This window comes from Xiphophorus hellerii, chromosome 5, assembly GCF_003331165.1.
Source record: "Xiphophorus hellerii strain 12219 chromosome 5, Xiphophorus_hellerii-4.1, whole genome shotgun sequence".
Lineage (NCBI taxonomy): Eukaryota > Metazoa > Chordata > Actinopteri > Cyprinodontiformes > Poeciliidae > Xiphophorus > Xiphophorus hellerii.
Window position 1 is genome coordinate 11,313,708 of NC_045676.1, and position 252,564 is coordinate 11,566,271.

The following is a 252,564-nucleotide window of genomic DNA, read 5'->3' on the forward strand; positions in this document are numbered from 1 at the left end:
ATGCAAGTTGGTTATTTAGGCGCTTTTTCTGCCCCACTTTGACAAACATAAATATGTGGATTTTAAATTTTACAGGGATTTGTCTGTTCCTGTTTGGTCAGACAGTACTTTGAGTTTTTCAGCTACCAGGTAGTTTCTGGTATAAAACAAGGGGTGTATATGTAAAAACGCTTCTAATGGCTGCTGCTGGGTATGGCGAAGGATCTGTGATGCTGTAGGCCAATTCCTCTGCCAACGACCCCTGGATGGCGTAACTAATTATATATTTTTAACAAAATATATATGGTAAAATCCACACACACACAGTTCAACAAATGAGCTTTCTTCCATGACTATCTCATCTCCCAGATCTAAACTGTACTAAAATCTGTAAAAGCTGAAAAGAATCTGCAGAGGAATGATCAAAGGCCCCCTCTCTACGATCTGTATGCTCCAAATTTACGAAATGTTATAGGAGATGACTAATTTCTGTCCTGTTGGAAATAAAAAGGGGGTTTTCAAAGTCGTCACAGCAGTTAATAAAAGGACATTGTTGATTCTGTTGAAATTGAGTTATGCCCTATTTCTTAATGTAGGACTTTTTTCCTTCTGCGTAAATGTTTTTAAAGTAAAAGCTGGACTTTTCTAAATGTTTCAGTGTGAGACTATATTAATGCAGTCAAAAACTGTTTTTTTAGCATGCTTACCAAGAATGTGTATAAGTATAAAGGACATTGCCTCTTTGTGGCTGTGAACGTGCCCTGACTAATATTTTCCTTAACCAGCTGAGCTTAATAACCCTTATCATCCTCCTCCTCATAACCATCACCCTGTGCTGGTGTGTTGACCAGCTGTTCTGGCTCAATGTCTCTCGCCCTCTGTCTCTGTGCCACCACTAAGGTTTTCCCAGAATCTCTCCCTGCAGGGAAGCAATTTGTAGCTTAAAAAGTTTTCCTTGGACATAGCTTGAATAACATTTTTTTATTTTTATTTTTTTACTTCTGAGCTTTCAGAACCATCCATACATGATGGTTGTTTCATGAATCATTACTTGCTGTTACTTTATGTCCCTCAGATTGAGACAGATTAAGGGATTAATACCCACATGAAAAAGATAACAATGGAAGAAATTTGTGAAGGTTAACTGACTGTAAAGTTTGGTTCAATATAAAGGCTTTTTATTTGTTATGTTGATGAAGCAGTAATTTGACCTTCTGGTTCTGAACAATACTGTCATGTCCTTAGTGTTTCACTCTGCCTCTCTGACTTTCTGAAACGTCAGCACATTTCTTCTTCCCTCCTCTAGTCTCAAATTTTTTGTAAGAAATAAATATTGGTGCTATTTAAAATGACTGATTTGCATTGATTTTTACACATTTGCAAAAGCTACATTTGGCATTTGGTCAAGGAGTCAGCAGATAGCCTTTCTCATTTAGCTGCGAACTTTGCCTTGTCTATGCAAGCAAAAAGCTAGACTGGCCTGGTCAGTTCTTGAAACCTATTACAGAGTTCAGTTGGTTTTTATTTTTGCTTTAGTGTGTGTGTCAGAATACAAAAAAACAGTACATGTTGTAGATAACATAAAAAATGACATTTTAGCAGTAGTGGGAGTTAATTAACAGTCAAATATTTCTTTCTTTATTGCTTATTTGCATTGCGACAAGTGTTAAGCATAAACAAATACAAAACACTAACATTTATAGTCTTAGCTAATTTGCAATGTGTGTCCCCAGATGGGCTTTAACAACAAAAACAGTTTAAAAGAAAAAACAACATAAAAATATAAAATATCACGCATGACATAAATTCTAAAATTAACTTAAAACAAACCACAATGGAACAAAACCCACCACAGAGTCATGGAGCTGTTAGCCATGACTACAAATCACTCCTTCAGCCTTAATCTAAAAATGTGCCAGTCTGGAATCACTTTCCAGTCTTCAGGAAAGGAATTTCACACATTAATTAATGTTCTAGATTTTTGTTTTTGCAAACAATTTGAAACCGTGATATTTTACTCAGGAAATGGACCAATGCCGAGTTCACTCATACGCAGCCATTTGATGCCTGCAGTTCTGCAGCAGGCCCAGACAGAGGCAGTGTTCATCAGCCACACAGTTGCTGACCCTCTGGCCTGTTGGGATGCAGGGCTTGTAGCTCAGCCGGCTGCAACGCATCAGCAGCTTGTGACGACCTGCTTGTCTGGCGATTCCGCCTGCCTACCTGTCTGTCCCCTACTCATCTGCCTGTGTCTATCATCCTTCATGTTTAGTACTGTTTAGACACACTTCCTTCCTGTCTACCTGGGCAGCCTGCAGGCTCTTGAGACATTTTCCTTCTTGCTGCTTTGTTTCCCTTACACACCTCCCTCTCTGCCTGTCAGTCCTGCTGTGGTAACTGACCGGTTGTCAGTCCTTCCTCCTCTCTGGCCCCCTTTTTGTCAGTCTATCTGCACTGCTGCGTGTCTGGCTGTCTGGCTTCCCAGCCGAGGAATGTCTGGATAGGTGCTGGATAACAAGCACCCTGCAGACACGAGAGTATGGATGGTGTGAGAGAGGCTCTCACACCATCCATATATACCTCTCTTCTTAACACAGGAGGAGGGAGGAGGTGGCCATGAGAGATTGAAGGAGAGATAAATAGGAAGGTAGGAGAAAATATGTAAACCTGGGAAGGGAGGCATCCTGGCATGGCAAAAAGGAGCTAAATCAGATGGATAGGTGGCTGAGTGGAAGCTGTGGAGTGACAAGAGACTGGGAATCGGAGAGTCTCACTGCTTATTAAGAGGCTTACACTCTGTAGCTGGGGTTTTATTGAATTAACATGTTGATGTACTGCTAGTCTTTGGAGGAGCAGGAGTGTGACTCTGCCAGGGTCTCTACAGGTGCTCTCTCCTGCTATCTCTCTGACATCTCCTCTCACACCTTCTCAGGCAGTTATCTGGTGTCATACTGGGATGAGAGTCACAGCTGAGTTAGAAAGGAGAAACTGTAAAGGGCTTCAGTCAGAAACACACAGCTGATTTGTGTAAGGTGAGACTTTTAGATGACATAATTCTCACAGAGAGATGGAGGGAGTGGGGTTCTCCCTAAAGGAGTATCTGCCTGCAGGCGTTTCTTCCTCTAGTTGAATTTGCATCACAGATATATTTATGCTGAATTGAAGCACAGCCTTCTGGCCGTTGACAGATGAGTCCAAATTATGTTGCAATTTCTCTGTTCTGCATTAGCTGAAGGGGCTTGACTGTCAACTCATTCCACTGCATTTGCTCTCACCTTGCAGAGGTTAGTTGGGAATTTTTCTAGTGTATCTTTCTAGTGAAGCACACCTTACTATAACAGCTGGACTTTGTTTATTTTAAATCCAATTCTCTAAAACAAGATTGAATCTTGGAATCAACTAATTGTTAGTTTAAAGCTGCAGTATGTACAGTAACTTTTATATATATATATAAAAAAACACACCACTATGCCTTGGTAGTGCATTATGAGACAGATAATCTGTGACGCATTAGCAGGCATTTAATTATACTTTTCCATGAAATTTAGAAAAAAGAAATAAAACCCACAGCGCTTCAGGCCATAAATTCTGTTTGAGTTAAAACATTTTGTTAAACTATAATTACATTTGTGGACTGACCTAACCATGAGTTTGACTTCTCTGCCCAGTTCTTTATTCATTAAAACAGAAATTGAGAGTGATTGCTTTACTACAGGCAAGGCGCCTATCTGCCAATTGATCCGCTCCATCTCACCGTTGCTGGAAAACAAGACACCTAGATACCTGAACAGCTGAGTCAGTCCACCAAATTCCTGTTTAGGGTTTTTTCCACCAAAGCAGCTGATGATAGAGCCGGTTCTATCTGCTTCTGGTTTGGTTTTCCACAACCGTAGAGCCAACGCTGAACCATGTCATTAGATCTCTGTGATAGTCTCCTCTTTTTATTCAGAATTTTTGTGCAAACCCAGTTTATCCTATCAAATAAGCAATGGTTGTGAATTCATCACAGTCCCAACCAACACATCTGTTCAGCACCAGCGATAGAAGCAGGTAGATGTTTTACAGCAGGATTTGTTAACCTGGTGATTATAGTAGACTAATGGTGTTATTGATTGAGTTGAAAATACTGATTGTAAACACAGCTTCATGATTGATTTCCTTAAGTTCTGTGATGGATGCAATCAAAATAAACATGCAGACAATAAGATTCAGGGAGCTAGTGTTATTAGGGATAATCTGATCTTTTAATATATATATATTTTTAATTAATGTTATTATTTTTGTTTTGTCTTACATAAGGCAGATCACATCAAACTTACTGCAGAGTTTACAACATGGTGCCCACAGTATTTTACATTTTTGTTGGTCTTCACATCCCACATCCAGCTTATGGAAAAAAAAACCTGTTCTTTCCTCTTGGCCAGGTCAGAGCTGATGCTAAGAAACAACCACTTGACCATTGCCAGAGCTTGAGGTTGTGGAAACACAAAGAACCGGTGCTAAGTCAGCACAAACAAAACCCTGTTGAGAGCCACAGGATTCAACTTTTATACAAAATAGAACCACATCATCAGCAAAAAGCAGAGAAGAGACCCAGTGACTTTATCTTTGTGAAGCAAAACCAGACAATCTCCAATCTACACCTTTAGATTTCCATGACCATCACACACAACATCAGTGGCCAGGGTTAGCTCTGGCAAAGGTCAACCAACACTGGTAACAAGCTGGTTTTTGTGTTAGCATTATACACAAACTTCCCCCAACTTGCCTTGGGGGACACAGTCCTGGGCTTGTTGTAGAGCCACAGAGGCAAAACTAATCTGTGCTATTCGGTTGCAAGTTGCAATTCATTTGTATCAGATAATGATTGTGTCAAAGTTTGATTTATTTTTTGTTTTTTGTTTTTTAATTATCCATCCTGCTTTATTTGATTGTAAATAGCTTTTCAATTAAAATGCAATATGCGGATCAGTATTTAAAACATTTAGTGTTTCAGTGAATACTTAGTCTAATCAGCAGTTTTTAATCTCCTGTTCATATGGCTGCTGACAGGTGTTTGTTTTATTTTTGACATTTATGTTGATCAGATTTGGCTAGGTGACAGAAAACCATCATTACTTTGGCAAGACATGCTTGGCATCCAGATGTACATTGGATTCAGACTGCATTCTCAGAAACAGTTGACATTTTTATTAAGCTCACCAAGATCCATATGTGGTCCATTGAGAGATCACTACTGGCATAAGCCTAGCGTTAAACTCTGGTGTGTTTGTTTGGAAGGGCTAGAAAGGAAGAGGGACATTTGTGCATCAGCGTCTCCCTGTCTTTGATCAACAGGCAGAATCTAGAATCCTCTTTCTCCACATTTCTCTGTGGAGAAATAAGATGAGTTGTAGCTAGTCAGCTAACACCTCCTACGCCTGTTTGTGCAACACACACACACAGACACCATACATCAACCAGGAATCTGCCCTTTTAAAGATGAATCACTTTCACTTTCTTGTCTCTGTCTGCCTCTCCCTTTTTTTTCTCTCTCAAACACACCCCCACATGAACGCGCCCACCCTCACACAGACACACACGGCCAGTCTCCCAGCTGAAACAGGCTAATACATGATTAAGTCCAAGATTTTAAAACATGTCTGCCATCCATTCAGAAAAACTTGCCCTTTTTTTCCTTTTTAACCCATCTTCCTCCCTCATTTGCCTCAGCCCATGCGTTCTGAGTCCAAGCCTTTTCTAGCTGCGGTCATCAGAGCCATCTCTGCTGTTGCTTTCAGAGTCGTAACAACAGCACATAACAAAGGAATGTGACCCGACTGTCACAGCTGATAGAGATATCTGTGTTCCTGTGAGCTGTCTTGCATCCCTTTAGTATCTGGTACTTGCAAGCCACCAGCTTCAGCTTGATTAGTGTTTGTGTCAAATAAGGATTTTAAAGAATGTCTCCATCAGTCATTTTTTTTGTTCACTCTCGATTCCAACACTTTAACATTACTATCAGGTAAAAGCTGACTTTAAGTTCTGTGCATCATTTCAGATGATGGTGTTCCTAATTGGTCCTAGGTTTTCTGCTAAACTCTCTGATATTGTTATTGCTATTCAGACTTCTCACAAATCATTTAGTGCAAATAGTTAGGATATATAGAAGAATCCACTGAACTGATGAGCAATACCAACGGTGTTGGCAAATTAATGAATGATTCAATTTGACCAAATTCTTTGAAATATTTTTTTTAATGAATTTTCAATGAATACTCAGATTTCTAACATTTATTATGCCTCCATGGTTGTATTATCAAACCCCAGAATAGTTAAAGAAGACAATGAGGCACATTCACATTATTACCACATTATTACCATCTGAAAAACTACATTAAATGTTTGTCAAACTCGCTGTGAGACAGACTGAGCTGTGTTTTTCTTGGAGCTGCACCTCTGTGCTTGTGGCTCTGTAACCTGGCACCAGGTGCAGGGAGGTGGCAGTGGGCTGGGAGTACACTTGGCAGACAAACGGGGGAGCGGGCACCATATTCAGGACAAGCAAGGATGCCTGCCAGTTGATTGAGTGCTTGTAGGTGTGGGTGACCTCCTTCGCTTCCCCTGGGTGGCAGAAGACAGAGGAGACTGAAGGGAGGAGAATGCAGGAGAGAAGATGAGGCTGGTTGTGAACATTGTTCTGATGCTGTCTGTCCCACTTGCACTTCCCTCTTTAATTTTGGGGCTGCACGCTCAATAACAAACCTGATCTGCCATTAATAGAACACACCTCTGTGCATAGTCATCAGGCCAGACTTTAACTCTCCCTTCATACTTTCAGTTTAGTGTACATATTATATATTGCATATTCTGTGTATCTTGTGTACAGCATAAACACACTCACAACTTTTGATCCTTTTCACATTTTGTTACAACCACCAACTTCAACTTTATTGAAATGCTATGTGTTATACCAACACATACAGTAGTAACTGTGAAATGGAAGCAAAGTGTGATGTTTTCTTTGCCCTTCTGAGTCAATACTTTGTAGAATCACCTTATACTACAATTGCTACTTCAAGTCTTTTGGTTTATTTTTCAGATATATTTTCTCATGCTTCTTTGGAAAGTAGATCAAGTTCAGTGAGAGCAAAATGAAAAGTAAATTTCAAGTCTAGCCAACCACTCTAACATAGATATGTCTGGACTTTGACTTGACCATTCTAACACCTCTAATCCATTCCAATGTACTTCTACCTGTGAGATGATGCTGTTGTCCTGCTGAAAGGTCAACAAGACCCTAGTCAACAAGAGAAAGGTGAATGATGGTAGTCCACTGAAACCAGTAAAGAAGGGGAGAGGGCAGAGCTGCTCTATGCAGTCAGAAAAAAAATTTAATTGCTCTTGACAAATATTTGTCTGGGGTTTTATTTTAACCCGTAAGAGAGCTGTGGCAGAAACATTTTTCTAAAACCATGTTTAGAATGATGCACAGTGTTAGATTTTCCTCCAAATATAGCATCTCAGATTTAGACCAGAAAGTTCATCTCAGTTTCTGTTAATCTGAACACCTCGTTCCACATGTTTGCCATGTCCCCTGTATGGCTTGCAGTTTTATTTTCACAGAGGATTACCTTATCATGCTCTCATAAAGATCGAATTTGTGGACTGTACTAATGTCTGTCCTTTCTGCAGATTCAAGCTGTGGACCTCTGCAGCTCCTCCAGAGTTACAATGATTCTCCCAGCTGCTGCTCTGATCATTGCTCTACTGTAATGTGAGAAAATGCAAAAGACTCTAGAAGTGTAAATACTTTTGCAAGGCACTGTATTTTCTCTTTCATCCGACGAGGCCACGGGTTTATAAATATCCATGATGGCCATCAGAGGCGGATCACATCTAATCACTGTGCCAGACGAGCATGTTGGTGAGCCAGTGGACTTGTACGTGTCTGAAGATGATTTGTGACAGAAAAATAACAGACAAGCTAAAAAGTCCGTCTGTCCAGACATGAGACCGCACCAGGGCTGATGTGTGGGGAGCGGATGAACTAAAGGATCTGCACTCGTTAGCTTTCTGCTGAGACTGAGGAGACGGGCTATTGGTTTCATGCCTGGAGGCTAAATGTGAAGATACAGATAGCAGCCTTTTCACGCCTCTTAGCTCTAAGACTGGTAACAGGAGAGATCTGCTAATATAGGTGACTTTGGGCTGGGATGATGCTCACTTTGATGCAGCAGAGCTCAGTCTGTTCCCACAAAGTTTTCAGTGACAGGATCCTACATTTATTGTGACAGTAGCAGAGCAATGTTGCAATGTAGGCTGGATGGAACTGGTCTTTGCAAATCTGCAACAAAACAAAACAAAAATAGCAAACAGTTTGAATGAAAGAGTGGATGTTCTGCTTTACTCTGTAAATAGATTGGAAGTGTCACATTGTTTTTGCTGATTGAGGCATTAATGTTTACCGATAATGTTACTGTATCTATGCAGTGAGTCATGTCTTGTAATAACTTGACCATTGGAATAAATGCTCGGGTAAAATGAGCTACTTTTGCTTTGATTAAATGGTTTATTTTGGAGAACAACTATTTTGTTAACATCCCAGTCCCATAGTCCTTTGCAGCTTTTTTCTTTTCTCCCTGCTATATGTCTTCTTGTGTGTGCGTTTTTGTTTTCCATTGCTTGTTTTGTGCATGTGTGATGGTGAACCAAACTAAGCAGTGCTGTAAATTTAAAGTGTAGAGCTGTGAAAAGGCAAGTTTGTCCACCCACTTGACAAACGAGATGCAGTCAGAGCCTCCCACATTCTTGTGTGTGCAGTTTCATGTCTGGTAGAGCCACCTTTATTTTAGTTAACTTACTAGTGCAACTTCCTATTTAGTCAGTTCCTCTTTTATTTGTTCCTCTTCCCCTTAGTCGGTGATTTGTTTAAATTGATCAAAGTTCCAGTGCAACTGTTATCTAAAAATAGTTGCATTGACTTCTTGTACATCTATGAACTCTTTCTGTGGTTCTCCTCATTTCCTCCTCCCTGGCAGCTACATATTCAGCATTCTTTGTTCAGTATAGCCACTTTCGCCCTTCTACCTATGTCTGAAATATTAACATTATTTTTCTGAAGTCAAGTCTCAGGTCTTTGAGAAGTTAAATCCAATTCAGGTCTCACATCTCTAATGGCTAAAATGTCAACTAGTCTGCCTACCAGATTAGAAATTCAGATCCTGTACTGTTGTCCCTTCACCTAATAAACTCACCCACCTTTAGTAGCTCTACTCCTTCCATCTTTGTTATTTCCCCAGTCTTACTCTGGTTCACACACATCTGACTTCAACTGAGTTTCATTCTTATTTTCTTCAAAGTGTACCACCACCTCTCCATGCTGTCACTTCTACTTCAGATGATGATGTCATCCTTGAACCTTTTGACTTCGTCTATTTACCTTTAAATCAACTTAGTGAAGAAAAAGGAGTTCCAAGTTGATTCCTGATGTAATCACACCAGCACTGTGAACCCACTCAATTGTTCCCACCGCACACCTCACCACTGTCTTACTATCCTTGAACAACACCACCATCACATTCTTCACTTGACTTTTTTATGGTGTCACAGTTTCTCAGAGTTACCAGTTATAAGCTTCCTGTTGGCCTACAAAAATCCAGTGCAACTCTATACTTCTCCTGATCTGATTTTGTTTTTATTCGTTTGGATAAGGAAAAAAAAGAAAAATGGAAACTATCTTCTGGTTTGGTTTGTCATCCATTCTCCTCCATCCATTTATTCTTCCTTCCTTGTAATTTTTCTAAGGTTTGTATTTTGTATTGGATAAATCCCCCTTTTCATACTCCAGTAGGTCCAAATTGTCGAAGCAGAAAGCAGCCTTGAGACAAGTTTTAGTGCAGAATACTCTGATGATTAGAAGTTAGACTTCCAGAAATTATTCAACATTCTGAAATAAGTGGCGCATTCGTGTAAAATATGCGTTACATGATTGTTTTTCAACATGGTTGGCTGAATGCAGTCTGTCACATATCATCAGGGAAGAAAAACAATGTTGGTCTCAGATCTGTGCTCGGCTGGCATGTGATTTAGTTGACTGGACGCACTAAAGAGAAAGGCAGACTTGCTTTTTAAACAGAATGGATCGATTTCATTTTCTTGATTAGGATGGAGGTTATGTCTGCATCTATGTAGAACAAATTTAATTATTTATAAATTGTGTTAAACCGAGTTGGCACTAAGGAGTTATTAACATGTTTGATTTTGATAATCTTTGAGGGGTTTCTTATTGGAACTAAAAGATTTTTCCCATCTTGTACCTGTCCGTTCATGTCTTTATTTAGACCAGAAGAGTTTTAACCTCTCTTATAAGCAGTTTTCATAAGCAGTTAGTGGAATCATATTAGCCAGAATAAGTTAAATTTATGGTTGACCAGGGCCATACTTTTTGGGGCTAAATACCCTGTAATGGAAAATATACACTGCTTATCCTGTTGAACGCACCCTCCCCAAGGTAGATCATGGGGGTGGCAGCACCATGCTTTGGGGATGTTTGTCTTCCTCGGGGACACCGAAGGTGGAGATAAACAAGCTAAGTAAGCTAATATTTTGCTTGACAAGCTAATAAAAAGCTGTAATTCCAGCAAAATTTGGTCCTAAAAACAAACTGACTCAGATGAGCTTTTTATTAGTAAAAACATGAGAGCCCTCGTCGACTTGGTTTGTCACTTAAAATCCTATTCAATTGCATCAGAGTTTGTAGCCGTAACGTGAGAAAATGGGAAAAAGTTCAAGGGATAGGAATACTTTTTGCAAGGTACTGTATATGCACGCCGTGTGTGAAATTGAGCACCCTCCCCCCCCATACGTTTCTAACAGGTGCCTGTGGACGCTCTGTATCTATGTCTGCTGAGATATGCGCCTGGGATGATGTGTTCGTCCTTGTGGGCTTGTGTGTACGTGTGAGTGTTGGCACTGCTTCCTGCATCCTCTTGGGGAGGGCGGGTCATCGAGGGCATTCAGTGTAAACAGATCTTCGTGGGCATCAGCAAATCCTATGGCTCCAGCACGTGCTCTTTACCATTCTATTATCCTCTCTGTCGCATGCATGTAAACAAACGCAGGCCACAGCATAAACACGCCCAGCCATGCATTAACACGTTTTCTTTATCTGCTGGTCGGAGGCTTTGGTCTCGCTGCGCGCTCCCTGTCACACTCTTTGCCCCTTTCCCTGGCCTCCCACTTGCTTGAGTGTTTCCAAGAAGTGGGCAAAACCAGTTTTGAGTTTCCCTCCCCTCTGACCCAAAGCTTCCAGGTGAAGAAAATAGACCCTGCTGTCACCCTTGTCCAAGTCTGTCCCCATGCTGGAGTAGAAAACAAACATTGGAGCTGCCTGAAGGGTCCGTGGGGGGAAGTCATGAGAACCTGCAGGATATTTGAACAGAGTCCAAGACAAGGAGTGAAGAGACCTTGCAAGCTGCACTTCTCCATTTTAAGCCGTTCTCCATCTCCTCCCAGGTCATGTTATCTGTCATTTACACCAACATCTGCATTCGACAGACTTTAACTTCATCAATCATCAATCCTCACTGATTCTCACAGGCGCCAAGTTGATTTAATGGCTTTTTCTAAGATGTTAGATACTAGAAAATAGATTTTAAAATAAGCGACAATGTTTCTTCAAAAGGACTTTGATGCTTCTTAGAAACCACATGGGATTGTTTCTCGGTAGCACCTTTAGCTCCAGGGTCTCAGGGGCCCAACCCACTGACACCTCTCCATATATGAGCTAAAATCTGACAGTTTAGATGAAGAAGGAAAACGTGATCATCACATTCTTTTTGTTGTTGTGTGATTCACTGTACTGGAGGTTATTATTATGTAATTATAGGTTGCTATTCCTAATTTCTTCCTTCCATTGTCATGTGTTTCTTGAGATAACTCACAGTCCTTTGCAGAAGTGTTCCTAAACCATGAGCTTTTTGAATAATCACAAACTTTAATGTATTTCATTAGCATAGTATCTTAAAAACCAACACAAAGTAGTGCATAATTGTGAAGTTGCAGAAGAATAAAACACAGGTTTTGAAATAGTTTTTGCAAATAAAGTTCTAAAAAGGTGGGTCGTGCATCTTTATTCAGCCCCCCTGAGTCAATCATTTGCAGAATGCAAGTCTTTTTTTGTGTTATTTTCCTACCAACTTAACACATCTACAGACTGGTGTTTGTGCCCACTCTTTTTTTGAAACTGAAGCTCCATCAGACTGGATGGAGAGAATCTATGTACATCAGTTTTGAAGTCTTGCCGTTGTTTCTCAGTTTGGACTTTGACTGGACCAAACTACACGTTGTCCTGCTGAAAGATGAGCCTCCTTGCCCATTTCATGTCTTTTGCGGCCTCCAACAGGATTTCTATCAGGATTCCAGTGTATTCAGAATGATTAATCTACCCATCAGTCCCTAGGGTAGGCAGGATTCTCAACTGCGTGATGCTGCCTCTCCCACATTCCACCTTTGGGACGGTGTGTTTAGCTTTATGTGCAGTGTTAAATGTTCCACTTTAAATTGGATGCCTCTCCTTCAACAGTCCATTTCTTATTGCCAATTTTCCAAACAGTCACATGTGTGTATTTCACATCTTACAGTTGTCCTGTCAGCAGATTCTACTAAGTGAGCTGAGGATCTCTGCAGCTTCTGGTCTGTCCTTTAGGTTCATGTTTGTTCTCTAATGATTAATTTACACAAAGGGATAGATGAACGCAGTTGGTTTCACTAGATTTTATTCAGGGGTATTAGAGAAAAGAAAATCTTTGTGAAGGATGTCATTTGTTGGCACATGAATCAGTGTACGGGGGATTGTTAATAATTCTAGGTTCTTCTGCATAATCTTTGATAGAGCATAAATTGTTTATGCTTTATAAACACTTTATGCAGCTTCAAATGTTCCTAGGGATGCTTTACCAGTGATTTTTCTGCCTTTAGGCAGAGAAACAACATTTCCTCCTAAAGTTCTAAACTTCCCACACAACAGCTCCCCACCGTCCTGGCAGCTGAGTGACTGAGCAGTGTTTTGGCATTTCTCCCATGTGTGTGTGTGTGTGATCGCTTTTTGCTGAGTTTCAGGAAGGCTCTCGTTGCCAGAGGCCCTGAAACAATGGAGCACGGTTTTCTGAGCCTGTTGCTGCTCAGCAGAGGCCTTTTGCCTGCAAGAGCAAGAGGGAAACTCTGGACTTGCCACCTCCTGTCTCTCCTCCCCCTCCTTCTTCTTTCTGCTCTTCCCCCTCCGCCCTCTCTTCCCTCTCCGGGATGACTCAGAGAAATGTGCTTGGCGCCATTCCCTGTGGCCAAAGCTCAAGCCCTAGTTTGATAAAAACGGAGTGAAGTAGAGTGAGGAGTCCTCTTGAAAAATTTGGCCGGATTAAGACTGTAAGCATTTTCAGATGTGTGAGCTCCGATAAGTCCAATAAGAGACAAAGATAAGTTGAAGATAGAGCAAACAGATCCATGTTTCTAACTCCAAACATGACCATGTGCTGTGTCGTTGTGCTGGAATCAGTTTCAAACACAGAGTTTCTGCCAAGCAATGTAAAAAAAGAAAAGTGCAACAGTTTAATAAAAAGAAAATATGTTGAAAACAAAGATTTATTTCAGGATAATGTTGATTTGTGTTGTTAGTTTTCAGTGCAACACACTGCATAAGTCTGGAATGCATCTGTTCTAAAGTTTTCCTTTAGCTCAGCCATAACCAGTGACATTGAGCTTGTTTATTTTCAATAAATTAATATCAATTTTATCTGCAAATAATTTAGATTAAAATTTTAATCATGCTAGTGGTTAACAGATGTTTTAGAAAACGAAAAAGTTTTCAGAAAAATTTTATTCAAGATAAAATCAAAAAGAAGATCAATTATTATTTATCTTTGTATCATTGTGTCATATTTTGGAGAAAATTTTCTGAAATACTCAGAATAAACAAAATCAAAAATCTTAGTAACTTAACAAAGCTGTTCAAAGCTGATTGTAGCACACACCCTCACACACACATGCCAACACGCCCACCCACACACCACCTCACCAATTTTTTTTTCTGATAAAAAATGAGACAGGTATTTTTCAGAAATTAATGATGCAAAAATTTGAAAAGGTCATTAAATATAATTGTAGATGTTTTTTTATTTTATTTAGTTTTTATTTTAATTCATTATTTATGCTGACAGTTTTTAATGTCAGAAAAAGTGGAAACAGTGTGTATTACTCTTGTAAATAAAATTTTAAATCTCACTGACTCTTTCCTGGTTAAATAAATAGTAACATATTACCTCCTAACCGGTCTGTACACACACACACCCCCGCATGCCAGCACACACACGCACACACACATTTTGTATGTTTCTATTACCGTTTTCTAATTTGTTGTGTTTTCGGTATATTTAAAGGTAAATTTAAGGTTCTCATAATAATAATATATCATCAATTAAAACATCTTGCTGAATTTATATTTACTGGGAAATATTTAAATGTTATTTTTTTATATGTAGGAATATTTTAAAAATGTAAATAAAAACTTACAGCCCTGAAAGCAAAAGCATATTTTAGGCAATATAAATTTTAAGGACACTCCTGCTTCAAATGTATTTTTGTTTAACAGAGAAAATAAAGGGCAAAGTCCAAAACAACTTATTCTGAAAACTGGATGAAAAGTTTCAAAATGAAGCATCAGCCTCGCTGCTTCTTTATTCTTGTTATCTGTGCCTCTTAAAAAAAGGCAGCTTCTGTTTTTCTGTCCTGCCCTCTGAACAAATGTGTTTCTCTTTTGCTCAGAGGATAATACTATAATACTTTGTTGTCAGTAACTTGAAATATTTGTATTTGTCTTTACCCTGATTGCTGTTTTTCCTTCTCCTTTTTCCCATTTTTGTTTGGCTGAAGCTCTTACAAACGTTCTGCTGTCTGTCGCTAATATTACTCATAGAAACAGATATTTGTGGGATATTCTAGCTGACTTTGTCCTCCTGTGTCACACACCTTTGACAACAAGAGATCATACACAACATGTAAAACATGTAAAAACTCCTGATCGTACTGTCAGAAATTTTACCCCCTCATCACACTGTACAGTTTATGCAAAGGCTTGATCAGTTCATAATTGCAAATGAGAAGTGTGGTCAAACAGAGATGGCTTACTTGTTCATGTAGTGCTGGTAGAGTTACTTGGCACTGCTTCTGTGTGTTAGATTACAGCATTAGATTGAATGGTGTCAAACTGCTGTGCTGGGTAGTTTAACACCGTCATTCTGAATCTGGACGGCCTCCACCCATAAGAGTGGCAGCAAAGATCCCAGTTGGGGGTTTCAGTTGTAAAGAGATCGCATTGCACATGTTCAAAATCACAGCCACTGACAGAGGAGGACAACTGGGCTAACCATCAAATTATGGTCTAGATTATTTTTACAAAAAAAAAATTTTTTTAGGGGCGACTGTGTCTCTATGGTAGAGTAGTCGTCTTGCGATCAGAAGGTTGTAGGTTTGATTCCAGCTTCCTCCTGCCACATGTCGATGTGCCCCTGGGCAAGGCACTTAACCCCAAATTGCCTACTGATCTGCGTATCGGTGTATAAATGTGTGTGTGTTTGTGAGTGCGACTGGGTGAATGTGACTAGTGTAAAGCGCTTTGAGTGGTCAAAATGACTGGAAAAAGCGCTATATAAGTTCAGTCCATTTACAAGTGGGAGAGTTGTGGGCTGAGGGTTTGGTGTGTTGTGCAAGAAAGGAAAAAAGTTGGAGGAGTTCCACAAGGTTAGAACATTGGACCCTTGTACATTTTACATAATCTGCTGTGTTCTTTACTTTTAGATGTCATCCTTTAAATTTCTTAATTTATGTGTTAAGTTTCTCAGTATTGCCTTGCGATGGATTGGCAAACCTAGGGCTTACCTCGCTTCTTGCCTAATTACAGCTGAAAATAAGTATCAGAGCAAGAATGCAAAGGAGTATGAATGTATGGATAGATTATTTAACTACTTTAATTTATCTACATCAATTTGATGTATTATCTTCATTTTTGTTTTATTGTCTCGCTAAATTTGTAAACTATGTAATTAAGCCATTAATCTTGGGGTATTTGGTGCATTTGAATTAAATTGTAAAGTGCTTTTTCAAGTATAAACAAAACTGCCTAGTAATATAATATTTCATTCTATTGAAATTGCTTAGGCCATTCAACAACTTTATAGACATAATGCATGTAGGGGTGATTGGTTCCTTTAGGTTTTTAGATATTGATTGTTCACGTTTTGAGTGATCAGGAACACATCTAAACAGTCACATTTTTTGTATCTTCTAGCTTGGATAAAGCTTTTATTCAGATAACTGACTGGCAGTGCACAGCAACCACTAAGAGAGAGGTATGGTGTTTCATCACTCTACGCTGTCAAAGGAAGCTTGGGTCACTTCCCTCTCTGAAGCGACCCAAGAAGTGGATGAAGAAGTGGGTGGAGAAGTAACTAGTTACTTGAATGCCTTTTTGTGAAAATAAATACTTCTAGGAGTAGTTTTACTGCCCTGTTCTTCAACTCTTACTTGCTTGAGATCACTTTCTGGAGACTCTATTCACCTAAAGTTACTAACAAAAAATAAGCACATTTTAACCAAAAATGAACCAGACACAGAAAAAAAACATTTACTGTTTTTTATAGTGAGACTTGCAAACTTCATTATTCTATGTCATTTTATATCTGTTGAGCCTGCTAGAGCTTTAGAGGTCAATTGAATATATAGTAAGTGGTATTTATTGTCATTGAAAATATCTTTCACTGTTCTGATATATTTTACCTAACGTATTGGCTTCAGATTTGACTGTGTGAAGAGTCTTCTAAAAATGATGATTGCAGCTTTATGTTTATGTTTGTTTCTTCTTTCTGAATTTGCTATTTTGCCAGTTATTTTTTACTCACATTGTACTCTTAAATCCAAAGGAGACAGAAACGCCAACGGATAGTTGGTCAATCTTAGAAATAACACAAATAAAAATACTGGTGTGTGTAACACTGGAGGTAAACTCTTCATGCGGAAAAGGAAATATCTTTGTTACATCCGTTTAGTCAGCTTTCCTTATGATTATAGGCAAGTGTAGTATGTGCATCCTGTGGGTGTGTCTTTGTGTGCATGCTGCATTATTTGACATTTCTGTTGTCTGCATGCTCAGTGTAACTGTTGAGTGCTGCATATGTGCACAAGTGTTTAATGTATTGGTCAGCATGTGTGTCTCAGCTTACAGAAGTTTTTATTTGGTGGTCAATATTGGTAGGGTTCCATGTGTGAGCTGGAAAAGCAGACCACACTGAGGAAGCAGTGTGTGCATCGGAGTGTGTACTGTTTGCGGGTGGGCAGAAATGTGTGTGTGTGTGTGTGTGTGCGTTCTAGAGTGCTTCCATGCCTTCAACAGAAGCTGACTGACAGTTTGTTTGAAGCCTGCTACTAAGACTAGCATGAAATACTGCCTCAACTCATTGCCCTGCAGCCTGTAATCACACTGTTTCACAATGCTCACACAGCTCAGACTCTAACTTCCTCTATGATGCATTCAGGAACCCACGCTCCTGTTCTGATATCCTTCACACATCAGCCGAAAAAAAATTTGCAAACCTCCAGAAGCAGTTATGCTTTTGTCTTCACTTCCTCCGCTAAAAGCGTCTGTCCTGTTCTCCTCCAAGACACTCTCACAGGTCGTCTCGTCTGTCAGATTGGTGGCTTGTTGGTGGATTTGACCATAAATATCTAATACAGGCAGGAGATGAAGATTAATTGTTTGTTGACTCGAAAACTACATCTCATAGTTATTCTAACACAAGACAAAACAAACTGTTGTCTTCTAAATGATTCATGTTGTTTTAAGGCATGCCTGTAGAGACACAAAAACCTGCAGGCCTCTCTGCACATGACCTAGATTTCTTGATTTCAACAAATCTCCAACAGGAAGCTGAAAGAAAGAATTACTGTATTTGGTGAAAAACCAGTCTGGGAAATTCCTCTGTGACTCAGAGTTGGTGTGGGCCAATTCTCTTGGGTTTAGTGAAATTGTAACCCCCCTCGCAGGCTTCTTCAACCCATCTGAGTCAATGAATGGGTGAGTCGGTAGGGTGGGGGGTAGGGTGTGGTGCAACAGGTCCGGCAATGAGTCATGTTTGATTTTGAAGAGCTCCATATTTTTTTGTCATGGCCCCTGTTCACACCACACCTTATTCTTACAATAATCTGCCATTTTGCGCTGTATTGTAGGTCTACACACTTGTCTTCAGGCATCTGGTTCTGAATCTGGGTCAGGATCCAATTAGGCGCTAAGAAGTGATTTACATATTACTCACAAATATTGAAGAAAAATGGATAATATCGTTGCTGTTGTCCCTTTTCAAACAGTTCCGGTGTCCCTGCTCTTTGAGCTTGTATTTATATCATTTTTGCACACTGAGGGAGATGGTTGCATCACTCTGGGACCAGTACTGCACATGATGCAACTGCTGCCACAGATAAGCTAACATAATGGTCTGACAATTCTTTCTGGTTTCACAAGGAAACTTGTGTTGAAACTATGTAGAGTCAGACATTTAAACTCTCCAAGGGCCTGGTGCTCATTGTCAAAGCTGCACTGACCCACTGTGCAACTCTGTATGACTGTGGTACCAACTATAGGCTTATTTTACAGCTTGCTGTATTATCTTTTGAGCAATGCTACTGACAGGACCTCAGGAAATGATCATTTTGGAATGTCACCATGTCTGCTTGTTGGTCAGCCAGGTCCTTTGATCGAAGCCTAAAAATTCCAGCCTGAACATTACAGCCAAAGTTTTTATGTTGACAAAGAAACTTTGGTATGATGGTCCAAACATGATGGAATGATAGAACCTAATGAAGCCCCAACATGAATGTTATTCTAAAATATGTTGCCATCCATTTTTTTCACCCATGGTGATCAAACCAATATGTTATTCCAATCTGAGTTTGTTGATGTTTGGCGGTCTAGCCCACATGTGTTTTGTCCATCTGGAGAAGACTAGAGAGATGATCACGTCTCTCAAAGGACTTTTTGCGGGGGATGCTGCAACAAGGGTATCTCAGTTGTTCTTAAGGGCTGTCTATTTCTTCTTTACTGAATTGGACCAATGTTGTCCCTTGTTCTCGATTCTGTTTGTGGTGATCATGGACAAGAGCTCAAGACGTAGTCATAAACAGGATGGTGTCTGATTTGGGAACTTCTCATTTCTGATCATGTGGTGTTGTTGCCATCTCAAGTTATGACCTTTCAGTATGTGATAGAAAGGTTTGCAGTTGGTTTTGAATATGAGAGTAGGCCTCTTTAAGTCCAAAACTGTGGTTCTGGGTCAGAAAAATGTGGGCTGCTCCCTCTGATTGAGAGTTTATTCTCTGCCTTGACCTTAGGAGTTTAGGTATACTGCTGTTTTGTTCGTGAGTGGTGGGAGGAAGCAGGAGGATATGCTTAGATAGATTGACATGTGTCAAGTCTGTTGGGGTGAGGAAAAAGCTGAGCCAGAAGATTTACTGTTCCGTCTATGTTCCGACCTTCACTTATGGTCATCAAATTTATATATCATGACTAAAAGAACAAGATCCCTGATACAAGTAGATAAAATAGACTTATTCTGTAGGGAGGTTGAACTCAGCATATAGGGTGAGGAGCACCATTCATAACAGGGGTTCTTGGGGTAAAAATACTTCTGTGCATTGGAAGGAGTCCATTGAGGTGGTTTGGGCATCTGATCTGGATACAGAATGAAGGTTTTCCTTAGAAGAATTTGCAGGTGCATTCAACTGAGAGGGAATCCTGGACCAAATACTTCCTGGAGAGACTATATATGCAGTATGTAAAAATATCCCTTCCTGTCGGGGAACATTCTGGGGATGTTATCACTGGGCAGCGGGATTTCTGGGTTTACCTCTTGGAAATGTTACCCCAAATAACCTAATCTCAAATAAGCAAAAGACAATAAATGGATGGATTAATGAAAGTTGGAGAATTTTTTTTTCCATTTCATAAACAGGTGTTAAAATATTTGTTATATGCTGTGAGTTAAAAACTATATGATGGATTAGTCACACATACAGTAGATCTCTTTTTGTTGTTGTTTGTAACACTGTTTGTACACCTTTTCTATCAGACTATTGTTGGGCAGCCCATAAGTGGAAGATGTTCATGATACAAGTACATTTGCAGCTGTAGCAGAGCTGAAAAAAAACCTCTGGCATGATGATGGCTCTGCTGCCCAGCTCTGCCTTCAAACTCACCACATTTCCCATATTTTAGCTCAGTAAAGTTGGTTAGTTGGCTGCTTCCTCAGCGGTAGGTCATGCAGTTTTTCCTTGAACAAGCTGTCTATTATCTTTCAAGTGGCATCAAAGGTTATTCTGTTTTCCATCAAAAAGCAATAAAAATTCATGAAAGAAAAAATGTATGTACTTTTCCTGGAGCAACAGAGGCAGCTGTGGATGTGTGCACATCCACTGTTGACATGATGGGTTTTTAAGGACAATTCTTCCCACTTATTTTCTGATCACAAGATGCCGATTTCTCATCAGCTCAATATATAACATTTAAGGCTGTTGTCATCGAATTAAATTATGAAACTAGAGACTTTTAATCAGTTTTATTCTATAAGTTCTGCTATGATGAATAAATCAGCATGTAGTGCAAGCAAGAACATCTCCAATATATTTCCCCATCACACTTTTTCCGTTCCAGGCGCAGCACTAAGCTGAGATATGACTATGATGTGAGTTCTACTAAAAGAGCGAAAAATGTGAAAAGTTAGTCGCCCCAGGTCAGAAACTCACAGTAAACAGTAGTGTAATTTATGTCTATAACTTTTTAACCCTAGATCATGATAGTGTTTCTGGAAATTAGCCTGTGTAAATACACAGTCGACTGTTTCTCCACTGTTCATGGAGTTAGGGACATTTCTGAAATAGCTCTGAGTCACAGCGCTAATGCATGTGAATGAGAACATGATCTGCAGCCCATTTGAAGCTCTTTGATGTTTCTGGTTGATATGAAAGTGTTTTAAATCACTGTGAATATTTTTTTTTAGTCATTGTGAGGCAAGAGAGCATGTACAGACAGTTTCCCCTTCAGGAATGGATGTCATTAATGGAGAGTCGATATGTTTGAATAATGGCCAAGGATATCGAGGGTTGACAGTTTCCCTTGGGGATAATTCATGCCCTCAAGCCTTCAGACTCCTAATATCAAGGCAAATATGCTGAATAATCAATTTGATTTTTGAATAGTAAGCCTTCCCACACCTGAAGGCAACGTTAATGCACAGAAAAAACATTTTCCAGGCAAATAATCTCAACTTTTAGATGAAACACAAGCTACCTCTTCCCTTTACATTATGCCTTGTTTCATTTTTTTCATCCAAGTGTCATTGTCAAAGATATTATTCTCTTTTAAATTGAGCAACAAAGACAGTTGTTTAAAAATAAGTTCATCAACTTTCAGCAGAAGTCTTCCAGATTTCCAACCTAAATTGAAAGGTGGTTTGTGAAGATTTGCTTAGAAATCTTTGAACTTTGAAAGTTTGGAAGGATATAATGGTTAAATTCAAAGCATCAACTGCTTCGTTATGAACGTATTATTGCAGTATAAACATGGGAAACATACTTATGTGTGACTCAGACTCTTAAGCCATTACTTTGGCACACACTGTGTGAATACTGGCCCAAGTCCTACAAAAATCTATACTGCAACCACGTTACACAGGTTAGAAGCAACAAGGTGAGTAGGTAAGAGCAGGACCTAACAAGAAATGAAAATATTTTATTCCCAATAAAGTACATCTGTGGGGCTAACTGAGTCATTAAACCAAAGTGACTCATGCAATCTTTTTACACTGATTTTTTTTGCTGAGCTTGAAATTCACTTTACAAATAATTATTGTTTAAGGGTGGCACACTGAAAGATAAATGTACTTATGTGAACTTAGAAACAAAGAAAATTGGCTTGAGCACTCCACCAAAGTTGTGTCTATTGTACTCTGTGTCTTTTATAAGATTATTTATAAGATGCTTTATACTTTTATGATCCTTTCATTGTAACTGATATGAAATATGTATTTTCCTCCTGCAGCTACAACATCAGAAGAAAACAGTTTTAGATTCAGCATTTGATATAAAGCAAATCCATGGGTTTCTGTTGTCTGTTACAGGAAACTTGTAGAGCATGATCATTTTTTGTCTGTCTTTAACAACTGGGCTATGACTTCAGGCCCAGAGGGTTTCAACGTAATGTGTCAGAATTTAACAACTACATAAGACCCACAATATGAAACCTGGAAACCAAGTCACCAGTCCATGAAATATATACATGAAACTGAAAACCACTCACAAATACGTTCACATGTAAGAAGACAGGGTAATAAGAGAAATCCATTCTGACATGAAAACATGAATACTCCCAAAGAAAGACATTTAAATGCAATTCAACCCTAATGATATATATATATATGGACACTTTAACTCTTCTGAAAAGGCACAGGGTCCAGCCACTGTTAGACGACCACTGTAGTCCCATAAAAAAAAATCTAAAGAGATCAAAAGATGTGTCATCAAGCATTGGTACATCTTGTGCTGTGACCCAATTATAGGCCACAGCTTTCTATGTTTGCCAATAAGCGAGCTAGTAATCTGGGATATCTCTCTCTCTCAGGGGTTCCTGTTACACCTCTCCTCATGTGTGTGTGTCATTTCTCTTCTTCTAGTTATACTACAGTGCTGTGATTAAAGGTAATCTTTTTCTACGTTTTCACTGGTGTTTGTATTTTGATTATGTCCTTGTTTATTTACTTAACTTTATATCTTGCCCTACCAGTTGATTTTTTCTTTAGTTTCTTTGTTTTCGCTTTGTGTTTGAGTGCATTATTAGTGTTGAGTCTTTTCCCTTTGGTCACTGTATACTACTTTTTCAGCTTCGTTTCTTAGCCTCAGACTGCCGGTTTGCTCTTCCTTCTCACCTGCAACCAGTTCCAATCAGCCATCTGTTTCTTGTGCAGTAATCAGGACTCCCAGTATTTAGTCTCCTCTCCTTCAGTCATTTTCTGTTGGATCATGATCTTGCTTACCTCCTTTCTGCCTATGGATTCACCCTTGTTGTCTTTTGTTTTTAATTTCATTAGATATTCACCTCATAAAATAACTCTGTGCTGATTCCTTTCCAAAACATGACATAGAAAATTAAAGTTTTCTAAAACTTGTATGCTGTCTGAAATTCTGTGACTTTTTCTTATACTTTTTATTGGTTGCAAAGCGCCCAGCTCATGGGTGTGTAATGTCAGAAATACATGATTCTCAAATGTATGAAGAAGAAATTTAATAAGTTATTGTTGCCAAGCAACTTTGCTTGTACAGCTAGTTAACATTGGTATTAATATTCATCAATATTTGCTGATACAATGATAAAAAATGTAGCACTAAAACTTTGACAAACTCTGAAATTTTCAGCAGAAACCTCTTAATAAAATAAGTTTCTTCCCACATCAGAGTTTTTAAGCTGATTTCTGAATAAACCAGTCATTTCGACAAGTTGAATAAAATTCAGTTTCACAGTTTAAATCTGTGCATTTGTTTGAAACATGTCAATGATTCTGAAAATGGCTTAAATTAACTGAGTCTTCTGTCGGGAACAACTTTCACACCAATGAGTGTTGTCTGTACAATATGGCAGCGCTTAGTGAGGTGCATTGACTGATGTCAAAAGCCTAGCTGATCATAGATTTTATGTAGATCAGGTTGAAAATCACCCGATTCAGTTCACCTTTCAGTTTTACTATAAAATTGTATTTCCTACTACACTGAACATCAAAATTTAAAACAAATAAGTGATACTAATACCTTATTTCTGCTTAGTGATTTCTGGGTGCCTGAATGAGAGTTTGTCTGGGACTGATTAATCCAGAAAGGAACTCTAGTCACATATTAAAATTGTTTTTCATGATGTACAATCATATATTGCCAAAAAGAAAAACAAAGAAAGACTTCAGTAAACTGGGCCTTTTTGGCTGCCTGATAAAAGCAGTTTCACTGCAGAATAATTCAAAGGGAGCCTGTAAAGTGAATGTCACCTTTGACCTGAGCGTAGGCTTGTGAAAAAAGCCAGTGAGTGATCATGATGGCGTGTCATGTGGGACTAAAAAAGCAACCGAGGCCTTGTTTCAGAAAGGAAGTCATATTTCTTTAAAATATCTTTGGCTTGCTTGTATGGTTTTATCTTTAATCCTGTTGTTCTTACGCTCTCCTCCTCATTTGTTCGTATTCAGATGTAGGTGCCCAAACAGCACACCATGTGATGTGGTGGGAAGACCTCAGGAGGTTTGGCTCCAGCCGTATTTTAAGAAGCGGCACCAACATGATGACTTGAGCTGTTGGACTGGCTTGATCTGGTCTGGTTGATCAATTTCTGCCTGGTGATAGAGGGGGGCAGCTGGTAGGTTGCTAAAGAGGAGAAGGAGTTGTTATTAAAAGGCAGTCTGGCTAGAGTTTGATCAGGAGTGTGTGTGTTTTAAATGTGTGTGTGCTTGCTTTGAATGGAGCTTTTTGTTCCAATGTGACTCACCATGTTCTAGCCACGGTTGGTGCCTGAAGGGAGAGATGAAGGGAGGGTGAACAGCATGGAGCAGAGAGACTTGATGTGGTTAAGTCATTAGGAGACTGCCTGTTCTGTTGCTATGTCAAGTTTCGGCCTGCTGCTCTGATTAATCAATACGCTAAATCCCTGCCTGCCTGTAGTCCACACACACTGAGCATCAGAGTGCATCCATAGTCATGGTAAAAAGTGGAACCTTCTTGGTTCTAAAGTTTCACATCAAACAATGTATTTTCCAGGCACATAATAGCATAATCAAGTAACTGATATTTTCAGCTATTATAAAAATGCTGTATATATTAAACATGACTTAAAATTTTTTTAACTCCTTGAAATTGGGCTTCTGACTTTTTAAGAAGCTCCTGCTCTTTCTGACATTCTGCCTTCAACACGTCATCACAAAGTTTTTACCAGCATTTTACTGCGAAGTAGCTCGTGTGATGAGCTCAGCAGAGATACCCAGTTCCACCAGGTGTTTGCTAATTGCTGCTGCCACTAGTCTCAAGGAGCTCAGTTGAGGTGGAGGGTTGCACTATGAGACATAAGCTCCGCTTGAAGTTTGCAGCTCTGAAGAGAAGCTTCTTGGAAAAGGCGGTGCTTGGCGAGAGCAAGCGTTTCTGCACCCAGAATGGTTGCCACGGGAGACTAAAATTTCTAAAACATGCATGAAATAATCAAAGCATCGCTCCTTGTATGTTTTTGATGAGGAATTATGTAGAGCTCAAAAAGTCAATTTTACATAATATTGCCCATTCAAAGCAAGGCCAGCACAAACTAGAGAACAAGATGACAAGTTATTAAATAAATTCTATCAGAGATGGATCAACGAGAATCCTATCTGTGGATTTTGTGAAGCTGTGACCTGTTGATACAAATTTTCAGATTTGTATTTGTAAACTATAATGTTACATGATACACAATCTAAGAACTGCAGCTGGTTTTCCTCCACTGTAAACGATGCAACTACCTAAAACCTAGTTTACAACCACCTTTGTAAGACACGTAATCTATAAATTATAAATCCAGCTGTTCTGTGAAGGCTTCAGAGAATATTAGTGAACAAACGGAATCATGAAGACACAGCAGACAGGTCAGGCAGAAATATGTAAAAAGTTTAAAGCAGGTGGGTTATAAAACAGTTTCCAAGCTTTGAACATCTGGTTTGTTCAAACCATCGTCTGAAAATGGAAAAATGGTGCAAGTGAGAGCCCATCAAGAATTAAATTGATGGGTATTAATCATACAGATTGTTACTCTGGATTCTGCAAAAGTCCACAGCTCATATGGAAGAATTTGGCAATAGGACATTATTCCACTTTCTTGCATTATTCAATCTTAAGTCCAGACCTAAATCTGGTTGGGAATTTGTGACAAAGCTTAAAAATCTCAGATATTCACTCTATCTAATTCAACTGAGCCTGAGCAACTTTACAAAAAATATGAATCGGGAAATGTGTTCTAATTTCTAAGTGTATAAAACTAGAAGATGCATTCTAAAATACTTGCATCTATAATTGCACTGAAAGGCTTTTCTACAACATATTTCATTTTCACTTTATTTGCCCTTTATTTTACCAGGATAAAATCCCATTGAGATTAAAAACCTCTTTAGCAAGGGAGTCCTGGCCAAGAGGCAGCAACAGATACAAATACTGAATTATGGAGCTGAATGCCACACTTTTCAGATTGTTGTTTGTAATAACATTTCAAAACAATGTATCCTTTTCCGTTCAGTTCACAATTATACTCTTCTTTATTTTGGTCTATCACACGAAGAAGTCCATAATATATATATAATCACGCACTCCTATTACAATCGTTTCCTAAAAGTCTCGATAAGTAGCTGATACATGGGATCAGATCATAATATCCTTATTTTCATTATTTTAATTTTATGACTAGAAGTCTACTTTTGGATTGCTTGGATCAGGAATGTTTTAGACTTTGGCAAAAAGTTTCATCCTAAAAGAAAATTCTTTCACAGATTATTCAATTAGGTGAATTTAAAAACATCATAAATCAAAGTACTTTGCTCTGGACTTCCAAAAATTTTGTTGATTTGAATTTTTGCTCTCTGTGAAGCCATATTTATGACTGTCTTGGTTGCCTGGAGTCTGCTGTTTGTCTGTTTTTGTTTACAAGTGATAAAGTTTAAACACTTCTCAGGGTGTTGTAAGCAGTTAAACTCAAGAACACTCAGTTCATCTCACATCGTTAATAACATAATATTTATTACAATTACTGTAGAAGTGCCAACTGATAAGCAGGTCTCAAGTGACAATGAAGGAAAAACACCCATTTGACAAACTCTTACACCCAGTAGGCAGAGCTGCACAGAAAACAACAGTTTCTGGTTTCATTTCTGGAGCAGAAGCATAGAAATGATTATTTACTTCCCTAATTTTTACCAAAACTCGTTCAGGAGTCTTAGTCAAAATGTGAAGTTTTTTTTCTCAAGCACAGAATTACACGATAGGAACTTTTGGTATATTAAAACAAACTATGCATTTGGCTACTGAACTCTATTTACTAATCAGGTGACTTCTGGAAATAAATTGTTTCGTGATTTTGTTTTGGGCCTATCATGAGTGAGGAGGCTGAATACACATTTTAGATGTGAAGTTGTAACCTGACAACATCTAAAGGTTTTGAAAGCTTAAATACTTTGTAAGGTATTGTATATCTATCTTCAAACCATGTGAATCATGTTTTCCACCTGCTGCAAAAACCTCCAGTTGTCTGCAGAATCCCACCTTACTTAACATTCATTGTCACCTTAGTGTAAATCTTCGCTCCAGGCCCTCCCATGACCACTAACCTCAAAACTCTTCGGGAGGAGACCATGCACTTGTTGCCCTCTTTGTCCATTCCCTCCTGCAACATTTGCCATAGATGTTTCAAAACCATCTGACCTGGCTGTGCTAATGGGCGGTTATTTTTGGGAGAGGGATGGTAAAACAGTCTGCTCTCGCTGAGAAGCACTGGGGAATTGGAAAAGATGGTTTGTTAAGAAGAAGGTCCTCCTGTGCTGGTGCGTGTTCACAGCCACCCATACTGACTTAGTGCTACGTTGGGTCATGTGTCGCTGTAGGCCAGAGGGAGATTGCTGCTGTAACTCGAGATATCCCAGTCTTGCAAAACTAAGACAGACGTTAATGTTTATTCTCAGTCCCTTTGGCCTTTTACCCATGTCATTACGAAAGTTTCTGTTTTGTAAATCTTGTGCTTCTGTCATGTCACATTCCTGGAGGCAATTTTAAGGCTTACACAAAGTTTGTATTTGTGACTTGCAAGATGTCCATTTTATGAACATTTTTACATAAATGTGCAAGTTTTGCTCCAAGCACTTGGCAGACAAGCTATCAGTGTGAGTTGCCACTTTTGAGGAAAATAGCCCAAAGTGAAATAGGCATTCAGGACCTCTGAGGAAGAGAAGAGCCTGATCAACAGGTTTGAGCAATGGAACATGTAAGTAAGCGAGCGTACAGTTCTCTGTTTGCACCTGAAACATCATCTCTCTCAGTGGGACTTCACCAACGCAGGCAAGAGGACGTGTGATGGGAAAGTTAGAAGCTGCCATGCATGAAACCTTTGAATCCAGAGCACTAAAGCCATGACCTTGATGCAACTTAAAAGGGATTTTTCAAGTCTTTGAAGTTTTTATAGTGAGTTTTTGTTGAAAGATCTTAGCAATTAACATCTTACTTGCAGTAAATTATTCTCTTAGCTTCTTCATGTAGAATATGTCCAAATTAGTTTGTCCTGAACGTTTAAACTAATGGCTACTCCAGGGGGTTCTGCAGGTTTCAGTGGCTTATATTTAAGACCCTTTGGAGGTCCTGATTGATTGAATTAAACACCTTAGTTACAACAAAACGACTTTGCTTAACAAGGGCATTATGTAAAATCAACTTTTTTTAGCTTTATATCATGTTGTAATGCTATTCCCTCACCAAAAACATACCTGGAGTGTTGCTTTGATTGACATGTATTTGAGGAAGCCTTGAATCTCCCACGGCAGCCATTTGGGCGCCTAAACGCTTGGTCTCACAAAGCAAGGCCATTTCCTCAAAGCTCCTCCTTGAAGCTGCAGTCTCCTCCAGACTAGTGACAGCAACAATAAGCAAACACCTGGTGGAACTGCATGTCTACTGAGCTTATCATACAAAATACTTCTCAGTCGCTCTTAAGAATAGTTGTCGATGCATAATGGAGAAGCATTGTTGTGGTGACATGCTGAAGGCGGAGTGTCAGAGTGGGAGCTTCTTGAAAAGACAAAGGCCACCTTCCAGGTGTCAAATTATGAAGTCAAATTTCTTTCAAGTTAAATTTGATATTTATAACAACTGAAGGTAACATGTAGTTACTTGTTATAAATGATGGTATAAAGGTCTATTAAATACCATTAATTTACTTGACTACAATGTTATTTTGCTTTTTTGTCTAACTTTATTTTAGTTTCAGACAGTTATTTTGACCATAAGCCATTTTTCTCTCAGTTCATGTTCCACACAGGAAGATCAGTGGTGACACACCACCACCAACCTCCTGTGAGCAATCAACAGCTTCTCTGTAAATAGCCGTTAACTAGTTTTAAAAGTTCACAAAATAGCATTCTCATAAACCTCAAAGACGTTTTTGAGGCTGGAGTTATGTTAAGATGGTAAAGGTCTGCTTAGTTGTGGGCTGGCAATTAGCTTCATCCTCGTATTTGTATTGATGCTAAATGGTAAAGAGGGTTTTAAACTCTGTTATTACGGTACCTGCTTAAAACCTCTTAAAATAGCCTCTCTTCAAAAACATACTGTTGAACAATATAGGGTTAGAGTTAGGCTATCTAAACTAAAATAATGCTGCACTTGTAGAATTTGCTGGCATGTTAAGAGTCCATGTGACTAACTAAGATTTTCACCCTGCTCACAGGGTTGGGACATTTCACAATTAATACAAATAGATTGGTGTGCAGAGCGTGGGCCAGTTCCTCCTGCTATTTATTGTTAATGTGTCCCTTGTGCTGGAGGTGCAGTGCTGCCAGCATTGTTCACTGGCTCCTCTGGATGCTCACAGCTGTGTGTGTTTACTGTTGATAAAAACAAGTTATTGCAGATGTTTTAATTGTGTTTATTTATCATAAAATGCTGTGCCTAATGTTGGAGGTATGTTAAATGCATGTGGGTAGGAGTTTGTCTGAACTAATCTATGTATCTGTCCAGCATCTGGCAGAAACGCAGCAGAGACGAGGCGTGTCTGCATGTTTGCAGGGTCTAGCTAATCCTGCAGGACTCTTGGCAGTTCCTCCAGTGCAGCTCCAGGGTGTGGATCACAGGCGGTCCGACCAGGCCTCCTGATGCAGCTCTTCGATCAGGCACATGTCGGAAATGCTGCCTCGAGGCTGGGCTCGCAGTTTTATGGAAAGACATTGGGTGGAGCGAGCAAAATTGCTTTTCAAGTGCTTTTAAAAAAGGATGAGCTGGATGATTGACAGTTTGGATATTAAGCTTTACTCCATTTTTTTCTCTCTGAATTCGCCAGACATGTGCTTACAGTGCAGTATGAAATTTATCAAAACCCTTGAACTTGTCCACAGTTTCTCTTGTAACAAGCACATGTTTATATGTATTTCATTGGGGTTTTATGTGACCGACAAACTCAGACACATGCATAATTTTGATAGATACACAAAAACCTTATATTCACTTCCATTTACTCTATCCTTGAGTAAAATCCAGTGTAACCAATAGAGCCCATCTGTGTATTATTTAAGGTCTGCATAAGCCCAGTTTGTTAGAAAACATTAATGATCAAACAGCATCATGAAGATCAAGGCAGACAGGTCAGGAAGAAAGTTTATGGAGCAGTTTCAAGCAGGGTTAGGTTGGCCATCCTGCCGAACCTCCAGGCTGGGAAAGGAGAGCATTAATCAGAGAAGCAGCCAAGAAGGCCAAAGTAACTCTGGAGTAGCTGTAGAGCGGCACAGCTTAGGTGGAAGAATCTGTAACAAGGATATCTATTAGATTACAACACAGGATCTTATAACAAGACATTTTTCCAGTAATGCCATGGCATGATTATTGTTTAGTTAAAATAAACTCCCATATTTGGCTGAAAAGTGACTTGAAAGTCAGTTTGATCTTCAAGTATACTAAGATATTTGCACCAGCAACTGTAGGTATACATCCACAGCAACTATGGTTATTATTATTATTACATCAAAGCATTTCCTTGTGTTAGAATTACTTAGTCAAAATCTCAACTTAGATTTTTAAAAAATCCCCTCTAGATGTGCTGGTAGAAATTATAACTAAAAAACAACTTTATTTTAATTGAAAATCATTTATAAATTTCTCTCCATTTCATAATTATTTGCTTTGCATACAATATTAATAAAAAGTACTGAACATTTTGTGTGGTGTCTGTATGAGAAAATGTAAAAAGGTCAGCAGGTGTGGATGCTTTTATAACATACTGTGCAAAGTGGGTTTCAGCAAAACCTTTCATAAAATAAACATTATAAGACAGTTGATAAGAAATTGCTTCAGTGCTGCAGAGTGATCATAATCCCCCCACTGAGTTTCAGGCTGACTTTTATGATACTCAGCGTTTCCAAACTGTTTATGCCTTGCTTTGTTTAGAAGAGTTAATAATTTGGTCGGGAAGATTTAACAGATTTTTGTGGTTTGCCATTTGGAGCTTTCAAGAATTAGACAAAAACACACACCACTGATTCGTCATACATGACTAATTGTGGAATTAATACAAACCAGATACTATGCATCAATTTGCTCCATTTAAACTGGATCTACTTTAAAATATCTTCAGTGTCCTCATTTGTGTCATTTCTCTTTCTGAGACGGAAAAGCTGCAAGACTGAAAGTGGTCCACTGGCGAACAGCAGCAGGTTACATACCCCAGCTTATCAGCCATTTGTGTGTGAGATCAGTGAATTGTAAATGCATGGAATGTCTGACTCATTATCCCTGTGCTTGTCTATGAGTCATTCACATCTCAACAAGGTTAGTTAAATGCTTTGCACTGTTCTCCCCACTGAGGTCATAGACTATCTTTTTGGCTGTAGTTTTGCATAGAGAATGGACGTCTAACTAGCCTGATTTACATAGCAGTTGAACGCTGATAACATGGTGTATTTTCAAGAACTCAAGAAGCTTGCCTATTGGACCCTACAGTCTCTGTGTGTGAATGTTTTATACTGTGAAGGAAGCATTTTAAATGCTGGCAGTAATGGACTATCTAAATCTAATCTGTTTTTGTTATGCTTTTTCCTAATTAACATTTTGTTGAACATCCAAAAGAAAAAGGCTTCATATTGGCCATTATGTTTGCTCCTGCCATGCTGCTCTTCCTCAAACTGTGATAAACATTTGTAGATAAATTGGAATATGACTGCATATGGAAATATTTATTGCAGAACAATGAGTGAATGTTTTCCACTTTTTTTTACAGGCTTCAAATCTTAATCTTTGAATTGTTCATTTGCCTTTAATGCAGGCAGTGTTACTTTAATGAAGAAATCCAACAGTTATAACCTTGTGGCCAATTTATTCCGATTTCTCTTAATGAGCTGAAGATATGAGAGCATTAAAAAAATATGTTTTCTAGCATCCCCCACGGTCAGCAGTCAACATTTATTTAGATTAATAGCAGAGGCAACATCACACTGCACAGAAGTCACTGCTAAACAGGTGTAACTGGATTAAACATCGCAACTTAGCTTGATCTCTCACTCTCTTGGTTGAAAAAATATGGAGACATAATACTATATTCCCAGAAGTGTTGGATCACCTGTTCAAATCATTAACTTCAGGTGTTCCAATTGCTTCCAGAGAAGAAATTGCACATTATTATTGCACACAGATGCACATTATCCAGTACATGGGCAGGCAGATTGCTCTTACAGACATTTGTAGAAAAAATGGTTGCTTGGTTTTCGCAGTTACCAAGGGAATAGTATTTACCTCACTCTACTATGTCGAGTGCAAAGTTTGATGGAAAGTGGATTATGCTGTGGGGCAGCTCCTTAGTTAGAGTTGGCTTCAGCTCCTTAGTTCCAGTGAAAGGAAGAGTTAGTGGTTCATAATACCAGGATATTTTGGACAACGCATGCTCCTGACTCAGTGTGGACATTATGGGGATGACCTCTTAAGTTCCAAACTGATTGTTCACCAGTGCACAAAGCAAGTTCCATAATTACATGGATGAAAGTTTGGTGTGGAAGAACTTCATTGGGCTGAGTGTAATCCTCACTTGGATGTATTAGAACATAATATGTTTGAATTAGAGCAGATATTTGGAGCCAGATTTTTTTTTTTCCAACATTAGTGTGTGACCTCACAAATGGTCAGACAAAAAACAGTCAAGAAATAAATGAAACCTAATTCTAAACCTTGTGGAGAGACTTCCCATAAGAGCTATTTTAGCTACAAAGGGCAGCTCAAAAACAAAATACACTTCGAATAAAATTTGGGATGTAAAGGTCATCTGTGTGCAAAAGCCAGTGATGCAATACTTTTAGAAATTTAGTGTATTTTGACCAAATTCAAATTCCTTTTAAAAAGCCTCTTACATCTTTATGCTTTTTCTGACTTCACTTTTACTTCTGACCTCACATATTTTGAAAGTAGTTCATTTGGATTTTCTTCACTCGCTAACAACTTCTACACAGAGAAGTGTCGTCACCAGCCAATTTCTTTGCATTTCGGTCACTCCACACACATCCACTGAGCCCTTTCTTCCACCAATGTCCTGTATGATGCTTAATGTTATGCAACGTTACACAGCTTAACATATCCCCTTACTCATGTGATCTTTGATCCAGTTTTAATATGTTGCTTTATGAGGAACGGAATTATGTTTGACCTCTTATTCATACAATTTAAAAGTATTGTCACATTATCATGTGTCTGCATCTTCATGCAGCCCATCCTCATAATACATTTTAAGGGACAGAAAATGAAAACACACAGTCATTGCATCCTGTACACAAACAGCAACACAAATTTGATTATTTTTTTCCCCAACTTCTTTATTCAGCACTTTACATTTAATACACAAACAGACAAAACAAACCGTGACATTTATTTTTGAAGGCATTCATCTTTATCAATCCTTTGGGTTGATGGACTCACCTCACCATCAGGTCTGGTCGTCACATGCAGGCTTGCATTTCAGCACTTCTCCACTAGTTTTTCTGCACAGAGACAGGAAGTCGGCCTTTTACACAGCTCTCCAAGAGGAAACCCAGATAACTTTGTTTTAGCATACATTAAATTCATTTAAAGCTACCCAGTGGATTGTGGCCAGCTGCCTCTGGAGGTGCTTCCTTGTGATGGTTTTCCACAGACACATATACATTCAAATCTCTAAATATTTTTCTGTTCAGTTTGAGGTAATGTTGGATAAGCTGCTTCTTCTGGATGTGGGATGTTTTTCTTTATTTCCCAGTGTAGCTCCTCTACATGCAAATAAAACACTGATTCTGCATCATAATCAAGCAGAACTGGAACAATAGCACAGATACAAAATAAACTCAGATTTTATATTATAATCTCACACAGGAAAAAAAACATTAAGTATTAAAAACAAGAACTGTGACAAACATGGGCCCATATTTACCTTTAGAGCAGGATGGTAAAGAAGGTTAAAAAAATATTGGACGATTACGGTTTGAGAAATGGTATGAAAAATGAGTTGACACCAACTACAACATTGTTTAGAAAACACACCAGGAAATAGGTTTTTGTCCTACTATCATAAAAGTAAACTAATAGGTAACAAGCATGTAGGGGGTCTGGCATCAAAAAAGAAACAGTATATGGAGGAGCATTCTCGTGTTAACCCTTTAAAGGCACATCATAAAAAACAAAAAGTATTTTCAATCTGTTTAATAAATGTAAACAGAGTCCCAGATTTTGTAGGCATTACTGAAACACATTGAAAACTTAACAGCATAAAAACTATTTACAGCTTTTGCCATTAATTAAAAAGGAAAATTGTAAACAAGAAAATATGGTTTAGCATTTTCACAGAGGATATGTAAAATATATTTAGCAATATAACTATTTGAAAGATATTTTTTGAGTAAAACACTAAGTTTATTAAAGAAGTAAAAGTCTTAAAAATAGTGATATATGTATGGCATTATAATGTAAAACATAGAGGAGGATCTGTGATGCTGTGGGCTGTTCTACCACTGGAACTTGTTTAGAGAGATTGGCATCATAAATTTCATCTAATATCTGGAAACAGCCATTAAAACACAGGTGTTAAACTCCAGTCCTCAAGGGCCGGTGTCCTGCAGTTTTTAGATGTGCCACAGGTACAAAACACTGGAATGAAATGGCTTAATTACCTCCTCCTTGTGTAGATCAGTTCTCCAGAGCCTTGTAATGACCTAATTGTTCTATTCAGGTGTGGTGCAGCAGAGGCACATCTAAAAGATGCAGGACAGCGGCCCTTGAGGACTGGAGTTTGCATTAAAAATTGCGTAAAGTCTGCCTAAAAACTGAAAGTGCGACATCACTGTATCTTGTAGGGAAGTTATTTGTAATATACGGCCAAATAAATACAAAACTGCTTTTATCAGGCATAAAATCAACATTCTTTCATGACCAGTCTATAACCCAGATCTAAATCCTGAATGAAGCAGATTTATGCCCCAGAACTCTGGATGATCTAGAGAGATTTTTAAATAAGGAATGAACAAAGCTCCCTCTACTGTATGTATTATACAACCATGTGAAATGTGCAGACTAAGTGCTGCCCTATTGAGAAAAAGGGATGTATAGAGTAGTAGCAGCAGGGGTACCAATAAACGAAGAGGGTATCGTAGCTTACCATCTGAACACATGCTGATGTTATGACAGTTCTGACAGTGAAACTATAGGAATCCATCAGCGTGCCACTGGAAAACGATCGGTTAATGGCTGCAAACATTGACATTAATGTACCCCGCTCACTGAGTGGCTAAAATATAAATAAATTCTCACTGAGGTACTTCACACCCTTTAGGGTTGACATTTTCGGCTGTTATCAAAAAATCCAAAGACTCCATTCTTGTCCTGTTGACTCCCCCGTCCAACCTCATCCCAGATGCTCTCCTCAAGATCAGCATCTGATTTATTGAACATTCCGCCACAGCTGAATGTTTTTAAAGGCAAGGGGATTTTCTTTTTCAACTGAAGCATTTTATGCACTTTTAACCACGAGACACAGCGTGGCGAACAAAATGGAGACCTCATGACTGCCGACAAACAGGACAGGAGAGGCTCCATCTGCCCCCGCCAGCTCTCTCTGTGGGACGCTTTTGTCCGATAAGAGATCACGCACCAAACTCGATTCAAGTCATGTGCTACTCATTACATGATGAGCAACGCAGGACAACAGGGATGTGTTCTCTGACTTATATTTTTGAGTTTCTTTTTTAGCCCGTTTTCCTCCCCTGTCCGTCTGTTAATATTTCCCAACATTTGTCCATTTGTATATTTCTTTGCTGCATTGCCAAACTATTGAAGCGTGTTCTGGACCGGAGAGGATGTTGCTATGTCCCTGTGAGTGGGTGAACACCAGATCCAGGTCAAAGCTTTTTAGTACTGCAAGACCCTAACTGTGCTCCAGGGGAATCTTTTCCACACCCACGCTCCATTCTATTAAACTTTGGACCACATCAACATTCCACAAACCCTATGGCTACTCATGCATACATGCAATCTATTACCGCCATGAGAAACATTCATATAGCCAGCAGAACACTGTTTGTCAGCCCATGTGAATGCCAAAAGTTCAAGAATCGCTTGGATACAATGCATAGTGAGTGACAGCTTCATCCTGTTGCTGAAGGCAGCACATGAACCCATTCAGATACCTAATGCAGGGCGCACACTGAGAGCATACTGAGAATAATTTCATTCAGTATTTCTTTAGGAGCTCAGATTCCTCAAATTACCTGTCACAGTTCAAAGGTCTGTTTCTATTCTTCACTAGGATTTCTTATTATTTCTGCCAGTGCATATGAGGGAAGCAAAATAAACAACAAAGAAAACTAAGTAAACAAAGAGGATCATTTGCAGTTTAGTCCAAAATTATTCCTAGAAGTCGTTAGAAGTGGGTTTAAAGTCATCTTTTAACTTTACCAACATAATTCTTTTGTATATTAAAGTTTTGATAGAGAATCTGGAAAGCAGCTAAAGCTTTGGGTGATGGCAAAGAGGCCTCCCAACTAGGCCTGTCACAATTACAGCCTTTGATAGATAATGGCTATTTTCAGAAATTATTGCAATAAACGATAATATTGTCATTTGAGAACATTTTCATGGAATAGAATGATAATGGCATAATGATGCAAGTACGGCCTCTGAAAGATCAATAAACTTTAATTTCTAAAGAATGATTAACACGGGACCAGGAAAACATTTAAAATATCCAAATTAAAAAGACAAAACAGCCAAAAACAAAAACAAAAAAAGAAAAGAAAAACCAAACACAACCAGAACCATTAACATACTAGATTATAGAGTCTCTGCAAACCAAATTGCCTTTTAAAAATTGTTAATCATTTGGCTCAGACATGCAAAACAGTCAAAACTGCCAGTTAGTACTTTTGTAATTATTGAGTTCATTTTTAGCTTATTATGCGATTCGTATGACAAATTACGAGGCTTAATGATAGACTTGGAGCCTGTCATTAAAATAAAACATCAAAACACCTGGGGAAACATGCAAATAAAGATATCTCCATTGATTATTGGGAATGTTTGAAAAATTCTTGACATTTTTTAATAAATGCAAATGAGTGTAAAAAAATGACATTTTCAAAATATATACTCTTTTCATCTTGTTTTATAATGTTTTAAGGCATGTTATGTTTTCCTAACATAAACTAAGTTCTTGGTTGGATGAAACAATTTACATCTAAATTTGACGGGGGTATGAATAATTTTGGGTTTATGTAGTCTCGTTACATCTGTCTCATGAGATGAGAAGATTTTAGGTTTTCACAAATGTGCCAAGGATACGCAGAACACAAACTGTGCCTCAATGAATTTGAAATCAGGTAGAATAATTCACTACATATTTTACTATTCCTTAAATTGTGGAAATAATGCTTGTTTAATTGATCCTTAATGGTTTTGAACTGGCGGTAATCAAGCCAGACTCTTTAAAAAACGTGAAACACCCTGCAAGCTTCCAGACAGAGGCTAAATTTAGCTGCTAACCGTTAACTAGCTGCAGTTTTCTCACAGAGCTAATTGTTTGCATCTTGTCTCGCAAGACAAGATGCAAGATGTTGGTTCTTTCTGCCGACTGCTTCATATGCCACCCTGGCCATGTTTTAATTAGCTCTGTCAACTCGAGAAGGCCACAACTTAAGATCATAGTTGCTGTCAGAAGACTATGATAGATACTCGGTTTGTCATGAAAAAAATCCCAAAACAATGCAACTGTAAGCAATCAAGTGTGTTAGAACAAAAATGTAGAAACTATTATACAGCTACAACAAATGTGCCCTCCATTAAAATAATACTTTACGGAGGATTCGCAGACAGCATTCAGTCATTTTTAACATCACACCTGCCATCAGTTATACCGAAATGAAGCAAAGGTAAAGTTCAGCCGTCCTTCGAGCACTTAGTTGACCTTTCCTCAATTATATATATAATTTTGTTTTCCAGCCTGGGACTGCTTAAACCTGTACCCCCTGCTCTGATGTTCCCAATAAATGTTGAGAGAGAGAGATCAAGAGAAAATAGAGGGAGCAAGAGAGAGAAAGAGAGACAATGAGAGAGTGCCTTAATTTTTTACATCCAAAAAAGGTGACATTTTCACACGGGGGTGTAGAGTTTGGAGAGCAGTAAAGCTGGAGACAGGGGCTCAAACTTATACCGCACTCCTTCACATCCAGGTTTCCTAGTAGATTAAAAAAAACAACACTTCACCCAGACGAAAAGATGTCTGGACGATGGCAAAAAATGGAAGGTAAACTTCTGTTTGGTGAAATATATTGGGATATTCTAATATCTGCAACTGTTTGAAGCAAATTGCTTGAAGTTCAGACTTATGTCTGCATCATTAGAAGGATGAATAGAGATTTGTACTTTCCTTCATTTTGCTCATTTGACCACACTGTAAACATTTGACAGAACATGAGACAGGGTGAGCTGCCAGTGTTGGAGCTGCAGCTGATGTCTGCCTGAATGACAACAGGTTGGAGAAATGTGAAGATAAGTTCTTCTAGGCGACTCGAGATGATAGCTGGTTAGAAACTATGCAAACAAACTTTGACCTGACTCTTTTTAAGTTATTGCTGCTCAAGGGGATTCTACAAGCTGCTAAAACATGGGATTAAATAAATCTTTCCATATAATTTTGTTTTATCTTTGTTTATTGCTGTTAATGATGATAGTGTGGGATCGGTTGTATGCTTTTGTATTCTTGTGATTATATTTAAACAATTATAGAACCAAGTAACATCTGAAGGCACCTGAAATTGAAAGAGGGTGTACTTTCTTTTTACCATCAATGGTTCACAGTGAAAAACTGAGAGATTTTTCTATGGTTTGTTAACTATAGAATTTCATGTGACAAACTGTGCAGGGGAAAATAAAATGGTGTAGATGGATTGCAATAAAATTCATTTGGACCTAATAATAGCAAAACATTTTAGAAATATAGTTCAGAATTCAAAAATGTATGTGACGATAACTTACTGTTTGATTATTTGGACAAACACTCCCTGAAGCTTTGCTGCAGAATAAATTTATCTGAATAAACTTGAGAACATTAATTTTCTAAACTCTTACACATTTTACTCATGCAACTTTTAAAACATAAAAGCATAACTTTACCGTAAAGGTTTCAGCAAAGGCAATAAAACAACAGGCATAGAACAGTCTTAGGTATTTCATTATTCTAAATATGCAAATAATTGGATAACCTACTAACTACATTTTTCACAACAATTTTTTAAACATTTGTTCTTAAAAAAACAGATATTTGGATACAATGTAAATAATCTGAGATGTGTAGTCACTTACAGCATAATTACTGCCTGCTCTCTTCTGCACAGGATACGCATGTTTATACTGAACATAAATTACACACATCCTCATAAATGCTACCCCCCCCCCCCCCCCCCCCCCCCCTTTCACTCAGGCAGATCATTCCAGCTGATCGAAGCCTTGATCTCAAACTCCCACAGACGGCAGAAGATCTTGTTGGAGAATATTAAAGCATGTGTGTAAAGCACATGGTGCACATTTCATTTGTTTGCTGATACCACATCTCTCTCTCTGTGGGTGTGTGTGTGTGTGTGTGTGTGTGTATCAGAGGTTTCTGTGGTTCTAACTCAAATGAATGAATGAAATGGAGGTGGATATTTGTAAGCAGAGGGACATGAACTGATTGGAAATAGCTACAGCGTCTTACAGACGTCTTTATATGCGTTGAGTAACTTCCTCACATCACAGCTGTAAAATTTCATGTCTTTTATTGCCATTTTATGTGACAAACCAACACAAAAAAAAATCAAATTTCAAGTCTTGGCACAGATTCTCAATTCAATTTAGGACTTTATTTGGACTTTGACTGGGCCATTCGAGCACATATGTCTAACCTACCACAACTGCAGACCTGGCTGTGTGTTTAAGGTTGTTGTCCTGCTGGAAAGTGAACCTCAGTGCCTGGTTTCAAGACTGTAGCACAAATCGGAAAGTCAAAATGTATTTGTTAATATATACTTTTTTCATATCAGGTAAACTGGTACACAACATCTCTTTTGCGATTTAATGTCTGACATCTCAGAAGCATAATGTCACTCTTTCCAAGAAACTCTGTTGCAGCTGTGCTTTGAATTCTCTACACAGCTTAGAAAGGGAGGGGAGGATTCTGTGATTGGGTGAGTGTTATTTGAAGGAACTGCTGGTATTCTATAAATGTACGGGAAAATACTGTTTACCACTGCTCCAACTCCCACAGAGGAAAGACCTCAGAGGAATCTATGACCTGCTAATAGCATATAAATAAAAGACATAATGCCAGCTCTCTGGGTCAAACCATGCCTGTCTGACTCCTCACTGACTGACTGGGTTTCCATGATCTGTCTCCACAATCCTTTCTTCCAGGATTATCCTGTATTTAGGTCCATCCATCTTCCAAACAGTTCTGACACGCTTTCATGTCACAGCTGGAGAAAAGACACAATGCTGCTCCCATCATCAAGTCCATGACTCAATGTAATCTGCTGGGTTTCCTTAGACAGAAAACCTTTTAAACAAATTGTAATAATAATGCACTGATTGATAATTAGGATTAATTAAAAAGTAAGTGTGATTGAACTGAATTATTATTATTATTATTATTATTATTATTATTATTTTGGAAAATACCAAGAGACGAACTGAAAGGTGATGTGAAGTGTTAAAAAATTACCTTTTTTAAGTTTAAGTTATTTTTAACATAGGCTTTCCTCTTCCACCTATTTGTAGGTCAAATTTATTAAGTGCACAACTAATAGTCGTTGAGTTAGAAGATCCTCCCAACTGAGCTGTCGCTCTCTGCAGTACCTCCAGAGTTAGAATGCTATTGGACAGCATGGACCTATTTGCTTCCATTTTAAAATTTGCATTCAGATTTTTATTATTAAAAAAAAAAGAAAACCATGTTTCGTTATCCTTCCTCTTTACAAAAATTTTTTTTAAATAAAATTAAAAACTAGGATCTTAGTAAAAAAACTGAAGTGCTCTGCATGGTCACAGAAAATTTTCATTTTTGGATCGACACATTCAATCCATTGTCTTCCACATGTGCTTGCACCTGCATGCCTACACACTGTGGGTGTGTCTTTTTATATTAATGTGTGTGTGTTTGCGTGTGTGTCAGGAGTATGGGTTGTGGCTCACTCTCTGGGAGCCAAGGCCTCTGGCAGAGAGAGCAGTGGACCTCGCAGGTCCCGGCAGGGCCCTGAAGCCTCTCTGTGGCTCGCCTCGGCTGTCCCTTGGTTGCCAGCCTGTCTCCAACTCACACCAAGTAAGCATTCGCCAGAATGCCACACTGGGAGGCCTCCAGCATGAAAAACAGGACATCGTCATCAAGTCTTACTGCTGACAGCCATGTCAGGGCCATGATAGATTCAGAGCCACTGTGGGGAATTGAGGCATGGGCATTTATCCATGTGATGTGTTCAGTGTTTGCCACTCTCCCATGATAAATGGGAGTCCGGTTATGGTGGCTGCAGGGCCAAGACAACATTCAGCAGAGTGGCACCTCTTTGAAAATAAATCAAAATCTGCTTCTGGCTTTTAACAGCAACGGACTGAGCTAAAACATTTAGACCAGTAAGTGTCCTGATAAAAAATAAGATTAAACTATCAGCGATTTATCTGCTTCTCCTGTCACATTGAAAATGACTTCAAACTAGCAGCTAAAAACCGAAAAGTTGTGGTCTTGTCATGTGTTCTCAGCTCAGGCATGACCATGCCAGACTAACTGTTGGATCTGAGTTCGCAACAAACCGATCAGCTTTGCACCATTACAAAAGGCAGAAAAAATAAAACGCACATGACGCCTGAGCTGCATCGCTCAGCTCATGAAATAAAAACATCTGTGAGCAAAGCGAAGCATGCCCCAACACATCCAGCTCATATATCAGGCTTATTTCACCGAATATTGGAGAGCAGTTTTTAGAACCCAGCCAGGGATGTCACACTCATTCTGTTTATCTCTGCTCAGAAACAGAATGTTCTCCATTTACAGATTCAGAGGTTCATATGTACTCATCTTCAGCAGGAGTTATATATAATTTTAGCCGTTTAATGATTTATTTCAACTGTTCTATCCCGGGAGTGATTATAATACAACATATAACGTCATTGTTTTTGTAAAACAGAAATTTTAGGCACAACTTTGAATTCATTGTGAATTTTCCATTTGCAACACATAGTTAGAGTTACACACACAAACTCCTTAGCCATTTTATTACGTATACCCGTGTAGTAGCAAAGATTGCTTTTACAATGTTCTATCAGAGAAAACTAAACAACCTAAAAGACATGAAGCTCAAAAGACCAGAAGTCAAAAATACCAGTGGAGGCAAGAAAAAAAAACCCATGTCAGTCAGTATTTAAAAAAAAAAATCAGAGATAAATTGTCAAAAAGGCTTATCTATTAATCTTCAAGACATGTATAGATAGTTCTTCACATGCAATGGTTTTGTTCTAATGAAAATAAAAACTAATACTTCCTATGAAACTTCAAACAAAAGTACTATGAAGCCAACCCGTTTAAATAAACTCTACAAATTCTGATAAGAATTTCAGAAGGAATTATGCCAGAACCTTGTTCACGGTGGCTCATTGTGGCATTTCTCTGAAATTTGCTAAAAGATATCTAGCAAAATTATATTTGAGGAAGCACGTTAAATCAAATCATTTGATAATTTTGACTTTCTCTGAACTAAAGAAAATCTACAATAATCGCCCATTTGTGCATGAAATTCTCATTTGCAACACAAATGAGTTTTTGAAACTCGATGTTTGTTGACATATCATTTGTCATATCAGTTGACAAGCTGAAAGTACGGCCACCATGCCTCTGACAAAAACTGTTTTTCTAAAACATTTCAACTCCAAACCGACTGGGTTTATTGTATCGCTTATTACTCCTGAATTATACGCCGTAATTTAAATAATTGAACATGCCATTTAACAAGAATAGAATACATAGTACAGTACATTACAGTGTTCACCTTTATATATTACATCTTTACATTCAGATAAAAAAACTGATGACATTCATCTAGAGATGCATGATTCAGCACATTACAAAGAGAAGGGACGATGAGAATAGAGCTTGAATGGATTGAGCAGACGCATAAACAGAGAGCAGAGTTAAAGGCGGAGCGCCGAGATGAAGATGAAATGGGTTGCAGAGGAGGGACAGCGAGAGCAAGGTTACGGCCTGGACTCTGACCCAGATTATAAATAAGGCCTCTGAAAACCCGATCTGACCGTGCCGCTGTGTGGTCCTCCTTTCTGTTCAGCTCGCTGCGGACGCATTAAGACCACACAGCTCTCCCCTCGCTGCACTCCGTGCGGCCCTTCGACGAGTCAGAACACGTTCTTTAAGTGCTGCATGAAAACGACGAGGTCAGAGGATCACAAGATTCAATTAAAGGCTGCTCAAACCCCACATGTTATCACAGTCAGAGCACAGACAGAGGCCTGGAAGACAAAGGATCACATGTAGCTGCTATAACGGCTGTGATCCTTCCTCAGGGTTCTGACTGAAACCATTTTCCTCGCGGGCAGACTAATGCTGTAACTCAAGGACGAAAGCAGAACATTTTTGTATGTACCAGTAAGAGAACAGCACTGGGTACAGGCCGAAGTCTTTGGCAGAGGCTGCTGGCACCGGTTTGCTTTTCGCTTTAGCTGGTTTGCTGGCAATTCCTTCACCTATTTGGTTATTTACTAGCCAAGTAAGAACTTGAAACAAGCCAGAAGAAATCAGTACTGTGGGTGTTTTTCTGGGTTTAACTGGATTATTTTTTGATACTCAGCATTAACAATTCATTTAAAGAGCTTTACATCAAGGAAACAGTATGAGCACAATAGCATGTCACGCATAAGCAGCTGCGATTAGGCAAACAAGCTCCTCATTGTCTGAAGATTTTTCATCTTCAAGATGGTATAATGTTCGTGTGCATTTCTTGAATTTATATTTGTCCTCGGTGGACAAACACGGACCATCATGCACACGTACACACTGACACCTCCGGCTCTCTGTGTTGAGATCGCTGGGAGTTAGGTGACAGATACTGAGAATGCCTGGGACTAAATTAAGCTCCGTGCTTCATCAAAAACATCCTGCCCAGGCGGCGGCTGCTGGGACCACTAATGGGGGGCACAGGTAAACTTGTGGGAATAAACACTGCTGGGTTACTTCATATGCTCAAGGACAGACAGGAAATCTGCTTTGATTTAGTTTAAACATCTAGTATAAGGACTTGTACGCCCTACTTTGGATTTATGGTTAAAACGAGCCAAGCACTTTTTCAACATTTCAATTCTTTATATGGAACAATAGGGACATAAACATGCGCTATGTCAGTCATATTTATTGATACACCTGGTAAATAGGCGAAAAAGCATTATAAATCTTTTATTGCAGTAACATAATCTCACTGTGATTTTTTTTTTAAATTCACAATTTAATTTAAGTGCTTTTGTTCAGGTAAAGAGAAAATTTATGTAAATGCAACAAGTTCACATATTAGCACAATTATTATCACCTAAACTTTAATACTTTGTACAGTTGTTCTTCTGCCAAAAGGACAGCCCTGATTCCTCTGTAACATTTCACAAGGTTGGAGTGCACAAAGAGAGGAATCCTTGTCTATCCTTCTTTCACAACCTCTTTAGATCGTCCAGAATCCTGTCTCGTCTTTTATGCTCTCTTTTATTCAGCTTAACCAGAAGGTTTTCTTGCTTGCTTCCCTTCTCGCTTTCCTTTGTTCTGTCTTTGTTCGTTTCTTTCTTTCTTTAAATTAAATACTAAAAGGAAATATTAACATTTTCTATCAGAACAATCTACAGAATAAATTCACCATTTTTTGTTCAGCTTTATGTTGTTTCCCGTTGCAACCCAAATCCAACCACTGGATTTTATAGAAATTATGTATCTAAGCACATCTTAGATATATGAACAAGTTTAATAAACAAGCAACTAAAAAGCTTTTCGATGGAAAAACGTTTCAAGAAATAAAAAGAAAACTTTATCTTTGTGGATCACAAAGTCATGCCAGCACCGTTCATTACAACACCTTCAGCCACTCCCACATAGCTCTGCAGCATATAAATCACCAAAAAGGCTCCAACCAAGCTTTAAAATTCGGCACTGATGGCCCATAATATTTCATGTTAAACACCAAATAATAGTCTTCCTACTTCTGTGTGCTTTTTGCTTGAGGTTGCAGCTTGCAGTAAAGCTCCAATAAAGTTGTTTCAGTTGTAAAATTTCTCTCAGTTGGACCAAAGCTCTGAAGCACTGGCTCAGCTGGTCTGTTTTTTTTTTGTTTGTTTGTTTTTTTATGCAGGTAACGCTTATTCTTTATAGTCATCAAACAAACATCCTTAACTTGCCTAATGTAGGAACAATTTGATCAACGATGAACAGACAGGCAGTGTTGAAATTCAAAAACCAATAAAAATGAAGGATATTTTGTGGGATATATACTGTATATATATATATATAAATTTTTATGAGTTTATGATCCCATGCACTCCCAAGGTTCCTATAACTTTTAGAAGATAAATATCCCTTAGCATCACAGGTCCTCCACTGTAATTGATATAGGGCATTAAGAGTTTTTCTTCCATGATTTCATCCCATATTTCTTGCCAAATCCAGCTGGAGTGTTTGCTGCTGAAATGTTCAATCTTAATCTCATCTAACCAAAGCAGATTCCACTTAAAATCCTAGTACAGTGTAGCAAGTGCCAAATGTTTAAGTCTGTGATAGTACGACAGAAAAAGTTTTTTTCTCGTTGATATGTAGATAGTACCTAATGGTTGTTATAAAGACTTTGTGACCCCAAGATGTCTCTATTTGCTGAAGCGAGCTCTGGATATTTTCTTTTTCTTATGCTCATGCTGTAAATGCAGGCCTTTATATTCAGCCCTGAAAGGATTTGAAAGAGCCTCTGTGTTATGTTATGAATCAGGGAAAACAGAAAGAAATGGATTAATCATTAGACAACTGACGGGACTTACAAAAGTAAAGTATAGATTTGCAAAAATGTTTTATGCAATCTTTATCGTAGGGACAATTAAACAGGTTTTTCCTGAAATGGGATTTTTCACACCTTGAATAGATGTGCTAGTTGCAATTTTCTAAGACTTCTAAGAGTAAAATTATGATACTGCAATGAAATATTCATTTATTTTAAAGCTTTTCACACATCTTCGCCAGGGGTGTGACAGGAAGCATCACATCTGTTGTGGAAAGTCCTGACCTTTGCTATTAATACTGAATTTTTCCATAGTATTGTTTTATTGGACAGTAATACTTTGAGTATTTTTTTTCCATCTGCACTCTGGGAAAGAAGCATATTCACCTGGATGTGCACCCAGAGTGACCTACATACAGGGGAGAAGGGAAGACGAAGGAGGTCTGGAGAGAGCAGGAGAGTTCTGCACCACTCTGCTCCAGCTCCACTTCCAGTGGTGACCCAGTGCCTATAAATCTGAACCTGGAAGCCTCTATTTAACTTCCTTCTCTCCCCTTTACATTTTGGCACTGAACAGGCATGACTGTCATTTTTTAACAAATGATTTTCACAAAGAACTTCAGTAGGTAAAAACACTGCTGTGTTACAGAGACTATGTTTTGTTCCTTTTTCTGTAAAATTAAAGAAATGTCATTTTGCTGACACAGCAGCACACTGTTTATTGTTTAAGAACCTGTTCCACCTGATAAATTAATCAAATGGAAAGGTTTGTTACTCTATAACAGAAACAAGAACAAGGCCAGTTTTGGTCTTTGTATTCAAGCACCCATGCATGTGGTGGGCATGCTCTTTGTGCTATATTAGCAAAGTTTTCCTACTTCATTTCCTGCAATATGAAACTAACAGTAAGAAGTGCCCAAAAAAGAAACCCATATTTCCAAACTTTGAGTTGAGTTATTGTGTTGGTGAAGAGCTTGTTCTGGAACAGAGCTCTTCATCCCAGAATTAACTATGTTAGCATTTCTGAGCCGTTGTCCCAGAACACCGACTACAGTAGCGACAAACCCATCTTCAGTGTGGTTCCACTGAATGCTTAGGTCCCTGAGCAACAGGCTGCTCTGAATTCTGACTTATATGATCTGAGGCTAGTGTGCTTTTATCTAAATAAAAAAAACAGGTAGTTTTTTTTAGGTACAAACTAAACAAACACCACACACTGCTGGTTTTTGCAGCCTGTTTATTCATTCAGAACACAATTTCAATACAATATAAACCAACCACACAGATGCAGGGAATGAGAGAGCAACAATTATTTTCAACTTGGACTTCAAAATTGCCATATCCTAACGTGGCGAACATCTGGTTTTCGTCTGCCCCTGCTGAAATTGCTCTGGTCCAGATTAACAAGACGCTAACTTTTCCAACCGGCTTTCCTTCCAAAACAATCCCAGAGAAAGATCCTGCATACAAGCTTCTACTTCCTAACACTCAATGACCAGCTCTCGGTTTAGAGTTAAAAAGGATTTGACTTATATGGAATAAAGTTTACGGCTTGGTTCTTTTTGAGTTAAAGTTAATGATTAAAAGTAGATTAAATTTTATTAGGAAAATTTACCTAGTCAAGCTTTATCTCAACACTCTCCAATGAATGGCTTTTAAAAGTAATATAAAAAGTCAGCAAGGCATATAATAAATATACACCTTTATATTTTTTTAAAATCTAGACTTCAATGGAGTACTTGCGAGTAGTAAGTGTCCTACACTCAATACATACTGGAGCATTCTCAGTTGTAGGATCAGAAAATATGGAGATCCAATCAAACATATTCTCAGATTGTGGACAATTGATACTTTCAAAGACAAACATTCATTAATTCACTGTAGATACACATATCACCTTTCCACCAGACACCTATTTTCTTTTCAGTATTTTCTCAACCAAGTAATGTGTGTTATGCCACTAATCAATTGTGACTCATAATTCCACTTGTTTAAGTGCAAAACAAACACAAGATTAAAAATGAGAAATAGGGGGAAACCAGCAACATGTGCAGTCTTAAACATTTTCTCTTAGCTAGTGGTCAAGCCATTTCAGAGTTTATAGAAGCAAAACCTAAATAAACACAGGCTATGTGTCACACAGAATGTTCTGCTTGGGCCTCCAGAGTGGGCACACTTTTTCTTTCCAAAAAAAAAAAAAAAAAGACATAATCTGACTTCCACAGCCAATAAAAAAACTTTCTCTAAGTCATTTTTATCAGATACTGTGACCCAACAAAGCCAGGGTGATACATGCAGTATCATTTACATCACTGTTTGTTCTTTAGAAGATGCTTTCACCCAAACCAACTCAGACAGTATTTATATTATTACACTCACATTAACACTATTGAGAGAAAAAGATTGAATTAGATGTTTTTAACAAGTTTAAACATGCCAACAATACTGACTGTATCACATGTAGCATTGTAAGCAATGGTTTAGTTTGTAGTAAATATTCTTAGATTAATCTTTCTCTTAAGGTTTTCGAACTGAAACTAAGCTCTGCGCTTTGTTTAGGAGCAGCCTATTATGGATCAGTGGAGGGAGCGCGGACAGTGGGAGAGGGACTGAAGGGAATTTGGTGCACTGACAAAGTTAAGCCAAGCTGATCCTCCTAACTCCATCACCCTATTACTCCCCCAACTTCATCCTCCCAAGCAGCCTTGAGAAAGAAGGGACTGTTTATTCTCCAATGTGTATTTGCCTTTTAACTAGTTGATTTATGAAACAGCTGAAAGAGCTGCTAAGGCTGTGCTGGCAGAATAAGGACAGTTGCCATTATTTTAGCCTTCTTTAAAACAGTTTTGTCCTCTTTGTGCTTTATGCAGTCAAAGGCAGCAGATGGTTAAACCGTCAGATTTATATTTAGGTAAAAGCAGAAAACGGGTGAGGATTTATTATTGCATCAGTGTTTCTACATCTGTGTAGCTTGAGAGAGATGGAAATGACCCCAATCACCTTACAATTCGAATTAAAAGTGGTACCTACAGGGAGGCATGCATGTGCATCCTCATATTTTTTACTATACAGCTTCCTCAGTGTTGTGCATACCTAATGTCTTGCACTGAGCAGTGACAGATCCAAACCGTGTCATCGATCTGCTGCGTCATGCTCCTTTTCACCACACCTACGACTGCAGCCATTCAGAAAAGCCATTTTCCCGATCACCTTTGGATATGAAGTAATTTTTTTAAGCTCACAGGAATCTTAGACTAATAGCTCAGCTTTTTAAGAAACACACTTACTTTCTTTATTGCTAAGAAAAGACTGACGCCGCTCTGTATGGTATATGCAGCGTCAGTCTTACAGATGTGTTGCAGCCTGTTTAAATTGATTGTGAGGCTTCAATTGCTTCATTCAAAAGACTAAAAATTCAGCCAACAAGACGAGACAATATATCTCTGTCTATCTTGTGTCTAATTCTCAAAATGGTCCTAATGACAAAAGATCCATTTAAATGTAACTGTCTTTTGGTTTTCACAATTTTTGCTTATTAAATTGTCTTTGTTTATGTTTCAATCATGCCTATGTTTATGTCTGTGGCGTGAATACGATTATATGTAAACTGAAATGAAAAAAGAAACTAGCAAAAACAGTAAAGATTAATTAATTAAACTGTAAAATAGCCCTTTAGTCGGATATTATCTAAATCACTTGCTCTATTGATGCTGATTTAACTATTGATACTTGTTAAATCCAAGTATCCCATTGACTAATATGTCTATCGCTATTCTGGTTCAAAACTTCTCAAACATAGATGTAACACAAAACCTCGCTTAAAGCTCTCAATCTCCTTTATGGCCCTCTAATAACAGAACAGGTGGAAAACATGATGGGCTTCACTGATAATTAAATCATAAAATGTCAGCACACCCCCATAAGGAATCACACAATTTCCTGACATTTTATAGTTTAAATGGCCAAACGGTACACTAACAAGACTAAACAATTTCAAGTAGCTGCACAAGTTTGAACTCAGAATGCAATCAGTTCCAGGAAAAACAGGAAGAAAAACAACAACAGTATCTCATTAAACTTTTAAGAGTTTCACTGAGAGGAAATAATAACTATCAGAGATGATTTCATTGTGTGTCTTTTGGTTTTTATCCCTTCAAGACCTGGATGTCTCACAGAATGACCGACTGAAAACAAGTCAGATGGGTTCATTCTCCTTATCTAAAAAGAAATCAGGTGATAGGGAAATCTATAGAAGAAATGTCTGTTCCAGTTTTTCTGTCTGTCGCTTGTTGTCTGCAGTTGTTTGCTCTGGATTTTACTCTTTTTTTTAGGTGATGAAGTGCTGTCGTCCCACACCTTAATGGTTAACTTACCCAGTGGTGTAATGTGACTAAATACACAAACCCAGCTGCTTTACTTGAGTACTTTGTTTCTGTCGTTTTGCTTTACAATGCCTTGCAAAGCATATGAACCCCATGAGCAACCAATTCCCTTCAAGTCACGTAATTAGACTCCATCTGTGTAGAATTGTATCTCAATATAAATCCAGCTGTTCTGTGCAGGCCTCTGAGGTTTGCTAGAGAACATCAGTGAACAAATATCATTAAGAAGACCAAGAAACACAGCAGACAGGTGAGGGATAAAGCTTAAAAAGTTGAGTTCTAAAACAATGGTTTAATCCATCATCTGGAAACAGAAAATGTCTGGTACAACTGCAAACCTACCAACACATGGGTGACCATCTACACTGTCAGGCCGGGCAAGGACAGCATTATTCAGGGAAGCACCCAAGATGTCCACGGTAACCCTGGAGAACCCAGAGATCAAAAGCTCAGTTGAGATAAAATATTAGTCATGCACTCATAAAATCTGGAAAGGAGGAAGTCATTGGTGCAAGACAATCAAATGTTCCAAAGCCAAGTAGGTGAATTAGCAAACATGTACAAGAAGGAGTTCTGATAAAATAAGACAAAAACTGAATTTTACGGCAATTTCCCGACAGGGAAGATGGTCATAGATTGAGGGGAAGAAAGAAAGAGGTACATACTGTACACATCAATCCTTGGGGAAAAAATGCTGAAAAAAGACCTGACACCAGATGTTCACCTTTCTGCAGGACAACAACTCAAAACACCCAGATATTTAATTTTCAAAGATTGTATCCATCTAATCAGAGCTTGAGCTATTTTCAAAAGAAGAATGGACAAAGCCTCAGTCTCTAGATATGCAGAGCTGATAGAGACAAAAGGCTTGCAGCAAAAGTTGGTTCTGCAAAGCATCGACTCAGATAGGTCGACTTGAAATGCAATCTGCAGTTCTGAGATTTTTAATTATTAAAAAAAAATCATATTCCATTTCATAATTATGCACTACATTGTGTTGGTCTATGATTTAACTGTGAATACAATAAAATAAATTACATTACAGGTAGTGATTGCAATGTGAAAATTAGGTTTAAAAGTACAGTATGCACCTTTCCTCATCTACTTAGCTACATCTTAGAGAGTAATATTGCTGTATTAGATTTTTGCACTTTTAATAAATCTGTAACATTAAATCATTAAGTACGAAATTGAGGAAGGATTCACTCCCTTTATCAGGCAGTTTGTGACTTTGTGTTCACCATTAAGAGACTAAATTGTTTTTAACTTTGAACACTTATCAAGCTTGTGCTATATTTTATGCTAAGAAGCCACAGAATGGTGTAGTCAGTGCTACTGATGTGACATAAAAAGTCATATTTTTACAATGCAAAAAAAGGACCAGACAGCCAAAAATAGTGTATACCACATATATATGAATATTTGACATGTAAATGTATGTGTGGGTGTTTATGAATCACCCAGTCAGAGAACCACAAACTCATGACATAAGGAAGTTCAAAGAAAGCTGTTGAGGCCTGCCTGTCACAATCCTATTCCCATCACTCTGACCCCAACATGAAAAATGCTCCTAATTTAACATTCACACCTATGCACACACATGCACACAAGCAATGTGTTTGTGCCTGTATCATTTGCAAACGCTGCAAAACTATGCAGATTCTATCTAATGACTGGTGATACTTCTAGCATCAAGGCCCCAAAAAGAAAAAAATAAGAAGCAGCAAATGATGTTTTTCCAGTAGCTTGGATAGCTTTCATAAAAGCAGAAACCTTATTTTCTACATTAGAAGAAGGTCTGAGGAAAGATGGGGTTTCCCATCTCTTTTTGTAATATCTTCAGAGACCAAACTTGGCACAGAGGTCGAATTGGGGGATGTTGGCTCGGACAGTGATGAAAGAACTCCAGCTCAGTTGCAGCAGATTGAGGAAAACATCAGTGTGGCCATGGTGTTCTTCTGTGTCTCTGATTAGATTAAAATCGTTAGTTTGATATCTGGGTAAAAACAAATGTGCCAGTGAGGTCTTTGAACACAGGACAGGCTGTACAGACAGAAAATCACTGTGAGGGGAATATTTCTGCCAAACTGAACACCCCTACAACAGTGGTCCCATGAAATGATCGACTTTTCTGAGTTTTTAGATAGGAACTTGTGTTTAATCGTTTCATGATCCACAATCCAGCACAGAAGGGGGCAGCACCCAGAAGCAGGATTAGTATCTTAACAGGATAAGATTTGAGCCTTCAGTGTTCTGACATTTCACCATAAAAACTTTGAACCTTTAAAGGCTAATCAAGCAAGAAATAAAATATTACCTGACAACCTTTCAGCTGCCTTTATAAAGAAATAGAAAAAGATTCAGTAGTAGGAGGCTGATATAAATAAAATTGTATCGTTGTGCTCATATTCATAGCTAGATTATTATCAGAATTTTAAGAAGTAATTCTTTAAGTCACAACACAAATAAAAAGTTATTTTGGCAACATTTTAGAGTCTAATCAAAACAGAAGATCTCAGAGCTCAGGTATTCAGGGTAAGCGCAACATGGTTTCAATTATATTTACTAATTTATTTAAGAAGCAGCATGGAAACTATACACAAACATAACAAAATATATTTCTATATATATTTTTGGCTTATGAAGACCTTTTGTCCCCTTTTGAAAAACAACCAAATCAAATGGGCCTTTTTGCTATTTGTCCTATTTGGTGCTTTGTTATATTTATACACCAGGAAAAAAGAAAATCGTAGATTATGATTACACGTTTCCGAGCACTGATCGTCTTAAAAAAAGTGTAAAAATGTAAAATATTGTGTTTTTGTAATTGAGTTTCAGTCATTTGTCATTCTGTATGGAGCTAAAAAAAAACTGAAGCTGATTATGTTCTTTAAGACAAATTTGGTTAATTACAACCAAACGAATGACTGCTTCCTTCTCAAAAATCTCAGAAGCCAAAGTCTGAAGAGATGCAGCGCTGGGTCACATTTACAACCACCTAAAACCCACTCTGAAAAAAGCCTGCCACAGCTAACCACAGCTCACTGGTAGACCTCTCAGCTCAAACAAAATGCAGCAGAGAGGATATTGCGGAAAGTAAAGCTGTCATTTTGACTCATGAAGAGGTTGAATGGATAAAGCACTCAGCCCCTCAGGTTTGTTTGGTGAGCTTTGGCTGCAGATCCACTTCTTTGGCAAGCAGTGCTCTGCCAAAACAAAGACTTGCTTTTCCTCGCCCTTTTTATACAAACCCGCTTCTTTCACTCGCTGGCATGAGTGTATCTGAAGCATCAAACACACATCTGCCAATCGCCCTGCGGAGATCACGGTTTCCCAATATTGGGACACAAAGCCGCCGAGCCGAGCGCTGCCTTCGACTGGTTTTGCAATGCAAAGAGACAGTGTGGCTGAGAGCTGCCAAAAAGCACTGTTGGCAACAAATAGCCAGAAAACAACTGGAAAATGCCCCTCACTGCAGGTGGACAAAAAAAAACAAACAAAGTTGAAAACAGGATCAGCCCGAGTGGAGGAGCGCCTGAAAACTGTAACTTCTGCAGTGCTCTGTGTGCTGCAGCAAAGAATCTTAAACAACACAACTAGCAGCACTCTTTGGGTAGGCCCACTGTTTTCTTATTCAAACACAATCACAAAGATAAACAGCTGAAGATGCAGGACGCCTGGGCTGAAATGAATCCGTAACAGTGCAGAAAACCTGTGACCTGCTCTACAACAAGCAAACAACAAGAGGTCTGGCTAAGGGCACTTGTGTCTCACATGATCTTGTACACAGCTATGACCCTGTGAAGCTGCAGATCTCATTCTGATCTGAGTGTGAAAGACAAAGAAAAAAAACCCTCTTCCTCCTCCTCCGGCTCAAGTCATGTGTAGCATTTATTTTGACCTTTCCATGCATTTTTCAGATCTTCTCCACTGCAATCTGTCTCTCGAGGGCGTTCATTTTATGAGGCCTGAAAACAAATAAGTGGATCTTAACAATAACTTGCTTTTAAACCATTGATGCACGTCCAAGAATGCTTTTGCGAGTGGGGATGGTAGAAATGTCTGGAAGGGTTGCAGGGAAACATCTGTGACTCCGTACCATCAAAAGGATTCAACACTGGGAGCCGGAAATCACTTTTAGCACCACAAGCTTAAACAAATGGACCAAAAGATATTAAATGCAAATGCTACATTTTTGTCTGTTGGTTTTTCTTAGCTTTACATGCAATACAGAGTGACCTGTGTGCTTCTGGTAATTCTGACTACTAAATTTAGAATGCAGTTCAGTGTTAATGGCATAATAGTCTTTTTTCTGGCAATTAAAATTGGGATTTTCCTTCATTGGAGAGCTTTATTCTGGATGTACACCTAAAACTTAAAATGAGCCGTTAGCCAAGCAATAACAGCTTCAGCTGCTACTAAGGTTGCCAAGTATTCCTTGAAATACAGAATTGCTCCTTATTTAAAACCTATAAGAGCTGTTCCATATTAAATAGACTCTGGATGCACTTTAGTCAAACTTTTTAACTGTCTGCAAATGTAGTAATAGATGGCGATGATACAGGAAAGCCACGGCTCAATCTGAATAGCAAATCCATCAGTCATAGCAGACTGTGACTCCAACAGTGCTCAGTGGTACTAACTGTCAGCGTTGGAGGAATCGGTGATGTCAAAACTCGAGATAGAGAAAGGCAGTGAAGGCACAGCCCAAGAGCGAGATTGTTCTGTGACGTTGGGGATTTTCTTAGAGCAAAGAAAAAGTCCCAACAACTGCACCACCATGCTGCCTTGTAAGATGATGCTCAATGTTATCCACTTCACCTGTCAGTGCTATTCTTGTTTGCATGGCTCTTTAGCTAATTTAAATAAGAATTTATGACCGAATCTTAAAATAAGCGATTACATTCCCCTCCATTGATGTCTGGTTAATCATGAGTCGCCGTCACTATCTGCTGAAAGCAGGTCAGGGGGGTATAGCAGGAGGGATCCACTCTGGGGAAAGTCTGCTCCAGTTTTTCTCGTTGTCTAGTTTTTGTCTGCAGTGTTTGCTCTGGATTTCAGTGGTTTTCCTGTTGGAGCCCTGTCAGCCCACACCCTAATGGAAACTGTTAGAACTGGGATGGTGTCGGCACTTCTAAGAGGAGGGTATGAGCTGGTGCTATGGGTGTGGCAATTTCACCTGTTGAGTCAAGCCAAAGAGGCATACTGATCCCCATTTTTTGCAGAATATGCATACATAATAATAGATGTGTAGTAGATCTAAATTGTTGCACAACAGTTTTTTATGTCTTGCATAGAGATCATTTATACATGAAAACCAAAGGGGTGCATTATGTCGAAGCCTTTCTGTTGATTTTATCCCTTTTTGTCACGCACCAATCAACTGATGCCTTATTCTCCATCACTTTTACACCAAAGACTTCTACTGATTCAGCTGCTGAATCCAAAGCAGACAAAGAGAAGACAGTGTGGATGTCATGTGGGTAGTCCTTTTTGTCCATATTTACTGTCCTGTCATCACTCTGCACAGCTTTATCATCTGTAAGCTCATTGTAAAGGCTCACTCATCACTCCTAAGATGGATTTACACAGATGTGACAATGTAAGCTGAAGGGTAAAAGAAAAGAAGCCTTAAAATGTCATTCCGCACCGGGCAGACATTTATGAAGTCATTTTCACTTCTTCTTTTCTCAATTTTCTCTGGTTATGGATTTTTGTCAGCATTGCCTAATTAAAAGAAGATGGGCCACATCAACTAGATATAATTTACCCTCCTGATCACAAAAACATGGTGAATAAGGTAATACTCATGTTTAACGATCTTGCATAGATAATGCCCCTCTTTCTCTGTTTGAACCAGGAACTCAGCCAGTTTGACCTCCCACGCCCTGCCGTTTCAAGTACTGACAATAACTGCCCTATTCCACCAGGCTAAACCAAGTCCCCACATCTCTAAGTAACACTATAAAGCTAAACCCATGCTTATCAAGAGATCCACAGTTGCAAACCCACTGTTTCTGTCAGATATCAATGCAGTATTTCCTGCTTATCCTCATCAGTCACAAGAGATGGAACATTTGCGGGGAATTTCGTGTGACTCAATGCAGCTGGAGTGCATTTCAGCTTTGCCAAAGAATTCATTTATCAATGTTTGTGCCTTATGATTCTCCATTGCCCCCAAGCTAGAACGGGCCCTGCTTTTATGAAAGAAGTTAAAAAGCCATCCCCAGGGCTCCACCAGTCCACAGTGTCGAGCTGGAACCTCGGGGACTGATGGCGGTTGAGCGGCAGCCTTGAGGGAAGCACATTGCCTGTCCTGTGATAGCCATATGAGATTCCACATGCTCTGATGAGTAATTCTTCCCTCCCCTCTCCATCGCCATGTGGTTCATGGCCCTGAGTCATCATCCACACTTTCCCTTACACCCTCTCCCCTTGTCTGTGAAGAGGATTCTTGATTCCAGCAGCAGCCTTTCTGCAGGGAAACTCAACCGAATACGCTCCCTGTGATGACTCATTCACCAATATCAAGACCTCCATACCAGCCACTCTGCAGCCATGACTGTCCAGCACACCACACCCAAGTCTGGAGTCCTTAAAGGCCTGCTTGCCTCTCAGTCTTTTCCTCCTTTCTGTCTGTTTCCTTGTCATCTTCCTGTCTGCTTGTTTCTCTCTTTATGCATTGCTGATGTGCTGTCAATCTGTTCATCCTGCATTTCTATATTGTACTACTCTAAAACAGCATTTAGCCTATTTTTTAGAATAACAACTGCTCTTCCTTTCTGTCTCTGTCTTGGAGCGTCTCCCTTGGTACTTTGTGGCAATGTCAAAACACAGAAGGACACAGCGTGTCAGCTTCCCCGTCTGCATATTAATACTAAACTGGGGCGACTTCGGCAGATGCATAACGACAACACAAGTCAACACTGCCAGAGAGAAATGTTTCCATAGTTTGTAGAGAAATGCTGGTCATTCTGTCTTCCCCCTGGACAGTATGGCAAACTTTTGCAACCCCAAGCTTATCTTCCCTGACATTTAATAAAAAGTTTGATTCCCTCTTCACATGTGTTATTCTGTGACTATTATGATTAGTTCAAAATCTCTGAGTGTCATGTCAGTGACCCGAACAAAACTACTCAATTGCTTCTTGGTCAGCACCGCAACATGTCCCTTCATGTTGCTCTGAGATCCTCGACATGTTGCAACAGGAGCCTTGTTGACCATTGCAAGAGCAATAAGGATTTTTAGGGGCATTATGACTGGGTTAATAAAACACAGCTGCCCCTAAAAGTCCCTCACTTTTCTTGCTGCCTTTTCTTTTTTTCCCTCTCTCCCTCCCTGCCTAACCTAGTATTTGTCTCTCATTCCAAACGTTTGAGATCAAACAGCAACGCTTGTCGGGTTGTCAAACATGATTCTGAGCATAACTGATATCTGTTCAGTCGAAGCAGAGGAAAGTGACCACAACCTGTGGAGTTTTACCTTTTCGAAAAAGATTGGCTCATGTATATCAGTAGTAAAACAACTTTGGTTGCTTTCCAGCATTTGTGAATTGCATATTTATAATGGCAGAGTTTTATTGGAATTTGCAGTGACGTTTTTAAAAGGGGAGTTGAACAAGTTCAGAGCAGAATTTCCAAGAAGTAACGCGCCGTGTGATTTCACGGTGGAAGTAAACACACAATCCTTCCACATGCATTCTATGCAATGCTACACATGTCGGCTTTTAACAAACAGCTCTCTGACCCAAACTGGACTACTTAAAGCAGGTCTAAAATGCTCCAAAACTAGTAGCGGGAGAATATGATCGAATGGAGAGGGGAAAAAGCAGCACTGTGCAGCAAGTGGCGAGATGAGTCCGTTTGGGCCTTTTAAACAATATGAAAATGCCACTGAGAGCAGCTTGGCAGGCAGCAGCAGCCAGCACTGCTTAATATCACAATTTTAATCAGCGGACTTGGTGACTATCCCAGAGCTCCCTGCAGCCGTGCTGCTTTATTCAAACCAGGCGGCAAGCCTCCCTCTCTCAGGCCCTCGGCTCTCACACTCGAGAAGGTTTGCAGCATATATGGACAGCTCCTGGCTGCGCCCTTTTATTTATTTATACTTCTAAACTGCGTTCTGCGACCTGTCGCTGAGTTTTTATGGACCTACAATGGAGGCAGCTGAGGATTGTGAAGCTCTGACGATTGTTTTCAAATCTGCTCCACGGGCAGCTGAGAAATGGTGCAAAATGTGGCACCCGCGTATCGCTGTTAATAAGCATTAGGATGTTGCTGACAGTGTTGAGGAATCCAATTAGAACCAGAGTCAACTTTCCATAAACTCCAGTCCACAGCAACTTCTTATAGACTCAAGAAGTAATAGCAAGCTTGTAAAACCAAATGACCTGCCACTGATGTGTTATACATCACCTAAAATAACCTGTTGTGATTAGTATTAACAGCTCAATAAATTAAAGCTTACACATCCCTGCTTTTGTGCTATCAGTGAGGCGGGGGTCCCGTTTCATTTGCACGGCTGTTTTAGATGGGCTGTAAAAATGCCTGCGCCCGCCTTGTGTTTTTAAAAATAAGAATCCCGTACTTCAGCGAATGTCTCACCTATGTGTCACTGGCAGCATGGAGATGCCACCCTAGCCTTGAGCTCTATTAATTACATAAAGCATCTAGTGTCAGGATGCTGAATTCATTAGCATGGTATGCACAGCATGCCGGGGTCAGGACAGATATAGAAACAAGCCTCCGAACCAGACCTCTTCTCCCCTGCTTGACAGGCTTGTTCAACATAACAGTTAGTGGCACTTTGTGATTTCTCACAAACTGACCTCTGCTTTTTAAATTTTTGTTACTACCGCTATGTATGTTCAACTTTGTTATATTAAGTTGTTTTTACTCAATCTTGAATTGTTCTGCTCATGAGCATGCTCCAAATTTTCATTCATCACATCTCTGAATTAATCAAAATCAGAATGATCAGGTTTTGGTTTTCTTATATGACCAGAGTGATCAACTTAAGGTAACTACTGAAACATAATTGTTCTTTTAAGCAACCAATCAAGTGCTGTACTGATAAATGGTGGCAAGCAAAGTCATGTTTTGGCATGATTTGGCATTTGTAAGTTACTATGTTCACTAGAAAGGACATCTGCTTTGGGCATCTGACTTCAGATAAAAAGTCTACTTTGATTAAAAATTAAAAATAAATGCAAAAACTCTTTACAATCTCTCCAGTTTGATTGGAGTTTGAAATTGTTAATTTTGCATAAATAGAGCACCCACCTCTGCTTCGACATTTAAACTGACTTTGTGTGTGTGTGTGTGTATATATATATATATATATATATATATATATATATATATATATATATATATATATATATATATACACAAGCATGTTAGGTTGCACTTTCCGGTTTTCTTTGAAGCATACTGATTAGCCTACTGATTCCACAGACCATGACAAATTAAAGCATAAGGATGTGTGGCACGTGTCCTTCAATTTAAAAAAATACAATTCTATGTCCCTAATTCTTATCAGACTAAGATCTTTCATTTTGCTCTAAAATCTGAAAATAAAAATATTTTTTGTTTAATTTTGCTTGTTAATATAATGAAACATTGTATCTAATAAATATTTAGAAAATCGATTTTTGAGGCTCTAGCTGAGATTTATTTCTAGGTGCGTTTTATGTTGCAACAGTGGGAGCAAAAGTGGCTCTTTAACTAGAAAATGTCCTAGAACAATAAAATGCAGAGAGTTCTTAATTATTAACAGAACATTTTTCCAACATTCTTCTGACTAGAAGTAATTATTATTTTGGAGTGGCCCAGCCAGAACTATGACTTAAACCAAGAGTTTGTGGAGGGAACAAGGAGGCGTAACGGCAAGGAGGTGTTCCAGCCTCAGACTTGAAACTAACCTCCAAAGATGAATTGTAAAAATACTAGTGGAAACATGCAAAAAGCTAGTCAGAAATTATAAGATGGTTTGATTGATATAATGTAAATATATATATATATATTTTTTTTGTTTATTGAGAAAGGTTTAAAGAATTTTCAACATGTTGTTTTTAATTAAAATGTAAATTTAAAAAATTACTAAGTTATATAGATATAGATGTACTGTTTTCCAATTTTTTTGGTTGAATGAAAAATCTTTTACATGTAAATCTGACATAAGCATAAACTGTTTTTCGGTCATCTACATATTTTGCTTGTTTAAAAATAATCCTTACAAATATTGCATTAAAATATCTAGATTAAGCCACCCAAATATAGTAATGGCTCCTGTTATGCTAGAGTAAAAAGAACATATTAATCTGATTTATTTTTAAATGGCCATGTGGTTTTTTTATATGTATAACTTGATTTGGGGAACAGGAATCAGTAAAAATCGGCATATCAGACCTCAAAGAGAAGAGGATTTTTTTTAGGCCAGAAAAAGCCTTATGTGCTTATTTATACATATTATTGCATATATTTATGCAATAATTTATGTGCTGGAATTAAAATAAAGTTTAGGTTTTATTTAAGGCAGTTTTTATGGTATGCTGCATCTGTTCCCAGCTTCTTTTTCTCCTCCTCTTTTTTATTTTTTTATTTTATTTTATAAATTCGTATCAGAGGAGTTTTGTCTTGGTCATGGTGGGCTCATGAGCCAGAAACTGGGACTTTGTAGGCCAGTTGAATGAAGTGAGGACTCACCTTGCCCGCAAAGACCCAGCCTCTGACACACACCTTCAGCAGCCCCGTGGAGGAAACTCCAAGAGGTTTAATCCTGACCCTGCATGACTTCCCATCGAATCCAGAGACCTCTGAGCTGATCCGTGCATGCCCACTGTCAAGTGCTGCCTGTCGGTGTGTATGCGGTTACCTGCGCTCCGGACAGGTGTCAACATCCCGCAGCCAATGGGAGGGGGGCGTCTGGGTGGACATGCCTGACTCCCTGTCTGTCTGCCTGCTGTTGATCGCGTCTTTGTAAGCGAAGTTTAACTTCACCGTCCAGCCCCAGCTCCAGCGCCACCGCCGCCCAACTAATATATGATCACTTGGTGTTGCACGCATCCCAAATTTGTGCAAGAATATCCCTTTTGGGAGTGGAGGGAGGAACGAATTGTCTTTTGGGAAAAGTCGGACTGTCCAATCCCTAGCCCATCTTCCCCCCTCTGTCCAGGGAGGAAGAAAAAAAAAAAACATGCAACAGTGTCGCGCCTTGTGCCAGTCACCCATCTCCTGCCCTCCCTCCCTTTTAGAAAGGAAAAAAAAAAAACGTCTGCGTCTCCTCGCCGTGAGATTCCCTGTGCGCACCCAGTCCACTCATCCAGTTCTGGAACGATGGAGGGAAAGGGGGAAAGGGCAGCTTGTTGCTGCTACTGCTACTACTGCCATGTTACAGCTTCGAAAAATCCGAGCAGGATATTCCCAAACAGCTGGAAGGAGGTGATATAAGGTGCTGCGCCCTCACGCTGGCTGGGCCCTCCCCAAAATGGACCGGTACTGTGCGCTAACCTGGTTATTTTCAGCGCGTCACTGGCTCGCGTCCAATTATAGGTTTCCCTCCGAGGGCGCCGTAGTTGTTCTGAAAGAGGACCAGAAAACGGATCAAGAGCTCTAGACAGAGAAATGTCCGAGCATGTGCCTCTCAGCTGCACATATTCCTGCGGCGCGCTGACTCTCCCCTGTACGCGGGCCACCCAGGCCCGGGGCTGAACTCCGCCGCCGGTCCTCCTTAGCACGTCGCCTCCGGGGCGGTTCGTCTGCGCCTCTCTCAAGGTGTTCCCCCCTTTTTATCGATTCTGACTGTGTACATCCCGGGTTCATCACACCTCTCCCGTTATCTCCCTTCACCAGCAACATGTTGGTGCACAGCGACCTCTGGCGACACTGACTATGTAATTACTTCGATTACTTGCAAGCAGCTGGTAACTGTAGTGAGTGATTTACCTCTCTCTCGGAGGGGGTTCGCATTGAATCTCTTACAGGAAAGCGTTTGGTTCCAAAAAGTGGAACAATGTGAATTTTGGAAAATGTCATCTCAATATCTCTTTGTGATGATATGGCATCCAGTGATAATAGTGAGAACAATTACACTACTAAAGCTGTTAAGGTCAATAATGGACACATGAGATACTGGCCTTACTCTCCTTTCAGCTTAATGTTTGGGGCTTTGTTCCTATACAATCCACTAAATCACAAATATTTTGCATTTCGCTTTATTTTGCTTACATGCAGCTTTTATCAGTTGATTGTAATTCGTTGTATTGCACCGTTTCAATTGTAACTTTCATTTTACCCCTGCGTATGATTTTTGACATCTTGTTCAAGGATCTCCGAGTCAGATTTTCTGTTTTGTCATCTCACATGGCTTCAGTCAGGTGCTTCACATAACGAGGTCGTTTTCTTCAAAATAAAAGCGGTTTCATGTCTGGCCCTTTAAAAATAAAAGCGGGTAGACAAAACAGATTGAGTTTTCACGTTGGTTAGTCCTGCGTCTCAAAATATTTCACAACAGCGGCCTGTTGCGTAGCTTTGCAGTAAAACGCTTGTGCCGAGTAGGCTTTTATCGTGAAGACCCTACTCGGAAACGAGACGTGCTGTCGATGCGAACTTTATTGTAAGAATAGCAATGTCAGACTTTGTGTCTAACGGGAATACCCCGGCTTCTTATAAACAGGATAATTCAGCACCAACAGGACGGATGTTGACCTCCGTCTGAACCGTGTGGGTGAGTTTCACTTCGTCTTCCTGAGCTCAGCTGGATCTCATGTACGCCACACTCCCATCGCCTTGTTGCTGATGTCCTGAAAGTTAGGACGCAGTGGAGATTCAGACCTGACATGTTGACGCTTTCTGAGCATGATTTAAAAAAAAAAAAAAAAAGCCAGGTGATGAGAATGGCATCTGGTTAACTGATGACACCTGATGACGTCACCATGTGTTGAACAAATCACTGAGGAATAGACAGAGCCTGCATGTATAGAGATAAACATACATAGCTGTTCCTGTTACTTTAACAGGTGGACAAACTGTCCTGGTGACAACTGTGTTTAAATAGAAGTTTGTATGTCAAGCGAAGGCTGCCAAATTGTATTAGAGTAGAACACAAATTACTTTTTTTGTTTGTTTTTTGTTTTTCTTATAAATACAAATCAGAAACATATGACATACATTTGTATCCATCCCCATTTACCTTGTAGTCCCTGATTAAAATTGGGCATCCAGTTGCTGCAAGTTGGTAAAGTTCATCTGTGAATTTAATGTCAGTATAAAGCAGTTTTTGTTTTTTGGGGGGGTTTTTTTGATAACATTATTGAACAGCATCATGAAAACCAAGGAACACAGCACGGAGGTAAGGGATAAACTATTAATTAATCTAAAAGTGGAAAGATTGGCCCCACTGAAACACTACTAAGACATGACTGTACACCTGAACTGACAACCTGGCCAATGACAGCATTAATCAGAGAAGCAGCCAACAGGTCTAACATTGGAAGAGGTGCAGAGATTTACAGCTCAGGAGGGAAAATATATTGTTATTCAGTCGTTATTAGAAGTGGCGAGAAGGAAGGTTCTTTTGAAAGAGCCTCAAGAAGTCCTGCTTGCAGTTTGCTACAAGCAATGGGGAAACAGCAAATGTGAATGGAGGCACTCTGTTTAGATAAGAAAGCCTACAAAACCATCTTCTGGGTTTTACCAAGTTGATTAAAGGCACAGTGACATTATATGTAAAGTCCCTCACTAAAAGTAACAAAAAAATCACTCTCTCTACTCACATTGGCATTTAGCAAACAAAACAAATAATCATCAATTACCTAAAACAAGCAACATCTAGTCTGACTTACTGTCAAAGGGAGAAAAAAAACTTTGTGTTTTTGAACAGCAAATATTAACAAATGGGGAAGAAGGCAGTGTTATGTTTAAACCTGTCGATGTCTACATTAGGAGCAATAATTAAATAGTATAAAACAACAAACAAGGATGAAGACCCAAGTTTACATTGGCACAACACACTCTGATAGGCAGAACCACAAGTTAGGAAAACAAAATCTCCCAACAAATAGTTGTATATATTTGTACCACACTTTGTGACAAAGGAAGACCGAATGCTGCCATGTTGCCAAAGGACAGAGAGCAAGGGCTGTCAATAAGTGCAGCCCATTATTTCATAATGTTGGATTTTGTTTCTCCACTAAACACATGAGCAGACGATGACTGAAAAATGAAAATAAATTTTTAAAAAACTATTAAATAATGTATTTTTGTGATTACCCATTAAATTAGGTAATCACATAAAGAGCAAGTCCAAACTGGTTGCTGAATGTGAAGTTTAGTTCTCAGCCCACACGCTGCAGTGAGTGTCACCCTCTCCTCTCCCTTCAGAGCAGCGCTGCAGACCAGCAGCTGATGAGGCGGCAGGTCGGCCGCAGGCGGCACTCTCGATGGTCTCCCCCACCATGAAGGCGGTGGTGGATGCCGTGTGGGCGGTGTGGAGCATCGGCGCCTCCATCTATGACTACATCCACACCAACGCCATGGAGGAGCGCATCCACGCCCTGGAGAACGTCATAACCATCCATCAGTGTGTGATCGGGCTGCTGTCTGCTGGTGTGTTGGCTCTCTTCACCTACATCCTCTTCAAGAAGCTCTGACCCAATGACCTGAAGAGCAAAACTGATGCCGAGTGTGAGAAAGGAGAGCATTCTGGGATGGTGGAGGATACTTGTAGTTTTCTGCGATGAAACCCAGCATGCATGTCTGCAGTTTGCTACGTTGGAAGGAGAGAACTGTGTAAAATATTGCCATCCACATTGAAAGCTTTTTTATTATTTCATCATCACTGCAGGATTTTTAAAAGCAGTCGTTGATTTTCCACTGTCTTGATTTTTTTATTTTATTATTACTTTTGAAGGTCTGACTAAATAGTTTTGTTCATTTTGATTTCTTGATTAGGTTTAAAATGTTCTGTTAATTTACAGGATAAAGAAACTCAATATACTCTCCTTAAATTTAGCCTTAATAGATTTTATATAAAAATAAAAGCTTTTACATTGTTGACTAAAATACATCCAACACACATTTCTCAGGTAACATAAGGAAACTCTCCAGCTTCCAAAGGAAATGTCACTCAACTTCTTCACTTTCTTTTAAAGACAGCTGTTGCTGTTCATGCAATGTTCCTGTCAACAAAAAGTTCAGTCAGCATCATGGGAAATATATCCTTTAAAAGTATAGAAGTCTTCTACAGACAAATTTAGTTTATAGCAGCATTTAGTAACTTAAATAACAATGATAAAAAATCTGTTATTCTTAAATATAGCTCTAATAACAAATGCAGGTTTAAGATTTTTTTCTTCATTTTTCCATGGACTAACTATTGAATTTCCACAACAAAATGACACTTTAAAAGTGTTAGTGACAGATTTTTTTTTCTTGCCATTATGTTGGAAACGTAATTTTTTCTTTTTTACCTTTTTACATTATTTTTCACAAATAACACCCCACAGAAGCAAACACATCTATCCTCTTTTGGAAATTTATTTATTTTAAAATTGGCATTCTCTATGAAAGATATTTATCAGAATTTACAGTTTGTCTTTTTTTTTTTTTTCAAAAGGTCAGGTAACATTTGCGTCTCTTAGCATTTTATTTAGCTGGACTGAGGAGAAAAATTACGTTTTGGACTGTAAAGGTTTTAATCCCCTGACTTAAACACAGAGATATGTTTTTGTTTAACCCAATTTTTAAATTTACTCTGTTGTGGTCAGGAACATGTTGCTCCATTAGAGTTTAAGAGACTTTACTGTTAGTGTGCTTCACATTAACATTTTCACATCCAACCACAAACATCCCTGGATTTTAACAGTTTATGTGATAGACCAGCACAATGTAGTGAAAATTGTGAAGTGGATGGAAGGAAGTAAAGGGTTCTAAGTTTTCACAAAGATCTTCATTGTCCTCCATCATTGCCTTGTATTTTATTTCATCCACTTCTCCTGTCCCAGCTGAAGAACAGCAGCCCACAGAATGACGCTGCTATGACCCGGTCGTGCCATTATGATAATGTGTAGTTCAGTGTTTCACGTGGCCCAGGTCTTTTTTTTATGTCTCACACTTTCTACTTTTTAAGTTTTTGTAACATTCTAGACATTTGAGTGTAAGGGCATTTTGCTACTTTGGTTACATCTGGACTAATTTGGGTCAGCTGTATTTCAAAATGTAAAGTTTTCCAGACTGCCACTTGGTGTCTGGTTGTTTTGTTACCTGAGCCGAAGCTTCTTGTGACTCCCATGACCATAACCCTAATGAAGAATTACGATACTTGCTCATTTCGGTCACTAAAGGAGGCTGTTAGTTGTACTGGGTTTTCTTTACTCGTAGTAAAAGGGGCATTGATGTTCATTTTGAAAACCTACTTCCACTTTACAATTGTGCTCTACTTTGTGATGGTCCACCGCTTAAAATGTTTTGAAATTTTAAACCAAGTACTTTTACAAGCTGTTCCACATTAGCTGAATGCATTTTCTACTTGCTCTTATATGTTGTTTGATATGTTGCATAGAATATGAAGATCTATTTTATGTGCTTTTTTTCCCCCATAAACATTGTATACCTCATAACCAAGACTTTAGGTACCACTGCGGTAAAAATAAGTCACTAATTTTAAGTGTCCTTAAAAGCTGTAATTAAATATAGAGGTTTATTGCCATTTTAATGTTTCATATAGGTTGGTTTGTACTTTTAAACAGTTTCAGATTATTTTTTTTACATTGTAAGGTTGCAACTACTATGAGAATATTTATAGTGAAGGCAAACACTGGGTCTATGTGCTGGTATTTTAGCGGGATCAGAAAACACAGCCAGATCAAAAAATTTTTTAATAGAACAGCCGTAAAAGTTGGTATTGTGAAAAAAAAAAAGTGTAGAATTCACAGAACCAAATGAATTGTTGGCTTCTTTAACTGGAGCATGACTAGAACCCTAAAGAAGAATCAACAGGCTCCTTCATGCTGCACAATTTTCCCATAGTAAAATTTTAAAAGCATATAATTAATTTACACTTTTTGTGTAACTCTGGTCACAGAAGGCACTGAACTCAAATTACATCTAACAACCACTTAAATATAAAAAAATTATATAGCAGTGTTGAAAATGACACAAAATTTCAGGAGATTGCTTGGGGTAAAAATCTTGATTTATTTTAGCTAAAGGCCAATAAAGTCCATATTCAGACATGCTTGTGGAAGGTTACTAGTTAATAGGCTTCAACCTGGTTCACGCACCTATCACTATTCTTTTGCAAAATTACAATGTTTAAGGTAATTATTAGCGTAACACCACGTGCAGATGTGGTCGTTTGGCGTGTTAGGCTGCATCTTTCAGTTCCTCTCACAAGTGTCCGGTCTGAAGCAGAGTGTATTTGGAGGTGAATCTCTCCACGCTCTCCCCCTCCAGGAACTTCATGGCTCTCCAGTGGATCTTTGCGCAGTTTTCTGGCCGGCCAAGCACTCCCATCTCCTCCTGGATGTACTGCAGCCACAGGTCTTTGGAAAAAAAAAAAAGAGAATGTTGCATTTTAAAAATAACAGCACTGTTTGAAACGTTTATGACCTTGTGTCAAATGTAATGCCCTTTGGTCCTTAAATCAAGCCTTGGTGTTAGCCAATTCTGCTCAAATGTTTTTATTGAAATTCTCTAGTTTTTGCAGAGAGAGACGTTACTCATCTGTCTCTGTTTAACATGAAGCTATAAATAAAAGTTTTTAACCAACAGTTCTTCTGCTGGTTTTTCAACCTGGACTCACCATCATCTGCAGAGCCAAACTCCTGCAATGCTCTCTCATAATAATCTCTCAGATTGTTAATCTTCGGAGTTTCCTGCAGAACAAATAAAATTATTCACACACTTAAAATCAGAGCTGGCCCGAGGCATCAGTAAACCGCTTCTTTCCTTTCAGTTCTTCCTCTTCTTTATACAAATTATAAACCAGCACATTACACAAAATTATTAGTGGAAAGTAACAGTTGTCATACATACTTGTTCCTTCTCAATTTGAATCATGCAGGTGAAAAACCTCTTAGACAACGGACGATTTTCTTGTAAACTATGGAAGAAAGGGAAAACTTGAGCAATCTTCAATTTGTCTTTAAAACATGAAAGATGTTTAAGGATTATTCTCCACTCTTTTTTCCTTCCCTCTAAGTTTTTATTTGTTTGAAGGGCACACTACCTTGTAAAGGTCTTTCTGGCTTTCTTATATCCTCCAACTGAGTAAGACCATTCGAGATAGAGCTCTTTCATCTCCATGGCGATAGCCGTGACAGTGGACAGCAAACCTCTCTGAGAGCAAAGAGATGAAATGTCTGAAAATACTGCAAAATGTCAATGTAATCTAATTCACAAAGGAGTGCTTTTGTGTCCAATTGTTGAAAGCAAAAAAAACGTTTCAACATGCTGCTCTTTCAGGCTTGCCACTTTGCTGAAGGGGAGGATTGGTGCTACCTTAAAGATTGCTTCCGTCTCCTCAGCACTCTGGTTGGCCATGCTCCACTGAAGCTGCAGCTGCCACAGTGATAGACTCTCCTGAACAAAAGAACTGAATATTACCACCACAAGCTTACATAAAATGCAGAACAACTTTCATCACTCTACAATTATGATATGAGTCAATTTTAGACCTATTCATGAAAAATTGTTAACATAATTTTTCAGTGGGGAAAAAGTGGAGAAACCCTTATGTGATTTAAGATTTCGAGAATGATTTAATGAATTAATTTCACTCTATTTTAAATATACTAGAATAGGAAATGTTAAATAAATATAATAAAACAATCCAAATTCATCTTTAAGTTCAGGAAGACCAGAATAAAAAGACATTATACCACTATCCTGAACACACTTCTTTTAACCCGGGGTGTGTTTTACAATTTATGCAGGACTTTGTACACTATATCCCAATGAAAACTTGATAGCTAATACATGACAATAATAAGTCATGTATGCTACACATCTGGAAAGAAGATGTGGAAGTCGTTGGTGTGACCAAGCAGTCCCAGATTAAATAAGACTCATTTTTACACATTTAGTTGCTAAGTACATCGATTGCATCAAGAGATCTGAAGCAAAATAAATCATTTATAATCTTAAAAATATGAAATCAACATTTATGTAATCTCTAATAAACTCAAATTTTTACCTCTATATTTTAAAAACTGTGCATTTATATTATAAGGGTAAGTAGAGTATTATTCATTGCAACAGAAACACCGGAGTACTCTACATACCAAACCCAAACCCTGTAGGTTCACACATGTGCTCCACACTTTAGCAAACAGAGAGGAAAGACTTGCATAATGAGCGATTTGTAATCCTCCTCTAGTAGCTACTTTACAGAGCTAGAGTTGGGAAACCCCACCACAACAAGCAGCTATTCTGCAGACAGCCATCAAGGTGTTTGAGTTTAAAGTGTGTGTGTGAGGAGAAATGCACCAATAATTGATCGTGTTGCATTTATGCTCGACAGCTAATGTTCAGCCGGTCCTCAGTTTGTCTCACATACAGGCAGAGGCTGCAGTGGACGGTATGGAGCCGAGACTAATTGGGCCAAGGAGATGACCCACTTATGGTAATGTGCCAGTGGGTAACATGTGTGACTTTGTTCTCCAGAGAGCACAATTAAATTGGTTATTGTAACAGCTTGTGTGTGCCTCGGAAATGATCAAACTAGATGAGAATAAGAAATAAAGACTAATTATTTGGATGTATGTGTGACTGTGTGTATACCTTGGGATTAACATGTGTGAGAGCGTCGTGGAACAGCTTGGCCATGTCTCCACACCCCAGCTGCATTAACGTTTGCAGACAGAGACTCCAGACGGACACAGATTGGTTGTAGCGCTGCGTGGCCGACAAGGCGAGGGTGGCTGCAGCTTCGGCATCCCCAGACGACAGCAGGATCTCCAGCTGGTCACACGGAGAGCATCAGGTTTGATTCTAAACATCTTTTCAGGGTATTTCTTCTACTTTTTTAACAGAATCTCTACCTATAAAAAACACTGGGGTAGTTATCTGCTCCTAGCAACACTTGCACTGTTATTGCTTTCAATGCATTATCACATTATAAACTGTAAAGCTCTACTCTCAAAGATTTTAGCTTTAAAATCAAAACTAGGTCTAAAATCCTCCTTCAAACAGGACTTGTAAATAAGCTAGTTTTAATCTGACAAAAGGTAAAAGTTTTCTTTAACAAAAACTTTAGCAGGTCTACGTGAAAGCTAAAACAGAAGCTACAATGTTAAAACACTGGGGGTAACAAAGATATGTTGGTTGAGAAGTTATTTGGAAAGACAAGTTATCAAAAGCTTTGTGCAGAGTTCCCCATGGCTCCGTTCCTGACCCACTGTTATTTCTTTGGTACATCTATGAACCTGGCAAGCTGTTCAAATTATTGCTCTAAAGCCTTTTAACGCAGGCGTTAAGACTGACCTACATTAAAATGGTTTGCTTTAAGAGCATAATTTGTGAACTGTGAAGTCAGCAGTATACATATCAGCATCAATGAATGAACATTCAGGGGGTCTTACCCAGTTTTTGTAAAAATTCTCCTTCAGCAGTGAGGAGTCATGGGCACGTTGTAAAACTTCCAACAGCCTCTCTTGCCTCTGTGACACATACATAAACATGTGAAGCAATTTACTCCTCCACCTCTCAAATATTTTACCCCCTGAAACTTCACAGTACATAAGAACTAAAAGTACAATTTGTTATTTCCCTACTTTGTCCTTGAGCTCCTGGACGTTGGTCTTCCTCTTTAGTCTTTCCAAGCAGAAAACAACATAGCGAGTCCACATCGGCTCTGAAAGCAAAAAAAAGCAGCAATTTCTTATCCAGACATGTAAGTGGGGGTAATGGTATCAACATAAGAGTGTACGTACAATGTTAGAAAATCCAACCATGATTTTATTGATAACATAATTTGTCAGTGCTCTAACCAGTGTTGAGGCTCTTGAGGCCTTCTTCATAGACCTGGCAGCAGCGCTCCTCTCTGCGGTTAATGTCCGAGGCCCGGCCTTTGGCGGTGTAGAGCTCCTCATCCACCCCTGGGGCCTCCAACTCCCTCTTAGCCATGAAATCCCACATCAAGCTGTCCTCTGTGTAGTTGGCCTGCAAGCTGCAAATAGAGGAAGCAGGAAAGGTGCTGCCTGAACATGGAGTGCTGCTGGAGTTCAACAATTCAATCTCGGACAGATGGTAAAGAAAAAAATAAGCACATCTAAAGTTATGTTTTCTTCTTACTCTTGCAGGATGGCGTCTTGGAGTTCTTTGGTAAAATCAAAGATGGCTGCTATGTTCAGGAGTGAGATTACAAATTCTGCTTCTGTGGGGCACAATGCCAACAACAAATAAATCCTTGTTCATATTCAAGTCTGTGTAATAAAAGCTAATAAAAACTAACTAAAACTACTAATTAGATATTTAACACATTTTTACAGAAGAGTAAAATAAATCATACCTTTGATTTTTGCCGTAGCATCTTTGTACACAACATCTGCCAGTTTTCCACTAAGGATCTCTGGAGAAAACTCATATTCACCCTGGAAGGTATCAACAGAAAATCCTGACACAGCATGTCAGGTCAGAGGCTCTACTGAGCCTGGCAACATTTCTCCAACCTAACAAGTTTTTAACAGTCACAACAACACAAATGTCACTGTCACTTTTGGGGGGTTTATGTAATAGAGCAACTCAAACAAATGATTAATACAGCTGGTTAACAAAGAAGAATTGACAGATATGTCTCTATATGTGCAAAACACAAACATAACCTGCAGCTGTAATTACAGTGAAAGGCTGTCCTACACAAATAGTACTTTGCCATTAAATATATTGACATGGCACAATTTTCAGCAATTTTATTTATTGTTTTGCTTTTCACTTCCAATCATGAGCTATTTATGCTGACCTATCGCACAAGTCCCAATAAAAATGTTACATGTAGGCGTAACATGACAGAAACGGAAAAGCCGAGATTCTTTAGCAAGATAAAGCCCTCACCAACTCCATTTCGGCTTTCTCCAGCTCTTCCTTCTGCTTCCTCAGCTTCTCACAGTGCAGTAGCTCCATACGGAAATACTGATGCACACAAGGATGGAGAATTCAGAAGAACACGACAGAAATTGCACTCATTCTTGCATTCACACACTTGGGTCTTTTCCATTTCCCGGCTTTACCTCCTGGTAGAGCTTCTTGTTGTCTGGGTGGAAACGCAGCGCTCGCAGGAACAAGTGTCGGGCACTCTCAGAGGAATTTCGGTCCTCAAGCTCACTCTTGGCAGCCATGATCCACAATGCTAGCGTAAAAAGCTTAAGTTCAGTTCTTCTGAATTCATATCATGGACCATCAAGCAATATTGGGACTCTCCACTGATGCTGTGTTTTCTTTACCTGGTTTGTCAGGGTGGATAGCTAACATAGACGAGAACACCTTGCTGATCTGACCTTTGGTTTCCTGATGAGAGAAGCCCAACAGAAGTTAATAGCAGTATCAACAGGCATAGACTGCATGAGTATGAAAAGATTCAGAGAGCTCTACATACCCATTTCTTGCAGAAAGCAACATGTGAAAGCCACAGCTGCACATCATCCTGTTCATAAAAAGACATCAGAATATTGATGAAATGATAAAAAAATAAAAATGTCATAGGAGTTTGAGTGAAGGCTATTTTAATGCCTTTCTGACCAGTTCACTTTTTTGTTAGTTGCTCTGACCTGAAACACTTTTTAAATGCTTCATTCTCAATACTTGTTACACACAGGAAGATCATTAGTGGTGCACCGCCTCCAAACTCAATATTCCGTCTAAATAGGGATCCACTTTCTGTAAGTGTCTGTCCAATGCAAAGATGACAAAGGATTGCACCGTGGGACTAGTGTAACTGGGTCTATATTGTTAGTTGTATATTTTCACAAAATGTTCTCTTTAATTTATTTGTCCTCTTATACTTGTCTGTCTTTGTGTTCCTCTGTGTCTGCTATGAGGGGTTTGGTCCTCCAGCTCCGCCCTACTTTCTTCTTCTTTTGTTTGGGGTCCTCCAGCACCATTATAAATGTTAAGTTGTTCATTTCCTCTTCCCTTTTGTTACTCGTTCCACTGGGAAGAGGCAAGTTTTATAATCTATTGTAATCCTTCATTTATATTGTCCAAATGTTTATTTTTTTCCTTCTGTATTAATGTTAGGTGTTTTAATATTTTCATTCGAGTTGCTATTATGCATTTATAAGATTTGATGCATGCTAACATTATTATTTTGTATAGATCGGGTTGGAGAACTGGAGCACATGCTACGTGCTAATGCTAATATCTCCCGATTGACAGGCTGAATAAACGGAGTCCGCCTCCAAACCCAGACTCGGTGTTTTTATGGTTTATCCCATCAACACACAACGCAGAAGTCCACCGGTCACACTAGCCATTAGCTTCCATCTCCAACACAACCCAATCTGGTTTTATTTTAAATGAAGACACCAAAAGAATCGCCTTAAAAATCCTCAACTAAGCATTCAACAGAAATTTTCCCTACAATTTAAGAGATATAATCCCCCAATGCTAAACCTAAAAAAAAGCCTTCATTATCACTTAGCAGCAAAATTGTGTTGTAAGAAAAATGCTACTAAGAATGTAGCATCTAAAAGAAAAGTTACAATGAAGAAAGTACAAAGATTGTGTAGAGAATGCCAGGACAGTCTTCTACTAGCTGTTGCCACAGCTGCATAGATTGGTCGACATCAGCAGCTGATGTTGGAGGTAGTGAGGCAAAGCCTTTTTTTTTACAAAGGCCTTTTTGTCAAGCAGCAGCAAAAAGCTGCTTCTGTCCAAGAACAATATCAAGGAAAAAGAAAATCTGCAGGAGGAAGCACAAGGACGAATAGCAGTAGACTTGTTATAATTATTTTATTTGCTGAATCCGCCTGTGAGAAACATCTCACATTTTGTTCAGACAAGAAAATGTGAGAGCAACAACAAATCCTTTGTCTTTCCTACAGTGAAGCATGCTGATACAATCTATGAGTGGGGGTAGTCAGAATGCTGCAATGAGGAAGAAAAAGTTGTTCCAAGACATCAAATAAGATCAACTTGTAAAACTCCAGGCACAAGTTGTCGATAATCAGAGTATTGTCCAACATTTCTCAGAGTCTAACTCTATTGAGAAATGGGAGTCAGCTCTCAAAAAACAGGCAAATAAACAAACTGGGATCATCTCCAGGCAATAGGGGAAGACTGGGTCACCATCTGTTACAGTTTGTGTTGAAATCTTGGAATTTAGTGGTAACCGCAGAAATTAGGATCAACACAGTAAAAATTGACTCTTCACATAATGTTATACTTAATAAAATCTGCAAAATCTTAAACCCTATTGCCCTGAATGCCTAATGTTGGACACCTTCAGAAAAGGGCTCGCGATTAGGCAAGAGTCTTAAAGAGACAGAAGCTAAAATGTTTCCCTACTCATATCTGAGGAACTGGGTTGTTGCTAAAAGCAGACATAATAAATAAACACTTTTAAAAATTGTGATTCATGTAAAACATTTCTAGCGGAGTAAAATACAAAACATAATTTAGCAGCAAGAAGAGTTGTGTGAATAGTACCAACCTTCCACTTCTTTGTTGCTCTTCTGAAGATGCTACTTATTCTGTGGATGATGGGGAATTCAATCTCCTCTCGTTTGAAATGATAATGTATGTGCTGAAAAAGAATACAAAAGGTAAAAAAAAAAGACTTTTTTCCATTTTTGATCAGGTGTTTTGTAGTATCACCAGCAGCTACATACCGCTCTTCTTTTCTTGATCAACTCTAAGACATTGATTTCATACTGCAACAACAAAAAGACAGGAATAAGATGTCTAATCTTTAAAAACTTATATAGAACCCAGGTCATAAAGACCAGCTTCTACCTGAATGTATGCAATGAAGTCCTCCTTGTTCACGATCAGCCTGTGGAGCTTGTATTCAAGAGCTGTAGCCTTTTTGATTATAGATCTAAATCAATCACATGTAAAAACAACAAAACAGTTTTGCACAATGCACAATTTCATGCAGGCTTCAGAACTCTTCTTATCAGAACTGGTATTTGGATTGGTTGCTTTCCTGGCATACACTCTGGCTTTTAACCATAGTTCATAAATTTACAATCGAGTTAGGGCAATGTACAAAGCTTGTTTTTGACCCGTTTATTTAATTAATTTTAACCTTTTTATTTATTTTCTATTTTGTGGTCAAAGACTGAGCTGTTTGACCACAAAAATAGGAAATGACATGTACATATTAATATTAATAGTGAGAAAAGGCGTAAAAAAGATTAATAGATTTTCTTTTCTTTTTATGATTAAAAGCTGTTTCATTCATGTCCGGGAAGAACATCACTAAATATCCACACAGGACTGTATTTTACTGAAATCATCTTGATTCAGATTCATTCAAAGATGAGCTCAACTGAACAGTTTCCCAACAACCAGAAAAAACATTTGAGCCTCATTTCGTACTTGACTTCTTTCTTGGTGAATAGTCCCACTCTCTCCAGCTGCTCCAGCTCAGGAATCCTGTCCTCGATCCGCTGCTGAACGACCTCCGCCATGTTTTCACCGGGACCGGGACGGCAGCCTCACACCGCTGATATCAAACTAAACCAAGATGAGAAACTTTATCCTAACTAGTCTGAAGTCGATCACACTGGAATCTCCACATACACATGGGTGGAAGTTGTGATCAGAGGCTTTTCCGGTTACATCCGCAAATAGGTCCGACTGGGAACGTGAATCAATGAAGCAGAGAGTTCCGCTGTCACCAACGAACTAACTGGCTAACTAGCTTACTAACTAAATAGAAAAACGGACAGATTATTTTTATATACATATATACATATACATACATAAAATCCAGAAATAGACAGAATATTTAGCATAAATAAAAAATATAAGAAATTATTTATGCAGTTTTTTTTACAATTTTACAAAAGATAAAATTGATCTTTGCTTCCTATAAATTTTCTTTTTTATCAGTATCTTTGTTTTGGATATTACCAGCATTCTGTCTCAATGGAGGCTGAAGATGAAGGACTCATCGCAAGATTTTATTGTGAAAGTTACTAAGGAACGCTGTCTTACCTCCTGATTTTGAACTAGCCATTCAGGTTTGTTGGGTTTCCAGAGAGGATCGACTGAGCAAGAAGAAGGTAAAATAAATTTTCAACAGAGTAATAATGATGACTGTAAACTGATTATTCACCCACCAGACGCTTTTAAGTCAAAAGGAAACCCGATAATGTAAAAATTACACTTCCTGTTCCGGAAGTGTGAAGGCAGAGAAGTCATCTAAGCTTCTGCTTTTCTCTTATCCAGCGGGCTTCCTGCGCTGTTTTTTTTTTCCCGAGATGCAAACTAAAAACTTTAATGAGCGTTTCAGAGTGATTAAAGATGTCACTCCTGTTGTCACCAGTGGAGCTCTCGTAGTGGCCCTTTTCTCCTGCGTTTTGTTTGGCATCCGAACCTATCTCAGCCTGCCTGAGGAGAGCCTCAGCATCGGAGCAACAGTTTTCCACAGCGGCCACATCCACCGCCTCTTTCTGTTCCCCTTTCACCACCGAAGCCTCCCTCAGCTCCTGCTGAGCATCACTGCTCTGCTGTTTCTGACTGGCAGTGTGGAGAAAGGCTTCGGCACGGTTCGCTTCCTGTTCATCTTCCTCCTGCTCGCCTCCACTACTGGTGTGATTTACAGTTTCTTGGATCTTCTGCAGGATGCCAGCCAGCACACAGAGGGTCTGCTCCCAGTGGTCTTGGCCTGTGTGGCCCTGACCACCTTACACACCAAGATGACCAAAGGGTTTCTCTGTGGGGTCAGTTTTCCTGCAGTTGCCCTCCCCTGGGTGCTCCTCATCATCTGCACGGCCCTCATCCCTGGCAGTGTGCTTCTCTGCAATGTTATTGCCATACTGATCGGCTGGGTGCATGGCAAAGGCTGGCTGTCTCCTGTGGACATGTCTGAGTCCAGGGCTGCAGTTCTGGAGAAGACTCCGCTGTTTAAGTTGCTGAGGAGCATCAGCGGTGTCATGTTCATCCCTGCGTCCTCGCAGGAGAGGAGGAAGACCCTGCTTCCACAAATAAATCCCACTCCTGGATCGTACCCGGTTCAAGCTTATGCACCGCTGCCCAGCACTACCACCACTCACACCCCAGCTACAATCTATGAGGGCTGGCCACACTCAGCCAGCTTGACACCACCTCAACATCCTCATGGACACATTTCATCAAACAGTGTTGGACACAATCATGGACATTTCTCAGATCAAATTGTGGGACATAGTTGTAACCATGGCCACAGTCATAGTCATGGACCTACGCAGTAGTTGTGTTTTTTTTTATTTGATTGCTTAACGAGTCCTCTCACGTCTTGTGTTTCATTCTTAGATGTTACAGCATCCAAAGTGAAGGACTTGGTAAATATGGTTATGATTTTAATATTTTATGCCTTTTTTAAATGTGGCGTTTCTTTGTAAAAAAAAAAAAAAAAATGTTTTTTTTTGTTTTATAACTTTTTATACTTCCAGTAATAAATGTATATTTCAAAAGGCCTCTAGTTGTAAATGTGATCAGATAGCTAATTAAAAGTATTAGGCTGTAATTACTCACAGCAACGGGGCAGTTAAATTTATCAAGGTTTTAAAATGTCATGGTTTCAAAACCACTAAAATTATCCATGAAAATAAAATAAAATCTTTTTAGGGAAATACAAGAGAAAGTGTCAGTGACCAGACTTATGGGTGGGCAATATGGAATTTCATCATGAAATTTTGTGATACTACTGTGAAAATAATGATTAAAAAACCTACATTTTTAGGTCACTATACCGCAGTGACTGCATGGCACAGCATAGCAGCACAAACACATACTTTTCTTTGAAATAGGCTTCTTTAGAATTCCACTTAAAGAAGTGAGATGCACATAGTAGCTCCATTTACCTATATTTTTGAAATTACTGATACTTATTGACACTCTTGTGGAAAAAAAATGAAAAAATAGTAAAATCAACATGTACTGTAGATCAGTTTTTTAACAAAATTAAAACTTGTGAAAAATACATTTTATTAGCACTGTATTAAAAGTATAGCTGGTAAGCTGCTGTTTTCAAACAGCTGAAAATCATTCGCAATGAAGTACCTACTTCTATTATTGTGGGACAAGTTTTTGCCTTTTACAATGCCTTCCAAAAGGAAAAAAAACTCCCAGAATTGTGAACTGTTCCTTGGTCTTCCTGATGCTGTTTATTCAGTGATGTTTTCCAACAAGCCTCTAAAACAGAACTGTTTGAGCTCCCCAAAAAAACTTTAAAAGAAAGAATATTTGTCCTGTTTATCTAACGATGCATCTATTTTATATAATGTGATATTGTTTAATAAAATTAACTCAAATAAAAGCATCAAATTGGAATAAGTCATCGACCAGTTTGGTTTAATTCACACTGTCAATGTCACATTGATCACAAACTGAATCAAAAACGCAAAAAAACAGGAAGAACTGGGAGCCCTACATCACACTGTTATCAATGATGTCAGAGCACAAGCACATCATCCGACCAGTGGAAGGACTCATTCTTCCCATGTGTCTCCGTAGATGTTCTTCTTCCCTGAAACGTGAAAATGATAAGGTTTAGTCTTTTCCATCCAAACTATGCATGTCTCTTTATTTTTCCCTCCGTTACTGTACTTTCTGCTACAACTTTCCAATCGTAGCCGCTCACCCTGTTTCTTGCTTCTCTCTGGGTCCTTCTCTGTGGGCGCTTTGAGCATGGCGTCAGCCTTCTGAGTGAGCGTCACCTCATAGTTCTCCCGGTTTTTGAGCCTCAGGTTCTCATAGAGGATCGATTTCTTCTGAGGTTCTCGGTCTTCCTCCAAATACGACTGTACTGAGGCAAACAGAGACAAAGAGATTTACATCATATAAACAATCAAAATTGAATTATGACTGATTGACAACTTTACTAATTGTGTAAAGTGATAATAGCTGTGCACCACATGCAGAAATTTTAGTGGTTGCTGTTAGGTGTTTGCCGTTTACTGGTATTGGATAGAACAAGATTTTAAAAAGTTACTGCTTAAAGAAAAAGAAAAAATTATTTTAATAAAAATAAAGATAGAGTTGTATTTAAAACGTAATCAATTACGAATCTAATGATGGCACTTGACTTAATGTAATGTTTTGATTGTTGATTCTATGTTGCATGACTTTGTGTTTTTATTTGAAATACCTTGCTGCTGAAATGTGCTATACAAATAAAATTTGATTGATTGAGAAAGTGCCAAATTGTTCACCTCTGTCTGAGGTGAACAGTGGCTCTTCTAATATGTACCTGGAGCACTGAAGTCATCTGCTTTGTCCATCTGACCAGGAGGATCAGAGCTGAATCCGTATCCATGATCCTTGGTCTGGCTGGACGCTGCTCCCGGAGCATCTGGAGGCTGGAACATGGAGTCAAACGACGGGCTGTTTGGGTCGCTGAGCTCTGACTGAGGACCACCGAGGCTGTGAGGAGAAGCAAACAAACAAAAGCGGCTACTGAGGCTGTCGCTGGCAAAAATTGAGACAAAAACAGTCAGAGAATTTAAGGAAGCCGTCGCCTGCTGTGTGTCCGACTCACAAATGCGGCGGCATCCCTGCCCTCTGCCTAAGGATTTCTCCCAGAGGAGAGTTCTCCAGCTTCTTTAACTTTTCCTGGCACGTTTTCATGTATGACAATTTCCCAGCCATGTAGCCACAAAAGCCAGCAACTGGAAGATGAAGCATACGCAGAGGCTTATTTGTACGGAAACAAAAGAACATGTTTGTTTTTTTTTTTGGAAAACACTGAAAACTTTCAGTACTTTCTACTTTCAACAGTCAGACAATTCAACATTTCCCCCCCGATAATGTCAGCCAACATGTTAAGGTTATCACTCAGACATAAGAAGCGTTAACTTACAGGCCACTTTAGGTAAAGATCCGAACCTCGGAGACGGAGACAGAGTTCCTACAAACGTTTATAGATCCATGTAACGTTTAGGTTCAACTGACGTGACATTGACATATGAATGTGATTTCACGGTGGGATGCAAATTACCTCTGGCAACCAGGGCTTGAGTGATCGCTATGCTGACCACAGAGAAGGGCACCGCTGTGAAAGAAAGGAAAATATTATTGTACAAGTTCATGTGGGCAAAAAGCAGCTGAAGACCTTGAAAAGATTTTGATTTCTTATTTAAACTTACATCTGTATAAGAAGCTCTCACGGTTGCACTCTTTCAATACTCTCTTCTCCTCCTCTGTGGGGATGTAGTCTACACCCAGTGGCGCCTGCTGATGGTTGCATGAATGTTAAATTAGAGGCAATCAACCCTAACCACTTTGTGTGGTGAAAAAGTAGCAACACAAATCAACCAAAACAAACCATGCACACTGCAAAACATGGTGGAAACATGTATTTTACCCCCAAAGTGAGGATTGAGATTCTGGTCAGTTTTGATGCAAAGACAGATGAAACTATATGCAGGGGCATCGTGATAGGCAGCTTCTTCATGTTCTTCTTCAGGGTCAATTTAATTTCTACAATAAACTTAATCTTCTCAGGACACTTTCAACGAGGAGAATTCCCCACGTTGGATAATATGATATTAAATGAACCCGTTCTGTTAAACTGCTCCAGATATTATCAGCACACTGCTGCAGCCTCAGACTGATGAGATTAAAAACAGCGTGGAGAGAGGGCTGTTTGTGTCCAAAGTCAACGCAAGCTAAGGTTAGCCATCAGGCTAACTGCTTAGATAAAGTGTGCGTTTACCTGCGTTGTGCGCTGCTGCTCCTCTGTAAACCCTGGATGGCTAGAAGACATGTTGACGGAACGGCAAGCACTTCTTGGCTCTTCAAAGCATGTGTTTTAACAAAGTAGAAACCACACAACAGCCAGACTTCTTTAGTGTTTGGTACAATGTCATTGCGCCTGCAACGCTCATATAACCCGGAAGTAGAAACACAACTTGGCTTTATCTAATCGGTTCAACTAGGAAAAGGGTCACTATTGTTCCTTGATAATGAAAAATAATTCAGATACATGGACAAAATAACAATGAAATTTCCGATGCATCTTATTAAACAAGTTTCCAGTTGTATCTTATTTTGAAAGTTAAACATACATCGTCAGTTAGCGCCCTCTGATGGTTGTGAACACACTGCAACTACATTTCAAAACTACTTGGGAAAAAGTCAAAACTGCCGTGGGTTGAGATTTGGGAGGTTTGGAGTCAAACCAACTCTGAACCATTTTTGGCTTTGTGGCAGGGTGAGTCATCCCAATCAAAGAGGCTACAACCATCAGGGGATACAATTTACACAAAACGACGCAAAAACTAAAATTATTCTACAGTTTTATGTCCCATATCTATAGATATAGAACATAAGGGTTCACACCAAAAGGCATGGAGTGTGATTGCTTTCCTACAAGGTGTAATAGCAGTACTTGGGCCCTAGATGATGCTCTTGGACTTGCAAAGTAACACTAATGACTACACTTGGGCTGTTTTCTGTATAGACTTGCATAAAAAAAAAAACTCTTTAAACTTTTCAGATTTTACAAGACATAACAAAAAATGAAAAAGTAGGGTAACCAAATTAGAGAAGTTGATTTAAATTTGAATTATGCTGTGTGAGGCAATATATATTTTACATATCATCTTCTCTGTCCAGTTGTGTCTGACAGACAGGTTCATCATTGCTCTCTGTTAGACTAGTCCCAGGGGGGTATCTGGGATAATGTGTGTTGACATTAGTCTCACTGGGTCACCGAGGGGTCAGCTGGGAAAACCATTCTGTCAGTTGCGTATACTGGTAAGATTGTGCTTTGTGAGATATGCTGGGACAAAACTGTGTAGAAAAGGGGAATTTATTCTAGTTTTTATCCCTCATTTATAGCTTAGATTGATGTACTAATAAAAATCAAATTCAGTCGATTTCAGTCTCAAAATGAGAAACATCCCTCAAAAGATTTGCAAACCAATGCCCCACTCCAGTTCCTCTTTATGTTTGCCCATCATATAAAATCTCATTAAAATGAATATCATTTGTGGTAATAACACAATGAAATGTGGAGAAATAAGAAGCATTTTTAGCATGGTGCACCAAACAAATAAGGAACTCAAAGTATATTAGAACGGATAGGAATCATGAAAACATATTCACGAGGTGTTGTGAAACTAAAACAGCAATAGAAGGGGATTGTAGCCTGTCACTCACAACTATTGAAACATCCATGGAAAGACCAGTACATTAGCTTGACCTGAACTGACTCTAAGCTTCCATCAACTGGTTTGTAGGTCAACTGATGTCTGAAATATTGACCAGTGGGTAACTATTGTTAAAAAAAAAAAAATTATAGATTTTCACTCCAAAAATAGAACACTGACACGACCACAAACTCAAGTTGTACCATTTTGATTCAGGGCACATCCTGTACCCCTCCCGCAACCCAGCTATTCCCATGAGGTTGTGGATAAACCTTTGGGACCCAATCCTCTCCCGCAGTTAATCAACGGGTCAACCAGCATTTTAATGCTGTACATGACAGAAAGGAATATTCATGGACGAGGAAAAAAAAGGGTTTTCTCAGAAAAGGTCTGCGGAACGTCACTTCTTCACACAGGACAAAAGAAGAACTAGTCATAGATTCTGGGTGTAAAATCTGCAAAGCATTTCGGGTGAGCTGAAGTTTACCAGCAGCAGGTGTAGAGGTGCAGGAAGACCACATCAGCTCCAGGCTTATGGCCGGGTACAATGTGAGCAGTGGATTGCGACAGAGCAGGAAGAGATGTTACACCAGTGACAGGTAAGGTTAATCAAAGTTTAAGAGGTGTGTTCAGATTATCTAGTAGACGATAGTGTTCCAGGAGGAATGTGAGGGCAATCATCACATCTTCTTCTGATGCCTCATTTGTAAAGAGGCAGCATTTCTAAACTTGCAGTCCAGGTGAACTTCCCACCAAAGAAGCATGGATTCCCTCGGCGTGCCACAGGTGAGCAGAGAAAATTTGTATCTTCCATCACAAGAACAGGGCACAAGAAACAAAACATGCAATATCTACATAATAAAAAAAAAACATTTTAGAAATTAAGCTGGTGTATATGGAATCAAAATACGTTCCTAATACATAGGGCATCTTACATTACTAATGTTACTAATGTTGTCTGGACATTGGATTAAATTTGGGCAAATTACCAATGGAAAGCTCATAATGAGCTCATAAAACATTTATTTAATGTTACATTAAATGAATGAAATATTTATTTAATGAAGTTAAATTCTTGGAGACACTTAATGGGAATAAATGTATTTATCAGAAAATTCATAGGAGATAGAAAACGTCTGTTATCAAAGAATTAATTCATAAAGACTAAGTTTATTCAGTGGTAAATCTTTTGTTTATGCATTTATTTGTGTGAATGGAATTTTACTGCAACCACAGCATGTGACTACAAGATCAATAACATGGCATGTGATCAGCTGTGCGTGTCTGTATGTTGAAGGGGCCATTTCTTTTTTTAATTTATTTTGTTTTGGAGGGGTAGCTACATCTGCAGAGTTTACCTACAGATGTCATACTGTGGGTAGAAAATATGTTTATGTGTCATAAAAACCCTCATACCACTGGCTGCATATGGTAAAAAAAAAATTTTTGAACGTTAAGATACAGCAAACAGAATTTTGCATATGCAATATAGCTCAAGCATGATCTGTGTATTATTTTCTTTTCCAGTCAACTGACACACAGAACAACACTAAGGACAACCAAGAGGAGAAATATGAAAAGAAAACTAAAGGTTACATTTTTAATTTTTTTATGACAGTAATCATCAATAGAATCATGTAAAACAGTGATTTCTAAAGATAAGAATGGCTCATTCATTTAATCTGGACTTTTACATGTTTCAGATGTCAAAGCGAGCCTTGCACACTCCACTCTGGCTTTGGTGGAGCAGGACTCAGATGACCCTTGGGATCTTCCTGAGCTGAAAGACACAGGGACCCCATGGTCAGGTAAGGATGATTGATATAGCTACATATTTACATACCTGTCTTCAATGTTTGGTAAAATTGCCTTTTAAACTGTATGAATTGGGGTCTATTGGTTTTTGGTTTTCATACACAAACCTCTCACAATAGTTTGCTTGAATTTTGGCCCATTTCTCCCAACAGAACTGGTGGAAATGAATCAGGTTTGCACAACAAACCTTTAGCTTCATTTAGCTAAGAAGAGATGGCTTCTTCTGAGCTAAATTAGTTGTAGGTTTACAGTCACTGTTTGTTTTGTAGACCCATTTGTACTTTAACTTCCTGGATGATGTTTTCTAATGTTTGTTCAATATTTCCACATGTTGTTTTTTCCTCATGATGCTTGATGATCACCAGTTCCTCTTGCACTAAAACACCCAAACAACATTTGTATTTTATTTTACTTATTTGTAAAAGGACAATACATATTAATGAACACAATGTAAATATGTCAGATTGTAGACTGGGCTAATCTCCATCACCAGTGCCTTGGCTGGGAAAGCCAGCCACACACAAATAAACATTATGCAGTAACAAAAACAACTCAGTGAAATAACTGAATTTCACTGACATGGTTCTTCCACCTCTGTTCTTCACAGCTAGGATGAAATTTGCAGAGTTCCAAACTCCCTGTTCTGTTCGTCCAATTATAACAATGGTCATTATAGCCAAAGGCTTCAGTTTTAGATTCATCAGATTGCAGGACAAAAATTGGGTCATTCATTATGTCATTGTGCATTTTCAAACTGTAATATGGCTTTTTGTGTTACTTTTGGGGTGATGACTTGTGCCTCTCTGAGTATCTGAGTGGCATCTCTCAGCCAGTGTCAGTATATTGTTTAATTGATGGTACATAGTCTCTCTTATTAGCAGCTTCAGTCAGTATCTTCACAAGGTTCTTTGCTTTTAATAAATATAGGACCAAAACAAGTTTATAATTGGAAACCAGAACCAGAGGTAGCTAATTACTTTTTCTCAGTTGAAGTATAGATAATCTTACTTCAGTAAAAAAAAAATCTATATACACTACACAGTGTGAGTAACTTCACTCAACAGAGAACTAACCAAAAAAACTGCACCAGATTCAGACACAAAGCTGGAGTTCATGTTCAAGTGAGAATTGTTGTTTGAACGCCGCTTTTGTTGTTCTGATGTTAGTTCCTATCTGCTGAGCCTCCTGAGACATATAAAAGTGGAAAAAAATACGCTACATATTATCAGTGGAAGTATTTTTCTAATACCTGCTGTATTAGTTAATTACATTTTATATTGAAGCTAAAATTCTTGGAAAAGTATTTCTTCTGCCATCATTTTCTATTTTGTAATTATGTTATTTGGATTGATTTTTTTATTTTAATCTTTAAATGACTAAACTTTGCACATAACTTTATAAATTATGTTTAAATATAAAATCGGATGGCGCGTGCCGTGGTGGCGGAGGGGTTAGCGCGACCCACATTCAGGCAAACGTATCCTCGACGTGGCTGTCGCGGGTTCGACTCCCGGACCCGGCGACGTTTACCGCATGTCTTCCCCCTTTCCTGTCAGCCTACTTTGAAAAAAGGGACACTAGAGCCCACAAAAAGACCCCTTGCGGGGCAATTTAAAAAAAATAATATATATATATATATATATATAAAATCGGATGTTCTGATCAGAACATCCGATTTTTCCAAATACTTTTTACTCTAATTTCTTGGATGGATAGTTCTTAATTTTACTTAACTAAAACTATATTGAAGTAAAGTTACTAATCTAATCAGAACCCATCTCCTTCCTGAACAGGATGAGTGATAGACAACCCGTGGTGTTAATAATTGTTTAAACAGACAAACTTGGCACTGTCATGCATATGGAAATAGTACATCGCCAATACCAGAAGCTCAAAATACATTCTCAATTATATTTTCTATTAATAGGCTTCAATTCTCTTGACCTTTTTTATCATTTATATCATTACCTGACTCACTTTATTGATATTTGAGACACCTTATAAACTACTAGCAGACATTAGGAGTTGATTGGGGAATTCTTTCAATCGAACTTGTGGTGAACAAAGTCCAACAAGTTGTTCTAGTTTCAGCTGCTTTATATACCAACCTTGAACACATAGAATAATCTATTTCTATGTGCATTAAACAACACCATACAACTATTAGATAATCAATTCCAAGAAATTAAGACTCAGCAGTCAAATGGCACTGAAGACAATAGAATTATAATACAAAAGGAGCAGAAAGTACAGACAATTTTACACTAACACTTAGAGAGCAATAAATTGATCTTTGACCTAATTCTTTCTGAAAGCATGGGTGTAATAAATTATATTATCATGGTAATAATGGGAAAAACTGCTGAGTGGGAGCCAAAAATATTGCTGATGGGATGCTAAAGTTAAGATAAAGGCACCTCCAAGATTGTGTCTGTCATCAACATTTCTGTTGCCAATTTTGTGCATAGTCATTAAAACTGAAATAAAATATTGATTTTTTTCTAACACCAGAAAAAAAGAGTGTTTAACCAGATTATTCTGTCACTTTTCACGACTTTGCCCATATATTCATTTGTTTCAGAGCTGGATACCAAGGGTAAAGTGCTGAGAGTGCTGGTTTCAGTGATGAAGTTCATCATCCTGCTGGGCCTCCTTTACGTGTTCATCTGCTCCCTCGACATCCTCAGCTCAGCCTTCCAGCTGGTTGGAGGTAAATGCATTTTTTAACTTAGAACTTGCAAAAAGTAGTGCAAAAAAGGTCTTTGTTGTACAATAAATGTAATTCAGTCATAAATTCTGTTTTTCTAATAATTTCTTCACATCAAAATGACAGACCAACATCCATTTGTATTTAGCACAGTTATAAAATAGGTATGAGATGGTTCCTTGTTCATCTTGTCCAGGCAGAGCAGCAGGCGATATCTTTCAGGAGAACTCCATTTTGTCTAACCCTCTGGCTGGTTTGGTCATTGGCGTTCTTGTCACCCTGCTCGTCCAAAGCTCATCCACCTCCTCTTCTATAGTTGTCAGCATGGTCTCCTCAGGCAGTGAGTATGAAACTCTTTAAACAACCGCAACACATAGCTGAGGGGTTAAAAGAACACATGGATAGATGATGGTACGGTTTGATCTGGATCTGTGTTCTCTGTCAGTACTCACAGTCCAGGTGGCTGTTCCCATCATCATGGGCACCAACATCGGCACTTCTGTTACAAACACCCTGGTCGCCATGACGCAGGCTGCTGACCGCAATACATTTCGCAGGTAATACTTTGACTATTTTTCTTTTATACAGAGGGATGTAACTATTGAAAAAAATAGCAAACACTTTAACCTTAGCTAACCACGAGGATGTTTGAATTTTTTTTTTCTTTAGCAGTCACAAAACATGTAAGGGTCACAGTGAGGAAGACCTTTTTTCAAATATAAATAGCAAATTGGATAACAGAAAATGCATACAGCGCCTTGCAGAAGTGTACAAACCCCACTGAACTGTTAGTCACAATACAACCACAAAAATGTTGTAAGTATTTCATAGGTCAAGTCAGAGTGGTGCATAATTATGATGTGGGAAACATCTTATTGCCTTGCTCTCGCTGTAAGTACAGCTACAAGTCTTGTTGGACCTGTGAATCTACTAGATTTTTACATGTTTGTGCTTGTATGGTGAAAAGCTGTATAAGTGCAAGATAAGCTGCATTAGTTAGGAATTTTCATCATTTTTAACCTCAGTTGAAGAACAAAGAATCAGTACATATGAAAAACTCAAACCTCTACCTGATCAAATGTCTTATTAGCGACAAAAATAATCAAATACATATACAACTGATACAAATGTCCATGCTGAGCTATTATAATAATTTCAGTTCTATTGCTTGGAGGCTATAATGTTGAAGTCTAATATTTCTTCTGTCCATGCACTCAGGGCTTTTGCGGGGGCTACCGTGCACGACTTCTTTAACTGGCTCTCTGTTCTGGTGCTGCTGCCTCTGGAAGTGGCCAGCGGTTATTTGTACCGTGTGACCGAGCTCATCGTCAACTCCTTTCAGATCGAGAGCGGAGAGGCGCCAGACCTGTTGAACGTTATCACTGATGTCCTCACAGAGGCCATCATACAGGTGACATGCCATGAATGTTATCTTAATTATTAGGCCTAAGATACGTTTCTCCTTGTGTAAGCCGTCAGAAGATACGTGTTGGAGATCAGCATTGCATTTGGATGGCTCTTCTGCTATTGTTTATCTGTGTTTTTATTCATATTTCCTTTAAACAGTGCCCTCTTTTTGAAATACAAAAATGTCACAGTGAGATACATTTCGAGGAAGATACTTAATAATACCCAATAATACTCCATAATCTGCAGTTTAAGGCTGGTAGTCCCTGTGATGTTGTTGTCATGTTCCCATCTTTATCTGGATGATAAGAGACAGTTGTAAAGTGCTTTTATCTTTGAACTGCTTGCTTCTTTTCTTCTGATTCAGCTGGATGAATCTGTCTTAGAAGGAATTGCCACTGGAGACTCAGATGCCAGGAATAAAAGCATGATCAGGATATGGTGCCAAACTGCAAACGAAACTGTAAGACACACAATGAGCTGTGTCAAATTTGCTACAAATTTACAATCTCACGATGAAAGTTAATTACTGTCTAACTGTGTTTGTGTTTTAGGTCTTGCAGAACTTCACAGTTCCTGGTATACAGAACTGCACCTTTCCAACTCTCTGCTGGGTTGAGGGCAACTATACTGTAATAGTGGAAAACGTGTCTGTATTGTCCAACATAAAGAAATGTAAGACAAAGAAATTTTTCTTCTTTCACACTCATTTGAAAAAAAAAATCACAAAATGTATGGTGTAGTCAGTAATATAATGAAGGCATTGATACTCATGAATCTTGAAACTTTTTACATTTTGTCACATCACAACCACATTATACAACCAGATGTATAATAAACCTTTGAGCCATTCACTGTGCTTCTACTGAGACTGCAGTGCAGATAGACTGCATCTCTTTATCAATTAGGTACTACTTGAATTCAATTGTTTGCACAACATTTAAATTATAGATATCTGAGAAAAGAGGGCTGCACAAATATCTTTTGTCCAGACATTGGTTATGCCTGCTTTTACTACTTTGTTATTGTTACTTTTGGGCATCTCCCTTCATGGTGTTGCCACACCACAGCTGCGTGCACACAGACTTGGCAGATGCTTACTGCCAAATGGGATAGGCAAGGCACGAGAGTCGAACTAGGAACCTCCACCTTCTCTACCACCAAGCCAATGTTTATACTGCTTTATCCATTTTAAAAAATCCAACCAAAACTTTAATCAGTTTTATACCTTCTACTAATAAGATATAATTAATTTGAGAAATTGACAAGAGTTTTTAAAAATGTATTCTTATTTGTTTTTCTTAAATGAGTTTTACCAAAAACTTACCAAACCATGACATTGAAACTTGAAAATATACCTAACCATCATTTTTGTGTGCCTTCTGACCCCTGATCTCCAGCTAAGTCAAACATTCCTGTAATCTTTTAAACTGGTCTTGATCAATAGTTTTCTAAACTCTCTGAAGTTCCCTCAAGTATTTTTTCTTTGGCTGCCTTTTCTTGTTTTTATCTCCACTTTTGGCACCTGACTATAACATACTGTGCAGTATTTGCCTAAAATGAGAAAACTGGAGCCTATTTAGAGTATAAAAACAACAGTACACATCAGCAATGACCAGTAATATGACATTACAGCTGCTGCATCCTTCTCATGTTCATTTACTGTATAAGATAAGATAAGATGTTCTTTATTAATCCCAGAATTGGGCAATTATTGGGCAGCATGACATTGTTAACAGATAACATACTCAACATAGATAAAAATAAAATATAGATTTCAATACAATAAAATGGTGTCATCGAAAATGAGATTATGTTTTTACAGTATGCTATATTCAATTTTACTGAGCTGGTGAAAGCTGATGATGGCTGTGTATGGAAATCCCAGTAGGTCACCAGTTTCTACCTTGCTCAAAATCCCCTAAATGCCATTTCCTCCCCAGTATGAAGTTTAAATCTTGTCATGATCTTTACAACTTATAATGTTTCAATGCCTTCAACTACTGCCAGGTGATTGATTGAGTACTTTTGTTATAAGCAATTTAAAAGGTGTCTTTGATGCATCATCACAAATGTACATCATTCTGAGAGCAGAATGATGTACTGTACATGATGATGTAAATCCTCAACACCATCACCTTCATGTTATGTGTGTGTTTTTGCAGGTAATCACCTCTTTGTGAATGTGAACCTGTCTGATCTGGCTGTGGGTCTCATCCTGCTGGCTCTCTCTCTGCTGGTTCTCTGTTCCTGTCTGGTCTGCATTGTGAAGTTGCTTAACTCCATGCTGAAGGGACAAGTGGCTTCAGTCATCAAGAAAATCCTCAACACCGGTGAGCAACTTCACACTCTGGAGATCCAGTCAGCTGAATAACATGAATAAGTTGGCAAAAAGTATTAAGATATGCACGCGCATGCATGTGTATGTGTGCACAGATTTCCCGTTTCCGTTTGGCTGGGTAACCGGTTACATCGCCATCGTAGTCGGAGCTGGAATGACTTTCATTGTGCAGAGCAGTTCAGTGTTCACATCAGCCATCACTCCTCTTGTTGGTGAGAACATTCAATGTATAAAATAAGTGGACATTAGAAGTGGTGTTTAAAAATTTGTTTGATTCTAATTAATTGATAATTATTGGTGAAATAGGTATTGGTGTCATCAGCATAGAGAGGGCATATCCACTGTCTTTGGGCTCAAACATTGGCACCACCACCACAGCCATTCTGGCAGCCATGGCTAGTCCTGGAGACAGACTGGCGAATGCTCTACAGGTCAGTAAACCAGCCACAAAATAACTGGTAATGGTCACTATGTGACACACTTTTATTATACGGTATATATTTTTTACTTGCTTGGTGTAGCGTTGAACACAACTGTTTCTTCTTTTTCTATAGATATAGTCATTTTTAAAAATTTAGCTAATACCATTTGACTGATTTATAAATCTAATTGAATTAATATGAAAAACATTTAAGTCAAATAAAAATTTCAAAAGAGGATGACAAAAGAAGAAATTTATTGATTTTCTATATTACAAAATGTTATAAAAACAGACATTTCATATTTGCCTCACACAAATGAACTAATTGGAATTACTGCTTTAACAATTGATGGCTGTAAAATACAAAAATCACTGGATGTAAGGGACCATTCCATCAGGCAGATATAACCTGAATGTGCGTAGAAAGAATGTAGCTTTTTTATTTGTAAGTAAAATAAATTAAATGAATAAAATGTTTCAATTATTTGTCTAGATTGCCCTTGTCCACTTCCTGTTCAACATCTCTGGAATCATTTTGTGGTATCCAATTCCCTTCACTCGTGTCCCCATCCGGATGGCTAAAAGTCTTGGAAACATCACCGCCAGCTACCGCTGGTTTGCTGCAGTGTACATCATCCTCTGTTTCTTCGTGTTACCCCTCTTAGTATTCAGCCTGTCGCTGGCCGGTTGGCAGGTCCTTGTGGGTGTGGGTGTACCTTTAGTTGTCCTGTTGATCATCGTGGTGGTGATCAACGTGCTGCAGAAAAGGAAACCTGGATGTCTGCCTGCGAGATTGCGATCCTGGGACTTCCTCCCTCTCTGGGCCCACTCCCTGGATCCCTGGGATAAAGTGGTTGTAGCATTCACAGCCAAATGCTGCTGCTGCTGCAAATGCTGCCAAGTTTCAAATGATGATCAGGAACATGAAGTACAAGAATCTGTGGAGCAGAACACAGAAATACACAAAGCAGTGTACGATAATCCAGTGATGGCTGTAGAGAAAGAAGTAGAAGATGAGATAAAGATAGAACTAAATATTTTAAAAGTAGCAAAACTTTGAGATGTAATATTTATTTTGTATGTGATTTTGTTTGTATGATTTGTAGAGAAACAGTGGTCATGGCACATGAACAAACAGAAATAAAAATATTTATATACATATAAGTGAAAAATAATAAGAAAAACGATAAACACTGTGAAGTGTTGATGGTTGTGGTTCATCGAAGTAGTGAATTCATTAGGATTCCACTTTTGTTTTATTAAACAGATTGCAGATGCAATGCATCCCATGTCTGTCAGTATGCTACTCCGGTTATAACTTTTACCCGACTGATTTCACTTTTACGTTTTTGAAGTTCGGTTGTATGAAAACATACAACACGATGTGTCTTACTAGACACAGATCTGATCAATGTCATTTTGCAGAATCAGAGGTTTCCTGGGCTGATGTCAGGGAGAAGTCAGTGCCAAAGGGGATTTCTAACTTTTTTTGAAGAAACCGTTAGCCGTTGCAAATAATATTACATCAACTTATGCACCCCTGTCACTGACGCTTTACTTGACGTCTGTAATGCTTTTTCAGAAAGGTTCCATGCAAAACAGGTCCTATAAGAGCAAGAATAACTACAACAATAATTCCTGCATGCCCTTGCTTTGTGTTTAAAGGGAAGAGGGTTTAGACATCTTTTTCCACACCTGGAATTGCACACTTAGCTAATCTTTATTTATAATCAAAGTAGCTACATAAATCTAACCTATGTCTTAACATGCTGTTAAATTGTGAAATTTCCAAAATGTGCCATGAGCTTTTTCTATATGCAGGCTGTGCAATGTGTTAAACTGCAAAAACATGTGGAAAATACTAAATAGATAAAGAAGTGTAAAGTTTTTCACATATCTGTTAGTTTTTTTGTATGTTTTTATATACTTTTATCTTACTGTGAATAGACAATAGACAGAGATCATTTACACATCATTGTAAGGTGTTAATAATTTAGCAATTGAAAAGATAGATTATTTTCTATTAACCCAATCTAACAATGCACAATTATTGTATTCAAAGAATATAGAAACTAAGTTTGGATGACTTTACATCTAATTACACTTTTTTATATGTTTATTATTTAATTTAAAGCCATGTATTTTGAACAATTGTATGAAATATTTATAAACACAAAATAACGCTATATAAATGATTGATGGGGGAAGTTCAGTAACTGTCTTGCTGAAATCACCAGTTCATCATTAAAACATTTCCTGAACACTATGTATTGTTGACCCTGTATTTATTGCCCTCTTATCACAGTTATCTGCAGGTTTTTCCATGACAAAACAAAGTGGGTGTGGGCAATTAATATAGATAATTAACTCTTCAACACATTCTGAGAAACAAACAGTAAACCCTATCATCATCTTTATTTCTATCCAATTACTATTTCACCATTTGTGTGCTCTCAGATAGACGACAGGGTTTTTTTTGATGCTGGTTAATGAATATTTAGCCTCATTTGTCAAGTTTTTTTCTTTTTATCTTTTGTGTTTCTGGAACATAAGTGTCAGTATTGAGGAAAATCAAACTGTTGGCCTGACAGAGACATGTTCAAAGACTACCACTTACACAATCAATATATCAGCATTGATTGTGCACCATGCATGACACAACAACCACAAAAGCACATGCTCATTGTAAAGAACTGACTCACATACTTCACAATGTGACATATGCTCGCTTATCTAAACTTTTTGTTAATGTGTCAGCAAATTAGTGCTTAAAGTGCTTCCTAATGGCCAACTTTTATCTACAAATGTAGATACACTGCCTATTTCTAAGAAACATCACCTCCAAGAACGAAGGTTGAATACTTTAGTCGGAAGAAGGACAACATGCACAGTGGAAAAATGTTCTCTCACATCAACCACTTTCAACAAAGTATTTGCATTTGAGTTTGAAAATGGGGCTGAGAAAATATAACTAGAACATTTCCCTTTGGGTTATTAAAATGTAATATTTTGTTGTGTAAGGCATGATTCAAGGATGTGGTAAGATTTATTCCAAAATACTTTTATTCATCCGTAAGGTAAAGAAAAACACTATATGATGTTCACATTTGTTTTCCAAGTCTTGAAGGTGCAGCATACATTTGTGTTAACTCGCCTAAGTTAATAGAATCACCTGTCAGTAGGTACCACTTCAAGTCTTTCACATGTGTTTTCACCAGCCTTGGTCAATTCTCAGCAAAGCTGCTTATTTTCAGTCAGGCTGGACTTGTAGCTGCCATAAACATTATTTTTGTTATTCTTGTCACAGATTTGAAGCTGAATTTAGGTCTGGGTTTTATGCTTTCATCTCAGCCATTCCATCAATGATTCTGTATAATCAGAATCATCGCCACGCTAGAAAACAAACATCTACTCAAACTCGAGTCTTTTGAAACAGGTTTTCTCCCAGTCTATCTCTCCATTCATTTTTCTAGCTTCTTTACATGAGAAGAAGGAAATCATTCTCAAAGGATAATGCTGCCATCACCATATTTCATGTGGTGTGACAAACACTATCGTCCAAACATGTTCAAAGGATCTTGGTTCATAAATGAACCTCACTGTAAAGTTAGCTAGAATTGTGTCCTTGTCCTGTCTAGTGTGTTCATGATGTTGTTTGCTAATGCTCTCTAATAAACAGCAGACCTTCACAGAACACCTGCATTCATTAGTTCACTCAGGAGATGAAAGGGGGTGAATATAAATGCAAGCCAGTTGCCAACATTCCCTGGTGCATAAAAGATATATTATATGAGATATAAGATACATTTTTTTCATCCTGTCAACATTCACTTGCATTCAAAAGGTTCAAATAGTTATTATGCCAAGGTTCGGACTGAAAAGGCTGCCATCTAATGGTGAATACAAGCCAACCACAAGGTATTTGAGGACAACTACAGCTTTTGAAAGGACTTCTCATGTAGTTGTTTACCAAAAGTTTTAGTTTAATAATGCAACATTTTTAACACTACCCAAAGTGCCAACTTTAAATGTGATTTTAATGCATCATCTGTATTCAGATGCATTATGTATGTCATGTTTTCTTTAAACAGGTTTTCATGCTGGTGTTTCAGTGGTAACTTTCCCTCTCGGGTCATTCCCAGCTGTTAAAAGCAAAATCCTGAAAACTAAATTGTAACCTAAGAGCGTAAAATGTGTGCCATGCATTAGCTAGTAGATGTTAATTACAACCCCAAGACCTGCATGTAAATACTGTTGTGAGCACAAGCAAGAATGAGGACAATAATGCTATTATTTTCCACATCTCAATTAGGACAAGACAACAATTTGAAAAAAAAAAAAAATAATTTATTTTTCAAACCAAGAGGCAGTTTGGTTATTACAGACTGCAGATGCGTGTTTATACACCTATTGCACACAAACAAAATCAACTTATTCCTACATCCACTACTCATTAGAACTGGTAATTAAGTGAAAGATAAAGCACCATATACAAAGAAAGAAACAAAAAACATGAACACAGAATACATTTCAAATTGTAGCACCATTCATTGAATAACTCTGTAGGACAAAATAATCATTTACACTTGGATGGGCTTCTACATAATTCACAGGCTTGTGTTTCCATGTGCCTTTTTCAGCCAAAAGGGGAACCCTTAACATACAGGACTGCTGCAGATGTCCATGCATGCAATAACAGGCAGCTTATAAATTCAGAAGACACTTCGGTTCTCTCCATTTTGTTCTTTTTTTCCCCCTGCTTTTTGTCTGAATTTAAGGGAGTGTTTTTAATGTTATTGCTATCAGAAGGCATAAAAAAATGCCCAAAAATAGATGAAAGAGACAATTTAAGTTAGAAAGGGACGGGTCCATAGTAGGCGGTGTATGCTGCTACGATGCCTTCAGTGTCAGCCATGTCATCACAGGCAACATTCAGCTCACACACCTCTTTAAGGCTGAAAGAAATAGGAGAAAGACAGTCAGACATGTGTAACATCCATTGTTGATCTAGCAGCAATTAGCTGAATTAACTGCAAATATTTCTGCAAATGTTAAAATGAAAAGATAAGACTGATTATACCTTTCCAGCTGCAGGGGGCTGAGATTGCCTTGGGCAGCTCTTCTTCTCCTGAGAAGAACAGAAGCCAGGTCTCTCTTCATAACCACATGGGACTCTGAGGAACAAATGAGAAAACAACATATTGAATTGTTTTTTGCAAGTTCTAATGGAACTGTATTTCTAAAACCAGAGAAATTACTCTCAATTCAACAAAACCACAAATGATTACCTTCAGCACCGGCTGACTCTGAGGAGGATGAAGAGGAGGAAGATGAAGAAGCAGCAGAGTCAGAGGCTGAGGAGTTTGACTCAGAGGAGGAAGACTCTGAGGATTCGGCGGAGGAGGACTCGGAAGACTCAGAGGAGGAGGAGGAGGAATCTGATGTTGAATCAGAGGCTGAGGAGTCGGAGGCAGAGGATGAAGCCGAATCAGATTCAGATGAGGAAGAGGATGATGAAGCGGGAGCATCCGCTGCTGGATCAGCGGCTGTGTCAGCAGCAGGATCCACGACGACCTCGGGTTCTACTGCTGAACAGGACAAAGCAAAATGTCAAACCAATGTAAGTCATTTACATTGTCCACACACACACACACGCATACACCACTGAGATCAACAACATTTGATGCAAAGGTTTTCTTCTTACCTCCCATTGACCAGCACACCGACAGAAGAGCACAGATGGAGAGTAGAGTCAGAGTCTTCATGATGTCTTGTAGATTTGGTTCTCTCTGTAGTCAAGCTGATATTATTTTATCGGTTGCTTTTCTTCCGATGTCTTGTTCTGTTTCTGTCCCCAAAGTTGAGGTCAATATATACTGTAGTCCAGCTGTATTGTCAGACCAGACCCACATGTTGAATCCAACTCTCTGATTGGCTGGAGAATCAAATATCAACGTTTCCGCTTCCACTTGTCATGAAAGCTCCCACAAACACCCACGCAACCTCTGGCACTGAGTCGAAAAACTCATGCAGCGTACACAGCCACAAGCATTCCTTTCATTTGCCTGTTTGCAGGCTACATGGCAGGGATTGTACCTCTTCAATGCTGAATAAAAGTATTCACTTCCGCTTTCCGCTGGAATTTTTCATATTTTGCCATGGTGCAGCCATAAACTTAAATTTAAGGGTAAATAACTCAGGTTCACGACAATTTAATTGGGGCAGTCTGTGACCATAATTTTTTCAGCCTTGCCACAAATTCCTAAGAGGATCTAAGTTTGAACTTTGACTTGGCCATTCTAACAGACGGACATGTATATATGAATATATCTAAGGCATTCCTTGGTCTCTCTGGATGCATGTTTAGGGTTATTTTCCTCCTGGAAAGTGAACCACAAACCCAGTCTCAATACATTTGCAGCATCTGACAGGATTTTATCCTGTTTTTGTTCTGTTCCCTTTTTACCATCAACTCTGACCAAATTCCCAGGCCCTATTAAAGAAGAGCATCTCTACAGCATGTGATGCTCTGGCCATCATGTTTCATGGTGAGAATGGCATGTTCAGGCTGATGTGCTGTATTAGTTTTTCATCAAATGTACTGTTTTGTATGGGGCCTGAAAAGTTCATTTTTGGTCTAACCTGACTGCCTTCTTCCACATGCTCGCAGAATTTTTGCATGTGACAAACTGCACACAGAAATTTTTATGAGTTTGTTTCAACAGTAACTTTCTTCATACCACTTTCATAAAGGTGGATTTTTGGACTGACAGATCCTCCCTGTCAGTTGCCAAGTTTCACTGAAATTTGTTTCTGTCAAATATATTAGCATGAAATATTTAAAAACAACAGTAGTTGACTAAATTTGTGTTTTCAAAGTGAAAAAAGGTAAACAGGTTCATGAGGTTTGAAGACTTTTCTATTGCATTGTGTTAAATCACCTACACTAGGGGTGTCCAAAGTGCCAATCAAAGAGCCATTCGTGAACCTTGGATTTATTTTTTGTGGCCCCAACTGCAGTTCAAGAATGAAACAACTTTGTCCTGTCTAGCACAGGTGGTTGATGCTGATGGAGAGGTTTTATTTTTAATCAGGGTAGAATAATTACTAACATAACTTTCTTGCAATGGAAAATGTTATGTATGATACACATTTGAGTTTAAATAATCACGCTTTTATAATAAGTGGAACATAATCTATCCAGAGATTTTTACCAAAAAGGTGACTTTGTGCAGACTGATCAACATTGTAAATATGTCCTAATAACTGTCCTGCTGCTTTCTTGATAATAATTTGTTGAAAACAATAAATATATATCTCACAAAAAGGTGACTTTATTGCACCCAAATCAGCTTTTAGTTAATTTATTTTACATACTTAAGGTAAGCACTTTGAAAGCACGTGACCCAAATCCTGTTTTAATAACTAAAATAAATTTGCTCAATCAAGCTCAAAAGAATTTTAAAACTAGATTCTCTTCTTTTAAAACAGCGAACATGTAGAATCCTTTTTAAGTTTCAGATTCCAATATCCCTTATCTACATAAAAAGAAAAACTTTATTGAATTTTGATTTTTTTGTATTTTACTTTTGACCTAACATTATTAGGTCCATATGACAAAAGTCTGGATACCTGCTACCTGTACCATTCAGTGGATTCATTTTGATTCATTTTGGATTCATTATCAAATTCACAGTTTCATGCATGATTGCAGATTTCTCTATAGCAACAATCCAGTCTTTCTTCCTTCTCAATGAATCTCAAACTGATCTTTTTGTGTTTATCTTTTCTGCCAATTCTACGCATCTTCTTGAAACCACAGTTTTCATTACCGAGTATAAATATTGCAACAAGCCCTGCAAGTCTACAGTGGCATTACAAGATTTCCACAAAATACCCCTAAGATGCAATTGGATTCTAATCAAGGAGACCCAGTGGAACGCTGCGTCTTCCACAACAAGGTTGCTTCTCGTCCCATCACTGTTGTGCTCCTACACTCTTTGCCCCAGATGTGATCCCCCACCCCCACAAACCCCAAACTATAGCTTCAGACTACCGCAAGCTACTAATCGAGTGACACAGAACAGCAGTGAGCCTCATTATGCGACAGAGCTTAATTAGAGTGCTGCTCAGTCTGTCTCAAACCGCAGTCAGTCCCTATTTCCAGATTCTACTTGGCCCGGGACCTGGAGACATCCAGAGCACGACCACGGCTTGCAAGCACCGACCTGTGGCCCAACACATGGCCTTGCTTGAGGTATTTCAGCATATATGGAGGTATATTTAGGCAAGCCCCATGTGTTGGATGCAAAGCATATTGCATGCGGCTTTGGCTGCAGCATTGTGTTTATACGATATGGTTCAAAAGTAACCGTAACTGCGTTTTGTTGGGGTTTTTTTTTGATAAAAATAAATATTTGGAGCTTGAAAATTTGGCTCGAACTGTGCTGCACTTGTGAAGATCACCAACCATTTATGGTTCATGTATAAATATCCTTGAGGACCCCTGATAGGTTAATCTGTCATGTGGGAAGAGACTCAGACTGCTGCAGAGTGACCTCGGTGTCCGTAATGTATCGCAGCCTGTCGTTATTCCTGGTGTCAGTGATTTGTTTTGGACCATAAGCTGTATAATTTCAGTGTCTGGTTCAAATCTCCATTTTTGCGGATGCATTTCAGAGTGTGTGGGGGGACAAAGCCGTAGAAAACAATTGCTATAATGTCCATGAAGAGGCTGGAAAAACAGTTTCTGGGGCTTTTCTGCCTTGGGTCAGTTTCTCCTGTGGAGCTCGGCAACAAGCAGTGCTTATTTTCTGTTGTTTCATGTTCCTGCTGACCCATGCATGTCCACTGGAGAAACAAACTGTGGAATAGATCCTGTGCCATCAACTGTCTCTTTCTAAGCAAGGAGCGTTGTGAAAGGACATCATCCCACAGGTGGATTATCAAAGATAAAAAAGAAAATTTCAAGCACAAACAATAATGGTACAAAAAAAACATCTTTATTGATTTTACTCTGTTTTAGCAGTAACAAGTTCAGACTTGTTCAGAATATACATCCATAAAATGTCCTCTCTTATGGACATAAAGATCAAAACGAGGAAGTAAAAGAAAGAACACAGACTTGACTCTTTTCAACTAAACCCTAAGCCGATTTTGCTGTTGTTTTATATTGATTGGACACTTTGCATAATTTGCTGTTCCCTTGATCAAGTTCTTCAATTCATTTTGAGTTATAGGAGAAAAAAAATTATATAATTAAAATGCCTATCCTGCTCTAATCCCTCTATCCAAAAAATATGGAAAGGTAGAACTTGAAAGAACACACCAAGGATGTAAAACACGGTTTGAACCAGGTTATGAAATAACATCCTAAGCTTTGAACATCTCACAGTTCACTGTTCAATCCCTCATCAGTAGCATAAAGGAAGCAATTTGTTGGAAGAAGCCCTCAAAAAATCCCATTTGCAGTTTGACACGAGTCATACAGGAGAAGGAAATCAGTTTGCAGAATTATATTCTGGTAGGATGAGATCAAAATACCTATAGATGACTATATAATCACTCTAAGTGCACAAATTGCAACACTTTATTTTAGTTTTTGATATTTATATGAATTGTTCTGGTTATATTTGATACAGCAAGTTACGATAAAACAGTAGTACAACAATAATAATGGGGAATTATTTTTGAATTATCTCTTGAACAAAAACATGTTCTTAGAGTTCTTTATCTGGAATAATAAAAGACTTCAAGCAGCTGCAGCAGTAGACAGTATCTATACCATGTATTTGCCTCCTTGGATATTTGACCTTTTTATTTCTTTTGCAAATCAATCACAATAAAAAAATATGGCTTTTTTTTTCTTTTACAAAAACAAAAATAAAAAACCGTCAATGCCAAAGTGAAAACTGATTTCTACAACAACAACAAAAGCCCATTAAGATAATAAGTGATTGCGTAAATATTCTTCCCCTTCAAGTCAGTATAGACTTTCAGTGACAATCACATCAGAGTCTGTGCAGATAGGTGTCATGAAACGGTGTGGTGAAGGTGGTGAGGCAAACACTGTAGACCCAGGTTGAAGTGAGAAATTATGATTTTAATGAGAGAAGAACACAATTCAAAGTCCAAAATCCTGGCAGCAGAGCAGAGCGGAGCGGAGCGGAAGACAAAGGCTCAGCACTGGTAGCAACAGGGTTTACGAATGGACAGCAGACGAAACAATGACTAGGACCCGACAGAGACGCAGACACACAGGTGGCATTAAATACACGTGAGGGTAATCACAGAAACGAGACACACCCGGGAAACAATCAAGGGGAAGACAGGACAACATGAAGACTCAGGGACAAAGAAACTCTAAATACACAGAAAAACACAGATCCCGACAATAGGTCTCAATCAAGTTTGACCATCAGATCAATGTCTAGGCTTTGACTGGGCCATTCCAGAACATCAATCTTGTCATCTTCAAACAATTTCTGTGTAGCTTCAGATGGATGTTTCAGATCGTTGCCTTGCAGGAAAATAACTGCTATTAGAAATTGTAGTTCTTATGCAGATGAAAACAAATTGTCCTCTAGGACATGACACATTTAAGAACAGAAGAAATCTGTTCTTCTGTTCTTTTATTTTTTTTTAACCACAATGTAGTAACATCAATACATTAATAATTAAATAAAATGTAAGAAAATAAAATGAAATGTGGTGTTCTGCCAAAAGAGTAAACAAACTAACAACATGGGACAGTTTTTCTTCACCATCAGATGTTATAAAACCAAAGCCACACCTTCAAGTCCGTTCCCTTTGACCCCTCTCTGCTTTACATTAGTCTTCTCTGTCAGCTGCTTCACTCGCCACCACAAACAAAATCGAATGGCAGGCGTTGCTTACTGCATATTTCCATCTGGTCTCTGAGAAACGGTCACCTGCCAGGCTTCCCTGATTCCACCGGATGTATCCGCTTGGCAGCGCAGCACTACTAATTATACTGATCCCAGTCTGGGCCTTGAAATTCCTGTCTTGCTTGACAGATTATTTTTGGGACAAGCCCAAACTTTTCTTCTCTCTTGATGTCTACAGCCCATCTGTTGTTCTTTTACTGAGTTTCTGCAGGTTTTACAGCGAAATAATCGTACTTTTGCTTCACATTTAGAGAACCACATATGTTCTCAAGACAAATATAGAGATTTCTTTTTTAATTTAGATGCCCCAGTTCTTCAATGTGTGTATTTGCTACAAATGTGGCTTCTTAGCGTTTCTAATGAGGATTTCGAAATTGGCCTGATCTTCCTATTTTTTGCATACTATACCACACAGAATGAATAAAACCAGCAATAGCAACTCTGTCTTGCCTCCCTCCACTCCCGTCTTCCCAGTCTGCTTTCTGTCAGTCTCCCTGAGGTTGGTGTGTTGTGGTTTGGAAGTTAACATTTGCAGACAGAATATCAAACTCCACCACATCACTGCAACTTGTGGCCAGTGACCTGTGGCTGTCTAACCAGACCGTAGACTGGCTCACACTTCTGTAAACAGACAAAACCTAACATGCACCAGCAAACAGGTGAATGTAAACACAATTTTTTTTCACCTCATTACCTGTGCTGAAGAAAGGAAATCGCATGACAGTAGAGTCAGGTGGTCTGTTTTTCATATATTTGTTTTTATTTTGATGTTTAATAAATCGGTTACATTTGGGGTGAGTTTTACAGTTCTGTTTTGACCTCTTCTCCTCCTTGCTTCTGAAAAATAAAAGAAAGGATTTAGTGAGTGACATATAGTTGCACATATTGTACAAGTTAACGTGTATCCTGTTTTCCACAACAGCTTTAGCTAAGTGATAAAAGTATTATTTTTTCTTGAATATTTTGACATTTTATTCAGTTCATTCTTTTCAATGTATTTGAATATGTGCTTACTTGAAAAGCCATCCCAGAGCATTATATTACTGTGCAGGGGAAAGAAAGTAGTAACCGATTTCCAAATGGTTTTTCAAATAAAAGTCTTCGGACACACAAATATGTTGCGGTGGATGTTCAGGTCAAATGAGACTTTGGTCTAAATGCAGTGAAACATGGTGGTGGCAGCGTCATGCCGACAAGATGTTTTAATAAAGGTGCTCAAGGGAAGCTGCTCAAAGTTGGAAAAGATGGACTGAGCTAAGAACACTGAACTGGAAGGTCGTCTTAATACCAAAAACAAAAATAAAATCCCATGATTTCACTGTCATGATGTTTGTTTTTGAAACAAAGTGACTGATTGTTTATGAAGTGCAGATTTGATTAAGGAAGCAATGCTATGTTCACTATTGTATTGCACCTAACACCTCAGCCTGTTGTTTATTCAAAGTTAAATATGATTAATTCTGATTTACACCAGCAGAAGGACTTGTATCCATCTTCTCTGGGTATTTTAAAAATTGTTTTCCACTCTACAGGCTGAGGTGCTATGGAGACAGTTTGCTTTGAGAGCATTGAGCCACAAACTGTCGTCCTTCAGTTTGCCTCCAAACTGCTACGCCCAGCTGTGCTGGTTTCTGTGTTTTAACTGGCACACAAACACACACACGCCTTCATGCACTCATGCCCGCCCACACACACATAGAAAATTATAGCCAGGAAATCATATAGATGCTTCTATTATGCAAGGAATGAATTTAAATTGTTTCCATCTTATTAAAAAATATAAAAGTTGTAATTTTTAATTTGGCAGTAACTTAGACTGAAGCTAATGATTATTTACAACAGATACAGCAATAAGCGGACGTACGCCGATAATTGAGAAATTCACATGTAAAGAATTTCAGGTCAGAGTGATGAGAGGGATTTAAGAACACTACTTTATCGATTTGTGACAAATACTCTGAAAAGTAATTTTTTTATGTTTGTTTTTGAGTATGAATTTCACACATAAAAATCATTTGTGTTGCATTCCTTCTAAACCCATTTTTGTGTAATTTTTCTTATGTTACCTGGAGAAAGCTTTAGATAAAAAAAATCACATTTTCAAGAATGTTAGTAGCTGCGTTTTCTTTACAAATGTGCGCAAGAATTTGTCAATATTCTATTAATGTTATTAATGTTAGAATGTTTTAATAAACATTCTCTTGCAGTATGTTTTCATCTAAAAGTGTGACTGTTTTCAAAATTGTTTCTGGGAAATGTTTCTATTAATCCAATTTATTTTTGTAATTCCAATTTGTGCACGTGGTTAATGGAAATGCATTAGTGTTGGGTTTCAGTGTAGCTCTTAGCTTTAGCCCTCATAACCAACTAGTCTGGATTGATAATACATTAAGATGCCAAGTGAATTTGTTTTCTGCATGTCCCTTTTTTTGTCCACCGGTTTCTTTCCCTTCACTTTAGAAAAAATAATGAAATACTTATTTTTTGATGATAGTTATTAAGTATTTGTGCAATCAACTGCACTAAAGTTCCACCAAAGTTGGTTTGTATTAAGCAGTCATTGAAGTGGGTGTCTGTTATATTTATTTTTTTCATAATGTTTGATATAATTTTTTATGTATTCACACAGTTAAAAATTATTCGTAGAAAGTGATGATGACACAGATAGGTTTCAGATAGTGGCTCACCTTCAGTTCTCCGTTTAGGAAAGATTGACAGAAGTCCCGCACACGCTCTGTGGAAATTTCTCCTTCAGGTAGGAGCAAATTCATGTCGGAATGTCTATCATAGATCCCGACACGAGGCAGGTCTGTTGACTTCAGGCCAAAGTAGTTGAGTGACTTGGAATTGGACTTTACGCCTCCGTTGATAAGCACAAATAAGAACTGGAGCAAAGGAGTTTAATTACATCAGACGTTTGATCTCTTGGTTTATCTAGGACAGAATGTCCATAAATCCTACTGGGAGTACACTTTTACTTTAATTGCCAAAATACTTCTGTCTGAACCCACTGACATCTATAAAGTGAAGTTTAACATGAACTTATTTTTCTCTAGAAAAATGTATTTCAGGAATCTCTTCACCTTGCCAGTGAACTCGGGGGCCAGAGCTCCCATTCTCTCCTTGAGCTCGGTATATTCTTTTTTCCCCCTGTTGGCAAAGATCACAAGGTGTGTCTTCACCTCTGAATTGAACAGGCCCACAGCTGTCTGGGAAAATAAAGAGAGGCAATTGAACATCATGAGACTGATAAGATGCCAGACATACTATTTCCACTTGTAGAGCTTTTTAAGGGCCTCTAACTTGACCAGCTGTATTGCAGCACTTGAAAAAGTATTCATGCATGGCAACCTTTTCCATTTTTGATCACATTACAATCACAAACCTGGCTGGGATTTTAGTTGACAGACCATTACAAAGCAATGCATAATTGTGACGTAGAAGGAAAATGATACATGAATTTAAAAATGTTTAGTGGTTTACATAAAGTATGTACTCAGCTTCCTTTATTCTTTTTCTAAATTGAATCCCTTGCAACTAATTAGTTCCAAAGTTGTTTATAATACACAAGAGGCAAACAACCCTCTTGTGTATTATAAATCCAGCTGTTCTGTGAGGCCTCAGAAGTTTGTTAGAGAACAAACGGCAACATGAAACCCTGAACATTGCTCTCCACCTAAACTGACAAAAACAGCAAGGAGATTATTAATCAGAGAATAATCTGATTAATTATCAGATTAATCTGATAATTAATCAGATTAATCAGATTAATTAATCTGATTAATCTGATTAATTAATCTGATTAATCTGATTAATCGGTAGCTTTGGAGGAGCTGCTGAGATCCACGGCTCAGCTGGAAGAATCTATCTGGCTGAAGGGTTTCAGGGGACTCTGCAAGCATGTAGAGGAAGACATTAGTCAGGTGAAACCAGATGTTGTTTTTTTTTTGGACACAAAAAAAAACATCTGTGGTGGAGAATTAACATTGCACATGAAATATGGAAAGCTGGTCAAAACATACCCTGAAATATCTGCTGTTGTAACCGCAGTGAAAGGTGGTCCAACAAAGTGCTGACTGAGTGGCTGAATATAAATGAGAGATCCACTTTTTGGACTTTTAGTCATGAACACGTTTTAAAGCCCTTTCCCTCTAGTTCAGTTATGGAATGTTTTGTCTTGGTCTATCAATAAAATTCAGTAAAAAACATTAAAGTTCATGTATATAAATTGGAAAATTCAAGTGTTTTAAATACTTTTGCAGGACACCGTTTGAATGTTTTCAATTTTGAGCTACTGTTTCCCTCCTATTTTTTATTTGGAGCTCATTGTGAAAATATATTGTGAAAATAATTGTCATTTTTGTCTTGACTTGAGTCATCACTGATTTTGTGTTAATTAAGAAAATGCATTGTGTATTGTATATTATTTGACTGTAATTGGGTGCATTTTTCTAATTTTCCTTCGAAAGGCTCCAGAGCTTTTAAACAATGCAGTAGCAATATCAGAATTGGTATGAAATATAAAATATTTTTCTTAGTATTAGTACTGTAGTTTATTTTTTTCTAATTTAGCACCCCTACTCACCACTTGGTCGTATTCTGTGATGTATCGGATCTCATTGGTGGAGATGAAGTTCGCAAGTCCATCAGAGTTTAACTTCTTGGCCTCAGCAAGAACTAGGTTCTCCTGATGATTATCTGCCTAGATCACAAGATAGATACATGGGACAAAGTTAGAATCATCATCATCATAAAAACTCCTGTATCCCTAATAATAAAGACATGCATAAACTCTTTAAATGGTTTGAGGCACTTTTCTGAAGAGGCTGATGGTTCCTGAAGAGATGCTGAAGTCAGCCCACACTTCCTTCACTGTGCAAATGGCTGCAGGGACAAAGTCAACTTTCTGTGAAACTGCCAGAAGTTCCTCGTATCCAAAGCTCTCCTCATTCTAAAAAAAGAAAAGATAGTGTCAATCTTCTCTTATCACACCATCCATTCTTATTTCTTCAAAAGTGTGTCTTCATGACATTCGTCTACACCATCTTGGCCTCTACTGCTGAACGTCTTCCATGAGACTGTAATCACTCTGACATAAATCTTATGTAACCTGGCCACGATTGTCTGAGGTTGCAGGGAACACTGTGGACTGTCGGTGGGAAAAGAAGTGGAAAAGTTAAAGAGAAAAATGGAGGCTGCCTCAAAGAGGGGTGAATCATCGCTATTTTTGAGACACTGTTTTATGAGCTCTGGCAATCTGATTTTTCATTTTGAAGCCTCCGTGTGATCATTCTTTGTGAGTCACTGCTCCAATATTTTGGTCTCATGTTGCCTCCAGCATCCAGCTCCGTGCTATCCTCAGATGCTCTTGCTACTCCATTCTCCTCCTCATGAGCCTCCTCCCTGCACTTTGCAGTTGTGGACATAAAAGTCTGCTGAGCCAATCCCGCAAGTCTTAGTATGTATTTCCTGTTAGTTCTTCCATCTTCCCACACAAGCAGCGTCTGGCCAAAGAAGTTTGGACAGAAGGACACTGTCTCTTCTCTGCCAAAGACGTGGTGACAGGAAGTATATCATTCATCAAAATCTATTTGTGAGAATATAGTATTATAATGATCAGGTTAAGAATGGCTGCTTTTTAGACTTTACATTTTTCATCTTTCTCAGAATTTTTTTTTCAACGACTTTCTTTCTGCCAGGTCAGGTTTTTGACATGTATCACAAATAGCTGTCAACAGATTTCCCACCTGAGCATTGTATTTCTGCAGCTCCTCTAGAGTTACCATGAACCTCTTGGTTGCTTTCCTCAATAATGTTCTTACCCAGCCTGTTGACCGCCATGTCCTGGTGGGTTTGCAGTAGCGATGGGCAATTATCATATTGTTTAGGATGTGACACTAGTGGCTTTAATCATTGTACATGAGCAAGGGCAAAGAAAGAGGATGATATGATGTAAATATCCAAGGATCGGGATTCAGCTGTGATGAGAATCTCCATTTATGCCTTATATGGTCAACAGGATATCATCTTAATAACTCTGTTTCTCCACAACTGTCTCCCTGACTAGTCTTCTGTCTTCCTTGGCTTTCATTATGCTGCTTGTTTATTAATGTTTTCCAACAAACCTTTAAGGACTTCACAGATCAACTGGATTTATGGTCAGATTAAATTACACACAAGTGGAGTCTGTTTACTAATGAGGTGATTTGTGAGGTCAGTTGGTTGCACTGGGCCTTATTAAGGGGTTTTCAGAGTTAAAAGGACCCACACTACAGTTTTAAGATTTCTTCTAAAAGAAAATATGAAAGCCATGCATCCTCCACTTCTCTAATATAATCAGTTGATACCGTCTCCTGATTAGCTGACTTCTGAAGGCATCATTAACTTCTCTGACCTCCAGGAATCCGATGACCACCACTTCAGCAGAGTCGATGAAGGCTTTAACAGCTTTCATATCATCAAGCTTTGGAATGCCACTTTCTGCGAATCAAAAACATAACACGACATGGCATGAACAACCGACTGCAGTGGTTCTACTGTCACTTTCAGAACCATAGAGACTAAACTCGTTATAATGCTAGCAGCTGTAAGACTGGACAAAGGCACAGGATTGCTTTGGGGTGAAATCTAACATGAGCAGATTTGCATGCTAACATTAGGAGTCCTGTTTCTTTCTTCACTTAAACAGATCAGTTTATTCTCAAGTAGGTTAAAATGTTTCTTTTCACTCAAATGAAAAAAAAAAACAACAAAAAATAAGTAACACAAAAAAAAAACAAGTTGCACAAAGGTGCAATTGTGTTTCTCTGCTGCTAGGGGACAGGAACGAGCAAAGAGGGATCCTGCTGGGGTATTTTTATTTTATTACAAAGCAACGTGGATTTACAACAATGACACTGAAAGCTATGTTTACCAGACATATTTTAGAAAATGTGACTTTTACTGTATGTACAGTCAACAGATATTGACTGTTATAGTTTACTAAATTGGGTTGATTACAGGGAGTTTTGATGCTGTGGGCAATTTCATTAGAGCACTTTTACTGTTCGTAATAAATGTGAGAGGGTATTTAAATCATCAGAGGTAAAATTTTATGGATATTTGCCTTATTATTATGGAGAAAAGTTACGTTTTAGGTGCATTTTGTGCCCTCTAAGACTCTTCATTTAATCACCTGACATGTTACTGTATGGTGACATAAGATAAGAGAGGGCAGAAATAAGTCCTTTGAATAATAACTGAAGCTGTCTGTCTGAAGTCATTAAAAAGGCATTTATATAACTGTACAATACAAAAGAACAAGTAGAAGAAGAGAAATACAAAATGTAGGTGAATAAAATACATGGTCACAACAAGAAGAGCTCTGGCTTAAATTTCAACATTTGTTTTTTTAAGCTGAGTCTGCAAGTTGTAAAAAACCATGGACTTGTAACCACCTCTACTTTCTATTTAACCATTTAAATGTATTTGTACACAGTTCATAGTTAATAAGGATTCGCTAAAAAAAAAAAGAACTTACATTATCAGGATATTACAAAACACACTCATTCAAAATTACTCTTATGTTGCTTTTCAACAATGGTTAATGTTATTACAAAATTTTAGTTGAAAGCTTTCCAGGTGTTTTTACTGTAAAGGAGGGGTCTCAAACTCAAGTCCTGGAGGGTCACTGACCTGCAGGTACAAAACGCTGGAATGAAATGGCTTAATTTCCTCCTTGTGTAGATCAGTTCTCCAGAGCCTTGCTAATGACCTAATTATTCTATTCAGGTGTGGTGCAGCAGAGGCACATCTAAAAGTTGCAGGACAGCGGCCCTCGAGGACTGGAGTTTGACACCCCTGCTGTAGAGTAATAAGGGATGTGTCTTGTTTGGGATCTGATTCAATCTGAGATCCAATTCTGCTTAAGGCATTTTTAAATGAGTCCTTGAAGAAACTAAAGTGATACTGATGTTGGTTTTTGTATTGTATGTGAATTTATACCTACTCCATCACCTGAAATGAAAATGTTCATAAAACTTGTTTTCATGCGCACCAACTTGAAAACCTGATAGGGCGAGTAAGTTATTTATGTTGAGTAAACCATTTGTTTGCCACACCAATCTTAGTGTTTTTACCCAGCATGGTGAGAAGGCCACAATAGCTGCTGTAGCTTCCAGCAGGTCATGCCATGTGCTCTATATTCAGAGATCACTTGTTATTGTGGGTGAGGTGATTAGAGAGTAACAGAAACACTATACATCAAATTTTAAGACGTTTAAAGCAAAGCGTTAATTTTTTAAAATTAGAACAACTTTTTCAGCAAATTGTATCGATGCACAATTAACTGGAACCTCAATAAAATATGTTGTATCAAAACAGAGAGTAAACATGTTAATGTTAGATTTTAGCAAACTGTTCCTCTTAATAACACTGGAGCAAGATACAAGTTTTCCTGTTCTGTGGTTGGTAAAAAAAGATGTTGCTCCTGAAAAGAAAAACTGATTTGGGATACTATAATGTCCAGAAAATCATGAGTTAAGTTGGATACGATTTTAATACTAATGTAGACCATGTAATTCTAATTTAAAGTAGCTACTCTGTTATATGAGCTTCACTTTGAAGCTCCATATTTCTAAGCATATTTCACAAATATCAAAATGGGACTCAGTATTAGCAAATACCTGACCTTCAAATAGTCAGATCAGAATCTTGAACAAATCTCCTGATTGACACACAGGAGGAGTAATCTCTAGTGGCTCGTTGCTTTAAGGGAGGCACAAAGCTGTTCAATGTGTTATCAGACTGGAAACATTCTAGAAAAGATGCACAGAAAAACTCAGAGAAAATATGAAGCTATTTACCTTTTTCTTTTTCGGCAATGACAGAGGACACCAGAAGGGTCAAACACAGAGTGACCAGCATGTTTGGACCAATTTAGCTCACAGGGAAGAAGGCACAGAGAAAGCCGAGCAAGGAAAGCCCAGGACACTGTGTCTGTTCTTTTCTGTCCCCTCTACTCTATCTGTGACGGTTGCCTCATGGCTGCCAGCAGAGACTGCAGCCACTTCTGTGGGTTGTGATTGGAAGCTTTGTGGGAATCATCCAGGTGCTCCTCAGAAGTCGGACAATCAGCAATCTTAGACTACGTGTCACTGTGCCACAGGAGACACGTGTGAATGTGTGTGTCTATCCTTGTCTCCATATCTAACTCGAGGGATGATGGTATCAAAACTCACAAGGTCGGTTCCACTAGTCTTTCATTTGGCTCCATCACACATTCACATTCTTTAAATGTTTCACTTTCATTTGCACTTTTAATCTGGGAAACATGCAGAGAAGATGCAGTCAGTGTTTAGGATACCTGTGTGAGGAGTTAAGCACCAAGTTTAACCAAAGTGTAATTTTCTACTTTCACCACATGATGGAAACGTATCCCATTTATTTACCTCCAAGCAGAACAAAGCCATCTCACTCTCTGACATTAACATCAAACTTTTCCAATTTGACATTATTATTCCCAACATTATTTATGTTTACCTTCTTTATACTCAGAGCTTTTACACATAGTGACATTATTATGCCTTTGAATTATTTGGGAAAGCCCAGATGACAATGTCCTCTCTTTGATGGCTTCTCATTAATTGAGATAATTGGATGCACACCAATGTTAGGGCACCGCCAGTAACACACTAATTTATGGAAATTATCAAAAAATCTAAAGAAAGCTGTCAAGACATGAGTAAGAGAATAGTGGTCATCTAGTGAAATTTGTCCTTATGTCCAAATGTCAGATGCCTGATGGTTCAGTTTATGCAGGTATAAATGTTTTGTAAATGTCTGGACATCAGCAAAGAGATGGATTTTGTGTCCCAGAGATGAGATTTGATGTCTGTGTTAACCGTGGGACAAAAGCAAAATACATTGTGAAGATTCTGTTGGAAGTAGGTAGATAAACATGGACTGAAAAGCCACTCAGGGAGAACGAAGCCATTACTCTGAAATGACCAGATTACAGTTTGCAAATTACACACAGAGACAAAATTCTAGCAAATTATTGTTAGAAACTGCACTTTTTCTTCACAATAACTTCATTTTGGGAAAAAAATTGCTATACTTGAAATTACGCAAAAAAGCTTGATGAACATTTTGTTGGGGACCTCACAGACTTTCCCCTTGTATCACTAAAATCTAAATACATCTTCTAAAAAGACTTAGAAGAAAATGAGTGTTCTTTTGAAAACCTATTCCTGTTGTGCCTTTTTTTGTCTCATCCAGAAGTCGGTTTACAAGTGATCTCTAAATAAGAGAGAGACACACAGCAGTGATAAAAAGGTTTGGTGGAAACTTTGAGAATTTTAAGGAGCTGGAAGACAAGCGATCTTTAAACTGTGCAGAGACCGGAGAGAAAGTGCAATATGAATGTATCGGATAATCAGAAATATCAGCCGGCACACAAGAAGAATTCAGGAAATATTGCTAAACCTCTTCAACCAACATTTCAACATCTCCAAATAAATCGGCAAAGCAAAAAAGCAAAGTCAGTGTCTTAAAACACATTTACTCCCATGACAAGTTCCACTACTTGGAGAATTAAACCAAAAACAAGGTATGCATGCAGCTCAAAAGGTAAAAGGTTTGATTTCACAGGTGCTGGTATGTCTAGAGCAGCTGCAGGACAAAGTGGAAGCGTCAAATCTGAACTGATAGTGCAGTTAGTTAAACATCTGATAGTGAGTCAAGATAAATTTTGAGACTTTGATAATGGTCGCATTCAAAGGTTTCCAGATAACCTGCATGGGAAGATTATTTACAAAGTTTCCAAAAAATATTACGCTTTCTTTAAAAATTAGATTTTTTTTTTTTTTTTTTTACATATGAGCCATTTTGTACAAGCATGTACAAAAATTAAAGTGAAATAAATAGTATCCAAAAAAAAGTAAACATGTTTGAATCTGATTTATCAAAAGCAGAGGAATTGCAGTACACCTCAGTTGCGAGACTTACTGCTAATAATGATACAAAAAGTGATTGAGCAGCACAATAAATTGTTTTTTGACCTTTTCCCAATGTGCGTGATGTAATCCAATCATTTTTATCCTTTAAACTTGCTGCCTTCTGCTCAAAATAAATGTCTCCCCAACTTTATTTTTTTAGCGTATCTGAGAGTAATTAAAGTTACTGAAGCGCTGACACAGATGCTTTGCCAGCAGTAAAGCTGGCGTTTACAGCATTTCTGACACAAAGAGAACAGGAAGGACAGAAATAAATCCGACATGTCAGACTCCTTCAGGAATAGTGTTAAATGCTCCACAAGCTCACAAAGAACGATGCTTAGGATGAAATTACAGGTCAGGTTTCTCTTAAGGCTGGTGCTACTCATAAACATTGTTCATGTCAAACTATAGTGGACACAGGCGAAAACAAGCGAAAGCAGTCTGCTTTCAGGGGAAAAAAAGTGTGTAGGCGCTTTAAATGTGAATTCCAGGATAGAAAAAACAATTACAAATATCCAAAAAGCATTAAACACTCCTGGCTGTAATATCCAGTAATGAAAGAGGAAAATAAATTAACACTAAATTACAGAGTCATAAGTCAGCAATTGAAAAAAATCTGCCTACATAAAAATTAGATGTTATCTGAAATAGTCGTCTTGTGAAGATGAACTCATGTAGAGATTAAAAAGCCTCCACAAACATGGAACTTGGAAAGATCTTGGTGTCCTCAATCTGTCACCACTCCTTTGTAGAGCGCCAATGAAGAACAGGTCACATGTTCTCCAGAACCCACAGGCAGCCATACTGTACTGTATATGCACTGCAAGGTCCACAGGAACTACTGGAACATGATACATGTAACGTTTGTGGCTTCCTCCCCTGATCTTTTAGGAACATTTGTTTGATTCGTGAATAAAATATCTAATATCTTAAGTTGTAAACAAATCACAGTGTCTGTATCTCATCAATTGAAAAAATATTTGCTTAGAAAAATAAAAACAAGGTGTTCATGATTTTCTCTTTTTTCCCAAAACTCATGCAACAAGACCTTTTCTGGATTTTATAAAGCTTTGTTTTACTACAATAGTATACATTTTCTGTCATTTATTTCCACATATTCTCTCACAAATGCAGCTGTTGCATGTAACTCTTCCTTCCTATCTTTTCCTCAGTTTTAAACTCTTTTGAATCCCTCTTGGTAGCGATCAGTGTGGGTGGTCACAGCTCAGCAGGAGCCAGAGCTGACACTGTGCAGACAGAGAGTAAGGTTTAGCTTCAAGCGTCAGTGATGTAATGCAGGTGAGCCTGAGGCTAACAGATTACAGCTAATAAGACTAAGGCCGGGTTATTTCTCGACCATCAATTACATAACCTCTGCCCTCGTTTTGGCTTTATCACAGCTTCCGCGTGTGTGCGCGTGTGTGCGGGCGGGGGGACGCGCGTGTGTGTGGGTGATCTCCTGGCACAGACTATTGCTCACTTATACAACTCACATATGCTACCCTGAAGGCTCAGGATGGAGTAGCTTGACAGTGAAAAACAGAACCTATACAAAAAGTGAAAGCAGATAACTTATTCGAAACAATATTGCAGCAAAAGATGGAAAGAGTTGTGAAGTGAATGATTAATCTAAAATTTTAAATATGAGTAATTTCAAAAATGCCATGTTTCCTCTTTTAATGCACTTGATCATTGTTGCTGTTCACTAATACAACATGTGCTTTTATCTGGGAAAGTAAGCAGCTCATGCACTGTGCTATCAGACTGCTCATAGTCAAGTAAAGCATTTTAAACTTTTGAAAATGTGTGCAAAGGTTTTGTGTAGCTTACCAATAAAACACAAACGTGCCCTATTATTTATTCAAATAACACCTGATGACTTTGTAATTAGTCTGTCACAATGCAAAATAAAATCTATGTGCTGCTGTCAACATTTTTACTGCTGCAGTAAAATTATCAATCAGCTTTGACCTTGTGTCTCTGTTCCCGCTTGTCAGACACATTCTCACTATCCTGACGTTTCGCGACTTTCAAAACAGCTGCCAGCATCCCCGGGTCTGGCCATCCAGGCAAGTTCTACCTTAGAGAGGACTGCAAAGTGCTACAAGAAGAAGCACTAAAAAACCCCAAAGTTTTTATGGTGCCCACAGGTTCTTGCCACTCTTGATGTTGAAATGCATGTCTGCATTCCGAGACAACCAATGTTGAATTTTGGTGTGACCTGTGCAAGGAGGAAAGCCTTCCTTTCTAAGAAAACATGAGGATGGATGTATGCGAGAGAGAATGGAGACGAAGAATGATACTTTTGTTCTGCTCAAACCTTCTTTGTATAGAACCATCTAAAATTGAATCCTTTCGAACAGAGAATGTTATTAATATAAACCAAATGCAGGATTTCAGGAAAAACAACACCATACCAACTGTACTTTATGTCAAAATTTGGGGATGGTTTCCTGCATCAGGACCTGATCAGCTCACCGTCACAGAATCCATCATGAATTCAATGATAATCGAACACTAGGCCCTGCAACCAGACAATGACCCAAAACAAATCAGCGACCCCAACAATGAATGGCTGGGAGTTTACAAAAAAATGAAAAGCTAAACTTTTCTCACACTGATTTCAGATTGGTAGGTGTGTATGAGAAACATCCATGGAAGTTATTTCAGCCAAAGGAATCCTAACTTTTTCTCAGTATTTATATGGTAAAATTCTGGTATTTATTATGTAAAATACTATAAACTTCTTTAGTTTATGGTATCTTACCATAAACCGGAGAAGGTTTTTTTACAGAGTATCTTTTTCTTAGGGACAAAAATTGGTTACATTTTTTTTTTGGTTATGCACCTTTAAATTTTTCTTGATTAAAAAAAAAATGAATTTATCAAAAAACTACATACTTAATGGCTACCCTATTTTTTCACAAAATGTTTTTTTTATCTATCATATTTAGTTGTATTTTCTATTTTTCTTTCTTCCTGTCTTCTTTAGGAAGCTCAAGAAAAGTAGAGAAGGAAGGAAAACATCCTGGCCCAAGATGATCATGCGTGTGATTCACATTCTGGTTGTGAAAGCATGAAAACATCTAAACCATTTGAGGTTCTGCTCTGTTTGGGTCACCAGTGAATGAGGACAGCTTTAGATGAAGACAGATTCAGCAGAAATAGAAACAAAGACTCAGAACAAGCAGTTGGAGCATTTGCCTGCCTTGACCTACATGGGCCAATCCCAATCCTATTTGGCTGTTAGCTGCTCACTTAGCCTCAGTGTGAAGAATGATGGTGTCATGTCAGGCCAAAGTGACAAACAGCACCTTAGGAAGCTCTGCAGTTTGTCTTGTTTTCTGATTATCTGAATTGAACAACTTGAACGGTTGGGTGTTGTTTGGACAGAAAAAATATGAAAACAAACATTTACATCAGTTTTAATGTTGCAGTTGACAACACATTGGCTTTACATGTAAGCTCTCGCCTTTCAGTTGTATAGGCAGTGTAGTTTATTGATTGCATGAACAGTAGATATCTCTTTCACAGTAGATTTTGAATATTGTTTCAATAACTAGGACAGAAATTAAAAAACGTATTGTACAACTTTTGCCTTGTCATTTTTTTCTGAAATTGATAGTTGAAACCACTAAAACCTTGAGTGATGGCTAGGGTTACATGCTTATCCAATCATGTATTGTGCTTGAGTTTGCTTGCACATTCAGGTGTGTTCCTTGAGGAACGCCTTACTTTGGATATGCCCTCTACAGACTGACCTACTTGCCAAAAAATGTTGTAGTTAACACAAACTTTTTGCACTCTGACATGGTGCATTCACTGATGTGAAAATTGACCAAATGCAGTCATCAAAAACAACTTATCGGTGCATTTTCGGTGGGAATCCTTTTTTCTAAAGCTGAATGTTCTTACCTGAGGCAAAAGTTATCTTTTGGACTTTGAAAAAAAAAAAAGAGAAATAAGCAACAAAAAGGTGAGCTCAGAAAAGTCTGAACAGCAACATCTTAACTTTTCATGTTGTTTGGATTTCTACTTGAACTGTTGAAAATATTGGATCATTTACAATACATTCAGATTTCCCTGCGTCCAATCTGCTTAGACCTCCTGTTGAGGGACTTTTCATAATGTGACACCAGGAAGGCGTCTCGCAAAAAGGTGATGCATGCATACTTATCCCCTGTAGGCATATTTTTGGGACTCCCACAGAAAACATTCCTTGTAAACAACATTAACAAGGATGCAGAGTAACGGTGTGTGTGTGTGGCAGCAGTTTGAGTGGCAGGGTGATGACTCAGACCTCAGATTTATGAATTGCAAATGCATCATTTTCCCAAAGCTTTCACAGTAGACAGAATAAATTATATTTGTGCTGCATGTTGTTAAGGAAATAATGCAACAGTTCTATTCACTTTCAGCCTGAATGTGCCTAACGATTTACTCTGAACACTTTGTTCCTAGTTGATACTCCAGGGCAGAGAAGTCTGAGAAGTCTCCAAATGGTCTGTGATTATCAGAAGTTAATCTTCGCAGAGTTGTTAATGATAAGAACAAATCCAGTTGAAGCACAAAGGCAGATTTACAAACTAATTAATCCAAAATTATGATCACGCACGCACTGTCTGTGACTTTCTAAATGTAATCCTATTTCCAGTGGAGACAAACAACAGGCAGATTGTTATTTTCATCCCAGGTACCAGCAAGTAAACATGAGAGTGGCTGAATTTAGAAAGTGGCACATTAAACTCAAAATAATACTCCAACACACTGGCAGCTTCCTGTTATTTTGTTATCCTGCCAACCTCTGAGGAGTCCGTCTTTTATTGCTGAGAGGAAATCTCATATCCACCACAAAGAATTGTCTCCTTTATTTCTATCAGGAAGTAGGAGCTCAATAAGAAGATGCTGTGAATACAATAAGGCACCACATCGCAAAATGTATCAATATTCTGTATTCCAGGTATTTATTTATTTTTTGCTACTATTTCTCTGTTACTCTGCCAGGATTGCCCGTCTGTAAATTTAGCAAATAAAAAACACGGAAAATATTATTATTTCTGTAAACTCTTGTAAATGTAAAACGTTTATATGAATCACTGGACACGTTCACCTCGTCACACTTGCAAAGAGATGCAATATTCAGCTTCGGGACCAATTTCTGAAGATTTGAGTTGTGAACACAAATTCAGGTAAATTCTTGATTCTCTAAAATTTACTTTTTGCCTTTTTGTTTTATGTGCACTGTCCAGAGTTGTTGGCTGAGTGCCAAGGAGAAGCCCAACAGATTTACTTTCACAAGTGAAGCATTGTATATAAGCACATATATAATTTTTCACATTTACATAAATACTTCTTTCAGTTCACAGTCTCGCTGATATTTCTGTCTGTGCATTTATCTATTTATCTATCTATTTAGCTAGGACAAGTAAGTTCACTAATTCACCACACATGGCTTCTCTTTCCCTTTACTTTGCTTCTTCAGTCTCCAGAAAGGCCCAATGTTGAAATGTTTTCATCCCACTCAGCTGAGCTGTGTGACAGGTCCTCCACTTTCCCCACCCACCTTTACATGCATCTGCTTCAGGTCACAGTGAAATTACCTGACAAAAGGTTTTCAGCCAGTGTCTGTCATTGTCATGCCACAGCGCACAGGAAAATGTGCCATCTGTGTCCTCTTTTTTTTTAGGGGTTTGAACACCTAACTGATGCAATGACACAAACACAATATTGCTTTACAGAGGCCACAGACAAAGTTGTTGGCACCAGCAAACGACAAACCATCCATGAAACAATATATATAGCTTCTCAATATTGTGATTTTCAATGATGGCTTACATATTTTTATTCACTGTTATATGTGATTTTAATGAAGGATTATGGTGCACAACCACCAATCAGTTAGCGATGTATAGAAAACACAAAAACTCAAACAAAACAGTGATGTCAGAGCCTAACCATTGCTTTGCTAAGCAGTTCGGTTCCATTCTCATCTCCCTTCAGTCTGGACTTTCTCCCATTGAGCTTGGTTTCTGTTGTAGAAACTCTACTGGGCCAATCAGGGAACACAAGGAGAAGTTATGAACGATGACGTCAATTGTAGAATTGTAGTCTGCCAGTGGTTTTAACAATGGCAGCGGAGGAACTGAACGAAGCCATTGAGTCTGTGTTGGTCACACTGTTAATTAACATTAACAGCCATCTAAGTGGCTGTGCAGTGGAACATGGTTGTTTACAGTGCAGGTAATTTTTGGTACGCTTCTTAGCATTCGTAACTGGTGCATTACATTTGATGTTTGGGTAAAATTTAAAACGTCAACAGAGCCCATGCCTCCAGGAAGCAATCGTTTGGCAATAGCCGAGGGTTCAGACCATCTGTACACTGCAAAGAGTAGAACAAGAAGCTGGTTTTTACCAAGCTGGTGCTCTTCTAGCAGTGGACCAAAAAGTTGGACAACACAGGCTTGTTTTTTTAGTTTTTGTAGCAACAAGCTGGGTGTTGTTATTGGACTTCTGTTGTTCTGTACTCTCATATTACGGTGTAGATTTGTCCAGTAAAGTGGTGCAGAGCTGTAAACAGATCACAAAGCTTAGTGATTAAATGTTTTAAATTGAATCGCAGATGTAGAAACTTTTAAATTTCTTTTTTCTGCTTTCTTCACAAGCAGAATTGATATTTTCTTCAATTTAGTTGCAATCCTTCTTGTCAAAATGATGAGTGCTATTTTTGGTTTACGTAGAGAGAGGAGAGCTGTTTAATGTGATGTACTGACAATTTTTTTATATCTATTGCTGGAGTTAGGCACCAGTGACTCTGCGACCTGGCACTGGGTTACGTAGGTATAAAAAGCAGATACAGTAGATGGATGGATGAGTTGTTTAATTATACCTTTCAGCAACCTGCCATAACCCGCACCAGAACAAATTTGGCTTTTAACCCCAGCTTCTGCTTCACTGACTCCAAACGGCTGCAATAATCATAATCAGCAAAGCCTTCGGTGGTAATAAAGTCAGAGACGAAGATAGATATTTTGTGCAAAGCACTCACATTTATTGCTTTTGCTGCAACAGTTTTTCTTGATTCAGACAGAGATAATATCCTTTGCTAAAGCATAATGTGATTTACATATTTCTGATGGAAGACCAACATGACGTTCGGCTGTACAACAGGAATTTGTTCGTGTTGAATCAGCAGCCTCGAAGAGAACGGGTGGAAGAGGAGAAGATTGTAATACTCCTGAGGTATCGCAGTGACGGATTTCAAAGTCCCTTTTGTTACATTGAAAATACACATAGAACATTCTATCGGTTTCCTTCCCTTTGTGTTGAGAGAACTGGGTATAAGGAAGATAGAGACAGAAAAAGAGGAAAAAGGGAGGCAGAGATGAACACAAGATTTTAAAAAAAAAACATATGGAAAGGCAGGGAACAAATAAAGTGCAGAAGGGATTCCTCTTTTATTTCCAGGTCAAATCTCTACAGCATCAAAAGCTGCTTCATCTGTGCAGCATGAAGGTAATAGATTATCCACCTGATTGACAATATTAGGACCACATGGGGGAGAACAGTGGCAAGAAGGGTGAAGGCAAAGGAAGGAGGACTAAACAATTCCATATTTCGCCAAGTCGCTGAGCTCCATGTCGCCGAAGGCTTCCCATGGGCAGACCACTGTGAAGTCTGTGCCAAGACCCTCCATGCCTGGAATGTCATCTCCAAAACTAAATCAAAGAAACAGAGAAGCTTTGATTAGAACAAAGAAAACCTGAAGGATGGAAATGTGACCTAAAATATTAAAGTGAATCTTTCAGGTTCTCACCCCTTCTGGCCTGGTTTAGGTGCCTTGCTCTTGAAGGTACGAGCGGCCCTCTGCTTGAATTTGGGAGGGGCCTTCTTCTCAGCGGGAGTTGCGACGTCTGCCATTTTTATTTGGTCACTGAAAGCGAAGAAAGAAAGAAACATATAAACCTCGTCCCTGGTTTTCTTACACTTATCTTGTGCCTTAAAGTTTTACAAACGTTTCTCTCACTTTTTGTCCAGTTTGAAAATAAGGAAGCTAATCGAGTAAAATATTTAACAATTTAATAGTTTAACAATTTAAACTTTTAACATATCTATGAAGAACAGATTGTCAAAGAAGTAAAAAAAAAAAAAAAACTGTATAAGAGCTGAGTAAATTGCAGAGTCATCTCACCTTGTTGTTCCGTGTTTTTCAGAAGCTGTGTGATGAGCTTGTTCGTTTCTCCGCTCTCGGTGTGTTTCTCCTCTCCCGGTCCGAGAGCCTGCTTTTAAAGTCCCCGAGCTGCTAATCCTGCTGTCAGTCTTTTGAGTTGGCACCTTTTCCAAACCCTCCCCTGTACCAGCTCAGCTGCAAATAGGTGAGATAAAGCATGACCAGATATAAATCCATGGTGTATTTTAAGATGGACGTGCTGGTCAACGTGTAAATTCAACAGAATCACAGCCGCCGTGTTATTTGAGGTCAGTTGATTGGCAGTATGCGTCTTGACCATTTCACACTATTTTTGCATAGTTTTTTTTAATGGTCTCATAGCTTTTATTGAAAACAGAAAAGTGACTAATGAATGTAGTATGTTGTATGTGCAGCACAAAATCTACCATAAAATCTTGTTAAATCTAGTATTTTCAAATACTTAATATGCAGAATACTATGTATTCTAGTAATACTGGAAGTTTAAAAGCTAACATTAGCTGGTGTATTATTGATCTATCTACTAGCCTGCAGTCAGCTGCGTTACAGTCACAACACCTGCAGCTTGGAAATGCTTACTGAGCGACACCTCAACATAAATGATGGTTGGTGCTCCTTTAATTTCCAGTTTTCCATCATTCCAGATATGGGCAAACAGCCATGTTAGTCATTTTTAACAGTAAGAGAAAAGTGGAGCTTCCTTTCTTCTGCCAGCTGACTGGTTGTGCACAGCCACAGGGGAGGTGCTTTGCAATGCAATTTGGATGAAAAGCCCTTTTGCAAAGTACATTATTATGTTTTTGGTTTTTTTTAGGATTTTTTTTGGCACTACTGGCCTTTATTGAACAATAAATAAGGTAGACAGAGAAGGAAAATCATTCAGTAAATGGTCCTGGACTGTCAGTTGAACCCAGGATGATCACATCGAGCATTACAACCATGTCCAGAGGTTGACTATTACAACCTATTACAACTATTACAACCTCTGGACATGGTTGTAATGCTGGTGCGTGCACTCAATCAAATGAGACACCCAGCTCCCAATTTTGCAATTTTTATTCAATAATTCCAAACCTTGAATATCTTTTAGCAATAATATCATACTTGCAAAAGTTTTAAACTGTCTCTTTATGCTAATTATTCAAGGAGCAATGTTGTTTCTAATTGGTGATCAGTTCTTCTGCTCGCTTTTCTTTTTTGGACTTTGGATGCCTTTTTTTAAATAATGTTCTGTGCACTTCTTGTAACCTGAAAACAGTGAAAACTACAGTATATTTTCTCAGTTTTCTTCTGTTTGTATCTAAAAAAAATTGCTCTCCATCCTTTCTTTTTGGGAATCAAGAAAAAAATGATCACTTATTCTATATATTTGTAAACATGTGTCTCAGGATCACCTGCTCAAAGATTTGGAGTATGTGATATAAGACCCCAGAAGCCTTGAAGTCTTTGCAGGAGATCAGCCGCATGGAAAGAGATAAAGCGTACTTAATTATTCAACTCTTAATCTGTCCCTTCATGGCCTTAGGTGAAAAGGTAACGCTCAGACTGTAAGTAGGACCTTAAGTGACCAATCATCAACGTGACACGAAGAGTCAGACATTACTTTATAAGACAAAATGTTATTAAGATGTGTTATATGTCAGAGTCAAATTGACCAGAGACTGAAATTAAAACTGCTTTTATTAAAGGCTATGGTTTTAGAAGAAAACATTAGCTGTACACTTTTTGAATATTTTCACATATGGTTTTATGTTTTTGGACATAGAGCCACAGTGAGACTGAATAAATGTGAAATGACTGAAAGCTGTTTAGATAGTCGTGCAATGCCATTATAGAAGCACTTTCACTGCTTTGCACTGGGATTTTAATACTGTATAGACTGCAAAGTAGCAAATGATTGAGTTTTACAAACAAAAGAAATCAGTAAAAGTCTGTTTGTGTTCATCCTCCTTTACAATGATGCCCCTAAATGAAATTCAGCACTCCTAACTGTCTTCAGAAGTCACAGAGTCATGAAAACACCAGATTGTTAAGTGATGAGACAATTTCCCAAGCAATGAACATATCTTAGCTTTTCAATTCATCCACAACCTGCAGAGTTTGGCACTCCACCAGCCTGGCCTTCATGGGAGAGTGCCAAGAAGAAAGACACTTGAAAGAAAGTCACTTGTGGTCCTTTTCCACAAGCCATGTGAGGACAAAGTAATATCCTGGTAATATCCTATCTGCAGAACTCTATTTGTGGTGGAATATCCCATAAATCACCACAAACAGACTGTTCATACCATGGAAACTGATGGTGGAAGTATTTTGCTGACGGGGTGTTAAAAAAAGAGGGATACTCCATGTAGAACCTGCTGCTAATGAGCGTCGCCTTTCAGCAGACGACCCTGATCATTTTGACAAGTATGTAGTAAAATAATCCTTTCAACTGCTCCTTTGAAACTTTCTCATCATAAATGTTCTTCGCTCAACTTGATGTAAGTCTGGAAGGAAGGATGTTATTCTGTAGATGTGCAAAAATTGTCAGGGTTGGGAAATAACTCATTACATGTAACTGTGTTATATTTGGTAATTTACTGTTTTTTCCAATTCTTTCAGAGCATTTCTCTGATCAGAATTAAAGTTATTATAGTTGTTAGTTCAACCTCCACGACATTTAGTCATTTGTGAACATCATAGTAACAGTTTTACATTTCTTCCAACAAATTGCAAACCCTTTAGGATACATGCATCAACTGCTTCCATTCTTTTCTGCTTTATTGTAAACATCATTTGCTCACATCAGTCAAATGAACTGTACTCAGGAATATTAAATGGTCATTCTCTATAAACTTAATGGTTCTCATTTTGCTGCTTGAGTCGTTACAAACAAAAATGTTTAGCAGGTTGTCAGAATCTGTCATGCAAATGTTCCCAACCCAGACATAATCTGAAACACCTGCAGTTTTCACGCCAGCTAACAGTGTTTCTACACACTATCGACTCATGGAACATGAACACAAATTCATGCGCCACTTTAGAGATTTGTATTTGTGAAAGACAAAATATACTTTTACTACTTTATTTATGGAATATTTTGTGATGATCAATTACATCAAAATGTAAATTATAACATTAGAAATGATGAAAACTGTAAGTTTGGGTGAATACTTGTGCAAGGCACTGTGCTTTGTTTACAGAGTGCTGTTTCAATAAGCAAGGTGACAAACTTTCACATGTCAGGACATATTAGGGTATTAGAAAGCAGAGAGGGGAGGGGAGTATATAAGATAATCACATGGCAGAATGCACGTACACAAGAAGCTGACCAGAGACACATCAGCATGAAGTCGACTGTCTCAAAGGTAGGATGAAATCTGTAACATTCTGAATGACGCCAGTTGCATAAACATCTTTTTTTTAGTTTTGTTTTGTTTTGCTTTAGAGTAACCCTGGAAAAATTACCTCTTAGAATTTTTCTAAGGCTATTTTATCATTTGTATTGTTGTAGTGTTAGACTTTGGGGAATAAGTAGGATTGGGGTTCTTGAAAGCATCTCGAAGAGAGCTAATGATGTTGACTTTTGTGAATCCAAAACTCTCCCCCTATAATTGACAAGATTAGATTCTATAGTGTCAATGTGTATTGTGTTTTTTTATTAACTGATGGTTATAGCAGCTAAATGTCTGAATACAAATATGCTTGGGTTTAGTTATTTTTCTCATTTTAAAATCAATTCAATTTTTGTGGTTAAAAACACTGAAAGGAACGCACTGAAGACATTATCTGAAATTCTGTATCTAAGAATTATTACTTGTTTTCTGTGATACAAAGAAAAGCAAACTGATACTTGTGTAAAAGTCTGGTTTACTTAAGGAGGCATAAAAATCCAGCCAGGAATTATCTTAAAAAAGGGAGCCAAGATTTCAAGAGCTACTAATAATAATAATAATACAAAAACTCAAAGCTTCTTCCCATCAATAAAAGCTGGAATGAAAACAGATCAGAGGGTGCTCTGTAATTATTACACAGCAGATTAAAACTAATTAGATAAAGTGTAAATAGCAAAGTAAGGATTACCCCTTCAAAGCTGGACAGAAGAATTATTAGTCAGAAAAGCCTTTACTTTTAACAATAGCCACATCATAACATTGACGTTACATTGGTTGTTTACAATAGAAATATATTGTAAAATCCTAATCAAAAAATGTTTTACAGTATGCCTACATAAAGTTATAAAATATTCAGCAGTTTTTAGTTTGGTATTTGACTGCATGAAAAAAAAAAAGTATGACAAGACATATCTTAATGCATTTTTGTATTTACATATTTTCCATTAAGTATTTAATATCTAAGTTATTTGTATAACATTAAAAATAGGTCTTTTTAATATCACCCAGATCCCCTGTAACAATTAAAGACAAGGACTTTATTCTTATTGAAAACTCAGCTTTTTAGAAGGGGCTTGCAAGTCGTCTTGGACTAGAATAAAACTGATATTTGACATATGTAGAACAGTGACTTTCCACCAGGGGGCATATGTCAAGGATGCGATTGAATACAGAAACCTTTGAGAAAAGCACTAATTGTGGCAAAGCAGTAGAAGTCCCAGAAATAAAAGTACCAAAAATGTTAGATTTGAAGTCATGGGTCGAAAATGTAAGAAGAAAAAGATTTTAGGTTTATAAATTAAAAATTAAAACCAAGACTTCTCCCTGTGAACCGAACACTTGAGTTTTTCTGTGACATGTCAAAACAAATGGAAATACAAAAGCAAAATCTCCTTTTGTCAAAAGTTTATTGATATATTCTAAGCCAATTAACTTTTGTCAGGTTAAGATATATTCTGGCATTTATAACTTTGAATAGACCGGAACAAAAAAAAAGAATGAGCTCTTTGCATAACAAGCTCTTAAGGTGGACTAATAGCTTTGGTGTATAAATTGACCTAATCTGGGAGAGTTATGTCACTGGATGAGGGGTAGTAGGGTCTTAGGTAAGAAAGCATGCAAAGGCTGTTTAACTCTGAGATTACCCAACTCACTGTACATTTTCTTCTAGTATCTAAAAATAACTGAAGGAATAGAGAGGACTTTGGTAAACATCAGTGCATCAAATAAAATGCCAAATAATCAACAATTTCTAACTCAATAGCACTACTTGAGAAAAGATGGCACTATACCAATGACTCTCCTGCAGAATAATTCAGAGTGAAACTAAATAGAACCAGGGAATTTAATTTTTAATGGTAATATTCTGGAAGACATTTCATTGAAAAAGTATTTTTTTTAAGAAACTCCAGCAGCCAAGTCCACACTTTAATAGTGTTTTCAGTGAATAAGCACATTGAGATTCCTCTTTGTAATACACACTGAGTCAAGACTTGTTTTTGATTGTAGATTCGATGACGACATCACCTGCCTGGAAGGCTTTGCCACAGACATCACAGTGATCTGTCTGTAGGAAGCTTACCGAGACATGGAGCTCAGCGACTTGACTCAGTATGGAATTATCTAGAAAAGCTCCGCATGTCATCATGCAACCTGTTCTCCAGACCTATTCCCTGCTCTTCTCTGTCTAATGAGTTAGCTCACCTTGTGTTTGTTGATGTAATGCTTAAAAACACTTTCTCAGAAAAATTTCAAATATGAGTTAAGTCACTTCTAACATAAAGTGACTTAACTTTATATATACATATATATATATATTTAATCTGCTGTGTATATATATATATATATATATATATATATATATATATATATATATATATATATATATATATACATATATATATATTGTTGAGTTTTGTATACTTCCCTGAAGTCTCTATTCTTTATGGTAGAATTCTCAATCGCTCCAATACTTTGCACTTCCCATGTGTTTCCATACATCTGCCATTTTTTACATTTTCTTATTGAGAATGACAATGCAATTAAATTTGATTTTAATTTGACTTGGTTTCGATGTTGATAAAGTATTTTAACATTCCATATGAAATTTAAAGAACTTGGCAAGTTTACTTTTTAAAAGGGCAAATAATAATCTTCACTGTTTTTGTTCCAATCTGATGCTATAGGTGTAACCTTTGTGTTTGAGCTTGGTTTGTTCACAAATACATCTCAGCAAATAACCAATAATTGCGTATCCAACCTTATTGTACGCAGATAAATAAATGAATAAAACACCAACCAAACTGGAACCAATTGGGATGGTGAGGAGCTAAGGAGGAGCACAGTCATTCTCACAAGCAGCCATTTTGAACATACTGCTTTCACAAGATGAAAAAGAAATGGTAAAATGAGACAGTATAATAATCAGGAGTGTGAGTGGATTTATGGATTTAGTTCACACTAGGGAGGTTCATATCAAATATATACCAAGACTAAGCTAGTGCTAGCTGTGGTCAGTATTCTCATGATGACCAAATAATTAGTTCTAAAGTCAATAAAGTTTGGCTTTGCAACGATCTGTTTCTGGCTTTTTTCTTGTGATTGTGGTTCGGCATTCAACCTCTGTTCATTTTATGCAACTTTGACTTTTTATCCCACATTGCATAATCACCATGACTTTTGTTATCCAAATTTTACTGAAAAAAAACTTTACACATTATAAAGTCTTATGAATTTGTGCAGTTGAAATCAAAATAATTGTACCTGCTCGGTAATTCAAGTAGTGTGGTAATTTGACAATTCAATTTTCAGCATTAATGCAAGAACAACCTAAATTTTAATGCCACTCTTCTGCAAAACTGTCTTATCCATGCGTAGATATGGGCTGGTTGGATCAAGACCAAAAACAAAACTATAAAAAAAATATTTCTTTCCTTTGTAATTAAAGACTTACTTAAACAATTGTGTATAGTAGCAGGTAAAATGGGAATTATTTTATTTCTTTTCTGATACATTGTGTTAAATTGTAGATAGTAAATTAAACACTTATTTGCCTCATGTCTTTTCCCTTCATTTAATCAAAATCAGCTAACTGAAGTCAAATTACCAAATTATTCAATGATACATTTTAAGAAAATTTGATTGGAATTGGTATTGGGGATTCTAACCATTTTGACTTGGTTTTAGATCGATACCAAAATCCCCAGAATCACACAACCCTAAATATCAGACGAACAAAACAAAAAAAATACATAGAAGTTCTTAATCTGTATGTTGTACTAATATTTATCAGAATATACTGTAGTTAGTATATTTTAGTAGAAATATAAAAGCTGAATACAAAAGAATAAAAGCTTCTTTGATTAGTACAGTCAATGCAATTTTAAAGGAAAAACAAACAGGAGGCTCAAGCACAACAAAACATTTTATATAAAACATTTTATATGGACATTCAATAACAAAAAAGGAAAAAAATTAAACAATGGTAGTCAAAGGGATACAGACAGGACAAAGGGACCGTTCATTGAAAAACTATATTAACTATGAAGAATGACCACATAGTTTTCTATAATACAGGGCCAAGAAAGCCATGACAGAAAAATGAAGCTGCCAAATTCCATTTTCTTCAGCAGCCATTTTGTTTGTCAGCAGGCGATTTTATTTTATTTATTTTTTTTGCCAACAGCAATGTGCTCTTTGTTGTCAGCTAGATTGGAACCGCTAGCTGCCCATCAGGAAGTTTAGTGGTGATGGAGGGTGCTGCGGCTCTCCGCTGTAGGAATCAAATATGAGAACTCACGAGATTCATGCAAGACATTTTTTTTTTCTTTTCTTTTTTTTTTTTACATGACAACTATCACTCATGCTGGTTTGTCCATGCCAGTAGTGGCTCTAAAAGTCCATCTTCGTGAATTTCTTTTTTTTTTTTTTTTTGAGCACTTTTCAGGTTGGGAACCAGAACATGCTGGAAACTTAACATCTTTGGCTAGTGCCATTTTTAAAATTTAGTCCAGAGCACATTCTATATTTAGATAAAATACCAAACCAAAAGGATGAACTAGAACTGTTAAATGAAAGGAAAAAAAAAACATGTGGCTGCCCAAAATATATTTTTTTCAATAGTTAAAAAAATGGGACATTAAAAAATAAAAATTGAATCCAATCCCACCCCAAAAACAGTTTAAAAACAGTCCTATTTTACACAATGTATATGATTTGCCAAACCAGAATATCAACCTGTGTATGCATGAGTAAAACCACTTTCAGTCATTCAAACTGACTATCCACTGAAATGATAAGGAGTCTTCATTAAAATACAGGAAAAACAAATCAAGCAAAAGAAGAAAATAGAAACAAAAAAAACTAAAAACATAAAAGAAAAAGAGGTTAATTTAATGAAAGTGCCACAGACCTGGTCTCATTCATTCTATGGCTCACTGAAACAAAGGGACGAGGGAAAAAAAGCACTTTTTGTAATTGGTGAAATAATGATTACATATCACAACAACAATTCCTATGATAAATTGAACAAAAAACAAAATAATAAAAATTAAACACTTTGGTGACGTTACCGGCATACCTTTAGTTACGCTATCGATGTATGCTCTCAGCTCAGGAATTTTAATCCGAGCCCAAAAAATAAAAGTTGAAATTTGCACCTTACTGAAGAAGTGATAAAACACATTTTTATATATTAAAAAAAACAACAAAAAAAACATTTAAAACGTAAATAAAGACAGCTATAAGAGCATGATAATGATAACACAAGTAATATATTTATATTTATATATATATATATATATATTTATACGGCAGAAAAATGTGCTTTCTACAAATCTTTGGAACACAAAATAAAAGTCAAAAGAAAAAGCCACATTTTGGAAATATAGGGTACAATAGTATAGAAATATGCACAATAGTAATGTGTTTTGCATTTAAATATTCACTATCAACTCACCAACGGAATCTCTGTCTTGCTCAGTAATTGCTGTTGGCAGCATCTTAAACGCAATTACCAACTAAAGTATGTTTCAGGAAGACTCATCCATTGCTGGACTCTATAAAAGATGAAGAATGAGGGGAAAATCTAAATAATAGAGCTTTACAATAAACAGACCACCAGATACCTGAACAACCCCTACGGCTGCAAGCAGATGATCTCCAACAGGATGTAAACTTAACAGGAGCATGTTTACAGTGTAGTGTTGCACTTTTTTGTAGTGTTTTATGATGGCTGCACACAGACTGTGTAGTGAAATTCTGTGCATGACCAAGAAGACGTGAGATATAGTTGGTATATTACTGAAGAGTGGAGTGTTTGTAATAAAGATGCATTTTTTTGTTGTTGTTGTTATTATACCCCCCGAGTTTCACTGATGAACCTCCACCACAGTGGTGCAGCTGTTTCAAACAAAAAAATGGTTTTATAGTAAGAAGAATGAGAATAATTACAACAGTAATAATAATAATAATAATTTGGTAATTTTTTTTCTCTAAACTAATTTCTTTGCATATAACATTTTTTTAAGTTTAAAGGTTTACCATTTCCACATACAAAGAGAAACTTGAGGTAAGGAACAGCTCTAATAAACCCTCCCTCCTTCATCTTTCCATCATTTCTCCAAGATGCTGGGTTCAGTCTTCTTCACAGCAGAACACTGAAAGAGTGAAACTCATCCCTTTACCATCTGCCGACATTGAAGACGGACTCTAAAACCCACCACTGGGTGCTTTTGTTATTTCGCCATTCTGGTTCAAAAATCTTTTTGCGGGTGCTCTAACTGAAGGCACCTTTCTGCTCTCGAGACTGTCTGCTTCCCTCTTACTTTCCTCAGAGTGTGTGCAGGCCAGCCGGCGCTCGGCTCCTTCTAAGGCAGCTGCTCAAATGTCCATTATCCACATACAGCCTCTGGAAGAATGCCTGGGCTCTGTCCCCAAATCTTGTGCTGCTGAGTGCTGAGAGAATAACAGGGGGAGACTATAATACAGCCGTGCAATTGAGAAGGTGGCCATTTTTCAGTCAGATTTTTTATTTTTTCATGTAAAGGCGACCCTTCAGTCTTTAATACAGCATTCCTCTATTTTTGTAGAAGCTTAGATAAGAAAACATGGAATTGCTCTGGGGTGGGGTCTGAAATATCTTTGCTGTGGTTGACTCCACGCTTTAAAACAGGGCGCAGTCCACCTCCAGGACAACAGAGGGAGCTCTTTCGGAATAATTCAATGGGAGAGGGGAGGCCCTGGGTCATGTAGTGTCTTTTAATAAGGGGCAAATCTGCTGTAGCCTCCCCTGTAGAGTGTGGCCTGAAAAAAAAAATACAAAAAGATATTTAGATTTTTTGCATTTGTTTCAGGGAGGACCTCATAACATAACTTATAATGAATCACCCCATCCTTTGTTTGCTTTAGACATGCTTACTCTCCCTGCATGATGAATGCAGCTGTGAGATACCTAAAAACACTGACTTAACATAGTGTAATTATGTATCTTACTTTATAGTATAGAGCCTGAAAATGTACAAATATGGTGATGACAGACCACTCAAGCAGTGAGTCAACAGCTAGACCATTGAAATTACCTCTGTTTCACAGGTAAGAAAATGGAAAGTGTTTACATTTCCTTTTTTCAGTTAAAAAAAACAAAAAAACATCTGCAGATCCTTCCTTAAAGGAACTCAATAATCGCTCTCTAGCATTCCTCCTAGATGTTAACACACAGTAAATAGCTGCAGCAACATGTTTTTGGTCAGTGTCTGAAGAAAATATATTAGATGTTTGACTCCAGAAGTTGTCACATTGTATGAACTTCTTCCATTGGTGCCATATGAAGTATTAGTGGAGAACGGCTCACTTAAACTCACCATGGCTCCAACACCATAGGCTGCTGGGGCCAGTGCAGCATGGTAGGGATCTGCCGTGTAAACTCGTCCGTAGCTGTGAGAAACATCACGTTATGCTTAGAGACAAATAGCAACATTTGTGCACAAAAAATAATAAACAGCAACAATGAGATAATGAAGAGTTTGTGATTGTTTTATCTATACTTACATATTAATTTTGACACCATATTTTTATTTAGTTTGTTACCTAAGTCTAACTGCATTTTAGGAAAGGAAAAATGCTGCAAAAGAAAGTATGACTGAAGTATGAAATCCTGGAGGAATGCACTTCTAGAAGCCGTCACATCTTGAAAACGAAAATGTTTGATTACACTCAGTTCTAATATTTATCCTAGGATTGATCATAGCTTTTATTTATTATTACTAAAATTAGATATTGTTGGAATTATATTTCCTTCCGATATACATTTTTTGCTTTTGTTTGCTTGCATAAATGTGAATTATTTTTGTCATTCTGTTTTTCATTAATGTTATTTTTTGTCAATGGCGACAAAAACTGACAGAAGTTTTGTGAACAAATTCAAATTTACATATTACTTGTGAATTAATTTATCAACACAGTGTAAATAACTTTTTTAATGTGATCCCGTTGCATGTTGGTCTCTCAGAGGTGGATGAAAAGGTTGAATGAGCAGATCCTAAAAGACTCCTGTCAATGTTTAATTGTTTGTGTTTTAAATGTTTTAAAGATGTCCTAAGATGTCCTGAACTATTAACTCACCTGTCACTGTAAGCTGCTGCTGCAGCGGCTGCTGCTGCAGGAGTCGCTACAGCAGCCGGCTGGGCATAACGATACGCTGCATAGCCACCCTGTGAGAAGGCGATGGAAGAAGAGGGAGATGGATGAAAGTATGTGGGAGTGCAGAGGAGGACATGGGGACAATGTAGGGACAGGTGGGAAGGGACAGGAAGAAAAATGAAACATTTGTTCAATGCTCACTATTTGCTTTTTGCAGTGCAGATGACTAGTAGTGAATCTAAAGGGTTATATTGTGAGAGAAAACTGCTGAGAAGAGCGAAATATTAACAAGCAGACAGTCAGCAAAACTGGCTAATCTGGTGCAGTACAGCATTCACAAGGATGTAGCTACGGCTCTGTGTTTCTCTCTCACTCCATGACTAACTCAGCAAAACTATCCGTAATTGTATGTGACGCTATTTTTTTTATTTTTTGGGCTGTTTGCAGCCGGCAACGTGCGTCATCTTCCCCACTGTGTTAGACAGAGAGGGAGAGAGACCTTAAAGCCATAAATGTGCCCAACCGCCGTTCCCTTCCAAAAACAAACGGTCAGAGAAAGGGGAAGGAGATGACTGTGCCATTATTTATGTTTGCATGAACAGCTTGTGAACAGACACAAAAAAAAAAAAACTACAGGTGTAAGGAGACAGTCAGCCAGTTGGATTAAAAAAAGAGCAAATCGCGCACTCTCACGTGGCCGGCAACCAATCACTGACAGACACAGCATGCTTTCCCAAACTTAGAACACATATTAGGTAAAAAAAATTTTTTTAAAAGTCCTACAAAAAATAAAATAACACACACCACTGCATTCTACCCTAAAGAATCAGTCACGACCAAGTCCCTGCATTCAGGACCACACATTGGCTGCTATGGGGGGAAAGGCTGGACTAAGTAGGAGCAGAGGAGGACAGAAATGAGGTGAAGGGACAAGAAGATGGAGGGAGAAGGGGAAGAAAAATGAGCATAAAAACAGATTGGAAAGGAGTTGGAGTAAGAAATGGAAAGGAGATTTAAGAAAAGCAAGAGGGAGAATAGAAAAACTACTGCAGCTAGAATAAAAAAGAAAGAGGTGAGTTGGGAGGATGGAGAGATTTGGGAGGTAACAGGAGGGAGGGGGGAGCCAGCCTTGTAAGTATGTCCGCATGCTGACACTGATTCAGTTAGCATGCCACAGGTGAAACAGATAGGGAGATTCCTGGAAGGGGTCTGAAATAACTGAATGTGTGTGTCCTACATCCTTCTGACTGCCAGTGTACACTCTGTGAACTACAACACTACTCACGACCGTTTCCTTTTTCCTCACTTTCCCAAAATGGACAATTTCACTGAACAGTCCACAATGGGTAATTATTAGGTATAGATTTGCCTTAATTTATCATCTGGATTTATCTGATGCTCTGACTCACTGGTACTGGGACAAAAACAGAAGTGTTGGACATATTTAGCAAGAAGAATAACTTTATTCAACTTTTATCTTTTTTAAGTTTCTACTCCACAGTCAACACATTTTAATTGAAAGGTCAAGATAATAATTTGCTGAAGAACTTTCTATGCTGTGTACTGCAACTTTGTAAGTTCTGACTCATTCTTTCATGTAAGAGAAGACTTTTTTTTCCTTAATTTTCTTTTAGACAGCTGCACAGATCCACAGCGCTTTTTACAAAGCATAGACTCTCTACACATTTCAGATTAATTGTAAAAACAGCTGAGAAAAAATACTGCAGCTGTACTGTGCCTAAGATTAAAACCTATGGTAATAAAATACATTGAAGTTTGTAGTTGTAATGTGACAAAAGGTAACAAAAGGTGCTGCGGTATGAATACCTTTGCTAAGCAGTCCATATATAATTGAAACCAGAAGTTTACATACACCAAAATAAAAGACACATGTGCCTTTTTCCTCACCGTCTGAAGTTATGTCAGACTAAATCTCTGTTGTTTTAAGTTTATAGGCTGCCTGGATTGAGATCAGGGCTTTGTGATGGCCACACCAACACACTGACTTTGTCGTTCTTGAGCCAAGTTTGGCTGTATGCTTTGGATCATTGTCCATTTGGAAGACCAACCTGCACCCAAGCTTTGATTTCTTGGCTGATGTCTTCAATATTTCCACATATTCTTCTTTCCTCATAATGCCATTTATTTTATGAAGTGCACCAGTCCCTCCTGCAGCAAAAGAGCCTCACAACATGATGCTGCCACCCACGTATGCTTCACAGTTAGGATGGTGTTCCCAAGCTTACAAGCGCCCTGCCCTTTCCTGCATAAACATACAAACATACCTCCATACATACAGTATTTGTTTTTTGTAAACATTAGACTTTTAAGACATTATTAAATGAATCTCTAATATATTCTTACTCTGATTAATATGATTTTTAGAGAAAGAAATAATTTTCGTAATTCTAACTGAGCCCCCCAAAAAACTTCAGAAAGTGAAAAGAAAATGTGTATCTGTCTTTTCATTGAGTGCCTGTGAACTTCTGGTTTCAAGTGTAAAATTACTCTTGTAAAATAATCAAGTTATACTGCAATATCTCAGTCCATTACTGTAACTGCACACCTGCCATCTGGATTTCAACTTATTAATTATTTATCCACATCACTTGGAAGATTCGTTGTATTCTATGGGAATTTTAGCCCAATTCTTTTCTCCCCCTTCCGTAACTCCACCCATGTCAGAATCCAGTGAGTTAGTAAAAGAAGACAGAAGAGGCAATTCAATCTCAGATGGTCAATAATGTCTAGCAGCACGCAGTCATTGGAGACGAGGAGGATGCACACTGGCTGTCACATAGAGTGTGTAAACCCTACCTGGGGCAATCTGCCACTAATGTCCTGAAACACTAGTCTACAGAGAGAACAGAAACAGCTATTGTCAACCTGGTCTCACACATACACACACACACGCACAAATACACGCAGGCACACACTCATGGTCACACTGGTTCAAACTTACTCCACAAAGGCACAGAAACAAACCCCAGAAGAGTTTACTTGTGAATGAGCCTGATTTGAACTGTTTGCTGCACTGAGGAGGAATACTGCATATCACCAGGTGTGTTACTAAATACTTAGGGCTCTTAGAAAATACCTAAAAAGTAAACTTGGTGTGAAGCATTGTAAAAATAATTTCAGATTTAGGCAGAATGACACAAAATGCGTTACAGTGACTAATCGAAACTGTCAAAAGTACACGCCTCTATGGGTTTGATCCGCACCGTTTCACACTTGAAAACCCACAGGCAAGCGAAGGAAAACGTAGGTGACGAGTGAAGCAGTGGAGGAGAGGCAGGCATACTTACATAGAGGTCAGCTGCACCGTAAAAACCATCCTGATAGGCCATCACACTGAGAGGGAGACAGACGACAGCAGGAGAAAAGACAGAAAGGTAGAGAGTACAAAGGGGTGGTGTTTGGAAAACCAAAAAAAAAAAAAAAAAAAAAAAAAAAAAGAAAGAAATCAAAATGAAACAAAACAAGGAAATAATGGAGTGAAGCGCCACCGTGTGGACAGAGCAGAAAACAACAAATAGAGAAGGTGATGGGGAGGTGAGAAAATGGTGCCAAAGAAATTGTGAGAGAGAGAAGAGAAAAGAAGGGTGAGATTATTACACACCGTGCAACATGCAAGACTAAATACCACCTCTTTGTATACAGATGCACCGACTTCAAAGTGTTACTACTGCTACTTCAGCTGGTGAGATTTACCAAAAACAAAAGACCTCAATTTAATTTTACTGCGGTCACATCATAATATGTTTAAAAGTACAAGGAAATGGTATTTTAGCTCCGCAAACTATCAAAGTTATTATTTTTATAGAAATGTATCCAAACACAACATGCACGATTTGAATCACTACCTCGATAAGTGAAGCCATGCTTTAAAAGAAGATCAACCTTATCATTGTTTTTCTTTACTGATCTAAAAATACAGGTATTTCTATTACACATATTTACATATGTATTTACCCAGGGTATGCTGGGATGGCAGGTTGTGGGACGGCAGCCCTGACCGCGCTGTAGACAGGCCGAGCTCGACCCCGCAAATGCGTTCCTCGAAAGGTCGCAGCGGTGGAAGCGGCAGCCGCTGCTGCTGCTGCTGCCGGGTACGGGAACCCTGGAACTGATGATTAGAAAATTATATGACAAAACATCCAGCTTTCATTGTATTCACAATGGTGCAGTATTAACAATATCTCCACAGAGAAATTATTTTTTTGACTAATCTGTGTTTTCATAATTTATCACCTAAGTGAGTGGTTGTTGGCAATCGTTTACAGTTTCTGTAGATTTATTCAGCTAAACTGATGTGATTAAAGTTGTTTGGTATGGAAGCTTCTAAAAAACCTTCACATTTCAGAGTCAGGTTGGTGTTAATAAAGGTAGATGTTATCAAAATAACAAGTAGGCTGTAAAAAAAATACATTCAGATAGTAGAGAATAGAACAGTCACGAGTTTCATGGAAGAGGCAGAACAGCGACCAAAAACAGAAACATAAAAACTTGCAGAGGTTAAAAATTTACATACATGCCATTTTATGAAATATGTATTTGATCCCAAACAAAGCATGACTTAAAACTTACTGGGTAAACTTTAGATGACTTCATTATTTGACTCAGGTGTCTTGAAGCAGAGACACATCTAATGGTTGCAAAACTCTGATCCTTGGGGGATGTGGGCCCAAGATTGTGTCTTCAGATTATAGTAAGCTCCACCTGTGTAGTTATGTGCTAATGGTTCACTTCTTATGGTCACCCTGATCATGACTGATTCTCATTTTGTATTTCTACTGTTTGTTCCAGAATCATACCAAACTTCTTGCCTTGTGCAGATCTATCTTGCTCCTCACTTTCCCTGAACAGAACAAACTGGTTCAATGGCCAGGTGTCCTTAATGATCTGTGTACCACATGGACAAGTAACCATGTGGAAAACTTGAATTCTGGTTGTATTGGTCCAAATACTTATTTCAGAATTATAACTCGCAGCGTACAGAGATTAAGTACAAATATATAAACATTAGGGAAAAAAACAGTATTTCCAGCCAATTTTTTTTTTAATTTAAAGAAAAGATAGGTATGTTGTGGCAGTTAAAATTCTGTTTTAACTGACTACTCAGGTTGTAAGGTGTTCATTAGAGTTCCAGCCTGGAGGAAGAAATCATCTCTGTAGCGGCTGGTTCTCATAAATAGCACTCTGTAGCGCTATTTCCTGAAGGTAAAATCCAGGATGTGTGGGGTCTGCAGAGTTGCTACCTGCCCTTTTCCTGACCCTAGACCTGTACAAGTCCTGGATGGAGAAAAGGTCAGCCCTGACGATCCACTCTGTAGACCTAGTTGTTCGCTTCAGTCTGGACCCAGTCTGTTCTGTGGATGAGCCTTGATGACATGCAAACTACTTATTTTTTAGATTGTTGGTTGATGTCATGTCCCACTGAATTAAAATAAAAGCACAACAAAAGACTATCTTATAAGAAACATGTTTGACCTCCGCTACAATTTATAGTTTTAGTAATACTCAACAATTTTGGAAAATAAAAGCCTGCGGATGTGCAGGTGTCTCTTGTTCTAATTCTTAATTTGACTTTGCAAGGTTTTGCCTCCAAAATTCAGTATCTGCTGGATATTATTTGAGAAGCAGAATAAAATTAGTTTTTTAATATCTTACCTGTATAGAGCTCAGGACTGTACATGGCTCCAACCATAGGACTTAACTTCCAACCAGCTATAGGAATAAAATTAAAAAAACAACATCAAGGCAACATTCCTACATGAAGAAAACTAATATTTTCATGAATAGTAACTTAACAGGCGAAAGGAACCAATTTCACCAGTCAAGCTGGTTGCAAGAACATTTTTATTTGTGGTCCGTAATAGCGTGGATTCAGAATGAATAACGCGATTTGAACCCAAATGTTGGGTCAGAACTCAAACAATCCTTGTAAAATGATCAGTGATTGAGTCCTAGAAAAAACACATCCACCTTTTAATCTTGTTCGTGTGGTTCCCCAATTTTCCCAAGCTGTTTGGGAGAGCAGTTTATTAAACTTAATATTGGAGTTTGAGATTTATAGCAACTTAAGCCTATTGACAGAAATAGCAAAAAAAAATTTTATCAAAACCGTAAGGCAAGCATTAAAACTTCAATACATGAAATAATTCAACCTGGACTGAAATATTATACAACAGTTTTTTTTTTATTTACAGTCACACTGACATAGATGCAATCGAGGACAACCACTACAGTTCAGTTCAGTTCAAAGCACAAAAAGTAGAAAAATTAAAATTTTCTTACGTATGAATGTGTGTGTATTCAGTCAAGAGTCAGAGACTAAATGCTTATGGGTAAAGTGTTAAAATCAAAGGTCTGATGTGGCAAATCTATGAAGATTGTCATTAAATAATAAAACCATTTCAATTAGTGGGCCAGAATTTCTGTCCTTTAGAAAATTTAATACAAGAAAAAAGTCAGAAACAAATTAAATATTTTTTTATAAATGGAAAATGGTCAGATAAAATTCTATGCTTTATAAGAGTCTTTCTTTCTTTACACAAGTGATATCTATTATGTAATAATACATACTGGTTTTTGCAGCTAGAAGCTGTAACTATACTTATAGCTAGTATAATATTTTAAAGATTATATAAATGAGACCTATTCTGCCTTTTAAAGGACTATGCTGTTATTTTTTAGTTATTATCCAAAATCCTTTTATCTGGTAACTCGGAGTTTATTCAATGTAGGATTTCATTGAGAAGCACTGGAATCCTGTAGACTAAAATGAAGATGTTGCCATGGAGATAATTATGGAAAATATTGCAATGATTATCTCAGACATGATATGTGCCTCTCTTTTTTATCTGTGTTTCCATCACTCTGTGACCTTTAGCCTTTAGCATATTGGAGAACATCATTTGTGCTGCTGTTGGTTAATTATTACATTGGCATGAAAAATGCACAATAACAGTTGGAATATATTAGCCAACAATTACTGCACTCCAAGCAGCCCTTCATGATGTGAATATTGCACTCATTAATAATGCAATGATGATATATTTGTGATATATTGTGCGGTTCTATAAAATGAATTTTATTCTAAAAAAGCAATCAATAAAGGAAATGTGTCACCAGTACAGCTCAGGATAATATGTTACCATATGGAAGTGCTGCAAGGCCCTCTCCATTAGCATATGGTGTGGTCATTTTCTTGTTTGTCATCACTCTGGCTGTGGCATTATTAACCTGGAAAATAAACAAAAGGTTTAGGAGCCAATTTATTATGTTTCTTATATATATATATATCCATATATATATATATATATATATATATATATATATATATATATATATATATATATATATATATATATATATATATACAGATACAAGCAAAATTCAGGAAATATTAACAATTTAATAGGAATACATTTTCTTAAAATTTTAGAACATACATTTTATTTTTCACAAAACTCTTCTGCTTTTCATGTGAGGCGCCATCGTACTTTTAATTTCAGTTTTTATTCTTGACAGGGTGTTAATTCTGTAGATGAGCAGCAATGGTATTTAATGCATGCGCTTCTTTTTAAAGAAGAAACACTGAAAACAAGGATCCCAGTGAGTAATCAGGCAGTTTTGCACACAAACATTGCAACTATTGGCACATAGAACAAAGAAAATTTAAAAAATATATTTCAGAGCAAAGGCATTCGAAAAGAAATCCAAGACCATTATATTGCTGCTAAAAAAGGAGGAGACAAAGAAGGTGAATTAAGCAGCAGATTTGTCAGTTGAACAAAATGCAAAAACTTATAACCAAAAATAAATAAATAAATAACATCAATCAAACAGTTTGTACAGAAATTACAGACAGCCAACCAGGAGTGCATCACATCACCAGAGGTGAGCAAAACTAACCAATTAGCAAGCATCAGATGCAGCAAATAGACCAATCAAAAACAGAAAAGAAAAAAGGTTGGATTCCCTCCCAATTGAGAACACATCATACAGAAAAGGGAGGAGGGGACAGAGAACAACAGAGAAAGGACAGAGGATGCAGGAGGAAGTGCCAGTCCATATGAAAGGAAACAGAAAAACACAGAAACGTGAGGAGAAAGAGAAGAGTGAGGGTGAACGATTCATCCAAATGTGCAGTTCTTCCAACCAAAAAAAAAAACAACAAAAAATCAATAAGATGTGATACACATACAACACACAAATCTGATTGTTTGCCTACATCCAGTCTAACTGTACATGAGCCATGATGGAGGAGATGATGATTGGTGCAAAAACGGATACAGAGAAAGGACAGCACAGAGAAAAGAAAGAGGATGGGGGATGCAAGTATCATTTCTCAAATTAAAAAAAAACAAAAAAAAAACAATTCAACCAAACCAAAAACAATCAAACCATTGCTGTGAAACACTGCCGGGCATTTCAGATCAGTGTCGCACACCAGAGAACACCTCGTAGCACACAACCGACGACACACACCATCCAGAACCAAACTGATCAAAAGGTAAATCAAGGACACCTCCTCACAGAAATCAGAACAAGACAAAGCTGTTTTCATTTAGGTTTGCCAGGAATTATTTCAGGATGCTTTTTTTTTTTATTATTTTATTTCAGCTTTACTTTAAAAATCGGCCCCGTTTGGGAACCCGGGCTACTCATCCACGAAACACAGCTCTGATTGAAACATTAAGGCTGCAAACCTGCACTTCGACAACAGTCTGAGCACTGGTACAGGAAGTGATCATCAAGCACTACAGCACGCCATGATATACAGACAGCTATTATCCCCTCTCCAGAAGAGCTAACATAGCACTCATGCTCCAGCATGCTCTCCCGCTAATAAGGTGCAAGAATGGAGCTATTGGCTGACACATGACACAGAGAGATGACATAGTACTACATGACGTCATACAGATGACCAGAAAGAGAGTAAACCATGCAGGATACAGCTCACGAATTAAATGCTTTGAATGCAGTTAGAGGTGATTGTAATGAATGCATTAAGAAGTGGTAGTCGTAGTTGTTGCACTTGCAGATAGATGCGGTACATTCAGTTACACAAGTGGCCTTATTGTAATGCCATGCGGTAAATGGCTAATCTCCTAATAGTCTCATTCACCACCTCCCCAATCAATCACAGGATTAGCCAATCAGGTTCTGTCCACCAATCAGTCAAGCTCCCTGCAGCAAGGGAATCCTTTGTTTGGGTGCATTTTATTTTTTGTTTGGGCGCATGGGGTGGGGGGAGGGGTCATTCAAAGATGATGCCATGTGTACACAACTTACCGTGGTCGGGGGAACGGCGTGAGGACACGCGAGCAGTTACCGTGGAGACTGACAACAACAACAACAACATACAAAAATCATCAGGGAAATCGAGAAAATATGCGTAAGAAACAAATGATGAACCAAACAAAAGAAGAAAAATAAAACAAAATAAGGCAAGAAAGGGGAGGGACAAACAAAACGAAGTAATGAAAAGCAACCCCCACCCTGTGGTAGAAAGGAAGCGATGTCAGAGGTCACATGACAATAGTCACCTGCAAGTATCAGCCAACCACCTAGCCTCTATAACCCACCATGACGACAGATCATAAAGGTTAAAGAAATGGAGATGAAACTCAGGGGACACTCTACAACGATAAAATAAAAAATTAGAAATTTAATCTCTTTCTAGAGTGATTTTGCCTCTTACTACTTCACGAGACAGAAAAATGAACAAAGATATGGGGGATGAAGGTTGACATGAGGACAAAAACAGAGAGACAGACCGGTTGGGTGTGAAAAGAAAGATAGAAGGAGATAGAAGAAAACCTATTAAAAAATACAGAAAGGAGAGGGAATGACAGCTATCTATGGCATTCTCTTCACTTCTTTCTCCACCTTCCATTTTTTTGTAATTCAGCACACCTACACACAGACAAAGAGAAGAATGCAGGACATCCAAAGACCATGCAGAAGAGCTACAGCAGTAAGTAAAAGAAAAAAGAAAAAACTTAATCTGAAGCACGATTTAATACCAACAGCTCGAGCAAATGGCAGAAAGCATGGCGTGTGTGTGTACCCTCTCGGAGGCCATTTGCAACTGAAATCTGAGCTCATGCTGACAAATTAAAAAGGAAAAAAAAATGCCACAACAAAATGCACTTCCATGAGATCTGGTGTTCGTTTTCAAGCAGGGTGTGTGCAAACAGTAAGCCTTTTTTTTTTATTTAACCATCCATCTTGCATATGTGATTTTATTTATTTTCTTTAGTTCTGGAAAATCAAAAATGACACCACACTTCTCACAGCAGTTTCATTCCTCAACTCCCGCCCCTGAAATGCCCCCCGTCATGCTTCGATCTCTGAACACACCAAACATATCAGCAGCGACCGCATACAAGTCGCTCAGTGTGAAGTGACAGGCTGGGGAAACTCCCAGCAAACTCTAACCTTACAGTGCCTCACCAAAGTATTCACACCCTTTAAACTTTTCACATGTTGTCAAGTTACAACATCAAACAATTAGGTATTTCATTGGGACTATATGTAGAAGACCTAAATAAGCGAGGGCATCATTGTAAAGCAGAAGGAAAATGATAAGACTGATTTAAAATCTGAAAGGTTTTTTGAGACCATTTTGAACTATTGTAATAATTATGCAAAACAAAAAAAAAGACATTTTAAGACAATTTTTAATATCCAGAATAAACAAACAAAACAACTGAAAAAAGAATACCGGTAATTAAGATGGATTATGGATTATCTAACTAAAATTTCATTTAAAAAAATAATAATCACTTAGTTTAGACAGGGAAAACAGGCAAAAGTGAGAGGTAGTGCAAACTAACTACTTCGTATTGGGTATCAAATGTTTACAGTGTTTCTCAAAATGCAGCCTTTCCAACAATATCAAAAAGTAGCATCTATTTCAGGATCCTTGTCCTAATAGATATCATCACACTAATTTTAATTTATAATATGATTACTTGATTTATTGCTTAATGTGCGAGGCTTAGATTTGGGGTGAATTTGTATTCAGTTTCTTTTTACTGTGAACTCAGGTGCCATCAGAAGTCACAGAGGTAGTGACTGGGGTTTAACCGTGTATAATTTAATCTCAGAGGTTTGTTAGAGGACACTAATGAAGGAAGAGCATCATGGACAGCAGGGAACACGGCAGACACGTCAGAGAGAAGGTTGTGGTGAAAGTTCAGAGTTCAGATCAGGTTTAAATTCTGAAACACTATCCTAAGCTTGAAAAATCACATGGAGCATCGTTCAATCCAAAATTGACAGGCTGAGTGAGGAGCGCATCAGTCATAGAAGCAGCCAAGAGGCCTGAGGTAACTTTGGAGAAGATGCAGAGATCTGCATCTCAGGTGAGCAAAGCTGTTGACAGGAAAACACGTAGTCTTGCAAAGTGTGGCAACGAAGGGATTGATGGAACAAAAACAGAAAGCAAGAAGACAGAAAGAGGTCCTGTTTCCAATTTGCCACAAGCAATGTAAGGGACACATCAATACGATGCTTTAGTCAGGTGGCCTGTGTATGTAGGGGTGGGTGATATGGAGTTAGAATTTCATCGCAATATTTTGTGGTACTATGATGATTAAAAGAAAACATTTTTAGGTACAGCATTCATAACATCATTGTATAAATATTGTTCTTGAAAAGCATACCCATTTGAAACAAGCTTTTTCAGGATGCCAGTTACTTAAATAAGTGTGATTTGTGCCACTAAGCTGCACATAGTAATTGTATTTAATAATATTTTCAAATTTATTGATCCCACTGTGGAACAGACAGTGGAAAAAATAGTAAAAAAAAAACCCATTTCCGATAAAATTGTCTTTTTTAACATAATTAATTGGAATTTATCGAGACAACAATAAACGAAAATTCATATCATAAGAAAATTTTCACAATAATAAACGCCCACTCCTAGTATGATCTCTTGAACAAATCATCCCAGTAACTGAGGTAGAACTGTGACGATCTTGTTTATTCATCGTGGATAGATAAATGTGGCTAGCCACTAAGCAATCCTGGAAGACATCTTGTTACGGCCTTGAAAAGAATTGAGACCAGCTGAATACAAATGCAAACCGCACTTTTCAGTTTTTTTTTGTTTGAGAGGATCTGTGAAATGTTTCCTTCTGCTTCACAAATTTATCCTACATTGTACTAATTCATGGCAAAGTCATAAGAGAATATATTTCAGTTTGTGGTTGTAGTGTGACGAAATGTGAAAAGGTTCAAAGTGTTTAAATCGTTTCGCAAGACACTGTACGTTTCCAACCATGCGACACCAGCAGGCACTTTTCTGTTCACAGGAGAAAACAAGAGAGGCTTTTGAAATCTCTTCCAGTCATAAACACAACCATAAATCAAAAACGGCCACTCATCATGATCATGGAAGAAGTGATGATGGGGATGGAGAAGGTGCAGGGAAACAGAAAAAGTAAAATAAAACAAAAAAAAAACAACCAGACCCTACATGCTGTGACAGAAGCAGCAGAAATCGCCAGCGATCGAGTCGTAGTGACGTCTCACCAGCCATGCCTGTTGTGTAGCCACTCCACCCAGCAAGCTTTGCAAACCACACAGCTCCAAGTTCAAGGTGCAATGGAGAGCCCACAACACCAACATCATCAACAACATCAACGACAGGAAGTGCCGTCATGAGAGAGCGTGCGGCACTGCTGCACCATGCTATAGTGAAGCCAGAGGAGGGGGTAAAAGGGCACACAGAACAGCCACGTGGAAACCTTCTCTGGGGCAGAAACCACCATAATGGTTCTCATTTGTCATTTCTAGAAATGAAGGAGAGACAGAGGAGAAAATGGACATTGTTCTGGAGGGCTGGACACTCACTTCGATTTTACGTCCTTCCACCAGCGTGCCGTGGAGCTTCTCCCTGGCCCTCTCTGCATCTGAGCTGGTCTCAAACGTAACAAACCCGAAGCCCTGCGAGGAGAGGAGGAGGGCGGGGAAAAGAGGAGAGGCGGCAAAAACAATAATTCAGTTCCTATTTTATAAAAAACTAAACGCTTTAATGTTTGAGGGTCTGTCTCTACCATCTTACCTTGGAGCCCCTCTCGTTGAAAATGATCTCAACATCAAGGATTTTGCCAAATTGCTGAAACGAAAGAGACAACGCAGGGAAATTAGGAGACTGCAGAAGCACTGAAGTCACATGTTCGCCACAGGGAGTCAGCACTGCTCAGCCATGATGAGCTGGCACTGAGCCAGGATGGGTTCTCCCACATCTATCTCTCCCCTGCTCTTGCTTCATCAAAACATTTTGGAGGCATTTCTCTACCAAATAGCAGTTATCACGACAAGCCATTTCAGGGTAACAAAATATTCTGACTTTAAAGGGGCAGAGAAAATGTTTTGCGCATTGCAAGCAGAGAGAAAAGGAGGATTTTTTTTTATCTACATACCCCAAACATTTGCCGTAGGTCGGGGTCTCGGAAGCGGAAGGGGATGTTAGACACATGGAGACGTTTGGGCGTCCCCTTGGCGTCCGAATCATCCCCAGGGCCCCCGCCGCCGCCCCCTCCACCTGAGCCAACTACAGACTGCCCGTCAATTTGAGAGGAGCCATCAGACTGCAGGGTCAGAGACAAAATAAGACATGAACCAGGTCCTTCAACTGATTACAATTTGTTACAGATATTTGTTTTTATCATAAAAGGCTGAGTAGACTAATGACAATCGAGTCGAGAGGCAGTAATTAGCCGATTATTCCTCTGATTCATCTATGTATCAGTTTTTATAGACATGTTTCCAATAGTACTTGTAGGTACTTCTATTGTTTAACATCAAACAACAGATCAGAATTAAATCAAATGACCTCTCATGGACATAAGGCATCAGTAGGTCAAAGATTTACTAAAACCAAAACCAAAGATACAAAACGGATCTGCGCATCTGTATTTACAACCAAAGTTTGAAAGACATTTAAGGTTTGGATTTACAACAACTTGAGTGGCTTTTTCACTTTCATCCAACACAATTTATGTTAGAGAAACAGTCCCAGATACAGCCTGCTTAATAAAATAGAAAAGGAAGGAATTCAGCAAATGTGGAAAGCAGACTTGTGAGCGTTGCTGTAGAGAAAATAATGTTGATTGCCTGAGAGTCTTTACTTAGCAGATTTATTAAGCGAATTTATCACCTGCAGTCCAATAATTCAAAATAAGTACGCAGCGTAAACAGGAAAGTATATTTATTTAAGAGGAGAGGAAATCTGAAAGAAACATCCGTATGTATTGTCAACTTATTAAACAAACAGATGTATTCAACTCAAGTTGTCTACAAATGTTAAATCATTAGAGCAAATATTTAATAGTAATTATGTATCTTTCTGTAGTTAAACACTTGGCAGAGCTATTTAGGTTCAGATCAGAAACATTTGTAGAAGTCTGTGGAGTTTCACTGATCAAGCTTTTACTGGAAAAGACAGATTTCTGCTCATCATTAATGTCCCACAAATTAACTGGTCTGACATTTTCATTTTTAAAAAATATATAACATGTTTAATGCAATTTTTTTCACAGAGGTTGTACTTTTGAATCCATCAAAAAATGATGACTTTTTCCTTATTTACTCATCAGAAAGGTCCTGTAACTTTATCTGATAGTTCTACAATTAAAAGGGTCACATCAAAGAGCAGCAGTTTGTTGCATTTATAGACCAAATATGGTCAAAATTATTAGTTTGTTTTGTTTAATGAGTGGAGGAAAAAAACTCATCAGGTTTGAAGTATTTTACCTCCTGATCACAGATCAGAGCCAGATAAGAAAATAGACTGGATGACTCAGATTTCTGCCAGATTGACTCTAAAAAGTTTAAGTCTTTTTGTGGCCACACCACAAGGTTGGCGCTCACCTGGCTGAGGCTATTGCCGGGGTTGGCCGCGCTGTTGCTTGCTCCACCAGCCTCCACGGGGCCCTGCACCGCTCCGGCTGCATACAGGCTGCTCCCGTAATCCAGGGTCAGGCCGTTCTGAGGAGGCGGAGGCGGAGGAGGTGGGAAGGCGGAGAAGGGTGGGGGTACGAGTCCTTCCTGACCGCCAGCACTATCCTGAGAGCCCTATGGACGGAACGAGAGCAGAGTGAGACGGTAGCAGGAGCTACGGTAGCCAGCTGGTGAAATTCCCCTACACCTCCCAAACACTGCGAGACCATTTCCCCAGAGTCTTGGCCTAAAAGTCATGCAGACATGGTGGATACTAAATTTTAATTTTTCCCTCCTGTGTAAGAGCGTGCATGTATCTTCAGCCCCCTGCCCATTAAATATTCACTGCAGCCACATCTATTATTGAGGGTCAGATGCCTCCATGCTCGGTTTGTTGCACAACGATGAGTGTCTGACGCCTGCACACACACTCACAAACGCCTCTGCACACAAATCACCTTTGACATGCAAACACCCACACACCTAAGCGCTCACACAAAGACCAACTGTTATTATTGAAGACTCTCCAAGTATTTCACACACAATTACCCCATAAGATACTAGTTTAGGTTACCAGAACATAGTGGAAAACAATGCAGACATCTGCAAATGCACGCAAACACACACATAGGCGCACACACATTCCTCCCTGCTGGCAGAGGGGCATGAATACCCTAAATGGTAATAGTTAGTGAGCAAGGGAGGCAGCAGAGAAGGAGGAGGAAAGGGGGGGATGGACTATAAAGGTGGTGACTGATAGAAGAGGCATGCTTTGCCTCTGATCCATAGCTGCAGAGATAAACCATCCATCACTGTCTTTCAGATCTATTTATAACTCTTGAGAATTCATGGGATGCCCAATCAATTAGAGGCTGCAACAAACTGGGACAATCCTTTGCTTTTAGTTTATTGATCTCACTAATATAATTACATCAGGACTGCAGCCGTGCCAAGTTGCACCAAGATGCAGGCAGGCTTTAAGGTAAGTGCTGAGGTCAGCATGCAAACATGCTGAAGCTGCTTACGGTAACGGCGCATGTTGGCGGTGATGTCAGCAAACCACCATAGCAGTTTGCACTAGCACTTGGCTGGCTTCTCATGAACAAGACGGCCTCCTATAAACATATGATGATGGTAAAAGACCTTCTTCAGCAATGCATCATGTTGACCACATAGAAAAAAATCACACAGAAAATTTTAAAAAGTAGTGAACATATCTAACTTTTGCCAGGTACAAAAAGGCAACCACCTTGTAGACATCTTGTCACAATGACAAACGGACTTCACTTGATACCATCAAGGCTAACCTGGATATAGCAGAGTAGATATGTTTAATCCTCTTAACATTTCCACCTCTGGAACATGTTGTATTTAGAAACATTGGCAGCATTTTAGAAATGTCAGATTTATTTTACAGGTCTGCATCTTCAACATAAACATGGAGCTTGCTGTTCACAGACAGTAATGAAAACCAAGCTGTGCAATTAACCGAGATAATGATCCCAATTATAAGTACGCTCTTATTTTGTAATGTCTTTTGACTGATGCGTATCTCTGCACCTTTCGAAGGCTGAAAGCTAGATAGGTTTTGCGAAGTCATGTCTTGAAAAGGTCACTGTCCATGCGTGAGTGACAAGTAAAGATGAAAGAAAGAGGGGAGGATAAGCGGCAACACTTCCCCCTAGCGGGTAGGAAATGATGCATGATTGGTACCAAACATCCAGCAATAGACGGCACCATGTTGTATCTGGAAGAAGTCGAGTGTAAAATGAAAATGAATTTTTCCACAATTCAGCATGCCATGTCGCTAACATAAAATATACAACACAGCTTAAAATATCAACAATAAAACCTTGTTTTACAAATATTCTTCTCTCACACGCACTGAGACTTCATCTCTGTTCCTAAAGTAAAAAAAAAGAAAATGTTTAGGATCGTTCATGGCAGGAAGGCTAAAGAGACATATTTTCAATGCTCTTAAGTACAGTTCTTAAAGTGGGATCTCAATTGGATAAAATCATTATTGGCAGGAAAAATCAAAGTATATAAGCAAAAATGGTTGGTTTTACATCTCTCAGCAGGACTGCAGATCTTTTCCAGTTTTTCTCCTAGAATCTCCTAGTTCAAGTTCTGAACCATTTCCCTCATTTTTCTGGTACGGCTGGACGGTAGAGACGCCTTTCAAGGCAAGAATGCCCACAGACCTGCAGCTTGGCTCCACCATCCATACACAGTTAGAAAATTTTGTTTGAACTACACTGAAGTGCAACAATAACGTGACTTTTTAAGCATGTTCTGTAATCAAAAGGAAACCTTACATACAGCAGGTAGCAGGTTCACTGCATTCACCATCACTGTCAGGTACGAGGCTGAGCACTGCAGAATTGCTTCAATTTGCTCTCAATGCCAGCAGAGAAGTAAATCTGCAGGGCAGCAAGTACATGTGGAAAAACTTCCTTCTGCATCCATTTGAAAAATATCCTTGCTTGACGCTGAACCTGATATTGGTGACTAGTACCGTACTAATAAAATCGTGAAAGAAGGCTGGCAGAGCTATTTATTTGTTATCTTATTGCGTTGTTGTTCTTGTGTTTATTTAAAACAATGGGTTCTTGTTAATGCAACCTGTTCATGCTGTTTCCAGATGCAACCTCGATTTAATAAAGACAATCAAGCGATTAGGAAACCATCAGATATCCTTTTTGTAGAGCAAATCTGCCCTGGCACAGCCAGCTTCTCCGTGTCGTATGACTGGGAAGCTGCGATGTGAAAAGTGGAAAAAAAAAGAGAGACAAAGATACTGTTCATACAATAATAAGGACAAACTGAAAAAAAAGAGTCACATGCATTTATTTAATATCAAACTAAATATGATAATTAGTAAAAAGATAATATAGAGTTTATGTTTAATCTAAGAAACCTTTTTTTCATGAAACTTACTTTTTATTTATCTTGCTATTGTGTTCTTCATTCATAGACTACATGTAATTATTTTCACCATATTGGTTCTGCTCTCCTCTGCGGTTATTAAATCTTTAATGATAGTTGTAATAAGGTAGCACAAAAAGAACACACTGGTAGTAGCAATTTAACAGTAATGGTTGATGTCCTTTTTATCATAATCGTTTACCAGACATCTGCTTGGTGTGTGTGTGGGGGGGGGGGGGGGGGGTGCGTGCGCATGCGTCTGTCCATGCGTGAGTGACAGCGATGCCCATCTGAGCTGCACAATGGATCACTGTCCCTTTGGGAGAGTTACAAGTGTGTGGGAGGGTGTTTATGTCTGTGTATGTGTGCGCGTAAGCCATCTGTCTCCCAGCTTTTGACCTTTCTCAGCGTCGCACCTGTGACACTGTAGTCCAGCCCCTCGACTCTGTAACAAACCGGGGGATGCACGCGGTCGACACGGATCACATCAATATTGTGACACGGGAGCAGCAGACTGTGTGGGGGAAACTTTGTCTGTTCATTGGCAGAGACAAACAAAAGTAAATAAATACAGCAAGAGCCCTGGAATGAAAAGCAAGAAGCTTTTTAGAGAAACTGCTCTTTCATTTGCTTTGGCCTGGTTTAATAGTTTATACAGAGCCTTACATAAGTATTCATACGTAGTGAACTACAACATTTTGTCAGGTTCAATCTGTCATCTGAAAATACACAGAGGATGGAACAACTGTGAAACTACAGACACGGCTGTCCATCAAAAACAACGAGAATTTATCAGAGAAAAAGCTGATTGTATCGCTGGAGAAGCTGCATAGATCCACTGTTCAGGAGGGAGAATATCCAGAAAGAACAACTATCAGTTGCTGATTTTACTTGTACTTGAATAGTTAAAAAATGTGAAAAATAGAAAAGAGCTGCTGTTGAAATAAGCCATTTAAAGTTTGCCCTAGGCCTATGAAGGACAGAACAATCATGTGGACATCGGTTTCAAAGGGCAATCCTGAAAGAAAACCTGTTAGAGGCTCAAAAGACTTTAGACTGAGGTTCAGCTTCTAGCAGGACAATGACTCGCAACATTCAGCCAGTCACAGTGCAATGGCTCAGACAAACGTAAGCCTGGGCTATATGGCAGAAAAATTACATCTCTGACTTATTTTCATGCCAGATCCAATTTTTTTTCTCAATTTTTTTTTCCAAAATAGTAATTAGAAATGACAGTAAACATTATTTTTAAATGGCTTATATTTCAATAATTCCTTCTGTGAATTGTACAACAGACTATTGGGGAAAGACTACAAGGATTTTTACTTAATTATGAAAATATAATCATAATATTAGCAGATTAAAAGACACAATTTTTACCAGAAGAAAGTCTTGCGAGAAAAAAGTCATTATGAGAAAAAAAGCTTGGTTAATTATTTTGTTATTTTTCTTGTAGGATTTCTCATAATTTTGCTACTTCATCCTCAAAATATTATGACTGCATTCTTGCAATATTATTGTACAAATATTCTATATTAGTTACTCACAACTGAAACCAAAAAAATCGAAGCCTGACTCTTATATTTTGTTATACAGTTGACCTGAATTCAAGTCCAATTAAATATAAGCTGTAAAACAGCCTTCAGCTGAACTGTGGAAATCCCAGTAATGTAATGGTGAAAATAAATTCAGATTATCCAAAAATCTTCAAAAACAAAAGTTTTGATTAATTGAAAGGAATTTATTGCCCAACCCTCAACCAAAGCATATTGTTGTGTTAAATTGGCCCAGTCAAAGTCCACTAAATTCAATTGACAGTCTGTGGCAAGACAAACAGAAAACAGATCCTCACAAAGTCTCTCCATCCGATCTGCCTAAGCAACTCTTTTCCTTCCGCTTCATAATTATGCAATTCTTTGTGTTGGACTATGACATCAACAAAATGCATTAAAGTTTGTGGATGTTGTGGTTTGAATATTATTGCTCTGTACTGGAAATTACAGACTATGTATTGCTGTATAATCTATAATCCTTCAACAAAAACTTTTGCTAATCTTAGAAATAAGAATGTTACCCTTGCAGAAGCTATTAAACCTGCTACCTAATCCTCTTTTTCACGCTGATGTCGAGAGAAAGTAGACACTTCTGTAGCTTTAAGAGACGAAAATGCTCAGAAGTCATCCTTTATTGACTGCAGTACTGGACTGCCTCTTGTGATTTTCAGCAGAGTAATCACAACATGAAATCCTGTTATCTTACTCCCTCCTGCTCCCTGATAGTACGCAGTAAATGCATGTATGCCATTAATCTCGACACTCTAGCAACGCAGTCATCTTTTTTTTCCATACGGAAATCTTTGAACTGCTCCTTCGAGAGTCTCTCCCAACACAAACCGTGATCTCCATCTTCAGCGCGTGGCCACTCGAGCCGCGCTGCCAGCAGATTACTGACCGCTGTGTCCAAGTTTAACTTCATTCACATTCTCAGATAGCAGCTGTGTCCGCTCATCTAAACTCTGCAGCTGTGTGAACCTGCTCCAATATTGCCCACAGGCATCCAAAATAGGATTCTGCTGAGTGATAACATCCCTCACATCGCTGCCTTCCTGTCCTGTGAACATTTCATGTGTCATATGTTAAAAATGGGGACTCATTTTTCACACTAACCATGGCAGCTATTATTACTCTCTGATAATTTAGAATATCCCACATCAATGATGAGGCTCTCAGTTGTAATTGGGGCCGAGAGTGAAAGTAAAAAATCCTGACCTCTAAGCATTTCTCCTTCCACGCTATAATACCTCTTTAAAATGTGCGCTCGGTAAACAGCTGATATAATTTTATGCTCTAATAAAAGAATAGAAGCCTTAAAATAGACCAGAAAATCATTAACATGTGAGGAAATTTCTCCATGTTGGATAAAGAAATTCAATCTGTGATGGTAATAATGAGAGCTGCGATCCTCTGATGAGGACGATCTGAATTTATTACATTCGCCTCTCCATCTCAGAGACGAATAGGAGAGAGCAGAAATGCGTAAATTAGTCCGCTTAGCTCAGGTTTTAGGCTGAGTAAAGGAAGAAAAAGAAATCGTGCTATGCTAAAGCACTGACCGATACATAGGCTCGTCTTAGATTAAATGCACTCACAGTTATGAAAATGATCAGGGATGGAGGAACTAATTCCAGGTCAGCAGGTGGGAGCAGAAAGAGAAACTAGAGCTGCTCAATGAAGAGCAGGAAGTCAAAAGCTCAACACCTGGCTTGGGTAAAGTAGAGGAAAAAGTTGCTTCTTGAACAACTTTCTGGAGAGATTTTTAAGAATTGATGAATCCATAAGTCCATTACGGATTTAAAACTGAAGAAATAAACACATAATTTTTTTTTCCCTAAGCAATTTCAATGTCACACTGACCACCAATCAAATGGTTTGACATTTTCAGTAAAATTGCTGGGTGAGCAAACGGTGACGTCAATAATCCTCATACAAAAACAGGAGATGTTTACAATAGAAACTTGAGGTATAGCCTTACAAGCAGCTTCGCAGGTTGCACCTTAGACACTAGAACGAATGTAATTTCTTTTTCAACTTCTGGCAATAAACATATAAATATCCAACATCCTTTTTAAACCAGGCTGCACAACCCCTTCTCACCTTCATTCAGACAAGTTTAACTTTATTTATCCTTGGTGTTGTTTTGCATTGCGCTATTGTCTCTGCACATTTGCCTCACAGATGGCGCATGGAGACTAAAATTTCCAGCTAGGCTCAATGAACAGCTCATTTTGATGCAAATGATATTTGGCTCCATGTCTACCTAACTGCACTTATAAAGGGAGGCGTTGTTGGCTTGTTAATGTTTTCCTTATAATTTATTAATCACCTATGGGTTATTTATGAGGTAGAAAAAAATTAAAAAGACTTTTATGATCGCTCTATGCGGATATCTATTACATCAGCCAAACAAATCATGAATGCTCATGTTTTTGTCCTCTTTACTTGTTCTCATGAACTTTATTGCTATGAACAATCTTTTGTGTTTCTGCAGCTGTTTGGTTTGTCTTCATCACAAAGCTGGATATCATTCCCAGTTATTGACTAGGCCAATTATGAAGCCAAAGCCAAAAGATTTCAGCAGCTAAACTGTGATCATCACTCACTCCATTTGAAATGTGAGCTCTAGAAACATGCTCTACAAATTTAAAGTGCCTTGCATGAATGTTCATACCAGAAATCTATATCATCTGCTTTCATATCAATAACACACTCACTCATTGTATTTAATTGGATATTATCATTTAATGTGATACATGGCATTTGGCAAACAGTAAACATGACTTCTTAAAACTTTATTTCAAAAACAGATTATTTTAACCACTCCTCCATAGAAGTCAGAATTATGAAATCCATGTGTAATTGTTGATCAACGGATCTCTGATTTTAATGCCGATTTTTGAACAGATCTTCACCTTCCGACAATTTTAAGAACACGTAGGTTACCATGATGGCTCTAGACATAATCTTATGAAATATTTCTCCCATGTGTGATAAGACTGATCGCAAGGACACCAGGACCGCTCCGAAAAGGAAATATTCAACATGTTTGAATCCCGAGGACAAAAAAAGCAACGTTTTGTTGAATGTGACATGTAGCCAATCAGAAATCACATCAAATCCCAGTGAAACCACTGCTGGTTCTAGGTGTAATATAACAAAAGGTAAAAAAAAAAAAAAAAGGTACGCATGGTTTTGCACGATGTTATAATTATTTAAACAACGTTCTGACGTCATTTAGATTGTCTCGTTTAAAACCTAAAGTCATCTCCTTCCACAATGGATTCTTTACTGCAAAAATAAATGGCCCCACATTGTACGCAATGCTTCAAAATAGGCCAATAAAGCAAAAACAAACCAATTAAGCTCGCTGTGGAAACTTTCCTCAGGTACCGGCCTGCTGCAGAGAAAAATCACTGACTATGCAGTGAAATTCTACCTTCTGACACATTTGCTGGGGAAACTACCTTCCTGCTGTGCAGTAAAATGTTCCTCACAGCTCCGGTGTTGTCATTTGCGAGTCCCAACATCTATGACTCATGACACATCTCACTCGACTACTGATGAGTCAGACTTGGACTTGACACGTTGTGATGCAACTGGACAGAATGATAGTACCGGTAATGTGGAATTTAATACAGCACCACCACAGGTCTGATCAGGTGAACCGGAGTTATTGATGCTTTGAAGCGATGTGATTTCCAGTGTTTAAGCATTTGTCGGTTCCGTCAGACGCCCCTGCTCGCTGCCGTTGCTCATGCTCTAACGGACTCCAGCCAGCAGGAGAACGGACTACCCCGGCTGTTAGCGCTGCTTCTGCCAGACGAAAATAGAAGCAGGAACGCGAGCCAAAAACAGCCCAGTATTTGTGTTTCACAACCACCGTTTTCAGAGGAGATCCATTTTGGCTGCATCTCGGCAGTCTTTTCTTTAGCTCGTATGCAGTGGTAAAAGTCCAGGTATCTACATAAACATTATGTGCTTTGCGTGCAGCTCTTTCTATCTGGCATGAGCCTTTTGCTGACTGCAAGTGGCTTTTGAGATTCACATCAGGATAAAAGCCTCAGCTGAATAAATGCACTCAGAAAGGAGGGTGAGAGGGGGGTAAAAGAAGGAATACAAAGACACAAAAGAAGGGTAGTCCTGGTCAATTGTAAGAGAGCAAACTTATGCAGTGCATTTGTGTCAGCACTCAGGTTTGTTCTGTTTAAGCGTGCACGCCTTAGTGTGTGCGTCTGTGCATGTGCTCCCCCTGGCGTTGGGATGCTACTAGGTTGCGTATGTGTGTGTGTTGGCCCCCCGCAAAAGCCAGTGAGTCAGAGCAGTAGCTGTAGCTGGCTTCCTTTCGGGTCAGTTAGCAGCACCAAGTGGGTCTGAGGAAGGCACGTTAGAAAGCGCCCCCGTCTGCCGCCGTCTCACCACGAAACACGAGGAGACAAGAGGGAACACGATTTACACTAACTAGGCCATCGCTGGGTCATTTCACATGAATAATGTCATTTGAGGATCTTTACTTCCTCTGGGCGCCAGCGTCTCTCCACAGGCCGATTCAGCGACTCTGGAAAGTGTGATTCATGTTGTTAACAGCCCCTCGCGTTTTGGCTCAGTGATCGGATTAACTGAGGAAGTTCAGCGCCTGGATCACATCTTGGATTATTTTATTCGCCGCTGCAGAAAAAAAAACAGCTGGAGAAACGTTCATGACATGTGTCTATGGCATAACGATGAGCCAGGAGACACCCTCTTGTTAAATTATTCCAGCCCACGCCATCATCCCCCACCCCTCACCCAGTTGCTCTTCCCCGCTCCTCTTGCTGCTGTTCTCCCTTTCCTCCCACTCTCTCTCTCTATGCTGCGCGCTTCACTTCTTTACGCTTCATAAAATCCAGACGGGACCCCTCACATACGTCCCGCCCCCACACTTGTCAATCAAGCCCATTTGCCTCTTAGCAACAAGGATATCGGCGATGCTCAAGCTCCTCCCACCACTCCATTCTCCATCTCCTTATAGGGTAACATATCTGTTCATCAAACAAATGGCTCCTACCCAACCTCTATAGTGTATTGCATTACACCTCTTTAAAACTTTTTTTTTACATTCATATATTGCAATTACAGACCTGAATGTATTTAACTGCCAAGTAATTTGATAGATGAACACCAAGACATGCTTTATTGTTAAACTGAAAATTTAAGAAATACTTTGTAGAAGAAATTTTCACAGCAATTGCAGCTCAAAGCATTTTGGCATATCTCTCTAACTTCTTTCCACATCTGGAGACTGAAATGTTTGTCCATTCTTTGCAAAATAGCTCAAGTGTCATACTGGATGGAGAGCAACTGAATATTAATTTCACAGCCACACCACATGATTGCAGGATTCAGTGAATCAGATGGATTCCATCCATCTTTCCAAATACCTTGCACGACATAATACCGCCACCACCACTATCGTAAGAATGATTTTTGCGGTACTGTCTCTACCCACATTGTACATCTGAAAACTAAAAATTTTTTTGTAAATTGCTATTCTAATACATGTTTATGCTTTGATCTAAAGCTTTTCATTGTATCCGAACCAGCAAGTTTGGCTTGCTAAAATGTGAGCCTTTGTTCTTGTTTTAGTTTTTCCTAAAGGTTTGGTGTGAACAAATAACAGATGTTGTGCTGATACTTTTTCTTGTGTTATATTCCATTCTATCTGTTATATTTTTAATAGTTTTTGTTCTTTTAACTATTTTATATTCAGCACTTTAGACATTGTTTGCCATTTTTAACCCTTTCATGCATAGTGGTCACTACAGTGGACAGCTATCTAAAAGCCATTTTCTTGGGCTTCCTGTGGACTTTTATGTTATAAATGCACACAGACCACTGAAGTGGACACTGATGCATCATAAAATATACCATCAACTACTGGCCATCAGCTGCAAATGCAAGAAATTATTTTTGTTAAATACAATATGGCCGACAGACAAAAAAGCATGAGAACAGACCTGGTCCCTCCTTCTACTGTAGACGACTCTTGCAAGTAAAAAAAATATTGTGACATCAGATAACCCCTAAGGAACAATACTACTGATGTATTTTTCAAATAACAACTTTGTGTTTGGACAAAATTACAATTGATCACATAAAAATAAAAAATAAAAAAAAGATTATTTTTACAAAAAATTTTTCCTACCTTTTTTTATGCCTTAAGAATTTTTTTTTTTAAAAATGGAAAAAAAATTCTGACACAAAGGATCATAATTCATGCATGAAAGGGTTAAAAGCACTTCATAAATAAGGCTGACTTGGCTTTAATGTCCCTGTTTAAGACAGGCATCTCCACAGCATGATTCTACTGACATCATGCTTTACAGTACTGAGATAATGAGGTTTTTGCACAGTATTTTGCATTTAGGCTGCAAATTTCAATTTTAGTCTTGCTTTCCACATGTTTGCTGTCTCCCTTGCAAGCCTTGTGGCAGACTGGTTCTCTTACGGCTTTCTATCAGCAGTCCTTATTCTACAATAAAGGCTGACGTCTCCACAAAAGCTGCAGTCTTTTATGAAAAATAAACAGTCCAAAACAAAAAAGAGGGGATGACACCTGACAAACATTTGCAGGTGAGCACACAAGCTCTCTAAACGATGTGTGTTTACCCAACTAGCACAGAAAGTAAGGTATGACCATGAAACCAGTTTGGCTTGTTCAGGAAGGGCTCTGGCTTTAGGGCGACTCATGTCCTGGCGTCCAGTTTGCTTTTAAAGAGCGCACAAAAGCCAGCTGGAGGATGGTGTTGTCACTGTCAACTTCACCCTACGAAGAGTCAATGAGGGCAACCCCCTATCTGTCACAGAGGCCGTTTTATTTTTTATTTTTAATAACGCCTCACAGAAAGCAGTTCCAGGGCCAGCAGAGGCGACTGCTAAGGAGGCAGAACTGTCATGGCAGCTCAAGACTGGAGCACTTTCATAACTCATCTCTTTTTTTTTTTTTAAGTCCAAAAGATGCTTAACCTCTCACAGCTCTCCCAAACTACAGTCTCCTCCTTCCTCAAACCAGCAAAACAATTCGCACAAAATGAGTGACTCATGCAAGTTGCCACAGCAACACTGCTCATTGGGATCATTTAACAACCTTTACTGTAAAAACCCAAAGTAGAATCAATAACTAGATTTAGGGAGGTGTAGGTGGGGGCGTATACTCACAACCCGTTAACAGTTTATGCAAGCGTGGCAGCATGTTTTCAGCTTCGGCAGCAGGTAGGCGTCTCTCCCTCGCCTCAGGGCGCACGCTTAGGTGGGGCTTGAGAAAATATTTCAGTCTTTTGAACCTGATCTGCTGCTCCAACTCCTGCAGTAAAGGCCAACCTTATTAGCACATGCAGCAATATGACGGAGCCAATAGATTACCCTCATCATATGGCACCTTTACACACTCGTAACTGCAAAGTCAGCTCCAAGTGCGTCCCAATGGCCCACTCCAACAAACCGAATGCATTGTCACATCTCCAAGTCCGTCACCTCATTGGTCTATTTCTGCCCCAAGCATGCACACTGTCCAAAGGTGTCCAGTCACCTTAAAAAGTATATTTCCTCATCTCATGCTGCTGTTCTCTTTTGGTTTTCCCAGCCCATCCCCCTCTCTTCCAGGGGCTCTTAAATGAAAACATTGAGATAACAGCTGCCAGGGCCCCAGGGAGAGCAAGAGGAGGGAGAAAAGAGGTCAAACAGTAAAGAGAGCACGAATCTAAGGTACAGCTGAAAAAGAAGTGAACACACACACTCACTCTCTGATCCTGACTCACTCCAACTGAAATGTAATATGAACATGACACTTCATGCACCAACTTTGCAGCCCACTGTGTGTGCTTTGGCTTCTGTGTGTTTGTGAAATGTGTGACACAGAAATTACAGTGAGGAGGTGTTTGGAGTTGAACAGGAGAGATGGAGACAGAAACAAGAGAAAGTAAAAGTGAGTAACAACAAAGGGAGAGAGAAAGAGAAAAAAAGACAGGAGCAACTGTTCACTGGACACCTGTCTCTTTAGCTCAGGAGTAATGTACAGAGACAGCTGCAGGGGTAATACAGACTTTTTACCAACCTTTCCTCCTCCCCAAAGCTCCTTTATTTCCACTTTTTTTTGCTCGAAAAAATGCCTAAAGACTTTGCGTGTAGCTAAACTGCTCCATCCAGCTGTACGATCTAACGCAGCAAGCGGCGCGCTCACATGGATTCCTCTGAGCATACATAATACATTGCCGAGCACAGTTTCTGGCAGCGGCAGCTCTTCAGATTGCATGCACACTTCTAGCTCTGAGCAGGAGAACAGATGCCACAACAACGGCGGTAACAATAATGCATTACCACTCGTGCGTCTCGCCATGGCGAATCATGATTGCGGCCGTTACAATCTCGCTGTCATCCACTACACTAGTTTCTCTGTTTGTCGGCCGAGTCCTAACAGGAGTCTGGCATGTCCTGCGTGGACCACGGTAACGGGTCAGGTAGAGTCCTCGTCTGTTAGTAGTTAATTAGCACTTAATGCTCAGTGACGGTGCCCGGTGCTCTGGTGCTGTTTCTCGTACTGCAGCGGCGGAGAGGTACGGAGACAAACACTCACCGACAACACGTTAGGATAGTACAGTCCCATCATCGTATACTGTGCAACAACTCCAACTGTCGCCGCTCCTCGCTCCTTTCCTCTTCTCGTGCTGCCTCGCCTTCTCTCCCTCTGTGTCACCTCACCAGCTCCGTCTCTCTTGTCTGTCTCACAGATTCAAAATCTCCCTCTCTCTGCCCCCGCTCGCTCCGTCTGCCCTGCCAATCCCCCTCCTCCTCCTCCACCTCCTCTGCTGGCCTCTGTCCCTGTCACTCTCCCTCGCGTGCCTTCTTCTGTATTCCCCCTCTCTTTCTGCTTCTGTCGTCTCCCACTCACTCTTTTCTCTTCTTTGCCTCTCCCACTCGCTCCTTGCTTTCCTTCTACCCCCAGCCTTCCTTTTCGCTGCTGTGCCCTTGCCTGCTCATCTCTTCTGTCTCTTCTCCAGTCCTCCTCCTCTGCTCCTCTCTCACCCAGAAAGCCTGATGCCTCCTCCCCCCTCCTACTTCCCTGCTTCTGTCACACCTGCAAACTTTCCCCTCCCCTCTGCTTCCTTCTCATGTCGCAGTCCTCCCCTCCTCTTTCTCTCTCTTCCTCTGTTCTCTTTCTCCATGTAGGTGAGTTAACTGGGGCTGCTGGCACCACTGGGAGAGAAAGACAAGACTTTCCCTTTTCTTCCCTCTATTCCTTCTCAGACATGCACCTTGTTAGGAAAACGCACTGCCAACTGCACACGAGGTTTACGTTTTGAGCAACGTTCAGGAGACACTGCTTCAGAACAAATGCCATCAACTCAAATCACCAAACAGACAGTTAAAGGGCTACTAAACCTCTAAGATGTTACAAAATGGCACATTTCTAAGTGTATGCACATCCTTTTGAATAATATATGAAGATGCACAGTGAGAAATAACAGCCGCAACTCAAAAATCTGACCTTTTTCTGATCAGTAAACATTCAATCCCTAAGGGTTAACAGGGATAGGTGAAAGCTAGTTTTACAACAACAGCACTTTCTCTCATACACACAGTTGGATGTCTCCCCTCCACATAATGTAAATAATGAATGAATTCACACAGCAGGAGTTTAGAAAGAAATATTCTGAATGTTACTGTCAGGTCCAAAGCTTTGCAGAAAAAAGATAGTAACACATCAACTACTACACTGTCATTGGTGCATCAATAGTTTTTGTACGTTAGTTTGTACACACTGACAAAGCCGTTCAGTGTGTGCTAATTATAGCAACATACATACATACATAAACATACATCAACATACATAAACATGTTTAGTTTCATAATGTTTATAAAAAATTAGTTTGTAAAAACCTAAAATTATAATTCCTCCCCATTAAGTGCGTTTGTCAGGTAACCAATGGAGTTTTTTTGTGTACGGTATCACAAAATACAGGCTAACGTCAACAGCTAGGAGGGCTTCAACCGTGCTGGGACTTCATAAATATGCTTATGCTTCTAGTACTGCCATCATTGGGCTGGTGACGTTGCACTGTGGTGGAAAACATTTGTATTCTGCTAAAAGTAAATCAAAGTATTGAGGCCCTGTCCATATTGGATAGTTTTTCTTAAACAGAGATATTCTGGGTTTGCACCTCTAATCCACAAGGAAAGTGATTTTTATACAACAAAAACAAACAGGTTATTAAAACTGTTTGTGGTGTACCTCTGTGGTTTTTACAGCTTTGTAACACAATGATACAACAGCCTACTTGGTGCAACCTACTTATGACTTTGTGGGCTGAGAATTAGAGAGACAACTGGGATGTTTTATGTTTTCTCTCCATTTTGGTTCAACCTCTGTTTTTGTTCAACTTGCTCTGAGGAAGTTGGTGACTAAGACCAAAGGCTAAACAGCATAAAAAAGATCACCATAAACACATTTTAGGAAGAAACTGTTATGAAAATACACAAAAACAGCTGGAGAATGGAGTCATATACTAAAACAGTAACAGGTGATGCAAACCACATCCCTCTCTTGTGTGGAAATGGTCATTGAATGGAAGACTCAAGAGCTAGCCATTTTCAGTATAGGTGAGAAATTTAAATATGAAGTCACATGTCAGGCTGCTGCTTTTAACTCTGGATTTTAAAAGGCTGCTTTCATTTTCACACCCAGATGTTATTTTTTTCTCCTTTGCGGTGGGATCTCTGACAATACGAAGACTGATATTTACAGCTGGCTATGCTAAATATGCTAAACGTTAAAACAGGATGTTTAACAAGTCAACTTTAAACTAGTAAAACTTGTATTTGCTCTTGAAGTAGATTAAAAACAATACTTATTTGAGCACCTAAAGAAAATTATGTACATTGGGTACATAGGCCTTTAGAATATTAATTATAGAGGATTGCATCACATCCATTCTGGTTAAAAACACTGTGACTGGCTCCTTATTTTTCAATAAGACATATTTTTAAAGGCATATTTGTTTTAGCTTGATACGATGAGTTTTATCAGGAAAAAGGAGCAGATTTTAATATGGAAAAGTTTTTCAGCCGACACAGCAGTGTTTCTCTTGTAGTTTATTTTATTTAATAATACGTTTTATAATAGAGCCTTCCCTTAATTTATTTTGGCTGCTATAAATAACTGCAGTCGTGCCCAACGGTCTTACATAACGATTAGAGCTCTGGCAGTGTTTGAAGACCTTGAATTTGAGACTTTAAAAAGGAAGACGAATATTCAGAGATTTTTGTGTTATTTTGGCATAAAATGTCAGCTTCCAGGCTTTCTAAGATACTTATAAGATATTCATATTTCTTTAACAGTACCTCTCAGCTCTGCCCATCCTAGCTTTACACTAAAAACATAACTACCTAATTTCTATCCCTGAAGGATTCATTTCAGCTCTCTCTGCCTATTAATGAGTTGTTTCTCCCTTCACACAGACACAGCTCCCTCAACTCTCCAGGCTCTTCCTTTCAGGAGCCTTTGATCGCATCATTCTCACACTCCTGTTGACAGTTTAGCACCTCAGTGTTGTGGAAACCTCCGCTGGCCGGCATTGTTTTCTTCCTCCCTGCCCCGCATCCCCATGACCAGTTTACACCTCCAAGCCCCAGGAGAAAGCCCTGACTGACATCTCAACATCCCAGAAAGAAATTGCTCAACACAAAGCAGAAAAACTTTATGAGTAGCCTTGAAACATCATTTAGAAGGAAATGATTCAAAGCCTCATCATTTTCCAATGAAATAAAATCCATCTAATTGACTCCCAGGCATACACAGAATCTACTTAGCTGTACTGGGTGGGGGGGAAAACGACTTGGACTGCGGCAAATAAAAACGAATGAGTGAAGACCTAAGACAGATAAAGAGCCGATAAAGCAGCCAGAGGTTGCTGAGCATCGCAGAGAGCGAGGGATGAGGGGATTACGAGCAGAGGCTGAGAGGATGAGTGGATGAACACAGGATGATCTAAGGATTAACCACGTAAACTGAGCAGCCTAATAACACAATCAGCCAACTAATACAAACAGATTGTATACTTACACACAGAAATCCACACAAAAAACATGTGATACGGCTGGTTTTTCTTTTAGAAATTAGAATTTTTTTATTCTATATTTGCGGGCAGAACAACAAAAATCCACGTGTGTTTAGAGGCCTAAAGATGAAAGAAATGTGTCCTGTGAGTCTAAAAGATGATTACTATCATCGAGGACAGAGAGGAAAGTAGGTGGAGGATAGGAATAGATGAGTGATGGTTGTGGAGGCACATCTTCCTCTACACAACCATTAAAGTGAAATCTACACCCCCACCTTGTGGCTTACAGAACAACACCGAGCCATGTTAGTGCTGTACGCAGGCTGCAGGAATGTGGCTTATTATGCAACTAACATAATACTAACACTTTTACAGGTGCTCTTACCTGACTGTGAGATGGGTATCCATGGTAGCCGAGGGTCAAAGGATCGTTGTTCTGAAAGAGAGGAGCGGATTTTTTTTTTTGTAAACATGGCCTGTAATTTCAAAGGCAAACAGACACTTTGTATTTTCATCACTCGGGGAAGCAGTTTCATCTCTTGTCGTGTCTCTCTATCTGACTTTACAGTTAGAAGGCATTTGTGTGACCCCCCCCAATCAAATTAACTCCACTGGTGACACACTCCTGCAATCTCCTCAGTCAGCCTCCTCTCCAGTTTTCCACCCGGCGAATCCTTTTGTCTGCTTGTAAAGACGTGATAACGGGGGCGAGGGAGCTCATGCGAGCGGCGGATGAAAGGCAGGAGAAGAAAGGACGAGTGTTGGCGCGGCTCTTAAAATCATAAATAGGTCAGGAGTGTCGGCGAGCGTGAAGCCCACTGGTGTGGAATGCCATCATAACCCCTTATGCAACCTCTAACAAGTTCCTTTAAATGTTCTGGCTGCACGGAGCAAAACTTGCTACATCAAACGTCTGGAGGAAGAAGCAGAGAAAGTCATTCCGGGCCAATTCATCCCTTTGCCAACTCGCACCCCCATTTCGTACCTACATGTTGAAATTTCATCCAACTCTACTTCCATTTGGACATCTAAATTACATTTACTCAAATGGATAGCTCAGGATTTTCGTAAGGTCAGTTTAAAAGGTTGTAAGCCGTTAATCCCTTATTGGCAGAAGATGATGACGACTCTCTTGATATCGTACCATTCCAAACTTGCTGGGCCAGGAAGCTAATGCTAACAGATAGTCCAAACATCTCAATGTCAGCGACATTTGACAATGCTGATCTATGGACCTTCAAATTGACTTCTTCTGATTTACTTGTCTGTCTAACTGACTTGAGACAGGTGTCCTATGTTAATGTGATGTATGTCCGTCTTCGGTGGAAGGCAAGACTCTGTATCGGGGAAGCAAAATTGTTTTAAAACTGGTTTGTTATGGTCCAAACTTTGATGGATATTTATTTTCTTCTGCTCTGTAATCCTGTAATGCAGAAAGACCAAAAACATATGTATCGTAGCCTATAGCTTAATTGGGGGTGCAGTAATGTCTCAACTATTATTAAAATCTGGGATCCATTATGGATGCTCAGAATGAACCTACTATGAATCTACAGCGTTTGTTTTTATGTTCAGCACAGACGGAAGTGCAACTTTTTCTGTATTCTTAGGAACATTTTACAACTCTACGTATATAGGTGCTTCTATTCAAAATAAATACTGGTACATGTAAACCATGATCCATACTTATCCATGATTGAATTTAATTAACTTTGTGCCCATATAAACAATATATTTTCTATTATTTAATCCAAATACAAGGAATTTTGTGCATGTAAACAAAACTCCAAATGTGATGGCAGTTTAAAATAGTATTTACAGAAACCACTATGACATTTTTAGGATTGAAATTGTTTCAAGGCAGAAAAAGTCCATTAGTTTCAACCTTTACTAGACTGGCCATACGCTTCATCCTCTAGGACCAACTAACCTGGAATTTCTCTTAGTGAAGATGCCAAGACAGCTATCTACTGCAGGTATGGCATGGGCCAGTTAATGATATCAAGATTTAACATTTATTATTTTTCTAGATGTTGTTTTAAAACAAGTAAAGTTTTCCACATTACTACTGCAAAAGCATCATGAGATGCCAAAAAAAGAGCCAGAGCAACTGGTAGTACAAGACTAAAATACGACTACTGCACTTATCTTACAAGAAAGAAAATATAACAATCTGAAAAGCTACCAGTAAAGCAAAAAAGACAGAATCTTATTGAGGAAACTATAACAGCGCAATCCATCATTCCTAATAATGCTGTTTTAAAACTATATTTGGCCAGTCATGAGTGCTTTGCATGTTCAGCAGCTGCCAGCAGGCTCTCCTGACAAGCCCAACCAATTAACTTGCTTAAATCAGTTTCTTATATTTTTTATATGAAGACTAGGATGCCAAAATGGCACAATATTCAAGTGTACAAGAAAAATACAACTGAATAAAGAGGATACTTATTCTATTTTTAAGACTGTCAAAATAATTATCAAAGCGTTATCATAAACTCAATTACGAATGTGTTACATTATTTTAGCGGCAAAGGGAATAACTATGTATTCTCCATATTTAAAAAAGCAACTGGATCATGTTAAATAGGTTTGTTTATAATTTTGTGTTTAGTATCATCATGTTGCTCAAGGTTGCCCTCTGTGCAAAGAACCTACGTATGGCATCTGCTCTAAATTTTTACTACAATAATAAACTGAATTGAAACTATAGCATAAGAATCTCATAAGTCTCCATGCTTCTTAATATATCTTGGGACCAACTTTATGCAGACTCATAATGTTGTTGTTCCAGCTATTATGTAAATGTATTTCATTAAAAAGAAGACTTTTCACAGCAATTACAGCACACTCGGAAAACAGATTCTCCTGTCCCTGACTTCATATTAGGAGATTACAAAACATCTCCGCTCCTCCCTCTTCTCTCAGTCCTTCCTCCTCTGATCTTCCTTTCATGTGGAACCAATGTCCCCTCGTCTGCTCTGTCCCCCAGGGTAGAGGAGGGGTGGGGGGGCACTTTGCTCTGCGTACATCGCAGCTTGAGTTGCCTGATTAATACTGGAGCCATCTCACTCTGGACCCCATGAGGCCATTTCACTAAAACTGAGCACAATGTATCCAAATGTAAGAGGCAGAAACGAGGAAGAGGAGGGAGCGGAGGAAGAGGGAGCAGGAAGCGCCTTCGTGATTGAAAAATACAGCTTGTGCGAGTCTATCTCGGAGCCAAAAATGTACTTAGTGATCTGGCTTTGGGAGGTAGAAGCTCTAAATAATGAATCACCTCTTAGAGGCTTGAATAACATGAATAAAGTATAAACCGTCTTTTGCAACGAGGGCAAACTCCGAATGCAACACACTGCAGGTATGGAGGAGCAAAACAACACCCGGAGAGGAGACGAAAAGGAAAAAAGAAAAGATTTATGGAGCTGAACGCTGCGTGGAGGTAGAGGGGGTGCTGGGTGAAAACACACATCTAGAAACATCTGGAACTCATATGTGCGAGACACTGAATATGGAGTCGGCGATATAACGGAAAATGGACAGGAAAAAAAAAGATTGAAGGAGCAAAGACAATGACTCATACATGAGCGGAGTCATGTGCTTAATTTCCTTAAGGACCCGAGAGAGCTGAGATGAAGGAGGGAGGGGGGTCTGTGTGGAAGAAGCACAACATGAGTGAGTCTCACTCTCACGCTCCACGCCACACTTACTTACACTGCATATGAGAAACAAAACAACTGTGTATGTCATGCAGTCATGCTTGATTATTTGAATTCTGCTGGCAACAAAACGAAGCACGGACGATTCCTGCCTGGGAGGTGGTGACTGGGTTATTTTTGCACCGATTAGAGTTTTGTAGCCAATTCCTGGTGGTGTCAAGCTTTTTAAAGTTAGCCAATTTTGATTTTTTTTTTTTTTTTGGCAAGAACTGTAAAAACAGCATTACATTTTTCCAAGCCTCTTAATTATTTGTATCAGTAGCAGAGGCTATGTCACACAGTGTGTGGGGGAGAGAAAACCTAAAAAAACAATGATTGCGTAATGATGTCTTTAGCCTCTGGCATTAGTGACAAGTGCAGCTAACAAGTCTAGCCTTTTGAAAATAGCAGTCTGTGCATTCCTCGAGGATGTAGAGCCCAACCTTAAATCAGATTTTCAAAATGCTGCCAACATTTCCAAATCAAGTATATTTCCATAATGACAGACTAAAAACTCAAAAGCCTAAAATATTTGTAAACTTTGCTCTTCTTCATTAAGTTTCCTGCTGAAAGTCTTGCTCTCTCTCGCTCTCCATCAGCCTGAATGAACGACAGACAGCTTATAGTCGCAACTAGCTTCTTCATTAAAATTGTTTTTTTTATGCTTTTTATGACTTATTTTCAAAACACTTCACCTATGTTGGAAATATCCAACTTTGGTATGTTCTCAGTGTGACACACCAAGGTTGTTTTCACACCTGATAGCCCAGAGACTTGGTTTGATTGGGGACCAAAAAATGTAACAAATCATTTGTTACATTTTCAGCTGGTCCAGTTCGCTTTCCAACTGCATTGTGTCAAACAAACCACATTAATTGAAAAACAAGCTCACCCTCTCACTTGTGGTAGGGTGAATCACTACCACAGTGGAATCACTGAAGGCAACGACACGAAAACCTCAGAAGACATGAGTGCAATCTCCTTCTTTGCAAAATGTAAGCAAAAATGGAGTTAGCGTCAGGTTTTAGCAATTGTTGGTTTTCTCTTTGGTCTTTTAAGCCTCTCGCATTTGTTTAGGTTGTATTTACCCAGAATGTCCTACACTATAGTCCGTTTTCTACATTTGAAGCAGTCTCTAGTCCACTTGCATCCAAACTATGCTAGAGCTCACTTCAGTTGAAATGAGACCTAGGTTTTTAGGTGGACCCGCACTGGCTGTCCTGGTCCGAATCAGAGTTTGATTGCAAATTTACACCTCCACAAACAAACTGGACTTTCTAGGCAAATGAATTAGAGTTGGATTAAATCAGACTAAACAGGGGTGGTGTGAATGCGCCATATGATGATGCACTGATAAGTATCAGATATGTGAGTTTCTGACCGGCAGATAATCAGTCAGTCTTGAGACAAAGCAAAAAATCATTCTGTACCTGTCATCAAGCATTTTCAAGGTGCATTTCCAGTTTTTAGGAGAGGGTGTGGAGGCAGGGAAAGCTGCAGTGAATCAGGAGAAAATAAGAAAATGACCTGAAGACAACTGATTGTCTTCAGGAGACGGGGGAGGAGGAGAAATGGCTGTACAATCTATTGAACACATCAACCCCAGTGCTCCAGCAACCACTGCAGGTCACAGCAGGTGCTTGACGGTAAATCTGGTCACAGGACCCATGTCTATTATGATTGTGCCCTGGGTCAGCTGCTTTTCTAAGGAGGAACCACTTTTCATTACCCTCAGAGTTAGCTTTCCTTGTTGCAATGCAGGGACCACATATACTCAGGAGGATGTGAATCTACTGTTTCCACAGCACGTATGTGCTAACCCTCCAGACAGCCAGTCCAGCGATCTGAAGTTTGTTTTCCCTTAATACACCTCACATTCCTTCGACTTTTCACAGTAAAACTACACGTGCTTCCTCAAGGGGATGTTGGCTGAAGTCAAAGTGGATCTTGGAAGCTAGCTTGACACTTCGGGAATCAAGATAATCACAGCAGCATCAGCTGCCAAATCACGTGCTACACAGCGAACACCACGGTTCACTGCACTGATCTTAAATAGAGAAAGAAAATACAGAATTTATTTTTCCCCCAATAAATTACTTCTGATCTGATAAAACAGAATCAACATTTGCTTGTTGTTGTTTACAGCTCATGATAATTGCACATAATTATTTGCTCTGCCTCACTGCAACATCATTTAAGTGAAAGTAGAAACTGAAATGTGGCTTCTGGGAATAACGTCAGTGGCTGTATATGGAAAATACTGCGGCCAGTGCTCTGCTCTGACACTTTAGTGGGATTTTGATAAATGTGCTGATAAAAATTGTTAGAAAAGTGTTGGATTGGGTATCACACTGGCTTTAACCCGTCAGCCTCCTGGTGTGCAACTTCAATAATGTCTAATTGCTGACTGGAGCAGGTAACTTAGCACAACAGTTTTCTTTCCGTTTCTTTTTCTTTGTGTATTATGTTTCAGCTAACTTGCAGAAACTACAGCAGATACATCCAGGATTATGTAGTGTTGATATCAGCTTCAAGAAAAGTCTGTATTACAGATATGTTTCTCTTCCATTAGGCTCAAATTTCTGTAGAAAAACAGATTTCTGTTAGCAGTCTTTTTCATAAACAACAAACAGTTTTTAAAGTTGCAGACTTGGCATGGAGCAGATCAGGTAAACATTGTATTGTCAAAAGTATTTGCTAATCTACCCTCAAACACATATGAACTTGAGTGACATCCCATTCTTAATCCATAGGGTTAAATATGACGTCGACTAAGCCTTTGCACTGATAACATTTTCAACCCTTCTGGGAAGGCGTTTCATAAGGTTTAGGAAAGTGTTCCTAGGAATTTTTGACAATTCTTCCAGGAGTGCATTTCTGAGGATATACACTGAAGTTGGACAAGATTGTCTGATTCATACCCTCTGCTCCAATTCACTCGAATGGTCTTCTGTCAGTTTAGGTCGGGAAACAGCTATTCTTCCACACCAAAATTTCTAATTTTAAGTGAAAATTAAAATTAGATCTTGCACATTTATGCAAGATGCATAAATGTAAATATTTATGCATCTTGCTTTGTTCCAAGCTGCACAGTCATATTGGAACAGGAAGGAGCCATCACCTAGCTGTTCCTACAAAGGTGGGAGCATGAAATTGTCCTAAGAATCTCGGTATGTTGAAGCATAAAGAATTCCTCTCACTGACAATAAGGGGCCAAACGTAGCTCCTAAAAAACAGCTCCCAGCCATAATGTTTCTTACTGTTCCAATGGTTTGAGGTCTGAATGAGATGCCAGAACTGACAAACTGAATGATTTACTCTTGTTTAGAACACAGTAAAGTTAGGTTGTTTGAAAGGATTTGTGGTTGGAAAATTATTAATAATTGTGGTGTGAAAACTAAAAGAGAAAAACAACAACAGTCTTCTTGAGATAACACTTTTTTGAAAACTACAATGAGCAAGTTACAAGCCAACAGTCTGTCAAGCAGCTAACTGAACCACCTGACTAAAAAACATAGTTTTACTATATCCACAGCAACAGTTATTGGGGGTTTATCTTGTATTTTTAAGTCCAAGTATAAATATGATAAATAATATAACTATAATAAAAAATTTATATTATTTCTTGCAGTGGTAGAAAAACTGACTTTTTTAAAATAAAAAGAACATCAAATTATATATTTATGGATTATTCATTAAAAATGCTAGTGCTAACATCATATTTTTAATCAAGGTTATATTGTGAGAATCTCATATTCATAGTGTAGACCCTCAGCCTCAACATTGACAGCTAGAGTGGAGCAATATCATGTGAGTAAAGGTAGAGACTGCATTGCAGATGGAAAATTATTGACTATGATGAAGCAAGAAGGTTATCAGACCAAAGGAGAGAGAGAAAAGTGAGAATGGCTTCTAAGGCCCTGACAAGATCTTGTCTCTCGAGACAACAAAAAGCTGTGATACTTCTCGTAAAAGTGAATTCTGTCTTGCAAATTGCTATCTAGTTGGTATGTGACTGTCTGTTAAAACAAGTGGAAGCTATTATTAGGGGCCCCATATATGAATGTGAGCACTTTGTGGCTCCTATTTTGAAAAACAAAATGGAAGCAGCTCTTCAACTCTTCCATGTTGTTCATGGTTAAATATGACAAAACATTACTCTCCGTACGCTGGGTAACAAACTTAGCACCAGATTCATACCTTCTATGTTGTTGCAGGTGGAAAGGTTTTTGAAAACAACCATTTTTACAGGCAATTTGAAATCTTAAAATAGAAAAACTTGGAAGAAAATGACTAAATAAGGCAAGTGTTTTCAAAGAAAGAGTGATATATATAGAGAGAGACGAGAAAAGAAAAATCTGTCAAAAAAAGGAAACTGTATGCAACCTGCAATCATTTAACTGCTTTTATTCAAAAATGACATTTTGTCTTGTTAAACTGTTGCATGCATGGTTTAATGTTAAATCCTGTGGTGGTATTATGACCCCCTGAGACTCTTTTTTTGTTACTGAAAGCAGATTTTGAAAGAATGTGATAAAATCTTGTTTTCTGAGCTAGGTGTATTATTACACCCACCCCTGATTTTACCTAAAATAAACAAAATGCATTAATGCAAATTGGGAAAGAAAAAGTGAATGTATTTAAGTACGAAAATTAAATGCACCAGAAAATTGATTTGTCATCACTACTATCAACCAGCTGGGTGTTTCAGGTTAACATAATCTTTTCAAATAATTACAGATTAGTTCTTTCTTTTTGTTTTTACTCTATATGATATACTGGAATTATCTTCAAATGTGGACGAAAAAGGCTCAAGAACAACAGAACCTTAATTCTTAGAAAAAATCTATGGCTGCTTTCTTATTTTCAAATAAGGAGGTCTTATTATACTGCTATGCACCAGAAACACAGCAGGAAGAACACATCACTCAGCTGCAGTTCATATGGGATGATAACTACACTTTAAGCACACCGGCTCCTCAGCAGAGGCGCATCCCAAAACACTGCTGCTACCTCAGAAATGCAAATCAGTCCAAAGGTTTTCCCCAGAAATTTATAGCAGCCCTGAAAAATAAAAAAGGTTTTCAATCTGGTGGATGAGGACATTTTTCTTACTGATGTTTTCGTGCTGTGGCTAAGATAAAAGCATGAATGGCTGAACCACATACATTACTGTTCTGGTCTAGTCATTTGTCCTCTGGGCTGCCACTCCAGGCAAGTCCTTATTAGGATCGAGAGAGCCCCAATTCCTACACAGAGCGACAGCATAACACCAACCACTCCACGGCAGGCCAGACGGATATCGAAGCCGACAATCTCCTCTCAACATTTTCAATGATCTGGCTTGAGCTGAAGATGAGAGGTGTTATAAAATCCCCTGCCACCCTGAAAATAAAAACAGGACTTCCCCCAGCGCAGCGCATGAATATAAAGTAGACTGATTATATGTTGTGAAGTCAGCAGCAGTGAGCCAGACACCAATATAAAATCCAAACCCTTGGTTTTAAAGTACAGCTCAAACTCCTGTTAGACCCCCAGCCGTTAATTTGGCCGCATTAGCTGAACATTCAGTCACCTCCTTCATGCTGCACTGATTTAGCAATGCTTTGTTGCTTAGCTAAAACTCTGCAGATATGATTTGACAGAGCATTTCCACCCCTGCACATTGATGACATCACACCAAGAAAAAAAGAAAGAAAAAAAAAAACAGTAACAATGACCGAGTGGGTAAAAATCTCATTGTTGAACAGTGGTGGCATTAACATATTACTCACTACTCAACCACACCCAAATGTGCTGCCTTCACATTCAGGTCAAAGTTCAAATCTTGCCATAAAAAAAAAAAAAAAATCTTGCCGTAATGTCAGCAATAAAGGTTTTTCTTCTTTTTTTTTTTTGCTTAGCATGAAGGATGGAAAGGATTAAGTAAGGGGGACTCTGTTGCTTCTGAGAGCTGGGGCAGCTGTAATATTTTCCATCCCTGCAGATTAGCTTAACAGACACACTTCTCTGCACTTCCATACGGCTTTCTTGGAAACAAGTTTGCAAAAGTCGGAAAACTTAAGGTCATTTAGCAAAGTTTGACTCTAGAATATTTATGTCATCACCGGGTTGGAGGAAAATAAATACAGTACCTTACGAAAGTAAACGGAAAAAGTTCAAGTAAACCACTTTTTTCCAGTAAGAACAACACACTTCAATGTTTTTATTTAGCTTTTATGTGACAAGACCACCACAAAGTAGCACGTCATTTCAGAGTGGAAAGAAAAGATTATTTGGTGGGGCTTTTTTTATTGAAAAGTGTGGAATATATTTTTATTTAAGCCCCTGTACTCTAACACCTAGTGAATAATCCAGTTCAACCAACACTAGTGAACAAGGCACTGTGAAGAGAAAGGAATGGGACGATTCCCATTCCTTGTCTAAACAGGAACAGGTTATATCCTGTTTTAGACAGGTTGAGATATAAAATAAAACCCAAATCAATAAATCAAAAAACGGAAGGAAATTAGCACAACTACTAATCTAGTAAAACATGGCCATCTACCTAAACTGACAGGCTTGGAAGGGAGAGAATTATTCAGAAATGAAGCAGAGAAGGAAATTGTAACTCTGGAGGAGCTGCAAATATCTGAAGCTCAGGTAGAAACCATTAACAGCAGAACTGAGTTTTTCTTTTTGGTCCATATACAAAACAATACATAAGTTCCTGCCCTGAACGAATCATCCCCCGGGTGAAGCATGAGGGTGGCAGCATCATGCTGGAAGATGACACTAAATACAGACCAATCCAGGAAGAAACTCAACAATGAATCTGAGGCAAGACTAAGAAAAAACACAGACAAACTGAGCTCAAGCTTTTTCATAAAGGCAAATAAACTCTCCACGTGCAAAGCAGATATACATATCATTTGTTTTGCTTTTTGTTTTACATTTATTTTGTTTGTTTATTCTTTTATTACACTATGTTCAGTAAAGTCAAACCAAAATAAATACATACCCTGAAAAATTTGCAGGAAAGGGTAGTTCTGAAACGATTGACTGAAAACAAAAGCATGCGACTCTTTACAGATTTGTAAAATCATTTGAAAATCATGTGTAATTTTCTATCTAGTTCATAATTATGTACTACTTTGAGTTGGTCTGTCAAACACCTTGAAGTTTGCAGATTTGTTACAAAATATGATAAGGTTCGAGGCTCCGTCTTCAGTTTTTTTTAAACACAATAAGCTTCAACAATAATAAATGTAAACAAGGAGATGATAATATGTCTATTAATGAATTTCTTTCAAAGTCAAGCTTAAATTAACTGTTGGAGTCAAAATTTCCAGCTGTTTATTGCTCTCCATCTTCATTCCAAATTAATTTTCTGATCCTCTAAACAAATTAATATTTAATTTATAACCTGTCAGAAGTAATACACTGACGACCATCACATTTCACAGTGATGACATTATAATGTACTTTTTTCAGCTGAAAGGTTCAAAACTGTTTTATCAATTCTGATTGAAAAATTATTGTACTAATTGATCATACTGGTGGCAGCCAATTTGAGAAGCTCCAAACAAATAATATTAATCTTCATTTACTACCCGCTACAAATATCTGGGCATCCACTTTGTTCTTTTTTTTATTCTTATTTAAAGATTATTTAAATAAGAATCTTTGATCCCTCCAGTATCCACAGCGATCCCATAAGCTGGAAACAAAGCCTCTTTACTGCCATTGATAGTGCAAATCTGCTCCTGCAGAACCAACAGAGACTGCCTTTGAGGGGGGTGAGAAGGGGAGAGGGTACCTTTCCCACTCTCATTTCCGGACTGTCCAGCCAGGCAGTTCGATACGTTTTAGAGCCTGAATGCGATTGATCCGACCCCCCCTCACCCAACACACACAAACATACAATCCCCCAATCACGTGTGTAAGTGCATTACAGCAGGCACTGCCTGTCAGCACTCACTAGACAGGACAGCGATCTGAAGCAAGCCATTTAGTTTTCCCAAACAGGAGCAAACAGGCCACTTCACCTCCATTACTGGCTCTTTCAGTGGTGGAGAAATTGCTGTCTGTCTTCCAGTGGAGTACTTCAGCCTACATAATCCACTCTAATGATATCCCGCACATCCCTCTGCCCTTCGGTGATGCTCTTTTAAAAACAAGATACGGCCATTTTTGGTGCACTGAGGCCAAGACAGCTCTATTGTCATTTACTTTTTTATTGCTTAGTATAAATCAGATAAAGGTCAGAGACATACTTTGATGCATAAATAAGTATAAACTTTATATTATGTTTTAGACTCTAAATGTGTCTATAAAAGGACATGCAGCACTTTTCACCCTTAGTTTTGAAAAGATGTTTTACAAAATATTTATAAAACAATCTGAAGGGAATCAGAAACCGGTACTGGCTGAGGAAAATGCTGATATGTGCATCTCTAGTTCATACCGCTAACCCTACATTGGCCACATAATTAAAGGCTCGGTTTGTTTACATTGTCCACCCTGAGTTGTGCTTTAAGGATATTTATCAACCAGATGATTTTGAAAAGTTATAACAGGATGTCTGAGAAGCAGCCTGATGGAGAAATGCGTTACATTGTTACAACTCCTGCTTCGTATTAAAAGTCAACTCAAGGCATGTGTAGCTGTGAAACGTGGTGGTATTTCCCTCCCAGCTGGTAATGGAAGCAGCAGAGTGCATGCAGGGCCTTCTGCTGCAGCTCCAACAACAACCATCACTTGGATAAACATGTTGAATAAAAACAGTCTTACTGTTCTTAAAATATGAATCGCCAATTGTCCTCACCTGTCCAATCTCGCCGATCCCTCCTGAGCCGTCGATTCTGGGGCGCTTGCACTCAGCCCCAGTGGAGTCCACCAGAGCGGCCGCCGTCTGTCCGTCGGGCTCCGGGTCTCCGCGCTTCATGCCTCGCACGGCTCCTGGAGCACCGGACGGGTTGGCGTGAACCCCGGCCATGGTCTCCAGCTCCCTGTCCCGGTCTATGAGAGCCCGGGACACAGGCAGCATGATGGATGCAACGTCGGTCGACATTAACATTTAAAAAAATCTTCTTTTGTTCCTTTTTTACCCGAAATAAACCGAGGCTAAGACCGCCTACTTAATTTTCTGCACCTCCGTGCCTAGAGCCTGACGGTGGAGGATAATAAACGTCTTAATAGGACAAGTTTTTTTTTTGTTGTTTTTTTCTAAGTTGGGCCTTTCTACAACCCCCCTAAAGAGTTGACGTCTGTAAGGAAAAAAAATTAGCAAATATCTAATAGCCTGCTTTGTTTTTACTCTCAGCAAATATGAAAATGTCAATGTAAAATAAAAGCAGCTTTAATTTGAAGCTAAGCAGGTAGCCCCTCTGCTGTCCGTGTATTTATTTACTGCGGGGCTGCCTTAGAGGCCTGCCTTATTTCAGACCACAACAAAACCAATTAAACACACCAACTGACTGCTGAGCTCAGTTTTCGTTTGCCCCGTCTTTTAAGCCTCCTCCTCCTCCTCTCCTCTTACCGGAGCCGAGTGTTTAGAGAGCGGAACACCGACAACAGCCTACCGCAACCTCAAGACGAAGAGCCCCTCAACATGTCTTCCCCGTCGCCTTTTTCCTCCCTATCAGCCACAGAGAAGTGGTTCACTGAAAGTCAGCCCTCCTCATGAGCTCTTGTCCATGTTAGTCCGCAAGAGGGGGGGAAAAAAAAGCTTTCTCTGGCTTAAAGTGGGGGGAAAAAAACAACCAAAAGGACGGACGCACAAACGGAGGGACGGATAAACGGACGGAGGGGCTGCGGTGTTTCCTTCTCCCTCTCTTGGCTATTATTTTCTTCCCTCTCCCCGTTTTTTTCCCGGCGGTGTGTTCCTGTAGCGTGTGTGTTACAGAAAGGAAACTGTCCTCCCTCCCTCCTCCTCCCACTCTCCTGCTGTATTCATTCCCCTCCTCCTATCTTCCGCTCTGCCTTTGAACGCTGAGCCAGGCAGCCATGCAGCCCGCAAAATACACGCAGTGTGCCGCAGTGCTTCCATACATTTTACTGAGGGGAGGTGTGTTTATGGGGAGGAGGGAAAGCACTGCTTTAGGAGCCTCTCTGCTCCCCTCGGTCCAAATACTTTAAATCAAATTATCCTCCTTACATTTCTACTTGTGTTGTTCGGATTTTCCAGCTGTTTCCATGCAGACACCTCACATGACTAAATAATAACGGGGTGGGCTTCTCTGCGAGATTTCATGCCTAACTCATTACACAACCATTACCCAGGCCAAGGTCCTCACACAAGCCCAGCTGTGAGTCATGCAGCTCACAGAACCTCATGTTCCTCTGGCAATTTTATTGCTTGGATGACACCCAGTGGTCAAAGGCTACCAAAGAAGGAACATATAAAAAAGGTACAGAGAAGGCTTTATTGACTCCTAAATAAACTGGTCATAAACATTTAAAGGACATGCTTGTTCTTATACTCAGAAGGCATAAGTAGCTAAATCTAAAGGCAAACCCTAAACTTTCCAGACTTCTGTTCTTTCCTAAATTTACCCAAATGCAAACTATTTGGTAATTTGGTGACAGTTTCAGTCAAGTCTTAATGAGTCACATTAAACCGTGAACCACAAATTGAGTGTATACTGTATGAGGGAAAACAATGACATCACTTTCACCAGATACTGGGCTCAAAAGTTCTCTCAAATGTTCAGTGCCTTGCATAAATATTAGCACCCCTTTAACTTTTTCATATTTGGGTTTTATTTAGAATTCATGTGACGGACCAATGCAGAACCGTTCATGATGGTGAAGCGGACGGAAAGTGGTTTTCAACAGTTTTTACCATCAAAAATGTGAAAACTGTGGTGTGCACTTTGCAGCACCATCTTTCACTGACAGCAAAAGAGCATCTGTGAAACTAAATTTTCAGGTTTTGCCACATATTTGTCATTTAATTTGGACTTTCAGGATATTCATTAATGTACTTTGATCTAATCTACTCCCCTGTCTGGCTGCATCCTTAGGATCATATTCCTGCTGGCAAAACTCCATCCCAGCCTCAAGACTTTTAAGCTTCCAACTGTTTTTCTCCCATGACTGTCCCATATGTGAGTCCATTTATCTTCCATCAACTCTAACCAACTTCTCTGTCCTTTCTGCAGACAATCCCCACAGCATAATGCTGCTACTGCCACAATCACAGCTTCCAGGTGACTATGCACTACTTTGTTTTAGGCTATCACATACAAACCAATAAAATACATTGAACTTCGTGGTTACAACATGCCAAAATGTGCAGAGCATCACAAAGGACTGTACTCTTACCATTTCTTTTCACTCTACACCAAGTTTGCACTTTATGTCAAGAGTCCTGTCATCTTCAGAAAGAGTCTGCTGACTCTGGAGTCGTCAGATGTATCAGAGATGGTCACGAAGCTGAAGACAGAGTTGGCGGACCTCTTTTTGGCATGGTGTGGCAACAATCATCTTATCTTGGATGCGAACAAAACAAGATTCTAGATTTCAGAAGAAACAGGGTCAGGTCAAACACTTTCTATAGAGAGGATCTGGAGGTGGCAGAGGCAGAAAAATACTTCAGTGTTAACATACAGACGAAAGGATGAAGCCGTCTACAAAATGGGAGAGACCAGACTTTATTTTGTGGTCCTTCAGGGTTTGCAGCAATATGCCACATATCTTTTTTAAATCTGCTGTGGAGAATACAATCTTGTCTGTCATAATCTGCCAGGGTGGCAGCATCAGAGCCAGGGACTTTAAAAAGTTCAAACAAACAGATAAAGAAAGCTGGTCCTGTTCTGGGAGATCTGGAGATGATGGTGAAAAGAAGGTTTCTCAGAGACTGAAGATCACGGACAACCCTGAGCATCCTCTTCTTGACTAACAGCAAGACAGAGGCTTCCTCAGAATACAAAACTCATATTTGAAGAAACTCTAATATGAGTCCTCTTAGGATTGTAGTGTTTTTGTATTAAATTTCAATACATTTTCTCTATATGAGTTTTAGTAGCACAGTATGTTTCCCTTCTTTCAGACAGTAAATTGCCCAGTTTTATTTTTAGCAAAAGGAATGTGCCAGTGTTTGCAGAAGGGATTATAAGTAAGTTTTCTTTGCAATATTTAGAGTAACCAAACATGACCCAGTAGTATGCATTTACATTAGTGGTTAAGGAAAAAAAAAAAAAAACAGTTCTGTGGTCAAATAAATGTAGAAATTGGTAGGCTTAGTAGTGGGTGAAAAGACGATGTACTATATTTGCTTATTGGCTCCTAAATAAAAGAAATTGTATATTATTTACCTTGCTTTCAGCCATGAAATCTAGGTAATTTAATACACTGCAATGCAAATATTTTTCCCATTGCCAGATGGGTTTAGGTGTCTAACCTCTTCACAACCCCAGATTAAATTGCTCCCTCTCAGCATGTGCAATTTAAATAAACTTACATCAATTGAAACAAGCTGTGTTTTTATGAGCTATGGGTATAGAAGCCCATTTAACCAAAATGACAAAAATATGGAAAACTCACCCAGTTAGAAGATGGTTGATTTTTAAACTCATAAGGACTAAAACATATACACCATCTTTGTATGAGATATTTCAGTTATTTTCTGAGTTTGCCTACTGATAGTACTTGAACTGGTATTAATACTTTAATCACAAATCTCAATGTATTTTTCTGGGATTATATAAAAACACAAAATGGCATAATTGAAGCAAAAGGTAAAAGATGCATGGGTTTTAAATCTTTAAAAAATATATACAAGAGTATATATGTGTATATTTACATTTAGCCTACAAAGAAATACTTCCCATGGCCATCTCCATGGTGAAACATGGTAGTTCGCTGTGGAGATGCTAGGGATAACCAACTCTACAAAGCATTGACACAATGAGGCCAAATAGAAAAAAAAATGCACAATTTCCTTTTATTTTGAAATTAGGCAGTGAATTATGTTGCAACATTAAACCCCAAAACTGTATGTAAAATGTAATTGAAGTTTGCGGTGGTGACCTGACGATTTGTACAACGCATTATACATGCACTGATAATCAGCAAAAGCAAATTGCTAGTAGTTTTCAGTGGAATTGATTTTTACACTTTGAACACTTTTAATGTCAAAATTTGCATTTGAAGTCTTAACAAAAAGGTACTATGTTCTTAAGGATACTGGACAAACCCCATTACATTTTACATAATTTATGCAGTCAAACAAAATAGTTTTTATTTACAAAGCTGAATTCAAAGAACAGCAGTTTAAAAAAAATTATGTGAATTTGACTGCCATTTATTATTTGTAAGCCATGTAAATATCTGCATGCAGCTTGTAGGATATTTCCAATGTACTGGGTTTGCAGATGGTGAAGAGTTGTTAAACAGGCTTATACATACGACGGTGAAATTAAGTTTGAACAGTTGTTCAACAAAAATCTTATTTTTGAATGTTGGGAGAAAAGCATTTTATATAGGTGCACCTACAAGGATTTGTGTGAACTAACATTTGACCTAACAAGCAAAGAGTCTTAATTCATTAGATGATATCAAGTTCTTGACTTTACAGGCAGAAATTTAAATGTAGAAATAAAGTACATTTGGTCGAGATTTGAAGACATAATCTCATCTTTGTCTTTATCGTACTTAGATTTGTAATCCATCTTCAGCACAAATACTAAGTACATGAATTCCTCTCAATTTGAGATGTTGACCTTTTTATTTTGCTGGCAAACAGAATGACAGAGAAAACCTCGGCAAAAAAGTAGAAGTATATTTTGACTTTGTTCAGTTGAAAACACTTCATATACATTTCTATGATGCATTTATTGGTGTAAATGCAAACATTTATCAGCAGAATTTGCAAAAAGTACCCTCCAATTACAATTAAATATGAGGGATGTTTTAAAAACAGTATCTCAAAAAGCTCGCATGTAATGCCTTTCTGAAGACAAGGTGATTTTCTTGCTGTAGTTTTAACCTAAATGTTTACTGCTCATCCCCATGTCAATAAGTAAAATAGTTGCAGGATTAAAGGAAAACACAAACCCCCGCCTTCAGAGTTGTTTAAGAGCTTTTATTGAAGGTTATTTGTATCATATCTGAGGACAAAGAGGAGAGAAGACAGTCAGAACACAAATATAAAAGCTTTCAAACAGGAGCTTCAGCTATTTGTACCATCATTTTTCAGGTGTTATGTATGTTTTGACTAACAAAAAAAAAAGTTATTTACTCAATCACCATTCTCATTTAATTAGGTTAAATTAAATTGCAGCTTTCACAAACTTTCTGGACATTTTCAGTCTGATTACAATAAAGCTGCATGTTAGCATACCTTACACTGGAGCTCAAGGATGCTGTGAATTAAATCAATTTTTCCATCGTCAGTGACCAAAGCATCCCTCAACACAAGGACCATCTCGAGGAGAGCAGATCTCAGTTGAACACATGAAGTAGATCTGAAAGGGAGCCAAATGAAGATCAGGAATGAGTAAATAAAGTATTGCAGACAAGAAAACCTCATTTGAATTTTAATCTCATTAATAAATAGTTACGTTCAGGTAAAATATATATATAAACTCAGTCAAAGCAACTGTTAATAAGCCATATTGAGGCTTATATTTACAGTGACCGTCTCTGCTCAGCCTTACCTCCTCATCCATATCCTGGAACTCCCCATCAGGGAGGAACTGAAAGGTGTTAATGGTGAAGCGGCGAGTCTGACTCTGAGGAGACGGTGGCGTCGGGTCTGACAGAACTGTCTCTGGTGGGGCTGGGTCCAGAGGGTTGGGGCAACTGGAGTGATGGCATGAGCATTTTAAATTCTTAAAAGAAACTACCTCCTCAGATGAGGTTGATTTAGTCAATGCTGGTTGTTTTTAATAGTGTAGATGTTCTGGTATACCCATTGTAAAGCAACACCCACGCTGCTTTTCCAGAGCGAGGGTAGGCCACACAGAAGTGCACCAGCAGCACCAAACTGGGATCTGGGGAGCCGAGGAGGCGCACTTCAAGGTGGAGAGGTTTCCCCAGCAACATGTGCAGAGGCTGGTGATACTGTGGGTAGTAACTGGTGTACTGGGCATCTAATATTAGATGGTAGCATAGGAGGGAAATAATCAGTTCAACAACAAGCTTTCAACCAGCATGCATCTACATTTTTCATGATGCAATCATTCTTTTGTAATCTTTAATAGAGGTGTAATGAATCAGTGTAGAATATTGTAGACCGGTTTGATTCGACCATACATTGTATTTTTTTTTTTTCTTTGTTTTTGCTAATTCTAAGCTAGTTGTAATGTCAATTTTTTTTAAAAGTCCTTTTTATATTCACAAACTATTTAAGTAACTTTGTTCAATGTACTTTCCAGCTTAGATTTGACTAATAATTTAGATTTTGAAACACAGATGATAAAATGCAGCCAAGAATCACCGCCAAGTGTAAAACAGCCCTTTAGTTCAGCATCGACTACAACTGGGGACTCCAAGTCTGGTCCTTGAGAGCTACAATCATATTTCACCAGACAATATCATATTCAAAGCAACCAGATAGCACTACTAAGACAGACTGCACTTAAACATGAAATACTGTCCTTTTTAATATCATGAGACTTTTAATATCCACCTCTGTTCTCAAACATAACGGAACCTTTTGGTTTTGAAAGAAAGACCATTTACCTTTGGCAATCCTGAGCTGGACTCCAAACACCCCCTGAGTATGAACATCAGGACCAAAGGTGGGAGTTTTAACAACATAGCTCACACTGAGAACTGTTCCTGGCACGTATCTGCACTCCACCAGTAACCTGAAAATAGTGGACAAGACTGAAGTCATGGCAAAAACTGTTTAAATCCAACATGTATTGCTTTTACAATTTTACTTTTGCAACCAAATGTATTGCAATCAAAATCACAATGAGTTGCGATCATGCTGGTTAAGAAAACTGAAGATTACTTGCAGTCAGACAGCAAGTGTAAAGTAGGAGCGCTGAGAGATCAGAACGTAGAAACAGCTGCTACGGCTTTCTTGTGGCTTTATTGCTCCCCAAGCATTCACTGGAAGCGTTTCAGGAGCATAGCATCTGTTGTACAGCGTTTCTAACAAAGTTCAGATTTGTTTTGCCAGCAAAGCTAATCACACACAGAAAACTGATGCATGTTTGAAGTCAGCTGTAAAAAAACCACTCCACAGGCCTTAATGTTTCTGAATTTGTTCATTTCAAAGACGTGCATCTCATAGAACTGATGCCAAATTGCATTTTATTTTTATGTTAAAATAAGACTGATCTTTGTAATGACTTCTGGTTAGCATGACATTTTTACAACTAGAGTATCTGAAATTAAGAATTAAGTTTGTTTTATTTGTTTGCATTTATTTGCTTTATTTTCCTTCAAACTTAAACTCCAGTAGATTTATTACGCAGTAAAAAAAAAAAAAAGTCTTATTTTTAATTGACTGCAGCTATAACCCAAAATCCAGCTGGTCAGTGGAATTGCAATATCTAATTTACTGACGTATGCAATTTGACTACAAATATGTCACCTTGCTGAAGAGCATGTCCATGTACATTACATTCACTGAATACTTTCCGAGATTGTTGTTCTTAGCCGAGCTGAAGTCCCTTTGATGTCTCTGGTTCACGAATGACAACAGAATAACTGCGACAGTTTTCGCCCATGTCCCCGATACGTCTGTGTGATGGCTCTTAAAGTAAAACTCCACCAGCCTTGTGAAGCTTCTCAAAACTCTTGAATGAGCTTTGCTTCACAATCCTCTGAAGGGTGCAGTCATCTTGTGCACTTTCTCCGTATAACACATTTTCCTTCCACTGAACTTTCCAATAATATGCTTGCATACAGCAAGCATTAATGACAGTCTGCTGGTTAACTGTTGAGCAGCAAACTTGATTGTTTAGGGAATAACATAAAATTTTGCATGAAAAATAATTTTAGCTATTCTTAGGTAATATTCAATGTTATGAGAAACTAAATGCCATATTTTCATTAGCAGAGAGCCAAAAACCATAGAATCAGAAATACAAGTTTTAACATATCAATATGTCCCAATGAAGTTGTATTGTTCAGTTCAAGGACTTCTTCTTCTTGAACTGAATCAAAATAAAGTTCAAATATTTTTGGAATTTATATAGACACACTTGTAATTAAATAACATCTACAGTCAAGAAAGAATCAAATATGGGAGAAAAACTTAAAACCACAAATTATGTGCATGTTGATGACGTAATTTGATCTTTCAGTGGAACGATGCAAACAAACAAACAAGGTGCATGAGGTTATTCAGATAGAGCAGTAAGACTAATACAGGTAGGATATAAAAGAGTTGGCTGACCTGACAGGTGAATCTCTTGTGATGGTGCCATAGTTAAGGCTGACAGTTTGTACTGTGTTCATAATCTCCACCATGTAGATGACAGTCTTCCCCACCACCTGTCAGGACAGAAAGAAAATGCTGGTAACAAAAATAAACATCCTGTGTTGCAATATATTTAATAGAATAGCTATATATTTTTCTGATGCTCAACAAATACAAAAAAATAAAAGCTTTAAAACATCCATCTTTTAAACTGAAAACTAACACAGGGGTGGGTGAAATGTGTCCCACAATTAGGATTTATACATTTAATAATAATTAAAAGAAAAGATCTTGAGCTTCATCTCGTGTATTTAAAAAAAAAAAAATGCATAGGACAATCTCACTACTTGTTGATATTTCTTCTTTCAGTGAAACTAGGATAAAAAAGGTAAAGATAATGTTTGAAACTCATCTACAGTTAATCCCGTTTTATACCCAGAAAAAAAAAAACATTCGCAGGGAGTTGAAAATTGCAGTTATATAATGCAAGCAGAAACTTAAGAGCACAAAAGTGAGGACCACATTATTGCAAAATGCTCTGCAAGCATGTAATGATGATCATCACTTATGTGGGGTACATTTGGTGTCCATTTTGAATTTACAATATAAAAGCCATTTTTCTGCCCTTTTATAATTACATTTTATGGCAGATGATCAATTTATTGGAAAAATTTAAAATTCTGAAAAAAGTTTTTAACAGGTTAGAGAAGACTTCGGCCAAGTGCATCTTGATACCATTCAAAGCAACAATCTTATGTTTACCTACATAACCAGTTAGTTTGGAGCAGATTTGTGATAAACTGACAGCACAACAACATTCAAATCTGTTGATGTTTCTATAGTGAAAGCTCACAAGACAATTACACCCAACAGAGCACAGAGACTTGTTCTTACATAAACTGTCACAAAATCACATCATATTCAGTCAGCACTGCAGAGCAGTCAGTGAAGAGTGTTTTGTTAGAAACTCAACACCAAAATCACATCAAGATGAACCTTAAAAATCTAATCTTGAACAAAAACTACACATCCTTAAAAAATTACTCCTGCAAAAACATTCCAAAAAACAAATCTATTCTGTCCATTTGGATGAATCAATCCTTAATCCAATGATATGATCCCAAAAGTGTCAGCCTTCATGTTTGTTTAGGATGTTCCCCTGTGTTTCAAAACAGCTCAGAGTCTGTTTTAAAGAAAATGTAGCCTTTCCAGGGTCACATTTCTTTAAGCACTAGAACCTCCCAAGTTGAATCCATATTTACCAGCTCCTGGCCAAAACTGCCCAAAAAATCCACAACTGAAAAACTGCAAACACTACACAAACCTTTGTTTGATGAAACACCTTTTTATGAGTAAACAGTCTTGAAACATAGAAAAGTAATCCGTAGTGGGTCCATGTCCTCCTGGTGGTTGCCTTAATGTTCTGGAACATTGAGCACCAGTACTGACAGCCATCTCCTACAATAGTCATTAGGCCATCAAGGATATTTCAAAACAGTAAAGAAAACGCCCACTAACTGCAAATACAAATATGTTCGGCTGTTCAGAATTTATGCTGTTACTTAGTTTAAAGCAGAAGAAATTCAGACAGGAAAGCCCCCAAAGTAGAAAACACTGCAGACAAGAATTTCTGAAAGCTCACCACTGTCTCATTTCGAGCCAAAACCCGTTCAGCTCAGGAGAACAAAACCTGTCTCCTTCCTGACTCCTGTCATTGCGGGACACTTCCATGGTGCTTATGCTTGCATACAACTCAACGGACTAACATAGAAACTTTCAGGCATCTGGGAATTGAACCAAAGGATGAACCAGACTTGAAATCTTGGCTGACGTCTATTTTTTTAATGCAGCCAGACAAGGAAGCAGTGTGTTTGAGGTGTTCCCTTAAAAAACACACACATTGACATCTGAGCATTCTCAAATGCTCAAAAGGCTTATGCATAAGCCTTTTGCCTGTTGCTTATGTTGTCAGAATTTATCTAACAATATAAGCAACATTTTCAATTCAAAAACTCTTTTTGCTGCTGAATTATTGATTAAATTGGAAAATGAGCTCAGTAACAAAGATTGACTGTTCATTTTTAATCTGCTAAATATTTTATTCATTCATTGATGCCAAGTGTTATACCGGTATTTCAAGAACACGTAATCATTCATGCAATTTTTTTTTCTTTAGTAATTTGAGCATTTGGGACATCCGTGGTTGCTGCAACATGTTTTCCATTGAGATGGTATTTTAAGCTTTGATAGCATCTGTGATAGGCCAACTCCTTTTTGCACAATAGTTTTATCCAACTTCCCATCAGATCGTTTCACAAGCAAAAATTAAGCCAAAGTGTCCCAAGAGAAGAGGCTTTGTTGATGATCGCCGTCTGTGGTTGTCATTTGCGCAACAGATTTTCAGGTGTACAACCAACAGAAATTTCTGACTCGAATAAAAGCAATTAATTGTGTTAAAAATGTTTACATTTTAAATCTATGTAATTACTTAAATATGAAATTAATGCTTTAAATCACAGCCGTATGAAGCATGCACACACAACAACAAAAAAATCTCAATCTGTTATTTGCAAATACAAATAATTTTGCTAGTCCTAACCCACATTACAGCTAGGTTCTGTTGGATTTAATGTTGAGAAAAAAAGAAACTGCTGCAAGCCTTTTTACACATAAGGCCTGGTTTCAGCTGTATATAGTAAAATAAAAAATATATTCACAAACCAAATTAGTTAAAATGCCTTTGGCTTAACCCTGAGAGTCTGACCATAATGGCGTTTATTTCCAACCCATTCTTTGATATTTTGACATGATTTATGAATCTCACCACTCTGCGTGTCCCACAGCCATCCATTGGGATTTTGAACAATGCATACTCAGGGGTCACCCTCTGAGGTCTGCAGGTGGAGTTGGTGGCAGCGACCAGCAGCGCAGTAGAAAGAGGGGGGTCCGTGAGGGAGGCGGGCACAGAGAAGATCATGTGGCGGTCAATAGTGCACTCTGGAGGGATGAACAAAGACACACAAACAGATACACATGCACAGTTACGAAAAGGTCGCATGAACAAAAGGTCAGAAATCTCAGGAGGCAATTGATAACAAGACCCAAGATTCTTCTAGCCATTCTGTGTTGCTGCCAGCTTAAATCATGCTGCGCCTGCCCTGAATATGCTTCTTCACACGTCTGGCAGCTATAGTACTTTTCTGTACTCTAAAACAGCTCGACTGCACTTAGTTAAGTGGCGTGAAAATGCCAGTAGGGGTACAGAGTGCAGCTCACCATCCATTGGGTAGTAGCAGGCAGGGGGGTGCTTGTTGAAGCAGCAGCCCATGGAGAGGCACTGTGTCTCGGATATAGAGCTGGATCCGCAGGGGAGGCGGTATTCGCTGTGAAGGTTGCACTCTGAGGGGCAGCACGACAAATGTCAGGAACACAGCTGAAATAACAGACGGGCCTGGACAAACTGAACAGCCTTTTAGAGAGTTAAAATCTACCTACCATGCTCAGACCTTGGGATCACAAGCGGGCAGGAAACCTTTGCCTCCTTTTTTCCATTCTGAGTTGTGTAGAGGATGCTAATGATGTACATTTTACCCTTTTTACAGAAATACAGTCATACAAAGAGTTAATACGCACATAAAATAGTCACTTGTTCAAAATGTCATGTGCTCAGTGTGAAATCTGAATCAATACTTGCCTGCACGCTCATATGACAGTGTGAATGTAACTGGAGAAACAAATGGATTTTGCCATCGTTGGCCTCTCTTGCATAATATTCACATTCTTTAGGCGCTTCAGCAAGACTCATCTGGTTCCCATTGGTGTCTTAAATGCATATGTGAAAAACTCACAATAAGATATTTCAGTGTAGACCTTAAAGAGAACAATTACAGCTCTGCAGAGGGAGGCAGAAATCCCCAGTCACAATAAAAAGCCAAGCTTTACCCCCTGCTCTCCCACTCTGCACAGCAGAGCCTCTGAACCCTCTGAACTCATGCAGAAATTATAGCTACCATATGCACCTGGTGTGTACAAAAGCAGACACACACCTTTAAGAACTATTTCTGAAATGGGTCCAGGAGGAAGCACGACCTTCATCTGCTGGAAGGAGCAGAAGACTTCGGTCCTCGTGGCAATGGATGGACCCGACTCGTCCTCGGTGGCGCTCGGAGCAGTGGGGAAAATCCATGGAGTTGCTTCTGGAGGATCAGGGGGACTTTGATATGGGCACTGTAAATCCAGAGTTCTATTCTGCCAAGTGGAGAAATCCCAATAACTTATGGGTAGAGAAATGGTTGTGGGAGTCTGAGGAGCGAGAGAGAAATTGATACAAAAGAAGTTAGCGCAATCACACAAAATTTATAGATACACATGTGTTTTTAAAAACAAGTGAATTTACCTAAGCTTGCAAAAACACTGTATTCTTGACAGCTAAGATGCATGGAGCATGAAAAAAAAGATAAGATTCTACAGTCCACAAATGCCTACAGTCCATGATAGATTTATCTGAACATGAATTAAGCTAAACTGCTGCTCTGTTTAGATAAACAAAAATTCAGACCTTATAGAGCAGAACAGCCCTAGAAAGAAGAAATACAAATAGAGTTCTATCAAACTAAACACTCAAAATACTGTGCAGCCTTGGAACCGATTACATTTTTTAATACTTCTCCAGCTTTTTCCTATAATAAATCCTAACTGTTATGGTGTGTGATTCAAAATTCATCAAGCTCATGTGCACTTTCATACCTAAAGTGCTGTAGTTTTACATAAAAAGTACATTATTGCGAAGAGTTTAAAATGATCAGAGAGAAGGATGATCTTTACTGTCAAGGCAATAAGCAAATTTTATGTAAACATGAACACCAAGATAAACTCAGTAAACACACACTAGCAGCACATAGAGGAATTAAACAGTCGTCTGACCTGTAACTGGCTGTGGCAGGCCGGCAGAGGAGAATGGAGGATTAAGCCGTGGCCTGCAGTCGCCTGCAACATGTAGCCACAGAACGGAGACACGCTGGAGAGCGACTGCCATGACATAAATGGGTCTGAGGAAAGTCGTGATGCGGTTAAAGATTTTTGACATTTAGAATCAATATACTGCTTTAAAACTCATTTTCAAATGTAAACTCAGATTTTGCATTTAAGTTGGATGCCTCTGAGAAAGAAAACCTAAACAGGGGATCAAAGGTTCTCAGATTCCAATAAACGGTATTGTTTTAACGTGAAGAAGAAGAAACACACTGAGGAGGAAAAAAAACAGTCAGATGGGATAAGGTGTAAATTCTGGAAACACATATTTTGCCCATACTTTTTTGTTGTCGTTGCCCCATTCTTATCCAGAACAATAAAAACATTTAAGTCAAACTGTAGACTTTCTCCAGACTGAGGAACTCTCAGGAACAAATTTTAGCAGTTTTACACATTAGCTTTATAAAAACATTATATCCTTTGATACCTGGAAACCCCTCATGCCAGAATACAAAACATACAGTATATGACGAGTCATAAGGAGCCACATTTTCCTCTGAGAAAATCTTTTCTATTTACATAAATACTGACCTCTGACATGGATGGATTCTGGGTCGGCATAGGGCAGGAAAGCAGCCATACTGTCCTGCATACACTGGACGTGGGATTCCTGAGGGGTGATCCAGTTCGGGGCTGCAGTGGGAGGAGGAATCTTTGGATATTGGGGTGAAAAGGGATGGAGTTTAGGGTGGTATGTTTGGTAGAACATGTAAGGATTGGCTGCCGGTTTCCCAGGCTCCTTTTGGACTGGTGGCAGATATGGAGGCAGCTGAAAGTGAAAAGGAGTTTGGATAGGAGATTGGCTGGAAGGATGCCCAAGACTATCGGGGGTGTCAACCGGTGGAGTAGCAGCAGGATATAAAGCAGAGTAAGAAAATACTGGATGGTAGTAGGACATGGGTGGATAAAATGAATTGGTTTGATGCTGTGGGATTAACGGCTGTTTTGGTGGAAAAGAAGGATGAGGTATAGGAGGTGGAGCTTGGGTCACTGGTGTTGCTGTGGATACAGGATGATCAGGTTTCAGATGATAATACTGAGGATAATATGGACCCACTGGAGACATAGAATGGTCTTCAGCTGCTGAAATCAATTCCTGGTAATAGAATGGCAGGTAGGGATAGTAGACAGATGGGTGGTCAGGAAATTGAAAAACCTGATGTTCTGAAGGATCCTTCAGGTGAAAATGTGGAGTGAAGTACTGCAGATAGCTGCCTAAAGAATACAATAACTTTTCAGATCCAGGTGGGTTCTGGACGTGCTGTGGCATGGACTCAGGGAAGCGGACAGTGGTGGGCTGAAGTGGATGAGGGATCTCTAGGTGATGGGGGATGACTGGAGGTAGTTGGTGGTACTGGAAACCAGAAGAGAGGAGGTGCTGGTAGAGTGGGTTTTGCATCATCTGCTCCTGGACTGGGGCTCGATGAGGGGGAGGGAGAGTGGTAGTGGGGACAGGGTGGGTTGGAGCTGGTAAGTATGGAAACAAAAGGTCACCGGGAAACTGAGGAAGATACTGAGGCAAGGATGGAGAATAGGGAAGCTGAGGGCTGACTGGGCAAGAGAGAACATACTGCAAACCACCCAATATGAGCCGAAGCTGCGGACCATCCTGTGGAAAAAAAATATATTAACCTCATGTTATTCACTGGTGAGAATCCAGGTGCAGTCTTCAACTAAATGAGCAAACTTACATCAGTTGTGATACAAGGAGCACTGTGGGAGATAAGGTAGGTCAACTCCTGGGCCTCTGAGTCAAGTAGGAATGCACACCTTTCAGACACAAAAGGATCCTTTGCTCCATCCACTGCCAAACAAATTAACATTTCTATTACCGATCCAATCAAGGATTGAAAACTGAATTTTGGGCACTTCCATACCACTTATGAGTTTTTGACTCAAACCTCTTGTAATTTCATGTTCAACTTTAGAAACAAACTAGTCACTCCTGTGTTTGTTAATCAGTTTTGAAATTGTTCATCCAGAACTGTTGATATGTCTTTGTTAGAAATAGCACTCCTGCCACATACAGATTTATTCTATTTTTGACCTTTTGTCAGACTAAAATATTTCAAACAAATTTGACTAAATCATGAAGTACAAAATCCAATTATCAAAAATTTTAATGTTTTGGCTATCCTGAAAAACCACAATGAACACCATGGAAACCATCCAAGAGTTCACACAGGTACCAGAACAATGTCCAACATACTCCAGACCTGGGCCAAAAAAGACATCCATGAGAAAATTCTCAGGCAAAAACCACAGCCTGGTTTCACATTCTCCAAACGTCTTAATGAGTCACGAGACAAATATTCTATTGACTATGAAGGCACAAAAAAAATATAAATTTTTCTGCATTTGGGCAATGCAACAAGATTTAAGAACAGGCAAGTCCACCTGGCCTAGGCAAAGCCCTCTAATGGGCCAGACGTTTAGAACACCCCTCCAGAATTAAAACAAGTCGCCAAAGAAGAGTGTGTCAAAATTCCTGTGCAGTCATGTAAAACACTGACTTTCATTTACATTGCATCAGCTTGGTGTCGACACAAACAATTCAGGGGCATTTTTTTAATACACAATGCCACATTGAATAATTGTGTTTCTTAATAAACAAAACCATTCAATAAACTACTTGGAAACAGACAACTAGATATTTAAAAATAAATTTGTAGAAATTTATTTATACAAATAAATTTATACAAAAAGCATAAATTTTGTGCTGTGAATATGTGAATATGTATTCACAGCACAAAAAGACAGCTGAAAAAAAATACCCTTTGCCCCACTGGTCAGTCTGCCAAGTAAATTCTGAGCAGATACAGCATAAATAGAACTAGAAAGCCACAAAAACTGGCCTTCAGTAATATATATATATATATACATTCATATCTTATTTTCATATATATAACTCTTAGCAAGGTCACCAAGTACAGGATTGTAACGCCTGATGTGGCTACAGAGTAATATCAGGCTCTGTAGCCAATGGTTGCAGACTACTGCAATCTGGAAGAGTTGCACAATCAGCTGTTCTGAAATAAAAATCACTTACCTAACTTTAATAAATTAGCATCTTTTATTGCACCAAACTCCCTGTGCAGGCTAAATCAAACGTTTTAGACTTGGATCTTACAATCTGTATTTTATTGTATTTATTTTCAGTCATTTTTAACCTTACCATACACAAGCCAAAGAAGAAAAAAAACACACACTGCTGAAAAAGAGATGACACAATATTAGTACAGAAATAGATAAATATGCACATTTGTATCAATGGCAAATCCACTAATCTGTAGCTTGAGATTGTATTTGTTTTTAGTTTCATGATGCGTCTGTAGCCTACATACCAATTACATCAAGCACAGGTATTCTATGCTCCTGCCCTTGGATCTTCACTGCCATGCCATAGGCAGAGCAGAAGACAAAGGGAGCAGACAAGGAGTACATGGGAATAGCTGTGGATATCATCACCGGGCAGGACAACTTCAGTGGGCTCCCCAACCACAGCATGGGCAGCACGTAGCTGCCATTCTGAAATATAGCATAAATAATTAAATAAGACATAGCGTGGCACAGGTATACTATAACTAAAACAACAACACTTTTGATCCTGACACCTCCTTAAGAATATAGCAGCCATCATATGGCACCATCATCTCCAGGTCAGTCCATGATGCCTTCACTGAGTAGCCACAGTAGGAAGGTAGCTCGAAGATGGAGATTGGAGAGGCGCTGTCTGGAAAAAGATGTTTAAAGATTGTGAACAGAATTTAGAGAGACTTGAGGAAAAATGGGACTTAATACAGTGCTTAGTTCATCCCTCGGAAAAGGTCATATTCACTTCAAGTTAAAAATTGGTGCGGGATAGTTCAGCTATCAGGCAGAAAAGGAAATCACTGTCATCACAATTACCACCATTAACATATGAATCTTTCTGCTTTGTTCATGCTCTTTGAGGTAAACACAGCACATCTACAATGCATCCAATCACCTAATGAGATGTTTGCAGCATGAACTGAGCCTTACTTCTGTCGACTTGCAGGTGGATGAAGCCTCTACCGGACAAAGTTAAGGTCATGACATCGTCAGCACACTCCACCAGAGGTCTCATGGCCTCCCATTCAGAGAAATACGGGCTAGAGTCAGAGGACAGGCCAAAAACCTTCCCCTGAATTTCAGAGAAACCTGAAGGATACAGAAAAATATCTCCAGATTAATGTCAACATGTCTAAATTTATTAAATGCTTGCACTGATCATGTATATTATTTTTTACTTCTTGAAGACACAGACATTACACTTAAATGCAATTTAGAAACGTCAAAGCCCAGACCTCACCTCATGCAGCTCTGAACAATGTTTTCTAGTATATTGAGCAAAATGTGATTCAGGCACATGAACAGTTATTGCACCGTTAGGGTGGGTTTAGTAATAAATAAATCAAATTAGAACTGTTTTAATGTTTTAATGCACAATCCCTTGCAGGCAAAAGAGTGAGGATATATCAGTCTGGATGTGATAACATTTACAGCTCATGCTAACTGTATACATAATAAAAGTGCGCAACTAGTTTGTTAAAAGCCCGTAAAATAAATTACTAAAAAATGCTATTCAAGAAAACATCTATACATAAGGAGCTAGAGATTAGGGCGTTGGCAATGAGGCCTTCCTAATAATTGAAGTTCACCCCAACAGTCTGAATAAAAGTGGAAACACCCAAAAATATGCTGAATTATAAGTGTTTGAAGCTATGTCAATAAACATTTTCCCATTCATTATTAAGACTATGAACAATTTTTAGTGCCAATCTTTCAAAATAAAATGCAAATAAAATCGTTTTATTGACGCTAATTTCCAATGAGAAACTAATGAAGTTGACGTAAATGTCATGCGTGTTAATTTTATATATTCTTATATAAGTCATGCGACAACAGCTGTAAAATGGCTGACTTTCTTCTGGGTTTCATTCATTAAAATACTTCCAGTTTACCGTACAATAGAGTTTCCCCACAGTTGTATTTACTATGTAAAGCACTTTGGTCAACTTTTTTTTGTTTTCAGCAGTGTAAATAAATTTTTACCTCACCTGTAAAATCTGCTTGATAACCATCTTCAGAGTCTGGAGCAAAGGGTCTTCCTTCTTCCTTGACGTTACCAGCGGTCCAGGTGGGGCTAATGAGGGCTAACCTGTCGCTAGTTTGATCAAGTTCTGGTGTCCTGACACCCGGGTGTGGGTTTGCAGGATGCTTAATGTCTAGCTGGGGCTCCAGGAGTTCCGACAGGATGGATAAATTCCCACTGGGTGTCCATATAACCTGTTTAACCGTATACGGCTGTCCTCGCTGACCGTCTTCAGGCCTCTCCTCCCAGGCTAAGGCTGACTCTCCTCGCTTGGTGGTCGAATCATCTTCCCTTTGCGCTAAACTAACCGAACCACTTAATTGAAAAGAATAGAAAAGAACAATAAGCACTATTAAAAATAAACGTATTTCTCTTATTAGCTCGCAAGGCATCGCCGGTTTGAAGAAGCGCATCCCTAACACGCACACTCACGAGTCACCTGAACACGAGGCGATTAATTAGGAGTCATCAAGCACCAGCCAATTAAAGAGCAGCAAGTCGTCACAAAACATGGAAACTGGGAGAAAGTTTCTGCTGGGCAGTGATTGAGATTTTTTTTATTTTTACGATGTATTGTCAGTATAAATTCTAAAATGAATTGGATCAATTTTACTCTGATAAATTGTTTGAATTTAATACAAATAAAACAAGTGTGAAAATTTGCTTCATTTTTTTCTTTATATTTGAATCAACATTTCTAAACAGCGATGTAAATGTAACAGCCGAATGATTCTTAAATAAAAAACTTTAATTCAACATTTTCAAAATATACTTACATCTTAAAACACAATTTTTAAGATCATTATATTCAAACTTGTTAAGAAGAAAAAAAATTCTATGGCCCACAAATACTTTTAACTCGGCAATCTTGGCCTGAGAGTTTATAAAAAAATTTATTAATTCTGTAGCTTAGTACCTTTATTGTATTATTTTAAATGAAGGCGACTAAATGCAAAACATAGCAGTCACTAAATCTTACTTGGTGGTTGGTCTTTATGAAGCTTCCAGCAGATGCTTCCTAAATATTATTTTTTTTTTCTGATCCAGGCTCAGCAGTGGATCCAGATTAAAAGTAAATAATTATTAATAATAAAACCTTTGTGCATTTAGGACTGGAAATCTCTCCAACAATGACTGTTGCATATAGGCACTAGCCCCCTTATTATCCTGCAAGGACAGGCAGCTATAGAAAACGGATGAATTAGTGCATTTATGTGCCCTTGGTGAGTCATATCTTTTTGTCCTGAAAAAAGGTGCAGAAATACTTTGAATGTCAGAAATCTTCTTGCAGGGGTTGTGAGTGCAGATGAAAGTCAAGTTTGCTCCTAAACAAATCCAGCAAGAGATATGAAGACTACAACTGTTGTTTGCTTAATTATTTTTTGCTTGAGGAAAAGAAGGACACTGATATAAACTGAGAGCACGGGAAAGGGGATACGAGAGCTGTTGAAAGGGATGGGAAACTGTGGGCATGTTCCACTAGCAAAGCCTAAAACATCAGAGGATATCAGCAACCTCTTGGTTCTTTCCTAGTATCGCTGCTTGATATAACACCAGGCTGACTGTTGTCCAAATACAACATGTTACCAGTTCCAGATGCATTCCACTTTTATTGGTTAACATTTTGGCCCCAGCAGCTTGCACAACTCTTCAGAAGCATAATCTGATTTGAGCCCACTCACCCCCTTTTTGTCTCTCAGAAAACAAACCCTCTCTACGTCTAACATCAAACCATGTCATGTTCACTAAGTCGTCGGTCTGTTAATGCCGAGTGAAACTCTACTGTCAACAAAAGAGGAAAAGAGTGAGACACAGCAAAAGAGGAAGTGTATGCGTCTGCACCCTTCCCGGCTCAGACAGAATAAAGCAGCCATTGTAGTATTCAGAGCAGGACTTCATCAGTCCAGGCCAGTTTCTCTGAGAGATCACCGGCTGTCAGATAGCCGCACTCCTCAAGAAGCCACTCTGTGACAGTTTGTTTCATCCAAGATGGATGATGCTTAAATTCTGCCAACTAATCCCGTAACATCATGACTTTACTTCACCCATGCTCGTAAAATAATAGTTGTCTGGCAATCTCCATTTTGATTATGTGTATTTGAATGAAATGCATTCTACTGCACAAATGCAATGTGTGCGCAGTAGAATATTCCACAAACATAGAATATTGACATGAACAAAGTCCTTTCTGTTACTGAGAGGTAATATAAAGTATTTACTACTCAGTCCTCAGGCTGGCATAAAAAAAAATCTGATTAACTTCAGATTTCACTGATGTTAGAGTACCAGAATTTTATGAATGCTAGAGACAGGGCATGTTTCATTATACAGGCCTGTTATGATGTCAGTGAGTGAAAAACAATGAGATTATATAAAATGGGGAGAAAAGTATTGAAACATTGCAAATGAATAGTTCTTGCAGTTTCACTTTCATAATAATCATATCACCAATAACTATGAGCCACAAAAAATATTAGCTAATCATGTCGTACATTGCTGTCTGGCTCCCCAGTAATGCGATTTCTGATGTTTGTTGTTTGATGCAGAAGACAGTGTTAAAGAAAATCACCAAGATGTTCTGGTAAAGTCATTAAGAAAACTACTTAAATGTTTAATTCCAACTTATTCTATAAAATATTGTTGAACTATAAATAATGGGTTTCTTTTGTTAAAGTTTCCTGGATAGACTACTCATGACCTTCATTCTATTCGCAGTGGATGCAAATGAAAAAAAACATTAACATCACTTGATAAAATGTTTTTTTCATCACGACCTGCATCCATGTTAATACATATCACTTAATTTCCTAATTTTGTGCGGCCCTTATGTGTAACACAACAGGAAACACAGGGTTAAATCCAAGTTTCCACATTCAGTAGACCAGGAAACTGGTTACTTTTCCAATATATAACCCTTTTTCTTCAGTTTGAAGACAGACAGAGCCAAAAAAAAAAAAAAACATAAAAATTGCCTTCAGGTTTTCAACAACTTTCTGGCTTGGTGCTTATGGGGTAAACAGAGATGTTCCAAAACAATGAGAAAAGCTGGCCAGCTCAGAGGCAAGGGACATAATAACTGTCATTCTCTGTCTAAGACAATGATTCTCTTATTTAATGAAGACCTTCAGAGAAGACTTGGAGACACCAGCATTGAGGAATGTTCTTACAGCTACAGACTTGCAACTATAAATTTATACCTCTGACACTTTTAGACACTTTATGACTTTGCAAGAACAAACTTTAATGCATTTTATTAGAATTTTAGGTAGACAGTCACAACGAAGTGCATTATTTTCTAACAGGTTATGTGCTGTAACCTGCCAAAGATTTTTTGCAAAGGGATCTATATATGTGGTGCTGCTCTGTAGCATCTGCAATTAACAAAATTATTGCATGGGAGAGGAAGTTGGGCCTCAGAGGCAGGTTTTCTGTAAGACAATTCTTGCTGCAGACATAAATATTCAGACTGAGGGGTATTATCCAATTGAAAACATAGCAAACAGCTTGACGAATCATAATTTTTAACCCTCAAGTATATGGAGATGCTTTTCTTGAGCAGGCACAGGGAGAGCTGGTTCGAGTTATAGGGAGATGGATCAAGATCCACAATAATCTGAAGGTTGTGATAGGAAAATATCAAAATGCAAAATAAGAAAAAGAAAAATCGAGAGATATGAATAACTTTACAAGGAATTGAACCTCTTTACCTAGTCATCATGAAAAGCAGAAAATTTGGTGACCTGCTGGGCCTGTTTATATTCAAAACACATCATTCTGTGGAGAAAAATAAGATATTAAACATTCGGTCAAAGCAAAGCTCTGATGAAAACTGTGCAGGCATTTTGTCATAGTTCAATGCTACGACAGTGAATCCCGAGGTTCAATTGCAGTGTTTCTCACTGATGAGCCTGTTGATACTGTTGATGAACTTATAAATGTGGTTCCGGCATAAAGATATCAACATACTGTAGCTGCTGAACATTTATAAAGCTCATAAATGCATGAAAAATTCCATAGGCTGAGCAGCTCACAGTCATAGTTTTAATCCTTTGAAAATATTTTTATTTTAGCAAGCACACATGCACAGACACTTTGGGATGTTTTGGATCATCCAATTTCTTTCCACTGAACCAAGTACTAGGGATTCCCTAATCTCAAGAATTTCACAGAGGTTCATGCATATTTTCTTTTATAACCCTTTAAATGCTGTCACACAAGATTAGAAGATAATTTGCATGGATTTCTGTGGCTATTTACACTAAACCTGGCCTTTATGCAAAAATTAACTGTAAAAAGGATGGATTGAACTGAAATTGATCTCTTTTTCATAAGAGGGAACTCCATGAGGTAAAATGTTGAAGCAAAATGTACTATTTGTGTACTGGTGTTGAGTGAAAAAGCATTTTGAAAATATAAAGCAGAAAGGCCTTTCTTCCAGGAATAAGTTATTAATGAGTTCCTATTGGGGTTGCCACGGTTTCAGGAGCCTAAACTTTTTGGAAGAGAAATATTGTCATTTGGTAACTACACAATTTCAGTCTTTTCAGATCTCAGATGTTGTTGGTATTTAGAAGAATGTTTTCTTCATCAGATATACAGTATGTCAACTTTATGCAAACCCTTAATAGGTTGTCCACCATTACAACCTACTTACTTTAACTATGACCACAAAGCTACAGTATAACATCATGGCATCAAAAATAAAGCAGTTAAATAAATAAAAAAAAAACATTATTTACATCAGGTTTCAGCAGCAACTGGACAGTTGAACATTTTTAAAAACAAACTTTGGATAGGTTGTAATTGGATAATTTGTATAGGTCAAAGTATACATCATTAAAGAGCAACTTATTATTTTTTTCTTTTTACCTAAATCTGATTTTAAACAATTCAGAAACTGCAAGCCTTTCTTATATAGCAGATGTGTGAGACTCTTTATTTTTTTAGATTTACAGACAGGTGAATGGGAATAATTTATGGTTTGATGGATAGTTTATTATTGAGCAGGTAAAGAAAATAGAAACGTAAAAAAATATTTGAGAATTTTTGACTAAACAAAATTGTGTCCTTTGAGTATTTTTAATATTAGAAGATTCAACCATGTGGCAACATGTTTGGACACCATTGACCAGCTCTCCAGGGTGAAACATGGTGGCAGCAGAGTCATGCTATGGGTTGATAGTTTGCACCTGGGACAGAAGTGATCATACTAATACTTTTGATCAAGTTTATCCAAAACAGGAGCCCTGTTGCTGAAACTTATGAAATGTAGATTTCTAGTTATTGTCTTCTCTTTGCTTTTCCCCTCACGCTTTAAATGTCACCATCAGAGTGTAGCTGTTTCACAGAAGATGGACTCAGATCGCGCTGCTCCACTGGGTTCAACTCTGTCTAATGTGCCATCATTGCAGAAGTTATTCTGGGTGCACAATGGCACAGAAAATGGAAGTTAGAGGGGATTCTTCCTCTAACTTCCATCAACACACGGGGAAAGTTGAGCCACTCGACTCAAACATTTAAAAATACAAAACATCACACTAACTCATCACAAAGTCGGATTTTTAGATGCGACCCGTTTTACGCACAGTTTTAAGTACACCATGAAAGCATTTCCGTGGTTTGAGTCTTTCTTTTATTGAAAAAAAAAAAATACACACATATATATTTGAGACTTTCTGGGTGTGGCTAAGAGGAGAGAGTAAAAAGGGGTGGAAAGAGAGTGAGAAAACAGGGAGATGTGTGTGTTGAGAATTAGAAGCAGGGTGGGGACACACTTTTACACATTCCCAAGCAGCTGCTGCGCCGAAACTTGAAGCGCTTTCAGGTAACTTTTATTCATTCTGTATCTATTTCAGAGAAGTCCCGGATTACCGGACATACTCTGCGGAACTGTGTTATCAGTCTTATTTGCTATTATAAAGAGAGATAACGTTAGCCGAGTGCACTGTAAAAGCGTTGAAGGGTAAAATAAGCACAATAAGTGCGCCAAAGAGGTTGCACATCTAATATAGTCATTTTTGTTTTTGCGCAAGTTAGAGTTGTGAGCCGTTTTTTCCTTGCTGGATTCTCGCGCTCTTTCTAAAGTTGTTGACTGCGGTGTCGGGCCGGGCCTGTGTGCGGGCGTGTTGGTGTGTGTGTGTGTGTGTGTGTAACTGAAGGGGTCCCATTTGGGAATGCCCAAACACGTCCAAACAAACGCGTCTTTCTCGTCGACGGATACTGCTGAAAGCGGTGAAAACGAGAAGATAAGCGAAGAGCAGTAGTTTTCAGAGCATTTAACTGGGGAGGAATTGACTTTAAGTTGCTAGAAAAGAGGACTGAGTTGTAAAATGAAGCGCTTTGGAGCGTCAAACCGCCTAACTGTGCGACGTGTCTGACTCCAAATGTTGTTCCAAAATCCTCCTGACTCCCGGGGCGTGTTTGGATTCGCATGTAATGGCTCTCTCTGTCTCTCTCCTCTCTGTTTTCAACGTCTTTCAATGTTAAATTGTATAACTGGAACTCGTGCTGTGTGTTAATTGATGCGTCCAATAAAGCGCATGTGAGTGGAAAATAAGCAATGATGTGCATCCGTTCGCATTCCTCTCATTTATCAATTTTCAGAGGGTCACAATGTTGGTGCTGGCAGGGATCGTCGTTTTGCACGTCACCACCATCATCCTACTCCTGGTGGCCACCATTGATAACGTGAGTACTTTTTATTTTCTTACTTAGGGAGGCCAGAAGTGATTTTTTCCCCCCTACTAACTAATCTGTACGGATGGCAAAATCAAAGCTGGGAAACAAATTTTCACTGTAGGAGTTTAAAAAACGGCACTGGATGACAAAAATCCCTGCTAATTTGTTTTCAATTTGGATGATGACATCACAAGAGGCAACAGAACTGAGCTCATGGGTTTCGGTCAGTCAACCCCTTCACCAATTTGTGCCCGATATTTTGCCATTTTAAAAATGCAACCATCTTTGGTAAAAACCTTTGTAAAAGTTAAATAAAGTTAGCTGAGATGGCCAATGACCACTTATGTATACTGTACTAGTAGATTCAGGTTAGGAAAAAATATATAAAAACTACTTTAATTTTGGAAATTTACAAAAAGGAGATGGCACCCATTTGGCGGAATGACCCATTTCATGTAATCACTAATGAAAGCAAGCCATTGTGAAAGCTAGACTGCAGCTCTAACATACATAGCTTCATGTTTTGCTGTGGAGAGTTTTTTCACTAGTAACGGTGGACTTGAGCAGTTTATGATGATAACAATCTGTTCGTGTTAGCTGTGGGGTGATAAACACCGATGCTACTTTAACTGAGGGTTGTATTAAATGTCCTTGGATCATTTGAAATCAAAAAAGAACTTAAGAAACCCTGAAATATTATTAAGCTGGCTAAGTCATTACACATTCTCAACTTATCAAAATAAAAGCAGAGAACTTCCTGCTCTGTTCATTCAGAAATTCTACATTCTTGCTCATTTGGTGTCTTTACTGACCTCTGCCCATTATTTTGCACTTTATAGCTTACAAAGGGGCCCTGATGCCAAAGAAAACATTGACAAATAGAGGGAAGGTTTAATTTATCTTAAACTGTGTTTTAAAGAATCACTGTTTAATATAGATTTATCCAGTTCATGTTTGATCAGTTTAGATATTTCAAACAAACAATCTTGAAAGATAAATACATTCCAGATTCCTTAAAAACTGTAAAACATCCTTTAATTTACTTTTTAAAGGAAGCTTCCAAGCAGATGCCAACTTTAGCATCAGTATTGGCTAACAATTAGCCTGTGTCTGTAATCACTTAGTGTAAATCTTTATTCCAGATGTAGAAGTCTCACCATTAGTTGACCTTTAATTATGAGACTTAAGTACAATTTCCTTTTCCACTTAGCAATAAGAGTCTGGAAAATAACAATAAGGTGGAAAGCTTAAAACACTCCTTCATATTCAGGACTCATGATATTACCTTACACAAAGACACTGTATGCTAACAACAATGGGATAGTTCTTCAGGAAACATACTTCACATTGATTAGAAATGTTGTGGATTTTTAATATCAGAAAGTTTTATGAAAATATTATTTAACCTAGCCCTAACCCTAAATTTTTAACATTTTTGGCAAATATTCCTGAAATCCATGAGGTGTTTTCTACTGCAGCTCCAATATTTTGGTGTGACAATAAATAACAACATGTAAACACCTCAAAATAGGGAATTTGATTAAAACAATAGTGAATAACAAAGAGAATAAAAAAGACAAAATTGTCTAAAAGAACTGTGATTATTTGCTATATGTCCTATGTGATGTCAACAAGTGTGTGTGTGTAAAATATTCTTACGAAGACTGTGGATTTTGTATTGACTAAATAATGCTCTACAACAAAATAGCAAAACAAATAGAAAAACCAAACATGACATGTTGTTTTGTATGTGATTTCCCATGTTTAAAGTGAATTTGATTTTACATAAAAGTCTGACTGATCGCATTAAGTTATATCTCAGTTTTTTCAGTTCAGAAGTTTTCAACAGTGCCTTTCCCTGCACCTTTGGCCTCACAGTGCAAGTGTGTAAAGCATCGAGAATAAAGCCTGACTTAAATGTCAAAATATGTTTTCGCCCCCCACTGTGTTGCAGATCTTCAGACCTCCACATGCACAAAAACAAGCAGAGCAATGTGTATAGAATAATAAAAAAAGCTTTGTGAGACAACAGTGAATTGGTCTGCCCACATTGATAAACACACGCACACACACACACATTAGAGGGAAAAACAAGATGAGGAAAGAAACCTTTGCCAAGAATACAACTTCCAAATGTTTGCAATGTAATCATTATGTGCCTCTGTATGTTTTGACATTTATTCTTGTTTTCAGGCCTGGTGGGTTACTGACACTGCATACACAGACCTGTGGGGCAAGTGGGACTTAATAAACTCAGACTGGCATTATGGCGATCTGAAAAAATACACAGAAGTCGAATCAGGTTTGAATACAAAAAAACCCAAAAAGCAAAATTTAAATGAGCGGTGTTAATTGAAAAAGTAATTTTTTTTTCTTTTAACTTTCCGTCTCACTGCAGACTTCCTCCAGTCGGTGCAGGCCACCTCGGTCCTGGCCTGCGTTTTCACCATCCTGGCCCTGTTTGTGTTCGTGGCTCAGCTGTTTACCCTGCCCAAAGGGCAGAGGTTCATCTTCACTGGCATTTTACAGTTAATCGCTTGTAAGTAACCTGGAGTCAAATGCAGAGTGCTGCTGTGAGAGATATTGATTCATGTCCCTGTTTCGTATCGCTGCATTTTGTTTCTTACGGATGCCGCATGCTTGGCTGACCGAGGTCAATAATGCCATTAAACCTCGATGCCTTCAAAACGATGCAGACGATTGAAAAAAAGAAATCTAGCAGAAATAAATGTGAGATTTTGTAGCGTTACAAAAAGATGCATTATTAGTAATCCCTAAGGCTAACTAACTAAAAATAATAATGTGTTTGAGATCATGTTTTAAAGGTCAGAGAAAACATGTGATGCTTGAGCCTCCATGCACAGATCAGCTCAAATGAGATGCAAATCCTAAGCTGTAAATGACAGCTTATGTTTGCTCATTATGTAGGTTGTTATTAAGTTAGAAATTGTGAACACTTTTCTTCCTGGTCCTTCATACTTACAGCCACATATTCTGACTGCAACAGTAGTTCTGGTACCATCTATTCATCCAGCAAAGATTCATCACTGATTACGACCATCCAATCATCTGCAGTCCATGGCTACTTCTCATTGCTGTTTACACGCAAACAACAGTTAGTGCTTGGCTGCTTTTTTAATGTAAATACATCTTCCTTAACCTGATCTTTTAGTCCAGTCACACATAATAACTCCTGACTTTTGGTTTTGGTGCAGCATACAGTGTGTTATAAATGCTTTTTCAAATTTTCGGTTTTTCTGTGATAGAGCCACACAGAGTAACATAAAATTGTGAAGCTAAAGAAACATTTTAATGATTTTCAATTTTTTATTACAATTAAACATCTAAAACCATGACTTGCATTCTTATTCAGCTTCCTTCACACTGATACCCTAAAATAAAATCCAGTGCAACATACTGCCTGCAAAAGTCATGTAATTGGCAAATAGAGCCCATGTGTGTGTAATTTAATCTCAGTTTAAATCTGGCTGTTTCACGAAGACCTAGCAGGTTTGTTAGAGAACACTGGTGAACACAGTGACAGACAACTAACAATAGACTCCTGAAAACACCTTCCCCATGTGAAACATAGTGGTGGTGGCATCATGCTAAGGGAAGCTGATGTTGAACAGAGACAGGAAAGTTGGTTAGAGCGGATTGGTAGAAGAATGGAGGTAAATATACAGCGTGCCTAGCTGTTAAAGATTTGAGGCTTGTCAGAGGTTCAGCTTTGAACAGATCTACAACCCCCTGACAAACACCAAGAAGTTCATTCATGTGTTAGAGTGACCCAGTCAAAGTCAGGATCAAAATCCAGTTGAGAATCTGTGGCAAGAATTAGAATTTAATGCTTGATGTTCTCCACCAAATCTGACTAAGCTTCAACAATTTTGCAAAGAATGGGCAATAATTCACATCTGTACATGTGAATTACATGTGAATTAAAGAATCGCAGCTGCAGTTGACGGAACAGGTCTTTCGGCAAAGTATTAACTCATTTTCTTTTTCTTTTAAAAATTTGTCCTACGTTGTGTTGTTCTATCACATAAAATCTAAATGAAGTACTTTGAAGTTTGTGTTTGTAAAGTGCCAAAATGTGAAAGAACTCGTCTCTTTTATAGCGAGACGAGTTGCTGGGAAAACCTTTTACCCTGGTCCATTCTGACGTCTAGCAGTTTGTTCCCATCTTGTTTGTTCTTACAATAAATGAGAGATTCATCTATCTGGGAACAATAACTGTGTTCAGATATCTTCCAGGAGTTTTATCGCCCTTTCCATTGTTTCAGCTGTCAGTGCCTTTGGCTAGGCCACATTTCCTGTCGATCTGCCAGCTCACTCAGCTCTACACGCACAACTTTTTAACTGTAGACTCATTTACAAGATGATCATAAATTCAACTTGTCTCAGTCCTTTCAGTATGTTTTAAGACAATTTTGTCTGATGCACATATGTATCAGAGAATGGTTAGGGATTTTTATCTCAGGCAACACCCAAAGACTCCTCCAATGTCTTTACAATCCCCAGTGGGGGATACAGAAGGGTGGGTCAGTTTCAGACTCATGTTTCTGTTCGACTAAAGAATTTGACCAGGTGGTTATACACAGAAACATGATTGGCTTTTAGGAATCATGATTTTGTCTCACAGGAAGTGAGAAAGTAAAACATTTAAGCCGTTTTAAAGTAAGAGCGACGTCCTCAAATGCTGTGACCATGTTTGTGTTATTGTGTGAAAGCATGACAATGTAGCAACAATAAACAATAGAGGAGAACTGCGTATGAAATCACTGAGTGTAAAAAAAGGATCATGTCTTAACATGTTCCTTTTTTAAATTTTCATCTCAAAAACAAATATTTAGTTGAAGTGCAGCTCACCAAACAGCTGCCAGTGAGCTGAGGATGCCTGGGATGTTACATTATTCAAGGCTCCAAAGCTTTGTTGCTTCAGTCACGATTCAAAACAATTGGATTTTCCCATCCTGGAAGCCTCCAGAGGTTGTTTTTTTTTTTTTTTTTTTTGTGCACAGCCATGTACTGCAATGCATCGAATAACCACATGAAAAACACTTGAATATGGCATGGATTTTAAACATGACTATAATTGGTGTGATCCTTTTAGATGTTTTGGTGGCAGTTTGTATTTCTAATGGATTATGTTGGCCCTGTACTGACTGTTTAAGGAAATAAACAATCAGTAATCAGCAGGTGATACCAAAAGAAGTGGACAGAAACATAGAGGAGTTCAGATCCTCTGTGTTTCTGACCTCCTCTATGTTCAGAAACATACATCAATCTCTATGTTTCTTCTGCAATCTCTCAGTTTTCAGTCCTGAACATTTGCTGAGAATTAATAAATAATAAAGAAACCTGCACAAAGAACAGCAGCTGTAATGACATGGAAAAGATAAAGCGTGGCTGTCATATTTCTCATTTCATTTTACAGGCACGTCTCAATAAATTAGGAGATCATTCAAAAGGTTTTTCATTTTAGTAGTTTAGTTCAAAAAGTGAAACTTTCATATATTCATTACTAAAATACTATTTTTATTCATCTTGATGGCTGTCTTACAGCTAATTAAAATGCAAAATGTTTCTCAGGAAATGGGATTGCAGTGTTAAGTAAGACATAAAGTATTTTTAATACAGAAATATTTTATAGTCCATGCAAATATATGGACACATGCTGACTTCATAGCTGACCAAGACATAGCTACTGACACTTTCCATGAGGCTGAACCACCAGAAGAGGTCATTTATAAAAAAGTTTGCTTGTCACAGAGTTCTTTATCCACGCATGATAATTGAAAGTTGAGTGGAAGGAAAAAGTATGTTAGGAAAATCTGCACCAGCAACTGGGATAACTATGATCTGTTCAAAGGCATGGGGTAGATTGATGCAGTGTGGACTGCAGCAGGAGTCAGAGTTTCAAAAGCCAGCTCAAAGAGAAGCATCCAGAAAACAGCCTTTTACATTCCTTCTGTTAAGCCAGAGGGTTTTCCAGAGGTCTAACTTCAGTTCAGCCAGACCAAGAACCAAGTACATATACAGTACTGTAGATGGATATGCTCTCCTGTAGGCCGACATCTTGAAATAGCTGGTATTTACTGGTCTGATGCAAGATTGTAACATAGTGAGAACCTCGGTCTTATAGTTAGGGTTTGGCTTTATTTATCATTTACAGCGGTCATTTAAAAAAAATCATGATAAGAATATTGATTTACCGTTGTCACAATAAATTCAAATTAATGATGCTTAAAATAGCCCCACACTGTCCGTATTGTTGGGATTGTTAGTTTTACTATTTTCTCCACTGTTTTTTGCATTGAGAGTATCAATAAATATCAATACATTTCAAAATACAACTAGACGTGATTACTGTGTGCAGATTAGTGATATAAATCACACTTTTTTGTGTGCCTGGTATCCTTAGGAAGCGCATTACAAATGGGTATGTGTAGGAATGATACCACAAAGTATCGTAATAAAACTTTAAGTGCATATCGCTAACCCCTACTTACAATAATCATCGTAATGAACAGAAATAAAAGCTTGAAATACAGTATATCAGGATCTATATAATATTAATGGTTTTACTGTTTGAACTAAATGGCCTGGAGCTACACCCAAGCCCTCTTTAACAATCTTGCTGCTGTTGACTTTTTTCCTTTTCAGAGAAAACATGACTACTTCTAAAAATCTCATCTCTGTGCATCATCACTCCCCATTTCCTTCCTTCCTCTTCTCCTGCAGGCCTGTGCATAATGACCGCAGCCTCGATCTACACAGCGCAGCTTCACACCACTGACAAAAAAGGAGGGTACGGGCACAGCTACATCCTGGCGTGGATCTCTTTCGTCCTCACTCTCTTCCTCACCATCACCTACATCGTGCTGCGGAAGAGGAATGAGTGAATTGGAGGAGGATGGGGTCCGTGCTCCTTTGTCCTTTTAGTCATTTCAAGACTTGTCAGCTTCATCCTCAGTTAGGAATATGTTGGAATGCTAACGAGCCAATACTCTTGATTTGATTTTAACAAGTTAGAGTTGGAGAGTGGGACTGTAAGTGGGTAAGATAAGGAGATTTTTTATCTGTGTAACCTTAACTAATTAATCATTTATCTCTGCGATGTAGCTACTTGTAGGGCTGGAAACTCAGTCCAGACATTATCAGCATTTTAAAGTCTGTGTGAAATGTTACTTGCTGTTCTTCTGACTGTGCTGACTAGATTTCCGCCGCGCACATGTCTGATCTGTTCATCTAAGTTTAATTTGTGAGTGGTACAGATCCACTCAGAACTGCTCATACACTCATTGGCATGCATTCAATATTCCTCTATTTTGAGTTTGCTGAGATAATTTATGTTAAAATGGAAACAATTTTGAATTTGTTGTGAGTTTTTGCTAATCCGTCCCACACCTAAAGGCTCAAATGTATAATTTCGAAACGGATAAAGCAGGTTGAGAAAATAAGATACTGGAAATCCATAACCCAATTGAAAATGTGTGTTCTGTGCTTAAAAGATGGACCTCTGCCTGAAAACCAACTAATTTGAATGAACTCTACCCGTTTGATAGGAAGTATCCAGCCAGAATTATACCAAAAGCTTTCTTAGTGAGATATATTATATCAGTGAGGGTGCATATTTATTTTTGAGTGTTTATGGAACAAAATTTTTTTTCAGACTTGTGCATCAGAGTCTTGTCTTTTAAAAATTCCTGAAGCTACATGTGGCATCATCCTGTCCTGGAAAAAAAAAGAAGGAAAAAATGAATATGGAACTTCTTCCTGTAATGAGTGGATCTAACCTCTGATCAGAATTGCAGCTTATGTTTGACACTTATATCCAGGTTGCTGACATCCTAAGACATGAGCGTTGTGTCAGTCATCTTTTCTGTTGCTGAGCTAAAAACTAAAGTTTCTAACAAAGTTGTGATGTGAAAAGATGAGCACCTTCAGAAGAAGCTCCTGGGATATACTGTATTTTAGAAAGATATGTTGAGTGAATCCATCATGTGAGGTAATTGTGTTGTGAGGCTGATAGTTACTACTGCCCTGTACCTCAGAGGGTACAGAGACTTGCCTAAATAGCAATAACAATGAACATTCTTGAAACAAAAGCCTTACTTCACAGAACATTTAATCGTTTTTCATTATTTTACAAGTATGGTATATACCTTCTACGTCTATGTACAATGTAACCAATTATATTTTTGTAGCATTTTGTATTGAGTGTACTTTTTTAAGCTATGTTTTGTTTTCTGTCTGTAGTCGGCTGCTATCTTATGTAAAGTACGTTTGTACAAGTGAACCTTAAAACGATCCAGGGATGAAGAGCGGAGGTGTTACGTTTTACCATTTAACAGAACTATGCATTAGACAATTTGTTTGTATTTACATTGGAGTCTAAGCCATGTCTTTTACTAATAAAGTCAATTCAAACAAACAGAAGCTGTGTTTTACCTCAAACAACCTCATTTTAAATCCTATAAGTATTGGTCCAGGTTGAAATGAGTGAATAAAACATGAAAGTGTCTCTGCCAGAGTTCCTAAACCGTGAAAACAACCCTTCTTTGGGTCTTAGAACAGACCGCTCAGAAACGGGAATATTCCATTACACACAGTATTGTTCCCAGAGGAAGTCAGTAAAAGCCAGGCTATGCTAAACGCCTTGACCAGACGGTGCAATTCGCTCCAGAACCACAAGGTGGAGCAGATGATTCTGCTCTGCCGTCAGAAAAGGCCTGCAGAGAGAAAAGCCACAGAAACGTGATCAATATGGAAAATGATGGCGAGGCCTGGAAATGCTTCTCTGTGCAGATCACATGATGGGACGAGACATTTATGAATGCTCACCACAGCTCAGTCTGTAAGGACTTGAGGGACTCTGTGTCTTTTTCCTGACACGCCATCTGCAGAACAGATCTGCTGTTAGACACCGCACTAATAAAAACATAACTACAGATTCAAATGAGCTTGTTAACGTCTCATATTTCTATGTTTACTGCCACATAAAATGAGCTTAGGCAGCATAAAAAGAACAGAAACTCTTATTTTATTAAAGGTATTCGACTTATGCAGAGCCTTGCTGTATTAGTCAAACAGCTTGAACATTTTCCACTTCTTGTCACATTACAAACTTCTATTTAATTGGGAATTTGGGGAGATTTTTGAGACAGACTGGCACACAGTAGTGTATAATTGAGAAGTGGAAGGAAAATAAAACACTTTTTTTATTTACAAATTAAAACCTGAAAAAGAGTGACATGCATTCACTATTCAGCTGCCTAATTTAGTACTTTGTAGAAGTACGAGCACCTTTTGTTGTAATTACAGCTACAAACCAACACCGTCAATATATTTAGGTGTAGGCCATTAAAAAACACAATTATACTTTGATCTGTCTTTCTACTGTAGCTCAGGGCCGGTTGAAATGGATGAAAACTTACCAGAGTTTTGCGATACAAAACTCTGTGGTTTTGTATCGCAGTTAAGTGAAATTATTGAACATTATAAGGGTTTCACATCAGTCAATATCAATAATTTTTCATAAGTTTTTTTTTAAATTTTAAATATCTGAAATACAGCCAAACTTTTTCCTTTCCTTTCCCGTTTTATCCACCGTTTCCTCACAAGTTGTTGTACTAACTTTCTCCTTTAGCTCCACACTGTTGTTTTTTTATTTTTAAGCAGTTGTGAGTTACTGTGGCAAAACCTGAAACTACTGCTGCGCAAGTTATTCAACAGGTTGCTGCAAGGCAACCAAAGAGCAAGTGAGTTAGTTGATGCCACCAACCTTGCTTAGCTGGCCGTGAGAGCTTGAGTGGATAAAGCCTTTCCTTTGCCTACAACCCCCAGAATACTCTGTGGTTTTGTATCGCAGTTAAGTGAAATTATTGAACATTCTGTTAATCACATGTCTATTGCGGCAGCTATTGTTATTGACTTATTGCCCAGCTCTCTAGCTTTATATTTAGAGTATTTTTCCTGCTGGAGGATGAACCTTCACTGCTAGGAGGAAGAAAAAAAATACTTTTATCATTGTACTTCCACTTCACCATCATGTTGAGCTGATAAAACTCCAATAAACTACTTTGTGGTTGTACAAATAAAATACAAAATATTAACTGCGAGAAACTGAAAGATACTATGAAAAGTCTATCAACATTGGTGCCAAATAGAGAAGAGTAATTATGCTGCCAAAGGGGGAAATGCAACCAAAACATTAATCACTGTCATGTACAGGCTATGAAAAACAACTTCTGCGTGTGAGGCAGAAAAGGTCAGGAACCTTTTGACTTGGCCAAGTGCATGTATCACAAAACTCACCACTATAGACTGCAGAAGCAGGAACACATTCTCAGGCAGGAAGGTCACTGAAAGAGCAAACAGCATTCATATTTACACCACTGCCAGGGTCATTCACCTGATTCATGCTCAGAGTTTGACGGGAACTAAAATCGTTCACTTTTTCCCTCCAACTCTCCCAAACAGTTAAATATTAAGGAGCATCTACCTTGGCTATGAGGGTCAAAGGATTCCCAGGCGTACCTCTCCAGGGTCTGGGCATGTTCTGGTAGTAACTTCTGAGGTGGAGGCTGCAAAGAAACACCCATCCACACACATGAGGCAGTTCCATTAAAATGCGATGACCTGCAGCAGTTGAGCTGTTTTAATGCCTGAAAATGTTTTGCTCTTTTATAGCTTTAACGGTTAAGGGTTGTTTATTTGTAAATTAATTGCAGGACAACTGACCTTAATGTATTTTACAAAGATGAGTAGGCAAAAATGTAACTCTCTTTACATGCAAAGCTGGTATAAACACTGCCTTTGTAGAACCATTTTCTGCAGTAGAAGGTGGTTCTACAAAGCACTGACTCAGGAAGGCTGAATAGAAATTCACACCACACAAAACAATATCTCAGGTTCATTTCACCTCACAAATTTGTTTTGTACTTGGAAAATTCAATTAACACACTGAAATGCACAATTGCTTATGTATTATGAAAGACTTGCAAGTGTGTGAATACTTTTAGAAGGCCCCAGTATTTGGTGCAAAAACATTTCAGAAGTATCTTTACATAAAAATAAAAATTTTTTTCACAAAGCTTACCTCAAGTAACATCAGCAGCAGAACTCTAGAAATCTCACATTTTGCTACAATGTCCAGAAAGGCACCTTTTGATTGAAACAAAGAAACTGGTGAGCTTTTCAGTTTAATCACAGGAATAAACGACAGTAGAGACAACATAGAAATATACAAGAGTCTGAGCATCTAAGAATGGTGACCAGTAGGCTCTGGTCGGAGCCTCACCAATAGGGCTTGTGGTGCCTGGAAGCTGCAGTCCTCTCTCCTGACACATCAGCTGCATCTCTGTGAACACTGATAAAGCACCGTCATAGTCACCTGCAAATCAGACGAGTTGAATACAAAGTCAAACATCTGGAATCAAGCCCAACGTACCGCAAATGACATGATCTCATTCGAATGAGCGGACGCAACTCACGTGTGAGGATTTTACACGTGGCTATCTCTCCCATGGACAGCAGAGCTTCTATAGGCGTCTGCGTCTGTAACTCTGCAGCCCTCTGGAAGTGAACGACCGCTTCTCCTGGTCTGTTCATTTCCTGTAGAAGTATGGAGAAAAGACTGATGCGCCATGTGGCTTACATGAATGACCCTTAAAGCAAAATTGAAAACCTTCTTCATTAATCATACGGGACAGCTGGAAGCAACAATCCAACCTTGAGCGCGTTGCCAAGTTCCAAACACAGGCTGGCTGCCATCACAGGCTGGTTCATCTCAATGTACACCTGTAACGCATTTTCACATCAGCATTCAGTCACAGCACAAGAATGCAGTCAGACTCCCATCTGTTTTCAGATATTGCACTGAACGGAGTTCTGCTGCTGTTACACAGCCTACCTTAATGGCAAAACTGTAGCAGTTGAGGGCAGCTTGAAGGTGTTCATCGAAGCTCGGAGCCTGCAGGGCTCTGATCTCCTTCTCAGATGACAGAAAGAGACGCGCAGCGTCAGTTAAGGCCAGTGCTTCTCCAGGAGCATTAAACAGGGTCTGCTCGCACCTGTACATAAATAAATAATCATACATGGAGCTAAATGCAAAAGTGATTTGAGTAATTTTGAAAGTCACATTTATTGGTCGCTGAAAAAAAATTGGTGCAGTGCTACATTTTGAATCCATTTAAATATCTACATTAATGTGAGATTAAAACAAGATGAAAGAGAAATGGATTTATTATTCTGCACATTTGAATACCGGCAGCTAATCGGTAAAATGTGCAGGAAAAATGGGAAAACGTAGCAGACATACAACTCGTCCAACCTCTGAGTGCAGCCGCCAGCTTTGTCCAGGCTCATCAGCCCCCATGTAGCTGCTCCTGCTCGGCACATTGCTGTGGCGTCACAAAATTTACCTCGGTATAATGTTGCTTACTTTTTTAGACCACTTCAGACTTAGAAAACTTAGAACATTTAAAACCAGGTTCATCTGGCAGCAGTAAAATGCTTTATCTGCCATGTTCATTTCGAAAGAGTAGCTTAGAGTAAGCCAAAGACTGGAGCCAAACTCAGCTGACTCACACAGAGACATAAATACTGCTGGAGGTATTAAAAAAAAGTAATACCTGTAACGATGTAGACAAAAATATGGACATAGATGCCTTATTATAGTGGGTGTCAAATACATAAACCTGTTAGCCTTTAGCCCCATACATTCATGATCAGATCACTCAGATCCAATAATAACATCAAATATCAACAATACTTTCAATAAGTCAATATAACCTGCTGAAGAAAATGTCCCAAAATCTCTCATTATGTCACCATCACAACCAAATGAACAGCAGACTGAAATAACCATAAAGAAGTCCAAACATTAAAATTCTACCTTGGCCGTGTGCACTCACCGAGCCATGGCCAGGTTACAGAAGGCGGCATACTGAAGACAGTCCTGCTGCTTCAGCTCCTTCGCCAGCTGACCTGGAAGCACGCATGCAGAAGGAAAAATCAATGAAACAGAAGAGGCAAACAGTGAAACTGTTCTAAAACATCTGCTCCCTGTTATCACAGGGGCAGACCAAGTGACAGCGCTGGTGTTCTGTTCAGATATTTCTCACCCAAACAGAGCTATTAAAGATATTTGTGGAAAAAATGAGGACTGCGTGCAGGATACACAACCTTCATCCTGAAAATCAGGACAGCTAAACTGAAAGGAAAGACACACGATGAAGAATTAAAACAAGCTTTTTTCTGTCCATGTTGAGCAAACACATTTTAAATCTGTTCTTTGTACTTTAATGTTGAATTTAGTGAATTGTTGGTCTTTTTTATGCCTCTACAGGAACATCCAACCCTACTAACCTGCCGTGTTTGTTGTATATCACAGGAGTAGCTTTATGCTGACAATCACGTTTTGTGTTGCCCATTGATCAGTTCAGTCTTTAGGATCATGAAGAACAACCCACGGCACAATTATTCAGTTCTTTACTTAAATATTGTAAACATTATTTCCTGTCAGCTCTGTGGCAGCTATAAGCTGTTAAGAAACCAGACTACATAAAATTGGATCAGTCAAAACTGTCTCACAAAGAGACAGATTTTCAGCTGTTCTTCATGGTTTGACTAGATCCATCTCAATCTTTAACTGTTGCTACAATTAAAACCTATGTAGCCATGGAGATAAATCTGTCTCTGATATCCTGACAGTCTGCAGACGCAGAGTTTCACAACCATGACAAGAAAATGCCTCTTTGTGTCTATTTTCTGTTTCAGGTAACTGCTCCACTGGAGCCTTGACAGTCTCCTGATGAACATCTTTGTTGGGCAGGAAAAGTGTTAGAAGAGAACAACAGAATAGACTAACTCAATGGGTCTTAAGCAATCTGAATCTTTTATAGACCTTTGTAAAGATTCATAATAGTCAGTGGTTGTTTAGGGTTATTTACATTTATGAAATGTATTTTCTAATATACAGACAGTTCTAAAAGCAGCAGGTTACAAGTGTATTCTTAGTTTTGGCAAACATTACTGCTACAAGAAAGAAAAATCTTCCTCATAAGGAAAAGTTTTCTATGTAAGGACGAATTATCAATATAACACAGGATTCATTTTTAAGAAGCTATGCAGGTGAAAAAAGTATACCCGGCTGCTACAGACAGCAGATAATCTTGAATCCTGGAAAAGGATCGACTCACCAAACTGCTCACTGGCTTCAGCTACATTTGGCTTCCGGAGAAAACGTCTGCAATGAGAAAGCAAAACCAGAAGCATTTACATCAAATGATTACTTGAAGTGAAGCTCTGGATTAATCTTTGACCTGTTATGTGTTACAGGGCTTAAATCTGACAGTGATGAAGACTTAGAGTTTGATTAGGGATACACAAAATATAGCAACATGTTAATATCAGTGCACACAACAACAATAAGGCAAAGGATTGTTTGGAATGAGGTCGTACTTTGCATGCCAATAAACCTAATGAATGGAGACTCAGTGCAGTTAAATGTTCACACCTGGCACAGATTATAATACCAAACATGATACAGGTCACATCACACAATGCTGGAAGCACAGATTAGAAAGAGAAGAGTGAAAAATATGGGGATTTAGAGCAAATGATGTTGCCAACTTAACGTTTACCAATGTTATTGCAAACATGTGACTTTCTAATATTGTAAAGCCCAACTTTAATACAACATATATTTATTGAAACCTGGAAACAAACATGTTTCACAGAAATATTAACACTATAAAATACCTCAATAAACCCCAAAAGTTCAGGGAGTCAGAGAGTGATATTATTACATTAGAGTGTTTCTTAAAACACTCTAATGTAATAGAGTAGAATAGAATTAAGCATGACAACAATTTGCCTCTTAGATAAGAACACAGAGAGTAATGGGGATATTTATTATTTACTATATAGCTAATCCATATTTGGATTAATTTAATAACTTACATGGCTGTAAGCAGAAATATCAACAAATGTTTAGATATTTGATTACATTAACAAACCAGTATTCCACAGTCCAATCTTATTTTTAAGATTAAAAATAAGCAACCAGGGTGAGAGTTAAAAGCTACATTTTTTTTCTCGCTCCAATTTTAACACATTTGTTATGCAAGAAAAATAAATTTTTATCACATCCATGTTATTCTTCTTGGTCTTACACCTCAACATAATGAAGTCTGACATTTCTATTACATTTCTTTTGTGGTTGATGTGTCTAACGATGACCTGCTTGGGGGAATGTTTTCCTGAAATCAAACCAGCGACTACCACTAACTAATAAAGGTAAAGCTTACTCAATAAAAGGAATAAAAGTCAAAGCGAATGTCAAGTTAATAAAAAAACAAGCAAACACATGTATTGCACAGATAATGAACAAAACGACAGAGACGGACAGCGACGGACAGCTAGCTTTGACAGCTAACAGTCAAAGCTAGCTTTGACTGTTAGCATTAGCCTTCAGTGCTACATATAGCATTCAAGATAATAAACGTTATTGTTCTTAACGTTGTCTAGTCATTCCTTTCAACCTCACAGTGAAACAAAGTAAGTTAAAGTCTTACTGACTTCTTCAATTTATTTGACACAGCTCTGTATCTCGCCAGAAAATCGCCTTCCGCGGCCATGGTCGACACAGCTAAACAAACCAAACCAGGAAATCATTCTGACAGGAACTTTGCGATTGGCTTACTGAAGGTCTTCTCAAGGTTTCATTGGCTGGCGTATGCCGAATGTGTAGCACGTGTCCCAACAGGAAATGTCCAAAAACAGAGATTCTAAACTGATGCATCTAAACAACAGGTATTGTTATGGTATTATCCAGCCTTATAATTATGTATATTCTGCGGTGATTACAGAGGCTTTTTTTTTTTTTTAACATATCAGGCTAAATAGTTTATATGATTTAAATTAACCGTTTCATGGTTATAATAGTTTCTCATTTTTCCTCCTTGTTTTCAATTAGAAGCCATAAAGTTAGAAACAAAAGTTTATTTCCAAATAAGTCCTATTCAAAGTGTGTTTACAATAAAATGCGTGTGACAAAAAGTAATACTAATTAAACATTAGTATTTTTGTCATATCCTCATTCAGCAATTTTATTCTTCAGATCCTCCTTTCCACCCTTGTTGAACTGTGCATTTTAAAACAATAAAAATAAAAGATAAAACTTCAGCTTTAGTTTCCTCAACTCCACTGTCACTCTAAACTGGAATCCTTCCTTTATGTTTCGAAAGTAGCTCCTTAGTTTTGGCAACATAACAATGATGTGGTTTAATAGCAAAAATGTGTTTGCTGCTGTGATGATAAAGAATGATATGCCCTAAGTATTAGTCAAAATTCCAGTAAAATATATTTAGTGATGCATGATGTTCAGATCAAACGGAGTTGGATGATTACCTCCAAACATAAAATCATAAAATCAATACTTTATATTAGTCCTTAGATGTTAAATAAAGTTACTAGTATGTAACTGAAGATACCTATAAATATTTGTATCATACTGTGGGAGAAATGACTAGGTACTGCTGACATGCTCTGCATTTCTTGCTGACTGCTGGTCATGTTGGTTCATAGGCATTTTTAAATGTGACTGGCAGTGCCAATAGGAGTAACATATTGTCCATGTTGGCTTACTATATGTGCAAGTATATCAACAACACCCAAACTAAACCACTACAGTACAAACAGTTGTGAATATCTGCTCATCATAGTAATCCCTGTGCATGAAATAATGTCACAACAACACAAAAACAACAACAGCAAATGAAACATCTGTTACTGATTCAGCAATATTTATTAAATCCAGCTATCATATGTATAACAATGTGACAGAAGCTCTAGGAATCTTCATTTAAATACAAGTTACTCTTAATACTTTTGTTTATTTATTATTTACACAGTTTCAATGAAATATCTGTTGCATAGTTTTTTTTTAATCTTTTGCTTTTACTTTTCTTGAAATATCTCCTAACTTGTTCCTGCCAAATGTGACAGTGAAAAGCACTGATGTTTAACTCGGTGCTATGAAGCAAAATCAGTCAAACCCAGTTTATTTAACTCAAAAGTTCTCATAAACAGACTCAAAGATGCCTTCATCCTGGTATTCGGCAATTTGCTCCACCTATGGAGGACAGAGCAGGAGACGGAGAAGTTATGGGTTTTATGTTGACATTAAATATTTCACTATTGACATCAAACATTTTAGGTTTGCTAAAGAGTACCTTTTCTGGGGATTTTGTTCGCTTCTTGTCATTGTTGGCAGCTGAGTGATCCAGCACATCATAAATAGACCTGGGCCGAGGCTCCAGACTCTGTCCGAGTTCAAGAATGATTAACCAAAATAAACTCATAAAACCATGGCAGATGGAGAACAAAAAGAGATGAGTGGGGGAAAAATGGATGCTTACAGCATAGAACGAAGAAGACTGAGCTGCTGCCATGTCCATGTTGCCGTCTTCTTTTTCTGTCCCCTTCCTTTCTTCTGTGTTCTGCTTCTGTGTTCTGCTAGTGGCCAGAGATCCAGACTGTGTCTCTTTCTAGAAAGAAGTTTTTTGGTCACAGGCTAACATGAAACAGATGTAGAAGAAGTATCCAACTAAAATGTTTATTTTTTCTTATATATATGTTTATTTATATGTTTATTTGTATGTATGTGTCTGTATACATCCATGACTGTATGCAGCGTGCATGCACATGAATTTGGGTATATGTTTTTAATAGTTACAGATTAAAAACACCTTATACTTTATTTATTATCTATTTAGCATATAAACTCAACATGAACATTAACTTTAATCCCAATCCACTGTCGAATAGGGAACAAGTACAATTGATTGAAGTTGTTCTGTTTTGCGTGGGCTGCATGATGGTGCTATTATTAACACTGCTGCTTTGTGCTATGAACGGGCTGTGTTTATAGCCAAAATGGGGCTTATCTAAATAGAGTTTGCATGTTCTCCTATTACATGTGTGGGTTTTCTCGTGGGATTCAAAGTCAGTTTTCCTCCAACTGTTCAAAAAGTTTGGATGTGTCTAAGTTAGATATGAGTGTGTGTCTGCGTGTGGGTGTGTACCCCCATGTTTTTTTGACTGACACTGTACCTTTCTAAATGCAGGAAAATCTGCATTTTGTAACATCACAGTATGAGACAAAAAGCCACACTTTTATCTTGCAATGTGGGTTTCTTAATTTCTGCGCTGCACAAATCTTACCCAATGTCCTCTGAAGACATACACAGAGGCAAACACACTGAAGACCAGCAGCAATCCCGTGAAGATAGCCATCATGAAGACCTCTGTGTAGTCCGGCTTCTGTGGCTCCCTGTAGGCTTTAGATGGAAAACACACATGGTCAGTCTGTGCTGGAATGCAGCAACCCCTGGATGGCAGAGGCTGACTTATAGATTCCCCATCTGGTGGGAAGATATTTCTGATCAAAGAACTTGTTGCTCCTGGTGTCACCAAGTTTTAACAGAAGGTATTTTTCAGTGTAGGATTTTGAAACTAGTTGTTTTCAAAAACAGAATGTGCTCAACACAATCAGGCTGAGAATCTGCCTTCTGGTTTCATGCAAACTGTGTACTCGCTTAAACCACGTCCGCATTTTCAGGATTAGAGTTGCTTTAGGATGACAAAATCATTTAAAAACTGGTCATATGCTGGCTAACATTAGCTTGATCTTTTGATAAAGGTTTCTTTGGAAGATTGAGGACATAGGGAATGTGATGTGCTTAGAGATGGAAGTTGGGCAATAAATCCAGTTGATGTTTTAACTTTAAGAAACAATTCTGCCACTGTTTGGCTACTATTGCTCAGCTGCTGAATAAGAGAGGGGGTTATTTACAGCTGCATACCCAGCATGTGCATCTGCATGTAAGAGAGTGCTGTGTCTTCTATGACTGTCCCTATCTATCTGGTGTACTGGCAGGCTGGTAGCTTTGATAATCAAAAAAGAAGAGAAAGAAAATTTTATTTCACTATATATTTTAAATATACACTTGCTAAATGACAATGTGTTGCTAGTTACTTGTTTCTTCTTCTTGAAACTTAGATGGAAGTTGAAACTATGATACAGTAGTATAGTCAATGGATGTATGTTTATGTGTTTGCATAAAAGGAAAACAAAGGCTACATTTACATTGGTTTGTAACTTGAACCCTTCTGTGCTTGTTTCACAAACATTTGTAATACAAGTTTCACTAACATCGTATTTGCTGGAGTCACATTCAGAGGAACGTTTTTTTTACAAAATCAAACATCTTGTAGATATGTGGATGAGAGGAACTCTATGTACCCTGATGTCTTTTTAATGCTTACCTGTCACCCGAAGATACCACTTCACCTCAGCCGAATTAGATTTGCAACTGTACAATCCTGAACTGCTCAGGTTTTTCAGATGCAGCTGTAGGTCTTCATCCCCTATTGTAGGGTTGATCATAGTTTCCTTAATCTGATGTTCAGATGGGTCGTAGCATCTCAAATATTCTGAAGTTTGGTTGGTCGTTTTATGGATGATGACATCAATTATGAGATCTTCGCCGGAGAAGGCCACAAACACAGCGGCGTTCAGTTTTATCTCTGCAATTTAGACACAAAAGAAGTTCATATTCTTGCTAAATAATGAGATAGGAGATGAATAAGATTCTGATCAATTAGCTGGCAATTTCTAAATACTTCATGGTAAACACGTCATGCCATCTGAACATTCTCACATTTGGTCAAGTTACAATCTCAACTTTCAATGCATTTTATTGGGATTTTACATGACAAAGCAACACAAAGTAGCATTTTGATGCGGCAGAAAATAATGCATAGTTTCCTAGACAATTCATATCAGTGGTTGGTAGAACCAAGTTCAGTTTCAAAACCACTGCATATTTCTGAGTTATGTCTCAAATAGTCTAGCAAATCTTGAGAATGAAAGTTTTGTCCATTTTATTTAACAAAAACCCCTGAATCTCAGTCAGATTTATGGACAGAGAGAGTCCGTAAATTAAATTTTCAAGTCTTTCTAGGATCACCCTGTATTTAACTCTATTATCAGTGACAAAGTTGCTTGCGCCTGCTGAAGAAAATCACCCCCATGGCATGGTGCTGCCACCACCATGCTAAGCTGGTGGAATGCTGTGTTCATGGTGATGTGGGGAAACTTAAGTTTTAAATTTCCTCTGACCAGAGAGAAGCAAATTTGGATGGACTGAGGTGAACTGCATCCAGCATGCCTGTATTTATGGAGTGCACAACTAATAGTTGTCATGTCAGCAGATCATCCTATGAACCATGGATATCTGCAGCTCCTCCAGAGTTATCAAAAGCTTTTTGGCTTCTTTCCTGAGTAGTATTTCCTTTGCCCCTCCTGTCAGTTTAAATATGTCACTTGGATATGTTGGTAGGTTTGCATTAGGACAACACTCCTTCCACTTGTGGATAATCAGTGTGCCATAAGCTGTTTACTGTTTGTGACATTGTTTTATAACTCAGCTTTAAACTCTATTGCTTTCTCCCTCACTTGTCTGCTGTGTTCCTTGGTATTCACTGAGGTTTGTTCACTAATATCATCTAACAAACTTCTGAGACCTTCACACAACAGAATAGATGTATATATCAAGTATTAATACTTAGATTAAATTACGCAGAAGTGGAAAGTATTTACTTAGAGAAACAACTAGTTGCATTCAGTTTTTTTTAGTATTATCATAGTAAAGAGAGCTGAATCAAAATGTCTGCTAAGCTTCTCATTTTTACTTTGAAATAATGTTTAAAATTATAAATAGCTTTCCTTCTTTTTTTTTTATTTATTTAGCACTTTTATGTTGTTTTATCAAGTCAAATTCCAAAAACGCTGCCTGAAGTTTGTGGTTGACAAAATATTTATTTAAAAATATTTATAAGAAACTGTAAACGGCACCAGACAAGAATTACTTCATCATATTAAATATAGGTTTTAATTTTAAAAGATTCTGACCCATGAAACAATTTTTTAAACATTTTTATGACATTTACAAACCTTAGAAGAAAGTTAAAAATAAGTAACTGTGACTAATGTGATACTAGTCAAACACATATTCGATGAGGAAGACGTCACCCATGACTTCTGTAGCGATCTGAATCGGCCTATGCAATATTGAGAAAGCATTTTTACAGCCTTACCTATTCCATTCATTCCTTTACACACAGAAGGGAAGGAAAATAGAAATATCCAAGCCAAAGTAAGGAAAAGATGCCAGAAGTATTGAGCTGCCATGTCAGGGAAGTTATCAGCTGTCTGGATGGGTTTACGCCAAATGTCTTCTCTCTCTTTGTCTTGGTGAATAAACAGCAGCGGGTTTCCTGACAGCAACAAAACCACTAGTTCCTCAAAAGAATGTTTCAATTTTAAGGAACCTGCTTCAACTGGATATTAAAGGGCCAGAACACAAATGTAATGAGACCTTCCATCCCTGACAGCTACATTAAACACAAAGGCCTGATTCCTAATGTGACCTGCTCTGAGTTGTGGTAAAAAAGAAGAGTTTCTGGCTGCTGCATTTCAGTCAGTTTCTAGCGGTGAGTTGCAGTGTTGGCTTTCTACCACAGTGAGACAGTGTTGGAGGAATAACGGGGTGAGTAGACTCATGTGGTAGGGGCTTCTGTGTGTGTGAGGTTGCAATTTTACTTGTGTTAATATGAACCAGGTTCTTTCAATGCTGTAGCTTTCTGATGAAGTTTTGGGACGTTAGAAAAATAAACAGCAGCAACTTTTATGTCCACGTTCATTTGGTGGTCTTGTTTTTCATCTGACCTCACTCCTCCCCTTCCTCCCCTCTGCTTGACTTTTGCACCACATTTTTCTCTGGGGGCACTAACGGGCCAACTCTGACCTCACCTCTGCTGCAGCATGAAAACAGACACATGAGCTGGAAAAACATCTGGATGCCAGGAAAACCTTTTGTTTTTTAAATTACACATTTAATGCAATTGATCCTCTCCTTTGATTCTTTTCTCTCCCCCTTTTAGGGAAATAAATTAAGCAGATGGGTTCATAAAAAATGCAGTTGAATAAAAATATTTGCTGCACTTAAAAAATTCAACTTACAATGGTGATACCATGAACGTGTACATACCACAGTCAAAAGATGGTGTTTTTGTCAAGCAAAAGAATCATTTGAAAATATTTTTTGGCTTTAATGTGACCTATCTGGGAAAGTTTAAATTAAAAACAAACAACACTGTTACGAATGAAATAAGAATAAAAAGCTGAGATAATCTGGTAACATAAGTGTGCACACCTTTATACTAATATATTAACAAACTTTTTATTCAATTTCAAAATTCAGGTTACATCCTGGATCTTGACTTGTATCTATTTGCTCTCTGTAAATGATTTTTAAATGTGCTTGTGGATTTTATTAAGCAGATTTGCTGGTCGTTTTGCACATTGAGCATGTGTAACTGCACACTCTCAAGACAAAGACTATGAGACTTTACCTCTCTTACAGTCTCAGTCACAGCATAGTAAAAATTCACTGCATATGTGCAACATTAACAAAGCCTATCCTTGATTCATTCATTTAAAATTGTGCAAGTGCAAGAATCTAGTTTTATAAGAAACAGAGACCTGGAGCAAATGTAGGAGGCTGTGTAGAGCTATTGTACAGCTGGATTTTGAGGTGAATTGGCTGAGACCTCCTCAACCAGGAAGAATGAAGATCTCTTAAATGTTGTCCTCTTTTTTGAAAACTAAAATGTTTTTGAAAAAAAAAACCTTACAGTAAAATGATAGACTTTCAATATTTTGTTATTACTTTTCCATGATTGAGTTGCAGCAGATTGCTTCTCTAAGGCCCCTGTTGATGTATTTTGTGCATAGCTTTATGTCAACAAACACCTGTGCGCCCCAGACCATCAAACTGCTAATACATTTTTGCAAAGACAGTTTTATGATTAAAAGCTTATACCTGCAACTTCCTGTCTCAAACCCTATGTAAGCACTAAGGCCATATTGCGCTTATGTATACAACTTCTTTTTATTTTATTTTTTTGCTAAATTATGACATATTTGAACTTCTTGTATGTTTTTGTAAATCTTGGTTAAATTTGACTCAGTTTATTATCTAGTAAAGACTGAATCAACTTTTGACAGTCTCATACACAGAAAGCACACAAAAGAAACTCTGTATTTTTTAACATTGCTATATCCCTAAAGGGACATTGAATAAAAATAATCAAAAAAATGCATTTTTTCATGCATACCAGATGTTATCTGGTACGCACAAGATCTGGTAAACATCAGATACTATCTGGGGCACACAAGAAATTAGCTTTTTTATTTACTCCCTTATTTAATGTCCCTTAAGGGGCTCCATCTATTTTTGTGTAACCTTTCTTTAACAGTAAATAAAAGGTCTAAATCCGTCAGCCTGCAGCTGAGTGATATTTATAGTTTAAATTTAGATTAGTTTAGATGCCCAGGTCCCTCTTGCAAATGAGATCTGGATCTGGAGTTTATTATAAAAAAATGCTACTATTTTCCTTATGTCTAATACAACAGCAATTATATTAAATTAAGTTGATCCCAGCTTTGGAGAACATATTGTCAGCAGCACATGTTTAAAGTAAATCAGACATTAGTGAAAAGAAACTGTGCTCTACTATATTAGTACAGAAATTTCATCACTTTGTACAGCAAAATTACTTCAACTCCTCTTACGTCAAATGCAACTGAAAAAAGGTGATGAATACAGGGAGAGTAGAATGTGAGGCAAATCATAAAAATGGGGATCTGTCACACATCTGGCAGCAGCTGTATAGCAGAGTGCGTGGGTGTGTGTGTGTGTGTGTGGGGGTGTGTGTGTGTGTGTGTGTGGGGGCGTGTGTGTGTGTGTGGGTGTGTGGGTGTGTGTGCGTGTGGGTGTGCGTGTGCGTGTGTGTGTGTGTGAGAAAGAGGAAGCGTCAGAGGTGGGCGTGTGCTGAGGTCTAAAGATACCACAGCTCTCAAAGCCACTACACTTACAGAAGTACTTCAAGGTGCACTCAGATAAACAAAACTGTCTTCATAACACCTCTGTGGGCCAAGGGAGAAAAGACGAGAGCATCAGAGTGGATCACAGGCGGATTACTGACAGAGAGGAGAGAAAGTCTTACAGTCTCATCATCATTGCTTACAACTGTGAGTATTCCATAATTTTTTCCAGAACAGCTTCCAGCTTCTCCCCCCCTGATTCTTACGTAAGTTTATAAAAAGCTTCAAATTTCACAGCCACAAACCTTAACCACCGCAGCAGAAGATAGCTTCCTTTGTCGCTGTTTTTCCTGTGCGTTTCAAATTAGTATTATTCAACAGCAAAATAATGAGTCGCCGGTTAATTATTGTCTTTGATGGAACCAGAGTGTGCTATGGATAGAAGCTGTTTGATTTTAGCTTTTAGTTGTCGTCCTGCTCGGTCGCCTGCCTGTAACCTGTTTCTTGTTTTTCCACTGTCAAACATGAAATTTAAAAAGATTTGTTTTCAGATTAAAGCAGAACAGACAAACAGACTAAATATTTATACACTATGAGTCATAAAGTCACAAAGTCTAATTCAAGTGATTGGAGACAGACAAATATGTTGATTCAACTTGATCAAAGCCAAGTCCCACAAGTATCTTTGGTGTTTCATTCAGTTTGTTCCTCAGTATGTTTTCTTCCTCTGTCATATGGAGCAGCTTTTAGCTTTCAGTTTAATAAAGTATAAAAAACCTTGCAAAAGTTTTCATTTCACTTGATTTTTTTTCTTTGTCTTTTTTTTCTTTTGCAATTTACCACAATAAAACCACAGACATTTGAGATATTATGTATCTTTTTAATAGATATTGAGATATTGCAGTGTAGCTATCTGGAGGAAAAAGTGTACATGCTGTCCATGTGTTTTATGTCTGGACTTTGATTAGGTCACACATTAATGTGTTTGATTGTTTTCTTTAACTGTGATCAGTTTTCTGTTCCTGTTGAAGAAAAGCAACCCCACACCATGACTCGTCCACCCCGACATACCATTCTAGTTTTCTGTCATGCATAGTGTATTACACAGTGACAGATGTAGAAAACTTTACATGGATATGCAAAGAAGTGCCAAGAGATCTGGGCAGAGTGGCAGTGCTGTCTTATGAGGTTTCTGTTTCATCATGGCCTTGTTGAGAAATGTTTTGAGTGGCTGTCAAAAATAAAATTTCTCTTTAATGTATTCTGCTTTTTAATAACTTATTTTAATTCTAAAAGTCCCCTTTTACAGAGTATAGGTGTATTTGTCATAGCCATGCTTTTGCACTCACTCTATGCTGTCATGGCATTCACATATTGCTTGTAGAGGTAGTTACTGATTTGGAAAAAATATATTTAGGAGTAGTTTTACTACACAGTACTTTTTACCTTTATTTGACTAATATTTCTGGATTTTCTCACTGTCATGGGTGAATTCACTGAATGAAGAAAATCATGTTTTAACAACAAATGCACCACACTCAGATTTATGTTAAAGTGAGACCTCTTTTTTATACACAAGCTTTGTTGTTTTAATGATACTTTCTATCTGTTGTGCCTGTTGTGCTTTGATATTGATCCTGCATCAGTATTGGTAAAACTTAAACTTCTTCTCTGACAAACCTCTGAGGCCTGGGCAAATACACACTCCACACTTTTCAGATTTTTGTGCATAATAAACTTGACAACCATTCATCATTGCCCTTCTACTTTAAAATTATGTGCTATTTTGTGTCTTGTTTTTCACATTTTGTCCGAATACATTACAGCTGCTTTTGGTTGCAACAGAACAAAATCTGGAAATGTTTAAGGGCGCATGATTACTTTTACAAGGCTCTGTAGTTTCATGTCTGCACTTTGAGGATTTTAACACCACCATCACGTTGAAATTGGTTACATTGTAAAACACAATTTAAATGAGGAAAATTGTTACTTTTTCTTGGACCAAGGTGACTTCTGCCTGACATCAGTTCCACAGTTTGGATCCTCATCAAGCCTGATGTGGAAATGCCAAACACACTCGTCAGCCAAACACACTCGTCAGCCAAATTTAACAGCAATGAGGCTGCCAAATAGAAAAAACAAACAAAGTACATCCCAGAAACGTTTTAATCTTAACTTGGTGAATAATTCAGATTGGGTTGCAGGTGTGACTCTTGTCCCAAATGTTAGGCTGCCAAAGAAGAAAAAAAATGACACAAAATATTTGGGTCACAAGGAATGATTTTTGTCTAATTTAAATCAGCAAGACAAATTATTATCTGAAAAAGAAATTAGCTCATAATTTATTTTGCAAACTAACAACTGAATTTGGAAATCAAAACTCATTGGTTAAAAGTATAAATGCAAAACATAAATAGTTTGTGCGATTTAGTTTGTATTTAAAACTATTACTTTAATTGGAGAAACTTGTTCACCAGTTTGAGCCAAAATCATAAACATATGAAAATAACATTTTTATATAACAACATTTTATCGTCTCATCAATTACTTTTTCCTCCTATGGAAAATATTCAGTGAAGTCTATTCATCTCTCTTACCTAAGACATTAGATCATATATTTTGGACAAATGTTAGTACTGCATGTTTGAATTGCAATAATTACCAACCATCGCTTAGGGTGGAACATGCCTCGGTGGTGAACTAGCAGGCTTGTAAATGAATGCTAATGCTGGCACATATGACTTGAGATGATTGAAATCTGATTCTGCAAACTAACTCAGTCAAGGAAGTCAGGCATTTGTAGTTAAGATTACATCAGTAGCTTTTTATGATAGGCTGGATGTCTGAAAGTGGAAAAAGCGGAATACAATAAAAGGAGATTAACATCGAGTTGCTTCAATCTTGAAGGTGAAAGTTAGAAGAATCTTCCTTATTTAGATGGGAGAGTACACCGGCACCAGGCATACCAGGCTACACATCCCGTTGTCTGATTTTCCATTTGAATCAAGGTAAAATATTTCTTTATTTTAGTTCTTTAAAAGGCTGCGTGAGATATTTTATTCCCCCATGCACGTCAATACTTAATAGAACTGCTTGAGTCTCATGCTTGACAGCTCTATGATTTTCTAATTTTTTTCTCTAATGTGTTTTATTGCCTCATCCAATATAAAAAAAAACCCTATAAGATTATAGTTTCTTTTCAGCAAAAGGCCACATAAAGCTTTGTTCTTCTCTTCGTATCCTTCTTTTCAAAGGACAGCATCTGACTCCTGGTCATGGCCCCTTTCTCTGTGTTGATGGTGTTGACGTTGGTTGCCACAGCAACAGAGGCCCGAGCAGGGCAGAGCAGTGAGGAGAATGAGTTGGATTACGGGTACTGGAACTACAGAGAAGGAGGTATAAATTTATGACTTTCAGAGTCCATAAATCACAGAGCAGCTAAATGAAATGCAGCAAAGTGTCCAGATGAGCTCTTTGATATATTCAGACATGTCGTCTGAATGGAAACCTGATGGTGTCCTGCTCTGGTTTCAGCTGACAGTGTTAACGTGGCCTCAGTGCGCAGTGTGACCAGAGTTTTGGACGCCTGGGGGAAACACATATTCAGGGAGATAAAGACTTTACTGCACTCTCAGCCCAGCACTCTGCTCCCGGACTACTCCAGGTAAATTTTAAAACAGGGGCGCCCCAAGGAAGTTTTTGACAGGGTGGCCTGATATGGGTCCCGGAAACACTGAACTTAAAATTCAGGAGGTTAAGTTGCTTTTAACATATTTCAGGCTGATTGAAAAATACTGTCATACTGTGCCTTGCAACATTATTCATAACTTTTGAAAATATTTATATTTTGTCACTTTACATCCACAAAGTTTATGGCATTTTTTATTCTATTTTTTTATGATAAACCAAAACAAAGTAGCATATGTTTTTCTGTACAGTGTGGTGTGAACTTGTATTCAGCCACATGAATCAATGCTGTATAGAAACACGTTCCACTGTGGCTGTATCTAGACATTTTGTCTATTAATACATTCTAAATAGTCCAAACTCAATCTGTCCATTTGTGAAAATTTATTCAGAAGTCATTGCACAAATTCTGGACTTGGTCTGAACATGTATATTCTTTGATACAAATCTTTGCACTGTAGCTGTGGTTGTATGTTTAGGGCTGCCATCTTGCTAGAAGCTAAACTTTGGTCCTAGGTTCAAGTCTTTTGTGGTCTAAAATGTTTTCTCCCAGAATTTCTCTGAATTTAGCTCAATCCATTTTCAAATAACCTCTGACCAGCCTCCTTTTTCTCATGATGGTGCCACCACCCAGTTTTACAATTAGAGAGGACATAATGTCACAAGGTTACAGATCAGGCAAGCGAAGGGGAAGTCATTTACATAAAAATATTATATTAGATCCTATTTAAACACTGTCTGGAGCTGCACCAAATTAAACTCCCTGTCCTATTTCCAATTTTTACTCTTTGACTATATAAGTATTTCACACGCTAATGTGTAGTAGAGTACCAAACTCTATTGCACATTAATTTATCAGCTTGCATTGTCACCATTTGGAGCAACTGAGCACCCAAACTGTTGCTGTAAGAAAATGGTTTCATTTTCTTACAGCAACAGCAGTTTCCACATGTTTACTCAGTGTTGTTTAAAGGAAGTGATGCAACGCAGCAGTAAAGCTGCCTCAAGCTCAGGACTTTTTAAAATATGTGACTTGGTTAAAATTTTAAATTAACAGATATTTTCCCAAGAAATAAACAAAAGCAGGCCTCATTTTTAAATATTTAAGATGTTATTTGAGGCCAAATTTAGAAGAACTGTTTAAAACAAAAACTCTTTTGATGACACAGGGACACAGTGTCAATATTACGTAAAAACAGCACTGCATTTTTTGGTATTAACTCTCAGCTGATCTGTTCAAGTTCTTTAATATATTTTATTTTTGTGATGGGGCAGCTCAAATTAGGAGATGTTTTTAAAGTAGAATTAAAAGAATTCATAGGTTCCACATTTTCACTCTGACACAAAGGTCAGGTCTGTAGAGGTTTTTAATCTTTCATGGGCTCTTTGTACTTTGTTTCCATGGATCCACATGTTTTTGTTTTCCTGAAGCTTTTCCAAAATAATTTTGTGATTTTCTCTGAACTTTAGCTACTTTTACCTCAAAGTCAGTCCAACACCTGACTGTTTTCAGACGAACATTTTAAATTTTTTTTCTTTTTTTCTAATTCTTTCTTTTGAATCATTCAGATATAAGATACTCCTGAATTTATTGGCTGACTATAAGATTAAAATAGAAAATAAACAAATATATCTAAAAAATAAAGCACTCACATAAACATGCAAGTAGCAGTTAATGGTTTTTTTTAGGCCATGGTTAGGAAGGTGCTTTGTGTGTGACGCTGCACCTCCACTGCTCTTCCTGCAGGGTGCGCCCTCTGTCCGAGTCTCTTAACGACCTCTTTAGGGAAGTCTCCCTGCTGCGCCATCGCATCGCCGAACTCTCTCATCGCCTAGCAACGCTGGAGCCCTACCTCCGTCGCCACGGTTACCGCGGGGATGACATGGCGGAGGCGGGAGGCGGCAAAAGGGCTCAGATTCTTCATGGGGAGGCCACCACGCTCGCCCGGTACACCCCTCAGAGCAGAATGATTGCGAGGGGGGACGGGGTGATGAGGAGGAAGCGGGTGAGGGTGGTCAGGAACAGAGGTGCTGGTTCAGAGTGAAGGACAGAAGACTGGACCGAGGGAAGAAAGTTTTACATAATGAACAGTGGAGGGTTTGTATGTGAAAGTATGTGTAACACACTCAAATGCAATCCTGAGATTATGAGTTGCCATTGCTTGACTCAACAAACTCTGTAAAACTCAATAATACGCTGTTTGTTTTAGTATGCTGTATTCCAACAAGTTCCAGTGGCAGGGAATGTAATTTCACAGCTCCTTTATTCACAAATGTGATGAAAACAAACATTTAATTTTCCTACTAAAGGACGTTCAGGATATTTGATAACTAAAATACCCAAAGATCAATAAGCTACAGTTGAAAGACTGATGAATTTTCTTGCTTTTACTGTTATCATCAATATTATTTTGAGTGGTTCAAATCTCTAATATCTGCTCGAAGCATGTCTGTCTTTGTTTCTTTTAAAACACTTTTGAGAGTTTGTTGTCTTGTTTTACATTTTTGTATTTTAAAAATTAAACCAATGAAATGAATGTATGGATACAATCAAATAGCTTCTGTCCTGTTTGTTTCACTTAGACAACAAAGATATAATGAAAAGTAGAATTCGGTTGCAGTTTCCTCTGAAATAATTTTGTAAATAAACTCAATGTATTCATTTTATGTTCACTTGTAGTTTTTCTGCAAATAAAAATGGTGGAATAATTCATCTAATCAAAATCTGTTTCCACTATTTCCAGAAGAGCTGGTGTCTTCCGACGATGGAGTGCAAAGAAAAATCATTGCCAGCACTACAAACCTGTTATTATTTTGTCAACTATAAACATAGGAGTGTATTAAACTTGCTTCATGTTATATGTTAATTATATGTTGGTGATTTTTAACCCTTTAGAGTCAGGATGTTAATTAAGTTGTACAGTTTTGAATTAAAAACAAAAACACAGTTTTCATAAAATACAGTTGATACTTTTGGTAATTCTAGCTAGACTAAAACAAGAGAACAGTCTAATTTAACCTCAGACGGTGAGGAAAAAAGTGTGTGTCTTTTCATTCATTCAGTGAATGTAAGCTCTTGGTTTTAACTATATATCTGCAGGAGAAATTGCTTATTAGAAATAGGTCCTGAGTCGATGATTGGCAGCGACATTGATTTTAGTCCATCATTCGCAGTCTGGAAGGCCTAAATAAAAAATGTCAGCATCTTAAAACATGTTGTAAAATATCATATATTTATATTCTTCCAATTTAAGCAACTCAATTTTCACTTCTGTCTGAAATTTTAATATCAAGCATTAGTTAACCTCTGAAACTTTACTGTAAGTTAATCCCTCAAAGACCAGCATGCTTACATTCATTTTTTTATTTTTTTAATTTATTTATTTTTATCTCTAACCTCTATTTTTTTTCTCCTTTTGCCTCCATCTTTCTCAGAAACCCCAGGTCTCAAAGGGGGCTGTGAACCTCAGTTTGAAAATCACTGATCTAATGAAAAACCCAATCTATTTGTGATATTAAAATGTTTTCATATATGTACATTACTACTTGTTTTGTCCCAATTTTCCTAAAATGTTACAATGTGTTTATACATTATGCACTTTGAGGGTCAGTAAGGGCAGATGATACACAGCAGAGAGATAATCTATCAACTGGCATCTCTCATTAAATTGATAGTAAATGTTCCCCTTCTCAACACGATTTCCTTAAAGGATAAGGTGACATTTTTTTCACACATCATGGAACAGGTGATGAAATGGTCCTCAGGGAATGAGCTGATATAAATCTTCAGTCGTCTGATTGAATCAAGTCACGGATTCCTTTTTAGGATTGAAGTGCTTTCAGATCTGGCTTCTTCTTGTCCCCCTTTTGTTTTGTTTTTTTAAAGAAGTAAAAGATATATAATAAACAAACAAGAGGTGGAACTGTTATAAAATAAAAAGGAGCCATTATTGGTAATTCTTATAATTTAGAATAGCAACTTTAGGTTGAAAATTGGTGCATTAGTATGGAAGGTCAAAAGTGCCACAATTCAGTATCACAAATGACACAACATATTATCTTTAAGTTGTGTCATTGTATATAGACTGTGTCTGTGTCAGTACAGACCAAAAGTTTGGACACACCTTCTAATTCAATGGGTTTTCTTTATTTTCATGACTATTTATAAGGCAAGAAATCCCACTTATTAACCTGACAGGGCACACCTATGAAGTGAAAACCATTTCAGGTGACTACCTCTTGAAGCTCATCAAGAAAATGCAGAGTGTATGCAAAGCAGTAATCGCAGCAAAAGGTTGCTACTTTGAAGAAACTAGAATATAAGGGGTATTTTCAGTTGTTTTACACTTTTTTGTTTAGTGCATATTTCCACATGTGTTATTCATAGTTTTGATGCCTTCAGTGTGAATCTACAATGTCAATAGTCATGAAAATAAAGGAAACTCATTGAATTAAAAGGTGTGTCCAAACTTTTGGTCTGTACTGTATATATACAGTATATATATATATATATATATATATATATATATATATATATATATATATATATATATATATATATATATATAAACAAGAAATACGGTTAGCAAAATGTTTCACACCTCCAGCAGATTAGATTTAAAACCAGAAAGTTGTTTTTTATAAGGGAATGAAAGGGATCTCTCAAACAAAATAAAAAACCCAGCATAAAATCAGATACTGGGGTTAAAGATAAAAAAATTAAAATTATTTAGACCCTTATTACGTATATCCTTTTCAATTACCAATGGATACATCTTTTTCATTGGATTCAAGTCGGGCTCTGCCTGGGCCACATTAGTGTTATTATTACTTCTAGTCAGAAAAAATATGATAAAGCATATGATAAATTCAATAGATGACTTTAAGCAAACACCTATCAGGGTTATGAATAAGTTGGGTTTGACTGTAAATATTTCATTATATGTGTTATAAATTAAATGTGTCAATGAAAAAAAATTAGTGATAGGAAAATCAGGGATAAAAAATGCAATTTTTAAAAATTATTTAATGATGATAATTTAATCAGCCTCGCATATTATTTAATGAGCATGGCCACACTACTCTGGTTAGCAAGGTTAACCAATCAGATGCTCCAATAGGCTTATTAAACCATAGTGATCATTTAAAAATGTTCACTGCTACATAGCAGCAATATAATTATAAAGAAAAATAATATAATAATGTAAGAAACATTTTAAAAAATGTAAATAATTCTTTGTTGAAATATTGAATCAAGAATAGAGTTGAATATTGACTATCACCACCTGACTTGTGACATCAGAACAAAAAGAGATACATTGATTGCAAAAGCAGAGTACATGTTTTTATTAATTTAACTTAAGTTAATGCAGAAAAAAAAACTTTAGTATAGCATATGAGTATCAGTAATATAAATTGGATGTTTAACAAAGAGTGACAGTGCAAGTGCTATGCAGTGTAAAACACACCCAAAAAAGCTGAAACATACCGAAAGTAAAACCAAGCACCTGTCTGAGGAGCAGCTAGGTTTAAGTAGTAGTAGTCAATTAGCAGCTGATTCAAGACTACTCCAACTTCAGCTGAGAAACAGGCAAACGTAAAGACAGGGAAAAGCAATTGTCAGATGACATATTTATTTATTTAAAATGTTATTTCATTAAAGACTTGTATACATCATTATTGAATAATTCAGAGGATTAAATTGTGGCACTTTTGCCCTGATTATACCAACAATTTAACAGATGGCCAAATAGTTCCAACTAGCTTGGTCTTTGTGAAATTCTTATGAGACCTTTGACCTCTCACTCTTATCCGTCCAGGCTTAAATCCCAGCCCGGCTCCACAATCCGATAATGTTGTTTCTGCCACAGGGTGTCAGCCCTCACCTGCTGCTGTGCTCAGATCTGACAGTAAGTCATCATCATCAAAAAGGATGAGGACTTACTGTCAAAGTCAGCAGTGACCCTGCTGGGGCGTTATCTTCGAACATAATTTTAATATTCTCTTTCTTTACGGCGATACTGTGTGCTTCTGTGTGCAAGTTTGCGGGCAGAGGCGTTGAAGTTTACACTTTCATTAAAACTTTGCCAAATGTTTCTACAGCAACAAGCTGCTCTCCTGCAGACTGTCACCCTCTCCGCTGCGTGGCCTGGTCCTCAACCTTCTTCCTTTGCTGTTTCAGCTTCTTCTTTCATACTGTAAGCTGTATATCCCGCCCACCCTCCTCCAGACCCTCCTCTACTTACTCACTCCTTCCTCCATGCGGCTCGGTGTGGGCGTTAAGCTCAGGCTGTTCTTTCCATTTCGGTACTGTATTGTCAATGCATTGTTGCATCCGATCCAGTGAGGATGCTGCGGGAATACTGTATAACTCTCTCTCGCTGCCTGTCTCTCTTTCTTCATCCCTCCTCCCTCCCATCCCTGGGAAAAAGAGCCAGTTGCTAGGTAACACTTAATTGTCAAGAAGTAGTTACATGTGTTTCCCTGCATCCTGAGCTTGTTGGGTTTCGCGTAGGAGCCGAACAAGTGAGCAAAATAAACAGTTTTCCTTCCATCCTTTGAGAAGAAGATGAAAGTTTCGAAACAGATCAGAGGACTTGCTTTTCTCCAGCACCCCACCTTGTTCTATGTCACCACCCAGGACTGCAGATGTTAAGGAGTCTCCCACCCAATCTCTGTGCAAGGCATTGGTACTTTTTATCCAACCTGCCAGTTTCTTTAAATAACTCCTGTTGCTGGACAAGACTTTCACAGTGAAGGGTGAGTCTGATGAGTGAGCGAGGTTTGGGAGCTTTGATCTGTGCTTCTCAGCTCAGTTTGCATCACTTTCCTTCTCCATCAACAGATCGACTAGCTCGCTCTGTCTTTTTTTTTCCTCAGGTGTTTTTACCCAAACCCTCTTGTCCATTGACGAAGAGTCTTCCAAGAAGAGAGTCCAGGTTAGTGCAGCAGAAAGAGGGAAGCAAATGAAACATAAAAGAGCAAACGATAACAGCTACTGTTTCTAATCACACATAATGAAAATTTTACTTAAACCCCTTTATCTCATTCAATAGAAATTTAAACAAACAATTGAGTTTTTGCAAAGTAATTGAAGACATTCTTTTTTTCTACTCATTATCTTTTCAATTTGTTTATTCAAACTAAATATTAGATACCAATTTGCAGTAAAAATCTACGGCAAATTAGTTACAAATTATAAATAAATCAGTTTTTAAACATTTAAAGTGACCAATGTCTTACAAAATAGTCAATCTGAATCACTGTATGAGATATCTCTTAGAGTTTATAAAGCAGTACCAGCTGATTTTAAAGCTTTACATTTGAATTATTTCTGACTGTTCAGACCTGATAATGGCAGCCACATGTTCCAACGATTTACCAGGTTTAGTTGAGTACAGACATTCAGAGGTTATAATGAAACATAGTTGAAGGCTCTCAAAAACGAGTCACTTAGAAAACATAACATTTCCCGCTGTCTAAACACATGGAACCACAATCATCACATGCACTCTGGAGTGGTTCTGGAAAATCCTATTAATAAACCCTGGACCTCAATGTCTTTCAAATACAATGGCAACTCAATCACACAAAGAAACCCCAAATGAAATCCTGAAGTGGTGCAGCTCCTGAGTGAGACAGAGTTGACGAAGAATAAGACGTTTGCTTTCCTAATGCAATGAAAATTTCCCTTTATCCCTATAAGATACTCTGGCCAGTTGGCCCTTGAAATGTCTGACTTATCAACAATCATATTATAGTCATATTACCCTCACAAGGTTTTAATGGAATTAGTGAATATTTCATTAATGGCAAATGCTTCTATCCAGTTTATCTCTTGTTTTGAGGAAGGTTTTAGTCATTTAATCAAAATAAGGTTCTAATTTGGAAATGAAATGTCTAAAACTGGTCTGACTATAATTACTTATTGAAAATATTTGCTGTATTATGGAATACAAAAACTAATGATGGTACTGCATAGTTCAACAGGATTCTATCAAGACAGAATAAAAATGCTAGCAGTTTCCTAAAAGCATCCAAAGTTTTGTTGGATGGTCATTTTACATACAAGCTCAAATAGAAATAAAAGTCACTTACACTTTGGGTAAATTTCAACAAGCTTCTGGCATCATTCTCTCTGTTTGATAACCTCTATTCTTGTTAGAATTAGTTAAGCTAAAGTAAATTAGCCGGTTTCACAGCACAGGCCCACCCTTCGAAGCATAGTGGATACTGTACATTCTGAATATGGTTGAGGTCAGCGCTTGAGGTAAACCATTCAGGAAGTTTAGTGTTAGCCTTCCCAAAGTTTTGATGTTTATGATTACCTAAACGTGGCAAATGTTTCAACTGTCACTTTGAGACAAGGGAATTAATTAATGTACAATTAAATTTAAAAGCTTGAAGCTGCATACAGAAGCCAAATGTTACTTTAGGAAAGAGTTTTGCTCAGAACAGACAAACATTGAGCTGTTTGGCTACAGCAATCACCAACATCTTTAGAGGAGTCAAGTCAAAGCTTTTTTTAGGCCCAAGAAAACTGCCAACTGGTTAGCATGGTGGTGGCAGTACCATGCTAAAGGTCTTTGCTTTTACTTTGTTAAAAGTGGATGGAATAATAAAAAAGTAAGATTACATCCAAAATTTTTAACTTTAGCTCAAAGCAAAAACTTTGTTTTGTTTGGTTTTTTAATCTAGATACAACAAACCCCCTCTTCCTCCCCTTCCAAAAAAAAAAAAATACCCAAAAAAACTTGTTTTGGAGTATATCAAGCTTCTGGAAAGATATTGAAAATTTATGAGCTATGGTAGACCATAAAACAGTTTGAATGATCTCAACCATATCTGGTGAAAAGCGTGGTCAAATTCAGCCAAAATGTTGGCAAAAATCTTATGGTTTCTCTGCAGTTTGCTGAAGGACATTTATCTAAATAATAGTGGGGCACATGTATATATTTGAGGTTATATTGATACTTTTAGCCTTAAAGAAAACCCACAATGAATTTAAACATTAGCATCCAACTCTTCCCTGTAAGAAAACATTACAAAATCATTCCATCACAAGAAAAACAGTTCAATAAATCCTTCCAATCCCAAAATAACTATGAAGTCAAGTCTGATTTTATATAAACTGCCCAGAACTGTAAGTGAACTGCAAACTTTTTTTTTTTTTACAGAATTGTCAATTAAAAAAAATACATATATATATATGTAATTTTACTAAGCCACATAAACATTTCATTTCACAGTTTCACAGTTTGAATAATGGTACAAATAACATTTTATTTGTTTGCAATTTACAAGTTATATGAAGGTTTTAACAATGTTACACATTATGAAAACAGGATTGGCAGATTAAAGCATCAGACAATGAAAAGGCGAGTCAGTTGAGATTTCTTATTTTTTATTAATACTCAACACCTTTATTCCAAAGAGACAGAAGAATAATATTTCTCAGCACTTATTTTCACATTGACTGTGTTTAATCTCGTTTTCAATATTACTAAATATTCAATCAAATCTGAAATACTCTCTTCACACAAGTAATATCTCTCCATACAAAAGAATGCAAGGATGAACTAGAGTTTTCTTGTATGTACACTTTTCACAATCTGTACAGCTCAGGGATGAAGTTCGATCCTCTGCAGCAAAACACAAAAAACCGAAGACTTTTCTTTTTTAAGACAAAGAGGGGAAAATAGAACAGCTCTGTAAAAATGTCGATTGTGCTTTCTGTTTACCAGTAAATGAAGGTCCTGTACATTTTTTTTCTTTGAGAAAAACATCTTTTTTAAAGACCAAATCAAGAACAAAATGAAAACACAGACCTTCACTCATTAAATATGTGCACTAAGTGTAATAATAAATCATTGCACAATTCCTGGCCTGAAGTCGTTACAAAAGCACTTTTGTTGAAGGGATGTTGACTAATCAAAGATTTATCCCAAATAGATGTACTCTGTTTTTTGTTTTTTTTTACAGTTATTATCAAAAGTTCATGAATGTGAGGTAAGATATTTACATTTCATTTTATTGTACATGTACAACAAACAGTCTCACTCACGCTGCCTCTCTTCCATATGAGCACACAGAGGTAATCAAGCGTATGTATTCAGGCACATACAATAACAAATAATGATTTTTTTTTTTTAAAAAGGGAGAAAAGCAAAAAAAAAGTAGAGGTTATGAAAAAGAGCCACTTTCTTAGTGACAAAGAATCAAACCAAGACCTCAGCTTAGAAGAAAAGTATGAAACAGTCAAGAAAACTGGTATTTAAATCACCACAATATGACCTTTTTCATAAAAAAAACATATATATATATTTTTCAATTAATTCAGCCATGTTTTTGTGAATTTCAGCATGAATTTCAGTCTTGGATTGGTATTTTCTCTTGCAGAAAAATAAAATCAAACACTCACACACATCTACAGAACTACACGGATCATTGGCATCAGTGAAAGTGATGTGACTCCAAAAATTGTTTTAAAAACACCCGTCACTTTTGGGTTAAAAGTCAAGATAAAAAAATTAAATAAGAAAAAGAAACACATACATGCAAACCCATACAAACAGTAGAGACCTTAAGTATCATACATACTGACTTGTCAGCCAAGAGAAGAAGAGTCTAGAAAGGTTCTGAGGGGGCTTTACGAGTTAATATCCATTCAGTCACATTGTGCTTCTGTATTAGATCTAGCGTGGGTAAAATGACTGAATATGCATGTTAAATGGCAAAAGGAGACTGAAAATATATATCAATTTTTCTCTTATTGTTAGTAATTTTACAATTGTAGATTTGGTAGGTGTCAAAATCCTAAAAGCCATACCGTTTTTATTTTCTCTTATACAAAAGGTACTACATGTTTATATACCTCATTCTCATATTTTCCCAAAAGAGTCCTTTGTCCTTAATGAACAAAGGACTCTGGATTTCAAGCCAAAATTCACTCAAAGTCTAAATATGTGACATAGCTTTACAGTTCAGCAAAGGACTGTTTAAGGCTATAGCTTTTTATATTTTGGTAGCTAAAACTATTGGACCCACAACTTTGAACAACTAGTGTATCTTTGTATTTGTGGGGATAATCTACTGCCCGTAGTTAATTTAGAAGCTGATTATAGATTTTGTTTTTCTTATGCGTTTATGTGAAATAAAGACTGTAAAAAGCACAAAAACAGCAAGCCAGGCTCAGTTTAAAGATATCAAAATGTCTGTGCGAGCACTGTATTTTAGTAAGCAAGTTGTGATTTTTCCTGTTTTATTGTTTTTTTCCTTCCAGTGGCATTGGACTGTAAAGCCCTTCAGTGCTTAATAGATAAAAGCAGATTTTATCAGCATTTGGGTACTTTTTTGACAATTCTTGCAAAGTTTCAGTTTAAGTCTCCAGAGTTTCTATTTAGTCTGAAAAATGACTTTTCGCTATAGTATTTTTAAAATATGGATAAGTGTTTAAAAAATATGTATGGAGAAATATTTATATATCCATCCATTCAGTCTCTGTTTTTTGCAGTTTTCCACATTTACAGCCTGATTCTAACAGGAATGACATAAATTCATAATGAAGTTTTTTTTTTCTTTTTTAAAGCATTGAGAACTTTGGGAGTTTGAGTCTGAAAGATTACATCTGAGCAAGGAAATAGAAAATATGCACAGAAGGACTGCAAATCCATCACAAGGCGCGACATTTTTGCACCTCTGATCATGCAACTTATTCTTGTATTCAATGTGTGTACAGTGGTTTGCTGACCTCGGATAATGCTGCTAACAACTTGTTTATTAGCTACACGTTGTCCGTATAAGTAGATGTTTCTCAAATTAGAAAAGAAATAAAACCTTAATGGATTCCATGCTGACTTGAAACAGACTGTCAGGCAGCTGTTTTGTTTCTTACAGTTTATGTCTACAGTACTGCGGTAACAGAAAAAGTCCTTGTTTTCTCCAGAAAGACTGACTTTCTGACTCTTGTCTTCTGTGCAGCCTTCTATCACTTTTGTTAGAGGTGGCATCTTTATAGGACTTGCACTTTTCCACTTACACAGCTTTTGAAATCATCTAGACCAAATTTATCAGACAATGTTCTATTTGTCCTCACACTATCTATGTAATCCAGTATAGAGTGGGTAACAATTGTGTAACAGATGTTTTATTTCAATTAATTTCAGTTAATTTAACACAATGGTAACTCTTACCCTTGTTTTGCACCCACTCATTGCCAGTTGTCCTAACCTAATTCCAGGTTTCATGACTTTCAGTACAAGCCAATGGTTACAGGTTTATTTCTCCTGTGGTTAAATGACTTGTAAACATTATAAAAAGTATCAAAATAAAAAATCACAAACCTGCTCAAACCTCACATACCCTAATTTTCTTTGAGGATTTTATTCTACACCACATTTCCATTGATTGTGTTTCTAATTCCAATTTTGGTAATAATTTGTGAAGCACAAGAAATTATGACCCCAGAATAAATACCAAATAACTCACAGTCCTGATACTGACAGACACTGTTAGACAAGAGTTGCTGCACAAAGTGACATCACCAGCCACATGGCTTCTGCAGCCTCTGACACTGAAGCCGCATGAGACTCTTAAAATAACTTATAATAACCTATTTTTATATAATAAAGCTAATAAAAAAGGCTAATTGTAGCAGATTTTTAGTGCTTGAAATTTTTTTCAATTTTTTTTCATTAGGTTTCAAACTGAGTAAAACCTAAAGACATATTTTAGATATTTTATATTAGAGCTTTTACAGAGAAATTGCAATGAGTCAATATTGGTATCAGCAGGTAAAAGCATTATAAAAACTAAAGCCTAGAAAATGACAACATTTTGATTGTTTCATCTGCAAAAGTAAACACTTTGCAGACACCGACTGAGAGAACAGCTATGGTCTATTTTTACCATTATCTTCAAGAATTGGGGAATAATAAAGCAGCCATTTCCTTAAAGAGTCAATGGTGTTGGAGTCCCCCTGTCCCAGCACAGGACAAATCATAATGTTTGCTCATGTGTTTTTCAGTTACACAACTAACATTACACAACTAACATTTGGATCACTCCTTATATACTTGATGTATAGGCAGCAATATTTTGCTCTTTTTTTAAAACTTGCAAACAAAACTATCTTATTCAATATTAATTAGTAAACTTCAGAGGTGCTGGACAAGTCATTTTACTATCTTTAGAAAAAACCAGAAGGACTGTTATCTCACTCTTTCCAGCCTTTATTCCCATACTGGCATGTGGCTGTAGTAGCCTCGTTATCTTTATGCACTCTGAAGTTGCAATGTGTCATTGCAACTTCACTGATACATTGCAACTAAGTATTATTTCTGATTTTACTTAAAATAAATGTGTAACAATATTTTTTGTAATGTATAAAAACAGTAAGTAATGCTAGATCTCTGTGGTTTAAGCGATAAAGATTATATTGACTTTGGTAGTTTCTTGAACATTTCGTATAAGGAGCTTGGGTTCAATACATTATTTAAATAAAATAAGTCTCCCATAGTTATGTTAACTGAAGTGTTAAAAATAAAGGAATGTTGTAATATATTTCCTCTTGATCTAATGCCCATGGTGTCTTTCAATTTGTTCATTGCAAGCTTAGTTTAATGGCAGCAGATGAAACTAAAACTATAATATTGAATGTTTTTCTCGTGTATCTTTGCTCCCAAATCAGTTGACTGATTGCAAGAGGATCTTCCTATCAAAAGAAAATGGATAGAAAATCAGTGTAAGTCCCATTAAGGCACATCCAGCGCAAATTGAGAAACCCTTTTGGTACTGGCGAAGCAAGTAACAAAAACCGCAAATCAGTATGATGATGTTGATTCTGCAGTTGAAAAAAAAAATTATCACAAATTTAAAAGTACATTTAATGCTCTCAGCTTATCATGCCTCTTACATACAATTCACTGCAGTCAAAGTAAGAAAAGTTAAAAAAGTAAAACATGAAGAATTTATAGGAAAGAAGATACAGAAAACCAACAAATATCAGTGAACTTGTTGCCCAGCCTCCTGTAATGTTGGCGAACTAAGAAAGAATTAAGATCATACAAATATATAACATGAACTATTTCAATAAATCAAATAATGATAATAATAATAGTAATAATAATATAAAACAATACAAACTGATCATCATCATTAAACACTAGAATAATATTCAATAATATTATTAACATCATCAATACAATTATTGTTAGTTTACCCTGTTACTTCGGCAGAAGTGTAGATTTCTCATTCATGATTGTATATCAGTTGCTAAACAAAATGTTTGGACAGACTGCAGGAAGGAGGGAAAGACCATAAGGATGTGAGGAGAGCAGAGCCTGGAGAATTGATCTCACCTTTTCCCACTCCCTCCAACCCTCCTTTCTCTTCCCTTCAGATCGCTCAAGCGTTGGAGCAGCACCAGAATCCTTTCGTCTCATTAAAAACTTCTCTCACTTTGAACTTTGCCAAACTTTATGTGGCAGAGGCCCCTGTGTTTTGTCCAGAACCTCTCCTTTTAGAAGACCGAGAACAACACACACTGTTGTGTACCCTCATTCTCTTCACATAGAGAAGTCATTAGCTTTTGTCCTTTTCCACTCTTTTCTTCACCCACTTCATCTTCTCTATCTCTCCCTTTCTTCCTCTGACCAGTCTCAGACATCTGACTCAATGCTCGAGAGCTTTTCATAAACGTGTCCATTGGCACCATTGAAGGGTCTCTGTCCCTGTCCCAGACCTAACGTGTCCCTGCCTCCGGACAGCAGTTTGTTGGCCCCGTGGTGGTTCCCCATGGGCCCTCCCACCCCACCCAGGCACAGCTCTTTTGGGGTACCTTGTGGCCACATTGGACATCACCCCAGCTGTGGCAGATGCGGGCAAATAGGAAGTCGCTCCCATGGAGCCGCGGAAGTCCCCTCCTCCTCGGCTGTTGTTGAGAAGTTGCTGCTGCTGCGTCTGTGGCTTTTTGATGTAGTACGGTTTGGCACCGTGTAATAGACACTGGTCGTCACCGAAGGTTGGGATGAAGGGGTTCTGGTTCACCTTATCTGGGTAAAGAGATTTAGACAAGGAGTAAGTCCCAGCCCCTCTGTTACCACCACCACCACCACCACCACAGCCCCCTCCTCCCATCATATTTCTGTCTCTGTCCCTCAGGTCTCTCTCCCCCACTGAACGTCGATGCAACCCACCTTCTCCTCCACGGTACAAACTGAAGGAGGACCCTCCTGCTGCTCTATCCCCACCTATTCCTCCAAACATGGGAGATTCCCTTTCACCCGAATATCTCTCAAACATGTGTGCATAGGGACTGGGGCCCTCCATGTAACGGTCTTTTTCTTTCAAACTCACACTTCGGGGCTGAACAAACTGCCCGCCAATACCGCCTCCAACCCCACCCATGCGACCAGCTCCCTCTCTCTGCAGATCTACAAATGTATCATAAGAGTGCTGCCTCCGTAACACCTTCCCACCTGGCCCTAGTTTCCTGCGCTGTGTCTGAGTCGGTGTCTGACTAGGTCCTATGCTGCTCTTCACACCACTAAAAATCATGTTGTTATCCTCACTGATGTTATAAAGGTTGCTTGGCTGTATCTTGCAGGAGTCACAGCGTTTGCAGAGCGTAGCAGAGCTGGGGCGACTGCCACTCCCCCCAACTCCACTAGCTGAGCACGTGCTGCCTCCTCCTCCACTGTGATGACAAACAGTGTGGCAGTTACGACACTCCCAGTCACCCCCTGCTATTCCTCCCCCTCCAAGGCCAGAAACTCCTTTCTCCCAGCAAGTATGAGCCTGTTGCCCTGCTGACATTCCACCAATGCCACCTTTGCACTCTGTTTTCTTCCCTTTACCTTTGAGGAAGTCTTCCACAGGCACTAAGCTTTTACAGATACCACCACCACTACCACCGCCTGCACCGCTTCCTCCACTTCCACCCTCTTGCTCCCACTTGCCTTGCCCTCCTTGGAGCGGAACTGGTCCGCATAGAAATCCCTCAGGTTGTCTTTGTCTTTGCGGAATATGTAAGGTGAAGAATTACCCGTTCCTCCTCCCCTCTTCCGCTCCAGGGGAGGTGAGACCGGGCGGTGTGCCAGAGGCCCATGGGGGAAGTGGTGGTGGACGGTGTGGTGGTGGGGGTCTCTTCCTGAAGGCGTTCAGCTCTATCTCGTCCTGCTCCCGTCTGACCTTCGCGGAGGCTGGCCTCTTTTTCAGGCTGTCCCTGTACTGCTTACGCCTCTTGGTGCTGCCCTCCAGGTTTCCATAGGTAACAGTGTGCGTGGAGATGTCCGACACATCAGAGCGAATATTCCCATCGTCACCCCCTGAGCCTCCCCCTCCCCCACCACAGTACCTGTCGTGTCCCCCGATGAGCCCAGTGCTGGATGCTCCTCCTTTGAAAGAAAACCTCCCGTAAACATTGCTTCCTTTGAACCCACCCTGATTGGTATCTGCAGCGGCGTGGCCTGCAATCAGGTCAAATTTACTTGTATTCCTGTGAGTCATTGAGGGGCGGGGCTGGGTGGTGAAAATGGGTGCTACCCCTCCCCCCAAACTGTCAGCATCGAACATGCCACCTTCCAATGAGCTAGCGCTGCCTAAGCTACGCGGCCTATTGGGTGGGGGGGCCGGACATACCCAGAGCCGAGGCCGGGTGGTGGTGCCGGTAATGGTCCTGGTAGAGGTTGCTGTCCTTCAGGGGCATGTTGCCAAAAGTCCTCTCCACCTCGCTGATATAATCACTGAACATGGGATCCTCTGGAAGATAGGGCGGAGCAGACTTACAATCTGCAGGGTGACCCACCAGGCTATGCCGGTGCTTCTGGATATCATAGATGGCCGCTTCACGGCTACTGTGGCTATACTCTAGGGCTGCATGTGGAGAGCCATTAACGCCTGGGACTGCAGTCATGTCCTTAGCAGTTCGAAGTAACCGTAGGATGTTGGAGTGGGTGTTGTTCATGTTCTTCTTTATGGTAGAAGATGGTGAGTCAATGGTTGACTTGTTTTCCTCGATATGTACCCCATGGATGCAGCTGTAGATACCCTGGAGAGTGAAAATTGAAGAAAAAGAGGGTAGAGAGAAAGACAGGGTGAGACAGACCATAGGGGGAAAAAGAGAGTGTGAGCAAGGTATGAAAGGAAACAGTAAAATGAGTGGAAATAGACAGAACCAGAAAGATTTTAACAGAAAGAGAGAGAGAATCACAAACATCAGACAGAGGCAAACAGAAACAAGAGAAGTTAATGCATTGCCGTCTTCTCTCTGACTATGAATATGTTTACTCTATTAAAAAGTTATAGGATCTAAGTTCATGAATGAATCATCTCTGGGGAACAATATGGACTGGCTTAGCTGCAGTTCAAGGCTCGGGAACATATAACAGACCAGGTATTCACTGAGCAGATCAGTGTCTTGATTGATGCCACACAAGAAGCACTAAGCTTGTGGTTTTGACCACAAATCAATAGGATTAATCAATGTAATCTGAATTCACAGTACATCGTTGCTACACAAGAGTTCTACATGTTCCCCTACACTAAACAGTAAAATAAATCACTGCCAAGGAGCTCCTTTTAACCTTCTTTATATGTGAGAAACTGATTAAATAACGTCTGCATAAACACATGACGCATAACATTATGACCACTGAACGAAACAACAGGATTTGCAAACTATTGGTGGGCTGGATATATTCAATGGCGACTAAACATTTTGCCTTCAAATTTGGTCCTTAAGAATCAGAAAAGACGAGGAAGTGTAAAAATGTAAAAGAGCTTTACAAGGGCCATATATTATGCCTAGAGGTCTGCAGTGATCAGTGTCTATGAAAAACAGTCAAAGGAAGAAATAGTCGTGAACCAAAGACAAAGTAATGAAAGGGCAAGTATAGTGTTAGACTATACACACCCTTTCATGGACACAGCTTTACATTATGTCTGTTCTATTTTTCCAGAGCATAATGCACCATGCCAGAAGACTAAACTAGTTCAAGAATGATTTTTAGGACCACAACAATTTTGAGGTATTAACTTGAATTCTGAAACGTCCACATCTTTATCCAATTAAGTGTCTGTGGAAACAAGTGAATATCACCTTATAGATTTTAAAGGAGGCATCTTAAACTCCAGTACATTGCTGGTAAATGTTGCTGGTGTCTTTGTAACAATTAGATGTGTAACTGGCTCACTAGATCAAACTCAAACAATTGATTAGAGCCCTGCCATTGACCTAATTATTTAATTTGACTGTAACAGGGAGACATGTTTAAAAGCTGCTGGGAAATGGCCTTTAAGGCTTTGAGTTTGAGATACCTAAATTAAAGGATCTGTTGCTAACATTCATGTGTGCAAGATACTACAGCACACCTTCCAAGGTCTAGTAGAGTCCACATCTCAAAAAGTTAGCCATTTTGGCTGTAACAGGGGTCCCAACACACTGCTAGGAAAGTGGTCATAATATTATGTCTGATAAATGTAATCTGCCATTGCCCAAAAAAGTGTGTGGCTTTTGATGAATGGTAAAATGGTTAGTTTGTTATTGGGTCAAGCAAACATGTTCTTCAAATACAGGCTGCGAGAATCTGGTCAAGGCGACAGTCAAATCTGAAAGGTTGACGACACACTGCCCACCAGCGAGTGCGCTGGCCAATGCTCCTCGAAGGCGTCAACTTGTCAGAAACAGTTTTTGTCTGTCTCTTAGTCACTTTCCACATCACTGAGCTGCATTCATAATTGTTAGCCATCAACCCTCTTTCTCTCTTGGCTTGATCCCCCCTTTGTATTTTTTTAATCTTGGTTTCAGGGTGTATTGATGAGCGACAGCTGCTCCAATGGGGCTGTCTGTCTTATCTCTCTTCATCTACTGCTTCTCTGGCTGAAAGGTAATGGGACCGAGGTCGTGAGCACACTTCTATTTTTCTGTCACTGGAGTGATTGTTTATCACTTCTTCTGTTACCTGATCTCTTTAACTCTGTCAGTATCAATAGCTTTTCACTGCCATGCTACTGTACTTGCTCATGCGTTCCACTAAAACAAAACTGCATTTTAAACTATCATAGATGTTTAACAATCTTAGATTGCTGCTTCAGTTCTTTAGCAAATATGTCCTGAAACAATTGTAATTGGTTTGCCCTTTCTGAACTGTGTCTTTGATTGAGAAGGAAGTACTTCATCAAGCAAAATCAGTTTCTCATGTTTTTCAAAGCAATCTCTGTCTAAGGTCCTTCACTTTAGTCAGTGTGGGTGTAAACTAAATGACATTACAATTAGAAAGGCCTTGCTTCTTAACACATAAATACTGGTGGCCTTTACTCCAGCAAACCAGCTATGGAATAATTCGTACAAAGCAATTCTCTGCCTCCTGAAAGGTTAAACATTATGCAAATCAAGCACAATAGAAGGATCATTTATATGATCTAATTTACTTGTGTGAACTGGGCAAAGACTAAAATGTTTTTTTTCTCTAAAGCTCCTTTTCATCTCAGCTAACTATTCCACAATTCACTACTTTCACCAAAACCTTTCAAGTTGGACCTGAGATGCCTCCTTGTCATCTTGTGTGACCTGTGTAAGGGCTGTGGTCTCACAGACTGCTGCAACATTTGCTTTAACTATATAAACACAGATGGGTGTGGTTGGATTGTGACAGGCTAAAATACATTAAAGAGTTTGTAATTCATCTTCATGTCCACTGACTGCTCTAATATACAGACTTCTAAAATAGTAAAGTGTATATGTACCTCAATTTAGTACATATATTGTGCCAGAAAGTAACTTTCCCCACAACCCTACTTAGAGATGTGTCTAAAATCTTAAATCTTAAAATTATTCCCCCATAATGTCATACAAAACAGTTTAGAAAATCTAGCATTTAATTTGAGTAGATGAGATGAAGCCAAACTGTTTCTGCTTCACATCTGATCTTTCTCACACTCTGGATATTTATTATGCCTACCTTAATTATTTGGCGACACATTAGAAAGTTTGTTTGTCTTTTCTATTTGTTAAGCACAATTATTTCTTCCCACTGAAAAAAAAGTTAATTTTTTATTTTTATTTTGAGATCATACCGCTGCAGTAAAACCTTTGAGGCTTGATTTACATCTTTACCAGATGTGCCAATACACCAGCTAACCTAATAACAGCAATTCAGATTTTTAAATGGTTTTTATGTGAAGTGAAAGATAAATTTGTGTATTTTTAGCTGTCTAGACTAGTAAAAGCTACAGGTAAACCAGATGAGTCATCACATCCACCTGACTGACTTGATATACTTCAACCATGGCCAGTGGCTTCAAAACAGCTGGTCTTGTGATCTTTCTGTCAGGAGGACAAAGGTCAGAGCTAAAATAAAATCTGGGAACACTCACTCTGCTGATGGAGAACGTGACCCCGGGCTTCCCCGAGCACACGCCCATGAAGCAGAAACGCAGCTGCCAGTAGAACAAATGTTCACAGATGAAGGTGATCAGTGACAGAACCATGGCAGCCCCGAGCATGTAGAAGACCCCTGCCATGTTGTCTACGTCCAGCTGGCTGCTCATCACCTCGTTCTTCTCGTTGTGACAGATTCCTGTCAGCCACAGGGCCTCGAACTCCTCCATATCACCTGGAAATATGGTCACAAAGGAATCATCATAGGGATCATGTGATCGACAAACTTTATTCAGTTTGTCTCTTAATTAAGTAAAAGGAAGAAAGAACTGCACAGTGCACACTTACATACATGGAACAAATGTCATTTTGAATTGCTATTACTGATTGCCCAGAGGATCGTTACCATTAACAATCACTTTGAAAAGGCTTGAACATTTTTGTCAAGTGTAACCAGAAGATTTTGGTTACTGAGACCAAAATCTGCTGTGATTTTGGTCTCAGTAACAGAGATCTTTACAAGGTCTGATCTTTATGCCCAGATTGATGTCTAGGGTAAAGTCTTTTTCTCTTGGGTTCAAGTTATTCTCCCAAACCGAAGTGATAGAATCTGAAAGACATGTTACAAGCTATGATATACATCATTATCCTTCAGCTTATTTTCACAAACGAACCTTTAAGATTGTCATCTTTTGCTTCAGATTCAATTAAATATGTAAAAATGTTTGTGAATCATTTTGAAAATGAATAAGGTAATACTTTTTTACCCCATTAAAATTCTGAATGGGCACATACAACATTAAGCACTCATTCACACAATCTACCTTTTAACTTACTTTCGCTGCTAATTACATAAGAAAGATTGCTTATGAGGTATTGACTCTGAACTAAGTCTATAGGCCTTCAAGCCCAAGACTAAGTAAGGTCTATTTTTTGCAATTTGTGCATGACTTGAGTCATCATCTCTATGCAGCAAAGTGTTTTTGTTGACATCCATTTTATAAAATAAATTAAAGTGAAATTGAACATTTCAAATAAAACACAGAACGGGAATTAATTGGTTCGGCCTGCAGCAAGCTTCGATATAAAGAGATATTTTTTCCAAATAGATGCTTTGAGTTATGCCATCTAAACAATATGTCTTTGTTTTACACCAAGCGATGTAAACCAAATGAAAGGAGCTGACTATGCATTTCATAAACTAACAATCTGTCAGAATTAAAATCCATTTAATCGCCTATGAATCTTTTCTTGTACTATCCAGCACATCCATCTCCACCAACAAACCCTCTCCTTTTTGTTCTTAATTTACATTTGCTCAGGTATAGTTGTTCTCAGGCTGTTGTTGTGAAGACACTGCTAAAATCCCGCCTGTGCACACATAACACGAAGCTCTCACCAAGACAAAAACAGGACGCGACAGATGTGAGCAAACATCGATGAGTCTGATCTTCTAACCTGGATTTCTCTGTGTAACTTGACATCCAAACAACCCACATGAAGTAATGAGGTAATGTCTGAATAGTTGGCCTTATGTACACAGCAGACAAAAAAAATTAAGAAAGAGTAGTGCACACATGTCTTTATTAATGTAACAAACATGCTGCATGCGTGCACGCGACAGTTTCTAACAATGTGTGTAAAAGTCTGAGTCAGTGTGACGCTAAGAGATCTAATCCATGGTGAATGTGTTCTCTGTGCTGACCTATTTATCCATCACACAGGACACAATGGAAAGTGATAGCACCTTGAAGGCCACCGTCTTTGAACGAGTGTGTGCGTGTCAGCATGCTGCT

General features: G+C 38.4%; 14 protein-coding genes and 1 long non-coding RNA gene across 25 annotated transcripts in view; 4 read left to right on the forward strand and 11 right to left on the reverse strand.

The window, feature by feature from the left end:
* Nucleotides 1-62,779: 62,779 nt before the first annotated feature.
* On the forward strand, nucleotides 62,780-67,643 carry LOC116719360 (uncharacterized). Its single transcript, XR_004339170.1, has 2 exons — nucleotides 62,780-63,451; nucleotides 65,107-67,643. It is a non-coding gene; the product is annotated as an uncharacterized LOC116719360 (long non-coding RNA).
* utp6 (UTP6 small subunit processome component) lies at nucleotides 67,585-76,506 on the reverse strand. Of its 2 annotated transcripts, XR_004339169.1 has the most exons (20): nucleotides 76,264-76,506; nucleotides 75,676-75,760; nucleotides 75,552-75,593; nucleotides 75,374-75,466; nucleotides 73,319-73,366; nucleotides 73,167-73,230; nucleotides 72,954-73,072; nucleotides 72,778-72,855; nucleotides 72,236-72,317; nucleotides 72,019-72,100; nucleotides 71,715-71,893; nucleotides 71,499-71,578; nucleotides 71,307-71,384; nucleotides 70,507-70,686; nucleotides 69,226-69,306; nucleotides 68,954-69,063; nucleotides 68,761-68,827; nucleotides 68,528-68,600; nucleotides 67,985-68,267; nucleotides 67,585-67,941 (listed from the first exon to the last, which is right to left on the reverse strand). XR_004339169.1 is itself a non-coding variant. In XM_032561855.1 (19 exons), exons 1-19 carry the CDS (start codon nucleotides 76,353-76,355, stop codon nucleotides 68,113-68,115), a joined length of 1,788 nt encoding a protein of 595 aa, XP_032417746.1. In that variant the 5' UTR covers nucleotides 76,356-76,506; the 3' UTR covers nucleotides 67,901-68,112. The 2 variants fall into 2 exon arrangements, 1 of the variants encoding a protein (XP_032417746.1); XM_032561855.1 differs by having other exon boundaries at nucleotides 67,901-68,267.
* Nucleotides 76,507-76,712: 206 nt separating this feature from the next.
* rhbdd2 (rhomboid domain containing 2) lies at nucleotides 76,713-79,203 on the forward strand. Its single transcript, XM_032561856.1, has one exon. The coding sequence runs from the start codon at nucleotides 77,151-77,153 to the stop codon at nucleotides 78,120-78,122; it is 972 nt and encodes a 323-aa protein (XP_032417747.1). The 5' UTR covers nucleotides 76,713-77,150; the 3' UTR covers nucleotides 78,123-79,203.
* Nucleotides 79,204-79,207: 4 nt separating this feature from the next.
* LOC116719359 (OCIA domain-containing protein 1) lies at nucleotides 79,208-81,776 on the reverse strand. The gene is made up of 8 exons (XM_032561857.1): nucleotides 81,587-81,776; nucleotides 81,018-81,105; nucleotides 80,870-80,923; nucleotides 80,732-80,779; nucleotides 80,411-80,540; nucleotides 80,123-80,295; nucleotides 79,514-79,678; nucleotides 79,208-79,399 (listed from the first exon to the last, which is right to left on the reverse strand). The coding sequence occupies exons 1-8, from the start codon at nucleotides 81,635-81,637 to the stop codon at nucleotides 79,362-79,364; spliced, it is 747 nt and encodes a 248-aa protein (XP_032417748.1). The 5' UTR covers nucleotides 81,638-81,776; the 3' UTR covers nucleotides 79,208-79,361.
* Nucleotides 81,777-83,675: 1,899 nt separating this feature from the next.
* slc34a2a (solute carrier family 34 member 2a) lies at nucleotides 83,676-93,981 on the forward strand. Its single transcript, XM_032561987.1, has 13 exons — nucleotides 83,676-83,810; nucleotides 84,552-84,615; nucleotides 84,728-84,832; nucleotides 87,421-87,549; nucleotides 87,743-87,886; nucleotides 87,992-88,103; nucleotides 88,765-88,957; nucleotides 89,321-89,416; nucleotides 89,508-89,628; nucleotides 91,119-91,286; nucleotides 91,390-91,506; nucleotides 91,601-91,725; nucleotides 92,209-93,981. Exons 1-13 carry the CDS (start codon nucleotides 83,787-83,789, stop codon nucleotides 92,773-92,775), a joined length of 1,965 nt encoding a protein of 654 aa, XP_032417878.1. The 5' UTR covers nucleotides 83,676-83,786; the 3' UTR covers nucleotides 92,776-93,981.
* Nucleotides 93,982-96,040: 2,059 nt separating this feature from the next.
* bglapl (bone gamma-carboxyglutamate (gla) protein, like) lies at nucleotides 96,041-97,582 on the reverse strand. 2 transcript variants are annotated; one of them, XM_032561833.1, is made up of 4 exons: nucleotides 97,420-97,582; nucleotides 97,004-97,303; nucleotides 96,796-96,889; nucleotides 96,041-96,670 (listed from the first exon to the last, which is right to left on the reverse strand). In XM_032561833.1, exons 1-4 carry the CDS (start codon nucleotides 97,478-97,480, stop codon nucleotides 96,568-96,570), a joined length of 558 nt encoding a protein of 185 aa, XP_032417724.1. In that variant the 5' UTR covers nucleotides 97,481-97,582; the 3' UTR covers nucleotides 96,041-96,567. The 2 variants fall into 2 exon arrangements, with proteins under 2 accessions (XP_032417724.1, XP_032417725.1); XM_032561834.1 differs by having other exon boundaries at nucleotides 97,004-97,300; nucleotides 97,420-97,577.
* Nucleotides 97,583-103,359: 5,777 nt separating this feature from the next.
* erp27 (endoplasmic reticulum protein 27) lies at nucleotides 103,360-111,668 on the reverse strand. Its single transcript, XM_032562011.1, has 7 exons — nucleotides 111,466-111,668; nucleotides 109,017-109,102; nucleotides 107,436-107,573; nucleotides 107,208-107,324; nucleotides 105,706-105,831; nucleotides 105,310-105,507; nucleotides 103,360-103,459 (listed from the first exon to the last, which is right to left on the reverse strand). Exons 1-7 carry the CDS (start codon nucleotides 111,524-111,526, stop codon nucleotides 103,424-103,426), a joined length of 762 nt encoding a protein of 253 aa, XP_032417902.1. The 5' UTR covers nucleotides 111,527-111,668; the 3' UTR covers nucleotides 103,360-103,423.
* An 8,952-nt stretch (nucleotides 111,669-120,620) lies between these two features.
* LOC116719416 (retinal cone rhodopsin-sensitive cGMP 3',5'-cyclic phosphodiesterase subunit gamma-like) lies at nucleotides 120,621-121,921 on the reverse strand. The gene is made up of 3 exons (XM_032561923.1): nucleotides 121,787-121,921; nucleotides 121,412-121,528; nucleotides 120,621-121,313 (listed from the first exon to the last, which is right to left on the reverse strand). Exons 2-3 carry the CDS (start codon nucleotides 121,513-121,515, stop codon nucleotides 121,196-121,198), a joined length of 222 nt encoding a protein of 73 aa, XP_032417814.1. The 5' UTR covers nucleotides 121,516-121,528; nucleotides 121,787-121,921; the 3' UTR covers nucleotides 120,621-121,195.
* A 7,161-nt stretch (nucleotides 121,922-129,082) lies between these two features.
* On the reverse strand, nucleotides 129,083-178,460 carry rbfox2 (RNA binding fox-1 homolog 2). 8 transcript variants are annotated; one of them, XM_032562023.1, is made up of 15 exons: nucleotides 178,070-178,457; nucleotides 177,356-177,549; nucleotides 165,240-165,290; nucleotides 149,307-149,396; nucleotides 148,213-148,416; nucleotides 146,763-146,930; nucleotides 146,402-146,455; nucleotides 146,191-146,283; nucleotides 140,475-140,562; nucleotides 138,988-139,044; nucleotides 137,290-137,443; nucleotides 136,623-136,668; nucleotides 133,297-133,385; nucleotides 132,537-132,609; nucleotides 129,083-131,979 (listed from the first exon to the last, which is right to left on the reverse strand). In XM_032562023.1, the coding sequence occupies exons 2-15, from the start codon at nucleotides 177,524-177,526 to the stop codon at nucleotides 131,935-131,937; spliced, it is 1,383 nt and encodes a 460-aa protein (XP_032417914.1). In that variant the 5' UTR covers nucleotides 177,527-177,549; nucleotides 178,070-178,457; the 3' UTR covers nucleotides 129,083-131,934. The 8 variants fall into 8 exon arrangements, 6 of the variants coding, with proteins under 6 accessions (XP_032417914.1, XP_032417913.1, XP_032417912.1 ...); XM_032562022.1 differs by lacking the exon at nucleotides 136,623-136,668 and adding an exon at nucleotides 136,132-136,168 and having other exon boundaries at nucleotides 177,356-178,459; XM_032562021.1 differs by having other exon boundaries at nucleotides 177,356-178,457.
* Nucleotides 178,461-182,596: 4,136 nt separating this feature from the next.
* On the reverse strand, nucleotides 182,597-189,520 carry LOC116719478 (zona pellucida sperm-binding protein 4-like). Its single transcript, XM_032562000.1, has 9 exons — nucleotides 189,410-189,520; nucleotides 189,191-189,313; nucleotides 188,739-188,911; nucleotides 185,891-185,988; nucleotides 184,219-184,346; nucleotides 183,446-183,626; nucleotides 183,192-183,336; nucleotides 182,876-182,999; nucleotides 182,597-182,642 (listed from the first exon to the last, which is right to left on the reverse strand). The coding sequence occupies exons 1-8, from the start codon at nucleotides 189,498-189,500 to the stop codon at nucleotides 182,925-182,927; spliced, it is 1,014 nt and encodes a 337-aa protein (XP_032417891.1). The 5' UTR covers nucleotides 189,501-189,520; the 3' UTR covers nucleotides 182,597-182,642; nucleotides 182,876-182,924.
* Nucleotides 189,521-189,572: 52 nt separating this feature from the next.
* Nucleotides 189,573-198,110, reverse strand: LOC116720818 (uncharacterized). Its single transcript, XM_032564269.1, has 11 exons — nucleotides 198,107-198,110; nucleotides 196,494-196,500; nucleotides 196,027-196,376; nucleotides 194,969-195,127; nucleotides 194,560-194,678; nucleotides 194,290-194,473; nucleotides 192,637-192,749; nucleotides 191,477-192,554; nucleotides 190,838-190,962; nucleotides 189,961-190,216; nucleotides 189,573-189,736 (listed from the first exon to the last, which is right to left on the reverse strand). Exons 1-11 carry the CDS (start codon nucleotides 198,108-198,110, stop codon nucleotides 189,573-189,575), a joined length of 2,559 nt encoding a protein of 852 aa, XP_032420160.1.
* A 3,644-nt stretch (nucleotides 198,111-201,754) lies between these two features.
* Nucleotides 201,755-210,102, forward strand: LOC116719906 (epithelial membrane protein 1). 2 transcript variants are annotated; one of them, XM_032562713.1, is made up of 5 exons: nucleotides 201,755-201,885; nucleotides 202,665-202,748; nucleotides 204,933-205,041; nucleotides 205,138-205,278; nucleotides 209,487-210,102. In XM_032562713.1, the coding sequence occupies exons 2-5, from the start codon at nucleotides 202,674-202,676 to the stop codon at nucleotides 209,645-209,647; spliced, it is 486 nt and encodes a 161-aa protein (XP_032418604.1). In that variant the 5' UTR covers nucleotides 201,755-201,885; nucleotides 202,665-202,673; the 3' UTR covers nucleotides 209,648-210,102. The 2 variants fall into 2 exon arrangements, with proteins under 2 accessions (XP_032418604.1, XP_032418605.1); XM_032562714.1 differs by lacking the exon at nucleotides 201,755-201,885 and adding an exon at nucleotides 202,265-202,493.
* A 753-nt stretch (nucleotides 210,103-210,855) lies between these two features.
* f8a (coagulation factor VIII associated) lies at nucleotides 210,856-218,461 on the reverse strand. Its single transcript, XM_032562711.1, has 12 exons — nucleotides 218,331-218,461; nucleotides 216,950-216,996; nucleotides 215,663-215,735; nucleotides 214,660-214,819; nucleotides 214,479-214,547; nucleotides 214,241-214,361; nucleotides 214,048-214,140; nucleotides 213,847-213,911; nucleotides 213,250-213,331; nucleotides 213,063-213,109; nucleotides 211,590-211,645; nucleotides 210,856-211,477 (listed from the first exon to the last, which is right to left on the reverse strand). Exons 1-12 carry the CDS (start codon nucleotides 218,387-218,389, stop codon nucleotides 211,396-211,398), a joined length of 954 nt encoding a protein of 317 aa, XP_032418602.1. The 5' UTR covers nucleotides 218,390-218,461; the 3' UTR covers nucleotides 210,856-211,395.
* A 1,074-nt stretch (nucleotides 218,462-219,535) lies between these two features.
* Nucleotides 219,536-224,326, reverse strand: nfam1 (NFAT activating protein with ITAM motif 1). Its single transcript, XM_032561941.1, has 6 exons — nucleotides 223,914-224,326; nucleotides 222,081-222,341; nucleotides 220,977-221,092; nucleotides 220,172-220,300; nucleotides 219,986-220,075; nucleotides 219,536-219,885 (listed from the first exon to the last, which is right to left on the reverse strand). Exons 1-6 carry the CDS (start codon nucleotides 224,005-224,007, stop codon nucleotides 219,823-219,825), a joined length of 753 nt encoding a protein of 250 aa, XP_032417832.1. The 5' UTR covers nucleotides 224,008-224,326; the 3' UTR covers nucleotides 219,536-219,822.
* Nucleotides 224,327-243,299: 18,973 nt separating this feature from the next.
* The window catches only part of grin2bb (glutamate receptor, ionotropic, N-methyl D-aspartate 2B, genome duplicate b), a 121,710-nt gene continuing 112,445 nt past the window's right edge, over nucleotides 243,300-252,564 (reverse strand). Inside the window, 6 exon segments of the mRNA XM_032563061.1 lie at nucleotides 243,300-245,222; nucleotides 245,224-246,344; nucleotides 246,347-246,524; nucleotides 246,526-247,017; nucleotides 247,019-247,438; nucleotides 250,765-251,003. Of these exon segments, the coding sequence (XP_032418952.1) occupies nucleotides 245,049-245,222; nucleotides 245,224-246,344; nucleotides 246,347-246,524; nucleotides 246,526-247,017; nucleotides 247,019-247,438; nucleotides 250,765-251,003 (2,624 nt within the window). The 3' untranslated portion in view covers nucleotides 243,300-245,048.

Bases quoted from the DNA above. Each gene is read 5' to 3' on its own strand.
- utp6 (XM_032561855.1), bottom strand. From the start codon at position 76,355: ATGGCGGAGGTCGTTCAGCAGCGGATCGAGGACAGGATTCCTGAGCTG. The intron at 75,761-76,263 runs GTACGAAATGAG...TGATTGATTTAG, and splicing joins TTCACCAAGAAAGAAGTCAA to ATCTATAATCAAAAAGGCTA. The intron at 73,231-73,318 runs GTATGTAGAGCT...TTCTCTCATCAG, and splicing joins TTGCTTTCTGCAAGAAATGG to GAAACCAAAGGTCAGATCAG.
- rhbdd2 (XM_032561856.1), top strand. From the start codon at position 77,151: ATGCAAACTAAAAACTTTAATGAGCGTTTCAGAGTGATTAAAGATGTC.
- LOC116719359 (XM_032561857.1), bottom strand. From the start codon at position 81,637: ATGTCTTCTAGCCATCCAGGGTTTACAGAGGAGCAGCAGCGCACAACG. The intron at 81,106-81,586 runs GTAAACGCACAC...TGCAACCATCAG, and splicing joins AGCAGCAGCGCACAACGCAG to CAGGCGCCACTGGGTGTAGA. The intron at 80,924-81,017 runs GTAAGTTTAAAT...TTTCTTTCACAG, and splicing joins TGAGAGCTTCTTATACAGAT to CGGTGCCCTTCTCTGTGGTC.
- slc34a2a (XM_032561987.1), top strand. From the start codon at position 83,787: ATGGATTCCCTCGGCGTGCCACAG. The intron at 84,616-84,727 runs GTTACATTTTTA...TACATGTTTCAG, and splicing joins ATATGAAAAGAAAACTAAAG to ATGTCAAAGCGAGCCTTGCA. The intron at 91,507-91,600 runs GTGAGAACATTC...TTGGTGAAATAG, and splicing joins AGCCATCACTCCTCTTGTTG to GTATTGGTGTCATCAGCATA.
- bglapl (XM_032561833.1), bottom strand. From the start codon at position 97,480: ATGAAGACTCTGACTCTACTCTCCATCTGTGCTCTTCTGTCGGTGTGC. The intron at 97,304-97,419 runs GTAAGAAGAAAA...TGTCCTGTTCAG, and splicing joins GGTGTGCTGGTCAATGGGAG to CAGTAGAACCCGAGGTCGTC. The intron at 96,671-96,795 runs GTATAATCAGTC...TATTTCTTTCAG, and splicing joins AGCCCCCTGCAGCTGGAAAG to CCTTAAAGAGGTGTGTGAGC.
- erp27 (XM_032562011.1), bottom strand. From the start codon at position 111,526: ATGCTGGTCACTCTGTGTTTGACCCTTCTGGTGTCCTCTGTCATTGCC. The intron at 109,103-111,465 runs GTAAATAGCTTC...TTTGATTCGCAG, and splicing joins CATTGCCGAAAAAGAAAAAG to AAAGTGGCATTCCAAAGCTT. The intron at 107,574-109,016 runs GTCAGAGAAGTT...TTCTTTTTTTAG, and splicing joins TGGTCATCGGATTCCTGGAG to AATGAGGAGAGCTTTGGATA.
- LOC116719416 (XM_032561923.1), bottom strand. From the start codon at position 121,515: ATGGCAGACGTCGCAACTCCCGCTGAGAAGAAGGCCCCTCCCAAATTC. The intron at 121,314-121,411 runs GTGAGAACCTGA...TCTTTGATTTAG, and splicing joins CCTAAACCAGGCCAGAAGGG to TTTTGGAGATGACATTCCAG.
- rbfox2 (XM_032562021.1), bottom strand. From the start codon at position 177,607: ATGTTAATGTCGACCGACGTTGCATCCATCATGCTGCCTGTGTCCCGG. The intron at 149,397-165,239 runs GTAAGAGCACCT...ATATGTTTATAG, and splicing joins GATACCCATCTCACAGTCAG to GAGGCCGTCTTGTTCATGAG. The intron at 139,045-140,474 runs GTAACATATTAT...TTATTCCTATAG, and splicing joins CCTTGCAGCACTTCCATATG to CTGGTTGGAAGTTAAGTCCT.
- LOC116719478 (XM_032562000.1), bottom strand. From the start codon at position 189,500: ATGTACATCATTAGCATCCTCTACACAACTCAGAATGGAAAAAAGGAG. The intron at 184,347-185,890 runs GTCAGCCAACTC...CACTATTTTCAG, and splicing joins ACAAGAGATTCACCTGTCAG to GTTACTGGTGGAGTGCAGAT. The intron at 183,627-184,218 runs GTAAATGGTCTT...ATCTAATATTAG, and splicing joins CCAGCTCAGGATTGCCAAAG to ATGCCCAGTACACCAGTTAC.
- LOC116720818 (XM_032564269.1), bottom strand. The intron at 194,679-194,968 runs GTAAGGCTCAGT...ATCTTTTTCCAG, and splicing joins CCACCTGCAAGTCGACAGAA to ACAGCGCCTCTCCAATCTCC. The intron at 192,750-194,289 runs GTATGTAGGCTA...TTTGTTTGGCAG, and splicing joins ACCTGTGCTTGATGTAATTG to TGGATGGAGCAAAGGATCCT.
- LOC116719906 (XM_032562713.1), top strand. From the start codon at position 202,674: ATGTTGGTGCTGGCAGGGATCGTCGTTTTGCACGTCACCACCATCATC. The intron at 205,042-205,137 runs GTTTGAATACAA...GTCTCACTGCAG, and splicing joins ATACACAGAAGTCGAATCAG to ACTTCCTCCAGTCGGTGCAG. The intron at 205,279-209,486 runs GTAAGTAACCTG...CTTCTCCTGCAG, and splicing joins CATTTTACAGTTAATCGCTT to GCCTGTGCATAATGACCGCA.
- f8a (XM_032562711.1), bottom strand. From the start codon at position 218,389: ATGGCCGCGGAAGGCGATTTTCTGGCGAGATACAGAGCTGTGTCAAAT. The intron at 216,997-218,330 runs GTCAGTAAGACT...TTCTCATTGCAG, and splicing joins GTGTCAAATAAATTGAAGAA to ACGTTTTCTCCGGAAGCCAA. The intron at 215,736-216,949 runs GTGAGTCGATCC...GCGTGCTTCCAG, and splicing joins TGAAGCCAGTGAGCAGTTTG to GTCAGCTGGCGAAGGAGCTG.
- nfam1 (XM_032561941.1), bottom strand. From the start codon at position 224,007: ATGGCAGCTCAATACTTCTGGCATCTTTTCCTTACTTTGGCTTGGATA. The intron at 220,301-220,976 runs GTAAGATTTGTG...ACTTCTTTCTAG, and splicing joins ATGTCTTCAGAGGACATTGG to AAAGAGACACAGTCTGGATC. The intron at 219,886-219,985 runs GTACTCTTTAGC...TGTCCTCCATAG, and splicing joins GAACAAAATCCCCAGAAAAG to GTGGAGCAAATTGCCGAATA.